The sequence below is a fragment of the Microtus pennsylvanicus genome, chromosome 4 (assembly GCF_037038515.1).
Source record: "Microtus pennsylvanicus isolate mMicPen1 chromosome 4, mMicPen1.hap1, whole genome shotgun sequence".
Lineage (NCBI taxonomy): Eukaryota > Metazoa > Chordata > Mammalia > Rodentia > Cricetidae > Microtus > Microtus pennsylvanicus.
This window is the reverse complement of record NC_134582.1, coordinates 94,594,973-94,883,330: the sequence shown is the minus strand read 5'-3', so window position 1 is coordinate 94,883,330 and position 288,358 is coordinate 94,594,973. Positions and strand designations below refer to the sequence as shown.

Below are 288,358 nucleotides of genomic sequence, written 5' to 3'. Positions count from 1 at the left end.
AAGTGATGATAAAACAATAGTGAATTTAAGGCCAGTGTGAGCTATCTAGTGATACCTAGGCCTACCTAGGCTACATAGTGAGCTCAGGCCAACCTGGGCTACCCAGTGAGCTCAGGCCAACCTAGGCTACATACTGAGACCTAGTCTCAGCCTATACTCCCAAATAAATATTTTCTCAATAGAGACTAGAATAGAGCCAGCAAGAATACTCTTCAGGTAAAGGTGTTTGTCAGTAAACTTGAGGGCCTGAGTCTGATCCCTGGGAACACATGTGGTAGAAGGAGAGAACTGACCTGCAAGTTATCCTATGACTGCATCATGCACTCACACACACATGTAGATGAATACAATTTTTAAAGACTAGAGCAGAAGTCAATAGAATAGGTAATAGATGAAAATCAATAAAAACAAAAGTAGGTCCTTTAAAGTATCAGCAAAAGTGACAGAATTTTGCTTAGCTGGACTACAAATAAAGAGAGTGGAGACACAAATGAGGGAAGTCACAATGAAAGTGGAAGCTTTATTAATAATTCACAGAAATAGAAAGCATTATAAGAGTGTAGTATGATCAATCATATGCCCGCACACTGGAGAACCTCCACAAAACAGAGATTCCTAGAAAGACTGACTAGATCTGTAAGTAGCATGGAAATGAAGTCAAGGACTTCCATCAAAATTGTCTCAACTAAGAAAAGCCCTACATCCAATGACTCTGCCAGTGAATCCCAGCAAGCTTTGAGAAAATGTCCACCACTCATCAAGCCTCTCCAAGAAGCCCTTAACTCATTCTGGAAGGGCCAGTATCATCCTGATATCAAAACTAAAGTCAGCAAGACAGATGGAAATTACAGGTCAATGTCTTTGTTACAAACATAGTTGCAGAATTGTCAAAAATACTAGCAGCCATATTCAGTCTCATCGCAAAGGGATTATACACCAAAGTCAAGTGAAACTAACCTTTAGGCTGCAAAGATGATGTAACGCTGGGAAGTTGATGAAAATAGTATGTTACATACTATAAAAGTTTCACATACTGGATTTTTCTGTGTTTATTAATTTACAAAATAATGGATTTTATTATGACATTTTGACATATGTATTGATCAATTTATTTTTTTTGCCCTGTCAAGTCTCCCTCTCCCCTAGAGCTGCTTTCTCAAACTGTCCCATTTGACACCTTTTATGAAACTGAGATTACACATATAGAAAGAGATGTGATAAATTGTTGGAGAAGGGAGGCCACTTGTTGGTTCCTGGCCACTTAGCCCTGAAATAATCACACAGAAACTATTAATTAAATCACTGCTTGACCCATTAGCTCTAGCTTCTTATTGGCTAACACTTACATATTAATTTAACCCATTTCTATTAATCTGGCATACCGGCTAAAGTCCCAGCATCTGTCTCCAGTGGGACTACATGGCATCTCCTGACTCTGCCCTTCTTTCTCCCGGCATTTTGACTAGCTTTCCAGCCTAGTTCTGTTCTTCTCTGCCATAGGCTCAAAGCAGTTCTTTATTCATTAACCAATAAAAGCAACACATAGACAGAAGCACCTCCCACATCATTCTGAATCTGGCTTGTTTGGGTTAACATGCATATCCTCAGTTCCAGCCATTTTTCTGGCTATGGTAACATATATACATATATATGTATGTATGTGTATATGTATGTATATGTGTGTGTATCTCATTTTTCCTTTATTCACTTCTCTGTTGAAAGGCCTCTAGTCTGAGGCTGTCACTTGTTAATTGAGACAGTGTTGCAATAAATGTAGATGTGAATATATGTCTCTTGTATGTTGACTTTGATTCCCTCAGAGACACACCCAGGGATAAGACAGCAGACCATAGTATCACCATGTTTAGTTTGAAAGGGAGAACCTCCTTACATTTATTTGGTGATTGCACTAATTGACACCAATAGTGTGTAAGGAGTTCTATCCCCCCTACATCCTCAGTAGTACTTGTTTTTGTTTGCTTTACTGATACCAGTCTTTTTGACTGGGATGAGGTTGAATCTTGGTGTAATTTTAATTTGTGGACTCCTAATGGCTAAAGAGGAAGCATTGGATTTAACAATGTGTGCTTGGATATGAGAGCAAAGGTGCAGACAACAAGAGAAAAAAGGAATCATACATTTTCATGAGAATTTTAAAACATCAAAAATACTATCAACTTAGTAAAAGAGCTTCTCATAGAATGGGAGAAAAGATTTTCAAATCATATGTTTGATAAGAAATTAATATCCAAATCACCTAAGTTTAAAAAAACATATTTAGGGAGCTGAAGAGATGACTCAACAGTGAAGAGCACTGGTTACTCTTCCATAGGACCAGGTTTCATTCCCCCAACCCATATGGCAGCTCACAACCATCTGTAACTCCAGTTCCAAGAGATCTGATGTCCTCTTCTGACCTCCACAGGCACCACACACACACTTCTACCCGGTTCTCCATAAATAAGTCCAAGCAATCATTTTATAAATGCATACACACATGTGTACATATATGTGTGTATATATGTATACATATACATATATATACGTATATATAATTGAACCCACACACATATATCCCATAGTGAAGATTGAAGAGATGTGTGAAGTTTTTTGTTTTTTCTTGTTTGTTTGTTTGTTTGTTTTTGTGTGTGTACAGTATGGCCAAGGCCTCACACACAGTGGATATGAACTTGACAGCTGAATGGCATTTCCAGCCCTCTTTTTATGTCTCAATTGCACAGACTTTTTGAACTCATTTTGCAGTCCAGGCTGTCCTTGAACTGGCAATCTTCCTGCCTCAACCCAAGTAGCTGGTGTTGCAGGCCCTTGGCACTAGGCCCTACTTCTAAGAATGACTTTAATATACTTACAAGTATAATTATTTAGCACCTATTGTGGTCTTGGGGTTTAGGGGATATGGTGGCTCCATTTCCACATTTCTCGTAAATGCCTTGACCCATTGTAGTGTGACTTCTCTATAATGAAGAAAACTGGTCTCTCTCTAAGTCACCAGTTCACACCGTCCTAATTAGATAGGTTAGCAATAATTGGCCAAATCTCAGTCACTCCGTTAGAAGTCCTAGCCTTCTTTCTGGTGTTCAACGTGCAGTCCACTGTCATGGAAACACTTTTGTCACTGGCTTGTGAGTCACTAGTATAGTTGGAGGCTGCTTGTTTGTTTCCTGGCCACCCAGATCTGAAATAATAACACTGAAACTATATTAATTACAAAATTGTTTAGCCAATCACTCTAGTGTACTCCTATCTAGCTAACTCTTACATCTTAAATTAACCCATTTCTATTATTCTGTGTATCGCCATGTGATTGTGGCCTACTTGGTAAGCATCTGTCTCCAGCAAAGGCTACATGGCTTCTCTCTGAAGAAGCCTGGCTATATTCTGTTAAGCCATTGGCTGAAAACAGCTTCTTTATTAACCAATAGCAATAAAACATTCATAGCATATAGAGGGGAATCACACATCACCTCCCCTTTTCTGTCTAAATAAAAGGAAGGTTTTAACCTTAACGTAATAAAATTATATAAAACAAAACAGTTATCAAGCAATAATTTAGTTACAATATTTACATCTACTTTATATTTTATCATAACTAAGAAAAACTATAACTAGTCTTAAACTCCATCAAAGACTCAAGTAAACAGGAAGTGCATTGTAAACAGCTTCAGAAACTCTAGAATTGACAGAGACTTCTCTCTGCCTGGACTGTCATCCAAAGTTCTGTACCATTGGGGCATCCAACTTCAGCCTACAGGCCCATAGTATCTGGCAGATTTTTGCACAAAGCAAAAAGTTTCAAAGGCAGTTCTACCTATATTGGCAGTTTGTCAGTCACTTTCTTTGTGTCCTGCATAATGTTTAACAGACTCTTTCATGAATTAGGAACCTCTTTAGGCAAGTTTAGCAATCATTTCTTAGTGTTTTCTGAATGTCCAGTTCATAGAGCATAACATCAAGCAGTCCAGGCAAGAGCAGTTTCTTGCCCAAATGGCTAATCAACTTTATAAGGAACCTCTTTGATGCCCAACTTCCTCTTGATGTAATTGGTGCTGCCAAAGTGTGTCTCATTGTTAATAGAAGGCCTACGTTTTAAAAATCATTTTAAATGCCATATTCTGTTAGTCTTTGAAAGGTTTGAAGAATACCTACCCACCTGAAATATATCTCTGTAGATCTAGAAAACCTAACTAACATGACTACAAGTTTGGCTATTATAGATGACTATCTATTAACCTGTATTTTTAATTATACATTACATTTTTAAATAAGTTTCACAAACACAATACTTTAATAAAGAGCAGAAATAAACATATGACAAAACTGACCTTAAATTTGTACCAATAAACCAAGATCTACACAAATGAAAAGTACTCATATCTATAGCATATACTCCTTTAAATGTAAACAAAAATTTATGAAAAATATTTGGGAATTTGGACATAGTTCTCTTTAAACTGCTTCCTGATTTTGGTGTGTGAAGTAATTTTAGGCATTTGTGGAGAATTTTCAAGGGGTCTTGTTCCATCAAACCACATTAGTTTGGAAGGAATCTACAGGTTCTCATCCTCTGTGAAAACAAAAACAGAACCTCTTTTCCAAAGCAACATATCCATAGACCTAAATTTTGAAGTCAAGATACCTTTATAGTATACATGTTGGTTTAGCTTAGCAGCCCATACAATGAAGTATCTCTCTGTACTTAACTCATTCATAGTCAAAAATTTAAAGAAAACACAATAATATACATAATCCAGAATCTCGGTGTATTTTCCATTTTTATGTGCCTTATTTTTCTTTACTCCTTTAATCTATGACTATCTGTACTCTGTCTCTTTACAGACTTTGTTTTATATTTTTAAAACCATTTACTTCCTTTTATAGCTGTCTATATTCTTTTTCCTTTCTCTCTCAAACCTATATACATTTACTCAACACTCTGACCATTTATAGGTCTTTTCCCATCTGAATTTGCCTTTACTGCATATCTGTAATAATTTTCTGACCAGGAGTGCTTTTTAAGATGGTAAGCAGCTTGGTCACAGTGGCCCTGGATGCTGGCTCTGCCTCTCTCAGGCTTTCAATATAGTGGAGGTAGTTCATGACTGGCTCTGGGACTGTTGGGTGGGAGCTGTCCTCACCACCTCAACTCTGAAAAAGCACTGTGCAGAATATAAACCCCTTTTATCTGAGTAAAAGCTAAATCTGGCATGCAGCACAGTGAGCAGCCTAGAAATTTCTCTGTGTATGGCGGCGGGAATCCACCATGCTCTCCTGCCTGTGCACTCCTAGCAAACCCGCTCCCACCACCTGCCCAGGTGGGGAGTGCTGAGCCATGGGCATGGTCTCAGCTTCTTTCCTCCTAACCCTAAGTGGTGTACAAGGACCCAGGCTCGAAGTGGGTGGCAGGCCATGTGTGTTATCCCCAGTCTTTTCCATGCCATTCTGTAGTTGAAGGCTTCTTATTCGTTTCCCAGTCACTCAGACCTGAAATAATAACACTGAAACTATATTAATTACAATACTGCTTGGCCAATGACTCTAGCATATTCTAAGCTAGCTCTTACATCTTAAATTAACCCATTTCTTTTATTTTTTTTATTTAAAAATTTCCACCATTTCTATTACTCTGTGTATTGCCACGTGGTTGTGTGGCCTACTGGTAAGGTTCCATTTAGTGTACAGCATCTGTCTCCTGTAGTGGCTACATGGTTTTTCTCTGAATCTGCCTACTCTCTCTCTCTATCTTTTCCAGCCTGGCTATATTCTGTTAACCCATTGGCTGAAAGTAGCTTCTTTATTAACCAATGGCAATAAAACATATCCATAGCATACAGAGTGGAATCCCACATCACACTACTTTTCCTAACATTTCTCCCACCTCCAGCTGCTCCTTCCTCTTTTGTTGTCAGGGTGCAACCTCTTCTCTCTGCCTCTAGGTGCTTGTACTCACAGACCATGCTGAAGTCCTCCTGGATTTTCAGTTCATTTCATCTGCATCCGTAGGAAGCAGAGGACACCCTGAGTGCATAAAATCCTGACTGGGTGTTTGTAATTGTCATTAGCATGGCTATTTCATGAACCAAAGCTTCAGACCCACAGAGAAAATGGCAAAGCCTTTCCCAAGGCTAGGCTGGGGAAATGACAAGGCCTTTCCTTCTGATGTGAATGTTGGCAATGAGTGCAGAAAATGCCCACCATAGCTCTCTTCCCCTGATGTTTACAACCTGAAGACTGCTCTCCTACAGAGACTGCTCCTACTGAGATCAGCTAAACCCACCTTGTTGTTCAGCTGTATGCAGCAGCCCTGCCTCCCTGTTCAACACACTGTATGTAACAAACACAGTGAGTTTCTAGTGTGCTGTGGCTTTGCCATCAGAAATCCCAGTCTAGCTGATCCCAGGTCTTCTGTGTGCCTGTTTGTCTTTTCTTCATTCCCTCCATGTCCTCCACACCCTGGTTAGTGTTCTGGTACCCACGCTGTGTTAGAATGTATCTGTGCGCTCACTGACATTCTTCACTTATAATACTTAAAATCTAGATGTCCTCCCACACTTAGGACTCACATTCAACTGTCCTTTTATATCTCCAAATCATCGTAGCCAAATGGGAGTCCACATCTTGTCTTTGATATGCCAGTGCTGAGCCCTGGAAGGAAGTTTTGGCACATATCTGTCCCTCATTCATCAGTCGTACCTCAACAGGCTATTGTTTCTCACCCCACCTATTCAGGCCTTTCTGGTCTACTCTCTACAGTCACTAAGATTTTTTGGTCCATTTTCTTTTATATTTTAAACAAGTCAGTGTCTTCTCTTTGCAAATTGGATCATGATGAAAATCCAGAGCGTGGGCTGGAGGGCATGTGGGCTTGGGCTCTAGTCAATCACTGGCCTTTCTGCTAATCCACTCTCTGCTAATCACGACTCTATTGGAGTTTCAGCAACTCCATCTTCCTCAGTCCTCAAGACTTGGTGTTTGCTGTCCTCACTTAGGAATCTCTTTCCATGTAGACTTCCTAGTACAGGCTTGTTTCATCTTTAGGGGCCTCCTTTGACCAGACCGAGACATTCTAACCTTTCTACTGAGTCCTCGACTTAACCACTGGATTTCAGTGTACACATATACACGGGTGCTGTTATTTAATATGACACTAGCTTTGGCTTCTAAACTCTAGGATAAGAACCATGTAAGTTTTGCTAACCACTGAATTTCTGGCACCAGCACCGTCTATAACACAGTGCAGGCTGAATAAGTACTGGTAATAATGAAAGAAAGGTAGGATAAGAAAGGCAAGAGAGAGTAAAGCATGGTAGTGCCCACTTGGAATCCCAGCCCTTGAAGTCTAAAGTGGGAAGGATAATTAGTTCAAGTCCAGCCTGGGCTATATTTCAGGATCTTTTCAATGAATCAAGGTGAATGATAGGAATAGTAATCTAAACCAAGTTTTGTTGCTGGGTTGAGTCTTCCGGGATGTTTCATTAGCTATCATCCCAAGCTTGAGTTGCAATGATACTTAATTCACCAGCATCTGAAAATGAGACTGTGATGGGCACATCTGCATAATTTATGAATTTTATTAATTTCTATAACAAAGAAACAGCAGTTTAGAAATTAGGCCTAAACTGACAATGTCTAATTAATATGGTAACCAAAATATTTCCACCAGGTGTGATAGAATACACCTGTGTTCCCAGCACTTGGGAGGCTGAAGTAGGAGGATTATGGATTTTAGGCCAGGTTGGGCTATATAAAAAACAAAACCCAAACACATTTTCTGTCTACTATCTCTATAATCTCTCTATATACATCACACATGTGTGTGCATGTATGTGTATCTGTGCATGTGTGTGTGTGTGCGTGTGTGTGACTGTGCCTGGGGGGTTGTGGGTGTGGTTTGGGACAGATAAAATACTCAACAATACAAGAAAAGATCAAGAATCAGCTTTGTGAAGGTGGTTGTTCATTTCCCCCAGCATCGTGACACACCTGCCCTCAAATCGTGAATCCTTGGGTAGTGTCATGTGCTCAGCTTCACAGCACATGGAATTCTACTCTCATTGAAGACCTTGGTTTCTCCTCAAGAGAGAAGTAGAATATATCTGCTGTGTGGACAGAAGACACGAAACAGAAGCAGCTGGTGGAGAAACATGCTGATACACGGCTACTGTGAGGACATAGAAAGGAGTCCTTGTTTGTGATGCATTCGGAGCAGAGGTAGAACCAATATCACCCTCATTTCTGTCTTTCAGTCTTGAGCTGGTCAAAGGGCAACAGCAGCAACTGTCGCCCAATAAAATTTCTGCAGTTTGAAACGATGCTTTTTCTGCCATCATCTGCATTTGCATGGGGAGATGCCAAGTGTGATACATTTGGTTTTGTTTGGGCTTGTTCAGTACAGAACAGCTATCAAAAGCAGAAGTTTGGTGTCTTTCGTGAGATCAGCACAGCTCAGTTTGCAAGGCAGAAGACCAATGGGAATCTTTCTGGGCTAAAACCAAGATGGTGGAGGTTGCTTTATTTAGAGGTGTTGGAGAGTAGGGTGGGGATCCATTTTCTCACTTTGGAGAGGGCTGGTAGAATTTAATTTTTTGCACTTGTGAGCTGAACACCATTCCTAGTTCTAGGCGGCTACTGAATTCCTTGACTCATGATTTCCTCTCTTCTTCTTTAAAGACAATACTATTGAATGGTGTCCCCTTGTGTAGAGTAATCTCTCTGGTAACTGGAAATATTCATCACCCATAAGGACTTGTGTGAATAGACTTGACAGAAATGAACAACTCAGTGCAACCTCTCTTTCTCGTGAGGTCTTTCTGCCTCATCATATCTGCAAAATCTGTTTTACCACAGAAACTAGCATATTCCAGGGTTCAGTGGTCGACATCTTTGGGGTCCATTACTGTGCCTACCCTGAAACTGATCGTATGATATAGGAGGGATACCTGTGAGATTTTCCTTAGAATGATGAGGAAGCACTTCTGTGAGTCAAGTAGACATCCTCACAAATTCTCTGCCATACACTCTTGATACTCATCATGTTATCTAGTGGCATTTATTGGAGAACTCTATTCTTGAGTAAAACCTCAGAGAACATCATCATCAGTCTCCAGTGAGTGCCCTTCAGCACATCAATACTATTTTAATCCCTTATACTTTTTGTTTTCCGTTGTATCAATCACCAAGAGTAGTTGAAATTTCTTTTCTTTCTTGAGCATGTGCGTTTTCTTCCTGGCAGACATATCCTTTTCTAGAGAGTCCATATTGTCAATATTCTCTTTTCAGGGCATGAGGCATCTGAAGAAGAGAGAGTCTTTTCACTCATCTTCAATCTTGTTTTCCTAAACGTTTATATTTGTATGTGGTCCTTGCATCCTAACTTTTTCACAAGGAAGTTTGGAAATAGAGACATGTTGTGGGTTTCATTGTATCTTATCGTTGTGCTTTGAGTACAGCTCCAGGTCTGAAAAATACCCAGTCCGAACAAATGTCTTGTTTTATATCACTGAGCTCTTGCGACGTAGACAACAAGTTATGCTGAAACAATGGTGTTTCCAAACAGCTGTCTGAACAAATATGTTGATAATCTGTTCTGTTTTGTGTTTGGTAAGATCCAGATGTTTTTAACATCAAACATTAATAAGGAAAAAGGATGTATTTTATTAAGTAGCAGATCTAGAATTTTGGTGTTCTATATATTTCCAGTTTGTTCTTTACATTTGAGAAAACTCAATTAATTCTTCCATAAAGAAGTATTCTAAATAGAATTCTGACTGAAACTGAAAAAGAGACAAGTCATATGTACAACATGATTATATATTTCATAGTATAATTTTCTATATTGTAAAGCAAATATCAAGAATAAAACAGATATATGTATGCCTGTGTAATATGCACATATGAATGATACTGGAGCAAGATGGCAAACTGAACACAATCTGTCACCTTCCCTCTAATTGTAAGTCTATTAACATAAAACACTATAGTTTAAAAGGAATAAATTTACAATCAAAGAAAATGTGAAATGAAGCCATCATCAGAAGACCAGAAATACTGAAAAATTCTTAGAAAGAAGATCGAAAACGAGTGGGATGAGACAGATAATGCACAGAGACATAAAATAACAGCCTCAAGGATGCAACGGAGAGCCAATCCAGAGAGATCCCACACTTAGAGAGAGCTCTGGGAAGGAGAAGGGGGGCTGCGGGCAATGCCCCATGATTAACACAGAACTGCGTGAGACAGCATGAATCACCTGTCAGCATTCTCGGGTCTACTGGGTTATGTGGGTGGCTCCCATGTTTGGCTCTGGCTAAACTCTAAGAAGCCCAATCTGGAAGAAGTCTTCTGGAGACACGTCTTAGTTCAAGAGCCTGAAGGTGGGAAATTGGTCTTGAGATAATGGCAGACCCCATCCAGACAAGCAGGGGGCATAAGTGGATAGAGCTTTACCCATCAAGGAGATAGAGTGACGGCTTTTACTCACCACCAATGGGCTGAGAGCACGGCCTCCTGCCTTTCTGCACTTGTCTCCCTCGTGTGAAGTATGCGACTAGTTTCTCTTTCAACGACTGAGTTTTTATTTGTTTTTCTTTTTCTATTTGTTTCCCTCTCCCTTCTACTTTTCTTCCCCTTGTCCTTTTTAAAAATAGTGCTAGACTTCATCTTTTTTTTTTTTTTTGATTTTCGAGACAGGGTTTCTCTGTAGTTTTTGGTGCCTGTCCTGGAACTAGCTCTTGTAGACCAGGCTGGCCTCGAACTCACAGAGATCCTCCTGCCTCTGCCTCCCGAGTGCTGGGATTAAAGGCGTGTGCCACCACCGCCCGGCTTAGACTTCATCTTAAGCCAGCTAAAGCAAACAAACACTAAGTCAAAAAGCAAGCAGACCTGGAGGTATACATACGAACATGTAATTCTGGGGGTGAGTTTGATGAATATAGAAAAGCTTTTTTGTGTTCTTAATTGTGTGATATTTGGTGGTGACAATCAGATCTGAGAAAGAAAAGTGAGTCTAGAATAACACAGGTAATGCAGAGCATAGAAATTCTTTTCTATATGACTTTCTCATAAAGCAATGTTCCTGTCCAGTGACACACGGAGTCAGTACACCATCATGAACAATAGAAATAAGACACCACCTATCTAAAGTGTCAAGCGGGACGTCTGTTTTAAATATAGGGAAGCACTCCAGATGTAACAGCATTAACAACCTCCTTGTGTATTGAGTATATTTAACTTCTGTTGACATTAAGATAGCAAAATGTTTATTATTTTAAAAGCAAAATACTGCTTTGTGAACCCTCCTCCCAGAAATTTAATTTTATGTCCAATGATAATGATTAAAAAGTTTGCTTATTGTTCAAACTGATGCACCTGGCAAGTGCAAGCATCATCTGGTTTATGACACCTTCCACGAAGATCTGTTTTATTTCATGGGGACTAAGAAAGAGCTGTGGGGTGTAGCTGGGGGAATTAGGGTGTGTGCTAGAACTTATGTCCTGGGTTCAATCCCTGTTACCACCAAAAGAGTGTGTCAGGGCATTGAAGAGAGCCAAGGGCATGCGGCTCACAATCCTTCATGGGATTCTGGTTCGGGGAGGGAGTGAGAGACATTATAGAGACAATTTGCAAAACTGTCTCCTCTCTCTCTTGTTCGGTCTCTTACTCAGAAGTTGTTAGTTGTTTCTTGGCTGGGATCTCCCAGGTAACCATAATCCTTAATTAGAAACTTGATGATCATGTAAAGGTTTATCACAGAGAAAAAAATTAAGCTAAATTATTGCTCACAAGAGAGGAATTTGGGGACTGCAGGGTAGTAATAACTGTTGACGCTGACAAATCACTCTAGAAAGGAAGTTTGTAAAATCTAATAGCTCGTAAAAACCAACATGTTATTCATGGAAACGACTGGGGAGGAGAAAAGTGTCTAACAACATCTTGGTTTGTTTGGGCCTCCTCTAAGCTTTTGAGTCACCAGATTGAAGGATTCACTCTCTGATGGCAGATATCAAAACATTTCGGAAAATGATCTGGGAGGTAGTGTAACACTGTGTTTTCAGTTTCGTTCAAATCCGATTAGGGACCACTGCCCCTAGAACTCAAACTCTAGCTGTCCCGCAGCATCCATTGTATCACATTATTGGATGTAAATATCCCATATACAGTGTGATTGGCACAAAGCCTACTTGCATCTTTCCACGTATTTCAAATCATTTCTACTGGTAAGAAAGAAGGGAACCAGATGGAGGGTGAGTGGGGAGGGAAGATGGAGGAAGAGGATGAAGCAGAACAAAGAATGACATTTATAAGGATGCTGTGATAAAACCTATTACTTGTGTATTGACATAAAGTGTTAGTACATGGTAAAATCATCTCGGATGGCACTAATACTTGACACGAATATAATACATTGCTATGTGTGGTTTCCTTTCCTTCATTTGTTTGTTTGTTTTGAGATAAGGACTTTCTTTTTTTTTAATTTTTTATTTAAAAGTTTTTTTTTTCATTTTACATACCAATCCCACAGTTCCCCCTCCCTCCCCTCCACATGCTTCCCCCACCTTCTTCCCACCCAAACCTCATCAACTTCTCAGAAAGGGTAAGGCTTCCCATGGGGAATCAACAAAGTCTGGCACATCAAGTTGAGGCAGGACCAAGCCCCCCCCCCCCTTATTAAAGCTGATATGGAATAGGCTCCAAAAAGGCAGTTCATGTACTGGGGATAAATCATGTGCATCATCTCACAAAGAACAGAAACCAATCATGGGAATGAAGTTTATTTAAAGATGACCATAAGAGTTCTTTCTAAACTGGTGGGCTTTCCCATGAAGTGGATGTTAATGCGTAAACACTACTGTCTCCTTGACTACCCCCTGTGTTTGTGCAGGTGACAGCTGAAGGGGGTCCAGTTTAGACAGCACCAATTTGGCGATTAGGGAATGCCACAGTGTCTTTTTAAAGAGAAAAACATTCAAGGTCTCACCTAACCACAGGTGTCTGAGCTCCTTTTCTGGTTGCTGAGATAAAATACTTGAACAAAAGAAATATAGAGGATGTTTTAGCTAATGGGATAACTCTGTTGCAGTGAAAGGTCAGTTTCTGGGGTGCTGACTTTGGTTAAGATATACTCAGCCGAGCTCTGTGGTCACCAGACACTCAGCACCTTTGTCTCCAGCACTGAGCTCACTCAGCCCCACCATTTCCTGTCAGTGACTGATGATGTAGGTCAAGGGAAGCCACATTGGATCCTCTGGATGGTGCCTAGCTCTTGCTACTTGTTCAGATTCGGGTCTTTCCTTATGTTTGGTTTTGTTTTCCATTATTTCAATTGCTTGAGGCCAAACACAGTTTAACAAAACTAAATGAAATATTCCAGAAATAACTCATGAATTTTAAAATGCATTCTATTTAGAGAAAGTTGGTGAATGTTTTCTCCGTCCCCACCTGCGACATGATTCATTTCTTTCTCCGGTCTATCCTCACTGTATATGCTACTTGTTATTAGCTATTTGAATAATCAGTGCATATGCCCTAGTATCAACCACTTGTGTTATATGGCACAATTATTCTTAATAATGGTGCCAAAATACAAAAGCTGTGATGCTGGCAGTTAGGATACACCACAGAAAACAGGGTCTTCTGTAAGTGGAAAATGTCCAGGGCCTCACCTTATCTTATCACAGATCTCCTTTTTTTCCCCTGTCAATGTGATAAAAATATCCCAACAAGAGTAAAGGATAGGGCAGTTTACGCTTGCCCGTAGTTTGAGGGTACAGTCTATCACAACCGGAAAGTTCTAGCAGAGAGAATTTGAAGTAGTTGGTCACTCTGTAGCTACAGTCAGGAAGCAGAGGACAATGAATACTTGACTAGCCTCCTCCTTTTGACGCAGTCCAGGACTCGAGCCTAGGGAATGATGTTTCTTTAGGGTGGGTCTTCACACCTCAGTTGATCTAATCAAGAGCGCTCCCACAGATGGGGCCATAGACTAGTCTAATCCAAATAACCCTGCACAGTTGTACCTGGAGAAATATTTCAGCTCCTGTCAAGTTGAAAATCAATGCTAATGATTCTTTATTGCAATATGAAGAAAGATAGTGTGTATAGGATAGGGTGCTATTTGGAATTTCAGGCATCCATTGGGGTTCTTGAAGCATACCCCCATGAATAAATATGAAGATTGGTATATTGAAATCTGTATTATTAACTCATTATTGGTTCAAGAGGCATCAATTGTGAGGTGAGTGATAGAAAAAAATTAGCATGTTAAACTTCAGAAGGAAAATTCAGAGAAAGGCTCAGAGGGAGGCCCAGGGGCCACTCTAGACTTTAGGAGACAGAGAACTACACAGCATGCCTGAGAGTGCATGAGAGGATGCAATAACATTAAGTACTGATTTTATGAAACTTTAAGTGATCAGGGCTATGAACAGAACAAAACCAGGCAGTGCCTGTCTGCTGGGGAGCAGTTCCTAATCATGGTGGCTCTCAGTTTTCAATCCATAGGCTAAAGATGCTAACTCTGATGGGGGATGCTGATGTTGAAACTAAATGACAAGAAAAAGCTTTCCATGCAAAGATTTCTGAATCAAGGCAGAGAAATCCTAGATGCTATGGCACTGAAGCTTGTCTGAGGCAGAGAAAGTGTTGAAAAGAAAGAAGGTCAGAGATAAAGCAAGTAGATGACAATGCGACATTTCAAAATTACAGTTTCAAAATGTTGCAGGGCAACAAGTGAAGATGCTTTGCCTATTGAGCCTCCTCTTGGCTCTCTTGGCTCACAGACAATACCTGGTCGATTTCACTTATTTCATGCTGTACCTGCTCAGAAACTGCTATTTGGATTAGAGTGCCCATAGGAGTCACTGGTAGGGGGTGTGGGAGAGAAACAAACCATCTACTCTGGGTATGTAACTGTAAGTTTTAGAGTTACCACCTCCCTGAGTTGGATGTTTGATATTTGGGGGCCAGAGCTCACAGTGGCATGTCCTCTGAGCAAGAGAAAATGGTTCATTCACAAGGGCCATGCAAGATCTTGGTAGACAGTATTGTTTACAATAGCTCTGTACTTGCAGGGAAAGAAAGGCATTTTCTAAAACAAGGTATTCGTTTTGAGAAAAGCTATTGTGTTTTAAGTATTTCCTTTATCTGTAACCATACCTTGGTACCCAGTCATCAGAATAATAGGTCATTTTTCTTTTTATTCTGGGTAGCCCAATTTTTCTCCATCAGCCTTGAACTAGGCAAAATGTTGTCAAGGCAAACTAGATTGTCTTGTTACGCAAGTATGTAAGATGATTATTATAAAATAACATTATTTCATAAATTATATGGAAGTCAACATCTTACCATACATACAGCCACAGCTGTATAATCCTTTGTTTTCACACCTGTATTCTGTGTTTCAGGCCTCCCTCCCAAGAGAGAGAAGCTGGGTTTTCATTGGCTAGGCTTGTGCAGTGCAACACAGCATCCCCACTAAAATCAAAATAAGACAAGGATGTCCACACTCTCCATACCCGTTAAGTATAGTAACTGAAGTCTTCACTAGAGCAGTAAGATAACTGAAGGAGATCAATTAGCTGCAAATACAAAAGAAGTCAAAGTATCCTTATTAGAAGCCTGTATGATTTTATACATAAAAAGACCATAAAGATTCCACCGGGAAACTTATACAGATGTTAAATACTTGCAGCAAAGCAGGAGGTTACAAAATAAACACATAAAAACCAGTAACCTTTAATACAAGTAACAAATGTATGGAGGAAGAAAGCAAGAAAACATTATCCTCACAGTAGCCTCAAAAAATATCTTGGAAAACCAGACTCAACTATTTTTCCCTATGCCTCTCCATCAGCAGCCTAAGCAAGTAAATAGAATCAACTTGAGCTTTGTCATTCTTTCTGGGCATTCAGTGTAAAGACTTGTAGAGACAGGATACCCCCATTCAGTCTGAGAATTTCGTGGAGGAAATGAGAGACTCTGGATTCATTCTGGGTTAAGAAAAGATCGGGTTTGATGGAAGAAGACCCCCCTGAACAATCTCTGAAGGAAGCAGATGGCGCAGATGATCCAACATTTCAGAGCGCCTCTATTGCAGTTTCCTCTGCGTTCTACATCCAGAACAGCTAGTGAAGCTGACCCAGCCTCAGAGAATTCTCCATTCAGGACTTGACCATAATCCCGAATTGTGTCAAGGTCTCTCAAAGATTACCAGTGCTCCCAGTCAGCAGGAAATGGTTTAGAGAACTATGCCCACATTCCCTAAAGATGAGTCATGAAATTTATTATCATTTAGAGCGGCTTGGGTACAAGTTGTTATTGGGATGGTCAAGAAAATAGCTGAACAAAGGAGATTAGATTTAGGGATCTCATTGTAAAAAGAAAAGGGGGATATGGTAATGTGGTACTGCAAAGTAAAGTAGAAAGTGAATTAGATAAACACTTTGGATTCACCGTGATAGGATAGATAATGGAGTATTTTCTTTGAATTTGTCAAATGCTAATAGACTAGACATTGGTAAAGTAACCATTGCCTATATATTTGTATATGATTATTGTGCTTATTGTATATAGTTTTTCTTATATTAGTTATAACCTTCTTTTTATTTTAGACAAAGAAGGGGAAATGTAAGTGATATTTTGTTTATGATCCAACAAATAAAGAAAGAGTAGCCCAGATATACTGTTCTGTACAGACGTTCATCACTGGTATGACACATGGCCACATCCCAGGATCTCCCCAGCACTGACTATTAACAGGGGAAAGAGGTTATTTCTAGACTTAAAGGTCCATTCAGAGCTTCAGGGAAAAATGTTCTAGATAATTCCACTATTGTGAACTTTCTAGAATATATGAGTTGATCTACAGTAGACTCACGGTTGGAAAGGCTGAGTCCAAAGGTTTTTCTTGAGCTCAGGGGTTGAATTTCTTCGGGCTCTGATCTCTATGCTTTCTTATATTGTTCGGACCTTTTAATCTCTACCATACCGGTGCAGCAAGTGGCCAGTAGTTGCCACGTTTCAGGTAAGGTGACCAAAGAGTAAGAAACAGAGTGGTGGAGTGGTTAAATACACATTCCTTGGACCCCATCTACTGTGTTGGGACCCCAATTCTGCCACTCGACGTCTGTGTGACTTGATTTCTTTACAGCTGAGATGGCTCATCTGCAAAAGGCACCACAGCAGGACCAATTCCATGGAAGGGCTGGGGGAGGAGCAAGAGGTCACAGCTGAAAAGGAGATTGCCCCATTCCATTCTCTCAGGGTGTTATTTCTTACCAGGAATCCCCTGATCCAGGTTTTTACTGACTAGAGCTTTGCTGTGGAGGCTGTTTTGAGTCAGATGTGCCCCTGTGGTGGGGCCCAGTCTTTTGATGACCTGTGGCAGAGATGTTAGAGCTGAATATAATAGCATCTGATTTTCTCCAGTCATAAGAGGATCACATGTCCTGGCTGTTTCATTTCTTCATCCAAGACCTGTCAGATACGTGCTTACATGTTTCCGTTATCTCTGTTATTGCTCCAGATGATGAATAATTGTCTCTATGAGCTCCCAGAGGCTCACTTTCCCTATTGCATATCTTCTCTAACAGCAGGGAAGGGAGTGTGCAAACTACATTTCCCAGACTCCTTTGTTTACTTCTTCCTGACAGATTGGAGGATGAAAGGCCTTGCAGGAGATTAGAAAGGGAGAATAGCTTTCTCCCTCTGACTCCTGGGGTGTCTCCAGCTCTGCAGCAGCTGCAGTAGCTCAGGGTGACAATTGCTAATGGGTGAGAGAAGTGTCATTTTCCTCATTTGCTCTCAAACCCACGTCTTGTTATGGTTTCCTAATTAAGGTAGCATTGCTTTCTTTTTTATCTTCTTTAACTAATCATTGGTATAGATTTACCCTGTATTAGAAATATTTAGACTGGGTTTTTTTTTCTGTATGTATTTTTTAGCAATATGGTCCCCCAAAGACTTCATAGTTGGCAGAAATCATTCTTTAATAAATTTAGAAGCTCAAGGTATTTTGGTCTTACAGACGCATGGGAACATAGACAAATGAACAAACATTGAGGAATGAAGTGACGGAATATTCCAGGTGCAGTTTATTAATCTATTGCTGAATAGTTTGCTCCACACATATTCTCAAACCGGTTTAAACAAAAAAAATCATTTATTATTTATCAGTGTTTTTCTGGGTAAAAAAATCTGAAAGCAGCTTGACTGGGTAGCTTGGCACACGAATCCATGAAGCTGTAGTCAGAAGTGAACTGAGTCCTGTAGGCATCTGAAACTTTGATAGAGGATCTTGCATTTCAAGCCACTCATGTGTCTGGCAAGACAGTTGTGGCTGCTGGCAGAAGGCCTCAGCTCTTTTCTCTGTGGATTTCTTCCAAGAGTTTAAGTGTCCTCATGGCAAGGTAGCTAGCTGGTTTACCCCTAAAGAAAGCAATCTAAGAGGGTGAGAAAGCAGCTGTGATATCTTTTGTGACCTTGTCTTAGAAGTCACTCAGTGTAACTTCAGACTTTAGCAGTATTCTACTGCATTGGTCACAGAAGCTCAACTCTGATACGTGATGAAAAATTGCTCCATTGGGTGAAGGAGGCAATGTCAGCTCAAAGAAGGTCAGAGTGTTCAATATGGCTGCAGTGTATGCAGAGGGCTATGTGTGTGCTGAAGTGAGATGGGACCAGATCTTGGTAAGTCTTGAACTCTATGCAGGGAGTTGGAAGCTGTAATGTTTTTTTTACTCTTTGGGGCCCATCACCCAACTCTCAAACACATGAAGACTTAATTCTTAATTATGAATGCCCAGCCTTAATTTGTTTTCAGCCAGCTTTTCTAATTTAAAGTACCCCATTTCTTTACGTTTGGCCTCTAGGCTTTTTAACCTTTCTTTCTTTATTCTACATATCTTTCTTTCTTTCTTTCTTACTTCATGTAGCTGGGTGGCTGGGTGGCTAGCCCTTGGTGTCCTCCTGTCCTCCTTTTCCTGTTCCTCGCTCTTCTCTCTCTTCCCCAGATTTCTCCTCTTGTTTATTCTCTCTGCCTGGCAGTCCTGCCTGTTTCTCCCTCCTTCCTAGCTATTGACCATTCATTGTTTTCTTAATTTTTATTAAGTGTTTCAGGCAGGCAAAGCAGCACACTTTTACAGAGTTAAACAAATGCACTCTAAAAGAATACAACACATCTTTGCATCATTAAACACATATTCCACAGCATAAATGAATGCAACACATCTTCAACTAATATTCCACAACAGGAAGCACTCAGCTATGAGTTAGCCATGGGAAGGGAGATAATATGTTTGAGGAGAAGGACAGCATCATTATAGCCATGCGAAAAGGAGGAAATTAAAGCAAGAGACACTGAGCCCAAATTAGTATCTCTGGTTTAAGAAACGATAGCTATTTAAACATTTTGATCTTTTCTCCCTTAGATCACCTGCAGTTTCCAGTTTTCTCTCTCTCTCTCTCTCTCTCTCTCTCTCTCTCTCTCTCTCTCTCTCTCTCTCTCTCTCTGTGTGTGTGTGTGTGTGTGTGTGTGTGTGAATTCTTGATAAAAAATTTAAAATAGAATAAATAAAGTTGCTTTTAAAGGGTAAGACACAAATGAGGCAGAGGAGAAGAGGCTAATGATAGTGTCTAAGAACTTGGCTCTGGGAGCCAGGAGGGAGTCAGCAGAGGGGTGCTATTGTTTAACTGTGGACAGTGGCCTCCAAAATTCAAGTTACACTGTTTCCTATTATGAAATAGTAGGATGTGGGACCCTTTTTTACAAAAAGTCTGAAAATAAATTATTTTATTAATGTAATATCAGAGACAGATAATTCTGAAAAGAGGAGGGAAGAGGAGGAGAAGGATCAACAGGAGCAGGAGCAGCGGCAGCAGGGGCTTCCTTCTCGTGTTTGGCTGTCAAAACAAAATGCTGTAAATAGAGTTATTTAAAATGGCACAATCTAGTTATATACTTAAGAGGTTCAGAAATTCTGAATATGTCTCAATGGGTGTTGACAAGTCTTTCAAGGTATCAACTCCTTTCTGCAGGCCTTATGGGAGATCTCATTCCTTTCTCTTTGGAAGCTTCTAGAAGTAATCACTCTCCTTTGTTCATGGCCTCTTCTTTCATCCACCTGTGGTTCTTTCTCACCACCACCTGTCTGATGTCATCTTCGACTTCTAAGAACCTTTGTGACTATGTTGGACAGACCCAAATGAGCATGGATTTTTCTCATCATAAAACCATGTGTCTGGTAGCTTTAATTTTCAACCTTAATTCTAATTTGCAAAATAATTTAACACATTCATATATTCTGGAGGTGAATATGTAGGTATCTTTAGAGGTCACTGTCCTATCTAATTCCTCCTATAAGAAGCTTGTGAATGAAGATGAAACTTAAAAATAAGTGCAAATTCTTAATGAAAAATAAAATGATTTTATTGGTTCTTAGATATGTTATCATATGTCCATGAACTGTGTGTCTCATCATACTGGATGTGGGACCCTTAAAAGATATTTAGGCATACATGTTTTTAACAGACTCGTGGATTGATATATCTCAGGATTTGATCTGTTGTAAAAGTCAGGCTGGTTTTACATCTCTAGTGTTTGATCCCAGCCCTGTTCTCTATGTGATGTGTTGTACAACCTTGGGATTCTGCCAGCGAGAAGGCCATTGCCCTGGACCAGAACGATGGAAAAAAATAAACCTTTCTCTATAGTTTATTAGCGACAGAGATGGACTCAAGCAGTTTGGAAGAAGATGTTACTGATGTACTTTTTAAGCATGCATGTTTATCTATTCTTCATGTATTAGCTAAGTTATCATTATCTAAATCCTGGGTTTCTTAATGTCAAGAAATGTCCTTCACTTTCAAATATCCCACGATACATAGCACTATGCCTGGCACAGGCAATTATTGAGTAAATCATCTTCCCTTACATCTCACATGCTAATGTTTTTATTGATCTATATGTGAACACACAACCCACACTTCTTCCAAGTTGTGTCCATGCTATGTGCTCTCCTGCCCATCTGTGTCTCTGGGCCTGGTTCTTCCTGGATTCCTTGCTCTATACCATCTGTGTCTGCTGCTCTTGGGGCAGGATGGCGAAATGGGTGAACACCCAAGACAAACAATATAATGCTTTGGCGCCTACATTATCCTAGAGGTCCATGTGCTAAAGTTTGGTCTTCAACTTGTGGCACTATTGGAAAGTGACAGGACCTGAATAGATAAAGCATAACTGGAGAACGTTAGGTCATCAAAACCTTGCCGTTGAAACAGGACCTTACCCTCTCTCTTTCTCTCCTTTGTTTCCCTGTTTCATGATGTAGGTGGAGTTCTATGCCATGTTCTCCTAAGCTAGATCAGGGCTTTCAGTTTCAGCTCCCTCTCTTGATACCTGCTGACCTTGGGATAATTATTAGCCTCTCTCTAAACCCCAGATTCTCATCTTTAAAATGGGGATAATGCAATTTGTTTGCTGGGATTATCAAGGAAATACAACCTTTTAGCAGAATGCATGACATGTAAAATGTACTCAGTGAAAGTTAATTTTTTTTAAATTTTTGACCATAAATGGAAGAAAGATCGGATTGAGGTTTCTCTGTACAATGGGCTCCCCCAGAGATAGTTCAATACATTGTGGTCTGGATCCTGCCTGTAGGTGCCCCTAGGACCCCCTGGGCATTTGAGGAAAAGAAAAAAAAAGCAGCATTTGTCTTCCTTGTCTGTGTCCCATGCTCATGTGCTTTTTCTGTGCTTCTTCCTTTGCTTGCCACCCACTGCTGCCAGGCCAAGGAACCACAGCCTCATCTGGGACTGAGAGCTGGCATGTAGCAGGGGGAGTGCCAGGTAACAGCAGCAGGCTCAGTGGGAGATCCTCAGTTGAGCCTTCTAATCCCTTACTGAACCCTCAGGAGCCCCAGACTCCCTGGGCCTGTTGATTAAATTAGGGGTGCTGAGCCAGGGTTTTCCAGGACTAATTACTCCCAGGTTTAAATAAAACCATTGACTATTTGGCTCTTGCCACAGTTTGGTGCAGAGACCCAAAGTCTAGCTGGAGCTTCTCTGTCCCTGGAGAAGCACAGAATCCATGGAAGTGTCAGTAAAGGTGGCCTCTGGAAAGTTGCAAAGAGCTGTTAACACCCAGTGTTGATGAGGATGCGGAAAACCTGGTAGTCTGTATCCTTTAGATGATCCACTAGCATCTTTTCATAGTAAAAGCATACAGGCATTTCTGCCTAGCAAGCCAATCTAAGAAGTGGGGGTGGAAGGGGATCTAAGCTCTTGAAGAAATAAAAATCTAGTGCAGAATATTGTTTGAACAGGAATATTTGTGATGTTAACATTTGTAGAGAATCATAAATGAAACAGAAGAAAACAAAACCTCATATGCATATCAGTATAGGTTAAACAAAGAAACAAGCAGCAAACTAGGGTACCTTTCTGTGGAACAGTAGGCAACTGGTTAGAAGAAGGATCTATGTGTGTAGATGTTCATCTACAGATCTGGGTGACGTGAAATACACATCCCGCGGAAAAAGTCTAACCCATCCTTAATGAGTATATGAGAACACAGGTGTATAGGCACACTGTGAAGGACACACACCCTGTAAACCCCGTGAGGGGACAAAAGGTTAAATGCCTCCTTTAGGTCCCCTTGAATCCCTTTATGGGTTACAAGGATAATTTTGTTTACATTTTTACTGTTGGAAGAAGCATTTTCTATACCTGGCAGGAGTGACTCAGCTGGTCACTCGGTTTGGGACAATAAGGGTCTGGGCAGAGTCAGGTATGGTGAAGTGGCCTCGGAAGAGTCACCCATAGGTTGGCAACTTCATTTCAAGGAGCTTGTCCAAGGTATCCTCGGAGAAGGTCAGAGAGGGGCACAGAGCTTGAGTAAACCTCTAGGTAGAGGACTGTAGAAGAGTGAGGGAAAAACTCCAGCATTTTAAAAGGCAGAATGAGCCTGTCCCTGGAGGTTACTTTGAAGAATACCCCAACAGATAAAGCCTAAACCAAGCAGGAAGAAGCTAAATGAAGAACTAGCAATGTGGGCAGGTTGTGGGAAGGTGCAGTCCTGTGGCAGAGTGTGGCTGTGCCCAGCTGGCGATCAGACGACTGAGAAGCAGTCTAAGGGTCATAACTGAGAGTAGCACTCTGGGGATACTGAAGTCCAAGTCCCTGGAAGCAAAGCTAAAGATTATTTCCTTCTAGGGTACAAATCTGACTGGAACACCCCCCCCACACACACACACACAGCTAAAGGACGAAAAACCTTCTTTGTGTGGGGAAGGGTACTGAGAGACTGAACACACACACACACACACACACACACACACACACACACACACACCACACCATACCTCCTTGTTCAGGCTGTTTGCTTTGGGAAGTGGGACCAGATCCGGATCCATAGGGCATTACAAATTGCCTGACACCATGATCTAGGAACATGAAGACACTTGGGTTGCAGGGAAGGAGCAGTTTGAGGGCCTTTTATTCAGCCCCCGAAGCTGAGTAACTCATCGCTCTTTTCCTTTTCGTCTGTGGTTTCCACTTTGTTCCATGCCAGGGATGAGGGAGAGTTGGACGTGGATGGTGGATTCCCCGTGGTAGGTGTTAGGGAACAAGAGGAAGTGAACACCTCAGTCTTTCCCTTGAGGGCCCACAGGCTACAGCGCTGGGTGTTCCAGAAACCCAACCCGTCCTAGACTAGATCGGGAGGGGCAACACCAGAGTGGGGAGCCTGGCATATGGCGAAATGGGTGTGAAGGGACGCAAGGGATCTTGGAAGACCTTCCCAGAAGCCTCTGTAGGGATTTAAGGGGCCATCGGGTAAGGGAAAACGGGAAACGCTTTGCTTACTTTCCAGGAGATCAGAGTCCAAGATTGCAGGTTCAGGCTGAGGGTTCTGGGGAGGGGCACTTCAGAGCCAAGATGCAGCGGGCATCTGTACCATAGCCATCCGAAGTGAAAAATCTTTTTAATCGCAGTGAAGGAAAAGCTCTCTGGATTCGCAGGAAGAAAGTATATGTGGTCACTTGTAACATTCGCTTCCCTGAGAATCCTAAGTGAAAGCTAAGGTTTTCACCTCGGCCTCCTTTTCTCCGGTGCAGGCTTTATTTCTCTTGCTTCTAATTTCCCCTATCATGCTCTTCCTTATTTCACAAATCGCTCCCTCCTCTCCGTTACCCTCACTTTCTGTATCTGCCTTCCCCACCTTTCCAGAAGTTTCCACAGGGTGTCTTTCTCCGGCCTATCTCCTTCTCATTTGTTCTTCCTCCCACCAAGCCCTCAAATTCCTGACTGAGGCCTTTCTCACATTTTCACACGGAGTTGATGCTCTGAGAACTAGCTTGTCTTGAATCTACTTTGCCAAGGATGGATTCAAGTGCTGGAAAAGACGGACCAGCGGTGGACCGAGTGGAGAGCCTATGAGGATGCTCGCAGGTCAAGCCTAGAGGAGGTCGGTGTGCTGAACTTGGTGCCCACTCGGTCCACTTCACCACAGCGTTAGGAGAGACCCACCCTAGATAGATACACCACCTTCCAGAACTGGCAACTGGGACCTCTCCCTTGCTGCTTAAAAAACGGTGACACCAGCCAACGTGATTAAACAGCACTTGATAGTTGGAGACGGCACGATAATAATCTAAGCGATCACAAACAAAAGAAACGTTCCGTGAGAAGACAGATCCAGAAATCTGAGTTTCTCGAAGACTCGCCTTACGTTCCTAGAGATCTCTCCTAGAGCACATGAGCATGGTGGTCCCCTGACCCGGTAAGACAGCTTTAAACAGTAAGCCGGTGTTTCCTGTCTCCCGGGGGACCGCTTGGAGTAGGTGCGCCAGAGGGATTAGTGTTGGGGAGCCCTCCTTCTAGAGCAGTTCCACCTGGGGAGCAGTTGGAACTTCACTCAAGAGATAGGGGTTCCTGACAAGGAACTCTCTTGGGAGAACAAATCAGCCCGCCCCAGGCCGCCCCCCCCATCCCTTCTGTCTCCTCCCACAGCCTCGCCTACTTAGGTCTTCTAGGAGGTGTATCTAGTGGGAAGCTCGCCGCGGGTGGGGTTGGGGGAGGGGACGACGGCAGTGGTCCGCCAGTCTGCTTTTCCCTCAAAAGCCCGCAGAGAACAGGAAGCAGGGTTCATTTCCACACGCTAGGAGCTCAGTGGTGGGCATTGGATCGTCCCGATTCACAAAGAAAAAAGAATCGTGGTCAGCAAGTCATCCTGACAAAAAGACAGAAACGCAGAGACCCTCTTTTTTCTCTTTGTACCCTCACTCCATTAAACGGATTGGTATTTGCGACAGGCTTAGATGTTTTCATTTAAATTCTAGCGGTTGTGCTTAGGTTGGTCATCTGTATACTTAGACTTTTTGAAAATGCCATCGGAATGAAATTATGAAGAAATTCCAACTGTTTTCTAAAATAATGAGCAATCCGGCGGGGGCTAGCACCCCAGCCCAGGCAGCGGGATCTCCTTTGGTTTGGGCTGAGATCCAGGTCGAGGTGGGGAGGAGGGGCTGGGAGTGGGAAGCGTGTGGAACTGTTCCCCAGAGTGGCCCCGCGAGGCGCGTGCGTGAACCAGAGCCCATAATGTATGCTGCCATTAAGAATCCATGCAGCTTCCAGCGCTCGGGGCGCAAGGACGCATGTGTTGCTGGAATTCAATCCGTGGGGGGAATGCAGATTGGGCTGCGACCCACTGGGTTTGATTTATGAACTGTTACACTAGCGATTGTTTACACATTGCATTTCAGAGCTTTGGCACACCCTCCCCGCTGCGGGCTGTGGGTGTGGGAGCCTGCTTCAGCACTGGGATCAGGCTTCATCCTTCCCCCGCCCCTCCACGTACCCTAGGGAGTACCCATGAACTCCCTCCCATCCTTACCTACAGTGAAAGCAGATTTTGATTTCAATGAACCCAATAGCCTATGTGTAGTTCTCCTTCCCCAGTCTACACCTCTTATGCAGACCCTAGACCCGGGTCTCCACTGCGGCGGTTTACTAATCTGTAAAGCCATGAGGAGCGTTTAAATAGGAGGGGTGGAAGTAGATCGACTGGCAGATCAATAGGGCCCCGTCTCCTCACCATTTTAGCTGAGCTGTCTTATTAATTATGAAAGGATTCGCCTGATCCCCGCCTGGGAACGCAGCCTCTCTGCCCCTCTGCAGAGCCCTTAATGGCGGTTCCTTTGCAGGCTGCCTCTCTAGCCACCGCAGAGGAAGAGGCGTGTGGCGGTTAGGGCCTGGCCCGTGGGTTACAGCTCAGGCCCACCTGGGACCTGGGCGGCGGGCTGACCGCGGGCGTTGTATCTGCCTGTGAAAGCCTACAGTGCACACGTAGGAAAAGGCCTCTAATTTGAAAACGACTTTTTTCTTTTTGCGTTTTTTTTTCTTTCAAACATAAGCCTAAACTGGAAGACACAGTCAAGTGTCCTGTTGAGGTCCCCGTGAAGACAGCAGGTCATTCGACCCCTTTGGTGAACAGGTGAATTTATCACCTAGCACCCATGTGTTTCTCTAGGTATTCTGGAAACTCGGCCGAGGAAAAATAAAACGACGCCCCCATTTCAAACAATAACTTTTATTTTATACTTCTCTATACTTTGTAGCAAATTTTTGCTGAATTTAATTTATAATAAACTTTTTAAATTACATCTCTCTCTTTTTTTTAAAATCAAGGCTCTTTTATGTCAAAATCTTTTTTTAACTATGTTTTAGATTTAACGTTGATTACCCCCTTGTGATCTATACCGTTGGATATTCAGGTATTACTGTATGTGGAACAGCTAAAACAAGAGAGGAGGGAACACAAAGGCGGTGGACCCGAAAGATGCATCGACAGTAGGTGAAGCCAGCCCCTCAGTGACCTGAGCAGATCCTTTGACCACCTTTCCCACTCCACCCCGCCTGCTTTCAGCTCGCTCTTAGCCTTAAGATGCAAAAAGCCCACACCGTGTATTTTTGCTTTTCCTGGAGGAGAAATGTGCAGTGGAAATGATCAAAACAAGGTACTGTGGAAGAAAGACGTGAGTGTGAGTGTTCGCCAGATGCTTCCCACGTGGACACTGCTCTTCTTGCTATTCCTTCCCCCTGGCCTTCTCCTCTCCTCGCTTCCCTATTAGGAGGAGCCCATCATTCTTCATGTTATCAACATGATTAATATAGTAGGTGGCCCAGGGCCATTCCTGAGATTCTTTTGCCAAAAAAATAAAAAATAAAATTTAAAAATGGGGGTGAGTTTGCCGTTTTCTTTTTTTGTGTGTGAAGACGGACTAAAGCTGAGGTCCGGTTTTGGCTGTGCTTGCTCGCTCACTGATCGGTAACATTTGGCAAATAAAAATACAAGGAATCAAACAAAATAAAAAAAGAGAAACAGAATTTCCCACAATCCCATATGAGTGTTTTCAACATCACAGAGAATCACAACGTCCTCAGAGAACGAATGGCTCTTCCTCTCGATTTCCGGGAGCATGGAGTGAGTGTGGGTGGGTGCGCCGGGGGGTGGGGGTGGGGGGAACCTGGTCCCGCGCTCAGAAGGAAAACCAGGTCGCTAAAGCTGCCGAGAGAGACACCAGGAGCACGGAGAGCGCCGGGAGCAGGGACCCCGCCGCCCCGTTGCCGCTGCCGCAGAGTTCGAATAAGCTGCCTTGGATGTTGAGGTTTTTCGATTCTTTTCTCAGTTTATCCCACATATCTTTCGCCCCTTCCTGGCAATCTGTAAGAGCTGTGACCGTGCAGCTGTGGAAATCCTCCCAGTATCTGGAGAGGAACGGAACAAAAGCAGAAGAAGCAGGATCATTTTGGGCGCTGGAGGACCCCAGATCTGCGTCCCGGGTGACTGCGCCCTTGCCAACCTCCCAGGGAGCCTCTTTCACCCACTCCCTCCCCCGCTCCCCTTTCCTGGACCTATTTCTCACTAGGTAGCAAACCCCCAGATCTTTGTCTCGTTCCAGAAACCAGGTCCAAGAGAGTGGGCCTTTCCTTTCCCAGTCTGATTTCCCTAGTCCGGTGCCAAGAGGGGACCTGACAGCCAGGAGCCGGGTCGCACCCGCTGCGTGGCGCTGGCACCACGGCCTGTGCAGATTGCTCACCCTCCTCCGGGAAAGCTAAGAAAACAGCACTAAGCCTTGCAAGCTGCGGCCCATTAATGCTTCTTAGCTCGCAAGATGGGTGACTTGCTCTGAGCCAGGCCCTCCCCTCCAGGCTCCTCACACTCTCCTCCCTCCTCGCCCCTTCTGTTTCCACCTCTCCAAGCCGTTGTCCCCCTCGCCTTCTCCCTCCTTCTCCCGCTTCACCCAGCCTCCACACCTTCCTTTTGTTTCCAGTTTCTCCTCATTTCCCCTTTCTTTCTTTTTTCCTTCCTCCTGTTTTCCCCCTCTTCTTTTCTGCTCTCCCCGCTCGCTTCGGTCCCCCGAGGTCATCCCGCCTTTGATCAGTCCAGGAGCTCCAGAGGCCTCTGGGGAACCCACCAGCTCTCTTCTCTATTCCCGGTCGGTGAGTGGTCCAGCTCTTACAAACCCCTGTGCTCTTGGTCTGTGAGCTGGGTGCTTCCTCTAACCTCCTCCCTAGCCTTTTTCATAGGTTTGGATACCAGGAGTTTCGGTCCCACCCCCACCCCCCAGGTTGTAGCACCCACTTCCCTAAAGCGGGCAAGACGGACACCTAGGCTGTTCCCTCCCTGACCCGCCTCCGGATCTTCCACCCCGGGTCGGTTCCCAAATCAGCACAGAAGGAACTCAAGCTCTCCCCCCCCCCACCTCCCCGGCTCAGTTTCAGCCCCGCCCCCACAACCTTCATCCAACCTGTCTCTCTCTTTTTTAATTGTCCCTTTTTCTTCTGGAAACCTAAAATAGATCCCGAAACTAAATATAATCTCAAGCCGTGATCGATTTCTAAGGCTCTGTCTCCTTTCCGAGGTGGGTCGATTTACGTGTCTGGCTCCCACTGCGCCCAGACCCAGAGCTCACCGGGTCAGCAACCACCCTTAGCAGTGTGGCTGCATTTTTCTCAGCTCTTTCCTTTTTGTTCGCGCGTCGGGGACTGTAAGCTTGTTGAAGTCAAGCTTAACCTTTGCTTCCACTTCAAACCTGGCTTCTGGCTGATAGCGAGTTACAAATTCTTGTTGGAGTTATTGGAACTTAGACTGCCTCTACGGACCTTGTCCCTTTTAGGGACCTGAGCACAGGACTTTCAGGTTCCACAATTTGTAATAAATTGCTCTTTTTTTGGGGGGATCCCACAAAGGGACAGACCACTTCTGAGATGTGGGGTGTGGAGAGGAGCAAATATTCATTCACCTGGGGCTGGGAGAGGTGAGTTTCACCTACTTGCTGAGCAATTGGGCATAATTAACACAGTGGGCATTGGATCCAGCTGCCTGCAACCTCAGGGACAACCCTTCTCTTATCCATGTTTTGCAGGACTTTAGTCCTGCCAAAAAAAAAAAAAAATTAAAGTGACTAGGAATATACCATGTTTTAGCAAATGCTGGAGGTTCTGGAGTATGTGAACCTCTCCTACTTTTCTGATTCATTTTTTTTTATCAATGTTTGGGATTAAATACATCTTTTCCATTTTATGATGGAGAGGTACCAGCCACTTTCTTGTTGGAGTTGCTAGTGAGTGCTGAGGTACTTAGAAGGTTTATAGCAAGATAGACTACCTCCCCTCCCCCCCAATTTGGTCATTGCTTAAATGAATACACCTCTCCCCTATTTAGGAAGAGAAGAGCCACACACATGCTATGGGAAATGGGCATAGCTATGGGAAATTCAACCTCTGGGAACAAAGAATGCTTCCTGCCTTAGCTTTATTGCAAGGCCGTTTTGTGGGAGGGTGGAATACAAAGATGAGGGCATTTCTGAGACCTGTAGCAGTTAGGATGTGGAGGTCCACGCAGCAGGGCTCTGCTGGACGCCCCTTTACTCCAGCTGCAGGCTTTCTAGTCAACCACCGAAGCTGGCAATGAAGGCCTCTTTCCCCCTGGGCCTGCAGCTGCCCGGTCTGGGGAGATCATATAGATGTGGAAAACGGAAAGGTAGCAAGGAGGGTGGCTACTCCAAACCTGGAATAGGACCACAAACTTAGCAAAACCTGCCCAACCCCAAAGTCATTGACACACAATATTATTTCAGGCTTTCTCTAGGAAACAGGGAGACCTGTGGTCCTTTCCTGCACTTGCATTTTCTTGGTGTATTTTTGCGGGGTGGGGGTGGGGGTGGTGGCTTCTCTTTTAGGTAAATCTGTATTACCACCAACTTTTCTTAAACCGGAGTCAACTGTTCAGAAGAAGAAAGATTAGAGATTATCTCAAAGTGGAGATTCTTTTGTTGAATGAGAAACCCCTAAAAAGACACTCTGTCACTAGCCCTGGGTCCATGCCTGTTGGGTACAGGCCCATAAAACTGGAAAACTTAGGCTAGTGGGAGAATTCTCTTTTCTAGCCAACCTCAGGCCATGGAGTTCCCTTAAACAGTGCAAATTCTAAACCAGAGACTTGGGCCTCAGGGCCAGAGAGCCTGTTAGCAGCCTTGGCCAGAAGGCAGAAAGTCACAGATTTCACTAGTAGAATGTTGAGCACAGGAAAGGAGGGGGTAGGACAGAGAACAGGGGGTGGAGAGTAGCATGGAACTCTGACCTCAGCAGCGCCCCCAAAAGGGAAACCCCGGGTCAGAGAGGACACTTACGTGCACACGGTCTTGATGTTCGTCTTGTCGTCCAGGCCCTGCGGGTAGTTGGCCATGCTGTCGCCCAGTTTGAGCAAACAGTCTGAAAAGCCCTTAAAGACCGCATCGCACTTGCCCGCTGCTCTCACGGCCTGCACCAGGTAAGCTGTGGGGAGGAGGGACACCAGTCAGCATCGCCACGCCACCACCCTGCCCCGTTACTGACCCTGTGGCTCCTTGGGGTGGTCTCTTAAAATTCAGCGCTGTGGCCCCGGAATGACCTATTTGCGTTGGGCCCACCTCTGGTGCAGATGGAGGGATCCGGGCGTGGGTGGGTACAGATGGGTGGCGGGGAGGTGAGTCCATTTATTTTCTCCAGCTCGCTCCTAACTGAGCTCTATTTCTTTTTCTGTTTTCATCGCCCCCTCTTCTCACCTCCCTCATCTCCTTTATTACTCTTTTTTCCTCACTCCCTCCTTGTCTCTCAACACTTCCTCCACCAAAACCCTGTCACGTCTCGCGGTGCAATTTTCCATTTTTTGTGGTGACAGAGGGGGTCTGAGAAGCAGAGTGCTGGGGGGCAAAAAAAAAAACGGTCAGAGAGGTGTGGAGTCCGGGGTTGCCGCTGCTAAACCAAGAGCCACACCCCCAGGGTAACCATCAGGCGCCTGGGTCTTTGTCAGGTACACAGCAAATATTGCTTAATGAATGAATGAATAAAGTCTTTGGAAGATCATAACAGCCACGGGGAAGGGATGTTTTTATTTCAAAACCGATTGCCCAACATGAAGTCTGTTGTTTGTGAGACCCTTAGGTGTACAGTTTTCTGCCACTCTAAAGCAGGGCAGTTTAAATGTCCAGGGCCCTAAAGGGATAAGTATTGGTCTCAGTAGCTGGTGTGTGTGTGTGCAACAGATATATCTGTACCAGTGACCACAGTCAATGCCAGGAGCCTGGTGTGTGCGTGCGTGTGCGCGCGCCTGTGTGGCATCTTTCCCTTTCCTTCTCTTCATGTCTCACCTCTACACTCCCCTTTAATGTCCCTGGAAACACTCAGGAGAGCAGATCTTTCCTCTCAAGGTTGCAGCCAGCTTGCTAGGCGCCGGGTAGGCTGCCGCCTAGCACTCTGGCTTCTAGTGGGGGCGGGGGAGTTGAAGTAGGTAGAAGCTGGGCCAGAGGCAGAAGGAGAGAGAAGGGAAAATTCCAGGACACTCTAGGGTCCTAGCTCCCAAACTCAAGTCAACCAAATCTGAAGCGCTGAAATTGAGAGCTACTAAGCTTTCAGGGCGCCTAGCGCGGCCCCATAACCATTTCTTCCCACCCGGTGGCAAACGACCGGGTTGGGGGCTCGGCCCCCAACAAAACAGCGGGCAAAAAGGGCCAAATACCTGGGGTACCCGAAGGACTAGAGAGAGTATCCCATTTCCGCTGTAGGGGCGGGGAAGGGTGAATCCTAGAGGGGAAATGGGCCTTAGGCTCTAGGGGATTTGGATACAGGCCTCCTGTGCCGCTATCCCCGTTGAAAGCCTCCTGGATGGGTGGAACACTCAGCACCCCCTCAGCCACCGTCTCTGAACGCCAGGCTACTGCAGACCAGGGGGAAGGTGACCCAACCAGACGCAGCCTCCGGGAGCTGTGCGTCGGCAGATTGCCGCAGGAAGAGCTAGGCGGGACTAGTGCTTTCTAATCCGGAACGGGAAGCGCTGCGGAAGGGACGGAGGTTAACTTCCACCTCGGCAGGGGCAGACACATAACCTTTCATAAACCTAGCTTCCTTCATACCTATTTAAAAAAAAAAACTCGGCACTATAATAAAAGCAAAATTTTAAACACTGACATCGCGTCTTATGAATAAATGAATATTTGTTCTAATGTAGCTCGGTCACGATGAAAGAAACCCTACACAGCTTTCTCTATAATGTATGTTACAAACATGCCTTTGCGGGAAGGAAACAAAATGCAACCTAGTCTCTCAAGCCCCAACATTTGGTGTCCGAAAGGATGCCATAACGATTTAAAAAGAACTGTTAGGGCTTTCTGTGGGCAGGAAGCGTTCCCGTCACCTTGTTGTCTCAGGCATTGCTGGGGCAGATCCCGCAGCGCGCACGTGTGTGAGCGTGTGTAAAATACGAATTCAGGAACATTTCTGTGTTTCGCAATTGTGGCTTCTAGAGATCTAGCTTTCACTGGAAAGCCGGAAGCAAAGCGCGGGACAGAGGGTGCGGGCGCAAGTCTCTGCACACGCGGAGTTCTCAGTTCTTTCTGCTCCCGGTTTCTGTCACCCCCAAGGCAGTCGACCCCAGCTCCTCTGTTCTCTCTAACATCCCTATCCAGTGCGGTTTTCAGTTGCTCATTCATTCGCTGGACCTCTTTCATTCATTCCAAACTTCCTCCTGGCGCCTCTTCATTCGTTCACCATCTTCTACTTCCCCGCCCCTCCCCACCCCCCACTTTTCTTGCCAAATGTCAGTGATTTGGGACAGCTTCCATCCATGAATTAATAAAGACTGAGGCTCTGATGTAAAAAAAAAAAAAGAGTAGACATTTGGGAACATATACATTGCAATCCCACTGCCAATATTTTGGTCATTTTCAGGCTGAGGTTCATCAAATGCATCCCTTCTACAATCACTGCTTCATTATTTTCTATTCTGACCCACAAGGAAAGCAGAGCCCCCGGACGTCGTCCAGGTGAAACCCCCGTCTTAAAACTGTAGCTGTTTCCTGATCTATAAACGTTTGCAGGCTGACTGCAAAATGCCATAGTCTCTTATTTCCAGCACTTTAAGAATTTGCTGCCCTTGGGATCTGTGTCCTAGGATTGTTGCAGCTCTTTGAACTAATGTCAGAGGCGCAAAACCACCAGATGAAAAGCATTAAGTCATTTCCTAAAATTAAAGGAAAAGCCAACATCCCCGTGCATGGTCCTTGCTATGCAAAAATCCTAGTTTCTGCAAAATGACAAAAATCCTCTAAAATCAGAATTTCAGAATCATGTCAAATGCATATAGACCCCGATGGGAAGAATCAATTTTAATGCTCTGGGAACCCTGATTCTTCTACATTTCTTACGAAGAAAAGCCATTAAGCATTCCTTCTCTTGTCCCACACAAATTCCCTAACGCACCCCTGAGCTACTGCAAGATTTGTCTATGAAGAATTCTACAGCCTGACATGATAGCAGTTCCTTCCATCTCCAGAAAACCCATTGGAGAGTTTCTCTTTTTTCTCTTGTCCATTCTATTAATAAGCTGCTTTCCTTTCACTTTTCGGCTACATTAATTAATGTTCCCATCCGACATCAGACAAGCGGATTCTCTAGCACTTACAACATTTGCATTTTGGTTGGAGAAATATGAACTTTAAGAAAGCTTTCTTACAGTGCAACTGAGACTCAACATTCCTTAACATAAAATGGGGGACTAAATAAGTCCTTCCATAAAACCGCCGCAAACAAAAATAACACACACACGAACCTACATATTGTAAACATGTAAAACCCTTTTTTGCATAGAAATGTTAGAGATGCTTGTATATAAAGTCACACACACAAACACATGACCCTGAAAAAGTATATCGGTGCATATTTGGCTGATTTATCCTCCTCGTCGGAGTCTGCGGTGCCCGGAGCAAACGCTGCAGCTAGGATATGGGGGGGGGGAGGGGCGGGGAAGGACAAAGTTCTAAATGCTGCAGTTTGAGGGCAGCCTCGGAATATCTTTGCTTTCTGCACGTAAACTTTTCAGACCTAGATGCCTAGCCATCTTATTTCTGCATTCACCTTTCGACCCCTCAGAATAGTACCTTACAGTATATGGGGGCCGCACGCTAAGAGCGCTCCGACCCTGCTTTAACCCGGGAGAGGGTAGCAAAAATGGATCTGCGCTTTGGAAAGCAAGGAGAAATCCTCTTTGGAAAATAGTCTGCCGCACACACTTCAAGTCCCTTACTTTAGCAAAACCAAATCAGGACTCCTGAGTCCCAAACAGCTAAAACCCCGACCCTGGGTTTCTGCAGGGTTTTCTGCATCCAGCGGCAGACGCGGGTCAGCAAGTCCCCTTAGGCGCCTCCGGGGCTGGCAATCTCCGGTCGCCTACCATGCCGGACAGGGCGGCCACTTACCTATTTGCACCGCGAGGATCAGTGAAATATATCTGCCGTTCAACTTAAGTCCCATCCTACGTTTAGTCAAACCATTTGCGACCGCAGACCTTTAAATAGTTAGTTTAGAGAACGCGGGGGAAAGCTGAAAAATAGGCATTGCCAACAAGTTCCGGGAGCGACAGAGACTTTATGCACTGGGAAGGCAGAGGGAGGAGAGAAAGAGAGGGAGCGAGGAAGAGACAGAAAGAGAGCGAGAGAGTGAGAGGCTCGCGTGGGGGGGGAGGTAGAGCTGGGAATGGTTCACTCCATTAGGAGGGGGCGGAGGAAGTACAGCCTCACGCCCACGAGCAGGCCTGACGTGGGGGATGACACGGATTGATTTTTTTTTTTAATATAGACACCTTGGTAGAGAATCGCCATTTATAGTCATAAGACTCTGGAATTAATAAGATATCTCCAATTAATGTGCAGTCTCAACGAAATCTCGCCTCTCTGGGGTGACCGCTTCCCATACCGGTAGCTACCCCCGCCTCCTCGTTCTAGGGGCCCCCAGCCCCGCCCCCTCCCTGCGCAGAATCGGGGCTCCCTCTCCTCTCCCCGCCCGGAGCCGGGGAGTCCTGGCGCGCCCACTCGATTGTTCAACCTGCTCCCTTCTCCATTGGCGCCACAACGAACCCAGACACTTCCAACCCTGCAGCGAGGTTTGAGGTGCTTCTGGCCGGGGCGGAGGGGGGGACTCATCTGAGCCGAATCGCCGCCCCCCCTTCCGCTGCCTGCAGACCCCGCACTTGCCTACTCTTTTTTTTACCAGCCCGGCGGCTGAGCTCTGGGCGCAGCCTGGAGTGCGTGAGCACACAACCCGGCCCCCAGCACCCAGCACCCGCACACACTCACACACACGCGCACGACTGGGAGCAGAGCCGAGCGCCCCCGAGCCAGCCCTCACACACCGCTCCAGAGCGCGCGAACGCCCAGGCCCCGGGGGTTCATTCTGCACACATGGGGCCCCAGAAATAGACTCCGCGTGCCCTCTTGTGAATTTCACCACTGGCGACCCTCACCCACCCGCGGGGGCCGCTACGCTAGACGGAGAGACACCTATTTTAGTGGGTGGGGCTAGGAGGCACCGGGCAATGAGGCTTGGCTAAAACGATTTTCGGATTCTTCTGATTTACAAACTCTTAGAGCTTTTAGGAAATTTCCAATGCACTCTTCGGTGTGCAGGCTGTTTTCTGGGGGCTCCCTGGGGTCATTTGTTGGGCTGCACTCGCATGTTTACACACACGCACCCACGTCCACCACGTACACACACGCACGCCCGGACCCATACACACTTGCGCTGTTTTTTTTTTTTTTTTTTGATGAAATGTCTCTTCAGCTGCGTTTGTGCAAGGTCCTTCAGTGAGTCGTGTAAGATGGAAAGATAACTACATCTACTTCCTAAACGCAATTAAGTTTTGGTTTTCTCTTCTTTTTTTCTGCAATGCACCATACCCTCTTCCCCAGTCTGAATTCTAGCGTCTTTAATCGAATGTTGAAGGCCGCACTGGCGAACTTTATTACTTGATAAAAGATGAAGATAAAGAGATAAAAGAAAATAAAATTAGGAAAAAAATAAAAAAAATTAGGAGAAAATAAGATTAGTAGAAAATAAAAGAATCTTCATATTTTGCAAGACTGCTGGACGACCGCGTGAGGCTATCAAGTTAGTAGCAGAAATGCAAAGGGATTAGGGAGATGGGGCGTCCCTTGTAGTAGCTTCTCGAGATCCCGGCACTGGGAGCCCACACAGCCATCTATCTGGGCACACAGACTGAGAGAGGGAGAGAAAGGTGCAAAATCGGAGTCAGGTGACTGACTGTGGATGGACAGAGGAAGACTGCGGGGGTCCTGACTGCCCTGCGGGGTAACCAGAAGAGCTCGCACCTAAGGGATTCAGGCCCGCAGCCCTGCAGAACCACAGACCCCTAAGCAGGTCACCTGAACTCTGCGGGTGGAGCCACGTGCTCCGCCCCCGGTGATGTCACCGGTGGTGGGCGGGGCAGCGGGGGCGCACTTTCGCGGTGTTCAGGGTCCCAGTGGCAGAGCCGGGGGTTTCCTATTCTAGTGTTCAGAGGTACCGAGAAAAGCAGAAAAGGTGGGCGGGATGGAGGCTGGAGAGAACGGGTGGCGAGAGGGGGGCGTTCCTCGAATCCTCCCCCGATGCCCTCCAATGGTAGAGAAGGGGCCGGCCAGGGGCGGGACCTCAAGGTTGGAAGCCCGCCTCCGTAGCCTCCGGTCCCTTCAGGGTTCCACGCACAGGGCTGCCGGGCTTCCCCCTCTTCCACCCCCGTCCGTGGCACTGAGCCGAGTCTTCCCCACTCCGCTCCGTAGTTTCAGAGTCCAGGAAACTGGTGAATTTACATTTCGTGCCCTCAACGTCCTTGCCCTCCTCCTGCTCACTCCTCGGGACCTTCTAGAATATTTTTTGTGGGTGCCCTGGGATCCTACTCAATACACACTTTCTCACTTGGAACTTGGTGCTTTAGGGTTTGAGTGAGAAGGGTGAATTGACAGACTGAAGCTGAGTGAAGGGGTGCGCGAGGGCAAGCGTCCGCAGTAGATTCGGCACCCGCTGCTCCCTAGCCACCTCTGGGTCTCCTGCTGGCCCTTTTCTTGATACTGGACCCCTCCGCTAAAGTGAAGTGAGAGGCTGGCAGAGATACTCTCCAGAAATAATCCGGGGAATGAATAATTGAAAGCAGATGCCAACGATGGTTTTGTTTTTGAAATTTCTAACCTTTTAAATCACGCAGGTCGTTCTGCAGTCTAGGCCCAGGCAGGCTTTGTTTTTCCCTATTTCCTTAATTGACAGGTAACAAACGTCAGGATGGGAAAGCATGTGCAAGGGTGACTGAGACCACAGTTGGGACTGGATTGGAGGACATTTCCTCTTTTATTAATTTGAAAAGCCTATCCATGCCATATTTAACATGAAAGATGGCCCTGTAGGAGGGTAGGAATAGCCCTGGTCTTCAAGTGACTTTGGTTGCCCCTGGAAGGTTCCCTGTCGCATTTTCCCAATCTCAAAACAAAGGGGATATGTCTATGATTTGATCTTCAAAGGATCTTCATTTGACTTCTTGTGAACCAGAGCGTTTGTAGAATAGCAGGGACATGCCTGGAAGCAGGAATGCACTTAGAGCCAAAGGGTAAGATAAGGTCCATGCAAGAATGCTGTTATGGCTCAGCAGAGGCAGAGCTGTTTTTCTTCAAATAAATGCTTGCTCTAAAAGTTAGAGAAAAAAAAGCACAGTTCAGGAAGAAAAAAAAGTCCTTGTTGCTGTTTGGGTCTGCAGGTTGAACAGAAAGCACCTAAAGTGGCTGTGCAGAATTAAGTAACGGGCAGACAACATTCCATTTCCTTAAAGCATCCGGGTTCTTTCCCAGTTCAGGCTGGGCCACTCCAGTTTGACTGAGCAGTTTATGAGTTGATTTCTCAGCTTCCTCTGCTAATCCATCATTGCATGGCCTTCCCAGAAGCTGCCATCTCAAGACACATCCCCTTGGAATTGTTTGCAAGAGCAGTTGCCAGGGCCAGTGGGAGATTCCATCTCTGTCCTCTAGGCCAGAAAAAAAAAAAAGCCAATGTTGTACTAGAATGGATTGCCCTAGCAATACATCTCCCTCAAATTCAACCTGTCATTGTTTTTAACCTTCAACTAGAACCTTTAATCAAAGTATGAATATAATTGTACATTGCTAGTTCTTTTCATTGAAATGACTATACCGTATTTAAACTAGGAGGAAAGTGAATTTGTATATGGTATTATGTCATTTGAGGTTGCAATAAAACTCCCTGTAATGTGGGAAGGGGAAAAGGCAGGGAGTAATTACACATGTCACAAATTGTCTCTCATATGTAAAATGTATGTGTGTGTGTGTGTATGTATGTATGTGTCTGTCTGTGTGTGTGTGACTAAAGTAGAAGGGGGAACTATGTACAAAAAGAAGGTGAGTTCGTGGATAGGGACAGGACATGTTAATAGTGGGGAGAATGAATATGATCAAAGGACAATGGTTACATCTGTAAAATGTTCTGATAGAACCCATTATCTTGTATGTGAAAGAAAAAATTTAATTAAAGAAAGAGAGACAGAGGGAATCCCCGTTAGGAGGCCTCTTCTCCACCCTTGTGTTTACTCCTTGCTAAGGCAACTTTCTCCACTTTAGATCATGAAACTTTCCGAAATTAGGTAGAACTTTTAGGCTTGAAACATACGACTGACTGGGGAAACTTGATTTAAATGCGTACATTTGGATTCTGCAGGCAAATGCGCTCCTCTTAAAAATAAGCATTGTGGTTGTGGAACGGACACTGAGAATGATTCACAAGGCGAGGCTGCGCCCAGCTCCTGTGTGTGACAAGGTGAACATCTGCATGGTGACAGCTGCATGGTGTGTGACAGTGCAAATGTCTCTCCACACTGCACTGGCTGGAAGAGAAATAAGGATAAAATGCGACTTGTATTCCCTTGTGTGATCCCTAGACCAGAAGGAGCGAAGATATGGCGGCACAATTAAATACTTGAATGAGGACCATAGGTGACACTGTGTTCTGTGAGCACGGATTTCCGACAGATTTGTGCACTGGCTACAGAAAAGGGTGACTGCATCTGTAAAATGTCCTGGTAGAGCACGCTGTCTTGTATGTGAAAAAGAAATCTTAATTCAAAAAGAAAGAGAGACAGAGGGAATCGCTCTCTCTTAGGAGGCCTCTTCTACCCTTGTGGGTGGTGCCTTCTACCCTTGTGGGTGGAGCCTTCTACCCTGGAGTGATGGGGCCACAGCATTCAGAAAAGAACAGACAGAACAGGCAATTAAATGGCATGGTAAAAATACAGTAAAATGTCAAGAGCTGGGGAAATGGAGAGGGACTTGAGTTTTCTGTTTTCTCCTGTCATTATTTTCTTTAATGTTTGAAGTTATTTAAAAATAAATTAATAAAAATAAAAAAAATCAATTTTAGGTTATTAAAGGCCTTGTTACATTTTTCATAAGGTTAGTGTGTCCCTCAATGGTTCCTGTATTGAAATTTAATCACTATAATGAGGTATCAAGAGAGTGGTAACATAATGAAACTATGCTGTTTAGAGATAGCGTCTTTAGGAAGTGATTGGGATCTGGTAAGATCATCAGGGTGATCCATGAATGAATACTGCTAACTTCATAGAGAGACTGACCATAAAACTTAATATCTATATCTAATCTATGTCTGTCTATCTACATATACACCACATACATACCATATACACACACACTACACACATACTAACCACACAGACACATACACGCCAATACAATTCTATGCATACAAATATACATATGCACAATACACTACAGGTATACCATACACAATACAAACATACACATTATATAGATATGTACTGTCTACGTGCACGTGCATATATACTGTACATATATACATTTTACACACACACACAGACACAAACACACACACACACACACACAGACACAGACACACCCTGTCTCTTGCCACTGGTGCCCTGTTCCATAATCAGTCTTTGCTTGTAAGAAGATGCGTCTTTAGTGTTTTGTTGCAGTAATGTAAATAGACTAATATTAATATTAGTCTAATATTAATAGAGACTTAACTGTCCAAAGACTTTGAAATACAAGTTACTATATAAGATGAAGGGCTTTTATTTGTTGCTTTGTTGTTTCAAGACAGGATCTTGATGTGCAGTCCAAGCTGACCTAGAACATACTATGCAGCTTGGATTTGTCCTGAGTTTACCATTTTCCTGCCTGAGTGCTGTGATGATAGGCATGCAAACCACACTCAGCTAGATGAAGATTAGGCCTTAGATAAACATTAAAAACTGTGAACTGAAAAATATTGATAAATCTTATTATAATAAATGGAAAACTTTTCTTTAACAGCACCTTAAAGAAAATGAAAAAAAAAACCAAATTACAAACAATCACAAAAATTGGTATCAAAAGGGTGACTAACACAGAGACCTGCAGCTGGTCAGAGCCTATCAGCCTGGAATGCTCAGCTGCAAATGGGAGATCTGTATTATGTACCCTCCTCCCAAAGCTCCAGGATTGTTGTGGGAGAGAGTGCAGGAGGATTGTAAGAGAGAGGAGCAGTGGATGACTAGAAGAAAATCTTCCAGACACAACAGGGCAGTTGCATGTATGAACTTATGGTGATTGTGAGAACACACTCAAGACATACACAAGCTCAAGCCAGACCAAGCCCAGCTTGGAGAAAGAAGTTGGGCAGGATCTCCCATCTGTAGCTGTGGGGATATTGGCTCTTGAAATCCAACAGAGGAAGAATCAGTCCTCCTTAACAGTGAGGCCCTTGGTGGGTTGCGCTTCATCCAAATATATAGGCAGGACTAATTTGACTTGATAGGTCCCCTCCCTTCCTTCCTTCCTTCCTTCCTTCCTTCCTTCCTTCCTTCCTTCCTTCTTTCCTTCTTTCCTTCCTTCCTTTTTTTCTTCCTTCCCTCCCTCCCTCCCTCCTTCCCCTTCTCTCTCTCTCTCTCTCTCTCTCTCTCTCTCTCTCTCTCTCTTTCTGAAGACAGACATTGGCTGGGTATTGAAAGGAGGTCTGGGAGGAGTTGAGGAAAAGGATATGAATCTGATTAAAATGCATCATATGACAGTCTCAAAGTATTAATATATAAAAATAGACCAGGCCCGGGTGGGTGGAGGACACCCATAGGTCCACCTGATACCATTAGGCCCAGGCAGGTAGAAGACAACCATAGTCCTGCCTCATACCTGTGTCATTGGGTGGTGTGTGCTATTATGGTGAACAAATATATGGAGAAATGGGGGAGGGAGGGAAGGAGGGGGCAGGGGGGCAGAATGGCTCATGTGCTCTGGGAGAGAGGCAGATCTAAAGAGGTGAAGGTGGTGAGGAGTTGACTGATGTAGGTGGCTTGCTTGCTGCCTGTTGCCATGGTGAAGTCTAGGTTTGTGGCCCCCCTACCTCTGGGGTCTGGGTTGATGTCTGTGGCTCCTGTTACCACTGAAGGCTGTGCAGATGCTTGGGGTCTGGGCTGACCCCTGAGGTCATGAAGGTGTCTGAGGGACACACTGCGACTAGGACCATGCTGATCTAGTGGTCTGTGCTGCCATCCAAGGCCATGGTGACATCTGGGCCTGAGCTGCAGCCTAGGGCCATATCTAGGTCTGTGGTCCTACTGCAGCCAGGGTCTGTGTTGATATCCATGGTCTGTGTTGTCCCCAAAGGTCACATGGATGCCCAAGGGCTGGGCCACCACATGCGGCCAAGTTGGTATCCGAGGGACACACTCCAGTTGAGGTCAGGTTGGTGTCTGAGGGCCACAGTGCATCTGGGGCCATGCCTATCTGAGCGGCCTAATGCTGCCATTGGGAGCCATGGTGCCATCCAGCCCCGAGCTGTTGCCAAATGTGAAATTTGACCTTACCACAGCCAGGCTCTGTGTTGATGTTAATCTTGTTGCTAATGAAGATGCCTAGGGTTTAAGCTGCCACCTGAGGTCATATTGGAGTTTGGGGACCACACAACCATCATTGCCCATGTTAACACAGGGGCCCCGATACTGTTGAAGTCCTAGGGCTTTGCTGAGCTGGCTCTGGCCCTCACTAGCCTTACCCCTCATTAGAGCTGGCCTTTCCTCTCACAGAAGAGCTGGCTCCTGTATTGGGGAAAGCTGGCCCCATCCCTTGTCTGAGAGAGGTGGTCCTAGCGGTCTGGAGTGACCAACTCATCCATCTCTGAGGCACACATCTAGGGCTTTGGGTTGACCTACCCCAACATCTACTCCATCTATGGCTTACTGGAGTGCACAAATGGTCTGGTCCTGTGCCACGCTAGGCACACAATCTTCATGACTTGGGGCAACAGCAGGATATCCTAGAGGGGACAGTATTGATGGTGTGCCAGAAGCCAGGGGCCTTGAACCTGATCAATAACTCATTACACAAGGAACTTTTGTTAGTAAAGATATCGGGACAAAAGGGTTTACTGCATGTCACACTGTGGTTCCCAGTGCCACTAATATGAATAAAGAGGTGATGGAGAGGTGGGAAAGACAGATGAACAAAGTGTTTTTTTGCTTGTTTTTTTTTATTTTGTTTTTTGTTGTTGTTTGTGTTTTTGCTTGTGTGTTTTTATTTTTGATTTAATTTTAGTTTTTTATTTCTTTTTATTTTTTTGGGGGGGGGGATGCTACAAGGGTGAAGGTCAGATATGGAAGGACCCGGAAACAAGTAGGACTAGGGTGCAAGGTGTGAAATTCCCAAAGAATCAATAAAAATTATGTTAAAAATATATATAGATAATTGCTGCCTGGATAGTCCAGAGACTTAGGATAGAACCAAACATGATAGGACAGAAAAAAAGTCAATGAAATGATTCGTAATGATACCTTGCTATACCTGTGGATCAGAGTCTAGCATAAGTGTCATCAGAGAGGTTTCACCCAGCAACTGAGGGGAGCAGACACGGAGACCCACGGCTCTAAGAGTCCTATGGAAGATGGGGAAGAAGGGTTGTAGTATCCAGAGAAGTCAAGGGCACAGGAAAATGGACCACAGAATCAACTAAGCAGCACTCATAGCGTCTCACAGAGACTGAACCAACAATCAGGGAGCCTGGATGGAACTGTCCTAGGTCGTCTGCAATTATGTTACAATTGTGTAAGTTGGTGTTCTTGTGGGACTTCCAGCAGTGGGAGTGGGGACTGTCTCTGACTCCTTTGCCTGTTTTGGGATCCTTTTCCTCCTACTGGGTTGCCTCGTCCAGCCTAAATATGAGGGGATGTACCTAGTCTTATTATAACTTGACATGCCATGTTTAGTTGATATTCCCAGAAGGCCTGCCCTTTTCTGAAGAGAAAAGAGAAGTGGATCTAGGGGAGGGGAGAGAAACTGCAGTTGGATGTAATATATAAGAGAAGGGTAAATAAAAAAGGAAAAAATTGCTGTCATGTACTGGGTACTTTTCAGACATTTTACATGTAAGCATGTAAATTTATTACATGTAGTAATAAATTAATATTGCACAAGTCTAAAAAAAAATTGTTGTCAAGAACTTGAGAATTCCTCCTAAATCATTTGCTTAAAAGCAATGCCCCCACACACGATAAATGAAAAAAAAAAACACATACAATTTAATCCAACAACACAGTGAAACTGGCTTAACATTAAAAACCTCCATGAGTTTCAAGTCCTAGATGGTATTATGGAATATTTAACTATGTGAAGGTCTGTTACATTTGTTTCTGCTGCTTCTGTTTAATTATGTAATGATGTGTTACGTTTGTTTCACCTTGCCTGCCTAAGGCACCTGATTGGTCCAATAAAAAGCTGAATGGCCACTAACTAGGCAGGAGAGGGATAGGTGGGGCTGGCAGGCAGAGAGAATAAATAGGAGAAGAAATCTAGGCAGGAGAGAAGAAAGAAGAGAACAAGGAGAAAGAGACAGACACACCCAGGGCAAGAAGCCAGGCAGCAGCCAACCAGCCATACAGGAAAAGCAGTGAAAGCAGGTTATACAGAAGGAAAGAAAAGTAAGAAGCCCTGAGGCAAAAGTTAAATAAAGAAAAGCAGGCTAACTTAAGTTAAAGGAGCTAGCCAGAAGTGAGCCTAAGCTAGACCGAGTATTCAAAACTAATAAGTCTCCATGTCATGATTTGAGAGCTGGTTGGTGGCCCAAAAGAAAAAGCCTGGTACACGATGGCTTTCAAGAGCACCTGGTACAAGGATGATTCCCATAAGGCCCCTCTCACATTCCCGTTTTACCGTTCTGTGATCAAGGAATTACAGTTGGCTCACCGCAGACCTTTCAAAGCTGTTTTCCGTACTTCTCATAACCATGCTGACTGGCTGCAGCTTTGGTGTAAGCTTGCGTTGGTGTCTGCCCCCACCCCATCTCACTGTCTCCCTCTCCCTCTCTCTTTCTCTTGAATGTGGACCTCAGGGGACAGCTTTTGGGACTCAGTTCTCTCCTTAGAAGGAGAGGACTGAACCAATTGAACTCAGGTTATCAGTTTTGGTAGAGGCACCTTTACCTAAGAAGCCATCCCTTGGATTCACTATTTCCTCTTTTGTAGCTGATGAATCCTCTTTACTGTGGAGAAATATTCTGAGATTACAGTGGTGTCCTAGTCCACACACACACACACACACACACACACACACACACACACACCTCCATTTTTGTATCTAGGCAGTCTTTATAAAAATGCTATTAATATAAAACTACTAGTTTATGTTTATAATTTCAATATCAGAACACTACAGACTATTTATTTATATGTGATCTTACCCACAGCCCCAGCACTCACTGTTACTGTCTGTTTCATTTTCGTCTATGCCAAAATAGCCCTTATAAGTGAGATGTTTGATTGCCTTTGGCCATTTCTCAAGTTATAATCTCTATTCTAACAGAGTCACTTAACACAAAACTTCTGGGACCAGAGGTGTGAGATTTTTCCTCCACCCACCAAAAAATTCTCCAGTGAGTCCCAAATGCCCATGCTATGTTTCAATTTTCACATTAGCTCCCGGGAACTGGAGTTACAGGTGCCTCTGAGCCTCCACGTGGTGCTGGGAATTGAACCTGGCTCCTTTGGAAGAGCAACTGGAACCCTTAAGTACTGAACAATCTCTCTAGTTCCTTTGCCCATGTTTGAATTGGGTTATTTTTTTCTTGCAATTGAATTTTGAGTAGCTTGGGCACTGACTCCTTTTTCAAATGTCCCTTTCTGAAGGCCATTTCTAAGCTTTGTATTCTTACTGCTGTGCAGAAGTTTGCTAATTTAATGCTATTTGTCTATTTTTATTTTGCTTTCTGTGTTCTGGCATTATATGCGAAATTGTTCAGGTCAATACGAAGTAGATTTTCCCTTCTTTTGTCCCAAGGGGGTTTAGATTCAGGTCTTAGGCTGAATTAAGGCCCTTAGGTTCCCTTGCTCTCAGTCCTTGTGTGTGCTCAAAGGAGAGGTCACATGAGCACAGTGATGTGACAGCCACACATGAGACAAGCATTGGCCTCATAATGAAGTCAGCCTTGCTGGAGCCTCGATGCTGGATTTCTCACCCGCAGAACTGTGAAAAAGAAATCGCTGCTGTTTAGGCCATCCACTCTCAGGTAGCTGGAGCCGGAGCTAAGACATGATTTATATCTGTTGCTGTTAACCTTGATCACCTGGCGAGGTGCTTATTGAGCCTCTGCGCTGTGAAGTCACTCTCTGTTCCCCTCCCCATTTTGTTCTGTCTGGAGAGAAGTCACTTTAATCAGACATTATTTCCACAAGTGGGAAGAAAGAAGCAATGAGCAAGGTCCTGGGCAGAGGCTGCATAACGGGAGAGGGAATGTCTTCTGGGCAGGTTATTTGTCTCTGATTTTGGTTGTTAATTTATTCAGTTCTCTATTCCCATCTGTGTGGACTGCCTGATATTTGTTTATTTTTGCTTATAACCTGTATTGCTTTGTTTTCTGCTCGTGCTGTCCCAGCTGTGACCATTGAGATAGAACTCGTTCCGTTGGCCTGTGTCTTTCATGGACAGACTCCGGAACTATAGGCTATTCTGTTTTTCATTCTGACAGAGCGCAGCTCTTCAGGACAACCCTTTAGAGGTTGATAGAATTCCATTCAACTCTAGAATGGGCCACTTCTCCAGGAAGCTCTGGTTCATTTCCTTGGACCTTGCAAACAAAATCTGGATGGTAGGTGTATTGTTGCTGCTGAGGGATGGTCTTGTTTCCAGCCCCTCCATCCAACTCAGTCAGAAAATATATGAATTTGTGTGTATGTACACAGGTCAGTAATACTTTGCTATGCACCTATCTGTGCCTACGTTAAGCTAAGCATGAACCCATATGACGTCTCTGACTCCACTCAGCCGCACAGGGATCCTTCTACCCCCTTGAGGTTTGGTCACCCCCTCCTCCAATAGGGAGACAACTGACACCCACTTTCTGCCATCCTCCCACTCACCCATTCACTCCCAAGATGTGTAGAGGTGTCAGAGCTGACCCATGGGAAAGAGCTTTCAACGGGAGGATGGATGGTGCTTACAGACACCCCTCTTTGCCTTTGTCCTGCAGACCCCACTCAGTCCAGTTTCTTGGGTCAGCATCTTCCCCCTCACGCCCTCAGTGATATCTCATGCGCTTGCCATATGATTAGATTCTTGTCCCAGTCTGAACTCCATCCTGATAGTCCTCGACTTCCTAGGTGATTTCTCAGAAATTGTGCATGCCATTAAGCTTTCTTTGCCATGAACATTCCATGCGTTTTGACAAGTGCAAATTGGGATTGACTGATTTGTACAGCTCCAGCATCTCTGAGAAAAGAGAACAATCACTTCAGCTCAGTCAGTTCTCAACTTAAGGCACACAGGGGGAGCCTGAAAGCCCCCCAAAAGCAATTCAAGCAGCGTGGCTGGAAAAATAAGTCAAACAACATGCAGAATTTGACATGTTCTGTTAGTCCCGAGTTAAAATGTAAAAGGGCATAGGTGAAAGTCAGTTAACAATATACTTTACTTAAAATAATTAATGACAACATATATTTATATACAAGAATACTATGAATCCAATCTGTATTATCTGTCAAAAAGTTATTAAGTTACTTTGTATTGTCCTCAAATAGTTTGTATTTTACACATCCAGAATAGTCATAATTCAATTCTAATTAGACACAATGACTACTGATCACCCTGTTGGAGAGTGAACGGTCCAAGATCCCTGTGTTTAGTTCTGCAAGGACTCCACCCAATACTGTTGGGTCTCAGGATGTCCATATATCCAGAAATGAGCTCAAGATGAACTGTAGAAGGATTTCTGGAGGTTAAATTAAAGCCAGCATTCCTTAAGAACTTATAAAACTAGTTCCCATTTGCCAAAAGGAGTTCTTTCCCTTATTTCTGACAGAAAGGACATATGGTTACTTGTGGTGTCTATTAGCACATCAAAGTCCATGCTGGCCCCCAGCTCTTTCAGTATCACATGCACCTGTTATATATTTCAAAGTATGTGCCAGCCTTCTGACCCTGCCCTCTTTATGAGCCACATGATTTGTCCACCCACCTCCCTGTCCCCTCCTCTCTCTTGCCACGCTCTATTCTCTCTCTTGGTGTCTGTCTCCACTATTTGTCCCTTGCTATGCTCTCTCCTGCTCTCTTGTCTCTCTCACAGACAACCCTGAGCATGTCCAATCTGTTTCTCTTTCTCTCTGCTCTGGACTCTTCTGGATGACTCTGATATTTTCTCCCTCTTGTTCACAATAAAGAACCTCCCCCTAATAGTAGAGTGGCTACGTCAACAATTTGTTTATCACACCTCCTCTCATACATCTGGGGCTGAAAATTGGGAGGACCCCAAATGGACCCCTCTCCATGGGCCAGGTCTCTCCCAACTAAATCAACCTGTTGGTTTGACTCTCCTCAGGTCATTTGTTTCTACTGGCTCCACCATGTTTGACTCCAATTCCAGAGTCCTCCTCTCTGGTCTTTTTCTCCTCTACCTTTTCCTATCACTTACCCTCTCTGTAAGTGTCCTTTCCCACGCCTGGAGCCTGCTATGCCCTTCTGGGTGCCCACCACATGGAAAAGCTGTTTCTCCTTGGCTCTAGATTCTGCTATATGTTCCTCCACTGTGATTCAGGGCATCTTTGTGCTAAGATACTTAGCTCTCTCTCTGTTGGAACCCTCCCTTGTGGCAGAATTCCTGTTCGGGACATTTTCAATGAGCCTCTCCCATTGCTCTTGGATCTGCTTTTGAAGGCTGTCTTCTCTCCTGCTTGCTCTGTCAGCTCTTTCCCGGAGCTTGCTCCATCTCTCCTGCTTGTCTGATGGAGCGTGAGCTAACCATGGGCTCTTACTAGAGTGCGCACTCCCTTCTCTGGTCTCTTTCCCCCCTTGGACTCAATTCCATTAAAGTCTCTCTGTCTTGCTAAAAAAAAAACGATCAGCCTCAGTACTCAGACCCAGTGGCCCAAACATAAGCGCACAGTTTTCTAATTTTCGAGGCTTACAGCAACTTCTGCCACCACACGAACTTGTGATTTCCCGAACTCCTATCTCTAAGCTTTCTCTGTTCTCTCCTCTCATTTTTTTTCTTTAAACCTTCTTTCCTCTCTGCTGGCTATAGTCTCCTGCCTCTGACCAGTTTTCCAGAGATTCAAATGTCTTTTAGATATGGATGATATTAAAAATTGCCACATGGTGTTCTGATCCAGGTGGTTCTGCAGGTGGGTCGTGGCCCAAGCAAGCTTGTCTACAAGTTTCCCCCTAAATCTCTGTCCTGGGTCAGGCTGGCCACCTGACTCTGTGACAGGAGAGGGACAGACACTGCAGGCTTTAAAAACAGTTAGAAATAAACTATTCCCAAGAATGTTTGCTATTGATTATCTCTTAGTATTTTGTTCTTTTCTAGGCTTTATTTAACTCTCTAAATACTTTCCCCTCGAATACAAATACAGGTGCACCTCAGGATTATTGCTCCTCTCAACCTTTAGCTCAGTGCAGCTCGCCCAGCTTGGCATTCCCACTGTCTCATGGCAACTGCTGAGCCCATGCCACCCAGGCAGCCCTTTGTTTGCATAGAGGAGAGCCTGAAGGTGTTGGCATTCATCTTTCTTTGTTATTTTCCTTGTGGAATGTCCTTATTAGCTGTTTTCTGGGGGAATTTATTAACTATAGGAAGCCTTCTTTATTTACCTCAATGGGAAGTAGTTCAAGTCCATCATTTGTTTGGCACTGGAGAAGGTTTAAAAGTGGCATTTATAGTGTGACTGTTTGTCAGTAGAGACGGCGCCTCTTCACCTTCTCACCGTGGCCCTGTGGCCACACAAAGGAAAGAGCAACCAATTCACAGCCTGCTTGGTGGACTCTTTCCTGCTTAGAAACTTGACTGTAACAGAAAGAAAAACAAATGAACAAACGCACACAACCGTTTCATCTGTTTGAAGCAGGTTCCTATCAGATAAAGAGTTTTTCCTCCAAGCGTAATTTTGAAAATGGCGATAACATCTCAAATCTGGAGTGAGATACTGAGACCAACCACTCTGGCACTGGGGTCAGGATGGCCACAAACACCAACAATTCTTTTGTGAAGGAGCTGGGAAGAACACCCAGCTGGCAGTAACACAGCCACCGCAAGGGCCTCCCGGCTCCTTTCTCCATCCCTGATGTGAACCTGGGCTCCAGCACAATTTTTATGGAACTCTTTAGATAAACTTCCTTTCCATCTGTGGGTATAAAGAGGCTCCCAGTAACACACTTTTGGAAGTTACTCTGTCTAACCCTGGCAGGAAGGATGATCTGACCCTACCAATACACCCCTGACCATCATGAATCATTCATCAACAAAGTGGAAACGGGTCCCTTCTGGATCACAGTGTGGAGTCAGGCAACCCGAGAAAGGACTAAATTCTGGCTTCTGTAGTAATAGGAGTGGCGGGGCTCCGTCCCCAGCACCCCAGCCGCCTCACTAGCTTATGCCTCGAAATAATAACAACACACAAATTGTATTCATTTAAACACTGCTTGGCCCTTTAGCTCTAGCCCTTACTGGCTAATTCTGATATCCTGATCAACCCATCTCTAATAATCTATGAGCACCGGTCTTACCGGGAAGATTCTAGCCTACGTCCATCCTGGATCGGAGCTTCATCGCGTGTGTCTGCCCGGGGGGGGGGGGGGGGGGGGGGGGCAGCATGGCGTCTGTGCTCCAGAGAGCAGAGCTGTCAGTCTGAGCTCACTTCCTCTTCCTCCCAGCATTCTGTTCTGTTTACTCCTCCCACCTATGTTTTAACCTATGAGGGCCAGCCAAGCAGTTTCTTTATTACTTAACCAATGAAATCAACAGATTGATATATGACACTCCCACATCAGGCTTCCCTTCTAAATTTATTGGCTTTGAAAGTATGGTCCACTCACTACTCAGAAACCTCAGTTTCCCTGTCTAAGATGTATGTAAAGATGTTTGCAGCACAAGAGTTGCTGAGAAGGGGGACCGTGATACTGGATTGGAAGATGTGGTTTTGGGGTGTGGGATGGAGAAGGGAATAAGTCTTTGCCTTCTCAGGCTTTTGTGATCAGATCACTGTGAGTCTCTGTTCAGGGAACCACCATTGGTTTCTTTGTCGCTCAGTTCTATATTGGCTCCTTGGATCTTGGTCTTTGGGGTCACATTTTATACACAAATTAGGACTGTGCTATTGCTCAATTCTCATGTTGGAGAATGGGCTTTTTTTGTGTCTTCAGGAACCTCCTGTAGGAAGTTATAGTCTCTCATAAAACTTACTGTGCACCTGGACTTGGGGTGCACTTTGTAGCTTTCTCTTTCTCTTTATGGATACAGATGGGTAGCGTGCTAACTTCAGGTCTAAATTTGGACTGGGAAGTGGGAGACACTGCTATGGCCATGTACACTTTGTCCTGGTCATATGCTGGTGGCCAGTGTGGCGCTGCTGAGGTGATGAACCTTTAAGGGATGAAACCCTTCAAGACTGGATTAACAATCATTTTTTGAAGTGGGTTAGGTCTAGTTGGAGTGAATTAGGGACGGGGGATATGGCTCAGTTGGGAGAGTGCCTGTGTAGAGTGCATGATGCCCAGAGTTTGATCCCTAGCACCACATAAATAATAAATAAAGAAGGAAGGAAGAGAGAAAGGAAGAGAGGAAGGAAGGGAGGAAGGAAGAAGGGAAGGAAGGAAGGAAAAAAGAAAGACAGAATTACTTTTGGGAAGAGCAGGTTGTCATACAAAAGTAAGCCAGACTCCCCGCCCCCCCAACTCTGTTTCATTCTGTCTTGCCATGAGACCTTTCTCTCTTGCATGTAGTCTGCCACATGATGCTATCTACCAAGAGCCCCTTTAGAGAAGCCAAAGGGTAATGAAGTTCATAAGAGGACATTAAAATGGTCCCTGATCACAAACAACCTATAAAGCTTAGATAAAGACACTTGCCACCAAGCCTTACTACCTGAGTTTGATTGCATTCATGCATCTACACACGCACACACGCACACACACACACACACACACACGCACGCACGCACGCACACACGCACGCACACACACAACAAATACATAGCATTTTAAAGTGAGGAATTTGGACATGGAGACAGACATTCATAGCGGGACTATGACTTCAAGACAGTCATATAATAATGGAATAAAGGTTAGAGAAAGGCATGGACAGGCCTAGGAATGCTAAAGCCTCCCAGAAAACCCCTAGAAACCAGAATATTGACCTGACCGGCCTCCCTTATGGCTGCGTGGAGAATCAACTCTGCCAACCCTAGTCATGGCATCTAGCCTCCCGTACTGTGAGGTACACACTTTTGGTTTTTAAACCTCTCAGTTTCTGATAGTTTTGTGTGACAGCCTTGACAAAAAAAAATGACAGTGCTGAGGTAGTGCTGGTGCATCCTGAGAGGGGACGGACTTCCTAGAGGACACCAAGTCTTGGAGCAGAAAGTGAGTGGGCCCTAGGCTGAACTGAGGGAAAGGTCCTGTCTTCTTCATGATCAGAACCCCCCAGGCTGACTCTGGAATCCTGAAACACTTCCTGTGGGGTGGAAGTCCACTAATGTTTGTGACCACAGCTTGGCCTAGACTCCCTGTCAAGTGCACTGAACGCTACAGCTGAACACTGGGCAGCTATCATATCCACGTTATTGCTAGCCTGGAAAAAAAGATCAAAGCATCAAATTAAAGTACAGTTTCGGAGTCATGTTACATCAAGGACCATGTGCGTTGTTTTCGTGCTCCATCCCCCCTCTGTTATTCCTAAATCTTCAGGGAAGTCTCTCTCAAAGTCTAGGGCCAGCAGCAGCTGCAAGGTGATAAGCGAGGTCTTGAATGTGAAAGGTGTGAGAGGAAGAAGGTGCTGAGATACAGAACCCAGAGGAGGCTCAAGCCCAGGCTGGATGGGGCATCCCAGGCTTGGTCAGTCCAGGGAGGTATTAAATAGATAATCTGAGGGGCAGATCCTCAGCTCACTGGACATGGACCTGCAGGAAATGCTCAGAAATACCTGAGTGTCGCCCAGGAAGTGATTAACTGGGTGAATCTTGGCAATCCATCTTGCTACAGTTTAAGTGTATATAACTTGAGACTTTTCTTACTCAATTAAACAAGGAGATGAGGTTGCTCACATGATGTCTAAGGACCTTCCAGGCTTAAAATTCCATTATTCTAATTAAGCAAAAATGCCATCCAGCAGTGAGTAGCTGTCAAAGTCATGTGCTTTTTGTCTGCAGGGGAGGGAAAGCTGCCTCTGGACCCTCAGGCTAGGCAGCCGTAGCCAATACAGGGCTGCTGCTCCGCACACGAGAGGAATATACTGACAGCTGTAAGAAGTGACAGCGTGGCATATGGAGAAGGCACAGTTCTCTCATCTGGAAAGCCGGTGGGGGCTGGTAGCAGGGAGTTAGGGGGAGTCCAAGAATCTCTCCAGCACGGCCAGTCTGTGATTCCAGGAGGACAGGGGAGCTAGTCTATAACAGGGCAGCAATACGGGACCGTTTAGTTTTCAGATATACCACTCCACATAGCTTCAAGATCTCAGAGGAGGGGAAAGCAAGATGGCTCAGGAAGTAAAGGTGCTTGTAGCACGAGCCTGGTGCTCAGAGTTTGATGGGCAGAACCTGTGTGAAACTGCAAGAAGAGAATCCCAAAAGTGATCCTCTGACAGCTCCAGGGACATTTGTGCCCTCCCACATGATCCGTGCATGCACACAAATGAACACATGTAATGAATCAATAGAAACAAATGAATAAATACCTCAGAGAAGTACACATTAAGCATAATTTCTAGCGTTAAGCCATCCCTTCCTTAGTTGTCATTGCCCCTGTGGTAGGTGCACTCTGGGAACGTGATGGTAAATGGGTCGCCTGGCTTCCTAACCTCTATGGTCTCGTAGAGAAGTTTCATTGACACTGTCAAGGGCTGCAAATGAAGAATCACAGATAACCACAGGTGCTCACACTTTCTGAAAGTGGTAAGAAGAACCAACAAGAGGCTACTCTAAACTGAGTGATTGTTATCTACTTCCCATAACACCTTTACCACGAATGTGGTGGCTTAAAACAATGGCAATGTATTTCCTAATGTATTTCTGGAGGCCTGGAGCTTGGGAGTAACACATTGGTAGGACTATGTTACCTTTGAATCCTTCCCTTTTAGTTTGCTTTTTTGTTGCTCTAATAAAATGCTATGACCAAACATGACTTGTCGGAGAGTTTATTTCACTGTGTGTTTCCAAAAGGAGAGATCATAATAGCTCAGGAGACATGGAAGCAGGCAACTGGTGTTGGAAGATCACATCTTCAATCACACATTAAAAAGCAAAGAGCTTGACCTGGAATTGGAATGGGGCTATAAACTCTCAAAGTTCAGCCCAGATTATATACTTCCTCCAGCAAGACTTCATGCTCTAAAAGTCCCATAACGTCTTAAGTAGCTGCACCATCTGGGGCCAAGTGTTCAAATACCTGAGCCTAGGAGGCCATTTCTCATTCAAGCCATTAAACCTTTTTTGCTTTTCTCTGAGCTATTGACTACTGATAGTCTCTGGTATTCCCTGGTTTATAAGGTTATTATACTATCTATATCTTTCTCTTAACATATTTTCTCTCCTCTCCTCTCCTCTCCTTTTCTCTCCCACCTCCTTCCTTCCTTTCCTCTCCTCTCCCACCTCTTTTTCTTAGTTTAACTTCTAATCTTGATTATATTTGTAAAGATCCATTTTAAATAAATTTCATTCATGGGTACCTGAAGCTTAGAGTTCAGCATATTGTTTTAGGACATAATTCACTCCCTATAGGACAGAGGGATGTTTTTCTCAAAGAAGTGATCCTTATAGTAAGACTTAAAGGAAGAATAGGAACGGTTGGCAAAACAACAAAACAAAACAAAACCAAACAACAGAAAAAAAAACCAGGGGTAGAGTTTCCGGAAGAAATAAAAACCCTAGCAGGGCCTGGAAGACACCCAGCCTGTGAAGGTGGAGTAACAAGAGGTGAGTGGGATAGAGGCAGTTTTCTATGCTACTCTAGAGAGCCTGGGGTTTATTCTAAGAGCATATAAAGCCACTGAAGGGTTTTAAAAGCTAGGATCATATAAGGGCAGAGAAGAATCTACAGCAGTGAACAGGGCTATGGAGGGTGGTAGCAGGAAGGCAAGATGTTTTTGCAGGAGGTAGTTGAAGTAGCAGGGAAGAGAAGATGATGGTGGCCATAGAAACTAATGCATTCCCAAGGCATTAGCAGACTGAATCAACAGAACAATCTTATTTCTAGTACAGGCCTTGGTCCAGAGACTCAGAATGGAAACTTTGAAGCTTGAACATGCGTTAATCCCCTGGAAGAATTTCACTTATGTGTGTTAAGAGGTATCCATGTTTGAGCTGTAGCCCCGTACCTTTTGCTAGCTATTGTTCAAAGATGTCCCTGAGTCTAACTTTGACTTGTTGGAGAAACATAGTAGGCTGAATGTGTAAAATGTTTTAATAACAAGGGCAGACCTCATAAAATACAGTTCTAGACATTCTTACAAATATGACCACTGACACATCCCAGTGGTCCCAAGATGGAAAAGAAGACCTTCTTGCTCTATACTCAAGAAGGATAATTAATAATTAGTCTTTCTCTAGGATCCTAGAATTTTTTTCCTGCTTAATTATGATAAACAATATATTTTTCCTTCATAGGTACTATGTATGTGTGTAGGGAGAACATGAGAAAAAGAGGGGAAGTGAGTCAGAGAGTAAAAGGAGAGAGAGAGAGAAAGAGAGAGACACACACACACAGAGACAGAGACAGAGAGAGACTGGCCTCATTTTTGTTATATAGCAAAGGATGGCCTTGAACTCCCGGTCCTCCTGCCTCCATATCTCTCCTGTGCTGGGATGACTCTAGTGCACCACCATGCCTGGAATTCTCTCTGTGTTTTTGTGAGCTTGTGTGGCAATAGTTGGGTGCTGGGGTATTTGACATGGAGTCAATGTTTTTTCCCTCCAGAGGTTTTACATCCTTGACTCTCACGTTGTACAGTGATAACAGATCTCCAAGGTGGTTTGGGTGATTCCAGAAGATGGATCCAAGTACTGAACCCTGTAGTCCTCTCCCTGATTTATAGTGCTTCCCCTTGGAACTAGCTGTAGTAAATGCTGGCAGCTTTTCCAATAACCAAAGACAGCATAATCTGCACATAATAACAGGTGGATGCATAGTACACTTCTGGGGGATTCTCACAAACATGATGACATCTTAGAAAATAGAGCTTATACTCAATGTCAGTGCTTGGAGGGGTTTTATCCTTTGTGGGGAACTAGATATCTCCTGCAATCACTGGAAAGATGAAGCACTTCAGGAATTACAAATATATTAAAATTGGTTTGAATATTTTCTCTATGAACGGACCTCTTAAAGTATGGAAGGATATTACAGCAAGCCAGCTCTGGAAGCAAATGCCTTAGCCAAGACTGACCAGCATTTAATACTTGTTTGTTTAGCTATGGAGTGAAGCTGAAGCGAAATCACCTCTTACTCAGTTTCTTTATGGAGCATATTGTCTGGATGGCAAAGTGAGGTTTTACTTACTAGAAGGGAACTCTCATTTCTTCTGCTCATGAAGAAGTGACTATTATTACCAGGAAAGCCACAGAGAGGAAATCGCTGTTTCTACTTTCATGTTCTCCAAACAATAATGAAATATTTATTAGAAGCAAAACAAAAGGCTAGACTACTGCTTAGATGCTCAGAATTTTGAGCTTCTTCCCTTCTTGCCCCTAGTCATTTAGTATTAAGCCAAGGAGCAGCCACCAACACAGTTCTTTCAGTGACTACTGCCTGATGAACTGAGGGGCTACTGTTCCTGTGCTTCTCTGTCCTGGAATGTCACAGCTCTGCTCACCTCCAGGGAGCTCTTTGCCCCCACTTTCCTATAAGTAAAGCCTCCCATGAAACACAGCCCCTCTGCCAGGTGTTTTCAGTCACCTAAATACTCGTAGCAGGTTGTGACCTACCTTGAAATAAATTCAGTGTTGCTGCAGCAGTTATGGTCCCCTCCTATAGTGTGACAAAGGTGTTTTGATGGGGAAGCGTGAAGCTAGTTTTATTAAAATAGGTTTTATTCTTCCTTTAAAATAGAACTGTACAACTTGGGTATCAGAAATTAAGACCAAGAGGCTGGAGAGATGGCTCAATGGTTAAGAGTGCTCGTTGCTCCTGACAGGACCAAAATTTAGTCCAGCACCCATGACTGGCACCCATGACTGGAGCTACATGTAATTCCAGCTCCAGGGGTACCCCATGACTTCTGTCCTTTAGAAATACCTGTACCCCTGTGTGTTCATACTCCTGACATAAGCATTCACATACATGTGTGTACATAGTCTTGGCATGTGGATGTCACGAAAAATATCTCTAGGGAATTGTCATATTGGGATCTTTTGTGTTTCTTGGGGAATAAAATGGAGTAATAAAGTAGGGGTGATATATCTGGGCCAATGTTTTACCCAAATTTCTGACGTTTTATGTAATCCAACAGTTTGTTACTGATACTGGTCATAATGACACAGTTTTCCTTTCTTCCATCCTTCATTATAATGTCCAAATTTCATGGCGATAGACACATATGTACGTGGATAAATGTCAGCTATCAGGAAAAACATCCCAGAAACACGTTGGCAATTTTCACTCCAGTTCTCTTGATTATTACTGTTGGGTAATTAATGGAGAATAGAAACTTACTCAGTTCACCGTTGGTGAAGCTGGGAGGCCCCAGGTTGAGAAAGTTCGAGGGTCTTCCTGCTGTTGAGGACTGTCTGCAGGGTCCTGAGGTCGTCCAAGCCATCAGTTTGTGAGCACTAGGCAAAGGAGTCAGAGCCAAAGTGGCACTGCCAATACTCCCACTGGGAGATGCTCTGATTCATTAATGGATCCATAATTCAAGGTCGCTCTTTGACTGCATGTCATAATCACTTCTTGAAGTTTCCACGTGGCCCTACTCGTAATTTCTTGCAACGGGGAGTAAATTCTACTATGTGTTTAGGTAAGAAGAGTCAAGCTATATAGCAAGAATAGGTTATAAAAGTGTCTGTACAACAATCGATTTCATAATGGAGCCAGCCAAGGAATAAAGGCTCCACCTCAGGGTTGGCAGGATGAGAAGACATTCTTGTCCTCACTGGGAGGAACTCAGGGTCAACTTAATTTTAAATCAAAAGACTCATTTGTGTCACCACAGGCTCCCTTCCCTTCCCACGCTATTCCCACCCGAAGTCTTAGAGTTCATGACATTGTTAGTCATCCCTGTGCTCGCCCCTTCGTCTCTACTCTGGGAAGCTCACATGGCTGGTTTTGCAGAGAAACACTCTTGTCTCTGATGGAGTGGCTACTAACAGCACAGCTAAGCCGCGGTTAAAGGATAGGTTCCCTCTCTGCAGCACTGTGCACCTAACTGAACAAGCAATGCCAGCATTTTTTTCTCTCGGATTCCCCCACTTGTTAGAGGGGAGTGTTGGAAACTCTTTGTTCAAGCCAACTATTGTCAAGTTGGAACAGTAGACTGAAGGTGGAGATAGAGAGTGACGGGGAGTGAGATGAAGCAGGCAGTTTTCCTTTCCAAGCTGAAGACACACAGCACTCACCTCCACTCGGTAACAGAGCTGTAGGAATGGGTTGGGTTGTTACGTGGTGTTTTGGGATCAAGGGGAAGCCTGAAAAGTGAGCCTCTACTTCGTTTTACTGTCCGTTAATAAAAATTAGAAACCTTTGGGGTTTTTTTTTGGCTTGGCAGTATTGACATTATACTATTACACTGTTGAACATTGTTCAAAAGCCATTGCAAGTCATTAGGAAATGGGTGCCAATCCTCTGGAGGAATGACATTGGCCAAACAATAGATATTTATTGTGTTCTTACTTTTTCGTGCATTTTCTACACTGTCCAGCATGATGAAAATAGAAAAGTTTGTATTTTTCTTTTGATAATAGACTATATAATAGACTATGCTTTCCAATTGTTAAACTGTTTGTTTACTTTGGGAAAAACCCCAACAACATGAGATGGAAGCATAATTAACTCTATAAACAGGTGAAATATGGTGATTAATTCAGAAAAGAAGTTGATTATAGGCTTATGTCCTTTTCCCAAGTGTCATGCAACCCAAAGCTGTAAAGATCTTCAAACAACAACCCTGACTTTCGTGATACCCACCTCACACTCTGTTTTTGACTTATTTGGTCTTTCTTAACCCTTTCATGTACACAGCTTCTGTTCTCCAGCTATTCAGTCACTTAACTTGTTTCATAGGCTTCTGATGCCAGGCTGGCTTTGATGGATAAGGGTCAAAGAGACTGTGAACTGGCCAGGTAAATTTCCTGTGAGCAGGATGCAAGAGAAACTGAAAACACTCACTGGCACCTAAGACTATCTTAGTCACAGTTAGGGTCTGCGTCTCAGCATGAGGTATTTGACATGAAGAGGTACTAAAAATATGGTTGGATGGTAATGAATGAAGACTTGGACTTGGCTTTCAATCAGGAACAAGATTGGATATTCACAAAGCTTTAGTACATTCTTCAAAAGAAGAATGTGGGCAGTGGAGATATGGGTTTATTTGTCCTTGCTGGGGAAAATAAAGGAGCCAGGAAGATGGCAACCAGAGCCTAGTACCGCCACCATTGCTACCACGACCACCACATTTGACATCATCACTGTTTCTAATGTCATCGCTACTATTGCCACCACTACCATCATGAATATAACTATCATTATTACTATTATAATTAGTTATCACTATCACTACCTTCATCATCATCACTACCTCCACCATCATCATCAAAATCCCTGTCATCACTATGTCTCAACACCATGTGCAAGTACCAATAACAGTACCCCATCACTACCGCTCTCAACATCATCCTGGCTGATGCCATTATTTTCATTTTGGGGAAGACTTGAGACCAGGCATAAATTGGAGGGTCATGGGAGGTACTGTGGAAGGAAATAGAGAAGCCTCTCTGGGAAGAAAGGAGAGTCCATATTAGAAGGACTGTGTATAGACACCTTCCATTGAGCTCCCTTGGGAAAGTTGGGACCACAGGGATCAATCATTCAGAAGCTGATTCAGGTCAACTTTAATAAATCTTCTTGTATTTGAAATGCCAATGCATGAATTAGAACATTTTATGAGGAAGTAAACCCTTTCACACTGGAGAAACAAAGCAGACTCTAGATTGACCCAGGGACACTGCATGTACTGTAATATACATGCAAATGTACAAAAGAAGTGTTTTTGTTTATTTTATTTTTGTTTGCTTACTTGTTTGTTTTTGCATTGAACTCTATAGCAAGAACTTTGTCAAATTCAGGGTGCAAAATAATTCTTAGTGATTAGAGTGGCAAATATACCTGTGCCAATAGTTCTTGAGTAGGGACTCTGTTTCCAGAGTGTATTGCCAGTAACTAGAGACACTTGGTTATCACTTTGTGAGAGGATGCTATTGGCAAGCTCATCAGCAGATACCTGGATCTACTTTGTTCTGGAAGGTAAAGAACAGTCTCTACCACAAAAGAGCTGTGCAGATGAAAATGTTTACAGTTCTGAGATTCCAAAGCCCTGGTCTATTCTTAGGAAGTGTGTTATTTTCTTCTGTTGAGAAGTGAGGGGAATTTTGGATGGCTAAACAAGCTGGCTCCCATTCACCAGGTAGGAGTTCCTTAGGCGAGAAAACAAAATATCCTGCCTAGTGTACCTTTTGCATGACAATGGTTCTTCAGTTTCTTCCAAGCTTCTTTAAAGGCGGTAAAACTCATAAGGAAACACCTGGAAAATGTGCATGAAACTCAGTTTTGCTTAATTCTCCAGTAGGCTGTGTTGAATGCACCTTGGGTTTATCCTGATTTTGTGGAAGTCATGATGCTTTGGAGTGCTGAGGATAAACACAGAGGACTGATATTTTCTTGATTTTTTTTCCTTAGTGGTCTAGTTTCTTCATTTTATACATGATTTATGAATAGTTAGGGTGACCATGGAACCAGTTTGCCCAGAACAGTTGTGATTGGCCGGTAGTGTTCTGGGATGACCAGACATCATACTTTAGTTTTTGTGAAAAACATTCTGGCTCGAAGAGTAGATCACATGGTATTCTGATTTTGATCAATTGACACTTTGGTGATTCATTGGCACCATTTTACAGAATAGCTATAGTCGGAGTCGTGTCTATTTAAAAACAAGTTTCCAATAGTATGTGATTTGATTAATCAATATCCTCATTGTATAGCACCAAATAACTTCACTAGACTAGGGATATCTTCTGTGTCTCAAGCTACTTTCTCTTACCATAACAAGCCACATTTTAGACTTGTTTGTGCAGATCCTGGAGATTGAGTTTATGGCCATGCACAAAAGTGAATGACTCACAAAGGGCCTTATTCCAGTCCATTGTCCAACACAATAACACATTTCTACCAGACAGCGCCTCTTCATCTGATATTTCATACAAATGCTTGTGAGAGTACGGCTATCTCGATATTATCTCTGTGTTATGGGGTAATGCTCAGTCCTTTTTGCTCTTCATTTATCAACTCTACCTTCTCAACCACTGCCCTTGCTTCCACTTTGATTTGCCCAAAGAGACGGTTTTGAAACTATTTCATTGGTTTCCTGAAGGACATAAAAATGATAGATCTGATTAGGCAAATCCATATTTTAAAGATTTGATATACAACATCTCAACATTGAATACTTTTAGCAGGGAATAATATGCGTTCTATGGAGCTTTCTGGTCATAAAGACCACAAACCACCTCCTATTTATCTGGGTGATGTGTTTCCCTTGCCGTGTGCTGCTCTGCATTGTTCTCTTCTCATCTCTTTGGGGGAGTTGTTTGTTCAGCAAGTGCTATGTATAGTAAATTGCCATATGCGTTTATGTTCCTGTATAAATAATGAACAATTCTGCACTCACAGACACTGTGATAGCTGCAGCAATAATATATATCACTTGTTTTCTAGCAAAAAATGTTCAGAAGAGTTTTACCTTGCTTCAGCAGATAAGATGTATCAGGTTGGCTGTGACCTTATTTTTCTTCCTGGAAAGACTCGTCATAAGTCATTCGTGTGATTGCGCAGAAAACATACTAGTTGCTTAGAATGCAAGAAAAATGTAGTATTCACTATGTTGAATCTCAAAAACCATCTTATTCTCTTTTTCCACTTAATACCCTCCCAAATGGGAGGTGTCTATGTTAAATAATTAGGAGAGACCTTTTCCATTTCTTCTCTGTCTTCACCATGTAATATTCAATAAATACCATACATTACCATAAGAAGAATGCATGAGGGAGGGGGGCAGTCATGACTTAAACTAGGCTATGTAACTTACCACCTGTCTGACCTCAAACAGGCTACATCTTCCTCATTCCCATTTGCTTTATGTGCTTTTCTGTGTGTGATGTGGGGAATCAAACCCATGGCTTCACACATACTATTTATATATCTTAGTTTTTTTTTTCTTTTTAACCGAAAGTATCCTGTCTCAAGCAGTAGATCACACGACACCCTAGTTTTGACCAATTGACACCTTGGTGATGAGCACTCTGCCTCTGAGCTGTGCTCCCAGCCCACGCACATGCTTTATGAGGCTGACAGAATTTTTCTGATAAGGTCATTGTGGCAGGAGATGAGCCAGTACATATACATGTCTCGCTGCAGAACAGAGTCAGTCTGAAGAGCGGAGCAATTTTCCTCTGTAGGTGTTTCCATATTTCCACCACTGTACATGGCATAACTCAGCTGTCCTCCTCTATTCAAGCACCTGTCCTCAGGGCTGGATGATGAGCAACTTAAGGGCAGGAACCAAAATGATTCTCATTTGGCTTTCAAGTTGAGCCTAGCAGATACTATGCATCACACACACACACACACACACACACACACACACACACACACACACACACTTTTTGTTTTTGAGACAGGGTCTCACTTTATCCCTGAGACTGCCTCTTAATGTAGTCTTCCTGCCTCTGTCTTCCAAGTGCTGAAAATACAGGTATGTGTCACCGTATCTGTCTCCTCTGTACATTTCATGAATAACAAACCAGCGCATTTGGTAGTTGCTGAGTGTGGCAACTTATTGCCATTTTTTCCCCTGTCTACACTGGATGGGGTAGAGAGAAGAAAACCTAACAATGACATCTTCTACCCGCAGGCACTCACAACAGAATCAAAACAGTCACGGCTCCCTCCACCCTAGACTGCTTTAAGTTTAGCTATGTGTTTATAACTTCTGTTGCCACTAGGGATGGTATAAGTGATCCTAAGATGTCTAAAGTCAACCCAAATTATAGGGGTAAGTGAAAACACACACCATATGGTGGGTCTGGTCATCATATGCTCCCCCTAGAGCCATCGCAGTACCACATAATATGTCTTTTTTCTATCTATACAAGATATGAGAGAGGGTAGAGGGTAAAAGTTATTAAATATTCATTGTGCATAGGCATAAAATTGTTTAAGAACAAATTAAGAACAAAGATCCCTCTGAAAATCCTAAATTATGAAGTACTCAAAATTACCTACTGACCTGCATTTAAATGTTAGATTTGGCTTTATTCCTCAAATACCATAGGGACTGGTCTATGACTGTGGAACACACACTTTTGGGAGGCTCACTAATGTCATCTATACTGGGAGGTGTATCCAAAAGTAGTGAGTTGACCATATAGGAGCCTATGAAGATTTCTTCTACATTAACAAGCTTCTCTTGTCCACAGGCACTAGGTTAAACCCATTCTCCACGTTAGGTAACTTGTCAATGGTAGGTAGTCAACAGCTGAGCTATGTGTCTTTGGGGCCACATGAAGACTAACACTATTGATCCTGATTCTAAAGACAGACCTGATTCACGGCATTGTGGACCTGATCAGTCAGAACAGTGTCAGTGAGGGCTGTGACTACAGCTACACATATGGGCTATGATCAAGACCTTCTCAGAGGCATTTTGAAAAGGATCAATTTGGCCTGATTCTTCAGACTCACTGTAACCACTGGAAGTCAGATTTCCCCCTTTCTTATGTCTTTTTTACATTGGGAAAAATATAGGTCATATTTTAGAATTCTGGATATGAAGGTTATTACATTTCTGTGGACTTAACACTTTATAGCCAGGGACCAAAAATGTTTCTTATGAATGTTTAATAATTCTTAATATTTTACTAAGAAAAAGAATCTCAACAAAACGTAGCCTTCAATATATAAGGCCACAGTGCCAGAGGTCTTAATTGCATGTAGACAGACACACAAAATAATTTATATGTAATAAGCTGTTTTCTAGAATGGTTAGAATATAACACTCTGTTATGATCTGAGTATGAAATGTCCTCCATAGGCTTAATATTTAAACAGTTGGTCCCCAGCTGGTGGTGCTATTTGGGGGGTATGGAAACTTTGGGGGCTAGGGCCTTGCTGGAGGGTGTAGGCCATTGGGGAGAAGTAGGTCATAAGAGCCAATCCCAGCTATGCTTTCAAACTAATCTGTTTCTCAGCTTCCTGACCCACCAAGACGTGAGGAGTCTTGGGCCACATGATCCCCCTGCCGCTCCTTTCTGGCAACAATGGGCTACATCCCCTCAAAACTGTGAACTAAAATAAATCCTTCCCTTTTGAAATTGTTTACTGTCAAGCCTTTGGTCATAGGGATGGGAGAAGTCACTGACGCGCATTCTGGTAAGACAGAGAGATGAGAGAGTTTACCTACCAAAGGCTGCATCTGGGTTTATTAAAATTGAACTGAGTGGAATTTTCCCCTTGACAATATCAAAATCCTTGAGTTTTTCAAGTTGGAAATTATGAACATCTGTTAACATCAAAGGATATGTAGTGAGAAGTTCTAATAATAGAGAGCGTTCGCTTGTTGCCAGAGTGTTACAACCAAGAGCTTGGAGTCAATGCGGGAACAGAGATGAGCCGATCAATTTGCATGACAGCCAGAAGGCTTCCAGAAACGCATCACATCCTGTCTCGACAGACATCCTGCATCAGCACCCAGATCCTGTCGGGTGTTAGAGACCGTGTATTCTAGTTTCTCTGCTTTATTTCCTGATAGAAAGACTCCAAGTGACTCTTGCCATGATGCCCCTGCCCTGGCAGGGGTGAGTCAGCTGGTGTGCTGGTCACAGGCACGGAGCATCCTCCATAGTGTAAGAAGATGTATTATTTGGTTCTGCGATGACTCTAGAGGGAGCATATGATGACCAGTCCCATCATATGGTGTGTGTTTTTGTTGGTACCGCTACAATTTGGGTTAGCTTTAGACATCTTAGGATCACTTATACCAATCCTAGTGGCAATAGAAATCATTGATATAGAGATAAACTAAAAGCAGTCTGGAGTAGAGGGAGCCGTGATTGTTTTGATTCTGTTGTGACTACCTGGGGGTAGAAGAAGACACCATTGTTAGGTTTTCTTCTGCTTTTAGTTAGGTCCAAGAGGAGCCTGATGGGTTGATTGCTCCATCCATAAGGAGAACAGATATCTTAGGGTGACCCTCTGTAGATCCCTGCACATCACAAAACAGGATACCTGAAGGATATGTGTATAGCAGCTTGCAGACCATGGTCCGAGGAAGAAGCTGTATGGTGCACTTCAGCCATTACTATGAGGTACCACTTGGAATCTGTTTACTTTCTACCCACATGAGTAGTTCTGAGTCTGCTAAAACACAGCTGAGCAGGCAGGTGGGTGACCTTAGATGCCTCTGTGTGTAGATGAAGACCTGAACTTAGAGGACCCTCATCAATACATGTTATCTGGGTTTTGGAAATGGAGCCCATGTAACAGTAGAGCTAAGTGAGCTTCACATGGCCAACTGGTCAGTATAAGCCACAATCTCTTGATAAAGGAAAGCGTTAACATAACCAACAAGTGCACATACCCAAAGTCTCCCACTTGAAATGATCTCATTAACACACACACACACACATACACAAAATGAAAAAACAAACAAACCTATTTTCTTCATGCTATTCTCTCCCAGGAATTTTAAGCAGCTGGAGGAAAAGAAAAATAGATTGTGTTAGCAAGAAAATGCTCGTCAGTGACATTTTCAGGAGGAATGGAATATTAACTAAGTATTGGTACAGATGCAAGAAAGCACAATGCCCAACACCCCACATTTATCTCATGAACTTCTTCTTAATATTAGCAGGGGAAACTAAAAAAAGAAAAACTCCTCTGCTTTTCCTAAGCAGTGGAGTTTTCTTACTTATTGCTTATGGTGATTGCTAGTCAAGACGATCATTGCAGTCACTGTAGCTGTCTAGGCAGGTGGCAAGTGCAATCAGATTGGAGTATGAAGCATCCCTGGTTCTGTTTTCCAAGTATCTATAGGGAGCTGCTCCATCACCAGCTCCTGGCTAAGGTCAGGGCAAGGGCACAAACCCCTGTTCCTCTGTGCGATTCTGCACTGCCCCTTCTATTACCAGACCTTGTGAGGAAGGCCTTCCTGGCGCTGTCAGAGTTATAATCACGATCTCACAGAGAGAAGCAGAAGGCTATGAGATGTATAGAACTCAGCTGTGAGCAGGCCCCAAGGCTGAGATGCCATTCGTGTGGCTCCAGCCTTTATTCATCAGACCTAATCTGAAGGGTAACCCCTTCCTTTCTCCATACATGTGATGGCTGGTGTTCTCACTCACCACAAACAGCCATGCGCATCCTGAACTTTCATGAATCCCCACAAAATACTGCACAGAAATAAAGTGGGTGACATTGCAATTTTATGGGCATCCATAAAGTACATTTTTATATGCAATTAGGTAACGAATCAGCCTTTTAGAGGTTTCAACATTTGTCCTTTTACAAAGAAAATGTGACTTACTCAATTTTGAAGAAATGCCTGAACTCATGGAAAGAGACTTGATACTTCTAGACTATCATTCCGTAAGTGATATTACTGTGGTTCAAAGTCTGTGCTGTCAAAGGATCAGCACAGATAAAGTTATCCACTGCTCCAAATCACAAGGTGCAGGTTTGTCGCTACTCTTAATGCTTTGAAAGATGCTTCTGATTTCATGTGCATAGTCAGATAGTCGAGCTTTGGTTTTGATACAACTAGCTGATATCTTCACAGCATCCTTTCTCCTTATGCAATATGCATATGAGCATATCCAGCAATCATATTCTTGACCTACTGGAGAATTGCCCCATAGACCAAGTAAAACATAATTTACCACAATTAATTATAAAGCCACGAATCAGAAGCATCTCAAACACACACAATTCCCAACGAAGTTTTAAGTAGAATTATTTTTTTATTATAAAGCATGTGCACATTATATAATCTAAGCATGAAGCTCACAATGAAGGATTGTATAATGTAGTTTAGACATATAACCATAGTATACCGATAGAACACTCTTAGACCTTAGAGAGTCTCATTTTGTGCACATTTGTGGGTATAAATACATCCATGAAAATTTAAAGTATTTATTTTTCTTATTTATGTTCGTATGTGCATTGTGTGCATGGGTGTGCATGTGTGTGTGAGTACCTGCAGAGTCCAGAAGAGGGCATCAGATCCCCCTAGAGCTAGAGTTAAGGGCAACATGGGCTGCCTGATGGAACTGATCCTCTGCAAGAGCTTCAAGTATGATAGGGCCTCTCTTGGGTATATTCCTGGGTCTGAAAAAGCATGGGATAAAACCGGACTTGCGGAACATAGCGGACAATGAGGACTACTGAGAACTCAAGAACAATGGCAATGGGTTTTTGATCCTACTGCACGTACTGGCTTTGTGGGAGCCTAGGCAGTTTGGATGCTCACCTTACTAGACCTGGATGGAGGTGGGTGGTCCTTGGACTTCCCACAGGTCAGGGAACACTGATTGCTCTTCGAGCTGATGAGGGAGGGGAACTTGATCGGGGGAGTGGCAGGGAAATGGGAGGCGGTGGCGGGGAGGAGGCAGAAATCTTTAATAAATAAATAAATTAAAAAAAAAAGAGCTGCAAGTATTCTTAACTGCCGAGCCATATCTCTAGCCCCATCCATATAAAAACTGCTTGGAGATGATAATATACTTACATAGTTTCCCCCTTTCCTTCTTCCCTCAGACCCTCCATGTACCCACCCACCTTGAGCTCTTTCAAATTCATGGTTTCTTTAATTGTTGATTTTTTTCCTGTATATAATTTTTTATTTCCAAACATATACAAGCAACCTAGGCAGCCTGTATCATGCTATTTGTATAGATACAGTTTAAAATACACATGCTTTTCTACTTGCGAGATACTGAAACGTGGTCTTGAACTTAGTATTGCAGTGGGTGGAGTTAAGACTTTACCACCAACCATGCTACTGTGCTCACACCTCTGTAACGTTTGGTGTTCTATGACTTTCTCTCAAGCTCTGAGCATTTTGGGGGAGTTACTTAGTGGGGGTATATGTGTCAGTGGTCTTACTATCACAACCTGAAGTATTTCGGAAGAGGGGAGGTTTCTTTTGATTTAGAATTCTGTCGGTTCCATTCTTAGCGTTTGCTGGCCCGGTTGCTTTTCTTCTGTGGTGAGAAGGAGAGGTGTAGGAGGAATCCCATAATCCCCTTTGAGAGCACTTCCCCCCTCGACGTAAGGGCCTTCTGCAAGGCTCTATGCCCTAAAGGAGCAGTCACCTCCCAAAGGTACCAAGATAGGGAATATAGCTCAGGACATTCAAAACCCAAAGCAGAGCAGCAGTTCAAGTGGTTGCTTCTTGCCCTAACCTCTTTTCTATCTGGCTGCACACTTTACCCCATTTTTTAGAGCTTCGTGCCGATTCGCCTCCAACTCCATCGTTTCTAGTCTTACTGGTCTTTTCAGTTCAGTTTGTTTGCTTATGCTGCCATGAAAATATTTTCATTTTAAATGAACTTTATTTTCCTGATTTTAAAGTGCATATGGCATCCGCATAAATTCCAACATTAAAAAATTGCTCGAGAGTGAAGAATTTCTTTCTCCCGTTTCCCTCAGTGATTGTCCTCTTCGTTTCCTGCCTCCCAACCAACTGTGGCAGGCACTGCTGTTGTGCTTGCCTAATGTATGTTTCTAGACTTTAGTTTTGCATATAGAAACAAATGCCAACCCTCGTGTCTATTTTTACCTTTTCTACATAAAATGTGGGAACACACACACACAACACATATATATGTTCTGTGCATTGTTTTCTGTTGTATGTGTATTGCTATTGTTCTAATATGATATCTACCTTTGTAGCCCAAGCTAGCTTGGAACTCACCGTGTAGCCTAGGCTAGCCCCCACCTTGTGATTCTCTTGTCTGAGTGTAAGGATTGCAGATTTTTTTATTTGTTGATTTGGAGGTCCCCCCTCTCTCTTCTCTCTTCTATCAGGTTCTGTGTAACTGGATTTGTGTTGAAGTCTTTGATCCACTTGGACTTGAGTTTTATGCAGGCTGATAGCTATGGATTTATTTGCATTCTTCTACACGTCGACATCATTATGCCAGTACCATTTGTTGAAGAATGTTTTCTTTTATCCATTGTATAATTTTGACTTTGTCAAAAATCAGGTGTTCATAGGTGTGTGGATTTACATCAGTGTCTTCAATTCGATTTCATTGATCCACCTGTCTGTTTTTATGCCAATACCACACAGTTTTTACTACTATCTCTCTAGAGCAGTGTTTGAAACTAGGGTTGGTGATACCTTTGGATGTTCCTTTATTGTACAGGATTGTTTTAGATATCCTTGGGTTTTTGTTTTACCATGTAAATTTGAGTATTGTTCTTTCAAGGTTTGTGAAGAACTGTGTTGGAATGTTTATGGGGATTGCACTGAATCTGTAGATTGCTTTTGGAAAGATTGCCATATTTACTGTTAATCTTATAGACCCATCAGTATGGGAAGTCTTCCCATCTTCTGATATCTTCTCCAATTTCTTTCTTCAAAGACTTACAGTTCATACAGGTCTTTCACTTGTTTGGTTAGAGTTACCCCAAGATATTTTATATTATTTGTAGCTGTTGTAAATGGTGATGTTTCTCTCATTTCTTTCTTAGCCAGTTTATCATTTGTGTATAGGAGGGATACTGATTTTTTTTTGAGTTAATCTTGTATCCAGCCACATCACTGAAGGTGTTTTTCCACTATAGGAGCTCCCTAGTAGACTTTTGGGGGTCACTTATGTATACTTATGTATACTATCATATCATCTGCAAATAGTGAATGATTGACTTCTTTCTTTCCAATTTGTACCTCATTGATCTCCTTTTGTTGTCTTATTGCTCTAGCTAAAACTTCCAGTACTATATTGAATAGATATGGAGAGTGGACAGCCTTGTCTTATTCCTGATTTTAGTGAGATTGCTTTGAGTTTCTCTCCATTTAATTTTATGTTGGCGTTCGACTTGCTGTATATTGCTTTTATTATGTTTACAATGTGTTACTTTTATCCCTGATCTCTACAAGACCTTTATCACGAAGGGGTGTTTGGTTTTGTGGAAGACTTTTACAGCATCTAATGAGATGATCATAAGGTTTCTTCTTTCGGTTTGTTTATATGGTGGATTACATTGGTAGATTTTTGTATGTTGAAACATCCCTGCGTCTGTGGGATGAAGCCTACTTGATCATGGTGGGTGATTTTTTTGATGTATTATTGAATTTGGTTTTCCAGCATTTTATTGAGTATTTTTGCATCTCTGTTCATGAGGAAGATTGGTTTATAATTCTCTTTCTTTGTGTAGTCTTTGTGTGGCTTGGGTATCTGGATAATTGTAGCCTCATAAAAGGAGTTTGGCAATGCTCCTTCTGTTTCTGTTGTGTGGAACAATTTGAGGAGTTAGCTCTTGTTTGGAAATCTGGTAAAATTCTGCACTGAAACCTTCTGGTCCTGCTTTTTTTTTCTTTTTTTCTTTTTTCTTTTTTTGCTTGGGTGACTTTTAATGACTGCTTCTATGCCTTTAGGGCTTATACATTTATTTAAATTGTTATCTGGTCTTAGTTTAATTTTGGTATGTGATACCTATCAGGAAAGTTGTCCATTTCCTTTAGATTTTCCAATTTTGTGTAGTACAAGTTTTCAAAGCATGACTTAATGATTCTCTAGATTTTCTCAGTGTCTGTTGTTATGTCCCCCTTTTCATGTCTGATTTTGTTAATTTGAATATTCTCTTTCTGCCTTTTAATTAGTTTGGATAAAGTTTTGTCTATTTTGTTGATTTTCTCAAAGAACCAACTCTTTGTTTCATTGATTCTTTATATTACTCTGTTTCTGTTTTTTTTTTTTTTATGTTAGCCCCGAGTTTGATTATTTCCTGCAGTCTACTTCTCTTGTATGTTATTTCTTTTTGTTCTAGAGCTTTCAGGTGTGCTGTTAATTTGCTAGTGTGAGATTCCTCCAAATTCTTTATGTAAAATTCTGTGCTAAAAACATCTGTTTCTGGCGTGTAGTGCTATGAACTTTCCTCTTAACACTGTGTTCATCATGTCCCATTAAGTTTGGGTATATTTTGTATTCATTTTCATGAAATTCTGTGAAGTTTTTAATTTCTTTCTTTATTTCTTCCTTGATCTGTTGGTAATTCAGTTGAAAACTGTTCAGTTTCCATGAGTTTGTAGGCTTTCTGCAGTTTGTGTTGTTGTTGAGCTCTAACTTTAACCCATGGTGATCTGGTAAGATACAAGAGATTGTTCCAGTTATTTTGTATCTGTTGAGATTTGTTTTGTGACCAAGTATGTGGTCAATTTTAGAGAACATTCCATGAGCCGCTGAGAAGAAGGTATATTCATTTTTGTTTGGGTGAAATGTTCTGTAGATGTTTGTTTAGTTCATTTGAGTCATAACATTTGTTAGTTCTTTCCTGTTTTTTTTCTTCTGTCTGGCAAATCTGTCTGTTGGTGAGAGTAGGGTGTTGAAGTCTCCCACTATTAATGTGAGAGATTTGATGTGTGATTTAAGCTTTGATAATCTCTCTCTCTTTTGATTTTTCGAGACAGGATTTCTTTGTGTAACAAACAGCCTTGGCTGTCCTGGAACTCGCTCTGTATACCAGGCTGGCCCCAAACTCACAGAGATCCATCTGCTTCTGCTTCCTGAGTGCTGGGTTTAAAGGCATCTGCCACCACCGCCCCGCAGGTAATGTTTCTTTTACAATTGTGGGTGCGCTTGAATTTAGTTTGAAGTCTATTTCGTTAGATATTAGAGTAGCTACACCAGCTTGCTTCTTAGATCCATTTGACTGGAAAATCTTTTCTCAACTCTTTATGATAATGTCTGTCTTTGAAGTTGAGATGTGTTTCTTGGATGTGGCAGAAGAATGGATCCTGTTTTCATATTCATTCTGTTAGCTTCTGTCTTTTTATTTGTAAATCGAGTCCATTGATATTAAGAGAGATTAATGATCAATGATTGTTAATGCTTACTAATTTTTGGTTTTGGTGGTGTTAGTAGTATGAGTTCCCCTTCTTTGGGTTTTGTTGGTGTGAGATTATCTATTGCCTGTGTTTTTGTGGGTATAGCTAACTTCCTTGGGTTTGAGTTACCCTTCTAGTATTTTCTGTAGGGTTGGGTTTGTAAATGGGTATTTTTTAAATCTGGTTTTGTCATGAAACATCTTGTTTTCTCCATCTATGGTGACTGAAATTTTTGCTAGGAATATTAGTTTGGACTGGCATCTGCAAAACGTCTTTCCAAGCCTTTCTGGCTTTTAAAGTCTCCATTGAGAAATTGGGTATAATTCTGATAGGTCTGCCTTTATATGATTTCTTGGCCTTTTTTCCTATGCAGCTCTTAATAATCTTTCTTTAGTCTGTACATTCAGTGTTTTATGTGGTGAGGAGACTTTCTTTTTTGGTCCACTCTTTTTGGTGTTCTATAAGCTTCTTACACCTTTATAGGTATGTCCTTTTCTGTACCAGGAAATTTTTCTTCTATGATTTTGTTGAATTTATTTTCTGTGCTTTTGAGCTGGAATTCTCCTTCTTCTATTCTTCTTATTCTTAGATTTTTTTCATGATATCCTAGATTTCCTGGATGTTTTATGATAGGAATTTTTTGATTTAATGTCTTCTTTGACTGATGAATCTATTTCCTCTATCGTCTCTTCAATGCCTGAGATTTTCTCTTTCATTTCTTTCTTTCTTTTTTTTTAAACACACTATCTTGCTTTTATTTATAGGTGGATCTTTCAACACAAACATGTTTAGTTTTCAAGAATAAAGTTGTTATAAGACCTCATGCCACAGAAGAGATAAAAATTCTTTTTATACCCACAAATTCTTGAATTTTCAGATGTACATTCAGTGTTGCTTCTTGGCCGTTTTCAGCAGATGCTGACACAGTAGTGCAAGCAGAAGCTCTGGGAAGCAGAGTCACGCTCACTGCTGTTGCTGAAACCCCTGTTATTGAGGTAACGGTTTGTAAATGAGTCTTGTATTCTGTTGGTGATGTTTGCATCTGTGGTTCTTATTCGCTAACCTAGATTTTCCATTTTCAGAATTTCCTCGGTTTGTGTTTCCTTTATTTCTTCTATTTCAATTTTCAAGTCTTGAATTGTTTCCTTCATTTATTTTTTTCTTGGCTTTCCTGGCTTTATTTATGGAATTTATTGATTTCTTCCATTTTTTTGTCTGTCTTTTCCTCAATTTCTTTAAGGGAATTTTTCATTTCCCCTTTAACAGCCTCTATCATCTTCATAAAGTATTTTTAAGGTTATTTACTTGTATTTCAGCTGCATTGGAATATTCAGGTCTTGCTATTGTAGGATCACTGGATTCCGTTGGTGCCATATTGCCTTTTCTGTTATTTTATATTTTCTTCTTTTTTATGATCTGCTTTTTTTTTTTTTTTGGTTTTTTCGAGACAGGGTTTCTCTGTGGTTTTGGAGCCTGTCCTGGAATATTTTCTTATACTGGCATTTGTGCATTTGGATCTGGGATGATTACAGGTCTCGGTGTTAATTTTTACATTTACCTTTGTTGGATGGGTGTTTTGTTAGTCTTCTGGCTGTATGATAAAGGGTTCTGGTGACTGGCAGATCTTCAGGTCCAGTAGGATGTCTCAGCTGCCATTTGTAGAGATTTGGGTGTCTAGATCCAGCCGATCCTTTTCCTTCTAACTGGTGTGGGCTGTACTCCTGTCTATGGAGTCTGCTGGAGTTTTAAGGAAGGGCTAACCATATGGAAGCTAATGAGGTGGGTAGGGTTGGGTGGCAGAATGGGTCTTGGGGGAACAGAATCCAGTGGTTGGTGGCAATGGTGGTAGAGTCTGCAGACTGGTCTTTCACCTGCTGGCTAGGTGGTGGGGGTTGCCAACAGTATTAATTTTTAGGGGATACATTTCATCAGTCCAGAGAGCATTGCTATGAAGTTTGATCTCACATTTTCCTGAGTAGGAATTCAGTTGTCTCAACAGTATTTAGAGAATAATCCATCTTTTTCCAATTTATTTGAAATGTCATGTTACCCCCAGAATAAATTCGTATAAGCAAACATGTCTTTAATGAGTCTTTCTCTCTCCGACCAGCCGGGTCCCAAATAATGACACAGAGACTTGCTATTAATTATGAGAACTTGGTCTTAATTTAGGCTTGTCCCACCAGCTCTCACAATTTAAATTAACCATTTATATTAATCTATTTTGTCTCATGGCTTTTTGCCTTTTTTTCCTTTTCGTATGCCTGACTCTCTCCATGTCTTTCTGGTATCTCCTTTCACACATAGATTCATTTCAAGTTTCCTCTATCTGCCCAGAAGTCCCACCTATTTCTCTTGCCTAGCTATTGGTAATTTAGTTCTTTATTAAATAAATCACAGCAATATTTTTTTTTCACACAGTGTACAAATATCCCACAACATAGATCTCTTTGAAGAAAGGCTATTTTGTTTCACTGATAGATTTGTCTGGGGTAGACTGGCACAGTACTGTTTTAATTTCTCCACTCTTCAAATGGATTTTGTTAGCTAGTGTGGGGAATGACCTTTTCCCCCAATGTTTTTTTTTATTATTTTCTTGTTTATGGCTGAACTTTACAACTAATTAGTCATGGTCAAAAATCTCTTTGTATAGTTTTAGAGTTGCATTAAATTTACAGGCAAAACCATGAGTAAATTGTATCCTTATGCAGGCTTCTATGCAGAATATAGAATGCCTAATGATTGACCCTGTTGTTCAGTCCGGTTGTGTAATTTCTCTGCTTCTTCTACAGTTGAATCAAAGCACCTAATTTATTTTGAGGATTCTATTATGAGGGACTATATCCCTCTGTTTTCATTATAGTACCTTGCTGGCTATGTATGCATTAGTTTGCTTCTGATATTTATAAACTAGTATATTTGGTTTTCTTTTATATTTTATTATAGGATATTCCAACACACACACACACACACACACACACACACACACTTATTCACACATGTACGAAGGTCACAATGCACAATTCATCCTGGGCTTTCACTAAGCCAAACAATCATCACTCCATAGCCAATTCTTTACTGTTCCCCACCATTCAGAGGTTATGGAACTTAAGCATTTTATTTTAGTATGTATTTCTAGAAGATGTGGACTGTCTCTTAAAAGTGTACATATAAAATATTATCACATTTGAATAATGGTGGCAACAGTCTCTTGATATCATTGAACATATTCATGGCATACATTTTCCCCACTGTCCATAAGTTAAAAAAAGTTTTTTGGCCAGGTGGTGGTGGTACATGCTTTAAATCCCGAACACTCAGAAGGCAGAGGCAGGCAGATCTCCGAGTTCAAGGATATCCTGGTCTACAGGGTGAACTCTGGACTGTAGCACAAATTCTAATAGTTCTTAATAATAAAAGCTTGGAGTCAACTATCAGGAGTTGAAAGATGAAGGATCAGAGAAGCAGAATGACCCGTCCCTAGAATTCTTACTTCCTCTAACAATGCTCAGGTCAAAGGGGCGATCCTGTCCTCAGATTGCCTCTTATGACTGACTGCTTTAGACTACTGCCTCAGACTGCATGCCCAGATTTACTGCTTCAAACTGCTTGCTCAGACTGCACTGACCTCCTCTCTCCTCTCACTTTATAGTCCTCTCTCTACCCAGCCACCTCCCTAGCGCCGGGATTAAAGATGTGGGATTCCAAGTGTGAACTCTGTTTCTCTTTTAGAATGGATCAATTTTGTGTAGCCCAGGGTGGCTTTGAACTAAGGGAGATTCGTCTGCCTCTGTCTCCCTAGTCCCGGGATTAAAAATGTGGCCTATAGTGGCTTAGCTCTACAATCTGATCTTCATGCAAGCTTTATTTGTTAAAACACAAACAAAATCTCACTACATTGGGCAGCCAGGGGTACACAGAGAAGACCTGTTTTAAAAACCAAAACAAAACACTAAACCACAGACAAACAAACAAACAAACAAAAATCAAACCAAACCAAAACAACAAAAACCACTGCTCTTGTGGAGGGCCTGAATTCAGTTCTCAGCATCTATATTAGGTGGTTTACAACCACCTGCAGCACCAATTCTAGAGTATGCACACACAAACACATGGACATAATTAAAAGTAAATACCAAAAAATAATTTTTATTAGTACATTAATCAAATGTGGTCTTGTGCAGTCAAGGTTGGCTTTGAACTCCTGATTCAACTGCCTTTATTTTCAAGGTGCTGAGATGATAGGGACATCGCCACTCCTGCTTGCAAGTTATTTTGTAATAGTTTTCTTGAATAGGAGATGAAATCCATGCACTGTAATTTTTTCTTCTGGTTTATTGCTAGTTCTTTCTAACTCTCTTGATGGTGTTAGAAGCTTGCTGCTTTGCTGCGTTGGACATGACTGGCTCTTGACTGGTTTCTCTCTGTCCCTATTCCTCTTATGTGATATAGCTTTCCTGTGTTCTCATGAATGAAATGTTCTTCTTGTATAATATTTTCTTATGACTTTTCTGCATGCTGGATCAGTTGTCTTTAACTTCCTTAACTTTTGCTTCTCTTGAAATATTTTTTCTTTGCATATTTTGTAAGAGATAACTTTGTTTGCTAATTATTTGCTTCCAGGGATTGGAATTGGTCATTCCCTGCTTTCCTGCTTTTAGAACTGCTTACAAAAAGTCCAGCATTATTCTGATGCTTCTTCCTCTGTATGTGAGTTGGTATTTTCCATTATGACTTTAAGTAATGTTTCTTTGCTTTGTATTTTGGACATCTGACTGTTGTGTGTTGAGGAGGGTTTTTTCTCTGGTCATATGTTTGGGCTTTTAAATGCTTCTTGTATTTGGATGTCTATTTCATTAGATTTGTGAAATTTTCATCTATAATTTAATGAAATAGATTTGTAAGCCTATGGGCTTTATCTCAGCTTTTTTGTAACTCATTGATATTTAGGTTTGGTCTTTGAATGTCTTTCTTGGAAGTTTTGGGTTCGATCATTATTTTTTAAATATATGTTTGTGTATATTATCATCTCCCATCCCTAAAATTTATTCTTCTGCTTGGCCTTCTCTGTTGACTATGTTTTCTTCCCATTTTCTTTTTAAATTGACTTACTTATTCTTTTAGTTCCAGAATTTTTCTCTCCCAGTGTTTCAATTTCTTTGATGATTTTTTCTTCCATGTTTAAATATTTTTCTTTCAAGTTGCTGATGGTTTTATCCATGTTAGCAACTTTTTTGTCTAGAACCTGAATTGATTTCTTTATCCACATATCCAAGTCCATTATGTTGACTCTTTTTAGAAGTAGGGTTCTAAAATACTTTCCCAGCATTCAATCTATCTCACTCTCTCTGCGGTTTTGCACTGAGAAGCTGCGAGTTTGTGTGGTGTGTTAGTGAATGCTGCAGGATGTGTGTGTGTGTGTGTGTGTGTGTGTGCCTGCATGTGTGTGTGCGTGCGTGTGTCTGCATGTGCATGCGTGTGTGTGTTTGTATTTATTAGGATGTGTGTGTCCTTTAGTTTCACATGTCTCCTTTCCCTTATGTTTCTGTTTCTTTTACGTGAGTCTTCCTGGCGTGTTGTCTTTGTTTGGATTTATGTTTAGAAGAAAGGCTAGCTGCAGTAACAAATATGATGGTTTGACACACCTATGCTTTTGTTATTTGTTTGTTTTTGATCCTATTTCTATTTTTATGGGGGATTCTGGAAGAACCATAACTGTTATTGTTTCTTAACTTTATCAGAAATGTGTAGTTTTATAAAGTTTCTAGCTCAGCCTTATGGACTGTTTTGTAGATCATACCATCTGCTTCTTATTTTTTTTTATTTCTGAGTTCTGTTTTATTCTTATATTGTTCTATTGCTGATCTTGTCTTTCTGTCCTAAACTTCTGTAATTTCACTGAAGCTTCCAATATTCCATAAATTTTGCCCTTTTCCATTTCAGTTTGGTTTTAATGTGCACCAATGGCTTAGATTACTCAGATACTTTCTTTTGTGCCCATGTTCTTAAAATAAAAAAAGTAGGCTTGTGATGTGAGAAGATGGTGTAGCTTCTTCCACTTCCTCTGTGGGTCACTCTGGCTTCCTGGCGGTCTTCATACCCCTCCACCTGCTTAGCAAATTGCTTCCTAGGGAAAGACAGGTCAGGGTTGGCTGTAGGATCAGCTCTGCAAGATCCACAGCCAGCCAAGCACTGGGCCGAATTCCAGGAGTCCAGCTGAAGAGAGGGAGGAGGGATTATATCAGCTGGAGCGGGGTGGGGGGGGGGAGTCAAGGTCATGACAGGGAAACCCCCAAAGACAGCTTACCTGAGCCGTAGGAACTCAGACTCTAGATAAGGTAGCTAAGAAGCCTGCATGGGACCGACCTAGACCTACTGCATGTGGGTGACTGTTGGGTGGCTTGGTCTGTTGGTGGGGTCCCAGCAGTGGGACCAGGATCTGCCCTTGGCATATGAGCTGGCTTTTTGGATTCTCTGTGATGGGACACCTTACTCAGGCTTGATGCGGCCAGGGCGGGGGGGGGGGGAGGAAGAGCGTGGTCCTGCCTCAACTTGATATGGCATGCTTTGTGGATTCCCAGGGGAGGCCTTACCCTTTCTAAGGAGTGGATGGGGAATGGGATAGAAAGAAAGTCAGGGGAGGATGGGAGGAGAGGAGGGAGGGGAAACTGTGGTTGGTATGTAAAATATATAAAAATTTAAAATAATATAAAACGAACAAAAGACGAATATTTGGAGATGAAAAAGAAAAAGATCAGCTCTGTTGCTACCTTTCCTTCAGGATCACCAGCTGGGGGCACTGTGGGAGACTACTTGGTAAATGGAATGGGAAGTCAGAGAGGCTCCATCAAACATCGTGATGGATGTGTTTGTGGTTTCTTGCTATTGCTTATCACTGTGTGGACTCCACAACTATTTCTCCAGTATTCTCTGACCCCCAGCCCTTCCTTCCCTTCTTCCTCTTTCACTCTTTCCTCTCCATTTGGAGCAGGTATGATGGAACAGGCCTGCAATCCTAGCTACTGCTTGCCATTGCTCAGGTGGAAGGACGTGAAGTGCAAGGTCTGCCTGGGTTTCAGAGTGGGAATCAAAGGCAGCCTGGGAAACGTTGGTTTCAGGATAGGCAAAACAAGGGTTGAGAAATAGCTCACTTATCCCAGGTTCAGTCATCAGCATTGAGAAATGACAGACAAAGCAAAGTTACAACCCCCACCTCCAAACCAACTAATCAGAGTGTGTGAATACACACATGCACGTGTGCACACGAGCGCGCGTGCACACACACACACAAACACATGAGAGAGAGAGTTAGAAGGTTAACATAAAAGGCAATTATTTAAACACTCATGTACATTCACAATAAAATGTGACAGGATCATTGTGCCACACCTCAGAATTGATATCCACAGGCCAGGTGTCTCAAAAATCATATCCCCCCAAGTAGAAGACCAATGATTTCATATAGTGTAATCCATTGCATATTACACATTTTACATTGCTTATCATGATAGAAATGCTATCAATGAAAGAGAATCTGTTATTTCCCTATTGAACTTGGGCAAACAACCCGTAAGCAAAATAAATTGTGGCCCTTGTGTTGATTGAGTTCATAAAATTGGTTGAATTGTTTTCTATTTGACCGAATGTCAAAATCCTCATCTCCTCCACAGCATATCAAAGCTGAACTATGGGAAAACATGTATTTCATTTAATGACTTCTGGGGCGGACATTTTGGGCTAGAGCTCATTGAAGTGAGTGTGTTACAACCAGTAATCTAGTTGTTTACTGTGTTTAGGGACGTGTCAGGCAAGGATATTGACATAAAAATTGCTTCCAGGGGCTAGAGAGATGGCTCAGAGGTTAAGAGCACTGGTTGCTCTTCCAGAGGTCCTGAGTTCAATTCCCAGCAACCACATGGTGGCTCACAACCATCTATAATGAGATCTGGTGCCCTCTTCTGGCCTGCAAGCAAACATTCAGACAGAATGCTGTATACATAATAAATAAATCTTTAAAAAAATAAAAATTGCTTCCATTATGACTGGTGTTATATCCTTAGGTTATGATCCAGATTACTTGGCATATTAGATACCATGATGGCAAGACAGAGAACAAAGAGTGTCTTAGTGGGTACTCGCACAGCCTCCTGGGGAATGATTTCACAGGCAGAGGGGAGGGAGAGTGGGGACTCTCGTCTTCTCAGGTTACAACCTGGGTCCAAGTGGTACAAGAGAAGGCACATTTTTACCATCATCCTTGCTCTTCACATTCTCTGGCAAGGCTGATGAAACGAGGACATTTTATTTGTCTTTAAACCAAGCAGCCTGCCAAGTGTCCTTAAAGATGGGGTGCTCTTGAATCATTAAAGGCCAGCGGAGAGGCTGCAATGAAATACGCTGTTTTCTGACATTCCGTAGCATTGCCCTTCACGGCAGCTGCCAAAAGTGAGCAGCTGCTTCTTGCGTTCCCCTGCCATTTCCCAGCTTCGCGGAAAGAGGTCAGCTCTGTTTTCTCATTATGGATCTTTCCACCGGCTGGGCATCTGGATTCATCGTCCTCCTGTATCCTAACTCGACATTTTCTTTACCTCCTAAATGACATGATAGACAGCTGGGGCTACCCATGGCAAACACTGTTCCCAAGCGTGTCCCCGGGGACGAAGACCCAGAGGTTTATCCTCCAGACATCCAACCTATGGGATATATGGATTATGGTATTTTTCCATTGAGTCAGAACGTAGCCTGGCTTTTGAGGGCATGGACCAGAGAAAAAGGCGAGGAGACAGACCCATCATTTGTTTCTGCTTCAGCCCGTTTCCAACACTTGTCAGAAGTCAGCACCTGAAGATGAGGAATAAACACGGGGCTCCTCTGCTTCCTTCCCAGCAAAATCTGAGCTGCAGAGAGGCTGGAAGGTTCACTTAGGGTGTGTTTTAGCACCATCCATTTTCTCCTTCAACGTGTGAAAGACATTTGAAGCTGGAAATCCCCCTTTAAATACTTTGAGTTAAAGATCAGGAATGTAATTCACCTTCATAGAACCCGACTGTGAGCCGGCTTGCCCTGTGGTAGCCTTAGGACAGACTCTAGGGACATACTAGTGATGGGTATTTCGGAGTTGGATCTGAGGGATCCAAGTCCACAGGAGAGCCAGAAGCAGACCTAAATATATCAGGACTTTTCTAGACTGCTTCTGAAAATGCTTTAGAGCTCCCCTGATGGCGTTTGAAATTCTCTTACTAGACCTCCATCATTTTAGCCAAGGCTAGTCTCACACTGAGTTGTCCCTAATCAGTTCAAGTGGACAACAGGTCAAACTTCCCTCCTGTTTCTGTGGGTAAGAGATTGAGGAGCAGAGCTGAGAAGATGCTATTTGATGAAGAATTGAAGGGAGGAAACAGTGAAGAGTTGGTGGGCAGTATGAAGTGGGACGCACAAGCATGGCTCCAATGATAAGCCCCATTGTTACCAGCTTGCCAATCAGTGATCCTGGTTAGGATCCACAATTAGGTCCATCTGAACTACTGGAGAAAACGTAATGTTATCCACACACTAAGACTCTAAGGGATTCTGGGCATAAATAGAACCACACATTGATTTAGCATCTTAATTTTTCTGCGTTGATGTCTATGTTGACATTGCAGTATCTCAAACCATGTCTTAGTTTCTGAACATGTTCTAGACCCTTAGGACTCATGGTGTGGTCCAGCCCTGCAGCGTTATCACCTGAAATGTGTTAGAAATGTGGATGCTTGGGTCCCTCCCTGGACCAGGTGAGCACCAATTAACAAATCACAGCTCTGGACCACCTCCTATAATTAGCTGCACAGGAAAGTATTTGTTAGGGCAGGACAAAGTGACCTTTGTAGTGAATTCCGGACGAGGTTGCATTTTCTCATTAGTGGAGCCAAACTGCTTCCCGTGGCCCCGTGTGGGATGGGGTTAATGCTCATTTAGTGCACATCTGGCCTCGCTAGTAAAAAGGATTAAGAGCTTTGAAAGAGAAACAACATCCTAACATTTCTGCTACTGAAACTCTTTAGTCCTCGGATAAAGATATTTCATTGGAAACCCTGGAGCAATACCAAATACTTGCTTAATTTGTGATTTTTTTCCATATGAGTAGAAAAGTGATTGATGCCATCTGCATCTAGAAGGCCTTATCTTCTCTTCCAGCCCCAGAACTCTGCACGCAGACTCTTACTTCACAACCAGGGAAGCATGTCCGGAGGCTGGTCTGTCCTTGTTGACTCTCTAAATGAGCTTCATATCAGGATGATAATGATATTATTGACTGAGAACTCCCAGAGCCCCTAGATAAAATGTTTTGCAAAACTTGGATTTAAAATATGAATATTTCAATAAAAGTACTTAACATATTGCTGATACTAAGAAATGACAGATTTTGTGCCTGTTTAATCAGGAGGGAGGCAGCCCTCCCTGTTGTTATTTTTTAACTCAGAACTATGTAGTTTTTATTTATTTAATTTTGACTTTTATTTTAATAGGACCATACGAATTTATTACTGTGTGAGAATTTAATACACACATAGAACGTGTTACCATGTGTTTTTTCCTAAGGTCTTTAGGGTTAGTTATGCCTCATACGCCTTCCTCTACTTTTCCTTCTAGTCCCCTCCCCATTGAATCCTTCCTATCCTTATATCACACCACAAATGTGCACAGGTGTAGAGCATGGGTAGTCGCTCAGAGGTTGCATCCCTGAAGAAACTTAGTTCCCTCTCCCAGCAATTATCGCCTGCTAATAACTCCCCTGACTCCCCTGCTAGGGGTGGGACTTCCTGAGCTCCTCCTCTCCCCATCATGGTATTTTGACTGGATTGATCTTCTCTAAGGTCTTGTACATACAATTGCAGCCATGGAGCTCACATGTGCAGCTGTGCTGTCATGTTTGAAAAGCACCGGTTCCCTGTAGGTGTCTATCACCTCTGGATCTTTCTATCCCCTCTTCCCTGGTGATCCTGAGCCTTGTGGGAATGGGATATGATATGGAACAAGAAGGGTTAAATGGGGTTGGATATTGGAGAGAAGGTAGAGGAGGGAATATGGGAACGAATAACTAATAATAAAGACATTTGAAAAACCCATATAGAAACTACTGTAAAAGCTTCTTTAAAAAAATATATGGAATTTAAATGAAGCCACTTTATACCTGGGTGATAGTGCTCTTACTGTACTCCACAGGCTATCAAAGAAAAAGCCCAGAGTCAGGTATGGCTTACTACTTTTTAAGGTCCCAGAGACCCTCCACCAAACATAACAGGTTACTTCCATTGCTCTTGGTTATTTTCCAGAACTTGATGCTAAGACCCTATTTCTGACCGTACCACAGTTGAGTCACAGAGGATGGAGAACTTAAGCCAGTGCTCACCCGGAAGCTTCATATTTACTGGCTAAATTTTAAAGTGCTGGGGGTGTTCTGGTGTGGAACAATTGTCTATATTCTGTCAATTATGTTTTAAATAAATGTTGATTGGCCAGTAGCCAGGCAGGAAGTATAGGCGGGACAATCAGACAGGAAGTAGAGGCAGATCAATGAGAACAGGATAATTCTGGGAAGAGGGAAGCTCCCTCTGCAGTCTTGTCCAGGACACAGAAGAAGCAAGATGTGACTGCCCTGCTGAATAAGGTACTGAGCCACATGGCTAACACAGATTAGAATAATGGCTAATGTAAGTTATAAGAGTTAATAAGAAGCCTGAGCAAATGGGCCAATCAGTTTATAATTAATGCAGACCTCTGTATGATTTCTTTGGGACTTGACGACTGTTGGAACTGGGCAGAATAAGGAAGGACTGGGCAGGACAGAAAGCTCAGACAACAGAGTTCTATGAATTATGTTGGGGAAGAACAACAGTTTTACACAGCTGTAAACTCTAGGAGCTACAATAACTGCTGGCCCAAGAAAAAAGCTTCCTTTATACCCACAGATTAGTGCAACTCTTAGGTCTCAGCAGAGAAATTCCCCTTTGTAGTAGATGGAGATAAATATAGAGATCTCTACCTGCTCAGCTCTATGGGACAACTATTGTTTACTTTTAAAGAGGTAAGACCATGAATAGGTCAAACTGTGGTCAGTATCATTACTATGCTTTGAACCATACCACTTTTGCCTTCCAGAAGATACTGTTTCATTTTTCCTTTGTTGGGGGAGGGGGTCAGTCTCATTAGATATCCCAAGTTTACCCTGAACACCCAGTCCTCCTGCCTCAGCTTCCAGAGTGCTGGAATTACAGGCATGCACCGTGTACTTGCTGAAGATAGTTTTGGGTTTCTATTTTTAATTTTAAAATATCATGCTTATTTATTTATTTATTATGTGTATGGTGTGTGCGTGTGTGTGTGTGTGTATGTATGCACATGCTACAGATTACATGTGTGGTAATCAGAGAACAACATGTGACAGTTAGTTCTCCGCTTCTCTACCTTTTGGGGCCTGAGATTGAACTCATGTTCTCAGGGTTGGCTGCAAGAATTGTTACCTGACAAGCCATTTCCCTGGTTCTTGGATGCATTTCCCCCTTCCTTAATTAAACAGAATATCTCTAGGCTAGGGGTGTAGCTTCGTGGCAAAGTCCTTGCCTGACACATGTAAGACATGATGTTTAAATTTTACCTCTTCATCTCTAAACAGCAGCCTAGGAAGCTTAGAACTGGGCAGTGAAATGGCAGCTTCCCTGTTTTGAAAACTGTCCTCCTGGACCCAGAACTGAAAGACATGACCTTAAAATGACCTAGAGAACTAGGCAGAACCAAATGTCCCTGAGCAATGAGAATATAGCCTCTCTGACTTATATTGGAAATGAGGGGTGCTACCAGGAGTTGCAAGATGAATCATAATAACTCAGAGACTAGAGATCTCTCAATTAAAAAGCACCCACAAGTACGCCTAAAACTCTACCTCTACCCTGTACAGGTGCAGCTGTCCCTAGACCCTTGGTTATCTGCCAGAATCCTTCCTGATTAGTTTGTAGGGTGGTAGATTAGAGCATGCTTCACATCTCCTTGTTGGCCAGCTCACAACAGCATTTTCGTTTTGTAAAAACCAGTGTGCATTGGGCAGTCAGCCAGTCTAGGTACTGTGTTCCTTTGAGAAAAGGCAACAAAGTGCCTGGTTTGTCCCCGCACATTTCTGCCTATGATATGTAGCCGTGAAGGGGGTAAAACACAAGACGAAGACTTTTTCTCACAAAGAGGAGGAATAACGTGTCAAAGACCGCTGTCTCTCTAGCCTGGCCGTGTACATGGCTAGAATGGTCATCTAGTTATCCCAGGACAATGGCTTGCACCAGCTACAACTATAGCAGTTAGCCATACCTATAGTTGTTGGCCGTATCTGTTTCCTTTTTTATTCCCTCTTGGCTTGGTTTGGACTTTAAGTTATTATTCATTGCCAGGTTTGTAGGTTATAAAAGTCATCAAATATGATTCCTCACGCAGACTGTGAGGCCCTCAGGTAGCTGCCCCGGCTCACCACTCTAGTTCAATTTCCAACATTTGCCAATGTCTGCCTTCCAAATCCATTCAATTACTAGGGACCAAGGAATATGACATCCTGTCTTATTTCCCTGTGGCTTTCAACAGGGGTCTCCTTTTGGGAGAGAGTATTTTTTATTTTTAAAATTTTTGAGGCTGGTCCTTGGCTCCTGGGTTCAAGCGACCCTTTCCCTTTCAGCCTCTGAAATAACTGAGACTAGAGGTCCAGCATATGGAAGGTAATTTATATCTTCCAAAGTCATCCCAGTCGATCCCTCTTTCACCTGGACTCTGCACACCCTCCATTAGTGAGGCCTCAGTAGAAAGCGCCATTCCTTTTTAAACCTTATTCTGCTCTAGTGGTTTTTTTTTTAGTTTTTTTAAACAATCTTTTTTTTTTCATTTCACATACAAATCCCAGTATCCACTCCCTCCCCTCCTCCCACTCCCCCCCCCTTACCCCAACAGCTCCATTCTAGAGGTACCATTAAATGAAGATGGTTTCTACCATTGAGCACAGATGAAACACCCAAAACAAATTTGGGCAAAGGAGAGAGGGAGAGAGGAAGGAAAGAAACAAGAAAGAACTGAGAGAGTTACTGCCACGGGGTCAGAAGTCACTGAAGGGAAAACTAAAAACTGACCTTTGTACGAGACTGAGACTTGTCTTCAGTTCTATGTCCGTATTTATTTTCCTCTTGTCTTCTTCATTGCTTGAAATAAAGCCTCAAAGAGTGTCTAAAATGTTGCATGCACTTTTGGAGACAGGATAGGTAATCCTCTTTTTTTTAAAAAAAAATTGATTTTATTGAGCTCTACATTTTTCTCTATTCCCCTCCCTTCCTCTCTCCTCCCCTTCAACCCTCTCCCATGGTCCTCATGCTCCCAATTTACTCAGGAGATCTTGTGTTTTTCTACTTTCCGTGTAGATTAGATCCATGTAGAGACAGGACAGGTGAACAAGAGCAATATGAGATTGTTTATTCTGTAGTGAATAGGGAGGGGCTTTGGTCAGAAAGGAGAGGGGGCAATGTTAAGAAAAGAACAGAGAAATTTAAGAAAGAAAAGAGAATTGGTTTCCTGGAACTGATGGATAAAATTAAAAAAAAATATTATAAAGGGCTGGCCTGGTTTAGCAAAATGTCCCAGGAGTGTCTATGCACTCAGTCATGAATGCCATCATGATGGTGAATTTCAAGGTCACAGCTACATTTATTTTAATACTATTTATATAAGGTCAGACATCTGTATGAAAGAGATTTTATTCCATGTGGATCTCATTAAAAGATGGATGCACTAAAGAGGCTTGAAGGTGTTGGTGCGCCGAGCTGGATATGCTTCCTCACAGGCACCCACAGTGTATTGTCTAAGGATCCTCTGCATCCAAGTTACCTGGTTTTCTTATTAAAATGCCCCCCCCCCCACATATGAAGCTCTGGATTTCCCACCTATTCCCATTGTGTGATAGCCTCCAGCGGCAGGTTTCCTGGTCTGGCTCACTACCCTTCTACCTCGCACAAGAAGGAGCTCTTTCAAAACAGTACCTTTCATAGGACAGATGGGTTGTCGACTCCAGAGCCATGTCTTGCTTCTGACAGTGTTTCTTCTGTCAGGCAAACGTTGCGAGGTTTCATATTAGTGATAAGGATGGCTGAGAAACTCTAGAAAATTCTTCTCCAGTGTGTCTTTGCAGCAGAGGGTAGAATGGAATAGCAATTGATCTAACACTGTCCCTTTGAATTTTCAGCAGCCAGGAGACAGACACTTGTTTCCTAGTAGCTTTGGGGGCTGTGCTGTGGACTTTCATATCAAGCTCTGCTCAGCTTCTGAGGATGGGGAGCAGGTTAATTTAGTGGGTTTTTCATTTAGTGGCCGGCAGAGGAAATGCAGATCAGGACCAAATGGAAGACACAGGATGCAAAGGAAGAGAAAATGCTGACATTCTTAGTGCCACTGCTGAGAATATTTACGACACATTGCCAGCCCCAGTCTTCTTCAGCTCTCTGGTTCTCCCTTAGTGTCATGTGCATATTAATTTGAAGTGGTTAGGGTGTTTGGAACTATTTCTACTTTAAACTGGCTTTTTCATAATCCTGAATAATTTCTATACCACTGGATACTTGACTATTGTATTTCAAGGATTTCAAGAAAATAGAAGTAAAATTGCTTTTACTTCTAGCAAATATATATTTCTGTAGAGTCCTTACTAGTTAGGTTGATAATTTCTATATTGCATAAGTCACCTTTGCCACTTTGGTTTTAGACAAGTGTTTCTCAATTTGTGTAAAGTCTTGGAACTATATCTTTGGATGAGTATAATGTCTAGTTTTGAAAATTACTTCTGATAAGTTCAAATTGTATATAGTAAGGGAGGTTTGCCTTCCATTTGGAAATTGCAGAGCCTGAATTTTTCCTTAGATGTCTCAGATCAATCATTGCTCAGTCAATTTTCTCTTTAATTTGTTTTGTGTGTGGTCTTCTAGATACCACGGAAAAGTAATATATGTGTAGACAGCCATGGAGAGAGTTTGAATAGTTCTTTGAACATGAATGACAGGGAAGCAAGTCTAGTGAACAAGTTTTTTTTTTTTTTAGAACAAAGCATATGCAAGGAGGTTTTTATTTCTCCGTAAGCTTGAGAAGTATCACCTAGCTTGAAGCAGAGTCAGACAGTAGGATGTGCTCTGGCTTCCACCATTGCTTGGAGGGACGTCAAACTGCCCATTTCTAGGAAGAGGTTAAAAATACACTCAGTCTGACCAGTAGAGGGCACTGTATCTCTGTCCTTACGTATGCATTTATCTGTATGTTATATATACTATTACATATGTACTATAACAACATATATTATAACATAGCACGACACGTTGGGTATATTTAAAATTCTTATGAAAATTTCCTTTCTCGCCTTTGCTTAGGAAGGGAAATTGCTTCTGAGTGAAAACATGCTTTGCAGTGGAGATATTCATGATGTTGTATTTGCATGTGAACTAACTAAAGAAATATTTACCTCTCTTTACCAACAGACATGGGAAATGAGAAAAGTAGAGAATTATTTTTAAAAGCAACAGTCTTGATTCAATATTGTAGATTTTAAGGGTGGAGATTACTGCATTGCCGTCTAGGAGGGTAGAAATTTCTGTAAACGACTTTCATAGCTCGAACACCAGGATAAGAACCTTGCTTTTAGGTTGCTTCCTGTTGTGCTTGTCCCCAGAGCCTCGATCTGGAGATGCCCGGAAAGAAGAGCCTGTGGTTCACAGCTGCAAGTCTCTGGCTCCCTGAAGCCTCTCTGGCTTCCCGGGGCGCCTGTCACCGATCACGGAGGTCCCACTGAAGTTTCTCCACAGCAAAACGACTACGGAAAGGCACGGAGATGGGAAGGATGCGTTTGCCCTTGCGCATGCTCTTTGCTCAGTGATGGTTGCCCACTGTTTTTCCTACTCAATAGCGCATCCAGTGTGCTGAGCAAGGGGAAGCAAAACACAGCGAAGCAGATCGTTAAAGTGGAGAAATTTGGTTTTAAAGCCCAACGCAGACAGATGAGGTTTTCCATGGCAGGGACAACTTAACTGCAGTGGCTAGGAAGAAACCAGTTTCTCCTCGCTGGTGAACATCAGGCTTCTGCAGAATACAATCTTGGAAACCCTCTGAATTCCAGCTCAGCTGGAAAGAAAAGCCGGAGACCCACTCTGCCTTTATTAAAGAGGGGCTTGCTTTGTAACTTTTCTGCTGCTGTGCCACCTTCTCTAGGATAAAGGAGATAAAATTGCTCTACCGTGCTAAACTCAGCGATTGGACTGTAGCAGGAAAACTCCATTCCTCTGGGAGATGTGGCTGACCGGTGTGAGAGTTCACAATGTCTGAAAGAGAATTTTCACATATCTGAAACGTATGCTCCTGCCTCCTGCCTATTTCTTCTTCCTCAACCAAGAAGGAAAGGTCTGCTCCACTAGTAACACCTGTAAAGATGCCCACAGTGCTAATGCCATTAACAATCATTTAAATACAGAGATAGGGGTTCCAGAGAAGGCTCAGCAGATAAGGGCACTCATAACTCTCGCAGAGGACCCAGGTTTGGTCCCCAGCACTTATGAGGTAGCGGACAACCTTCTGTAACCCCAGCTCTTGGGACTCCATTGTACTCTTCTGGCCTCTTTGGGCATCAGTCATGTTCTTCGTACACAGACAAAATACCCATGCACATAATAAATAAATAAAATTAAAAATATTAGAGAGACTGGACACATGGATAGTTACTAGTGAACGAATTCTGGTAACACAGAACTGAAGGAGTCCCGTGACTACATCTTCTAAGGCCTTGAATATCCTTTCCCCTATGCTAAGCCAAGGCAATTTCTTCACATTTCACTTAGGAAAGTTTAAACACAAACACTCCGACTACTCAAGCAGACATGGTAACTCACACCTGTAATGTCAGTACTTGGGAGGTTGGAGCAGGAGAAACCTGGCTACTTGGAGTCTAGTCTGAGCTACATAGTGAGTTCTAGGTCAGCCTGAGATACAGCGTAAGACCTTGCCTCACAAACAAGCTAAAACAAATTGAAAAAGCAGCAATAACAGCAGCAGAAACAACAGCAATAACAAAAGCCGGACCATATGGTGAAAATACATCCCACCTGTACCGGACAGAAAATGCCTGGTTTGGCCTTTCTGAAAATCAGTCAATATGCCTCAGGAATTAGTCTTCAACGCATTTCTCATAATAAGAAAGCGAGCAAAGACGTAGGCCCTGCTCCTATTGGAAAGCTGTTTTGGCAGTGGGTCTTGGCTGGGTTAAATGCAAAGCAGGAAAGGAATGGAGCTGAAGCTGCACATGCAAGCCATTTATATCCCATTTGACATTCTGAATGCTACCCCAGTTTAACAAACGGCCTTATACAATACCTTCTTGTTTTATATATGAGTTTTTTCTCACAACTATTTTGATTTTTTTGGTATGTATCTGTTGGTGATAAGTAATTCGTCTCAGATAATATTTGAGAGTTATCTTCATACCATTGTTACTCTTGAACTGGGCATCTAAACTCTAAGATTGCACACTGACTCTTGTGTTGGTCACTAAAGATGGTGCCTGTGTTCCGTCACCCTTCAGTCTGACCTGTCTTATCTCCGTGGCTCCTTCTAGCATCATCTCTTTCTCTTTGCCATCCTGTAGTTTCTGAACTGTGTGCTAAGTGGTCCATTCCTTTACATTTTACCTTGTTTATGGTTATTTAAAGATGTGAGACCTGAGACTTAACTGTCTTTCAACACCTCTGGAAAGTAACAGTTACAGACTCCATGAATATTTTTGATTTTCTAAGTAGCATCAATCAGCTATGCATTTGAAAGTTCAGTGGAATGTAAGACAACCGGGTCTTGTGCTCCCTGTTGTGTTTCAGCCTGAAGTAGGTCTACATGTTCTGGCACACAGTGAGCCCAAGGTTTATAGACAGATGGGAGCAAACAAAGGAGAAGGTAACTCTTAGCTTTTCAACATACCTTCTTATTCACACATTTTATTTTATTTAAATTGGTCTTAGCAGAAGCGGTAATAACGATATTATGTGTAAAAAAGACAATAAAATCTTGCCCTGCTGAATGTCTTTTAGCTCTAAATTTCAAAGAGCATATATTATCAGACTGGGTATTTATTATAGGTATGAAAGTTAATTTTTTAAAAAAATTCAGAACAGGCATTTTAATTTCATGAAGAGCTTTTGAAGTAAAAGAATCTAATCTTTTAGGGTCTTTGAGGACTAAGTTATTTTATGTTTTATAACATTTTCCCTTTTAATACTCCGGCAATGCATTTTCCAGGAAACACTTTAATTCTAGACAGATTCAGTCTGCAGTTGTTTTTTGGTGATAGACATTTTAAGGTCATTAAGTACACGAATCACCAATTCTGTATCTACCTATCCAGGGTAAATGATACGTGTTAGACCGTGACTTCTGAAAACAATGCACTCTCTGGGTCATTTCCATAGTGCTGAAGCAAGTCATTACATAATGTATAAGAAGTCTTATAAAGGCAATTTGATTTGGAAATGAGAAGTAATAAAAACAGAATTTATAATCTTGATTAATCATCCCTGAATAGGTGAAACCGAATATTTTCACTAGCATCTAGATCATGAAAATAAGGGACTAAAAAAAGACTACAAGATTTCTATATTATTGAGAAGTCACAGAAAGTTTTTCTCATGAATATCAATTTGGAAAAATTAATTTTCAATAAAAGTTACATTTTAGCTATCTCCTTCACTGTGCAATGTGACACAATTGTAACCAGAAAAGATTGGAAACTTTCAAAGGTGAAATTTGATGTGAGTGTGCGTGTGTGTGTGTGTGCGCGTGTGTGCATATGGATATGTGTGTGTGTGTGTGTGTGTGTGTGCATTGGGGGGTTGAGCACCAAGCACTCTCCCTACCACTGAGCTACAAAACCCGGTCCCAAAGCAAGTTTATATCTGAGTAATCCTCAGCCTTCAAGAGTCAGGTCATAGAAGAGTTAGAAACTTGTAATAAAACTGGAAAAAAAAAAGGGTTTTGAAAGAACAACCCTGGGGCCCTTTGCCTTTGCTGGAGTGGAACCCAAGGTGAGTCCGTGCTATCATCGCTTCATGTCTGAGCTCCGTTCACAAACACTCTGTAAGTAATGTACATGCACTGATAGCAAAGATGCGTATATAAGAGGACAATGAAGCAGTCCTCATTCAAAGTTCATTCTTTTTTCAACTGCTTATTTTCAACCGTATACAAAGTAACAGGTTTCCTTTTTAGCATTTTCATGCCTGTTTCTGGTTAAAGGCTGCCCCCCTCCACCCCTCTGTTCTTGTCCCTGCTCTTCCACCTCAGTGGTCTTCCACCTTCAAGTCACATGTTCTATTACCTTCCCCAATAGCTTCTTGATTATCTTGCTGTGTAAGCCATTTGGTTTACCCACTCTTGCCTTTTTCGGACTATGAAACTGTTCATTTGGGTTGGGGGTTCTGGTCCTTAAACGTCAGAGGAGCTTACTGGTAAAACATGGAATCGCAGAGCCTTTTGGAGTGAAACTTCTGCTTCTCATATTTCTACAGTTATTATTCTCTGCCAGCTTTAATTTCTTCATGAGCAATTTTGGTACCTTTATTTTTGCACAGAGTGGCCTTTTTGTTCTAAGTTTAGTTTTTAAAATATGATATTATACATCATTATAATTTTCAATCTCTTCTGTATCTATGTTTGGCATTTACTCATTTTTAATTTTATGTTTCCATATTTATAATGGTGTGAAACCATTTGAATTTAAATATAAGCAAGATGTAAAACATAAATCCGAGAAGTCAGAAACCCAAACATTAACAGCAGGGGTTCCTGGGTTGTTAAATTATATACATGGTTCCATCACTGTTAGGATTTTCAATGCATTCGGAATGCATGAATACTTGGGGAAACACAGTTTTTTATTTTTTAAAACCATAAAAAAAGTGTTGTGGCCATAAAAATTTGTGTCCCAATGGTACTTTAAGTGTATATTCTTTTTGTCTACTGTTATAGTGCGCTGTCATGGAGAAGTGATGCTATCAAGCATTGCTGTGGAAGCTGATCTTCAGGCAAATTCCTAGGTACTAAGTAGCCAATAGAAATGAAATGAATTTGTATACTTCTTTTATAGAAGTTTGGCTTCCAGGTATTTTTTCTGATGAAACAATACAATGTATATATAAAAATGTACTTATAATAAAGTACATCTTATGTACTTTATATATTTTTACTTATATACTTACATATTATATAGTCACCATTTATTTATTTATATATGTATTTATTTATTTATTTATTGGTTTTTCAAGACAGGGTTTCTCTGTTTTTCTCTGATTGTTCTGGAACTCACTCTGTAAACCAGGCTGACCTCAAACTCACAGAGATCTGCCTGCTTCTGCCTCCCTGAGAGCTGGGATTAAAGGTGTGTGCCACCACCACCTGGCTTACTATATATATATTTTTATGTTCATTATGTATAGCATTTTATGTGGTATATAATTATACATATGTAATCACACATTATTATTACATATTATATACATATAATGTATATGTGTAATGCAATTATATATAATTATATATAATATATGCATATGTTTATACACATATCTATATATGTATATAATATGCATATATGTATGATGTATGTATATATATTTAATGTTCAAAGGTACTGTTTTATTGGTACTCATGCTAGTTTTCTCATTCCTGTGTCAAAATACCTGTCAAAAGCATCCCAAAGAAGGAGGAGTTTTGGCTCCCAGTGGGGGAGCCATGGCAGCAGGAGTGGGAGGCAGCTGGTCATAAGATGCCTGCTGCTAGAAAGGAATGAGAGAGAAGCTCCAATGCTCACCTTGCTTTCTCCTTTTTATTTGGTCCTGGACTTCAGCCTATGACAAGATGCAGCCCGTGTTCCGGGCAAGTCTTCCACGTTCCGTCGCACTCTTCTGGAAACACAGTTACAGCACTGAGAGGAGGAAGGGGACACAGGGTCCCACCCCTGCACAAGAAACTATTTACAACTGATAGCTGTTGCCAGGGAAAAATCTTTTTTTTCTCATGTAGAGTCAACCACACTCCAAGACAGTCCCATGCCCAAGAATAGTTGGCCAACATAAAACAAAGTCTATGGTTTTTACTTTTGTTTGTGTGAGTATGGGCTTTGCTGTTATTTTTTGGTTTTTTTTCTTATTACTTTAATTTTTGTGATTTCTTTTTTTGAGAAAGAAAACATAAAGCATAAAGTTGGCTAGGTAGGGAGGTGGGGAGGGTCTGGGAAGAGTAGGAGAAGGGGAACCATAATCAGAATATATTGTATGAAAAAAATCTATTTATAATAAAAATATTGCTCAGGGTATAACAAAAAAGATGAGAAATTGGAATATATAAAAACAAAATCAATAGTACAGAGAATAAAATCAGAAATTATCATGTATCTGGGATCCACACTAGAAGAGAAGGATAAACAGAAAGAGGCCTCCACTATAATAGGTGAAAGATATTTTTATTGGATTTTAAGAAAATAAGCTTCATGTTGAAGGTGAAATATAAATAAACCTATCTATAGCATATCATGGTAAAATTGTTTACTTGTGCTAATACCAAAGAAAAAACTCTAGAGCATCAGAGAAAATTACCTACAAAAGAACAATAGCAGAGCTTCAAAAGATATTTCATTGTAACAATAGGAGCTGGAAGCCAATGAATTACATGCTGAACAGGTCAAAAGGAACTAAGGATCAATGCTGAGGTCTACACATGAAGAAATATACACTAAAATGTATGGACAAAATAAAATTATTTTCAAACTAAAACAAAGAGAGTTATAATTATGAATCTTCACAAAATGAAATAGTTTTGGAGAAAAGAAGCTGAACAGGAAAGTAAGGAGCTGAAGAGCAACGATAAGTAGGAAACTGAACCATGTAAGTTTAGACACAAATCATCTTCATCAAGGCCCCAATAAATACAATACCGGTAATAGCGGACTGTTTAGGGGATACAAAAGACAATGAAATGGAAAGTATATTTCACAGAGAAAGCAGGAAGGATGAGGAATCTGAGTTGAGAAGGTATGTGGTAAGAGTACATCCGTAGTTTTTCTGTAGGATGGAATCTACATACAGATGATGTTAATGGCTGGTGTTGAGTCAGTCTTCAATCCAGATGCCACCCACAGGATTAGATCAGGAAGAATGTAAGACTCAGTGGTCTTGGCATTTGCAAACTTTTCTATGCTACAGACAAGAGAGGATAAGGGAAGAGGACCAGCATCATAACTCTCAGAGACTAGACTTGAAAGGGGTTCCACTGGTCTTTGAAATGATCAGCTGCCTTTGTTTCCCCTTCCTGTACAACATGCTGGTTAGATATGAAATGTTAAGATGTTAATCCACTGTCTTCTCAGATTGCTGACTTTCCAAATAAAACACAGTTTAAAAGTCAATTCCTGTTTGTGTTGGTTATTTTGGCCTGTGTGTCAGATGGTAAGACTGGGTTACGTAAGGTCCTTGCTCTGCTCAAGAAGGGAGACTCTGTCCTAACAATTACATATTTCAAATTAAACTACTAAAATAAAAATACAACACATAACTTTTTTATTGGTAGAGGAAGAAAACAAAGAGTTGAAATGCAATATTAATAAGGGAACTTAAAAATTAATTTAAACCAGAGATTCTTAAATCAGATTAAGAAAACTCCACCAAATCTAGCTGTGTGGTGTTTACAAGATACATATACCAGTGCTGGCAAGGTAGTCCAGCAAAGAGCATTTGCTCAGCATATTCAAGGCCCTGTCTTCAATACTCTATGTGCACACAAGCAGGCACACACACACACACACACACACACACACACACACACACGAATAAAATAAAAACAACACCAAAAGAAGAACAAACATATACCTAAAACTTCATGAGTAGAAAAAGTAAACCAAAGATCGAGACTATCTCAGATAAACACTAATTAAAAGCAAAGAAATTTAGTGATATTAATAGCAAAAATAGATTTTAAAGATAACCATTAACCAATCACAGATGGGGATTACCAGAAGGTAAAGCAATCCTGAACTTGGATGCAGTTAACAAATATACAAAGCAAACATTGTGTGGTGGTTTGAATGAGAATGGCCCCAGTCAATTCATATACTTGAATACTTGGTCCCCAGGTGTTAGACCTGTTTGGGAGCATCAAAAAACAGACATGGCACTGGAGCAGTAACTGAAGGCTTACCCCAAGACAGGGCCATAAAGCAGTGAGAAAGAGAGAGAGAGAGAGAGAGAGAGAGAGAGAGAGAGAGAGAGAGAGAGAGAGAGAGAGAGAGAGAGAGCGCTAACAAGGAATGGTGTGGTCTTTTGAAACCTCGAATACTGACCCCAGTGACGTATCTTCTCCAATAAGACTGTACCTCCAAATCCTCTCTATACAGTTCCACCAACTGGGGACCAAGTATCCAAACATATGATCCTATTGAGGGCATTGTCATTTAAACCACCACATCGGTATTTTGAGAAATAATCATATTCTTAAACTAAGTTTAAAAGAGAAAAATATTTAAAATTCACAAAATTAGCATACCACTCAAGGAGTTAGGAAAATAAGAATAGTATAAGCTCAAAAAGAGAAATAATAAAAAACAGAATTGAAAATGGAAAATAAATTATAAAGGAAACAAACTATCTGCAAAATAACTTTTTGAAGAAAAAACCCCCAACTTTTAATAATATGAAGTCTTATGATTAACAATGTCACCAAAAGTGACATTAGAAATAAAAAATTTTAAGTCTAGCAATTGTGCATTTTAAGATCTAAGATAATCTTTGCCAAAAAGTTTGAAAGATTAGTAAAAATAGATTCTTGGGGAAGTATAACTCCTGCTGAGGTACTCAGAGCAACTTGAAAAATTTTTTAAATGAATAAGCGATTTCTCTTTAAAATTCTGGCCCTATTATTAATTATTCACATAAAATACTAAGGAACCAATAATTCTTGTCTTATATAATGTGTTCCAGCAACTAAAATAGAAGGCAGCTTCTCCTTCGCGTTCCTTTTATGAGGCCGGTATAATTTTGTTATCAGATTGGCCAAGGGCACTGTGAGGGGAAGCCTGTGCAGCTCTCACTCCCCATCACTGAAGGGAACATCCTAAATACAGTGACCCTGCCTCCAAACCAAGCGCAGGACAAGTGATTTGGCGTTAATAGTCTAACAGAACGTATGCATTAATTCCGTTTACTCCGTGAACAGATTATAAAGAAATTATGTGCTCAGCCCTTGATAGGACAAATATTTATCAAAATTCAATCGTCTGAGGCTAGGGATGTAGTTTCACGCTGGGATACTTGCTTTGCATGTGCAAAGTCCTGGGTTCAATGCCAAGCGCTGCAATAAAGAAACAAAGTTAGGTAACAAGAAACAAAAACGAATTAGCAGTCAGCCGAGATAATGACAGGTTCCTAGAAAGTGTGCCTGTGTCTTTAGTGATCCTGAGCAGTGGAGGCTTCACCCCCAACACTCAGGGCTCCAGTGTGCAGCTTATAAAAACGCCTGAGATAGACAAACCTGTGAGGGAACAAATAATCTGGAAACCAACTGCAGATATCTTGGAAATCAGATGACGAGGAATTACAATGCATTAGAGGAAATATTGATTATTTAATTAAGGAAGTAGCTACGACTGGTTATTTCGATGGGAAAAGATTCAACCAGATGCCTCTCTGCTAGTATCCACACACACAAATTCCTGATGGGTTAAACACCTGCTATAGAAAATAAACTATAAGCATGCCAGAAAGAAAAGCAGCGTGCTATTTGTAGCAATTTTCTTCCTTGTTTTTCCTGAGATATAGATTTACTATGGAGCCTCTGATGATCTATAACTCATGTAGATCAGATCTGTCTCCAACCTCCGCCTCTCTCTTTTGTGTTCTGGGGTTTACAATTGCCCACTCCTCTGTGGAGCCTTATTTCAGAGCTTTTATATTACTAAAATATTTCACAGTGCAAAAAAAGTAGTATTTAAGAAAGAAGTATGTAAATCAGATGTTTAGAGGAATTACATTATTTGTGTGTGTGGGTGTAACTTCTGAAAATCTAAGGGGAAAAAAATCCTCATTAGTACTTTTACGTAGGCCTTGTTTTTACTTTCCCATGGCTAAAATGGCAAGGAGAGACAGAAAACAATATGCCTTCCAGCTGAGGTATTTGCTAACACACTGCAAAAATGAGAAAAATGAAGCCTGCCCCTAATGGTCTTTTTGTCTTGTGTTCTTTATGATCATGTCTTTTAGGATAAGGAGGTAGGAAACCAACTCCGATTTGCTTAAGTAAGGATTGCACATTTGTTTGACTTCTGTGAATGGGAAGTCCAGTGGCAACATTAATAAACAGGTAGGCAGTTCCAAGGTGTTAGTGCGAGCTCTGTACGTCTGCTCATCCATTCCGTCCTCACAATGACCCTAAGCAGGTGCGTTCTGTTACTATTGCCATCTTGCTGATAAACAGGCATCTGGAAATCAACGGAGCACCAAAAGATAATGAATCTAGTCTCATGTTCAGGAAGTGACCAGACTGGGGTTTAAACTCTTTGAACTCAAGCCGTGAATTCATGCTCATTATCTCTACCGGTTTCTGCTTCTACAGAACCCCATTGCTTTCCATAATTCATAAAGGGGGTGATAAGGCTTGGCAGATTGAGTTTGGGCTAAGAAAAGGTCACGTGGCATAGAAAAAGCTGACATTACTGGCACCGTGATCAGAAAAGTGCTCGGGAAACAGGGACATCTGGTATATGTCTTTGACATATGCTTTGTGGACACTGGATGTGATGTCACTGAGGTCTGGCTTGTTCACTCACTCTGTAGTGCTTGCTTTATTTATTCAGAGAAACCCATAACGGGGTGAAAATTTTATTCAGTTTAATGTGAGGTTACAGTAGAGACAGCATATGAATGGAAAATCAAAGATTAAAGTTGTTGGATCCTGGGTTTTGCTGTGGTTCTCATGCAATGTTTGCTATGGAATTTTGCCTATGGGATTAGAGAATTGCTATAAGATTTTAAACAGAGTGTAACACAAATGAATACAGGAAAAACGAAGGACGACTTATGAACACTTATGGAGCTATCTCAAGAAACCAGAAATAGGTCTACCAAGTCATCTAAAGAGACTGGTACCAGAAAGTAGCAAGTGAAAGTCAAGCTGAGTGTCCACATTCATTGTGGTATTACTAGCAATGGCTATGACGTGGAATTAACATATATGATTATATGTATGAAGAAAACATAACGCACAGACACACATACACACTTATCAGCTCTAAATCAGAACAAAATTTTGCACAGGTCAGTCTGATGAGGGAAGTTCTTCAACTGCGAGTCCTTCTTCCCAGATGACTCTACTTTTGTATCAAGTTGACAAAAACTAACTAGCATAATGGGAGAGACAAGGGTAAGGCTGGGAGAGGAGGGGGAGCAAAGGCATGTTTGAGTAGAGGGCTAACTCCAGAGCTTCTTTGTTAAAATTTTCAACAAATCCTGTCTTGCTAGCAATTACTCTTAACAGCATCCCAACCTCCAGCAGTAAGTGGTCCTTCTCTCTTTTATATTTTCTAAGCTCTAAACGCTACTTCTTACAAAACGTATTGATTTCCATTACAGCCATTACACCTCTAACACTTCAGGGGGGCAATTTATTAAACTGGAAAGCACAACATAAATATTAGTTATTTATATGTACAGTGCACAAGGATATTAAAATACAGCTCCAGTTTGTGAGATCCCACAGGTCTCAGTCAACTTCTCATTTCAAAGAAAAATCTGCTATGAGGCAAACGCTCATGCTCTCTCTAAATTCATATGCTGAACCCCCAGGCCTAATATGGTGGTAACATGAGGCTTTGTGAGGGCCTTCAGAGAATGAAATTAAATGTATGTGTGTATTATGTTTATATGTACATATGTATACATGGGCTAACTTGATCACTGTTGTATGTGGGTATCTGGTCTGTAGGGATAACTTCAAAGGGCAGGTCTTAGCTGGAGGAAGCCATGACACTGGAGACTGGTGTTTGAAGGGGATATTAAACAACCCCTTCGCTTCTCAGATCCCATGGAGCTGAACAACTTTATCCACATGTGCCTCTCACCATGTCATGTCACTCTAGGCCCCAAAGTCACAGGTCAGCTGACCATGGCCCAAAGCTTCTGAAACCTTGAAACCTTCTCCCCTTTAAAATTAGCTCAGGTATTTTGTTATAGTAACGTAGAGTTGACTGACAGGATCATGGAGGTTGGAAGTTACATGATGATAATCCAAAAGCTAAAAAGTCAGAGAAATTGGCAATAAGGCTCAGTCTAAGAATTTAGAGGCCTCGGAACAAGAGGTGGGGACAGTGGTGCAGCTATTAGTCAGAGGCCCAGCCCCTGGGAGTTTTAAGGGAGGTGTTGTGCCCCAGTATTTGCCGTTTTCTTGATGATAGACATTCTGACTGGGATGAAATAGAGTCTTCAAGAAGTCTTGATTTGCATTTCCCTGATGGCTAAGGATTCGATTAGATATTTGAATTCCTGAAACAAAAGTGTCCTTTTAAAATGGACTCAACTGCTTTCATATTGGGGAGAACTTGAGAAATATTGACTCTTGAGATTTAATCCATGAGTGAGGAAAATCCTAACTCACAGCTCACTCTGTGGGAAAGAACCAAACTTCCAGCTGTACCCTTAAAGTCCCATCTGTTCTTCCTGAAGAACAGGTGCTATTGAAAAAGAACTCACAAGGGCAGGGACTTGTGAGATTTACACTTTCATTGCCATAATTCTAGAAGTGTGTTCCTTGGGTGGTAGAGTTCCTGGGATTTGTGGGAAACGAGTTTCTCTATTTTTTTTTTACATGAGTAAGAATCAAGACAGACTGCCAGGTCCTATTGCCACAGTTTAGGAAGCTGAATCATTTTCCTATTACGTTTCCTGGTGAAGGGGCTGATAGCCGTGAGGGCTCACATTTTGAAATGATCTAATTAAAAAAATAAAGAAGGACACCCACAAACTATCCACACACCTCTCCCCCATTCATTAATTTAATAACTATGGACTGGAGAGCTATCATATGCTCTGTGCTGGTTGGGTCTAAGAATGCTTCTCTGATATCATCATGTGATAGGTGCTGGGTGGGCCTGAGATTCCTCACCTAATATAACTTGCACAAGACACTGCAGCATCTTCAACAGGAGGAGAAACAAATGAATGAAGTTGCAGCTCCTTTCTCCCCCACTCACGATGGTCTCATGTAAGGGTTTCAGTTTCCCTACTTGGCCTAGTTCTGGTTGGAATGGAGGCCTTGCTTCATATTTAATAGAGGCTTTTGTTCGCCTTCTACACAATATATTGATTCTTATAATTGGACTTTTTGCTTTGTCCAAACTGCATTACCCACATTAACAGAGCTTAAAATGCCATTATAAAACCATATGGGCCTTAGTGGAAGAGAAAAATAGGAAATGATCTTCTACAAGCTCTATCTGTTCCAGTAAGGGGGCCTTCCACAAATGGGGAAGTCTGGTTGATTTGCGCTTCCATTTCTCCCTGCTGCAATCCCCCAGAGCTTTACAGCCAGCTAGCCAGCTGATTATTCATCTCGGCCCTACTGACCAGGGATGCTGGGATGTGGTCCCCCTGTGGCTTATCTTGAAAACCTTCCACCCTGATGTGAGTCTCTGGATATACAATCATGCACTGTTTTGGGCTTTGTCTGCTCCAGTGATAAAGCCAAGTGGGCTACGCAATCCTGGGAAAATCCCCAGTTAAGTAGACCAAACAAATTTTTCATAACTGTCTTATATTTATGGGCTTGACTGACCAGGAATAGTTGGCCATTCTGATGCTCCCAGTTATGGTTTGCCATTTTCTTGGTATCAGAAATATTTGGAGCATATGTAATTATAATTGAGGATATTTACTTTTACTACTTATAGGCATGCATGGTGAAGAGAGAGAGGCATTCCCTGTGGAGGCTGGCCTGGGGAAAGAATGCTGTCTGTCTGTCTGTTTGAGTATCTTTTGCTGGACCTGAACTCAGCACACATTTGTTGGGGCTTCCTGTGGGCAATCATGCAACAGTATCATGATACATGGCAGGTAAGTCAGTAGATGAGACCATAGTGATTTTGCTCTTGAAGTGCTAAAACATCATGATGGTTTATACCAATTTGGCTGGACTATGTTGCCAAGATATGTAGTCAACATATGACATTTTCAGCCCATGAGTGTGACAATTAATATTGACAACTTATTATAATCAAGGAGGCAAGCCTCTGGGCATGCTGTGAAAGATCATTTTGATTAGGTTAGTCCCTAGCCTTGTCATGATAGATTGATTACCTTGATTGGATTCACTGAAGTGGGATCTCCTACAAGAGGAACTTTGACAGTCTTGGATTCAAGTGTCTGAAGATGTTCTGGAACCACTGTCCAGTAGAGATCAAGGGATGCTGGTATAGACCCATCTTTCTGAGTTTGTTTATTTTCCAGGAGAACCCAGGTTAACATAGAGGTTGATAAAGTAGTAGTGAGCTCAGATGATGTGGTGGTTTGGCTGAGTAATATTCCTCATAGGCTCATGTGCTTGGACACTTGGTATCCAGTTGGTGGCACTGTTTGGGAAGAATATAGAACCTTTAGAAAGAAGAGCCTTGCTGAAGGGACTATGTCCCTGGTGGTAGGCTTTGAGGGTTTAGAAACTTACTTAATTCCTGTTCTCTTTCTTTGCTTCCTGTGTAAGAATATGTGATCAAGCAGCTTCTTGTTCCTTTCACCACACCATCAACTGTGAAAGATGCTATCTCTAGAACTGTAATCTAAAATAAACCTTTTCTTCCGTCAATTGCTTTTGTTAAGATGTTTTATCACAGCAAAGGCAAAAATAATTGATACAGTGATAGGGTTTCACAGTAGTTCTGTTGTTGAGGAGGGCCTTGCAGTGTGGGTAGAAGATGCACTCGGGCAAGAGTTTCACTTGAGCAGGTACAGCATCTCCTCAGGGAATAGTCGAGTCCCTTTGCTACTACAAATCACATGTGGTTGAGGTAAAGAAGCAAGGTGGGAGAAGAACAGATTAAACAAACCAAGGCTAATGGTGGCTTTGTTACAAAAATAAGGGTCTCTCTCTCATTCTGTATGGAGAGAGAGGGCAGGCGGCCAGGGAAGAAGGTAGAAAGATGAGGAGGAGAAGGAAGTTAGGAGAGGAGAAGAGGGAGGAAGGGAGGGGAGGAATGAAAAAGAGAGGGGAGGAAAGGGGAAGAAGAAGAAAGAGGGAGGAGGGGAGGCGAGGGGAGTGGAGGAGTGTAAGCAATATTGGAGATACACCTCAACAATCCAGAAAAAGATGAGGTTTCTTCTTGCCTCACCTCAGAACTTGCCAGCCTTCTACCCACAAAATCCTCTGACAAGTGTCCTGGTACCTAGGCTCTGCAGAGCAGGTGTAATGTGACTTACCAGAACAGTAAACTGGAACATTTGAAGTCAATTTGAACACGAGGCTAAAATAGTCTGCCATTAATAAGCTTTCTTTTGCCTGCGCTAGGCCTACTTTTTGTCATACACCTATTTTGTCACCAGAACATGTGAGTAGGTTCTGTTATATACAGGGGGGATTTAAAGATGTAAATAGAATCAGGTTTGCTAATGAGTTAACCTTAAATAAAAAAGACTCATGACCAATTCTGGCTTTGTAGGTGGAAGGGTCACAAGCCAAAGAATGCAGGAAAAGTCAGGAAAACCTGCTTTCTATGAACTTTTGAGGAACAAAGTCCTAACAACATCTTGATTTTAGCCCAGTGAAAACCATTCTAGATTCTAAATTCCATGCAGCGTATTTGTCTCATTTTACTTTTAATACTTATTTAATTTATAGCGTTTTGGGGAGTGAGACTCTCCATGTAGCTCAGACTGGCCTCAAATTCAGAATCCTTGTGTCTCAGTTTTTCAGGTATGGGACTCCAGGCCTGGCTATTTGTCCTCTTCTGGTTCTCTGTGTTGATAGTAGTTTGTTATAATAGAGATGAGAAAGCAATGCATTGACTTACATATTGAATAGTAGTATTCTTGGATTGGGTTGAATGAGATACATCAATTAAGTGAATTTTATTCATTTTGCTTTTGATCTCATAAAATAGTTTTACCATTTGAGATGTTTATTTGTTGATTTTTTTTAATTGAAAATAGTTTGTTTTTCCTACAATAAATTCTGGTCACTGTTACCTCTCCTTCATCTTCTTCCAGATCTTCCCCACCTCCTCACCCACACAACTCTACACCTTTTTTCTCTGTCTCCTTAGAAAGTAATGAGTCAAATAAAGCAAACAAACAAACAAAATAAGGAAAAAGCACGAGAAACACACACACACGCATATATACATCCCATAAAAACAAAATAAAAAAACATAATACACAGGCAAAAAATCAGTAATGTAAGAAATGCCCAAAGCAATGTGCGACAAATACATCTACAAAAATACTATTGAGCTAATTTTGCGGTGGCCATCTGCTGTTGGGCATGGGATCTGCCTTTAAGAATGGTTTATATACCCAACAAGACTCCATTGGGAGAAATTACTGGAATTTTTTTAAACATCAATATTTCCAAGTAGTATCAACATAGGAATAGCAATAATCTTTGGAGGGAATTTGTGAACTAACTGAATAATATAGTTCATATTTTTCTACCCCTCCTAGCTTGGTGAAAATAGAGAAATCTTGTCTTGTGACTGACTGTCCCATGTTTGAATGGCTAGAACTTGCTTGAGTGATACCTTCCCAAAGTGCAGAAACTATGGAAGTGGTGTAATTAAATTGGCTGTTAGGATCTGAGAGACGTGAACATAGATTAGCGTATCTGCCCACCACTGAGTTTTCACACGGCATCCATGACAGTTACTAATGAGGACCAAGGCACCACAGGCTGTGGTGATAAAATTCTATTTCATAACCATTGTCTTTTTGGTTTCAAGTTTTATCCTTCGACAATTGAGATTGTTACTTTTACTTTTCCAAATCTACTAAAATGAAAGTATAGTTGACTCACTAAGAGGCAAAGCAAAGAATACAATCAAGGCTTCCTTTCTCAGTACATTTTCTCAGAAAGATAAGCTGATGGGTATTCTGTTGTTTTTTATTGTGTTGTTCTAGTGTTGAGTGTTAAACTTAGAGCTCTGGGCATTATAGATGAAGGCTTTTCCACTGAGCTCTAGCCCCACATCTATTTCGGTTTAGAGGTCTCTGTCTGGAAGTGGCTATAAGCACAATCCCTGTTCTGAGGGTTTGTCAGGGGGCTTACAATGCATGGCTACTTATTTGTTATGAAAGACAACCCAGCGCCCCAGTGTCTTTCCCGCAGAATACTTATATCCTGAAAGATGACTCTTGGAGTCCTTGTTTGACCTGCGTCTTGTTGACTTCTATCAAGATAGCTACTTTCTAGGAAAACATGGCAAGGTGGTGAGTTGAACATTCCAGTCAGGTGAGAGACACAGAGGAGGCAACTCAACGAAACATACCAATGGCAGTAACCGGTTTTACTCCAAGGTTCTCAAGAGATACAGGAAGTGTGCTTGCAGGGAAAAAAATGGGATATGGGAAACCATTCAGGGCATATATTCTTCCCCAGCAGATTATGGCCAGAAAGAGAACAAGAGACCTGCAATCCAAAACCTTTGTTAGGGCCAGCACATTACCATACCTTTCCTGAGAGTTCTAAGTGGTGAACTCAGAGCACAGAGGTATGAGTCCCATCGGCTCATGCTGGGTCAGAGGTGGTCACTGAGCACATGTGGACAGTCCACATAGGGTGCTGGTCAGTGGGGGTGAACCAGGAAAGCCATATCCAATTTTTCCATGGATAGGTAGTCGTTAGTGGACAGCTGCTCCAAGAAGACATTGGGGTCCAACACGGTGAGGAGCTAGAAGGAAGTAGAGGATGAAAAGCTGTGTCCATGGTGACTAAGACTTTTTGTTGTAACAGCATGAATTTATAGCAATTCACCACAATGGGGTAAACAGTCACTTTTTTTTTTATTGAGAAAAGGAAAAAAAAACAAGTTTCCACCTCCTCCCAGCCTCCCATTTCCCTCCCCCTCCTCCCCCCCTCCCCCCCTCCCCCCACTCCTCTCCCCCTCCCTCTCCAGTCCAAAGAGCTGCCCTGTGGTAAGTCCTAGATATGGACGGAGGGGGGAGGACCTAGAACAGTCACTTCTGAAGGGGATCATGGCAGGATAGAAGCTGCCAGTCCTTGCTATATTAGGGTGCCTTTTATTATCCCCAAACACAATAATGATCTTAGAAGAAAAATGGGGAGAATTTCACACATGGAGTGAAAACACACAAAATCCAGCAGTGAAGTAAACCTTTTTTCCCCAGAAACAAACGCAGAGTGTTGCAGAGGTACTATGGAAACTAACACATATCCAGTGTCCAGACATGGGTGATCCTGGATCTGAAGAACTAGAAATATTCAAACAGCCCAACAGCATCATTTAAGCCAGTTTTGTGAATAACTTTTGTTCCACAAAATAATTTCTAATAATACTCAATGTTCTCAGAGCTAGATGACCATCTCACTGTGGCTGACAAGCAGGGTGGTGGGCCCCAACTTTGCCAGGTTCAGATGTGGGGAGCACTTTAAATGGCTGCTGCCCTCACAGGTAGTGGAATCCAGGACGGATGAGCTTCTTTCCTCCTCTTTGAGCATTTTATCCTCAATTCTTGATTATGCTGGGCGAAGCAATGAAACAGGATGAAAATATGTCTGCATTTTCTTCACGGCCTTATGTCAATATCGAATGCAATTAAAGCTGTTTTATGCTTCTGGTCAGCCCTATAACCCACTTATGATAGATTCTGAACTGCCTCACCTCAAGCAGCAGCTGCAAGAGAAATATGCTTCATAGGTAATAAAAGCTCAATGGTGGTCAGAAGCTTTGATAAGTCCCCATGCCCACTGCAGGAAATGTCATCTTCAGCATATGGCCAGCAAGACTCTTTCTCCATTGCAGTTAAAGTTGGTAGTATGTCTGTATGTACAAATACATTCTTGATCGTTTTGTGTAAAACAATACTGACAGAGCTAGGAGGGTCTCCTCCGTCCTTCAAGCTCCAACCATGAAGGACATGGCAGTAATGATGCTGAGGCCCAGCATCTTTCCAGTTCTGAGCTATCTTCATTTCCTGGCAGCTGATGATCTGTGCTGTTCACAAAGCTGGCCCTTCCCAGTCAGCTTTCCAGTATTACTTCCCAGGGGCTACTTTCACGCCTTCAAAGGAATCTAGGGATGGTTCTCCCCCTTTGCAGTTCACCTTTCCTAACTGCCTTTGTTACATCATTTGACACATTTTCTTTTATATTCCTAGAACTGTAGGCCAGCAAGAGTCTAACCAAGTCACAAAACCATCCTTTCAATTGAAATGTCAGTCAAGTCGGAAGACAGAACTGTACTACCTTAGATAAGTGTGTGTGTGTGTGTGTGTGTGTGTGTGTGTGTGTGTGTGTGTGTGTGTATGTGTGCATGTCCATATGTGTGTGTGAGAGAGACGGGGGGGGTATTGATAACTCTCAGTCTAGTTCATGCTTCCCATATGCACATTCACTGAATGGGGACATTCACTGAATATGGGAAGCCTCAGAAAAGAAGGATTCTCCCTTCCAGAACGATTATCACCTGCTAGTAGCGCCTCAGTATGGGCTGAACCTGGAGAGCACCTTCTCCATCTATGCTGGGATTTCAGCTGGCTCTATCTTGTGTAGGTCGTGCGCCAATAACCAGAGCTGGTACAAATTTATGAGTGCAATAGTCGTGCCCTGGCTGTTCCCCATTGCAAAATAAAAGCTTCTCTGACCAGCCTGGGCCCTATCACATAATTTGACATGACCATTTACCAAAATAATAATAGTAGGTTCTACTCTAGGGCCTAAGACTTCCCCAGCTATGGGCTTTTAACCAGGGTTATGGTATTAGGTATAAAATTTCATCTTGTGGAACAGGTTGTAAATCCAACCAGAGAACAGATAGTTTCCCAATAATCATCAAACTAGTTTTGCACCAGTAAGAAGATCTTGCCTAACACATTGGTATCTTAGCCTTGTAGGTCCAGAGATAGGTTAATAGCTTTTCGACAAGGAAACTGTACCCATGATTTCTCAGCAGGTCTGAACAAGATCTGAATAATGAGAACATCAGTCGATGTGACAATGTGGATTGGGTCAGTCCCACAAGGTTGTACCCCTAGGGGAAGAGCTACAGCTTATCAATGGATGCTGAGTTAGGAAGTGTCCATTTTCTCTGGGATGAGATTCCACAAAGGTTGTCCAATATGAAGGTCAGTCCTGGACACACATACATATGAACAATTCTAAATATAACAATGATGATTAGAAGAAGTCATTAAGAGAAGGAGAGTGGTAATGATGGATAATGACATTAGCCTGTGTCACTTTAGAGCCCTCTAGAGCTTCCCTGACCAAAAATGGGTAAGGAGGCATCCCATACCTTGTTCTGTGACTTTTGTTTAATAACCATCTATGTCTTCTAGAAGTGTCATTGTCTATCCATTCAGCGCAATTCCATTCTAACTATATTTGAATTTAGCCTGTTTATGAAGGGATTTCCACAAGGCATAGTCATGCATTCTTAGTTTTGGCTAACCCACCCACTATTTCTCCTCTCCCCCATCTCCCTGCCCCAACTCTCACTTAATCCTTTAATCCTTAACGTTTCCACCTCTATTTTTATAGCACATCCATTCTGATCCCCCCAATTATACTTTGAATTGGGTTATAAGCTTGAGCAAGTAGACTTCCATAAGGCTTTTCCTACACCCTAACTCCATGTCCCTCTTTGCCGAAGTCTTCTTGACCCCTCTCTTCATATTCCACCTCTCTACTTCTGCTTTCCCTAAATATACTGTTGTCCTCCTGTAACTCTGACCCCTAAAGCTCCTTCTAGTTTCTTAGTTTTCTCTTGTGCTCCTAGCTAAACACAAAAAACCAAAAATCTGAAGCTAGGATACAGGCTTTTGTTTTTCTGAGCTACCTTACTCAGTGTCCATTTATCTGCAAATTTCATGTTTTCATTTTTCTTTGCAAATGTATAATACTTCATTGTATATATGAATCACATTTCCCTTTTCCTTTTAGCTGTTGATGGATATCTAGATTGTTTCCATTTACTAGCTACTATAAATAGAGTCACAATGAACATGGGTGTGCAAGTTCCTCTAAAGTAGGAAATAAAATCCTTTGGGTATATATCCAGGGTCGTAACTAAGACAAATGATAGGTATATTTTTATTTTGTGGGGGGAAATCTCCAGACTTATTTTCAGGGTATACACAGTAGTTTACACTCCTATTTATATTTGTTATTATTGCTGTCATTTCCTATGCTATTGGATCTTTGATTGGCATTGCTTTTCTCTTAACCTGGGTCCAATCTTGTCCCCGCCTTGAGCCCACAGTTTCCTAAATATTGTATTCTTGAACAATGCAGAGAGAATGGATTCTATGTACTTGTCTTAGGGTTTCTACTGCTCTGATGAAACATCATGACCAAAAGTCAAGTTGGGGAGGAAAGGGTCTATTTAGCCTATACTTCGACATCACAGTTCATCATAGAAGGAAGTCAGAACAGGAACTCAAACAGAGCAGATTCCAAAGTCTTCTCTCCTCAACTCCCCTCTAAAAAGTGCTGTAGTATTTGCATAGAAGTTATGTGCATCCCTCTGTAGTATTCAAATCATCTCCGGATTACTTATAACACCAAATGTGAGGTAAATACCTTGCAAACGATCATTATAGTGTGTCGGTTAGGGAATAAGGACATGAGGAAATGCCTGATAATGATCAGTACAGGTGCAGTTTTTTTGCAAATATTTTTTATCCTTGCTTAATGGGTCCTAAATCTTATGGATATGGAACCACAGATGGAGATTAATACCTTTGTAACGTCATCTGTGTTCTGCTTTGGCAGATGCTCTGTGGCTACCATTACAGAATTATTGAAAGTTGACCTTGATAAGTTGTGAATATGTGTTTTGCCAAGAATAACATTCAAACTTCTTGAAGGAGCCATACTTTCTGAACTCTTTTAGCTACTGAAAAGCATCTCATGTGACTCAGTCTCTGTTGTCCTGCACTTTCTATTAATGGCGATGTATCTGTAGAGGACTATAAAACCCCAGAATTCAGAAAAGAGAGGGTGCGAATATAAAGCCCACTTAAGCTTTGAACTCACTATGTAACCCGTGCTGGCCTTAGCTTCTGGAGTATTCAACTTCCAGGAGTCTGCTACTTTTGAGGATATGGCTGTGAACCTCACCCTGAGAAAATGGACTTTGCTGGATTTTTCCCAGCAGAAACTCTAGTGAAGATGTGATACAGGAGGCCCATAAAAACATGGTTGCTACATGAAAAACACAGGACGATCAGAACACTAAGAGTGAATATGAAAACTCCAGGAGATAAATGAGAAGTGACGTAGTTATACAACATAAAGACAATGAGTATGGACATCTCTCTAGCTAGGCTTCAGTTACTGTTGTGAAGTAAAAATCCTGTGTTGTAGAATGATTGTGACATCCTCATTGGTCTTTCATCCTTATATATGCCAATCACTGTTAAGATTGGACACAAGACTTAGGAGTATGACATATACGAAGAGAATTTCTATGTTTAGGGAACATGGGAAAGGCTTCAGTTACCCTGAAAGCTTTGTTAATGCTATGAATGTAACCAAGGTAGGAAAACCTTCAGGAGTCTCATTTACATTAAAGCACTTAGGAAACCTGACCCTAGAGAGAAAATATGTGTGTTTTAGTGACACAATAAAGCAGTCACTTATCCAAGTTCTTCTCAATATCATGAAAATTTCACAGGAGAAAGAAACTGAATGTTTCTTTTGGAATAGTATTCAAAGACATGAACAAACATTGGAATGCAATAAATGAAATAAAATGTAAGAAATGTGTCAAAAACCTTCAGCTACTTGATTAATTAAAACAATTTAGACTAGAAACAGACCATATATATATACATATATATATATATATATATATATATATATGATATGAGATAGTCTTCAATTACCTCAATTCATTTCAAACATAAATAAAGTCACACTGAAGAGCATGTATGTCTTTCTGTGCATGTCTGCCGTCTGATAAAACCTTATTATTCACAATTCCTTTTGGTATTTTGACAGGATTCAGTGATGAGAAACCCCATGAGAAATATAAGAAAGGTTTAATTTTGTTTCTTTTGGTTCCTTTTGAATATGGAAATAGATTCACAATGGATAGTTATCCTATAAGTGCATGTAACAAGGCAAAGTTTTGAATGTTTTCAGCTTCTATAATCACTATGAAAGGACTCACAGTGGAAAGAAACCTTAAGTTTGTAAGCAGCATAGGAAAGCATTTTATTCTTTGAGTGGTTGTCAAATCAAGAACAAACTTTTACATGTGAAGAACTCTAAAAATATAAGCAATGTGATTAAGACTTTCCTCATTCTAGTTTCTTTAAAATACATGATAGATGCTAATCCTGGACAGAGTTCCTAAGCATAGAATATGGAGATACTTTCTCATGACATTACTTCTCACAAACATGCCAAAATTGGTGGAAAATCTCTAGTCATTAAAATCACCAAAAGAGAAGAATTATTATGCAGTCATCAACAAAAAACAAAATCATATTACTTTATGGAAAATAAGTAGAAATGGGGATTGTCATGTTAAGTGAAATAAACCAAGCTTACAAAGACAAATATTATGTTTTCTCTTATACTTTGAGTAAAAAACAAAAACAGGAAAGTTTACTCTCTTATTTTTCAGGTCTTAATCTGCATATTCTTGCACCACAGGGCATCACAGGTTGTATTTGTGCACAGTAGATCTCTGAACCTTTGTAAATAAAAGATGACAATATTCCTGGCTGTTACTCTTAGGTTGGCACCATTGGTAGCAACTGCCCTGTACACAGAGTGATGATGAACTATATGCAGACCGAATCTATCCTAACTTCATTACTCCCTCATCAAAGCTCCCCACATCTCAGCTCAGTGTCTAATATCACCGGACACAAAAGGAAGTGACTAGAAGAAAAATGATTATTTTATAAAATTTGCAAATACCTGAGATCTTGTGAGACCGACACTAGGGTCCACCTAGGCTTTGAAAGGGGACGGAGTGATAAAGAGTCTTGGAGCTTGAATTTGGAAACTTCATGCTTCACCTTCTCAGTGGTGGCATCAGTGAGGTCTCTGTTCCTGCCATGCCATTGAGAGTGTCTTTAACTCTCTCCATTTATCTGCTAGTGCTCTTATTAAACACTTTGAGAATCAAACTTAAAATAGTTTCCATTCTCAGTAAGTTCATGGCCTTTGGGACAGACAAAACCAAATGATAAGAGCTCAAAGGCCTTCTGCTTCTATAGTGTAAGCAAGAGGATTTAAGAATTCTTTTCCACATGGGTTATGAATATATCCAATAAATGAAAATGAAATTAAATTTCAGTTCACTTCTAATTGAGAACTCACTACATATAAAACCATACATAGGAAACAGGAAAAATTTAGACATTATAGAAATCATTTGGGATTTCACTCTTTTTACCTGTATGGCCTTACAAAATGGTTCATTAAGACTACCTTAAATTATTAATTAAGAAAGACAATTTAATTTGCAAATTGAGAAATGCATCTTTTCATTTGTAAGATTTGGTATTTCATTTGCTGTTTATGTTCTTAAAAGTACTGACCAAAAATAATATAATGAATTGATACTTTAAGACTAAAATGATGCTTCATAGCAGCAGTGATTAAATGACAAAACCATTGCCACTGTTTTATAGAATAGATTACCCAAACCATTAAAAGATTATGGATCTCAAAACATAGATGGTCATAATTTAACTTGAAATACGTTTTATTCACTTCTGATATATATATTTCTATTCTTTTATTATTCAAGAAATATAATGAAGCATAGTAGAACTAATAAGAAATGAGCACAAATGTTAATAAAATTAAGCTTTGCTTGAGTATAATATATAGTCTATACAGAAAGGAGACCTAGAAAAATAATTTTTAGGTGACGAAGAAGGAGAAGGACACAGTAGTCATGAAAGACGATGTAAAGCTAATTGTTTCTCTGTTTTAACTCTGTCATTTTTCTTTTATATTTTGTGGTGGATAAATATATAAAAATGTAATTGGTAGTGAGAGTGTAAAAGCCTACACGAGGTGTCATGGCTTCAGCATGGATATTCTAACCATAGAAGTTAATTGAGATATATAGAGTTTGGTACCCCATAAGTACTTCTTTGAATTACTACCTTAACCTAGCTGCATGATTCTTTTATTATTCATCAGTTCATTATAATAAAGTAATTTATTAGAAAAGAAGGAATAGACCTGAATACCTCTTCTCTGAGGACTAACTTTCATCATACCAGAAGGCACCATGCATCTTTCCAAAGGAGGGAAACAACCAACATTTCTACTCAGCTATGACACCTATGGACCACAACAATGACCAACATGGCATGGTAACCCCAAGGGTGCAGTAACGGACATGGATGTCTTGATGCTAATCAGCAGCTCTCTAATTGGACTTAAGACCAGGTCAACAAGAGGGAAATCTACCTAGAATTGGACACATAGCCAAGTCCCCAGGGCTAGTGAAGTTATAGTTCTTGGAGGAGAAACAACAACCACCATTTTACTAAGTTAGTGGAATCTCTAACTATATCCAAAATATTTGTTCTTATATCTACAGATAAGTGTAGTTCTCACTCCCCATGAAAGAGACTTCTCTTTGTAACAGAAACCGAAAGCTATTGCCAATAGCAATGCAAAATTATGAAGTTAAGTCTGGATGAATACATTTATAAAACAACTCCCTTATGAAAGGCTCAGGTAACATTGTGAAAGAGGGGATGCAAAGATGATAAATGCCAGAGAATCAGGAAGTTTTCTGTAGGATCGTGGTTTGTAGCAATGTCAGAAACATCAGATTTTACATGCATAAAATCTCACCAACATAACTCCCTAAATGTGAGCTGAACAAGGACAACAACAACAGACAAGCCAGAGTAAAAAAAGGAAAAATAATGAGGCCTCAGCCTTACATGAAGAACTGCAGTTAGAAAAGAACTGCAATAAAGAAAATTAATAACAGGCAAAATTGCCTTTTGTGGGGAAGAGCACACCAGCTGATTATCCGATACCAAATTGTCAGTCCTGAAAACATGTATACAAGTATGTATTTATGTATTGTATAGACTGAGCAGGTTATGATTTGGAATATACATATACACACATGCATGCAACAATAATAAAAAAGAGGACATAGTTTGAAAGTGTATATGGGAGGGTTTGAAAAAAGGAAAGGGAAGGGAAAATGATGCAATTGTATTATAACCTCAAAAATAAAAGAAACTATCAAAAGCTATAAAAAGAAGAGAGAAAAAAAATTAAGCCCTGCTATTGAAGACTTCATCTTCAGAACACAGGCTGTTTTACTATCCAAAGTTAGGATCTTTTTGGTGGCCCTCCTGGTTGATATTACTTTTGTGCTCTTCATGTCTTGATACCGTTTAGGGTCAGTCACAGGGAGGTGATACATGTGATGCTAGTGTCCTTTCCCAGAATTCCTTCAATACTGTTCACACGCATACCCAAGAGTGCCAAAGTCTGCAGGAGATACATAGGTGAAGCGAAGACGCTAAGAGCCCTCCCTAAGGGTTAGGAGAAGGCAAATGTGAGAAAAGAGACCTCAGTGAGCCCATGTATCAGGGCAGTAAGTCTGCAAGAGCAATGCCACAGGTCCTTCAGTCCCTGCCAAGTGGTGTCCTTGCATTTAATAGTCAATGGTATAAAGCTGGGACTAGTTTTCAGATATGAGAGACTTCTTTCTAATAAATTAATTGAATGAATGAAAGAATGGATAAAATACTTATTTTTATTTTCTCTCTTCACTCCTGCCCACGCACTCACCCCACTCTCTCTCACACACATTCACATATTTGTGTGTGTGGGTGGATGTATGCAACACCCCACCACAGCTTGGTGTCCTCCTTGCCTATGGACAACCTTGGGTGTTGATCCTCACCTTCCACCTTGTTTGAGAAATAGTCGTCTTTCTGCCTTTTCACTTCATAGGCCAGGCTAGCAGGTCCATGACCTCCTGGGTATTATTCTGTCTTGGTCTCAACCTCCCTGCTTCCTGCAGCAGTTCTGGGAATACAGGCACTCAGGCTCCAGTGTTTTCTGTTTTCCTTTTGTGGTACACTCACCAAGCCATCTTCCCATCTAGGAAACTTCTAATCACTGCATCATTTCTGTGAATTGCTATCTCTCTGAGGTCATGGTTATTATACAGAACCTGGGAGTAATAGACATCTGCATTTCACTCACAGTGAGACATCTGTGTATCTGCAATGTCGTGCCCTTTCTTTCTCAGAAAACTAGATCAGGGAAGGCAAGATGAAATTTGAACCTGAACTCATTCAGGGCAGGGCTGATGTTTTCTGTGCTCGGAGAAGATGAAGTTCATTGACAGTAACATTTATATCATCAACTCTAAAGTGCCTTCTTACTTACTGAACAGCAGCCTCATTTCTGTGACCCCCTCCTTCCCGCAGCAGCATTACAGACATTCTGAACCAGCTCAGCTCTGTGCAATGGAATGCTCTTTACCACTCCTTGGTGGGTAAGACACAAGAAACACGCTCCCCAAGGACCAAGGTTGAGGAACAAGCAAAGGCTTTCACCAGTTCTAAGAACAATGTTATGTGGATGCTGAGCTACATAGTAGGGGACAATATAGTAGATTCCCAAATTAAAATGTTTGCTCTTTATTATATGGTGACCTTTGTTGGGTCCAGGTACTTTCATTACTGTCTTCATTCTGGCCTGGTGCTCTCCCAATATTACAGAAGAGTTACTGCCACAACTTATGGCCCTGCCCAACCAACTTAGAAGGAGGAAGGGCCTCCATCTCATTCTACGTAGCTTGGCTCATTCATCCAGACAGCATTTCCTGCCAGTCTTACCTTCTCTTTCTTATTTATCTCAATCACCTATATTCTGGATGGTGGTGAGCTATGAATGGGTTTCTGTCAAATAGAAGTCTCCACCCTCTATGAGTAATTTATGCTTCTAATACGTATGCTGTGTGTCTTGAAAAATCAGCCTCTTTTAAGCAACTAATATAATTATTTGGTGTTTTTGCTTTTTTATAATTTATTTTATTTTTAAAAAGAAAACAAACCATTTTTTTTATTTTACAAACCAATCCCAGTTTCCACTCCCTCCCCTCCTCCCATTCCCTCCATATACCCTACCACCCCACCCCCATCCACTCCTCAGAGAGGGTAAGGCACACTGCTTTGGGGAAGGACCAAGGCCCTTCCTACTATATCTAGGCTGAGCTAAGGTATCCATCCAAAGAGAATAGGTTTCAAAAAACCAGTATAAGCAGTAGGGATAAATCCTGGTGCCACTGACAGTGTCCCTGCAGTCTGCCCCATTCTCGCAACTGTCACCCACACTCAGAGGGACTAGTTTGGTCCTATGCTGGTTCCTTCCCTGTCTGGCTGGAGTTGGTGAGCTCCCATTAGCTCAGGTAAGATGTTTCAGTGGGTGAACCCATCATGGCCTTGACCTCTTTGCTCATATTCTCACTCCTTCTAGTCTTCAACCAGACTTTAACAGCTCAGCCCAGTGCTCTGCTACAGGTCTCTGTTTCCATCAGTTGTTGAATGAAGGTTTTATGGTGACATTTAAGATATTCATCAATCTGACTACAAGACAAGGCTAGTTCGGGCACCCTCTCCTCTATTGCTTAGGGTCTTAGCTGGGGTTATCCTCTTGGATTCTGGGGAATTTCTCTAGGTAAGATTTCTTGATATCTCCAGAAATGGCTCCCTCAAAATATCAAAATATCTTTCATTGCTGTCATTATCTCTGTCCTTCCTCCATCTTGACTATCCCATTCCCTCAAGTTTTCCTCCCCCCTCTCTTTCCCTTCTCTTCTCCTTCCACCCTCCCTTCTCCCCCCATCTCAATGCTCCCAATTTTGTCAGGTGATCTTGTCTGTTTCCCCTTTCCAGGTGGATCTATGTTTGTTTTGCTTAGGGTTCACCTTGTTACTTAGCTTTTCTAGGATCATAAACTATAAGCTCAATATCTTTTGATTTACAGCTAGTTTCAACTTATAAGTGAGTGCATAACATGTTCATCTTTCTGGTTCTGGGTTACCTCACTCAGGATGTTTTTTTCTAGTTCCATCCATTTGCATGCAAATTTCAAGATGTCATTTTTTTTTACCGCTGAGTAGTATTCTAATGTGTAAATGTGCCACATTTTCTTTATCCATACTTTAGTTGAGAGGCATCTAAATTGTTTCCAGGTTCTAGCTATTATAAATAATGCTGTTATGATCATAGATGAACAAATGTTCTTGTAGTATGGTTGAGCATGTTTTGGGTATATGCCCAAGAGTGGTATTGCTATGTCCTGAGGTAGGGTGATTCCCAATTTTCTGAGAAACTGCCATACTAATTTCTAGAGTGGTTGTACAAGTTTGCATTCCCACCAGCAATGGATGAGTGTTCCCATTAATCCACATTCTCTCCAGCATAAGCTATCATTAGTACTTTTGATCCTAGCCATTCTGACTGGTGTAAGATAGTATCTCAGAGTTGTTTTGATTTGCATTTTCCTGATGACTAAGAATATTGAACATTTCCTTGTGTTTTTCAGCCATTTGAAATTCTTCTGTTGAGAATTCTCTGTTTAGTTCTGTACCCCACTTTTAAAATTAGATTATTTGAAACTTCGATGTCTAATTTTTTGAGTTCTTTTTATATATTGTGGATTAGTCCTCTGTCTGACATGAGGTTGGTGAAGATCTTTTCCCATTCAGTAGGCTGCCGATTTTTTTGTTGTTGTTGTTGACTGTGTCCTTTGCTTTATAGAAACTTCTCAGTTTCAGGTGGTTCCATTTATTTATTGCTGCTCTCAGTGTCTGTGTTACCAGTGTTATATTTAGGAAGTAGTCTCCTGTGTCTATGCATTGAAGGCTACTTCCTACTTTTTCTTTTATCAGGTCCAGTGTGGTCAGATTTATATTGACGTCTTTAATCCATTTGGACTTGAGTTTTGTGTATGGGGATAGATATGGATCTATTTGCATTCTTCTACATATTGACATCCAGTTATGCCAGCACTATTTGTTGAAGATGTTTTCTTTTTTCCATTGTATAATTTTAGCTTCTTTGTCAAAAAGCAGGTATTCATAGGTGTGTGGATTGATATCTGGGTCTTCGATACAATTCCATTGGTCAACCTGTCTGTTTTTATGCCAATATCCAGCTGTTTTCATTACTGAGGCTCTATAATAGAACTTGATGTCAGGGAAAGTGATGCCTCTGGAAGTTCCTTTATTGTACAGGATTGTTTTGATTATCTTGGGTTTTTTGCTTTTCCATATGAAGTTGATTATTGTTCTTTCAAGGTCTGTGAAAGATTGTGCTGGAATTTTGCTGGGACTGCATTGAATGTATAGATTGACCATGGTGATGCTCCATAATGGCTTTTCACCTCTTTGATATTTTTTGGGTTTTGATCCTTTATTTAGGGTAACACTGAAGTCAGAATAGTGCAAAGGAAGTTGCTTGCCTGGAGACAGTTTGGGACTTGAGTGGCATAGAAAGTGATGGAACAGGAGTGAGGACAGCCCAGGCTATGGAAGACCATGAAGAACCATGCTCCTTCCCTACTGCATTCACTCAATCAACAAAGCTTAGTCGGTACCAGGTACATAGCAAAACATACATCCGAGGCTCAGGGCCCTGTTTATAAAGGGAATTGGATGCCTGCCTGGAAGGGCTTTATTTTAATCATTTTCAGGCATATTTGGTCAAGGAAATCATTGAACACTGAAAATTCTTCCAGCCTTATTTAGAAGTGATCATGGAAGCCATGCTAGGGTGCAACAGTTGGAAGAAATATCTTGATTCAGGGTGGGTATTAGTGTTAGTTAGTTGATCTGCTGAACAACCTCTGCACTATTGACCTGATTTTGAGTAGTGATGTGAACCCCAACTGAGGTCGTCCAAAACTAATAGTGAAGAGTCCTGCCTTTCTAACCTTTTCCAAGCCAAGTCTATAATGTGAGGCTTCCATGAGAATGAAACTCTCCCCTGACATCTTGACATTGTCTTTATTTGTTTTAAAATAGAATCTTGGTATGCAGCTCATATTGTCCTGGAGCACTGTATCTAACTCACACTGGCCTCAAACCTTCCATCCTCCTGCCTCAGCTTTTTCAGTGCAGGGATTACAGGATAGCACCATTATATCTGGTCCTCATGTTGTTTTTTAGCCAGTAAATGGAGCCTCTGGCAGGCTAAAGAGGCTCAGCTGGGGGCTGGTCAGGTGGAGCTTTCAAGAAGTTAGTCTTGAACTTGACACCTTCTGACTGGAGGAAGATGCCCCAAGAAACAGAGTGAGAATTCAGGATTAACATGGTCTCAAGAAAAAAGTCAGTGGTTCTGTGGGTTTTCTTGTGGTGCTCTTGACACCACCGAGTCCTACAATCCTTCCTCTCCCTCTTCTGCAGGATTCCCCAAGGTCTGCCTATTGTTTGGTTGTGAGTCTGCACTGTTTCCATTAGTTGCTAGGTGAAGCATCTCTACTGACAACTGGGCTAGGCACCAATCTATGAATATAGCAGAATATCATTAGGAGTCATTTCATCTACTTTTTTTTTCATTAGTGTTTGGTTGTATGCTAGGCTTCCGGGGTATCCCATTTCTGGGTCCTGGTCCTCAATGGTAAGTTTGCTCTCAGGGTATGGGTCTCCATATGAGCCATTCATCAGTTGGTTGGTCCCTCTCAAAATTTCTGTGCCATCCTTACCTCCAGCACATCTTGTAAACAGGAAAAACTGTAGGTTGAAGGGTTTGTGGCTGGGTTGGTGTCCCAGACTCTCCATTGGATGTCCTGCATGCTTACAGGAGATGGCTGGTTCAGGCTCCATGTCTTCTATTGCTATAAGTCTTACCTAGGGTCACCCTCAGATATTTCTGGGCACTTTCCCTGCTCTAGGTTTCTAGCTCATTCCAAAGATGTCCCCAGATTTCAGTTGTCTCTCCTAGTACTCTCCCTCTCTCTCTGTGTTCTCCTTCCACCTGGTCCTTCTTGTTCCCATCGCCATTCCCCCTTCCCAAACCCTTCCCTATCCACTGGCAATGTCCATTCTATTTTCTCTTCATGGTGATCTTCAGGCACCCCCTCCCCCCTCGAGTCCTCCTTATTACTTAGCTTCTCTTGGGCTGTGAGTTGTAGCATGGTCCTCTTTTACTTTATGGCTAATATGCATTTATGAGTGAGTTTATACCATGTTTGTCTTTCTGAGTTTGGGTTACCTTACACAGGATAATCTTTTCTAGTTCCATCTATTTGCCAGTGAATTCCGATGTCATTGTCTTTACCAGTTGAGTTATACTCCACTGTGTTAATGTACCACATTTTCTTTATCCATTCTTTTGTTGAGGAACATCTAGTTTGTTTCTGGCTATTACAGATAAAGCTGCTATGAATATAGTTGTACAATGTCCTTATGGTATGATTGTGTATTCTTTGGGTATATGCCCAGGAGTGGCATAGCTGTGTCTTGAGGTATATTGAATCTCAATTTTCTGAGAAACCACCATATTGATTTCCAAAGTGACCGCACAAACGTGCACTCTCACCAGCAGTGGAGGAGTTTTCTCCTTGTCTACACTCTCTCTAGCATGAGCTGTTTCTTGTGTTTTTTTTTTTATCTTAGTCCTTCCAACAGACATAGATAGGATCTCAGTATCATTTTGATTTGCATTTCCCTGATGGCTAAGGATGTTGAACATTTCTTTCAGTGTTTCTTGGCCATTCCAAATTCTTCTGTGGAGAATTCTCTGTTAAAATTTGTACCCCATTTTAACTGGATTATTTAGGCTACTAAAGTCCAGTTTCTTGAATTCTTTACTTATTTTGGATATTAGCCCTCTGTCAGATGCGGAGTTGGTGAAAATCTTTTCCCAGTTTGTGGGCTGCCTTTTTGTACTATTGATGGTGACCTTTGCTTTATAGAAACTTTTCAGTTTCATGAGGTCCCATTTGTTAATTGTTGATCTTAGTGCCTGTACAATTGATGTTTTGTTCAGGATGTTATCTTCTGTAGTGTTTGCTTCTTTCTTGGAATTTTTGACTGCACTGGTATAATAGGGTGGAGGGAGCAGAAGTAGGAAATGGGGTTTGAATGGCTGTGGGTAGGATAGAGACAGCACTCCGGAAAACAGCTTCAGTGAATCTGCTCAGCTTTATTCCAGAGTATAGGAAATGTTCTGCATATATCTGTTAGGTCCATTTGAGTCATAACGTCTATTAGTTACATTATTTCTCTGTTTAGCTTCTGTCTGGACAACCTGTCTAATGGAGAGAGTAGGGCCTTAAGGTTTCCGATTATTAATGTGTGGAATCAATGTATATTTTTTAGATTTAGTAATGTTTCTTTTAAAATGTGGGTGCCTTTGCATTCGGGGCATAGATGCTCAGAATTGAGATGTCATCCTGGTGGATTTTTCCTTTAATGAGTATGAACTTTCTGAAGCATGATTAATAAAAACCCAGAGACAGAAATTGGGGTTCAATCTAAAGGTCAGAAAAGAAAAACAGACAGTCACTGGTTCTTACTTCAACCTCACTCTGAAAATGGTGATCCTGCCTCCAGGAAATCTCAGAATAAGACTGAGACTGAGAACTGTCTCCCATTTTATAATCCTTTCTAGTTCTGGGATTAAGGATGTGCACAACTACCACCTGGTTTCTATGGCAAACTAGTGTAGCTACTGGGATTAAGGGTGTGTGTCATTGCTGCCTGGGATGTAAGGCTGGTCAGTGTGGTTCTTTTACTTTTCTGATCCTCAGGCAAGCTTTGTTTATTAAAATACAAATAAAATGACACTACAAGTGTCCTTTTCCATTTCTTTTAATTAATTTCTGTTTGAAGTCTATTTTGCTAAATATTAGGATAGCTACACTGGCTTGTTTGTTAGGTCCATTTGATTGGAAAATCTTTTTCCGACCCTTTACTCTGTGGTAATGTCTATCTTTGCTGGTGAGGTGTGTTTCTTGTATGCAGCAGAAGGATGGATCCTGTTTTTGTATCCGTTTTGTTAGCCTGTGTCTTTTTATTGGTGATTTGAGTCCATTAATATTGAGAGATATTAATGACCACTGATTGTTAATTCCTGTTATTATGGTGCTGGTGTTGGTGTTGGTGGTTTTGTGTGTGTGTGTGTGTGTGTGTGTGTGTGTGTGTGTTTCCCTTCTTTAGATTTTGTTGGTGTGAGATTAGCTATTGCCTGGGTTTTGTGGGTGTAGCTAACTTTCTTGGATTGGAGCTTTCCTTCTAGTACCTTCTGTAAGGCTGGATTTGTGGAGACAAATTGCTTAAATTTGACTTTATCATGGGATGTCCTGTTTTCTCCATCTATAGTGACTGAAAGTTTTGTTGGGTCTATGAGTATGAGCTGGCATCTGTGGTCTCTTAGAGTCTGCAAGATGTATGTCCAGGCTCTTCTGGCTTTTAGAGTCTCTGTTGAGAAGTCCGGTGTAATTTTTATAGGTCTGCCTTTATGTGTTGCTTGGCGCTTTCCCCTCCCAACTTTTATTATTCTTTGTCCTATATGTTTAATGTTTTGGTTATTATAAGACACAAGGACTTTTTTTTCTGATCCAATCTGTTTGTTATTCTTTAAGCCTCTTGTACCTTTATAAGCATGTCCTTCTTTAGGTTAGGGAAGTTTTTCTCTATGATTTTGTTAAATATATTTTCTGGGTTTTGTGCTGAGATTTTTTCTCCTTCTTATATTCTTGCTTTTCTTAGGCTTGATCTTTTTCACGGTGTTCCAGATCTCCTGGATGTTTTGTGTTAGAAAATTTTTAGATTTAAAATTTTTTGAAGTATGAATCTATTTCTTCTATTATATCTATACTCTCTTCCATTTCTTGTATTCTGTTGGTGATGCTTCCATCTGTAGTTCCTGTTCACTACCCAGATTTTCCGTTTCCAGGATTCTCTCACTTTGTGCTTTCTTTATTGCTTCTATTTCTATTTTCGTGCAAATAGCTTCTTTCACCTGTTTGTTTATTCGCTTTCTTGGCATTCTTTTTTTGAATTTGTTGATTTTTTCTAACGTTTCTTTTGTCTTTTCTTAGATTTCTTTTGATGGGGTTCATTTCTTCTTTAAGGACCTCTATAATCTTTAAAGTTGTTCTTAGAGTCATTTTCTTGTGCTTCAGCTGCGTTGGAATATTCAGGTGTTGCTGACATAGGATTATCTGAACTCTGGTGGTGCCATATTGACCTGGCTATTGTTGGTTGTATTTTTATGCTAGTGTTTAGGTATCTTGTTTGGGATTATTAGTTCTAGTCTCTGATTTCTGAGTTTGTCTTTGTTGGATGGTTGTCTTGTTCCTTGGTTCCTGTTTCCTCTTTGATTTTCTAGTCTTTGCACCTGGATTTCTGGTAACTGATGTGACCGCTGGTCTAGGTGAGAGTCTTTTTCTAAGTTGGGAGTTGGCCTTCTGGTGATTAGCTTGGACTTTGGTGCAGCAGGGGGTCTTTGTTCTTGTTACTAGTGTGGCCTGCCCCCCAGTTCTTCTAACTGGTGTGGTTTGCACATGAGCAGCTAGAGTCCGTTCAAGCCAGTGTGGTTTGTATCTGTTCTAACTGATATGGTTTGCACCTGAGTCACTAGGGCCCATTCAAGCCGGTGTGGTTTGTATCTCTTCTAACTGGTGTTACTTCAACTGGTTCTGGCTAGTTTGGCATGTTTCTGAGTGTAGGAAGTCTACAGGGGTTGGGGTTAGGGTCCAACAGTGGGGCCAGGGATAAGGTGAGATGGCATGAGCCTGGGGAAGGAACCCAGGTAACAAAAACCAGAGAGGGATGCAGTTCTGGCTGGTGTGGCCTGCTCCTGAGTGGAGGAAGTCTGCCCGAGGTGAGGGCAGGGCCCAGCAGTGGGACCAGGGACAAACTGGGACAGTATGGGTCTGGAAAAGGGACCCTGGAAACAGAACCAGGGAGGGGTAAGGTTCAGGGGGCAGGCTGGTCACTCACCAGTTCTGGCTGGTATGGTCTGCTTCAGAGTGGAATTAGACCACCCAGGTTAGGGGCAGGGCCTATTAGAAGGGCCAGGGATGAGCTGGGAAGATACCCCAGAAACAGAAACCAGAAAAGGGTGCAGTTCTCTTGTTTATCCTTTTAATGTGATGCTTAGAAAGCTGTGGCCCACCATAACTTCTTTGCAGAGTGACTAATTTTTAATAAGTATGTAACAAAAATTATAGGCTATCTCCTCTTGTATGATTAGGTCACAAGATTTGTGCTCTGCCTTGCAGGACTTGTCTTTGCCTTTTACTTCTGCACTGTGGTGTGAGTCTGATGCCACCTGCATGGCAAGGGACTGGGAGACGCATCCAGACAACAGATGGCAAGGAGCTGAGGACCAACCCTCCAGTTCTGTGAGGATGGTATAGAAAAGAATGAAGGTAAAACATCTCCCAGTCAAGCTCACAGATGAATCCCAAAGCCTGGGCTATCTTAATGGCAGCTTGAAGGAGCCTTGCTCTAACAAATACTGCTAAGACCATTAGACCCCAGACCTACAAAGACTATGAGAAATGAATGATATTTTGGACAATGAAGTTTTGGGGATAGTTTACTTCAATAGTAATAAATAACAAAGCAATAACAATGTAAGTTTTACAATAGTTCAAGCCAGAAGTGGAATAGTGCCAGAATCTCTCGAAGTCTCTCATGTCCCAATTTAGTCACTAGCCCTCTGCCAAGGTCAATCCCTAGCCTGGCTTCTAAGCCTGACTGATTGCTTTTTTGCCTGTTTTTGACCTCTGAGTGAACAGATTTGTGTTATAGTATCCTCAGTTTCAGCACCTGACTCCTTGTTTTGCAGTCTAGGTGAAAGTTCTTTTTATAATATTTTAAATGGATATGTTTATATTATGATATATTTATTACTGCAGTATGTACAACTTAATTGTACAAATATGCCATAGGTTACTTATGTGTGCCATTATAGCACACATTTAGAATATATATACGTAGGAGAGGAGTCACTGGTTCATTGTGCTTTGAGAATTAGTATATGATGGCAAAAAAGGTTTCCGAAGGGGTTGGTCCAATTTATACCCGCAGAGCCTGGCGCCTATCTTTTATCTCACTATTTCAGCAGGATCCTTGGCTTCTTCTTGGTGTAGCACGGGACTGAGTATGTCACAGTATCTTAATAGTGTGCATTCCGGCTAACAATGTTGCTAACGTAAAAAGAATAAAAGAGTCTTCTGGACACCTAACTATATTAAGTGTTAATTTTCAAAATTCAAGGTATAGTCAGTGCTCTGTTATGAGCTCTCACTTTATGTGTAACCAGCACTGACAGAATAAAACATTAAGATCTTAGAACTCATAGCTACCAGGTTGGCTTTAAATTAGCCTCTAGAAGAGAATCAGGATAAAAGAAAAAACGGTTGAAGTGTAATACCTTTCTATTATTCTTTGAGTATCTAGCTTGTGCTTTCTTTTAAAGCTCACATTTCCCAGTGCACAGCCTGCATTTCCTGGCTAACATTGGCAGCAGAGCCATCACGGAAGCTGTTGTGTTTCATTGTAGAGGGAGGTTTTATTGTATTATACCTATTAGTCAACTTTGTGTCATATGAATATTTGGTCGATCTATATGAGCTTTTAGCATTGTGCACTCTATAAAGCTAATTGGGATAGTCCTGAAAATACCCAGCATTCTTTGCAATGACCAACATAAAAGGCAGGTTTCTTTATTGGAGTCATAATTTTTGAATTCACTGCTATAGTCAAGACGAAAGTACAATATGCTTGAGCTCAGCTTTGCCTCTGGAATAGAATTAACAGACAGCAAACACGTTTATCAGTACCAGTCCATCACCCTGGGTAGTTCAGCCTCTATGCCCCCCTTTTTTGGCATCTTTGATTTCTGAAAGTCTATATGATATAGATGCTCAGATTTTAAACATGGATATTATAGACATAGGGGACTAGAACCAGAAACAGTAAAAGATAAGTGGATATAACACGTCATTAAGAAAATAGAGCTGCCAGAGGCTAGAGAGGTAGCTCAATTGGTAAATTGCTTACTGTATGTGGTGGTTTGAAAAAAAAAAATGGCCCCCAAAGGGAGTGGCAATTTTAGGAGGTGTGGCATTACTGGAGTCGTTTTGGCCTTCTTGGAGGAAGAGTGTCCTTTGATGGTGGGCTTTGTGGTCTCATATATGCTCAAGCCACACCCAATATCTCAGACTATTTCCAGGTGCTTATAGGATCAAGATGTAGCCAGAACCATGTCTGTCTTCATGCCGCCATGTCCCATCATGATGATAATGGACTAAACCTCTGAAAATGCAGGCCACCCCAATTGAATGTATTTTCCTTTATAAGAACTGCAGCGGTCGTGGTGTCTCTTCAGAGCAGGAGAAACCCTAACTAAGGCAAAAGTTGGGATCAGGGATTGGGGTATTGCTGTGATAGGCCAAGGCATTTTTTTTCTTTTTGATTAATGTGGACTTTGGGAGCTTGGGTTAGGAGAACAGAGAAATGCTTTAAGTGTTGGACATACTAGCAGAAGCATGCGTGACAGTGGCACACAGGGCAGTTGGAACTGTGGGATGCTGGCTCTAGAGATTTCAGAGGAGAAGAATATTAATATGTGGCCTAGAGACTGATCTTATGGTATTTTGGTGAAGAAAGTGGCTGCTTTTTGTCCTTGTCCAAAAAGTCTGCCTGAGGCTAAAGTGAAGGGTTGTGGATTAATTCCATTGGCAGAGGAAATCTCACAACTGTCTAGTATACTCTGTTCTGTGTGGTTATTAGTGTTGTTAACTTTGATGGAGATCTATAATGAAAAGGAGCAACCTAAGCAAATAAAAATACAAAATGAACAGATTAAGAAAAGGAAGTAGAATAGAGCTAAGTTTCATGTTTCAGGAGATATTAAGATACGGGGAAATAGGAGTGGAATGTGGTGCTTTGGAATAAAATGGTATGCAGGGCGGTGGTGGCTCACGCCTTTAATCCCAGCATTCGGGAGGCAGAGGCAGGTGGATCTCTGTGAGTTTGAGGTCAGCCTGGTCTACAAGAGATAGTTTAAGGACAGGCCCCACAGCTACAGAGAAACCCTCCAAGGAAGAACTGCCTACCTTTCACCAGAGAGCTAACCACACCTCTTGCCAGTCCTGGGATAACGACCCCAATGGCCCTAGCACAGAGAAGCTGGCCTTGCCTAATAGAAGACTTGGGTCCTTCACACATGGGAAAGATGGCCTCACCCATTACCATGAGTATGGGAAAGCTGGCCCTGTCCCTCACCTGAAGAGAGCAGTCCCAGCAGCCCAGACCGACTCAGCAGCCACTCAGGTACACATCCAGGTCTTTGTGCTGGCACAGCCCGGCACCTACCCCATTTATGACCTGCTAGAGCACATAAAGGAACAGGTTCTGTTGAACCATGACTGTGCAACAGCAGAATGTCAAGGGAGTTTCCATGGGGGTTCAGTGTTGATGGCACGCTGGCAACCAGGGGCCTTGAACCTGACCAACAGCACATCACACAGTGAACATTTGCAAGTGGAGCTGTTTGGACAAAATGGTCTACTCCACAGCACACTGCAGCTCCCAGGGCTGCTAAGAAGATTGAAGAGGTGGTGGAGAGGCAAAGATGGAGAAGCAAAATGTTTGGTTTTAGTTTCTTTTCCTTTCGCTTCGTTTTGTTTGTTTTTAATCAAAATTAATATTCTTATTTGTATATTTATGTATTTATTTCTTCTTTTTAATTTTTATCTTATTTATATTATTTCTTTGTTAGTTTTCATTTGTAGGGGACACTACAAGGGTGAGGGACAGATGCAGAGGGGCTGGGAGATGGTTGGAATTGGGGTGCATGATGTGAAATTCCCAAAGAATCAATACTTTTTTTCAGAACCCAATTTGATAAAGTGAATTCTTGCAGATTCAATATTAAGCTTTTTTTAAAAAAAAATATAGAAAGGTAGACCCATGTGAAGGGAACGTTCATGTGAAAGAGCTGGGAAATGGGGGGAGGAGGAGAGGTGTGCCTTAGCATGTCTAAGTGGGAGGACTTTCTGGAAGACAGAGGGACCATGGCTCTGTCAGCAAGATCCTGGGCTACCAGCAAGTGGTCTTTGTCCATCATGTTTATCTGGTGGTCCCAGGTTTACCTACTAAGATCTTGTGTGTCACGCTTTTGCTAGTTTGTAACACTCCCCTCTCCTACATTGCCCCCCTCATTTTATCTGCTAGGTCACTAGTGTCCTCTTTCCCTGTCCCTCAACTCCACTGTGGCATAACCTTCAGTACCACATTGTTTTAGTCGATGTGAACGAGGTCTGCCACTACACACATGCTTGGACTTAGTTCTACCCCAAAACGCACCCAAGAAGGAACAGTATGTCATTCTGGGCAGTGCTCAACTCTGACGATATACCCGCATTTCTTGCCTTGATGCATCTTCGTCATCTTGTCACACAGTCAATTGTGACCATGCTTCCTCTTCCCCCCCTCAGACAAGTTTTTTTTTTCCTGTAAAAAGCACCTTTTAGGCATTTCCTTTGTTACTATGGAAACAAGGGAAGACACTGCTGGGCATCCTTCTGTCCTTCCCTCTTTATTCCCCTGAGGTTTTGTGGCAGGTCTGTGCTTCTGCGGTTGCCCTGTTCTGCATCTCTGTCGTGATTATCCCTTGCCTGATAAATACTTTGCAAGCAGGGAGCATGCACTTGTCATTGCATGCATAGGTGTGTGACTGGAGAAACGGATGGGCAAATTCCTGGATGGCAGGGTGGTGGCAAGATGACAGGAAGGGTGACTGGCTTGATGGTTGGGTTGATTGACTCTGATATCTGCCCAGAATGATGACATGTTCCTTCTGACCATGTTGTAATATCATGGGATACACATTCATAACTTACAATCTTCCACTGGGATATGATGGGGAGTTTTTTTTGATTTTTCTTTTAGTTGTCGGTGAATCTATCACAAACTCCATTGCTCCTCATATCCTCATATTCCTATTATATGTGCATGCAGGTCTTTGTGCAATTCTACAGCTCTTCAGGGTCTTAAAGTTAGTCTTCAGTTTGTGTTCTTAAAACTCTGAGCCCGACAAGACTGAAGAATGTGCTACAGATGTTTGTTCTGAAACCAGAGCTTGTTTTCACTGCATAGTATCAGCCAAGATGAACTTGCCATGACTCACAGCTTCCTGGATCCTTCACTAATAGGCTGGAAATAGTTATATTTGCCTTCTTTGCAAGATTGACGAGGCATAGCATATGGAAAAAAAACATGAAATCTGTCCTTATCTGTGTAATCGGTCTAGCTACCAATCTTCTATCTGTTTTGTATGTTATTAACGCTGACGTGTCCTTGAAAAGAATCATGTGCACGTGTAACCGTTGTTACCCTTATTCTGCCTCGAAGCTCTGAACTCACAGAAGGATTTGCTTAGAATCATCACAGCTGAATACAAGCAGGAGCTAGAACTGACACTCTCTGGTGTCTGCTGAGACACATTGCTTGTTACCATTGCTAAAATCCGGCGGTGAGAGACAGCATTTCTGTTATCCCGCTTAGAAGTATTACAACAAATACCTGAGATAAGTTCCCTTTGACTCTCAGTTCAGAGGTGCCAGCCACGGTTGATTGGCCCCATTGATTTTGAATCTGTGTTGAGTGAATAATGGCTGGGTAAGACGGCAACAGCAAAACAACTCGCCTTGTAACCAGAAAGTCAAAGATTGAAGAAGAAGAGGCATTTCCTCTGATGACAGGAAGACACACCATTGGACCTCATCTTTGAAAGAGTCTATCATCTCCTAATAGGTCATGCAGAGGACTGAGTCTTGACTACACTGACCTTTGAGAGACAACATCCACACACCACAGTAACATTATATTGCGCATTATGGAATCCAAGCTGTCAGTGAGCATGGACTGGTTCTAAGATGGGTATGATGAATAGGTTTCACCTTGAGTGCCAGCTCTGAATCAGATGGAGCTGGGGCTGGAGAAGGATCCTAAGGCCCTGTCTGCAATTGTTTGGAGAGGTTTGCCGTGCCCATCGGTGCTCCTTAACACGCAGTCTTATCTGTTTTCCATTCCTGTCCTAACACAGGTGCTTATCTTGACAGGTGTCCGTGCTGCCTGTCTGCCCACTCATCGTGATGTTTTGAAATTGTAGATAAGCAGATACCTATGGAGGAATTTCAATTTCTAGAAGCTGAGTTTTAAGCCAAGCATGCAAACTTCCTTCTTCAGTGAAAATGGTTAACCAAGTGCAAAGAGAAGGCGAGGAATGCTAATGACAACGTCAACTATTAGTCATTTTCCCTACAGGGCAAATGCATGTCCTAGTCAGGGTGGGGTGTACACTGCAGGCGAGAAGAGGTTTCCAGGCAGTTGAGCTTAACCATATGTAGTGTTGAAAATTAACACCATTTACTTCTGTGCACATGTAATCAGATCAACTTTATTATAGGCATCTGTTACACTCTTGTTAATAACAACATACCAAGTGAAGCTGGTTTAAAGCATAGCAAAATGCATTTCATTTGGAATTAGACGCTAATGTTGGAGATGACTTCATGGAGTTATGCTTATCTATGACCCTCAGGGGTTAGTGCTCAGGAACATCTCATAGACTTTGAAGTAAATCAGAGCATAGCTACAGACTAGAGTATTCTGTTATAATTCCTTCCCTTACTTATTTCCTACCGCGTATTCTTCTTTTTTCTTTTTGGCTAAGAATCATAATCAGCCAACCAAAATCACACCCAGGGCATTTCAATGGCAAATTCTAACTTTAAATCTGCCTTACAAATAGACGCCGGTAATCTAATCTCATGGAACTTTGGCACATAAGGCAAGGGATTGAGGTGTCCTCTGCCCTTGGGTCAGCAGTAACATTGATAAATGGCAAGGCCAAGTCTATGCTACCTCTACATACCCAAGAATTCAGGAAAGGTCTTTGTATAGTAAATATGAAGGTATGGGGGAATGAGGATCTGTTTGATCTTCCATGTAGTCTAACCACAAAATCTCCTAGTGTCTCAAAGCTTCTTTTTGTCTTAAAACAACCCCACTCAGAATACCCTAGGCCTCTGTCATTGTGTGAAGCAGATGATCTCAGAGAGATGGGTGAAGTATAATCACTAAGTAAGGACACCAATTCTTCATTTCTCTAATCTCAAATTCGTGTCCTTACTTTCTAGCTCTCTACCCCAGAAAGGGTTAAAGTAAGGGTTATTCATTCTTGCTGATCAGGCCACAGTGTGACACCCATAAAATGCACCATAAACTACATTATTTAATAGATCCAAGCACCGCACCTGCTTCCTTATCTCCTCGAAGGTGATTAAGTTCTCCACAAATGCAATTTGTTAATGTGGGGCCACATCTCCTCACAAGGTAATCTGTGAAATTTGGCAGGCAGTTCCTTGGCTGCAGGTGCAAGATGAAAGACCTTTCTCTGGCTTTGCCAGGAAGAAAAATGATGCCGTGCTTAATTCGTGGAAAAAATATTTTAACACAGAGGGTACAACCTGATTCTAAAATAGGGGAAATAGAATTGTAAGGATCCAATCAGGTACTCCTTTGGGGGAGTATGTTACCCCCAAAAGACTGAGTGGGGAATCTGAAGTCTTAATTGAGGCCAGGTATTGGGCACATCCCCCCCCCCCCCGCCAGCTCAAGGGAAACCCTCTGATATGTGGAGCTACAGCCATTTGCAATGATAAATGATGACTTTTACTCTTATGAGCTATGAAGGCTTAATGATAGCTTAATTAAAGCTAATGCTCAGATCCTTTGGAGGGTGGAGCAATTCAAAACTAACTCCCTCATCCAATGAGCTGGGTTTGGAAAAGCATGTCTATGAAATACATAGCCTCCCCAAGCTGGGATCTGTCTGTCTTCACATCCCAAGCAAAGCAAGAGCTAGTTACATTTTTCTTTTTGCATTAGGATTTCCATAACCAAGGCCGCAATAGACCATGAGCCTAGGCCCATCTGGACCTCCTGGGCATTTACACTGCAGGGCGTCTTTGAATCTGCAGATCCAGCTCTCCATACACGTGTCTCAGGGAATCACTGGTCATGCTGGCAATCAGCTTCCTAGGGCCCGAGACCCAAGGCCGGCAGACTTCTTCCCACTGCACAGTGGTGTTGGGTCGGATTTCACTGGAAATAGGAAAAGCACAGGAAAGGTTGGTGACTCAGCTCTAAACCCAGGTCTGAGATACTTGTCACTACTCTCTCTCAGCTGATGATAGCCACGGGACCACCCACTAGGACCTTCAATCTAGTTGGCTGATTCAGCAAGTCATGGGCCAGCTGAGGCCCCTTCATAAGGCTGTGCAAAGCTGGCCACTAAGAGTCCTACCAAGCATAGCTTCTTCTACCTGGGTGCACTTGCTGCTCCCCCAGAGGATGAGAGAGCTTGGCTAAGCACTCCTAACTATGAACTCTTGTCCTCGTCCATGGGAATGATCTGCCTTATCTCAACTTTGCTCCGCTGGTCCCCTCCTAAGATTAAAGTCCTTCTTGAACCTCAGTAGCCCTTGCTGCGGATCTGACACTTTCATTAGCTCTCACTAATGTTCATAGAATAAACCTTGCTCCCTGGCACAATATCTGAGCATCACCTAAAATCGAGTATCGTCATTCTCTGTAATCTATATTTGTAATTTAATCAGCAACTTGGGTTCCCTCTACCAATGTGTCTTTCTGTTGTTTTCTTTATGCCAAATCCCTAATCTCTCCTCACAGTTGAGTAGCCTTTCATCTTCAGTTCATGCTCAGAGACTTTCCCACGTCTCATGGACCAACCCATCCGCGGGGATGACTGATGTTAGTGAGGACTGGGAGATGCTTAAGCTTCTCTAGGATGCTTCTCACCCATCCTTCCATATAAACCTGGAAGGAGATAATATATGCAAGTTCATATGTATGCAATTTAGGTAGCTACTTAACAGCTAAACCAGGGAGGCCACTTTTTCAAGACTGTATAATTAGCAAATGGGCAGAAACAAGGTCTGAGCAAGTTATACCTTCCATTCCCTGGTCTATAACTGAACACTGCACTTCATATTACAGTCTATAGTAGATGCCATTTATGACTATTATGCTTGCTTTTTCTCAGGTTTTATTTCTCCAAGAAGGTATTTGATTTCGATTGGTTCAGTATGAAAAGCTTCCTGCAAGAGTTATGCAAGGAGGATTCCTGACTTGGGCTTTCTGACCTTTGGGAATGACAAATATTGGGTTGCCTGGAAACCAGGGAAGTCTTTTTCAGGGAGAGTGGGAGGGAGCCTGGAGAACAGAGGGCTTGGCTGATGGCCAAGCGGATGGTAAAGTGGCTGCCCTGAAATCTCGAAGACCAGGATTGGATCTCCAGAACCTATTTCAGAACAAACAAACAAAAGACAGACAAACAGACTAACTCAATAGCTAACAACTGTGAGCGTGTCAATACCAGCACACAGGAGACTGAGACAGAGCCTCTAGAATAGGCTGGCTGCCCTGACTAGCCAGAAGAGTGAGCTCTGGGTTCAGTGAGAGACCTTGCTTCAATATAGAAGATGGAGAGTCACTGAGGCAGATGCTTGATGTCAACCTCAGGTCTTCATAGTCAAATGCATGTAAACACACATTTGGGAACATGCATATGTAAATGCATGCATGCATGCATGCACGCACGCACACACACACACAGGTTTATTCTATTCATCAGCTTATGGAGGAACAGCATGTCAGAAATGACTTAATCCAATATCCTATTCTATAGGTGAGAAAGCAGGCCCTAAAGGACCTGAAGAATCACCAGGATCACAGAACCTAATGACCTTGATAAGAGAAGAACAGGAAGCCGGGTGGTAGTGGAGCAGGCCTTTAATCCCAGCACTTGGGAGGCAGAGGCAGGGGGGTCTCCGTGAGTTCGAGGCCAGCCTGGTCTACAAGAGCTAGTTCCAGGACAGGAACCAAAAGCTATGGAGAAACCCTGTCTCGAAAATCCAACCAAAAAAAAAAAAAAAAAAAAGAAGAAGAAGAAGAAAAAAAGAGAAGAACAGGAGTTGGAGACAGTGGTAGATTCCTTCTAGATTCTCACTTGTGGGTTAGGCTGAATTTCATAGAAACCCGAATATCTGGAAGCACAATCGGTAACTGTCAGAACACCAGCGCAGAAGAATTGCTCGCTTTCACCTGTAAGTGGCACAGCGCAGGCTGCCCAGGGCAGACTTGTTCCAGATGGATCACTGGTGTGCCAGTGTTGTCCTGTGGGTTTGGAGCCCCAAAGGTGCTGTAAAGTTTTAGTCGTTTTAGGTGCTTAGATATTATGAAAAATGGAAGTTTTGATTATCTAAGAATATGAAGGAAAACCATTTTGTTCATAGCAGGGTTCCCAAATAAACATAATTGTGTGGCGGGTTTATTTCACGGTTATGACTGCCTATCAGTTGGAGCTTCAGAAAGAAGAGAAAATTGAAATTAATTTAACCAGTTAAAAACTCAGATCGTACTGTCTAAGCAATCTTCAGAGCCTAGTGTTTAGACGATACAAAACTGCTTCGTGATCACAAGCTCCTTGAGCCTTGGGGTTGGGACTCTTAGGTCCTGTCTCTTGCGTTTGATTGTGGTGTACCTTGGGGAACTGTTCAAATTCTGTCTTGTCTGTGAAGTGGGACTCACATAGTACTTATCCCCACAGAACTGTTGTGAGATTTACATGAAATAATCTAGCAAAGAGCTTACATCTTAGCAAGCATCCCTGGGCATAGAGTGTAAGACTCAGCAAACATCAGGGGACATTTGAGCTGCATCAGATCTTTTACTTGGTTATAACCAAAGAGTGGCTCTAATCTTTACCAGATAAATTCACAGTGTGATGGAATTTCTACCAGATGGTCCATGGTATGGTGACACGGAGGCAAGGACATTCCTTGGGCCTTCATCTGACTTAGGGCTAAACAGGAAGTGAAGACGACAACACCACGTGGCTGGTGGATCAGTCACTATAGATGAGTAAGTCTGCTAACTGGGACCACAGCAGTTTTGATGACCTTAGTGAGTTGGCTGAATTCTGTGCCAAGCTCTCTTCCCCAGCTGTGTGAGCCTGAAGGACCGCTTGAGTCAGCACCTTATGAGCATGACTGTGCACAGATGAATGCATACCTGACTATAGGAAAGAGCAGGGTGCCTCACTTCTTAAAGGGCTCTTATCCAGGTTAAGGAAATGTAGGGATGGGGGAGATGATAGGGAAAGGGAATTAGCAGGGCACGGTTCTGAGCTGTAATCCTACCCACCTATTCAGTGAGAGAGGTGTTCTTCTCTTTCACACTTTTAGGTTTTGGCCTTGGTTGCCTTGGAACTAGCTCTGTAAACTAAGCTGGCCTCAAACTCCCAGAGATCCATCTGCCTCTGCCTTCTGAGTGCTGGAATTTTAGGCATTCACCGCTATGCCCGGCTAGAGAAAAATGTTCTTGCATAATTTGATTTTTGCCCTAGGTATTGAAATGGTGTCACAATCCCAGGGTCTCATCTCAGACTGGCTGAGGCAGTCAAGAATTTCCCTCACTGTTCACATCAGTGCCCAATTATGTGAAATGTATAATCTCCATCTAAGTATTGTTTTCAAACTGACTTCATGATACACAATTTGAAAAGCACTGACGTGACTCACTTTTGCTCCCTTACAAAAGGTGCTGAGTGTTAAGTATTGAATAGGGCAAGAAGCAGGTACAGGAAGCTAACAGTTGTTCTGCCCTGAAAATTATGGCAAGAAGTGTACCACTGTTATTATTATTAATATCACCTCCATCTTTGCGGTTGCTGCTTGCTCTCCTGCAGCCCTGTTTGTCTTGGGCAGTTCCTGCACATAGACACACGGGGCTTGGTCCGTAATGTACAGTGGATAATTCAATATGAATGGGGGTTTATGATGTTTCTTTCAAAACAGTTCTGGCATGGCTTCCTGGATCCACTCATCCTCTCCCCAGGGGTTTCCCATATCATCAGTCAATCTCCTGCCTTGTAAAAAAGTTAGCCTGCTTCAGGCTCTACCCTGGACTGGTGCAATGCAGGAAATTCCCTCCCACAGAAACAAAATCTTCAGCCTGGCTTCTTCTTTTGCTCTTATTACCCCAAACCATCTGTATAATAGGTGTACAGATGAAGATACTCAATATGAAAATTCAGTTGTGGGCATTCTGCTCGTAGATGAATGTCGAGCAGAAAGAAGAAAAATGGCTGTTCGTTTCAGTCAGTGGAATAATGTTGGAGCAAACCTACTTCCTGGGTACAAATGGTGTGAAGAACGATGCTGCAGGATGTGCTGAGCCATCAGGACGTCCTGGCCATTCATCATCCTAAACTCACACAGGCAAACGCGGTTATCATCACAATGAGATGCAAGCACCTGTGGTTCCTCCCCCGTCTAGCTTTTAGCTTCTGAGAACATAAGGATAAAGTCATATCACCAAGTTGGGGATTTTTTTCTCTTGAATTAATTCATTGAACTTGGTCATGCATTTAAAGACAAAAATGAATCTAGAAGACATAGTACCTAATATTCTGGAAGTATCAAATACAGAAAGGTAAAAACTAAGGGTCACTGGAAGCAGACCTCTGAGCAGCTGAGAGCCAGGTGCTGGAAGATAAACCATGCCACAATAATGTGTGCTTTGAGTGGAGACGGTGGCACAGCACTGCTTTCTGTTTTCCTGGTTCTGACTCCCTGCTTACTAGTTCCTGCTCTAGGTCCCCTACTTCAGGCGTGAGAACTTCTCTGTACTAGATATGACTCTCTGGGGGAAAGGATGAAGGTGACTATTTAAGATCGAAGATCCCAGAGCCCTATACCTTGGAAAGGGCTTATGAAATCGTACTGGGTCTTCAAGTAGTTATGTGAATGTGGTACTCCTGGGTTAGATCTAGGAGTATCATCAAGCACAATAGGATGCTTCTAGTTATCTGGCCCTGTGGAAGTAGGTGCTGGATGTCTCTGGTCATAGTTGAAAATGTGTGTGCCTAAGGCAGAAGGAAACAGCAAAAGTTTTCAAGTTAAGTCCTGAGAACAAATTCTTTTACTGCCATACTTCCACCCCCTTCATGACCCCATTTCTGACTCTGAAGAAGACAGCTTCCCTTGCTTGGAGAGATTCATACTCTAGGTCTGAGTTTCCATAAGAGATTGAGGATGACTATGGATTGAATATTTTGTTTTTCTCAAAATACCTTTATAGCTTTTGTAAATTATTTGGAAAAGGTTGTGATAATAGGGCCTTTGGGATAATATTTGAACATTTGGAAGAGAGGTACAGAGTGCCTACCTACCTTCTCACTCTACCATGAGAAAACCTGGTGAGAAGATGACTATGTGTCAATTAAGAAGAGTTGTGAATCAGCACCTAATTAGCTGGCTCTTGACCTTGGACTACCCTGGCTTCAGAAGTCTGAGTAATAAAGGTCTGTTGTATAACTTCCCAATCACTAGATGTCTGTGGTAGCATCCTCAGCTGATGAACACAGAAGTCCTAGTGCCTATCCCTGGGCCCATCTGTCATATACTTAGGCATTAATTGTATGTGTTTCAGCATACTTTGAGCCAAGGTATAGGGAGGATGTCTTTCTTATGAGGACTGGCTTCATGCTTGCTTTCCTTGATTTATCCAACTACCAGACATTAACAAAAAATTCCTAGACTTTGTGAGTTTTGACCTCTATGTCTCCTGTATGGTAGGTACTATGTAGATTCAATTTTTTATGGGACACAGGATCCCTATACATGGTGTATTAAATTCCAAACACTTTGATGAAGTACCTGACATAAGCTGTTCATCAAGTTCAAAACCTTCTGCTTGTAGCTCTGAAGGTTCAAATCCTATGCTGTGTAGCTCCAAGGCTTTGAGTCTCAAGTGAAAGTGACATGTCCATAGTGGGAACATGTATCATAACAGTATTCTTTCTTTCTTTCTATCTATCTATCTATCTATCTATCTATCTATCTATCTATCTATCTATCTATCTATTTATCTATCTATCTCCCACCTCTAAGACTTTTTCATATGGAACATTAGGAGTCACTTATACAAATCATAACACATGTGTTTGCCTTCATCAAGGTAGAATTCCCAGGACAGTCAAAGTGCAGGTATAGCAGGACTTTCTGGCACCCCAGAGAAAGCTTGTGTTACTAAGAAGGAAAAATTGGATACAGCAGGCGGCCGTTCAGCAAAGAGAACGTGTTTCACTTTGCCTGAGCAATTCCTGCATCTAATTAGAATGTGAAGGTGTGAGAATGGGTAGGGAGACTCTCATTTCGGATGGAAGCAGGGCTATTGCTATTGACCTCTTCCTCTAGCTGGCCTTGATTTCTAATTTGATTCTTTTTTCCTCGCAACTTTCTTATTAGCACAGGGAGGTTGTTATGGTTTGTGTTTGCATTTTTTTTTAAAAAGCACTCAAATAATTTTCTCTATTGTATATTGTCTTCACAATAAGTTTATTCTGAGATGATGGGATGCAGAGATTGTAAGCCCTGTAGCTGAGAAGAAATGTGGGGAGCATTTTAAGAGCTATAAAGGTGCTTCAGTAAGGCTGAGTGAGGCCTGGTGTTTGTACTACAACTTGCAGAGAGGGATGACTTCTACCAAGGGCATTGGGAAAATTCCCAGCATATAGGGTCATAAGGCAGTCTCCAGAGTCTACCTCCTTTTCTGTGCCTTAGAAGGTCACCCCCAAGAAATGTGCTAGATTGATTGATGTTGACAGGGACTTATTTGTGGTAGAAATGAAAGTAATAAACCTCAAAGATTGGGATCTATTCTGGATGTCACACTTTAAGAGGAACACTGACAAATTGGAGTATAAGAGAGGGAGGGAGCTAGCATCACATTAGAGGTGGGAAAGATGCAGTAAGGATAGGTATTTGGTCCCTGTCGGGAAGACTCAAGAAATAAGAGAAAGCTCTCTGTAAACATCTTCAAGGTACCAGATGAAGAAAAAATAAGATTTATGTTGTGCCAGTCAAGAAATTAGGATCACTGGTAAGATGGCAACATAGAAAGGGTGTGCAGTTCGAGTTACCTGGTCATGGCATGAACTGCCATGTGAGCATCGACCTGTTAATAAAGGTGGCAGAGAGAACTGCTGGGTGCAGCCTGGTGGTGCTGGGCATAGAAGAGACATAATTCTATTCCCATTACTACATAAGCTGAACTAGTCTTTGTCTCAAAGACGGAACCAAGTCTAGAACTCTTCAGGTTGAACTAAAAGATCAACAATGGAGGCCAACAGTTCTAGGGAGTGACTGTTGGCAAAATCTGGAGGATGGAGTTGAAAGACAAGACCTATGAAAAGGGACATCTTTCATCATCATATATGACACACTGAAGATATTGAATAACACCAATTGATTCCTGAAGAGGTAGTGTGGCAAGATAATCTGAACTTATTCTGGGGTGAGCCATTTTAGATCAGAATTTTGGCTCTATTCTCAATTTTTTGTTATATATCATGGGAGCAAATTAGTCTACCACTAAAGTTCCATATTCCTGCATCTACCTCAGCAAGGTGGTAAAAAGAATTTAATGGAAGTGTATAATCCTGCTTCTACCATACCCCAAAGAAATAGTCCATAAGAAGGAGTAACTTGTCAGGTGTTTTCACTGGGATTAGATATAAGAGACAGAGCAATTAGATAGATAGACAGATAGACAGACATATAGATAGATAGACAGACAGACAGATAAATAGCTTTCCACTGCTTCCCTCCTTGTCCTGTTACTTACCGGAACATCTTTCTCTTGGGCAGAGTCACTCCAGGACCATCCAAGTGAATCCAGACATTTTTCAGTGTTTCTTTTAAAGGATTCGTGAACTCAACAGTCACAACCATATCAGAGCCAACCATAACTGCGCCTCGGACCTGTGAAACAAATTAGAGGACAATACAGCTTGTCAGCAACAGTATAGCATTTCTGCCATCTCCTTGGGCATCTTTCCTCTCTCTCTCTCTCCTGAAGTTTTGCAGTGTGCTTACTCCTCAGCAACTCACCAGAGAGGAGAAGAGACTATTGCTTTGACTGGGCAATACCTATTGAGGAAAAGATGGGACCTTACTAATTACAATCACACTCCTTTCCTCATTATGAAACTCCTTCTCATTAGAGCTGAGGTTAATAGCTGGGGCCTTTGGCGGCTCTCTGTCAGCAGGAGGCAGGAGCAACAGATTTCCAAAACGAGGGCAGTTTCAAGTGAACCCTGCTACTGGAAAGTACTCAAATTTTCTGGGCAGGTCATGAAGGATTCTTGAGGTCAAGAGACAGGAAACACTGCAAAGACTTATGCTTTCTTGTAGATGTGTTAGAAAGACCCCTCAAGAGAGTTCTTGTCTAGCTTGAAGGAGAGAAACATCTGTGCTAAAGTAGGTACGGGGGACTTCATCTGCACCTACATCTGAGTCCAGGAGGGGAGAAATCCAGAGAATGTGAGGCTATTTGTGCAAAGTTGACCCAGAACAATCCTCCAAACTGTGTGAATTTGGCAGAGCATCTTCTGTGACAACCAGGGCCTGATGTTAGTGGTGATATTTACTCAGGTTGTGGTCTTGGATGATTCACTCAAACATTCAAATTTATTTATTTATTTGCATTTATAAGCTTTATTAATTATTTAAAATAACAGGCTTTGCCATATTTGTATATACATATAATGTCCTTTGTTCACACCTTCCATTACCTCTTTTGCCTCCTCTCCCATGCCTGCTGGTCTTCCTCTTCTTGCCAAGTAGTCCTTTTTCAATTTCACGCTTAAACAAATCTAGACTCTTCATATGAATGAACATATGCAGAATATGCCTTTCTGAGTCTGGGCTAACATATGGATCCCCATCTCCATCCGTTTCCCCACAAATGCCATCCTCTTTCTGATAGAACAGAACTGTCTGGCTATGTACATACACCTTATCTTCTTTATCTGCTCATCTGTAGATGGGTATCTCAACTGCTGATTCCACAACGTTCCTCTGGTTATGGCATCTCTTTAGCCTCCGTATTGATTTGGGTAGTGGCTGCATCTGTTGATGGTGTATAAGGGTTCCTTTTCCTCTGTATTCTCAACATGGTTTCTTTGATGATAGCTACTCTAACTAGGGTAAGATGGATTCTTAATGTAGTTTAAAAATTAAAATGGCTATTGAGTTTGTTCCTTGACAGTTTTATATGTGTATAACATGTACTCTGTTTACTGTAACTCCCCATTTAGTTTTTCTTTTACTTTTACTATGAGCCCTCTTCCCTGTAAGTCCCCTTCCCACATTCATAACTTTTTGTGGTGGTCTCTCTCTCTCTCTCGCTCACCTCTTCAGAGTTAAACAGCATACCTGTGTGACACATTGGTAATGACAATCACTTGGGTACACACTGAAGATAATGACATTCCCTCCCGTAGAATCCACTGCCAATAGTTGAGAAGAAGTAGAGTACAGAGTGCACCTCTCTGACCCATGACTGATTGTTGATAGCTCCATGAATGCTATAAAGTCGCGACTGTATTGGCTAAACTATGTATGCCAAGAGGTCAGGATTTCATAGCCCTTCTTCATTTCATACCTTCTTTATTCATACCTGAGCTTTGTAAGATCAATATATTTACAACATATATTTGTAGATGAATACCTAACTGTAACTTATTCTCGGCACCGTGAACACCCCTGCATCTTTGTGATCACTACTGTTAACCATAAAAAAAAAAGGATTCTCTGGTTAAAGCTGAGATAAAATTTCTGCTATATGGGGAACTGGGGGTAGAAAAGGCATCAAGGTCTTACTTAGAGGTGAGCCCTGTGAGCTACAGTTGGTGGTGCAATGGTGGTGCCCAGCTGTTGTGTAATCAACTACCCTCTGCCTAGATCTGAGGCTCAACCCCTCCACAAAAGGGGACTCATACCTGGTTCTATAAACCCGATCAAAACACACATGGCCGAGGAGGTATCTTAGGCACCTATTAGTGGCCTTAATACTGTTGTTATGCTCAAGTGGAATGGTACTAAACTCTCTTCTAAATACTTATAATCAATATAGTTTTGATTTTAATTTCCTTGATTGTTAAATCTACTAATTTTTTATGTGGCTATTGGACATTTATTCTATTTTTGAAAACTGTGAGTAGATTCAGTTTTGTTGTCTCTAAAAGAAGACTTATATTTGTATAATACAATATATGTATGCCAAGAAGTCAGGATTTCATAGCCCTTCTTCATCCAGCTCTTACATTTTTCCATCCCCTTATATTTGTATATATACAAATATAAGTCTTTTATATATATATAAAGTCTATTGTGTATAATATTCTTTATATATAAGTATATAATAGACTTCTTTATATTTATAATATATAATATACTTCTTTATTTATATAAAGTCTATTATATATATAATTGATATTATTATCCTTTCTGTTATATTCAGTAAGTGCCACAAGCTGAGAAGGCTTTCTCAATATAGAATCAATGTATTGGAAAATGATCAAGCAGCAGTGGAATTTCATCGTCTGTTTAGAGATTGGATTGCTAAATGGATCTGTATAAAATCAAAGTCACTTGAGAACAAAATGATTATGATGATGATGATTTTACCTAGTAAGAAAGGAATGGAAGAAGATGATGCACCAAAAATCAGCTTTCAAGCTGCCCTGAGATTCTAGCTCAAGCTTCTTAAAATATCAGTGCTGCTTTTGACTCCAGTACCTATCCTGTGCCCTACAAATTTTAGTAAGAATTGTTTTAAAGTGGCACTTACTGGTTCATTGCGTTTTCTATGTATCAGCCTGACATTACTACATTGTGTCTTTAGCCAGTGCATAATATATGAAGACACACACAGATATGAGACTTTCATATGAATGGAGATTAAGAGGAAGAACATTGCCTGGAGAAGAGGACCCTTGCTTTCTGACTTTATAGCTAAGAATAAAATCTTATGGTTTTGCTTTTTTGGTGTGTGACTAAATTTATGTTCATGGGATTAAAAAAATTCTATCAGAAAAATAAAACCTTCAACCAATTCATCATGTTCATTTCATGCCCCCACTTCCTAGGTGGAGAGATGGATTTAGGGGCACTCTGTGTAGGGCAGGCTAATATCGACGGAGACATCAGTAGGCTTATTTAAAGATAAGGCCTGTGTGCTGGAAAGAGGTTGTTACTTTAAGCAGTGGGAACTTACAACTACAGAAGTCTCAGCCCACTCCAGATCATAAAGCTAGAATTCCAAATGGTAGAGTAATTTGTTTGTTTTGAACACTCTGGCACATTACTAAACTCCACTGAGAAGCATTGTTCATGAGAATTCTCACACAAGGGCTACATCACTTTTAGCTCCAAGGCACACAGGAACTAGATGTTCACATCATAGTCATCCCTTAAGGGGGACAAGATTTTCTGAGGCAGGGTCATTTGTGTTGGCGTTTTATTTTCTATGAGATAAATTTACACAAAAATTTGAAGCTACTGACCAGGATAGGATTCAAATTCAAGTCTTAATATGAGAAAGAGTCAACTTAGAACTAAGGACGCAATGGCCAGAGATGCTGGAAGTACCGTAACCCAGTGGTAACCAAACAACAAAGCTAAGCTATTTTGTTCTCATGTTCACGGGCTCTCTAGGAGTAAGGGTACTTTTAAGAAGGGTGTAGATTGAGTACATGTGATAACTGTCTTTCTGTGTCTGGGTTACCTAACTCAGAATAATGTTTTCTAGCTCCATCCTTTTTCCTGCAAAATTCAAGATAGAGGTGGTTTTTAAACATAAAGCAAAGAAAACCAGTCTACAAACCACAATCCCAGAGAACTTAGGCAACAATGAGGACACTAAGAGAGACTTACATAGATCTAATCTACATGGGAAGTAGAAAAAGGCAAGATCTCTTGAGTAAATTGGGGAACATGGGGACCTTGGGGAAGGGTTGAATGGGAAGGGAGAGGCAAGGAGGGGAACAGAGAAAAATGTAGAGCTCAATAAAAGTCAATAATAAAAAACGTGGCAAAAAAGAAGATTGTAGAGAGAACTGAATTTGAAGCCAAACTGACAAACCTGAAAATGATAAGGCTCAATGAGAAGGAGATAGGCTAACCGATGAAAGAATGGGCCCATGAGCCGGAAGTTACTTTTGTAGCTTCTGGAGTGGTACAGTGTGAATGGATTGGATTAGCCTGGTCTGAAGGCTGTAGCAAAGTCAATAGTCAGCTCAAGACCAGGGTTTCCCAACCTCAGCACCAGTGAGATTTTGAACTAGATGCATCTCAACTGTGGAAATTGTCTTGCATCATGGAGGTATTTAACAACATCTCTGACTTCTGCCCACTAGATGCCAATAGCCAACAGCACCCCACAAATCATGACAACTACAGATATCTAGAAATTGCCAGTTATCCCTTGGGAAGCAAAGTCTGTTCCCTTCCCCCCGCCTTGAAAGTCATTGCTACTAAATTGATGAAAGACTTAACCTGTCACTTTCTTCCCAGGTGTTTTGACGTGGTCCAATTTGAGTGTCTCATATGGCATCCTCAGTTTAATATTCTAGTGTTTCTTATTAAAATAACTTCAAAACACAGTGGAATTATAAAAATAGAAGTTTTATCTAAATTACATAAGGCTACATAGACACCTTCAGCAAGAATGTTTGCTGTCATGACTCTAATTCTTTCTGGGGGAAGCGTGTTGGTACCTCTGTCATGGTCATCACAGGAATGAGCAGAAGCCTCGTAAGAAATAAACCTAAAATTTCCAGACTGATACCAATTGGGTCCATCAACAGTCAATCATAGATCTAGGAGGGATTTATGTAGCACTATTCATCCTTGTTAAACTATTGTCAACTGATGGATTTGAGGGGAGAAGCAGCCATTGTCTACTAGGGTGTACCCAAAGGCGAGCCCAACAGGCTCCCAATACATAGTTCCAAATCTATGGTCACACAGAGGAGTCTGCTTCAAAACAATGAGCCACAAAAGAAAGTAAAAAGCCATGAATGTGGGGAAGGGACTTTCAGGGAGGAGGAGGATTGACAGGAGTAAAGGGAGAAGGAGAGAGTTGGTGTGAGAGAGCTCAGAACTTGTCATATACCTCTGTGACATTGTGAGAACAAGTTTAATTAATCATAATGGTAATATTTAAAAAGAAACAAAAATGCCAGTTGCTGTTACCACTTTCTCCACACAGATATATCCAGTACTACATGAATGCATTTGTATCACATGAATTCACTCTGAACCAGGAAGGTTATCTATTATTTTCTAGGGCCTATGAACCGCAGATTAATCACCCTTTCTATGCTATTGGGCTAATTCCCAGGATGATTTTTGTGTTGTGGAAAAGCATACCCTCCCAGGTCACTGCGGACTATGACAGGGAATATTTTTCTGAAATCTTGAGGACCAGAATATTAGATTTCAGAGGAATGGACATTTTTAGTTTATTTCTATATACACTTTACTAGTTGAGTGTTCCTAATTTTAAAAAATACCCAAAATGTGAAATATTCCAACTCTGGAACATTTTGCATGGTGAGCTGGAGCTTAAACATTTTTGACTTTTGGAGTTTTGGATTAGGTATGCCCAATATGTATTTGAAAGTCTGCCTGGTGTTTTTCCTTTGTAGATGGGCATCGGATATGAATATGATCACAATACAGAATCTTCTTGGCTAATTTCATGTGTCACACTCAATGAGTTTGTTTCTAGGTATTATCTCTGTAATTAGTGTCTGCACTGAGTATATCAATACTGTCACTAGGAGGAGGCTGGAGAGAGGTGGTTGATGAAGGAGGGCTCTGTGCAGGCTGTTGTGTATTTCTTTTGTAATTAACAACAGCTTGGTATCTATTCTCTTATGTTTGTCTCTTCCCTCCAGAATTTCAGCTTCCTGTCCCTGACTCTTGAGAGGATGTTGAATCATACAAACTCAAACCAAACTAAACATAATACTTAACTATCCAATATTCAACAGTCCTGCTTGGAAATTTTGAGAGGCTCTTTTTCTTTCCATTTTCTAAGAAGAGAATAGAACATTTTCTTGGTATTTACTGACTTAAGAGATGTTATAGTATCTGTGGAGCAGAAAGCAATGACTATGTGTGGTGGTGGTGGTGGGGAAGAGTTTGTGTTGCATTCTTCCTGTGTTCTAAACAGTTTACTTTTTTATGCTGTGAAAACATTTCAATGCCAATATTGTTGTCTGTCTGTCCTTTTGCCTTCCTTCCTTCCTTCCTTTGTTCCTTCGTTCCTTCCTTCGTTCCTTCCTTCCTTCGTTTGTTCCTTCCTTCCTTCGTTCCTTCCTTCCTCCCTCCCTCCCTCCCTCCCTGCCTCCTTCCTTCCTTCCCTCCCTCCCTCCTTCCTTCCTTCCTTCCTTCCTTCCTTCCTTCCTTCCTTCCTTCCTTCCTTCCTTCCTCTTCCTCTCTTTTTTCTTCTCCTCCTTCACCTCCCTCCCTCCATTCATTCGTTTGTTCCTTTCTTTCTTTGTTTTCATAAAGCCTCAAATAAAAGCAGGCCTTAGGAAAATCTATGGGATCTTAGGTGAAAAAAGAGCATTCATTGTATTGAGTTTAGAGAGACATGCTTAAGACAGAGACCAGAGAAAAAGAGCCCAGGACATGCTGTCCTTGGAGATGCCTCATGTTTTTACACACATCTCACGACTCTGGTGTTTTCACTGCCTTGCAGTTTAAATGAGAAATATTTTCTCTCCCCATTTCCCCTTACCCCCACCCACCCCACCCCCAAGTTCCCAATTTTTGCCCGGCAATCTTGTCTACTTCCCATATCCAGGAGGATGACTATATGTTTTTCTTTGGGTTCACCTTCTTATTTAGCTTCTCTAGGATCACAAATTATTGGCTCAATGTTCTTAATTTATGGCTAGAAACCAATTATGAGTGAGTACATCCCATGTTCATCTTTTTGGGTCTGAGTTACCTCACTCAGGATAGTGTTTTCTATTTCCATCCATTTGCATGCAAAATTCAAGATGTCATTTTTTTCCCGCTGAGTAGTACTCTAATATATATTTCCCAAAGGCCCAGACACTGGGATACTCGGCCTCCAGTTTGCAGTGATGTTGGGGATATTCAGGAGGTGCAGTTTGATGGACAAAGTACATCATTAGGGTTGGGCTTTGGGGTCTCACAGCCTCACCCATTTCCAGTTTTCCCCCTTCTTCCTTCTTGTGGCTGTGCACATGATCTCTCAGCTTCCTGCTCCCACTGCCATGTCTGACTGTTGCCTTGTTTCCCTTTCATGATGGACTCTTATTCCTCTGGACAAGTAAACTCAAAGAAACTTGTCGATCTGTAGATTATCTTGGTTATGGTATTTTATCACAACAACAGAAAAATAACTAATGTAACTATTTTATTTAAACTATCCATTTAAAAAATAAAGCTATAACATAACATTTTCCCAAGGTGATTGTACTCATCAATACTAAAGCACTGAGTTCTGCCCTTTATACATGTTCATGATAATGAGTAGCTACTCAGATTCTTTGGCAAAAGGGAAAGTCATTATTTCTCCTCTTCTCTCCCCCACTGTCTGTCTGTCTGTCTTTCTCTCTCTCTCTCTCTCTCTCTCTCTCTCTCTCTCTCTCTCTCTCTCTCTCTCTCTCTCACACACACACACACACACACAGAGGAAATTGAAATAAAAGAAAATTTTGAGAGTGAAAATGACTCAAGTTGGCAGTTTGATTCACACAATTTATTAGATTCACCTAACAGTCTTTATTTGAAGTGCTTTCAATCATGTTGTCCACGTACCACTGAAACTGAATTTCCTCCCTCCTCCTCACCCCATGGTCACTGCTGGAAATAAGCAGTTGCTTGTTTGTAAACTGTTCACCAGCTCCAAAGCTGGTACTGCTCTCTGCTAACACACAGGCTGTCATTTACTAAATGATGACAACCATTTTGCCAAGGTCAAGTCATGTAAAAGTCTGTCCTGACCAAGGTCATAGTCACTAGCCCAGGTGGCTATGTTAGACTTAAATGAATTAAAATAAAGTGAAATTCGAAAAATTCAGGCTTTGGTGGTATTGATATGGGAAGTCCTTTTGTATATGTGTTGCTTTTATTGGTTAATGGATAAAGAAAACTGCTTTGAGCCTATAGCAGGGTAGAACAGAGTTAGGCAGGGAAAACTAGTCTGAATGCTGGGATAAAGAAGGCAGAGTCAGGGAGAAGCTGTGTAGTCCCACCTGAGACAGGTGCTGGCAGAACCTTGCGGGTAAGCCACAGCCTCATGGTAAACTATAAAATAGTAGAAATGGGTTAATTTAAGATATAAGAGTGAGCTTGAAATATGTATAAACTAATAGGCCAAGCAGTGTGGTAAATACTATAGTTTCTGTATGATTATTTGGAGTCTAAGCAGCTGGGAACGAACAAGCAGCCTCTTATAACAAATTGGCACTCCAATGTGTGCTAGCTAAAATCTACATAAAACCTGAAAGGGCAGGCTGGAGAGATGGCTCAGTGGTTAAGAGCATTGCCTGCTCTTCCAAAGGTCCTGAGTTCAATTCCCAGCAACCACATGGTGGCTCACAACCTCTGTAATGAGGTCTGGTGCCCTCTTCTGGCCTGCAGGCATACACGCAGACAAAATATTGTATACATAATAAATAAATAATAAATATTAAAAAAACCTGAAAGGGCTTGGAAATTAACTCTAGACACAAAAAAACAAATTTTAGCCATATTTTTTTTTAGCTGGTAGCATGCCATAGCTCTCTTAAGAGAGGTCCGTGCTGCCAGCATGAACTCTGGCTCTTTCAGGAGGCTGAGCATTTAAATGGGGTCTGTGAGCAGCATGTTACAAACTGCTTAATGGCTCAACATAGACCTGCTGCATACTTGAAGCTGGGGCAGTGTGCGCAGCTTGCAGAGGCAGTGAACTTGCCTCCACCATGCTGGACTGGGCAGAGCAAGCAGGCAGGGCCCTGTTGGCCCTAGCCATGCCCACTTAGCATTTTTTAAAAACAAAAACTGGAAATGCCATGGAACCTCCAGAGGAGAAAAAACACAAGCTGCCAGCCGGAACCTTGCTGATAGCTAGGTCATGAGCATCGTGGTAAAATATAAAATACTAGAAATGGGTTAATTTAAGATTTAAGAGTGAACTTAAAAGATGCATAAGATAATAGGCCAAGCAGTATTGTAAACAATATAGTTTCTGTATGGTTATTTTAGGTTTAAGCAGCCGGGAATGAACAAGCGGCCTCATACAACAATGGTACCTGTCACATTTGTGGGGCTAACATACACCGTGTTGACAATGTGGATCTGAAATAAATGTCACTGTGGAAACTTGTAGCAAGTCATTTAATCCATAGAAGGATGCCAGGTAGATGCTGAGAGTTTACAGAGAGGAAATGGAGGCACAGAGAAGCTGCGTTACTTGGCTGAGTTCATACAGTAAGGAGGAGAATGAGACACAAATGCAGTTGATACTAGAGCATTGCCTAACCATATCCCATCCTAGGTCTGTTTAATAACAATAACAATAAGCAGGCAGTTTTCAGTGGTATTTACTTAGCAATACAGGGACGCTGCCCAACATTTCCCTTCCTTTGTCCTTTGAAACCTTGCTGCTCTACAGACTTAGAGATACACATTGTAATCACTACCTCTATTCTCTTCGCATGAAAGCAAAACTTAGAAGATAACTCGATGCTAGTAAATTGGAAGAACCCACCTGGAAATAAATCTAGGTCTTTCTGACTTAAAACATTCTCCTTGAAATGCCACCCACGCTGTGATCTCTGACAGATGAGATAAAAATAGCATCCCACCGAAGAATCATTTGCTGCGTTAGCTTTTCATGTTTTTGCTAAACCATCCTCTGAGGGCAATGGTTTTAAGTTGACCCTGAACTATATTTGAAAACACAGCTACTACCCACCTTTTTCTTTTTGATTTTATGAGGAAAGAATTAGATTCCCGCACCAGGGTGAAATGTGACAAGGTAGCCTTGAGGCCTTGAGATACAGTGCTGGATGATAATGGGATTTTTCTATTTAGGGTGAAACTGGGGATATACTTTCCCAAGAGAGATCCTGTAGTCCACATCTAGTTGAATCACAGGGTAGGAAGATGTGGTTGCTGGTTCCAGATGCTTTCCTCTGTGTATTTGTCTTCTTGAAGATTTAGACAACAGCAAACAGGAAATGCATAGAACAACCTACATGTTGGGTATCTCAGTTACCATAGCCTGATGATTCCCTTTGCTTTTCACATGAACACTGTTACACATCTGTCCAGAAAGGTGAGATGACGGGGTGCACCCATCAGCGCCTTGGAGCTCACACAGTCCAGAGTGTGCCCTCTCTGTTGACACAGTTTGTGCTATCTCTGGCCCAAAGCAACAGAAGGGCATGAGCAAAAAAAACCATAGCAGAAAGCCCCCTCCCCCATTAGGCATTCTTTGGGAGAAGGAAGTTCAGAGAGAGGACAAAGCATCCATCCATCCTGGTTTTTTGGCCCTTAGATCTACCCTTGAAGGGAAGAGCTGTGTCATGGTGATTGGGCCAAAATCATTGTAGAACAAGGAGGCTGGAGAGAGTATATATTTTTTCTTTTATTGAAAACATGGAGGATAACATGGTTTGGATCTCAGGCTACAACATGAGACGCAGTAGAGACATTAAGAATTAGGGCTGTGGAAGAAAGTTATGCCTTTAGGATTATGTCCTTGAAAGAGCTGCTAGGGCTCGGGCCTCTGTCTCTCTTTCACACCTTCCTGGCTATCATATTTCTCTGTCACCATCATTAAGTAACAACTGATTGCAGACTGATACTCTGAAACTGTGAGCCAAAATCACCCTTTCCGCTTTTTAGTTGATATACATGAAGTATTTGTCACACAGAGAAGGGAAAGTGGTGAGTTCCCAAGCCTTTAGCATAGGGCTCAGGGACAAGCCCTTTGTTTTTCTACTTGGCATTGATGAAAAATTTGGACATTTATGCTCCCATAGATCAAATGGAAGCTTTATCAACCCTCACCTAGTAACTGAGTAACTGTTAAGTGGTTCAGGATACTGACTGCAGCCCAAGTGGTTTCCCAAATGTTAATTTGTCCTTTGAGACAGAGGAGTATAAGTCAGGTTGCTGAGAGAACAGGACCCAGAACTCCCCTTAGCATCTTCCCTGCCTCACTCCAGAGACACACAGAGTCGGAGTTCTAAGAAGATGGCCCAGGAATCTCAGTGAGAATCATAGGTGTGCAATGGAAGGCTCCAGTTGGAACACAGTATTATAATCATTATTGGGACAAACCATGCTCCTATCTGCTAGTAACTAGGGCTACATGAAATCTGGACATGGGGTTAAACCATTGCCCACCTAGGTCAGGTAGGGAAGGGTTCCCTTCTCACAGGAGGTGAAACTTCCCACCAGGCTAACAGGCTTGGTGAGTGGATGGACTTGTCTCTCTTTCCCAGCCTGGACAGACACAGCCATGTAGGTGGAAGTGCTGGATGAGATGGGGCTTTCACTGAATTTTACTCATAGCGTCAGCAGTGGTATTTCCCTATGTGACCTATTATGACCAGCCCATAGTGGCTGTGAAGATGTTATTAGCTCCGTGCCTTCTAGGCGGGAATATGGGTCTGGAGGCTTGCCCAGTACTGTGCATGCCTGCTTTCCTCCACAGCTGCTGCTGCCCATGCTGAGCATAAGAATTACCATCCCTCATTGGTGAGAAGCAGAGAACCCCATCAGATTGCTGTTCCCACATCGTGGGTCACGGTCCGTAGACAAGTGTGTACGTAGTCTGGAGACCAGCTTGGTTCTGTCTGTGGCCTCTGGGCCCCTCCTCTCCAAAAGGCAACTGCTCGTTAACAATTAAAACGCTGGAGAACCTCCCCGCCCTGACTTAAAGCAGCTTTTGACAATCAACACATGGGAAGGCAGAGAAAACTTCCAAGTCTGCTTTTAATAAAATATACTTTTCTCATCAAAATATTTTGATAGCACGGGAAAAGCGATGTATGCTCATTAAAGTTTAATGAGCATCTCCCCCTGTCGCCTTCCATATGAGGATCCCACACCGTGACTCACGAGTGGTGGATGCTGGGCACAGTCAAACGAGAACAAATTTAACTCAAACCCAGCCTCTATTGCCATGGGAATGAATTAAGTCTGATATGCGCTCATCGGGATTAAGGATCTGGCCACTGGCCCTTGTGCTTTGGTGGCCGGTAGATTAGATTCTGATGGGCATAAGATTATCATCCCAGGATGTCTAGAGTCGCTCTGAAAAGGGAGGGGGGAGAGAACAGCTGGATTCTAGCTTCTAGGTGACTCCATTCCTCAGGTAAAACAAGAGAGTCCCAGAAGCCAACGCTTTGGGGCAAAGATTCTGTAGAAAAAGACAGGAGACCTTTGGGGAGGCAGAGAGGATCATGCTACAGACATGGTCGTGAATTTCTACAAATGCTTTGTTATCCATGGAGTCAATGACAAAAGTTTTGTCCATACATTCTAGACTCAACTAAAAATGGCCCTACATGCTTTTTTTGGTAGGTATCCATAGTCTTACCTGGCTCCCAACCTCTACCCTAAAAAGGACACTTCTTCTGTCTCTACCTCCACTGACACACTTCCTCATGCCTTTCTCTAGTATCTAAAATAGTTTCTCTATCCATTTCTACTGGTTGAATGATAATCATTCATTAAAGATAGCCTATTCTTTCTGGTTGATAATTCATTAAAGCTGCAATCGCCCTACTTTGTAACACACAAACCTTTCTGTTGAAGCTGTCACCATTCCTGCTACCTATAAAATTCCCAGTGTGAGAACGATGTAGCTCATAAGTCACATTTACACCACAAAAGACTAGAGGATAGAGGCTTCTGACCTTCCCTAGTCAAGTATGATCATGAGCCCGTCATTTATGAAGAGAAGCAACTACAGTAGGATCCAGTGACATATATCAGGTATCTATTGCAATATCTGATATGCATGTATCAGACATCCATTGCTCAGTCAACACAAAGACCCCATGACATAAGAATTGCTATTGCCTTTCTCTGTGCAGTGGGAAAACAGACTTTGAGAGCCTCGGTGACTTGGTAGGGTTACATAAACACTGTATGGAGAAAATGGGTTAATGGTTAAGATTTGCATGATAATGTCTGTTGTGATATATTTGATTACACTGTGTAAAGATATGTCAGTGTGATTGGTTTAAAAAAATCTAAATGGTCAATAGCAAGGCAGGAGGTACAGATGAAACTTCTAGACAGAGAAGAAGAAAAGGGAAATCACCAACTGGACACAGAGGAAGCAGGAGAAGAGGGAAAAGCCATGCAGTAGCATGTAGATTAATAGAAATGAGTTAATTTAGGTGACAAGAGCTAGTTAGGAACAAGCCTAAGCTAAGGTTGAACATTCATAGTTAAGAAGTCTTTGTGTCGTTATTTGGGAGCTGGCTAGTGGGACAGAGAAAGGCTCATTACAAATGCTCGTCCATAGTTTTTCCAGACAGGTTTCATACTGGACAGAATCAGAACTCCCTTTTCTCTTACACTTCAGTCTCAGCCAATGGCCTTGGCTCTGAATGAGCCTCCTCAGGAACTAGCACCCCTGCTTCTGTCATGGAAACCAACCCAAACTAAACCTCACCAACCCTGGTTCAAGTTCTTCTCTGGTCTACTAACGTATAGAATGAGACATCACTGATCCATCTTGGAGAGTTCAGTTACTCTTAAAGAACCTAGCAGACACCTAAATAAATAACCCTTCTAATTAATAATACCTAAAAAGATCCAAGATATCAGTTTTTTCCATGCACACAGTTTATTATCAGCGGTGCAATTAAATTCTATTTTGTGCTGTGGTCTGAGCACTTCACATCTTGGAAAGGATTCTCCTGAGAGCTTGGCAGGGACAAGCCATTGCTTCATAATGAGGTGAGCATGAGAGCTCTGCCTCTGGTGGGAAAGACAGAGGTCTGAGTACGGGCACAATCCCTGCTTAACACCCCCCTAAGAGTAGCAAAAGATACCTTCGCTGTGTAGCAGAGGGAGCTCAATAAGGCTCTTGACTGGGAGAGCCAGAGTGACTCTTGCTACTATAGTCCTGGGCTCCAAGCTACTGAATTCATTCTCTCATGGGAGGATAGCACCCCTGGAGTATCCCATGTGCCCGTTTTTCTGTTTAGCATTCGTTTCAGATTCTACCTTCTTCTACCTACAGAATTCTGATTCTCTTAGCCTATCCATCCTCATTTGCATTCTGCCTCTTAAGGCCGGTTGTGCAGACAGTACCCATCACAAGCGGTCTATGATAAGTGGTTGCAGTTAAAGAACAAGAGATACGATGACACAGACCTTCCTAGATGCAGAGGGAATGGCATTCTTTGCCTCAGTGGGTCTTACACAGCTTCAGGTTTGGGTGAGCCTCGTCTTGGGGGTGGTGCCTGCACCATCTACAGAGAGCCAGACTTTGAGAAGTGGGTGAGACAGTTCTCCTCCTGCTTCTGTAGCCAGGCTGCTGGGGTCGGAGGCTTAGCTCTACCTCTGGACTATACGATCTTACACAAGTTTTACAGCCTCTCTGTACTTCAGCTTTCTCACTTATAAAATGGAAATATTTGTACTGTTCATCTGGAGGAGTTATTGCGTGTTGAACCTGCAGTTTTATGTGTGATATATAGATTGAGGGCAGCTGCTTGAGCCCAGTTTGTAACCATGCAGAGGAGCCATATTGAAAGCTGCACGACAGTCGCTAGCTTAAAAAATGATTCCAGTCCATGGTTCATAAGAATCAAGATTCACCTCTCATTTTTGCCCAGTGCCTCATTTCGGGGCCACTTGGATTGTCTGATTATTTTAGGGAGGTTCATGTTAGCAGGAGCTATGCCATTTGCTCAGTCATTTTAGAGAAGAATGCTCTCTAGACACCAAGGAAAGGCCTCTAAGTCCACACCTAGATGGCATAAAATGTCACTCTCCAAGGTGACCACAGGATGCTTGCTTTCCTTCTTCCATGAGAGGAAGGCATCTTGGGTAAGGCTATGTACTGATAGCACAAGATCTTGGCCTATGCTGTGAGAAGCAGATAAAACAGGCCCCCATTTCTGTCTTCTAACCCCATCCCCCAAACTTTCTTTACCAATACCCCCTGAGTAATTTAAGAAGAAATTTCCTGTAGTCCTCGGAAAGGCATGACTAAAGTCATCAGCTAAGTGGGCAAAAGAAGCCACGGTGACAGAAACCAGAAAATTGGTCATCGTGGTGAGTGGGGAAGACTGTAAACAGGAAAATGCAGGAAGGAACTTCCTGGAGAACTGGAAATCATTTATATTTCCATTCTGTTGGTACTTACAGTATGTGGCATATTCAGCACCCCAGCTTGTATAATCCTACTGTACACAGTCAACACCTCAGAGAGTGACTTGACTGTCCAGAATGCAGGTAGGACAATGTAGGCAGTCTGCAAGCCTGACCCACTTTATTCTGAAGACACAGAGAGTTCTTAGTCTCTGTCTCCATTACACATCTTTATCTTCCTCCACAAGTGTGTTTATACCACCGGTTATATTTATATCTGCAGTCACATCTATATATTTAAATAAGGAGAGAAGAGGAGTGTTACATGTACATGACTATATATAGGATGGCTTGCTTCTTTCAAAGAACAGGAGGATCCTAGTTCCATTATGTTTTTGAAACCTCTCTCTCTCTCTCTGTCTTTCACACACACACACACACACACACACACACACACACACACGAGAGAGAGAGAGAGAGAGAGAGAGAGAGAGAGAGAGAGAGAGAGAGAGAGAGAGAGAGGAGAGAGAGAGAGACTTCCTGACTACTTTCCCCTCTTTTCTTATCTGAGATGAAATGCTCACTGACCTTGATGATGACCTTGGGGATAGTCAGCACTGTGGACTTCTGCTTGGCCAGGACATTGCCGGTTTCGTTGATGCGAGCTGTGACGAAGAAATGCAGGAGGCCCTGTTCCAGAAGGTGGCTCATGTACTCACTTGCTCTGACCAGCACCTCCTTTTTCTTGACTGGAGGGAGTAAAAACCAACAGGCTGCCATCAAGACCTGAGATGATATGGGATCTGGCTTATGCTCTCTCCCAACCCCCCCCCCCCCACATTAGCACCCAAGGCACCAGGAACACCACAAAAGTCAGGTACAAAGAGTCAATCAGGGGCAAACTCTCCTGCCTCTTGGGTGAAGAAAGAAATATAATATTCAGTGAAATCTTACTAGAGAAAAGAGTTACTGCTGGAAAATAGAAAGCCCAAACAGAGATATTAAAAGTGGAGCCAAAGGGCTTCAACCATGGCTGCTTTGACTCAGGCCAAGACAATTCCAAGATGGCGGAAGAGGAACACTGAAGTCTGAGGCCACCAAAGGCTTTTGAAGCCTCTCTCCTCTGTAATTTGGAAGACGTCTGTGCTGACACTCTGCTCTAGCTTTAGGGGCTGAGGATACGCTGTGTAGGATGCCTTGGAGGATGATGAGTGGCTTCCCTTCCCTTCCAATCTCCATGGGGGCTGAGAATAGAGAGTTATATCTGTGGCCTGGGTCCCTTTGCTCTGTGGCTCTGTTTCCCACAGCCCAGGATTCCAGAGCACAAAGAACAGTTCTGCAGGCTGAACCCGGGTATGGTGCCTACTGATGCTTTCAGGAACAGGTATCTGTTCTGTGCCATCAGCTGGCAGGCCCAGAGGTAGATGCATGAGCCACACCTTCATTGCCCCACACAGGACACAGATTCTACAAACAAGCCATAGGCCCGCCACCATCTTGGTGCTCCATTCCTGGGCTTTTGGTTCTTCCTTTCTGCAGGAGTTCTCATGACTGGCAGTTTGAGCACTTGAGTGGATCATTTCAACCCACTACAAGTGACTGCCTTGTGAGAGGGTGAAAAGCAGCCAAAAGCAGGCACATACCAGGGTATGGGATGGCATTTGACTGCCTCTGGAATGAGAGACATCTCCTGTGGCTCGTCTGTGCAAGTGGGATACTCACCCGAGGCCTACATCTACGTCTGAGAACCCAGTGGAGGGCCCTGCCATAGGTAGCAGTCCTCTGGCCTCTGGATGTCTTTTTTTCTTTCTTTCTTTCTTTTATTAATTTATTTTTTACAGTGTGTAGGTTCTCAGGCCACCTCTAGCTTTCTGATAGATCTCTAATCTTGCCTTTATGTTCTTGTTTCAGGATCAATGTAAACCCACCCAACTGGCTTTCATCCATTCTTATACAGTCTTAAACTGTCATACAATCTTGGGGACAGGGGCTCAGACAGCAGTCCCTCCCCCCTCTCTTCACCTCTCTCTTTCCTTGTTTTACTTCCACGAGCTGGGAATTGATCTCAGAGGCTCAGACATGCTAAATATGGCACCCTACCTCTTAACTATACATCAAGCCCAAATAGTTTGACCCGACAAATTCCCTTAGTCACACATAAACCCAAACAAGCACATGTCTTTTACAGGCTCTCCATGGACGGTGCATTTTGCTCCCTGGTGGTTCCAGGGATAGTAATAAACAGTGGTTTCCTCCTGGCTTTTCTTGGGGAGAAGAGTTTGACTATTAGGGTTCCTTAGGGTAGGAGGACTTGTCCACCATCCCCATACCTATCTTTGTAGAGTCCCTTGTCACCACTTACAGTCTCAGCCTCAGGGCTGACTTCTTCTCGGAGGCAGACCATTCCCTCAATCACAGCACTGGAGAAACGGGCTATGCTTCAGAGCCCCAGAGAACAGTGCTCCTGAAATAGTGCGTTATATAAGTGCCGCGTTTTGCCACTGCACAAGAAATCGTTCCAGATAAAGTTTATTAAACGCGGCAAGAGAAGGAGGAATAGATTTTCACTGTGTGAGTGGTAGATATGGGAGGCTGCCAACATCATTTACGGTGTCTGGGGAAAGCCAGGGGAGACACAGGCTGGAGCTTCCTCGTCTCTTCTAAAAAGCAAAGGCAACTAAATGTAGCCAAGTGACAAGGATAGCAGCACCTTTGAAGGTTCTGGGCGGTTTAAGTTATTCAAACTTCCCCAGCTGACTCTAGCCCACACAGTTCCATTAATCAGCAATCGGAAAAGTCTGCCTCCTATTCTACGTGGAAAACTTGATTTGCAACAGAGGCACCTAAGAATGCTTGATTAGGGGCAGAGGTGTGTGATTTTGCCGAAGAGTGGGATATACTTCAGATTGCAGCGTGCGTTTTATAGCATGCAACTGACACCGCTAAGTTTCATTAATTAGTAAATGAGCAAATGAAGAATGAGATTCTAATTCCATTGGAGTTATCTAGGACAAGCACTGGGTGCTCTGAGTGGGTGGAGCTGTATTAAAATAGACTTGGGCTTAGGCTTGGTCTCTACATGAATGACTCTGTAGAATAATGTATTACGTCATTCTACTTCATTCTAACTCGTATAAACCCATCCCCCCTTTTTAATTTTTAAGTTGGATTGGTTTATTTTGGTTTATGTTTTGAGGACATACAGTCCATAATCATGGGAAGGCCTGGGAGTGAGAATGAGAATCTGCAGTGGTTGGTCATGTTGATTCTGAAGTTCAAGATGACTTAAATCCACCCTTTAATTGGGTTAAGGAGAGTTTGACAGGGTGTTTGGAAGGTGTAGGGAGATCTGGTTGATTGTAGACAGTTTCACTCAGGGCCCAAGTTTGCACCCATTGGCTCAGTGTCCTTGCCCAAGGGGAATCTAAGTTCTGTTATCTTCATGGCCTTGACCGCATGAATCCAGTCTCAGTTTCCCACTAAGCTGGAACCTTAGCAAGGCATTTCACACCTGTCACTCGTGGAGTTCCGTCGCTTCTTCCTTTCATTTGCATAGGCCAATCAGGTGGACTCTACCTTCAGAGTACGTTCAAATTGATTTGCTCTTATCGGCAGTGCGACCACCACATTTCAGCTCAATGATTGTTAAAGCATCCTAGCTGGTGTCCAGGCTTCATTCTTGCTTCCGTGAGTCTCTCCTCAGCACAGCAGCCAGTGTGAGCTTGCTTATTTTTTAATTTAGAACATTATTGCTCTGTGTTTGTGCACGAGCACGTGAGTGGAGAACAGAAGACAATGGACCGGAGTTGGTTCTTTCCTTCCACTGTGTGAGGGATGGAACCCAGATCGCCAGGCTCGGTGGCAAGTGCCTTTACCTCCTAAGTATCTCACCAGCCTAGGTATGGTCGTGCTCAAAGTCTTCAAAGGAAATACCAACTGGAAATAAAGCCCAAGTTTGCAATTCCTTGTATGATTTCAGCTCTTCAATTTCCATTGGCTGTTTTTATTCCTATTTGAGTCTGATTTTGTTATTTTACTAAATTATAGAGGCTTGGAAATTTATAAGGAAAATATGTCTGGTTGTCTCATAAGCCATGTTAGTGACTGGAGCACTCAGAAAGCATGGTGCTGGCATAACAGAAAGAGAACTGGCCATGTGCTTGCAAAGCAACCCCACTTTATAATAAGCTGCTCTCCCAGGAACTGACTCACTCCACAGACCAGCAGCAACTCCTTCCAAGGTCAATTTGGCCCTCATCTCCTAATTATCTTCCACAAGACTCTGCCTTTTAAAGGCTCCACCTTCTATGCCTCTCGCTCTTAATTTGCTTTGTATTCTCGTATTCTACGTATCATCAGATGATATACCCTGCCTAGCTAGTTGGGTTGCTTATTGCCTTGTTCACTTACAAGACCAGAAGATCCACAAAGATTTGCACTCCCCTGTGTCCAGCACATGCTAGAACCTGGATGATCCAGTGTGCTCTCTGTTGCTGTGCTAAAACACTATGGCCAAAAATAACTTAGGGAGGAAAGGAATATTTGGCCACAGGAGAGGGCAGCCAGGACAAGGAGCTCAGCGCAGGACTCTGGAGGCGGGGACTGGAGCAGGGAGCATGAAGGAGTGCTTCTTACTTGCTTTCTTTCTCTGCTTATGAGCCAGCTTTCTTATACAATCCAGGACTAGCAACCCATGGTGGTGGCACTACCCACAGTGGACTGGCCCTCCTACATCAAGTAGCAACCCAGAAAATGGGGGTAGGCAGTCAAATCTTCTAGTTTCCATAGACAATACCATGGTGATTTTTTTTTTTTTTTGACTGCTGGCTACATCACCAAACCTAGGAATACTCATCTCCTTCAGTTTGGGTTTATTGGAATCCGGATTTTCAGGAGCAGCTTTTTATTTTCTCTATAAACTCCTCTCTGGAGGTACAGGGTTGGGACAGCTACAGTGTCTAGGGAGCTCAGGGACAACAGAGGTGTGTGATTGGCTCATAGGTTGGATGTGGCCTGCTTGCTCGTCTCTGCTTGGCCACAGTATTGCTCTGGTACTCCCTTCCTTCTCTATTTCAGCTCCACATGTCAGGTCCAGAGACCCAGGAAGTGCTTCTCAGTTTTCTCTGACTTAGCTCTCTGCCTACAGTAGTTCTTCCTGTATGCAACTGGGGGCCTGAATATTGAGCCTACCTCATATCCCCCGGAACAATGAGCATGCTCAAAATTGCAGTCCCCAATGCAGGCTTCAGCATGGTCATCCTGCCCCGCTTCAAATATCCTGAATTCTTAAGGTGATGAAACAGCACAGATAGACATATGGGAGATGGGGAGGGAGGATGGGAGAGAGAGATCCTCCAATTTGTGGGACTCTAGGCTTAGAAGATTTCAGCATTCCTTTCTGCTCATGAGACACAAAAATGGAAGAATTGAGGGTTTTCTAAAGCTCCCTCTCAATGTGTCCCCCAATACTGGGATCTGGTGAGAACCAAAGCCCTGACAGTGTTGACAATGAGACAGAGACAGGTGACAAACAGGTCCTGGAGAGACCAACATATTTGTTAGCTTACAGGATAAGGGCTCCAGTGTCATTTCAAATGCTTCATTCTTGAATTCTTTCTTGGATACCCCGGTGTAGAATGTGATGTTGCCCGAAAGATACGCCAGGATGGTGTACAGGCTGGAGCTATTGTTCTGGAAGGTGATGGTGACCTTGAAGTCCTTGCCCAGCACAGCGTTTCCCACCTCGAAGTCCATGTCCACATCAGTCCTTGATTTGACAACTCCTTCAGTGTTGAGGGCCTTTTTGGCTCCATACATCAGAGCGGTTTCAAGGGCCAGTCTCTCTTCTTCTTGACCTAGGAGAGATCCACAGATAATGACAGGTAAAGGGAAATAACACTTCACTGAGAAGACACTGACTTCAAAACACTCTGTGTCCCCTCCACCCCCCCACTGATGGCCTCTGAAAGCCCATCAACCTTTCTGTGCAGTCACCACCATTGTGTTAGGTTCTGCAAAACCAAGCTTCCAGAAAGATAGTGGCTACCTCGGCTGTCAGAAAACTTGGTGACTAGGCAAGGTATACCTGTTATGAGGGCTACTAAGGGGCTTGTACAAGGGGTCCATTCTCTAGGGACATTATTTATGGGCTTGGCAGGTGGCAATTTGCTTCCCTCCCTGAGTTCCAGTCATGAGATTAAAATTTAGGGTCTGCAAAGCAAAGAGTTCAGAGACAATGATGACTTCCTAATGTATATGTTTCTTCCAGTCCATAGAATTCCCTACACCCAAACAGGATGTGTCCCCCCTAACCCTTCTCCCATTTAATCCTTTCAATTGGATCCTTCCTGTGCTGACTTTGGGGGCCAAGAGGGGGTCCTTCCATGCCCTTCTATGCCTCCTTCAGTGCCCACCAAGCCCCAAAGTGCACTACTTCAAGGCACTAGACTCTGGTAAACTGTTAAATGCCCCCTGCTTAAGGTCTTCTGGGTTAGACCCCTAGAGGAAGCCTGATCCAACCTGCTGAAGGTTCACAGCTTTCCTGAGCTCACAAAGGTGTGGAGGAAAATCCCTAGCTTTGTAACTTCAGTATGAGCCCAGAGTTTTGAGGCATCACTATTGGAGTGCAGTTCTACTGTAAGACTATCTGAAGGGTAGGTACTGATCGATTAATATGTCTTAGGGTGAGTTTCTGGAGGGATGGCATTAGGGTTGGAGGGAAAAAGAGAGAAAGGATCTGCTCTAGGAAGAAGAAGAGAAAGTGGAGAAGGAGAGAGGAAGAGGCAAGCATGGCGGTGTGTATCTATAATCTCCACACTTGGGAGGCTTAAGGCAGGAAGACAGTTTAGGGCCAGCCTGGGCTAATTAGAAGATCCTGCTTCAAAAACCAAAGGTTGAGGAGCACAGCTCAGTGGAAGAACACCTGTCTAGCAAGGTACTGTGTTCCATACCTAGTTCGTCAAATACAACCACACACACACACACACACACACACACACACACACACACACACACACGAGTGAGCATGAATAAGAAAGACAGAGAGAGACACACAGAGAGACAAAGACACAGAAAGAACATATGAACACATAGAATGAGAGATAGATGCAGAGACAGAGAAGAGAAAGAAATAGCATAAGCAGGTGAGGAAGCAGTCAACAGGGACGTAAGTGTGGCCTCACAGTGGCTGTGCTCAGACCCAGACTACCTTACAAGCTGTAGACTAACGGTGCTGACAATCCTTGTATAAAGTACCTGGCTAAGGGGGCAGACTGCTGGAAGAACCGAAGATGGTGTCCCTTCTCTTTTTCTACCCTAAGCAACTCGGTATAGAGGTTCTTCACGGTGGTGGACAGAAACGAAAAGATGGAAGTAAATTCTTTGTTTTATAAGGTCTAGGTATCCGAATGGCTGGTGGGGAAAAGATCACTTTAAGATAAGAATGCTGGCTTTTCCAATCATGTTCATTTAAAGATGTTACCTTCTGCTATACTGAGAATTAGGTTGGAAAATAATAATTGAATTTAATGATGGCGAGGAGGCTAGTGGATGCTATTAACTATCAGTAAATGCTAATTATGAGACAGACCGTGGGATGGGTGCTTGCTCGCAGTAGCTCTGTTTAACGTCATAACAACTACAAGGCAGGGAATATGAACACCACCGGTCATATAAGGGAATGTACATCACAGGGCCGTTAGGTGGATCAGAGGGAGCAGGCATGTAATAAATGGAAACTGGCTTGGGAGGGCCGAGAAAAAGAAATGACAGATCAACAGATGTGTGTGTGTGTGTGTGTGTGTGTGTGTGCGTGCGCATGTGTGTGCATGTGTGTTTGCTATAAACTTAACTGTCAAGCCAGAAAGAATGTGCCAGAAACAATAGGTCTATTACCAGAATTGGCTTGGGTACATGTTTATAGAGCCACCAGAGGAAGACAGGAAGAGAGAACGAGAAAGTCCAGCCTTGAAAGTTCAGGAAACTACTTTAGGAGCGATCATCTGGCAAACAGGTCCAGGAGAAGGAAGGCATTAACGATTATCACTTTGGATGAGTGCCAAATATGCATTTAGGCAAAACACAGGAAGCCCAGGCAAAGCACCAGAGATGGGCTGCCCTGGGATACAAGAGCTGAGTCGGTCCAGGCAAGAAGTGGCAAAGAGAGGTTTGTGTTCTGAGCAACTTGAGAGACTGTCCCGAGAGCACAACCCTGCAGTCCCACAGACAGACACTGGACATTGTGCTTGGCATCATTAAGACAGAGTCCTTCAAAACAGAAAGAAAGGAAGGAAGGAAAGAAGGAAGGCAGTCTTTCACTTAAGGGTACAGAGGGGCGAGTGAAGATCTGTCACAGTATAGATTTGTGGACCACAGATGCTGGGACAGATGCGGGCATGTGGAAGCTGGAAGCATGAAATACTCTTAGTGTGCCTGCATGGCACAGGAGTCCTCTTTTCAACACAGCGAGCGAAGATGAGGGAACATGCAAGGGCCTGGCTACAAGAAGGAAGAGACTCATCTGGCTTGTACAGCTGTAGATGATCAGACAGTTTAGCAAGAAGACCAAAAAGGCAGCTAGCAAGGTTTTGTGGAACATTCTGGAAGCAATGGGAAGACAGGAGGCTGTGTTTGTGGGCTCGGGCTTACACGCCATGGAGTACAGCTTTTGTGGAGAGAAAGGGTTGCCCTGAGGAGGGAGTGGCAAGCTATTCCAGCCAAAACAGTCAAAGCCTAAGATACTCCAAGCACTATGGCAGCTGTGGTAGCTCTATTATTAGATGGGGAAACTAACTCTGGCCGGACCCTCAGCCTGAGTCAGGCTCTCTATTAAGGTTTTCTACATGGGGTGCTGTTTCATTCTCAGACCATGGCTAAGGAACCAGAGGGAAAAGGTGCACTGGAGGGCTGTTTCAGATGGGACAAGTAGAAGGTTTGCCAACTTAATTCTCAGGTAGTTGTATTCATTTGAATAGAAAGTGAAGAATGAATGGACTAGGCAGGGGAGAGGAGGGAGAGGGAGGAGAACTTGGGAATATTTGGCTTCAGGTTTCTGTGGCACACTCATGTAAGGCCTGCGGTGAAATGCAGACTTGGGTGTGGTCACCACACCTGTGAGAGCCAACCACAGCTATCCAGGAAGAACCTAAATTTGGTAGGCATGGAACTCACAGAGGGCAACTGAAATCAAGAGGCATTCAGCAGGGAGTTGAGAAAGGCAAGTTTAGTGTTGCAGAAGCAGGTGTGGTGTCAAGAAAAGAGTGAACACCCCCTGGAAGGTACATAGGAAAGCAGGATGGCACCTGTAGACACTGGCCACACTGCCACTGTGCAACTAAGAGTGGCCTCGATGGGGCCCAGTGGGACAGGGATGGACAGGAAAGGCACAGGCTAGATATAATCCCCCCCCCCCAGGTCTCTCAAGATGGTGGCTAGCAGGTAAGGAGAACACAGAATGGGCACGGCATGTGTGGTGAGAAACACAGTGTTGCCAACAGTTTTGTTTAGAGAAAGAATCCAATATGGGAGATGACTAATTGCTTATTAGAGAGAGAGAGAGAGAGAGAGAGAGAGAGAGAGAGAGAGAGAGAGAGAGAGAAACTCAAGCAGTAGCTGGAGTAATGGATGAACTAAAGAGGGAATGGGTCCATATATCATAACAAAAGAGGACATATTGACACAGAAGAATTTTCAGAATTCTGGTTTCCAAAGCTTTAACATTTCTTAATCTTACATTTTTGAAAAGAAGTTAAAATTAAGTTTTAGCTGAAGTGAAAAATAATCTCTTCACAATTATAAATCAGCTCATTCCCGTACCCGTATCTGGTATAATTTCTTTTCTGTCCTTAATTATCTCCATAGATATAGACATAGTGTCCATCTTTTCAGTATATGTGGATTCAAAGAGGTTATAGAAGATGTACCATGACAATCAGAGTGGTAAAGCCACAGCCAGGAGCAATCGTTGCTGGCTTTATTGTATGCCTGGAGCAGACATCAATAATCAATCCCTCTCCACACTACATGTGATGGAGTCCCTAGAGTTTCAGAATAGCACTCCCTTGGGATACTTGCCAAGTTAGAATGCGAAGTCCATGCACCATCCTTGATGAAGAGATGAATTCTCACTTAGGACCCAATTGTAGCCCAGAAAGTGGTTGAAATGTTTCTTACAACTAGTCACATGTATTAGGAGTTCTAGTTGGTTCAAAGCTCCTACCATTCTTTCCCTGAGTCTCATCAGCTTGCGGAGGTGTGGCATTGGACCTCAGAAGTCTCCCCCATGGAGAGCTGAGCATTGCATTTTAACATTTGGATATCATAGCTAAGCCCCAACTTCTCTCTCACAGACAGATGTGTGTCTTCCTCTATGACATCTAATCCTGGCCCCGTTCATGTTTGGTCCCCACTGCTACCTTGGAGGTGACAGGTAATGGTGACTAGGCTCTGCTGCATGTGTTTATCTCTTTCCAGTAGTTTTTGCTGCTGCCTTGATCTAGCATCCGGCCCCATGTCTAAGCACTACTCACATGCAATGGTGAGCTCACCTCTCATCCACTGAGGCATCTACCAGCTCATCAGTAGAAAAGAAAAGCAGTTCACACTGTCATTTTGCTCTACCCATCTTCTTGAACAACTCTTTCTCCAGCACTACTTGAAATCCTTACTTATTCCTTGGATAGGAGTTTTGGTGGTACCAGGACTCGAATCTGGGAAGTGCTCTACTACTGAGCCCAGTCAGTGTTTCAGTCACACTGAAAACAGTAGGTGCCAATTCAATGTGTTGAGCAAGTGGATACATCATGGCCTCATGGCATTTAGGGGGCCAGTCTATCAGGTTGGGACCAAAAGAATTATTCCATCAATTCTGCTTAGACATCAACATGGTACAGACATAGGTTTGTGTCATGAGTACTGTGAGCATTTCAGGCCCCTTTCTTGTTGGGTGTCCTTCTTTGCACCTGGATCAACTGCCCACCCCATGTCATGGCCCCTGTCTTATGGCATGGCAAGGAATGGACTCTGCTTTGTCTACTAGTAAGCCAGAAGGCAGGGCTGGGGTGTCCCCAGCTCCATGCGGTTGTGCTGTGTGGTTAAGAGTGGGCTACTGAGTGACTGCAATGGATCCAGAGAGTTCTTCCACATTCTCTAAGGAGTTTCCCTTTTGCTTTTTCAAATCTTTTCCTTTGCGTCTCAGTAAGAGAGTGCATTGCTTGCTTGCGTGGTTTCATTGTGTTTTTATAGTTTTTAACTTCCCTTCTAGAGGAAAGTCTAAATACCTAGAGGAAGGAGAGAGGTTTGCTTTTGTGTGTTTATGTTGTGCAGCAGATGACAACCAAATGCAGAGACAGAACTACTTTAGAAAACCAGTAAAACTTCACAAGTTCAAGTGCCCAAAACTCTGAACTCCAACACTGCACACCTGTCTCAGTTCAGCAGGCTTTGTCTTTATAATGCAAATTGTTTTTGTAAATAAGAGCAAGAAGGCAGTATAAAACATTTAAAACAAACCCTGCACGCACTGGCACTTCAGGAATGCCAATGAATATTTAGCATATGCTAACTAGTCATAATTTTTTTTCATTCACTAAAATAAATGCCACTTTGAAGAATCTCTGGAGGTGAAACATTTCCAAAAGATATTGTATCTTTCTGCTCTCGAAACTGCCAGTATTCTCACCCAGATGGCACCGGGCATTCTAAGCTAGAAGGGGTATGGAGGCCTGCAGGACCCTAAACGTCTAGCACCGCTTCACATTTCCTGTCTGCAACTATAGTTCCCCTGCCTGGAACCCCCAATACAGTTTTCTTTAAATGTGGTCTTTTCCTAAGCTTCACTTCTTTGGACTCTCTTGATAGGAGCCAGTGTTTCCCTGTTCCCACAGCTTTCTCTGTATAATGATTCTAACTCTTGTATGGGGACAGAAGCTGTGTCCTGTTCATTGTTAGGCCTGTGGATATAGTATTGATTGAGATGAAACTGAACACAATAGTACCATTTGACATATACCGTATAATCAAAGTTAACAAGCCTCCATCAAAACGTTACTTTGTAATTGAAACTGGCCTTCAACCCAATTGGCCTATATTAGTGAGATTGCACTCTCTTATCAATCTGTCATATGCCTCAGGTTTCCATGACAACCTAATGAAACAATGTGTTAAAAATAATTTGTGAAGTACTCAATAAATATGAAGAAGTGACTTAAATTTCTATTATTTATCTTTGTTGGTATAATCCAGATAGTGTGTTATAATAGATCACTAACAATTAAGGTTCATATAAGCAAGAAAGCATTCTATAGTCTACTAAAATGGAATTTGAAAACTCACTTCACAAGCCATGTGAAGGGGAATTCTGTTCAAAACAAGCAAGCAAAATAATGAAGAACTGTGGGTGTCTGTTGCTTGCGAGAGTTTATGTTTCTGCCCTTAATACCAGATGCTGCAAATGCCAGGGCATTCTCTGAAACATATTTCATTCTGACAGTGAATAAGTACTAAACGGAATTGGGGAAAAATACATTTGGTTGTAGCAAATTACCTTCTTGAAATTTGTAAGTATCAGTGATATCCTGCATGCCGTCTCCTCCAATTTGTTTGGTCACAATTAATTTCCCAATATGGGTGGTATCTACGCCTTCTACCACATGAGTGCCATCTTTCTTAGCTGTAATGTAAACAAGATCGCTGTTGACCTGGGAACAGGAGAGGAGAGCATTAGCATCAAATGTTTTTGTTACAAATTACAATAGTCACAATAGCTAAAACGTAATTAACAAGGATGCTTGCCAGTGGGTCAAAACGTAAACAAATGGGACACACATAGGCAAGGAATATTAACCACAAAATGCGTAAGATCTTACCAGTTGTAGCAATACAGGTAGTAAGAAGGCATTATGTTAAATGAAATAAGCCAGATACAGAAAGACAAATACCCCATGTTCTCACTTATTCACGGAAACGGAAATGCTGATCTTGAAGAAGAGAATGGAACAGGGGTTACTAGAGACAAGGAAGTGAAGTGAAGGGCATGAGAAAGAGTTCAGTCCAGAGCAACACATTTCAGTTTGACTGATGAAATTCCTTCTGACTTTTCGACGTCATTGGTTAATACAATCTGTGGCACACACTTGAACGTTGAGAAAGTATAAAGCTCCCAGCACATACAATGACTGAAGAACTGGAATTATTATCTTTTGTCCTCACACACTGCCATCTCAGACCACACAGAGATGCACAAATGTCATGTCTTAATTAGGAAAAAAAGCAAATTTCTTGTCTCCAAAAATCTTTGCTGTTCCATATTATAGACATCCAGACCCTAGCACTGGTGTGTTCCTTTATTCGACTGAAGTGAAGCCAGCAGGCAAACTCCTTTTAAAAACATTCTCGGGCCAGAGATACGGCTCTGCCAGTAAAAGTGCTTGCCATTCAAGCCTGACCACTAGAGTTTGATTCTCAGAACCCATGCAAGGATGCCAGGACAGAACTAACTCCGCAGAGTCCTCTGATTGCCATACATTAGCCATGGCATGCACATTCTCTCTCTCTCTCTCTCTCTCTCTCTCTCTCTCTCTCTCTCTCTCTCTCATCACACACACACACACACACACACACACACCAAGCAAATAAACAAATAAAAGATTTTAAATAATTCTGAAGGGGAATCCACTTTGTTCATCATCCATGAATCAAGGAAGAATATCTGAGGCAGGCTTGGTCAGCTGTCTCATCAGTGAACGTCTCTTTTCTTTCTTTCTCTTCCTGGTAAATTCAACCCTGTTTGAACTCCCATTTTAGAGTTGACACAGGGGTAGGGGAGATTCTGCGAGTCACATTATCTGAGTGTGTTGTGTATAGGGGTGGGACTGCTAAAAACAGGTAGATGTCTTATTATGGAAGCTTGGGTGAGGTTCTAAATATATCACGTTTTAAAGTGGTCTCAGAGGACCCTAAAGCATCGTGCTCACTTCTTGCCTTCCTGGATGCTGCTAAACTAGCAAAGGCTGTACAATCCATTTGTAAGATGGAAGAACGTTGGCTACGTGACTTTCTGGGAAGAATTCTGACCTCTACAGAAGGAGAGAGGGAATTGGGGAGTCTATCCCTCCATTTATTCCTTAGATGTCGTCATGGGCAGTGAGATACTGCTTGGAGCTGTTGTCTACCTGGGACAGTGAACAAAAGCTTGGTCAGACAGGAGAAGATGGCAGCGAGGATGGAGACTTGCCAGCCCTGTGAGCCATTCAAAGGGACCAAGTTTGGACTGCCAACTTCAGGCTTTCTTAGATAAGTATAAATTCTTGCCTGTTTCAGTCATAGTAACTGTGTTACTTGTAGCCAAAAAATGAATGTAAAAGTATAATTAAACCGTCCAGGAGGAATTTAGACAATTCTTGGTGATTCACCATCTAAACTAGGCACTGGAGACAGTGCCTTGCAGTGAAGGCACTCACGCTCTTCCAAGGTTCTGCGTCCCCACTGTGCTTTCTAGAAGCACTGTCAAATCTATCTGAAAGGTGACTTCACAGGCCCCTATTGTGGTGCATATACTCTCTGTTTTGGAGATCCATGAATTACCAGGGCATGGGTGGGAAACATCTCCACTGCCAATGGTCACTACTGTAGTTACTGGAGGTTTTTCCAGCCCTCTCTAGGCTTAGCTTCTGTTCCTTTAAGTGAGGTAATAAAAGTGCCTTCCTCACAGAATTACTGGCAGAATTAACTGAAGTAAATGCACGTGAACTACTTATCATAGTGCCTGGCATAGAGGTAACACTCTGTAAATGTTATCGATAATTATGTATTATTTAATAGCTTTCTCAGATAGTGTCCAGAGAGTCAGAGCTGTAATGTTGAGCAAAATAGATCTGGTCCTTCCATTTTAGAGTTGACACAGAGGTAGGGGAGATTCTGGCAGTCACAATTATCTGAGTGTGTTGTGTAGCGGGGATGGGGACTGCTAAAAACAGGTAGATGTCTTATTATGGAGGCTAGGGTGGGGTTCTAAATAGGTCACGTTTTAAAGTGGTCTCAGAGGACCCTAATGAATATCCAGGCCTGAGGACTTCTGGAATACAGTGCAAGAAGCACAGGAAGAGGGCAACACCAAAGTTCTCTGTGGGTTCACGGAGCAATATGGAGGTGGCCGAAGAGTAACAGGTTGAAATGTGTAAGACGCATAGGAGTCAGCCTATGAGCTGAGGAATGAGGGAAGGCAGGCATTGGATGGGCAGGTGCAAAGACTCAAGGTCCAGAGAGGTGCTGGGTTAGCTGTGGGAAACCCTGGCTCCGATGCTAGCTGTGGACCTGCAGGAAGTCATGTTAACTTAACTCTGAATTTCAGCTCTGGTTTCTATAACACGAAAAACCATCATCCCCACCTCGCTAGTTTCATAGGAATCTTTTAGTCCAGAATGAGGAAAAATCCGTGTGAACATGGCTTGAAAAGTTCCTAATTGATTATAACTGGTGTGACCATTAGGGGATAATGGTGGGAACATGACGATGTTCTCCTAACTTTAAAGCTTGAAATTAAAGAGAACAACCTTCCACACTTCCTCACAAAATGTTCTGAATTTACACAAATCAGGCCCCTACTAAAGAGGACGCAGTCAGCACTGGGTAAATGACCACAGTGTTTCAAGATACCTTGTAGGTGATAAAGTAAGGCTCGAACATTAATCTCACAAAGTCTATATCGCTATATTTGCTACAGATGACAGCACCGAGACTCATCAATCAGCCAAGTGAAGTTTTGTGGGCATGGATCAGGAGAGTAGCTACTGGAGAGCTACAATCCTGAGCCAACTCACAGATCATTCTCCTGGTCTTTACCTTGGCTGGTCCACAACCTATTTCCTTTGATCTTCCCTTTTCCTGGTCTCTTTGACCTTCACTTTGGGTTGGAAATCCACGGCCCATCCTTGATCTTCACCCTAGGCTAGCCCATGACCTCATCCCTTTGGACTTTTCCCTCGGCTGGCCCTCTCCTCTTGAACATCATTGTATACTTCCTTTTCTACATGGGTATCACCATGCTTGGGGTTTGATGGAATGCAAGACTGAGATGTGACATCCGAAAGCACCCCACATTTCTTTTTGTGAAGAGTGAGAGAGAAGAAAGGAGAGAACGTTTCCATGCCTCCTTCCCCTTTCAGGTTCTATTTTCACTCAGAGTCCAAGGAAAGCCCTAGAAAAGCTGACGATTAATCAGTGAACTGGATGGCCTGGGAGCTGGAAAGGAATGGCTAAGATGTCAGTGTGCTGGGAGGCAGGAAGAGGCAAGCTATCTACCGACATCCCTGGGGCAGGAAGAGGAAGGATGACACACACATGGAGGGAGGGAAGGGGCGGCAGCTTCACACTGAGTCACGGAGACCCATAGTAAAATTACCAGCTCACCCCTACGGGGTTCTGGCGAGCACTCCTGAGAGAAGAAACCTCATTTGCTTTTAGGCAAGCTCATATATCTCTGACAGATATCTTGAACCTGGAATACAGCCCAGCCTAAAGCAACAGCCTGCACCCTCTGACAAAGAAGCCTCTCCTGCAGCAAGAGAGGGCAATTATCTGCAAATCCTGATGACATTCTCAACACCCTGATCTATATTTAATAACAGCAAAAAGCGCTTGCATTAACAGCTATTAGGCCTTTCACTACTGTAAAGAGGCCAGCCTCTCTCCTTCTTTGTAGCGATAAGGTACAATAAAAAAAATAGAAAAATAAAGCTTCATGGGTTTCAGAATGATCTCCCATTAAGAGATTCTCGGAGTGTCATAAACTGTCAGATGACAGCAGGGGAGGTTTGTACGAATTTTCAAATGCCAAAGTGAAATCAAATGGATAAAACTCCTAGCACAGTGAGACCAGTCTCCCGAGGCATCTGGAAACCGCCATGGCAGGTACAGTGTTTTACTTCTGTGCACTTCACATCTGTGCTTCTGCCGTCTAAATTCTGACACTTATTTCCGTCGTACTTCTCAACGCTCTTCCTCCTTTCCTGGTGACTGCCGTTTGTTTAGCTTTGAGTGTGAGCGTGCCTCACGGGATCATGTGTTTGAACACTTGGTTCCCAGCTGACGACACGGTTGGGGGAGGCTTGTGGATCCTTTAAGAGTTGGCTGTAGCTGGAGGAAGTGAGTTGCTCAGGGCAGGCTAACCCTGCTTCCAGGAGACTTCCTGAGGTAAGGTAGCCAGTTGCTTCATGCTCCTGCCTCAGCTGCCATACCTTCTCATTACAGTGGCCCATTCCCTCTCAAACCACAGCCCAGATAAATCATTCTTTTCCTAGATAGTTTTGTTAGGATTTTTTTCTTTTTTCTTAGAATGACACGAAGCCTTCCCATTTCCCTCATAGGGAGACAATAATCTCTCAGGTAGGTCCCCTATCTTCAGTGACAATTCTAGCCAACCCACGTTCTGCAGGCTGTCGGTGCCCTGGTTGATGCCTTTGGCATTGATAACTCTCCCTAACACATAGGATAAAGGATTAATTTCTCAAGTTGTGAAGATCTCACATAGGCCTTTAGACTTTACCTTTGTTTGACACCCTGATACATCCTGAGTATGCTGGTTACTCTCTAGAGCTGTTAGCTGTCCACACACAGCCCTTGGATGCCCAGGTCATCCTCTGCCTGAAATTTCTTTTTCTCCCTCAACTTCTTCCTTCCTTTCAAATTTATTTATTTAGTTTGTGTGCCATGTTATGTATATAGAGGTCAAAAGACAACTTTACGAGTTGGGTTTTGTTTTGTGGATCCCAGAGATGGAACTCAGGCAGTCAGGCTTGGCAGCAAGTGATTTTACCCACAGAGCCATCTCACTGGGCAACTCCTAACCTCTTCCTAATCTCCTTTGTCTGAATAAACATTAACTATTACTCCTTCTCCTGTAACTCCGCAGAGCTCTTCTCCCAGGACTATGCCCTTAAGATGCTCTTTGCTTTAAAGAGATTGTATTTTGATTAAACTCACTATAAACTGAAGGTATGATGAGCTGAAAATGCACTTCATATACCTCCCCTGCAGGACATCATAGCTGAGTGGCAAGGCCCACTGTGGGGGTCTGCTATTTTCCCTGTGGTTATGGGGTGTCTGGGAGCTGCAGCTCGCTGCCACCCAGTATCATCCGAGAGGATCTAACAGTGCATGACTCTCTGAGCAAGACATTTGAATCCAAAATCCAAAGTGTGGTTCCTATTGAATTTGTATTTCTTTGCACCATTACAAAGTTAAAAGATTATGAGTGAAGTTATCATGGGTCAGGGCCAACTGTTTTTACACAGGGAGTCACGGTTGCCAGGTCTCTTCCTGCTTTAGAGTATTGAGGCCTTTGCTGTCTTTCACTTCCTAACTCGATTTTCTCAATGAATGCATCTCCATGTACAAATGCAATCTCATGTTGACTATATTGCTCATACAACAGTTGTGTATATGTGTTCTTTGTATTGTCACATTTAACTACTACTGTGTGAATGGACTTAGTGACAAATTCCCCTCTGAGGATTACACATCTCAAGTATGTGGGTCCCTGAGCTCCCCATAGCCTTCCCTGATGAGAGCTAACACTAAATACTTATTCTTTCCAGAGTGGCTGCCAGCCTAAACTCAGGTGCCCACCTGCTTTCAAAATCCAGCACTCTCTTTATTAGCTAGATTACCAGGGAAAGACTATTAGGCACTCTGCTTGCCTTTGCCTTGGTTGTCTTGTCTGTTGAGTGGGGAGGCCCTCAATACTCATTTTAAGAGGGCTGCTATGAGCATCAAACAGCAGCCAGAGTGATTGTCCAGAAGGAGATGGATACAAGAGCTGTCCCATTCCAGGGCTGATTGCTGCAAATATATCTCAAGGGAATACGGGATTTCAGCCTTCCACCCCCCAAGAGACTCCTAGCCTTCTCTTTTACCTGAAGCCTCTTACATTGATTTAATTAGCTGTTTCCTCTCTTTCTAGCTCCTGCCCTGTTGTTCCGGAATCTTAGACCCTTCACTTAACATCATCATCAACCCATTAAGTGGCCTGAATTTCTCTTCTTGAGTAGCTCTTTATAACCTTCTCTTTTTAGCTGCTACCACAGCTGCTGTTGCTGCTGCCGCCAACCAAGTTTTAGTTGAGTGATCCGGTTCATCACTTAATGTCTTCAGAACTATTGACTCTAGTTCCTAGGTACTCAGAACTAAACTCAGGGTTGCAACTCTCTTGCTTTCAGTAGAAAAACAATCTCAAGACTTCGAGGCAGGAAAGTGTTAAGTAGGTATTTCATTAGGCATTAAGAACCCAAGGATGGAAAGATGTCTGGTTGACGCGAAGCCTACGCCATGTACCTGGGAATTTGAGAAGTAACAACCTGGTGTCTAACTCTTTGATGTGTTAAGAGGCTGCGGTGGGAGCTGACACTTCCCTCCAGCTTTTCACTTACCTCTGCAAAAACAAATGGAGCATCAAACTGGAAGCAGACGTGGCCATGCTTAACAGCTTGAACAGAGGCCGGGCCGCAGCGGTACATGCCTAGAACACACAAGGAGGAAGGCAGTATGAGTTGGTTGTTTTCCATTCTGCCCATTGACACAACCCTGTGCCGGGGGGGGGGGTGTCTACAGACACCGGTGTTCCCCAGATTCACCAGTGACTTTGTCTAAATGTTTTTGCTGGCTACAGAAGACAGGTGACCAATATGCTTAATCCAAAGAGTTCTGCTAGAAATGCCAGCTCAATGCCAAATGTAAAGGCCAGGCAAAGAATACTGGGTCAACACTATTCCTAATTCTATTCTGCTGACTACAAACACGTGCACTGGTCATGCTTATCCCTCCTTCAAATTATCCTTATTAGTGGTTGTCAACTTGGAACAAGCTAATGTCATTTAGGAGAGGGAAAGTTCAACGGAGAAAATGCCTCTAGCAGGCTGACCTGTGGGGGCATTTTCTTGGTCAATGATTGACGTCAGAGCACTGAGTTCACTATAGGTGGTACCATCCCCTGGCCAGGTGGTTTTGGGTTGTATAAGAAAGTAGACCGAGCAAGCCACCTTGAGCACCTACCCTGACTTTCCTTCATGATGGACTCTGACTGCGAGTTGAAATAAATCTTAGCCATCCCAAGTTGCTTTTGCTTGTGGTGTTTATCACAGCATCAGAAACCTAACTAGGGCTGTCCCTGATACATCCTTGGTAGTTGTACTGATCTTGCATTCATTGTTTTCTTTTTGTTTTGTTCTGTTTATTGTTTTTTGTTGTTGTTGTTGTTTATGACATTTGTCAGGGTGATTTGTAGATTTGGACACTGACCATGCTCATTAGCCTTAGCACGCTCATGCTTATGTTTCTAAGATCCCTGAAAGTTTAGCTACCCATCCACTTTTTCTAAGAGATTAGCTGCTGTAGTTCTTTGAGTCTCCTCATACTATAAAGTCCAGAACAATCGATAGCCTGATGCTTTCTCCATAAAATCCAGCATCACAGCGTCGCTTCGTCGTGACTGTGGACTGAATGCTTCCCTATATATGGAGACTTACATATAACATCTCTGTCTCAGACCAACAGTAGAGGAAAGAGCTGAATGCAGCCAGGGTTTGCAGTCCTTTGGTGTTTATCATCATATTAAAAAGTATGCAATTCTATAAAAATCTGGGGTTGGTCACAGCCACTCCTAATTAGCAGGGTTAGAAAGTTAGAAGAGAGACATCTACCCACTCAAGGTTTGAAAGAGACCAGAGAACCTAAGACATCAGCCTTTGGAAGAACAATTTAATAAGTAATTTATAATTATCTTTCAACTTTTATTTTTTTCTCTTGCCTTTTATCACTTCATCATTGTGGATCAGTGAGGGCTGAAGTCATATTTTATAGCCTAGTAAAAGTGCTTACCCAGATATATTTTCTTTGCCCTGTCTTCAAAACTGCTTATCAAAGCAAGATTAGATGAGTTATATAAGTTATATTCCTTTCCCAAAAGTTGTAGAACAATCAGGGTAAAGCGGACTATTGAAATGAAGTGAGACTTGATTGACAGGCATTGAATTCTGTATGCATGCCCAGCAAGCACATTTCTAGGGTTGGTTCCTAACGAGTGTGCGACCCACACACCGAGGTGAGCAGTGGGGTGAATAGGGAAGAGGCAGGCTTACCATCACTGTTTTCCTGGGGTGTGCTGTCCACAGCTTGCCAGCCTCCGAATCCTACAGGAAGGTCAGGCCTTGTCATCCAAGCTTCATTCCAACAGTGGTAGTTCCTAAGAAGATAACCCTGATGAGGTTACACTTCCCATAATACCCTGGTATCTAAGCATTCAGAGTCACCTCCATTCTGTGCTGTGATCACTAGGGTAGATCAAACTAAATCTGAGGGCTTTGGAGATTGCCTGCGTCTCTGATTTGAGATTATAGCACATCATTTGGGGTCCCTGACATGACTGGTTATTGCTTTCCTCTGCTAAAATTGGTTTCAAGATCATCCAGAGATAATGTAATAGTTTTGATCTAAACCATCCTTTGAGACAGAGCTTACAATGTTCAAAGGCAGGAAAGAAATGCCAGTGGCCTTAAAAGGCTGGACCAGGTTGGGGCATAACAGTGGCTCCCACAAAGCCGTGGTCCCCCCTGCTCCGCCTTTCTTCTTCCCCGAGCCATACCTGGATGTTGGACCCCATTCCTATTTCCTCGCTGTGATCCATGAGTTCCCTTTTAATAAAGAAAAACCTTAGAATACTCTACTCAGAGTTGGCTTGGGATTATTTGACTCACATTCCCACCATTTGATGCATTCTGTATCAAAAGATCTTCACTAACCCCATATCTGACAGGGGACTCAAGAAATTAGACATCGAAATACCAACTAATCCCATTAAAAATGGGGTAAAGATTTAAACAATAGAAGAATATCAAATGACTGAGATGCACTCAAAGAATTGTTCAACATCTTTAGCTACCAGGAAAATGCAAATCAAAATGACTCTGAGATACCACCTTACTACTGTCAGAGTGGCTAAGATCAAAAACCCTAATGACAGCCTATGTTGGAGAAGTTGTGGAGTAGGGGGGCATTCTTTCACTGATGATGGGAGTACAAACTTGAAATCAGTATGGCAGTTTCTCAGAATCAATCTACCTCAAGGCCCAGCAATATCACTCTTGGGCATATACCTAAAGAATGCTCAGTCATACCACATGGATACATGCTCAACTATGTTCATAGCAGAGTTATTAATAACAGCCAGAACCTGGAAACAATTGAGAGACCCCTCAACAGAAGAATGGATAAAGAAATGTGGTATATTTACCCAATGGAGTATTACTCAGTGGAAAAAAATGACATCATAAAATATACAGGCAAAAGGATAAAACTAGAAAAAAAATCATCCTGTGTGTGGTAACCCAGATCCAGAGAAACAAACACTAGCTATGTATTTATTCATAAGTGGATATTAGCTGTAAAGCAAAGGATACCTAGTTTACAATCCATAGCCCCAGAGAAGCTAGATAACAAGGAGGACCATAAAAGTGACTCTTGGATTTTCCTGGGAAGAGGAAATAGATTAGATCTCTAGAGTAAACTGGGGTTGGGGGTGAGGTGAGGAGGTAAGGGGGGGTTGGGGGCAGGGGAACATAAGGAACTGAGATGGACCAGTTGAGGGCAGAATGAAGAGGAAAAGTAATGAAAGAGATATCTTGATAGAAGGGGCCATTATATGGTTAGGGAAGAACCTAGTGCCATGGAAACTTCCAGAAACCTAAAGGATGACCCCAGCTAAGACTCCTAGCAGTAGTGAAGAAGGTGCCTGAACTGGTCTTCCCTTGTAATCTGATTGGTGACTACCCTAAATGTCGTCGAAGAGCCTTTATCCAGTAACCAATGGAAGCAGATATAGAGACCCATAACCAAGCACTGGGCCAAGCTCCATGAGTCCAATTGCAGAGAGCGAAGAGGGATTATATGAGAATTGGGTGTCAAGATCATGACAGGGAACCTTTAGAGACAGCTGACCTGAGCTTGTGGGAGCTCGTCAACTCCAGACTGACAGCTATGGAGCTGGCATAGGACTGAGCTATGCCCTCTGCATGTGAATAACAGTTGTATAGCTTTGTCTGTTTGTGGGGATCCTAGCAGTGGGGCCAGGACCTGATCTCAATGCATTAGCTGGCCCTCTGGAACCTATTTCCTCTGGTGGGATGCCTTGCTCAGCCTTGATACAAGGGGGAGAAACTTGGTCTAGTCTCAACTTGATATGTTATAGAAGGCCCTTAACCCTTCTGAATGGAGACAGAGGAGGAGTAGATGGTGGTGGTAGAAGGGAGATTGGGGGAGGGAACAGGAGGAGAGGAGGGAGGGGAAACTGTGGTTGGTATGTAAATTAACTAAATAAAAACATGGAAAAAACAGAAAAATACAATGAGGACTAAAAAAAGAAATGGTAACCTTAGCTACTGATTGTAATTCTCTAAATCTGTAGCAATTTGCATTTGCTGTTCAATGAGAAGAAAAGGTCACCAGGGTAAGTGTCTCTTTACGCTTCACCAAAAGCAGGCACCCCTTGAGGTAAGGCCTTTTAAAACTCCCCAGAACCTTGCATATGACCCCTTGAAACAAGAGCACAGAATGAAATGTCATCATGAATTGTATTATTATGTCCTTGGAAAGACCTGGGATTATATGACAATAGAGAATCAAAAGAGAGCACATTAACCTGTGAGCACTGTAGAAAATGCTCAGACAGTGCTCAGGATTTAATGCTGGCTACTGCAGCCTCTGTTTATAGCGCTGAGGGTTTCAGACCCAGCCATCATCCATCTTCCTGGAATGCCCTCAATGTCAGTAGTTTGTACATGTCTCTCTCTCAATTCTAGGTATTTCTAATTGGGTCGATGAAGAGATTCTAACCTAATCACATACACGCTATTCACAGAATACTGTTCTGAGTGCTGAAAAGTCAAAGATGATCAGGATATAAATTGTAGAATCTCTCATAAAGAACCTCACAATCTACAAGGAATAACAACATACATACCATTTGCCACTGATTAAAACATGTTTTATATTTATGGTAAAGTTTAATTAAGAGAATAAATTATTTAGAATAAAGTATTTAGAATAGGGTTATGTAAATGCTCAAGCGAAGGAACTCAGGTTTTTAAACATAATTAATGAAAGTGACATGTGCTGAAATAGAAATTCACTGGGGTGGGGCTTAGGATCACTGAGTGACAGACAGCTGGTCTCAGGGCCTTGATGACAAGTCAGAAGGCAGAAAGCAGTGACCATAGTATGTCTGGGGCACTATAAACCTATCAGAGTTGACCCCTGGACCCAGCAATGCCACTCTTGGGAATATACCCAAGAGACGCCCTATCATACAACAAAAGTATATGCTCAACTATGTTCATAGCAGCATTGTTTGTAATAGCCAGAACCTGGAAACAACCTAGATGCCCTTCAATGGAAGAATAGATGAAGAAAGTATGAAATATATGCATATTAGAGTACTACTCAGAAGTAAAAAACAATGAGTTCTTGAATTTTGCATGCAAATGAACGGAAATAGAAAACACTATCCTGAGTGAGGTAAGCCAGACCCAAAAAGAAGAATATGGGATGTACTCACTCATATTTGGCTTCTAGCCATAAATAAAGGACATTGAGCCTATAATTCATGATCCTAAAGAAGCTAAATAAGAAGGTGAACACAAAGAAAAACATATAGACATCCTCCTGGATATTAACCTTCATCAGGCTATGAAAGGAGACAGAGACAGAGTCCCACATTGGAGCACCAGACTACAACCCCAAGGTCCAAATCAGGAGCAGAAGGAGAGAGAGCACGAGCAAGGAACTCAGGACCGCGAGGGGTACACCCACACACTGAGACAATGGGGATGTTCTATCGGGAACTCACCAAGGCCAGCTGGCGTGGGTCTGAAAAAGCATGGGATAAAACCGGACTCACTGAACATAGCAGACAATGAGGATTGCTGAAAAGTCAAGAACAATGGCACTGGGTTTTGATCCTACTGCACGTACTGGCTTTGTGGGAGCCTAGGCTGTTTGGATGTTCACCTTACTAGACCTGAAAGGAGGTGGGAGGTCCTTGGACTCCCCACAGGGCAGGGAAACCGGTCTGCTCTTTGGGCTGATAAGAGAGGGGGAGTTGATTGGGGGAGGGGGAGGGATATGGGAGGCGGTGGCAGGGAAGAGACAGAAATCTTTAATAAATAAATAAATAAAACACCTGAAAAAAAAAACCTATCAGAGTTGGGGGACAACTAACGATCACCCCTAACATTCCAACATCCTAAAAAACTTTATGTATCTTAACGCACCTGATAGACCCTGAACCCTGTGAATTCTATCATAACTACCCCTTCCTGTAACTCCTTCCCACCCCTTTTACAAGGGAGGAGACTGAAGGGAACCTAGCCTTAGATTACATAGGCTATCAATGGTAGAGCTTTGTAGTCAATGCTCCTAAGTACTGAGCTGTACTATGGGTAAGGAAAAAATTGTGGACATTCTGAAACAAATTAATGTCTGTGCTTTGTTCTTATTAGAAGTTAGGAATAATTTGAGAAGTAGAGCAAAATTTGCAAACTGGTGTTTGTGGAAGAGGGGTAGTGGGATGGGTCTTCAGATTGGGCAGAGTCCCTATCCACACAAGAATGCTACAGCACTCTACAAAGTTCTAATGAAGTATATCTACCACAAAGAGATCATTACCACGGGAGGTAGAAACCCCAACTCCAGTGCCTCGGCAAGCTCTCGATAGCTGAGAATTACCCTGAACTTCTGATCCACCCTCACCTCTGGAAGGCTGGGACAACAAGCCAGTGTCATTGCAGCTGGGGATTGAAGCCAGGGCTCCATGCATGCTAGGTGAGTATTCTACCGACTGAGCTATGTCCCAAGCCCCAAGGAAGACTTAAGTTCTGACAGAGTGAAGAAGCAAAGAGCAAAAGTTTATATTGGCAGTGGTGGGGATTGGGGGTGATCAGCTCCATCTGGACTCCAGGCGCTTGCTTGCCTATGGGAAATGCAGGAGTTAACTTCCCAGAGTCATTTTTGTTCATACATGTGATTACTGGGATTTGATAAAGAGATGGCTGGGATGTTCATGGGTAGTAGAGTGAGGCGAAATCCCATTGGTTAAGATGGGGCAGAGAGTAGTACTGTATTCCAGAAGAGAAAAGGGACGCGCGAGGTTGGGGTTGGGGTGACTGTTATATAACGCAACACAAGGAAGACTGCTTTGAGTATTTAACATTAGGGGTGACTGATATACTCCTACTTCCTATCTACTTCCTTCTTCTAGTTTAGAAAGGGCCAGTGGATAGGAAGTGGGAAGAAGGGGCTCAAATAACAGGGGTCAAGAGGCAGAGGCCAGGAGCAATCTGTGGAACAAGTGTGGGACACTATACCAGGTCTCCAGGGCAGTGAGGATGTGATAATGGCCATAGTATGTGGTCTCGGAGCAGGAGCAGGAGGTAGGATCCCATCAGACAACAACCTCTGTCTCAGGAAGTTCACTGGGTGTGTGGCACCTTGCCTGTCTAGCTCCAGAAGAGAGGCAGAAGGACCAGGAAAGACAGCAAAAAGACTTTTCCAGGGCAGAGTGGGCAGTACCGGGCTTCTATGACTCTACCTGTCCCCACTAGATGAATAGGATCAAAATTATCCTTATTTAAATGCATATCTCCTTGGCAAGGTTAGCCTGGGAAAAGAAAAATACTCTCGGCAGTTCAGATCTCAGGCAAAGACGTTTCTTTGAAGATAATATTTCTTTTCAAATGGCCAGGAGGTGGGGAAAGTTGCCTCTCAGTCTATCACTTAATTGCTTACCCATGAGATCTGGCTTCCAGTTTCACTAACTGCTAAGATGCTGTCTGTGTATGGAAAGGGAACACCTCACAGGTGGAGGCACTTGCAGGCTAGGGAGACTGTTTGGAAATTGTATTCCTGTGGTTGGGTTTTGGCAGTGTGTGGCAGGCCAATGGTTTAGCAGTCAGCTGGCCATGAGCAGTAGGAGAGGAAGCTCCCTATACAGACATGGACACTCCGTTCACAATGTGGTTTTCTTTACTCTGGACAGATGCAAAAGCAGCGAGAGAGTTCTCCATCCAGCATACACACTGGTTTGCTCTATCCTAGATCTCCCCATGAAAGAGGCAATAGTTATAGAAATTTATTTATTTAAAATATTTAGATGGTTGATTGAGGTACTTAGTGGAAAGGGGAAAAACTTGTTTCTGGCTGTTATCAACTACTTTTTTTTTTTGGATGCAATTTACACACATTTCTGAGGATTGATATTTCCAAATGGTATCTTTTCCTTTTAGCCTGATAGATTTCTACTAACATTTCCTTTTATTTATTTTAAATCATCAAATAATGATAATAAAAAATACTACCCATTGAATATACATTTGTGGTATCTAATGTGATTTCAAATATACTTTTAGGTTTTAAATTTTTATTTTACTTTTATGTGTATATGTTTTCTCTACATGTATGTCTATGCACCCCATGTGTGCCTGGTATATTCCCTGTAGCTAGAGTTACAGACACTATTTTTAGCCAACATGTAGTTGCTGGGTTCAAACCCAGGTCTATTGGAAAAGCAGTCAGTGCTCTTAACGGCTGAGGCATGGCTCCAGCTCTGTAAAAATTTACATGTATATATATATGAATATGTATACGCATGTGTATGAATGGGTTTGTACATGCAAGTGTGATGCCTGAAACACTCAGAATTGGGTGTAGGATCCCCTAGAGGTGAGATTTTGGGCGGTTGTGAGCTGCCTGACATGGCTGCACCTTCTCTTGAGTACTGAGCCATCTTTCCAGCTCCAAGTTTGATTTTTTTTAAATGTATGTTCCTGTTGTAGATGCCAACATTTGCAATACACTCTCACAGTAATTGCATGGCATACAATGCATTATTACTAACTCGAGCCACTCTGCTGCACCGTGGATCTGAAGCACTTGTGCATCCTGAATTGATTGCCTCCAGTTGTTAACTCCCCAGTTGTTAACAGATTCCCAATACGCTGCTTCTCATCTTAAGCCTTCTCTGTCCAGTTATCTCCCTAAGTCTTTCTGTTCTCATCTTACAATTTTGCCATGGATTTGTAGAGGGTGTGAATCCATTCTTTGCAAATTAGCATTTAAAACATTGGGCTTTATTGTGGTATTCTCATATATTTATTTCATTGATCCTCCCCCACTTCCCTCCGTGTTCACCCTCTCTCTGTTTTCCTCCCCCCAGGAGCCCCACTCAGCTTCTATGTGGTATGCATGCTGTTGCCCCTTCCTCCTTACCCAGCCTTCCCTTAGTCCTTTCACAGCCCCCTTTCTCGTTTTATGACCTATACCCTCCACATATATATGACTTAAAATGTAGGATTATTTTAAACTCTAGGATCTTAACATGAGAGAAAACGAGGCATTTATATTTCTGAATTGGAGTTACTTTGCTTAATATAATAATTGCTAGTTTTATCCATTCTTTCCTGTAAATGTCGTGATTGCATTTTTCGTAATGGCTGAATAAAACTCCATTTTGTATATGCAGCCCTCTGTTCTTATCCATTCATCGTCTGATTGGCATCAAGGCTGGCCCCATTTCCTGGATGCTGTGCTGAGTAATGCAGTAACACACATGAATCTGCTTCTAAGGTTCTGTTTGCTTTGCCCTTCCCCATGCTCTCCCCACTGGAACTAGGTCTACACCCAGGAGGAGCTGGGCGCAGATGGTCCTCTTATTCACCAGGCATATGTTCTAAGCAATAACTAAAACTGCAGATAATGCCAAACCTGACATAGACTGTAGTTTTTCCTATCTTGTCATACCTAGGATGAAATATTTCAACAGGACACATATAAAAATATACTGCCAACAATATTTGTATGAATGTGGTCCTTTATATCCTGGCTGGGGCGGAGCAGAGTGGTATGGAATTTCATGATGTTTCTCTGAATAACACAGAATTTAAAAATTATGAATTGCAGGGACTGGAGAGATAGGTCAACCATTAAGAGGACTTGCTGCCCTTGTAGAAGATCCATTAGATGCCTCCTGTAACCATCTATAACTTGAACTCCAGGGAATCAAATGGAGTCTTCGGGACTCTGAAGATACTCTACTCATGTGCACACATCCCTTTGCAGATACACATATGGACACACACCTTACAAGGTAAAAAGAAGAAATATTTGTAACTCTAAATTGTTTATATCTGGAGTTTTCCACTTAATTTTCGAGATTCATGGAAAGCGAAACCTTTGATGGAGGGCCACTTTACTGGTCATCAGAACTGTGAGGCTATCTGCAAGGTGTTATACACAATAGTTTCTCGTTTTATTTACTTGTTGCTTGCCCTGCTGGGGATCAAACTTGGGGTCATGAACGTGCTAGGTAAATGCTCTGTTGCTGAGCTATACCCTGCCCGATAGCATAGTTTTATTTAGCTACAAAGGAAGAAAAATCAGGTTCTTTGCAGGGAAACTGAAGATGATCGCATTGAGTGAAATAAGCCAGCCTAAGAGAGATAAACATTGCCCAGTTTTCCTCTTACTGGGAATGTGGGAGGAAAAGAACATAAAAGTAAAAGTCGAACATAGTATAGAAAAAGAGAAAGGGAGAGAGGGAACACGTAACAAATGGGGGACATGATCAAAATACATTGTTGCCTATGTAGGAATGTCACACCACATTGTTTCAGACAATGAATGTTTGGTAGCAACAACAATAATAGTAATAACAATAAAAGATTCATGGTTTCAGCCAGGTGGTAGTGGCACACACCTTTAATCCCAGCACTTGAGAGACAGAGACAGGCAGATTTCTGTGTGTTCAAGGCCATCCTGGTCTACAGAGCTAGTTCCAGAACAGCTAAGGCTGTTTCACAAAGAAACCCTGTCTTGAAAAAGGAAGAGAAAGAAAAAAAGAAAGAAAGATTGATTTACCTGAATGGAAAACTGAAAACTACAACAACCTAAGCTGTCCAAGAAGTGACCAAATATTTTTAAACCTGAAGCAGGCAGGAATAAAGTCTGTGGTATACGCATGTTCAGAAGAAATGCTTCAGGGCCATGGATGGTACGTGCTCATTGTCATTGTCTGGATGAGCTTGGAGAGGACCTTCAGCATCAGACTGGACAACAGCCCCAGCCAACAGTCTAAGTGCCCATTTGAGATCCAAGCAAATGCTCCACCCAACCTGTGTCAGATTTTCAATCCACAAAAACTGCTTGATGGCAAATACATGTTGGTTAAAGCTGATAAGTTTGTGAAACTTCACTATGCAGCAATAAAAATACATGCAATATACATAGACATGAAAGAATGTTAAAAAATATTAGCAATGTTCTGAGTAGTTAGAAAAGGGTGACCCTTGCTTTTGCACATTTTTGCAATATTTTAAAAATTTTGATGATAAGCATGCCTTACCTTTCCTTCCAGAAATGAATATTAATATTATTTTAAATTTTCTTTCTTTTTCTTTTTCCTTTTTCTTTCTTTTTTCCTTCCTCCCTTCCCCTTCCTCTCTCCCTCCTTCTTTCCTCCCTCCCTCCCTTCCTCTCTCCCTCCCTCCCTTCCTCCCTCCCTCCCCTTCTCTCTTTCTTCTTTCTTTCCTTCTTTCCTTCTTTCTTTCTTTCTTTCTTTCTTTCTTTCTTTCTTTCTTTCTTTCTTTCTTTCTTTCTTTCTTTCTTTCTTTCTGTGTGCCTACCCAAGACCACTAGAGATTTGAGGAAACTGCAGAGGTCAGTTCTCTCCCTTCACCATTCAGATTCCGGGGAATAAACAAGTTGCTAGGTTTGGTGGCAAGTGCCTTTACCTATTCAGCCATCTCATCAGCCCAAAATGACTATTTTTTTTTATCAGAAGTTAAAGCATGGTTCAAGGTCTGCCTTAGGCCCATCACCAGGATAATCCTGTCCAGAGGTGCAGGAGCCCATGGAATGGAGGACAGAGAATGTATCTGAGACCAAGATCGACTTCCTGGATGCGTGTGTTTTGGGTTCAAAGAAAACCAAGTAGTGACTTTAGGCAAACAAACCTCTACCTTGGCTAGGAGCTGAAACATTCCTAGCCTTGTCTAACTATTGAAACATCACAAAGCCTTGGCTAATTGTTTAATTAGTTTACAGCCTTGGCTAATGGTATAATCCCCTTCCTAATAGCCTTGACTAACTCTTTAATTACCCCCAATAGCCTTGGCTAACTCTTTAATTACCCCCTAATAGCCTTGGCTAATTGTTTAAATACCCAAACAAAGCAACACAGTTATAATCTGTCCAGAAAAGTTCCACAGGAAGAGTTCTTAAAAGAGAAGAAAGAAGCTAATAATTTGTTTGTATTTCTTTATAAAGCTGCACCGGAGCACAAATTAGATGCAGAGAAAGCCCTCTGAGGGAGATCTTGGAGCAGTTTCAACTGTAAGCCAAATGTTTAGAATTCTTTCATTTGCAAAACTGGTAGCAGCTGAAAGGCAGGCACAGGGATGCCTTGCATATTATCTGTGTTTGGGTGGCAGATGGAGCTAGCCCAAGATCCCTGGGTCTGCTGATTTTCCAATACAGTCCTGAGGAGGGGGGGGGGACAATAATGACAGCATGCGTGGAATGTGGCAGTGGGAACCGGATGGGATTGGGATGGAGAGGGTGGGAATTGGGAGCAACAAGTGGGATCAAATTGGTGGACTCAGAATTATCAAACGAGACACTTCAAAGTGAAAATGAAAGTTGAGATTGAGGAAAACCCTGACCATTAAGGAAATATGATGATGAGAGATGGCGAAATGAAATTGTTCAGAGATAGGCTGGGGAATAATTTATGAAGCAGGGGGCTGGGAGCAATGGATTCCTTCAGAATGCAGCTGCTCTCTGCTAGGGCTGCCAAAGTGCTGAAACTGGGAAGGAGTACCTCGATACTCCCGAGTCATGTCAAAGACTAGAGGTTTGATGAGGCAGAAACCAGCCAGCTCGCCCCTCTTTTTAAAGCATGGTTGCCTTAGTTCTTTCCAGTTAGGAACCCCTTGAACCATCCCTGTTAATTTGTGTGATGATGCTCAGCGGGAGATTGGTGAAGGATGCCATGAAAGACGCCAATTATCCATCAAGAAAAATGATAAGTAACGAAGGAGCTTATTCTAATTTGTACTGAAGGCAAGGGATTCTATTCCTCTCATTGGCAAGTTCATTTTAATATACTCTCTTGAGTCACATGAGATACAGGTAGGGAGAAGGTGCATATGGGAGTGGACTTTGGGATGTGTTGTGATGCCCAACACAAAACTAGTGTATTTACCCAAATCATTAACAGCTTCCCTGGCACAGACACGCATTACCCATCAAATACTGCAATCAAAGAGGAAGGACACTGACTCTAAATAACAGTGTGGCTCCTATAGGAAACACGGACTAAACAATAGTCTGGAACGCAACTGCTTTACAGAAAAAGCAGTACTTAATCTGAGTCTATTCAACAGGTCATCTGGGAATATGCCCTCCACCAGTTCTATTCCACTCTATCTTCGAGGTACATTGGAGATGTAACTCGGCTAACTTGACCATTTATTGGGAAAATTTTGCTTGAATAAAAGAAATTTTCAGAAAATTAGGGAATGATCACACAGATATCTTTTTTTCTTCTTTCAGCACTTTTGTGTATTTTTAAAATGAAAAACAACCCAATAAAAACAAAGCTCAGAGTGTTCAAATAAGCGGCACCCATTCATGTTGACTTGTATTTGTCACCGTGAGCAGAAGCCACCCGCCCCCAACCCCGCCAGATTCATATTGAAAATGAGACCCTGATCACTTCATCATGCTTTCTAGGCTAGCAAGTTAGAAATTGCCTTCCTGCCTGAAAATGAAGAAAAGATTGGATTTTTGAAGATCTGCATTTGTAGAACTCTAATGTATAAAAACTTTCTATAATAAATTCAGCCCAAGTTTTCCCATAATTATGAGAAAGGATTACAAACATTCCGACAACAGTCTCAGTAGGTTCCAAAGTTCTTATTTTACATTATCGAGATGTCTATGAATAAATATTTTAGAGATGATAGCTCTTATCTTGTACTTTTTAAAGGATTACTTTTTCTCTTTAATTTCTAAAACATTAAAATATAATCATATCTTCCCTCTCATCAAACTATCCTCCATAACCCTTCATTTTCCCTCTCAAAATCATAGTCTCCTTTCCTTTAATTGTGTACATGTGTATGTGTGTGTATGCAACCCGCTCAATTAATTTAATATTACTTATATGTATATGATTTTAGAGCTGACCACTTAGTGTTAGATAAGCATTTCTCCTGTTCTCTGCGTTCCTTAGCTACCTGTAGTTTTCTGTGTAAAGATGGGGCCTTGTCAGATTCCCCTCTTCCATGTTGGCATGGCTATTGGTGTTAGCTTTTCTCTGGTCATCTTTAGGCAGTCGCATTGGTGAGGGAGGCATCATGGATGTAGCTTCTCTGCCATCTCTAGGAGACACAATCTCATAGCAGATTTTCTGATTCTCTGATGACTACAGTCTTTCTGATCCCTCTTCTGCTGTGCTTCTTGAGACTTAGGTGCAGTAGTAGTGTTGCAAATGGAACAGTTAGGCTTGGGCACCCATGGTCTCTTGTTCTCTGCATTTTGACCAGACATGGTTCTCTGTAATGCTTTCTGTCTATTACAAAGAGAAGTTTCTTTCATGAGAGGGTAACAGTACATTTATCTTACTGGGCCCTGGTACAGGATATCTTTTATTTTTAAAGTTTAAAGCTATCTTATTAACTAGTTAATTAAATTAGCCTTGATGATATGTATTTTATTAATTTCTTTTTTTTTATTTTTGAATTTCTTTTTTTTTAATTTTTGGTAACTAGGAATGGTGTAGATGGTGCATCTCTCTTAGACAGAATTCAGGATAAACCACAGCCTGGAATCTCCTTACAAAAATATCTTAGCATGTGTTTTTTTTCCCCCATAGATGATACCCCACTTTTTTTCTCATTCTGACTAATAAATACAATAAGTACAGCAATCCTATTTGTCCACTCTCAGACAAGATATTAGAACATACACTCAAGTGTTCATTGGAGATATCCCAGCAGGATGGTAGTGAGAAGAAGATATCTAATGTGATATTCTAGAAATGTTAAAGACCAGTACCCTCCCCCAGACAAAATCTCCCTCTCTAACATTTATTTACCATATTAACATGGAACCTGTAGACATATTTATGAATACACAATTTCTAAAACCTCAGTGTAATACCTAATGGTATATAGGAGGAATGAAGACGCAAAGTCATATGTATTATATAGTCATGTGTCATAACAATGTTTTGATTGATGGGGAATTCCATGTGTAATAATCACATATAACTAAAGTTGAGCTAAAGTTACTGTGTCACAGTGATGTCCTGTGTTACGACACTGTCTTTCTCACCTGCTGGGGGGGGGGGACACCATGATAAAGCAACTTCCCATGTTGCCTATCCCTCAAAGCTTAGTACATGCTACTGTGCACACCGTATGTGACAATTAGGTTACTGATCTATGTATTTTTTTGTACCATATCTTAAACATTACATCAGAGTATACTTCTATTGATTTACAAAGTTTAAATACATAGGAACTGGAAAAAATTATATTGTGTGGTAACCCAGACCCAGAGAGATTAACATGGAGTGCTCTTTCTCACAGGTGGACCTTAGCTTTTCATATTTATATGTTTTTGTTTCGCTTGAGTACTGGAAGAATCCAGGAAACTAGAAGGGGCCATTGCAGAAGTGAGCCAATGTCTTAAGGCCTGCTCCACAGTGCAGAATTTATGCTTGGCATTGGACAATCGACAGAGAACCTATGGCTACAGGCTCCTAAAGGAGAACTACTATTATTTTGTTTAATGTGCACAGTATAAAACTGCATTCTAAATACTTTCCTTTGTACCCAATTAATATAACTCTCAGCCCTCATCAGAGAAGCCTCTCTTGATAGAGGATGGCAATTGACACAGAAAGTCACAAGTGGACCAAGAACAGAGACTATGGAGTTCTCAAACCTAAATGGGACATCTACATCATACTCCCTACCTCATAGGGTCAGGGAACAACTTGAAAGAGAGGGGGTAGAGGAAAAAATTTAAAAGCCAGATGTTGGGAAAGATTTCTGCAAATGGTGTCTTCTCAACATGATACGGTAGGGGTCCTTGTGAAGTCATAGCAGCCATGACTGCCTTCACAAGAGATGCCCAAGCCAGTCAACATTCCAATAGAAATGGGGAAAGTGGCTCTTGAGTAGCTCAGAAGGAATTGATGGCTGCTGAGGATTGGAGAATCAGTTTTGTCTGGGGATGGAGCCGCTGTGAAACTGTCCATGCACCAATGGGTGGTGCCCCATGCGCATGAGTATACAATGGACTTAGTAAATGGACTTAGTGAGTTATTATAAATAAAAAAGAGGGCTGGGCAGTGGTGGCACACACCTTTAATCTCAACACCATTTGCAGGAATCTTTCCCAACATCTGGCTTTTAAAATTTTTCTTCTACCCCCTCTCTTTCAAGTTATTCACTAACCCTATGAGGCAGAAGCAGGTGGATCTCTGTGAGTTCAAGGCCAGCCTGGTTTACATGAGCTACTTCCAGGACAAGCTCCAAAGTTACAGAGAAACCCTGTCTCAAAAACCCAATAAATACATAAATGAAGTTGAAAGGTGGATCTAAGAAGGCTGTCAGAGAGAAGGCCTCCAATGTCTCCCTGGCCATCTCAAAGAATAAATAAAAGGAGTCGAAGTTTACTGTTAAGTGGTATACTGCGTCACACCAGCGGCACATGCAGACCACATCCACCATGTCCTGATGGCTTTACAAGGCCAATTTAACTGGCTGGCCTGTAGTGTCTCTGCTTGTGTAAGTGTGCTCCATGATATCTGAATAACGCAATAACCTGATAATGTATTTCCCAGAAGGCATCCTCCTCATTAAGTGACTCATTACTGTGCATTACATATTTCAAGATATATATGTAAGAAGACTAAATTAGATGCTAAAAATATCCCCATAAAATATAGCCCCTTTGAGGGTCTGGTGGATTCCTTCATTTGGATCCACTTAAGGAGTGTTAGGCTGAAGAGATCTCAGTGGTTAAAAGCACTGGCTGCTCTCCAGACGACCTGGGTTTAGTTTCCCACATCTATATTATATGACAATTCATAGCTATCTATCTGTAACTTTGGTCCCAGGGAATATGGTGGCTTCTTCGGGTTTCTGTGAACACTAGGCAGGATGGGGTCCAAAGTCATACATGTCGGAAAAAATACCTATGCACATTAAAAAAAACAATTACAAGAATACACTTTGGGAAGCATTTCCACAATGGCAGAATGGCAATAATAATGTCAGGGAGAGAAACGGAGCAACTCTTCTAGAATTCCAGTAATGAACAAGGGACTTACAACAAGCTAAACAATATTTATTCAAGAAAATCATGTCAGTCTTGGTAAGTGCCCTGATCTTTGTGGTTCTTTTTTTTTCCACCCACCTCTGCCAATCTCCATGGCAGTCTGGAAAGCAGCCCCAGTAGCTGTGAATGTATACAGCCTAGAACTAGTTCAGCAAAGAGAAGAGACAGGGTTGAACGCCCTCAAAGCTCCTTCTACTCCCATTGTCATTATTATGCTGTTTTAGACACTTCTTGAAAAGTTCTAAAGTTGGGGTTTGTTCTTATTCTTTTGACTCAGTGATCACTTGGTATAAAGAGTTCTACCCATAGCCTGGTTTTTCTATAACAGCTAGAAGCAACTCTTCTGAACTTTCCTCTTACTTTTTCTTTTCCCTTCCCACTGAGTAGAAGTTAATTTAAATTGGGTCCTAGATTCAGTTATAAGATCTAAACTTAGAAAACTCAAAAAGATAAAGAGGGGTAAATATTTCTGATCTTGAACTGTATGATCTCTTACATATGATAATAAAGTATAAGCAACCAAAGAGAAAAATATAAGATGGCTTTAATAAACACTTATTTTTTTGCTTTTAAATAGACCATTAATGACATGAAAGAGACAGCCCAGAGATTAGAGAAATGCTTATTTGCATCCAGGACAAGCAACTACAGTTATAATACAGTGATTGACAACCCAATTTTAAAACTGAACAGGGGTTTAAATGACTATTTTTGCCAAAAATTATACACGAACAGTAAAATAGAAAAGTCATTCAACATCATCATTCCACAGAGGAACGGATATTAAAATCTACCATACCCTTTCATTCTCACTAGGATGGCTGGAACAATTTAAAAACCAAACCAAACCCATGAAAACCATCATTTTGGCAAAGATGTGGAGAAGTTGGAACCCTTGTGTTCTATTGGTAAGAATGTAAAACAGTGGGACTGATTTGGAGATAAGTTTGTCAGTTTCTCGAACAGTTAGACATAATGTTACCATATGACCAAACCATGCTAACTATGTTGATTCTAAGAGAACTAGAAACATATGCTCTCACAAAGACGCTTACGTGGTGATCAGCATGGGTTATTCATAGAAGGCCCTAGTGTAATTCCAAAGCACACCTGATGAAGAGCTAAATCAAATGTGCTTTGTCCACAGACATTTTAACTGATGCATTCATCAGTTAAAAAGAGTACGTCTTAGCATGTAATCCAACATGGATGAGCCATGAGAAGCATTATCTGTGGAGGGAATCAGTATAAAAGGCCACACAGTGTATGATTCCATGAACATGAAATGTCCATACCAGGCACCTCCACAGAACAGAAAAACTTAGCAGCTGTCAGTGGCTGGAGGAATGAGAAGGTTTCTTTTGGGAGTGATGAAAATGTGCTAGATAATGAGGGTTGCTTAGGTCCATGTGGTTGCAATTCAATCTGACACTTACTGACTGGGACCTTTGTCAAGTTCTGTGCTTGTTTCCTCATTTTTAGATGAAGACAATGATAGGAACCTTGTGTGGGAGAATTGTCTGTAATCTGTCAATCATGTTTTAAATAAATGCTGATTGGCCTGGCAGAAAGTATAGGCGGAAAAACCAGACAGGAAGTAAAAATGGTGTAATGAGAACAGGATAATTCTGGGAAGGAGGAAGTTGATTCTTCCCACTCCTGTCCAGACCACTGAAGCAGCAGGATGTGATCTGCCCCAATGAAAAAAGGTACTGAGCCACATGGCTAACATAGATTTTAAAAAAAAATGGGTTAATCAAGATGTGAGAGTTAGCCAGTGAAAGGCTAGAGCTAATGGGCCAATCAGCTTATAATTTATGGAGACCTATGTGTGATTTTCTTTGGGGCTAAACAGTTGTGAGGTACTAAGTGGGACAAAACCTCCAACAAACAGGCACCCCCTCCATGTTACAGGAACCTCTGGAGAAGCTGGTAAGAATTGCACAGGTTAAATGTCATTGCTTAGAGCAATGGCTAATGCACAGAAATTGGTCCACAATATTTTCCCTGGAGGTAAATTTTCTAGTAACTGCATGTTCTTTGCTTCACATGGTGGTCCGTGTTTGCTGTACATTCCCAGTCTGCAAATGACAGAGCTCACGGGGTAGCTCCTGCTGATCATCATAAGAGCGAGTTGGCCAAAAGTATGGCTAGGAAGGTAATGTTTGAAAACAAACATCGTGGATACAGTTTCAGAATTAGTAACTTGGATGCATGATGAGCTAATTTTACAAAGCCTCCAACATCTTTAAGCAGTTCAGTCTATATTCAGGATTTTTCTTCTATACTATTTTATTTGGAATTTATTTTCAGATCATTCTATTTTTCACGGTGATTGAAACTGAAGATGATACAGCAAGATGAGAGTCCAACTTATAGAAATATACAACACATCTAAGCTAATGTAAAATGTGCCTGTGTTGCATAGACCACTGTGTAGGGTGTGCTGGGCATTAACTGTAGGAGGATGAGCCTCCAGACAGGACACCAGGGCTTGCTCTGCCAGGGCTTGGTTTATAAATTAACACTTCTGCTGCAGAGAGACTGGCACATGGAAATGCAAAGCCCAGACAATACAACTGCACTCTTTTTAGAAAGTAGTGAAGGAAGGTCAATATTTCCTTTTTTCTTTCCTCTGGGGAACTGATGTGAGGTCACTTAACCCAGAGGCCCCTCGGTATGAGTGAACTGGCCACAGCCTGGCCACATGCACGCTTGTAGTCATCACACAAAGCAAGTGACAGACAATGCTGAACTATACAGAAAAGGCCTGCAGAGAAGAACAGCATAACTTATTAAAATAAAGCTATTTCTGAAGCTGGGAGGGGCTCTATAGCTCATTAATACTGATGTATTCCATTTGCATAGGAGGATGTAAAGGTCTTGAGATGATGAGCTGCTTGTTCAAGGTCTTCTGGGTAATTAGTGTCAGATCTATCATACTACCTTACACTGTGTGTGTGTGCACATGGGTGTGTGTGTGTGTGTGTGTGTGTGCTGGAGAAAGAGAGAGAGTTTAACTTATGAAAGAATAGGTTTCTATGTGACTTCTTTTGCCTACTAGTGAAGACTGGGTACCAGTGACTCTATGGGCATTGCCCAGGTCTTCAGTGCCAGATTGAGGCCACTGAGACATTCTGGTTCATGAACTCAGCAACTACTGGGTTCTAAGCTTCTTCAGGATGCACATGGCCAACCATGGCCTGAGAGTTACAAGCTGTTCAGGTAGCTCTGAATGTGAACCAACACAAAATAACAATCTTACCTAAAATATTGAGACTTTATTAAATATTATTTTATATTTATGAATGTCTTTCTGCATATCTGCCCTCTGTGTGTGTGCTTGTGTATGTGTGCATATGTGTGTGTGTGTTTGTGTGTATGAGTGAGAGAGACTAGAGCATAAACTTTGTAGATGGCAATGTCACATGTCAATATCGGACACAGTGTGTCCATTCTAGTAAGCCTTCTTTTATACTACATGTCTGTAATATGTACATTCCATCTCCTTCTCTAGAGAATACGCCTAAGTTACAACACCTAAGTGTGAAATCTCTCTAGCTAACTAGCCGAGCATCTGCACTGTAGAGTGTGGGCCCTTCTCTCTGTGTGGCAGTACGTCCAACCCAGAGGAATGATCATCTGCCTCGGCTCAGGGTCACAAGAGAAGATCCATTTAGAGTTTGCCGGCTGTGGATAAGGTCAGGTTTAAATTGTGAAGTGCCTTTGCCGCATTGTAAGGTCAACAGTGATTACTGAAACCATGCCTAAGCTGGGGGCAACTGTGCTTCCTCTAGCCCAGGAAGAATGCTGGAGTGGGTGGGAGGGAAGCTCTAGGATATGGACAATCAAGGGTCACTGATCCATGGGTAGTGAAGCTGTTCATTCTAAGAAAGACTCTGGGAGGATATTCACAGTTGGAGCCTCTAAAGCAGATCAGAAAGCAAGGGCTGGGTTTGCATTAAGGAGGCTGAGGGCATAACAGGCCAGCAATATGGGGGTAGGGGAGAGGCGATGATACCTAGGTAACAGCTACTCAGTCTCAGCCGTAGTGAGCAAGAACTAACTGCTCCTGAGTGCTGGGGGGGGGGCATTATACCCTTCAGAGGGTGGCATGAAGTAAGAGGCTCTAGCCGACATGTAGGAAAGACTACAAAGGCCCCTCCATGAGAGTGAAAATGGACTGAATGTCTAATGCCTATCTCATAATAACCGATAATCCTTGCATGCAGGTCCATCCCTGGTCCCAGAAGCAGTAAATGTCTGGCTATTTCAGTTTAGCCCTTGGACCTTTAGTGACATGCCCCTGGGTTCCATCTGTGGACTAAAGGTGTTTCCTGGGGCTTTCCATCTTTGGCCAACACAGCCAGAAGTTTGCAGGAGGATAATGACGCTGACTCCCATGGCCATTTCTCATGGGAGCAGCCTTGCTTCCCAGGGTTTAGAATAAAAATCTCCCTCTGGTCTCTCTGTTTCCCAGTGCATATCATGAGCCTCCTTGCATCTTATGGAGGGCATTCTATATGTGCTGTCTCCTGACAAACACTGGGGAGCTTCTCAAGGGCACTGAGCCTGATTACTTTGTCTCGGAGCCTCAGTACCTGAGGTCTGGAGACAGTTATGTGTCATAGGGTTTGTAGGATGAGAAAATGATGTTCATTCATTTGCTGAGCGTTTTACTGTTTTCCCACATGAAACTGTTTACTCCACACTTGCTCCATGCCCTGCATGCTGCTGGATGAAGGCAAAAAACAAAACAAGACAAAACTAAACAACCCCCTCCAAGAGTAAGAAACCAGACACCGTTCCCTGATGGGAGCTGCGTTCTATCGCCAAGAAGGGCACACTTTTCCACTCAGAGTCCTCAAACCAGACTCTACTCATTCTAGCCAAGGGACACAGGGTGACACTCACACAGGCAGCAGGGTCAGCCCTGCTGTGAAGTTCCTTTCCTGACCCGGTAAGAGTCACCATCTCTGTCTTAAAATTGTTTCCAACTTCACTGTGACCTGCAAATCATGAGGTGGCCAAACAGCTCTTGTAAAGCCCAGTGAAGCTGCCATGTCCACCCAGCATGAACGACTCTCGCTCACAGAGAGGCCCTCACATTCCCATAATGCAGCAGTAAGGTGCTGGGTCAGCCATTTTAGCAAACAGCCTACAGTGACTCACAGGGGCCTCCCCTACATGCTGCATTTCCTCCAGGCACCCTCAAGGGAGACTGTCTATCATGAGGGACCTAAAACAGCAAACCGGAAGTAGGAAGCTAAACAGCCTGTCCTTGGTGGTCCACACCATCTCCCCTTGCATATTCCTGAGCCTGCTCTGCTGGTCTGGGTCCTGATTTTCATATTCATAAACCTGGATGAATTCTGAAAGGGAGATGCCCTAGGTCACAGAGTCCTAAATTAAACAAATCAGGTTGGCACAGTCCATGGACTTTGGGAATGAAGTGTCAAAGGGTCGAGAGAATGGTGGAGCATCCATTCTTGTGGGTTCCTTAGAGAGAGGAGTGGCTGACACCGAGTACAGGAGTGAGAAGTCAGGCTGGGGCGGGATCCTTTGATGGGGACATTGGAGTCCATGAGGGAGGTGAGTCTATGGGATTGGGCAAAGCTGCTTGTTCCTCAGAACTGTGTTAGAAAACTGCCTAGGTCAAGAGTGACCTCTGTCTGAGTAGTCAGAGGATGCTCAGCAAACGTTCCCCCCCACTCTTTAGCCTCTGTTTAGCACCAGTCTCTTCCAACCAGCCCGCAGATCAACCTTCCTTCCTGCCACTGGCCAGCCTTGCTGTAACCAGCATCAGCTCTGCCACTAGTCAGTATAGACCAAGAACACTATCCCAGGGCCAGAGTTCCTGGATCTTTTCGGATATGGTAACATTTGCATATACATAGTAAGGTATCTTACTGGGAGAACCTAAATCTAGACTTGACAGTGACCTTGGTGGGTGTTCTACACTTCACACACCATCAGATGGTGATTCCGCGTGGCATATTTCAGCATGTTCTGTGGTGATTCTCATTCTCACATGAGAGCAGGTGCAGAATTCTCTGTATGGACACATGAAGTGCTGGATTGTGTAATAGTTCAGATTTAGGGTGTGGGAGTGAGACATGCGCAACCTATGTTCTGCCTGGACAGCCTCATTGAGTTACTCGTCACGGTCACTGCTAGGAATTCGGAGCTGCTGGGATGATAAAGACCCCAGACACAGAGAAGTGAAGTCATTTCCTTAAAGACAAACAGCAAACAACAGCCTAACCCAAAGCTTGATGTGGGGGTGTGGCTGTGATGGCTGCATCCTGATTGTTGTGTCCAGGACAGTCCTTACCAGCTCCTCAAGCAAGAAGAGTCCTTGACATGGTCTGGCTTCCTGGAACACACATAGTTTATAGAGTAGCCTGGTATCTGTGCAAGCCCGACAAGTGTCTACCTTTTCTTTAAAAGACCCCAAAGTCACAGAGGCACCAGTCATCTCGGGACACTGTGCACCCCTCTCTTTTGAGTGTGCGAAGGTGCTCAGGAGGATGGAAGCATATTGCCTCCCCGAGACTCCAGCTGTGCATCTAATAAAGACGGCGATCCCAGCAGCCAGTGTTCATTAGGCACCTGCTACTCTCGGCTCTGCCTGAGTGAAGTCGGGAATTCAGTCATTTCTGCTTTAGAGGAGGAGAGAGGCACAGAGAAAGTCTGCCTTTCTCAAGGTCACACAGCTGGTCTGCGGTAAAGCCAAGATGCTGAGACCTTTCATCCCTGTCCTTGGAGTCTGGGTATGTCCTGAGTTGGGATAGCACAGGCCACTGTCAAAGAGATGCCTTGTCTCCATACACTGAAACCCCCGAGTCTTAGCTGACGAGGAAAGGGAAACCTAGGGCACTGTGTACACTGGGGTTATGGCGGATCAGACTAGGATCAAGGACTTATGAGTTTGGGGAAATACTGGAGGAAGGCTCTGAGACAGGGAACAGGGCTCAAAAGTGTCAGAGATAAAGGGATGGCAGCAGCAAGAACAGTCCACCTCATGACTTTATACCAACTGTATGTGGGGCCTCATTGCACTTCTGGTAGGTTCCTTATAGGGAACCTATGGAAATATTTGGATAAAGGAGCTGGGAGGCTAAAAGTGCCTATATAAAGGGATTGTGTGTGTGTGTTTGTGTGTGTTCCAGTACTACAGGGAAAATAGAATAATTCTCATCTTGCCATTACCATTGTCAGTGAACTTTAGGGGCTAATGTTTTGGCCATTTCAGACAGACAGGGCTGTCAACTGCAATTCCACTGACTTAAATGGCCCTTTAAATTGCTGTTGGGTTTCCATGGGCCAGACCTTATCTTGCCCAAGCCCTCCAGCACCCTGTCTCAATTCATTCCTTCAACTAAGAGGCTCTATTCATGATAACTTCATGCTGTGAGTTGGGGGCATTTCAGCCATTTCCCTCGTTCAACCTTCTCTAGTGGCCACTTACAGATCCTAGTGAGTTAGTGCTGCTCCTGAAGCCAACCCATGCCCACAGTGTGGCTTTCTCAGGTGCATCTAACTTTTAACTTCTCTTCAAAATGAGCTTGTAACTTCCCACCATCCCCATCTGGGAGCTTTTACTACGGACAGCATTTTAGCTTCATGACTTACAAAGGATGAATATGAAGGACACATTTTTGGCTTGGAAATGTTACCCAGTTCAGTGCTTGGTGACAACTCAAATTCCATCCCAGTTTCATCCCACATAGATTTTCCTCTATTTGGACCCAGAGGAGTAAGTAAGGGTGCTGCATTAGAACGATGGGTTCTCCAGGAAAGCCCAGTCTCTTTGGGCGCTCACTCTATAGGAAAGCCAGCCTCTGGTATTGAACTCCAACGCAGTGAAAGACACATGAAGCTAGTGTTTGGAAGCGGTGTCACCCTTTCCCATCTTGGTCTCTAAATGAAATCTGGGCACACCGTCAAGGCCAAGTTCGAGCCAATACTCAAGGAGAAATCCCATATTTCAGAGGTAAAAATAGGTGGGGTTAAGAATAAGAGAAGATGGAGTGTATTGCCAGTTTATGAGATATGTGACCTTGAGAGAAATCTCTTTGGGCCTCAGTTTCTTCATCTGTAAACAAGAGCTCTTGTGTCAATCACTGGATATAATTGTTAGGACAGGTAAGAGTATACAAACACATAAACTGGTGCACAGGAAATTATGGGCAGATGTGCGTGTTGGTTACAATCCCCAATCAACCATAGTATTTATGGTTGATTCATATACCATACAGAAGAACCAACCAGACCCGTGAATTAGGTATGCCCATGGTTGCCTGTGATGATTGTTCTCATATAGATGGATGATTGTCTTTTATCACTAGGACCCAAACTGTCTGCTCAGTAACATTTCCCATTCACCACTTAAAAAAAAATCAGTGACATTAAGACATTTATGCCCTTGATGCCGAAAAGTCCTTAAAATGGAAGAGAGAAACACTTGTCAAAATCCATGTTGTAATGCACACGAAATGGCCTGCTGGCCCAACACCAGCCCATGCCATTGGGAGTCAGGACTCACCACACTGAATCCTTGGTGAGTTTGGAGCTCACATTCCCATCTTCTTCCAGGAAGACATCCATTTGCAAATTGGCATCATTGTCATGGGCTGAGAAATAATTGGTAACGACGCGTGCTGGGATCCCAAGGCATCTTAAAACTGTAGGCGAAAACAATTGCATAAGCTCTTCTAGAGAAACACAGGGAAAAGTCCTTCCCTCTGTGGGGCTTTTCTCCTTCCCAACCCCAAAAGGCCCTTCCTCGGGTGCTCCACACCTAAGAAGTGCGACTCGTTCAGTCCCTTGAGAGCTGGAGAGAGACTATGTTTTTGGAACCACGGATCGGGTGCCAAGGAGATCATTCGTAACAGAAGTCACATGCTACTTAGTAGTTTACTTCCTAACCACAGCGTCATCAAAGGAGCAGTAATTCTTGTACAGGGGATTTTCTGAAAACACAGCTTTTAGAAAACCCACCAGAAGCTAGGGTTATCAAACCCTTCAGTGGGGCACGCTACTTCCGGATGAAATTCGCTCTTGGAACACTCTGTGCAGAGTGCACCACAGATTCATTGGACTCGTTAGATAATAAATTACCTGGGTACATCTCTTGCCATATGCACCTATTGATTAAGCTTAATCCAAATGCCCTCTCTGACTCCCAGGATGACAGACATCAGGGCTCATTGGAAATAATTCAGCTGACAATTTTAAGATTAATGACTTGGCTTGCCTTCCCCCTCCCCTCCATCAGAATAATTTAGCATTTTTTTTTTAACAAAGACTCTCCAGCCCTTTCAACAGAACACCTTGGAAGTCCAAATGTGAGTTAAGTGGAGCTCTGTGTCCTGCCCTTTAAATGACTTGGCCACAGCCACCAAACAGCAGGGTGACAGCCACCACTGGCTTCTCACTTCTACATTCCTCTGCAACCTCTATTGACCAGTACAACGATGGGCACGCATGGTCTGTTCCCGGTGGATTCTAATGGGAATTGTTGGATACTGGGTTCACATTATTCCTGAAGGGGACTTGTTCCAGGGTCTGCCTTCCTCTCAGTTTAAGACAGGGGAAGACTGACTTTGGGGTACCAGTTCTTCCTACCAATACAAGCTCATATTGTGAACTCTTTATAGTGCAAATCTGCCTTTGCGTACTTTACAGCCAAAGCCAGTTCTCAGGCACATAGAACGAACTTCCTTTATGCAAACAGCATATGTAGATGCAAGGTTTCGCTGTCTTATCTGGTTCTAAGCCCAGAGGTATTGAGCTACAGCAGCAGCTGAATATTAGGTCAGATTAGAGATTTAGATGTGGGAAGGACTGAGGTCTTTTACAGATGCCTGAAATGAGTTCAGGGGAGCGACTTCCTCTCTGTGCCCTGGCTTTTAAGTCCCTGGGAACACAGTCCATCCACCCTTCCTCCACAATGGCTCGGGCTTCTGTCTGACATCAGGACCAGTCTCCCGGAAGGCAGTTGCTCCCAAGAAACGAATGTTCTCTAATACTTGCATACAGTCAAACCGCTCAGAAAATATTCTTATGCAGGCCGTGCCATAGGAAATGACAACAAAGGAACAAAAATGACATTTCTGTTAGTGTGGAACAGGACTAGGTCCTGGTCTGTCACAACCTTGTGCTAAAATAGATGGGCCTCACAGCCATTTAAAACAGCATCCTTTCCCAAGCCTATATCCCCCAGACTCTCACTTTAAAAATGCTTTATTAAAAACTGTTAACCAGGCAAAGCACTCTTTATTAATGGGTGGCAGAAAGTACTTGAACGTAATGTTTCTCCAAGGTGGTAGGGACAGTGTGTGAATGCAGTCGCTACCACGGTGAAGACAGTGAAGCAGAGTTTGTGAAGTATCCACTAGACTAACTGTGGCACTGCCTGGGCCAAGGAAGGCGGGTGCTCTTTGGTAAAATGAAGCAGAACACTCAAGAGAATTGCCTGTCCTCATCTGTTTTGCTCTGCAGGTTGGATGTTGGATGGACTTCATGCCAGAAGGGTAGCTGGGGAGGTGAAGATGCTCCTTGAGAACTGATCCTTACCTGGTCTGCCTTCCTGAGACTGACAGGCGAAGGGGAAGATGAAGTGGTCTCACTGTCCCTTTCAAATCTAGGACAAGCTTCTATGTATGTACTAAACACCTCATCAATTAACAAATAAGTGTATTTATAGACTGTTTCAAGAAAAAATCAGAACATATCTTTCCTTATTATTTGTTATCTTAGTTTTCCTTTAATCTTTAAAAGACATGTTTGAAATGGCTCATGATTTCCCCGTTTCCTTCTGTAGCCCCTTCAACCCTCCACTGCTCTGGGCGTCGAGTGATGGATCACGCAGGAGACAGTCTATCATTCTTCCCATAAAGATTCTGCAGTCTGAGAGACTGTGAGCATATTTGGCCCGGCACAATTTAATTATGCATTGACTATATCCCAGAATAGTCACCCATAAATTCTATAGAGCCAATGGGAGCTTTTAAGTCTCCTTGCCAGGTTATAGATAAAATGATTTGAAGTAAAATTTCTTTTGTGTTAAAAATCATTACTGTATCGGATACTTACATGTGTTAAAGACACCAGCAAAAACCCAGCACTGGCCATATCGGACGGGTGTTTCAGAGCTCTTATATTCTAGTAGAATGTCAACACTTCCTGTCCAGGCCGATGGAGGGATGCCATAGGCGTAGACATTGTCCCACGATCCAACTAGGACACCTTCATCATCCTTGGCATTCACCTAAATGAGGCCATAAGAGGTGAAAAAGAAGAAAGGTCATTTAGAAGATCACCTCCTCCCTAGACTGGCATGGAGCAAACTGAGGTTCCCAGTGTCTTCAGTGTATCCTGCATGGTAAAAACACTTCCCATTCCCGGTCAGTTTATCATCTTATCACCAAGGGCAATGATGGAAGACCAAAGTGTGCAAAGGGAAGATCTGATGACTAAGACTCTCCTGAGCTGTGTTATCAAGTGTAGTTGAACAGTGAGTTAGAAGAGTCTTCTAGACTTGATTTGAAAAAGATCCACATTGAGTACTTGGTTTGGCCTAGAATAACATGGGGAAGGCGGTAGAAAGCCCTGCAAAAGGAAAGGCTAGGATGGGATCTTGTATTGGTAAAAGGTCGGTTTGACCAACAAATAGGAAATCAGTGATCCAGTGGGCTTTGACTTCCATGGAAGGTAGTAGGGCTATGAACTGGAAAAAAGATAATGGTGCCAAAGGCACCATTAAAAGTCAGTAGGAAAGTAGATTCTCACAGGTACTGTACATCATTGTTTTTTTTTTTAATTTAACTAATGAAATACTCTTCAGGTTAGAGAGATGACTCAGTAGATAAGAGTACTTGCTGAATAACTGTAAGGACTTGTTTTCAAATTCTTATCATCTATGCTAAAGTTGGGAATGGCCAGTATCGTGAGAAGCAGTCAGGAGGATTGCAGCTCTTAGAGATCTTATCTCACTGGTGTAAGGAGGAGAATAATACAGCAGGACACCTGATATCCTCCTCTGTGCTCTACATGGACATGTGTGCCCTCAACATGTGTGCATACAGCACATAACATGCCACACATACACAATAAAATAAAAATAGTCTTTAATCATTGTTTAAAATGATTAATGTACATATATATGCATACCAAACACACACACACACACACACACACACACACACACACACACACACACACACACATATATATATATATATATATATATATATATATATATATGCACATGTGAGCTGGAGATTAAGCCAGGGCCTTAACTAGGCAAGTACTTTACCATTGAACTACATCTCAGCCTAGTTTTATGGTTCTATTAAAAGGTATTTCTCTTTACCTACTGGGTCTGAGATATTATGATTTTACTATGGTAGAGACTTAAGTAGAAAGTGGCACTCTATAATATTTGGGAGAACCTTGATACACACTTAGAGTGGAAACATCTAGTATCCCTAATGTGCAGGGGCAAAGACAGGTGGTGTCTAGACAATGAAACAAAGAGTGGAAAGTAGCAAAAAACAATTTTTTTTGGACACTGCTGAATCTACCTCCTTGAATGGAGCTTTCTTCAGTTTAATTGTAGCCAGAATCTAGGTGAGGAACAGAGGGAGTTCTTTTCCAAGTGGGTGCTGTCTCGTAACTGGCATGACAGGGAATCTGAATACTCCCGAGCGTGGTTTGGGGATCAGCAGTGATAACATCCACTGAGCTCATCAGAGAGGCATGCTATCACACTCCTCCTGGGCCTACAGGGAAGGAATCTGCATTCTAAAGTACGATCCACAGGCCATTTACAAGCACGTTAGTTCAAGAAGTGTTGGTCCTGATGATAGCGAAAAGCCATTAATTAACATGCAATTAGATTATGGAAGCTGTAGAAGAAAGATGAACGTGTGGCAAGTCTTTACATATTGACTGCTTCACAGGCCTGCTGCCCCCCAGCCTTGCAACCTGCTGGACTTCTCTATTTACCCTGCTGTGCTTGACTGAAAAGGACTCTTATTCTGAAATGTTTCAAGAGTTCTTTGAAAACAGAGATTCAGTCTGTGAGAATGTGTTTCTAAATAAAGGTCTGAATAAAGAACTGGCGCTCCAAAACTGTTCAATCATCAGATCCATACCCAACAACCACGTAGGCTCTGTACATTGACTATGCTTAAGCCTTTTTCCTCAGGAGAAAAAGGGGCCAATCAGGTGGAAGCAAATTCTGATGCGAGGAAGAGAGAAACACTTAGAAGTAGAGCTCAAAGGAGAGGAGAATCACCTGGGTTGGAGGGCAGTTGGATTGTTTGGGGTTTGGCAGAGGAGATGCCATTGGAGTTGGCTAGAAAAGTCTCATGTAAGTAGTCAATATTGAGTGGAATGCAATTTCCCTCCTTGACTTGGTGTCTAGGCAGGTGAGACTGAAGGCTTTTAGGCAGTACTTAGTTAATGTGTTGAATGTAGAAAGAATGAAAAGTTCCCAAGTTTCTTAAAGATCTCCGCCAGCAAGCTCAAGCCTTTGATGCAAGCTTCAACTTCAGCCCACTCTTCTGACCCTATTCTGGAGCAGTATTGTCCTTGCATGTAGATTAGATTTTCAGAAAAATCCCTGATTACTATGATGGAACATGGGAGTGACTGTGATATGGTCTGGCCTCTGTGTGTGTGTGTGGGGGGGGGGAAGCATGTTGTCATTGAAAAGTCAAATAGAGTTTATGGATCCCAAAGGCAAAAATCCCCAAACTGTGTTTCTGATGTCTGATTTTCAGATAGATAGCCATTAAATAGAAGGCTACTAATAGCACAAACTGAACCCAATCAGCTAGGGAAAAGAGTAAGAAATAAATAGCCCTCTTCCCTACAGACCATTTAATTGTTAATGCGGAATGCTGCCCTTGTTGCTAGATAAATCACAATTCTCACTTATTAGCATTTGGCCAGATTAGCTACTGTGTTCTAATTAGAACATTGATTTCTAAGGAGCTCAGACACTGAGAAAGATACGTCTTCAGTGGCAGATAAAAGGGGTTAAAGTAAAATAGTCCCTTCTAGACAACAAAATTCAAGGGCATGCTGGGATTTTTACTTTCTAGCGTTGGTTGTTGTAGCAACCTATTGTGAACTCAAGGTTAGTTGGGGCAGAATCCAATGTCATGGCTTTGAGTCATTGGTGGTCTAGCACACAATTCAAACCTGGACCTACAAACTAGAAGTAGTCATTAATGTTAATATGGCTGCCTTAAATTTCCATTCTAGGGGTTGGAGAGATGGCTCAGAGATTAAGAGTACTGACTGCTCTTCCAGAGGACCTAGGGTTCAATTCCCAGCACCCATTTGTTGGCTCACAACCATCTGTAAATCTAGCTTCAGAAAATCCGACGCTCTCTTCTAGTTTCTGAGAGCCCTGCATCCACATGGTACACAGGCATACATGCATGTAAAACACTTATACACATAAAATAATTAAAAAATAAATTAATAAAAGTTAAATTTTCATCTCATCATGTCTACAGAATTGGAGAAATGAGAAAGTAGACCTCCCCCCAAAGTTATTACCAGCGACATCAATGTTACAAGATAATGCAAGAAACTCTAACACCCAGTGACCAGAACTGATGAGGACAGTGAGTGGCCCAGGGAAGCAGCAGGTCCCAGATTCCAATCTACTCACCGGTTCTTCAGTAGCCACACTGCTGAAGCAACACAACTCTGCAGTTTTTCATCTTTATTTTAAAATCTGAAACTATAATGCTATTCTATATCTATTTCTGACCAAAGAAATGGAAACAATTTCTGTGGAAAAGAATGTGTGGGAAAGGGTCACATATCAAAAGAGACAGATATTCTGTGATGATAATATGGAAATATTAGAAAACCCAAGAGTGTCTCCTCACAGGAATGAGCTCTATACCTTTAACTTCTGCATGAGAAAGCTAAAGGAACCTTAAAAGAAGGAGAAGATGATCCATCTCCTCAGCGCATTGCCCTTCCCTGCTCCAGTCTCCCGTGCATTTCCTAGCAGACGATGAACTACACTGCCCCAGAACTTTAAGTCTGAGGAGAAACAAACTCTATCTTAGGTGGAGAAGAGTCAGATTTCATCCATCAGAGCAAATAAAATACCAAAAAAGAACTGTGTAGAAATAAAGCACAAAGACAGAAGAACAGGAGACCTAGTTGGCAGGAAGAGGGGAAAGAAGAGAGAGTATCATATATAAAAGAAAACTAAGGAGCATGAAGCCTTTTCTCACAACCTATAAGGCGATGATTAACTTGAGGGACAAGTGGATGGCCAAATAATATGATTTCTGAAATAATAATACATCATTAACTTCAAAATACAGAGTAGAGAGTGTTAAAAGTAAACAGATGACGACAAAGAGAGAAAAGATATCATAGAAAATGCTAATGGAAATACAGAAGAAGTTGCTAGAGGAAAGCTAAGAGCTCTCAGGGACACTGATGATATAGAACAAAGGTAAATAGTGTCCTTAAAGTAGAGACCCCTCAAAATGAAACCAAAGGCATGACCACAATCTAGAGAGTCATCTTTGGTCTGTAGTTTGACAACAGGTCCCTTACCTAGGACTCATAATCAATTTAAATTTCCAATGAAGAAAAAAATTGTCTGGTCATCTAGACAAATAGTGCAAATAAGCAAAAATTGAGAGAACTGGGCTGTCTTAAGATTTCTCCACAGTATCATTCAGCGACAAAATATTGTTAATCAATATTCACATAGTCCCGGGAGAAAGGTGTCTTAATGACATTAGGCACTGCCAAGTTTTACAAGGAAAGGGGCAGGCAGCATAAAATTCCAGTCAGGAGGAATCTCCATGAAAAGTACACTTAAGCATCTTCCAAACTATTGTACAGAATGAGTTTAAAAGCCTGTAAATGCAAGACCAAAAATCACTGTAAAAAAATGAGATTTGAGTGTTGAAGGAGAAAAAGAAAGAAAATTATTGTGATTTAGTGTGTTGGTCTCTCATCGTTAATTGACACCATGTAAATTAAAATATAATTTAGAAGTACATTATTACTTTATGTTTAATTGGTTTTATAATTTGAACTAATTTCAGAAGGATCTGTTAGGAAATTATATCTCTTATGAAGAAACATTTGTTTAAACTTTAAATTTTTTTCTGTACAATTCAATGCATTTCCTCTGTTAAAAGTAGATTTAATACAATTAAGTGGGATGGGAGTATAATTAAACACAATTCTTTAAATAGCATGATGCCACTTGGTATAAATACAAACAAATGGGGACACAGTAAAGAAGGCAAAAATAGACCCAAACAAGCACAGTTAGCTAATGCTTTGTCAAAGTTGCAAAGGAAATTTCCAAGGCAAAAAAAATTAGGTTCAACAAAGGCAGGTAAAACAACAGGGTATCATATAGGGAAAGGACCTTAGGGGTTCAGGAAGGCTCACAGAAGTTAGAAGAGTCACAAGCCTGAGGAGACATATGGTGGACAGGATGAGCATCTGTTGAAGAAGAAAAGACTCTTCGCTGGATTAGCTACCTGAAGGTTGTCAGGGAACACCTTCCTACAGTGTTGGTGAGGATGTGAGTTAGCACAGACATTGCAGAGGGCAGGATGGGGGTGTCTGAAGGAATGACTACATGGGACATCAATCTGCTTCCTGGTATGGATCTGAAAGCACTGACATCAACCAAGATGTCAAAGAGATATCAGTGTAACTGATAGAGGGCTGGGTAAGGAAAACACAGCATATGGACACAAGAGAATGATACCCACTCAAAATGGAGAAAAATACGGCAATATTGTTTTAAATTTATTTTTTTATTTTTTAAATATTGCTTGAATTCCTTATTGAGAGAAGTGGAATGTTTTTTGCTTTTATTTCTGCCTTTTCTTCGTTTTCTTTTTAACCAAAGAGAAAACGTTTATAATAGCCATTGGAAGTAGGAATGTGTATAAATGAACTCTTTTTACTTCTACAACAAAAATTTGGTTACAAATTTCTTCTTAATTTTAATAAGTATATTTTCTGAATTATTTGATGAAAAAGAAAGGATGATTAAAGCTCTTATCATGTATCAGGAAAGGTGCCTAGTGGGGCTATTACCCCAAATTCATGACTTAGGTCCAAGGGAGTAGTTAGACTAGGTTTGTTCAGCTGCGGAGGGAGCAGAAGCCATGCTTTGTAAGGCGGGAAGGGAGACTCATCAGCCCAGGAAGTAGACTACCAGAGGGCTGTGCAATATGGGTCTTCTATAGCTAGTTCCTCTGCATGAGTCATTCCCCTTAGAGGAAGAACAGCTCCCAAGATTCGGGAACTAAGGGAACATTCAAGGCTCAGCAGCTCAAAAAGTTACAAGACTCACAAGGCCTCCCCCTCAAAGCTGTTGGCTTGGGCTGCCGGGAAGCTTTCAGGAGTCCTCAGCCACGCTGCGATGGGTTCTTTCTGAAGCAGTCGGTTTTAGTCACGCACCCTCCCGTAAGAAACCACAATAGACCACAATAGACCTCACCGATTTACAAGCTAGACCAGGCTGGATGGTTTCTTTGATCAGTTTCTCTTCCCGGGAAAATCACGTAAGCACGGGACATGTACAAGAAACACAGGCCTCTTGTGTAGGAAGCCCGTGTGACTGGGACAGTTGCAGAAATGGCCATGCTTGCTTCTGATGGAGCACAGACGCTGATGGAGAAAGCTCTGTCTTGTTCTTTAGCGTCACACTGGACAGACCTTCACTCTAGAGTAAACAGTAACCTTGCTTTCTGTGCCATCCAAAAGACTGAAAATGGCCACGAAGTGTGAGCAGATGTTAATTTCCCTGTCACTGTGATGTTCCTGCTCTGCTCACACGGTGCCCTGAGCATTACACTGCTCTCCTGTTCACACATGGTGTGGTATTATTGGGTCGATCACCGTTGCTCCCATTTCCAGATTTCCTGTGTTTGAAAAGAAGTCGCCATGTCACTCTGGACTCCCCAGAGGTCCCTGCCTCTAACTATGCTCTCCCTCACATCTACAATCAACCTTCTCCTCCTCCACCACACCTAGGGCCAGTCATGTCCTTCCATTTTGTTTGTTTTTTTCTTGTTTCCATTCATCAGTAGGGAGTTCGGATGGATGGATGGATGGATGGGTGGGTGGATGGATGGATGGATGGGTGGGTGGATGGATGGCTAGATGTGACATTACTCACAAAGGTTACCATTTTCTTTCCATACCAAGATGGATGGATATATAGATGCGACATTACTCATAAAGGTTTAATGTTTTCCTTCTATACCAAGACAGTGGGCTACTTAGAATGCCAATGACTTTTTGAAGTACACAGATTTCTAGCACTATGCAGAAGACAAAGGATCAAGAATGGCCAAGCCTATACTGACGGAGATCAATATGAAGGCCTCTTGATCCGATGGCTTGTTACAGTAACACGGTAGCAGACCCTGCTGCCCTGGAGTAAGGAAAGAGCAGAGTCTGCAGTTGCTCCGCACTCGTCTGGCATTTCATTTCTAGCCGAGCCACCACGTCAGCCTGAGAGAGGCAAAGGAAATGCTGCAACAAAGGATGGTGTTTCTAATCATGGCTTCAACAAATGGTGTTGGCAAAAATAGATACATTTTCAGGGAATAAAAAAACCTTTAACCCCACCTCACACCACACAGCAAAAACTCAAGATGGTAACAGATCAACAAGTGAAAGCCCAAGTGGCAAGTATTTGAAAAGAAGCATTGGGTAATTTCTATATGTCCTATAAAAATCACATGTCCTAGATATAATTTTTTAAAAAACAGTTTAAGGATGGTGATGTGGCTCAGTGGTAGAGCACTCACGCAACATTTATAAGCCCTAATATGATCCTCAGTACCACAAAACCTAATACAAATACATTAAACATTGGAATTTATACCACTTTAAAATGTTCTTAGAAATGAGTGTAATGAAGCCACTAGAGAGCTTAGTGACCTGAGTTTAATCCCTGGGACCCACATAACAGCTACAGGAGAAAACTGACCTCCTTACATGACTATGGTACTCGCTTTCTGCCACCCATCTCTCCTCCGCCTCCTCTCTCTCTCTCTCTCTCTCTCTCTCTCCCTCCCTCCCTCCCTCCCTCCCTCCCTCCCTCCCTCCCTCTCTCTCTCTCTCTCTCTCTCTCTCTCTCTCTCTCTCTCTCTCTCTCTCTCTCACACACACACACACACACACACACATGCAGCAGAGCACAGTCTGGTAGGAAAGAGCCTTTACATGTATCTGAGAAAGGCATGGTTTCAGAATATACAACACACAACAACTCCCTCTCCCTAGTTAACATACTAATAACCCAATAGGAAAATGGTATAGTCTTGGGAAGACATTGTACTGAGAGAAGTATATGAATGGCCTGACGTATATGAAAAAGTGCTCAGCATAGCTGTACATCAGAGAAAATAAAATTAGAACAACAATTGGATACAGCTACGTTCACATTAGATTGGGAAGATTTAAAAGATTGGAGTCACCAAGAACAGATGAGCCTGCAAAAAAGGTAGAAGTTTCTGGAGGAATGTAAAACATGCAACTCTTTTGTGCAGCTAACGGAGGGGTTCCTCAGAAAATCAAACACATACGTATCCTGTAACACAGACATACTAGTTTTAGACATTTGCTCCATGGATGAGAATATGCACATCAAAAGATGGGAGGTACCACACAGGTTGCAGAGAAAGAACTGTTGCTAATGTCTCACTCCATTGTAGGCCCTGTGTGCAAGGATAGCAATTAGACAGGCAAGACGTGCCCATGGGTGCCCACACCAGGACTATTATGGAGTAATGGAGTTAATGACTTTCCCATAAAAGGGAATTCACAACTGGTTATTGTAATCCTGATCAAAAGCCCGTCCATCTCTAATCCAGAAGCCATCTCCAATTGATAATGTCTGCCAAAGGAAAAATTAATTTTCTCCAATGGAGTCTCACTGTGTATACATACCATGCTAAAGGACAGGCTCCATGACCAGCAATGGATAGCCAACAAAAAATGATATCAATGGTATTTTTGAAGGTTTTTGGTTCACAATGCTTTGTCTTGGCATTTTGCTTTATCTTACAGATCTTTCGGTTACACATTTTGTTTAGGGCTTTTCTCTGCGTGTGAATGTGTGTGTGTCTCAGCATCTATGTGTCCTAAGCTTTTTCTTTGGCTCTTTCCTTTTTCTGTTTGTTTTGTCCTATTCTGGTCTATTTTTATTTTATTTTTATTATTGTTGCTGTTGTTTGGATGCCTGAGAGAGAGAAACGGTGTGGATTTGGGTGGGTAGAGAAGTGGGGAAAGATCTGGGCAGAGTGGCGGCAGGGTAAGCTAGAATTTGAACATACTGTATTAAAAAAATAAAACAACAGCAAAACTATTTCCAGTTAAAAGAAAACCCGTGGCTGAGAAGGACACAGACTCTACTGAGGAAGCTACTACTGTTGTTTTGCAAGAAGTACAAAGCATGCCTGTTAAATTACCTTCTAAATAACTATGTGAACCCCCGTAGAATATCATTGTCAGCTTCAGTCAGGGAAGCTTCTCTATGCAGTGGTCAGTGATGACTGCAGAGACTTGGAACTGGTCAGAGTGCAGAGAATAAAGGGTCGTTGAATGTGCGGCCACACAGGGAACATCTCTCTTGTCCCCAAGGCCCAGAGAACTTTAGGAAAGAATGCACAGCAAGTGTAAGAAGAGTCAGTGGAAGGCAGGGAGCAGTGGGAAATGACTTTCAGGTGTGGTGTGGCTATGATACTCATGAACTCAGCGCCACTGCAATTGCCTGTGTGAGCTCTCCATGAGAGAGGACCTGTCAACAACTGTCATAGAGTGGGGAGGCCTCAGGGGATTCCACATCTCTCTGAGGATTTAGACACAAATGAAGGTAGAGGAGTGGAACTTCTACTCTCCTGTCATATAACCACAGATAAAACACATAAGCTCCTCTACACAAACTCCTACCCACACTCTTGTAAACAACCTTGGTAACACTCGTGGATCTGGAAGGGGAGCTACTTGGGAAGAGGAAAGGAATTAGTGGAAGTTGGGAGAATAAGAGAAGGTAGTGGGGGGAATAAATATGATCAAATTGTATTATGTACAGGTATAAAAATGTCACATAAAATTCATTATTACATATAATCAATATATGCTAACAAGAAAAAAGATGTAAAGAGAAAAGAGCTATTCAGAATGCTAATAGTAGCTGTGTAGTGGCCCCAAATGGGAATCATTTAAAAGACCCATCGACAGGCAAGCAGAGTGAGAAGTTGCAATATGTAAGACAATAAAATGTCATAAAGGTGAAGACTTGAGAACAATTTATGGAGTGCATGAAGCCAGTCTCAGTCTTCATGACCTATCCGTGTGAGTTTCCAGAGGAGGTGAGTATAACTCACAGCAAGGAAGGACAGCAGCGTTCTTCAGGATGCAGGCCAATGAGAGAGACACAAGGCAAGTGCGAGAAACACCTAGTCTTCTTTTCCACCACCGTATCCTTACTGTGTGCCATAGAGCTGGTTGGTATAGAACCTCGGTTCTCAACCTCCCTCATGTTATGATCTCTTAACACAGCTCCTCATGTTGTGGTTGCTGCCCCCAACCACAAAATTACTTCATTGTACTTCATAACTGTAATTTTGCTGCTGTTATGATTCATAATGTGAATATCTGATATGCAGTATATCTGATATATACCCTCCAAAGGGGTCACGACCCACAGATTGAGAATCACTGGTATGGAACAGATCATCAAAAATGCTTGAATGAAAAGGGGTAGATGGGAGAGGGGAAAAGATAGAGGAAGAAGCCAGAGAGAGGGAAGATGAGAGGGAAACAGAGAGGGCGTTAAGTCTCTGTCCTAAGAGGCCCCTAGGCTGTGCTGCATTGTAGCCATCTGTCCTAGAGACGCTGGTCCCAGATGAGACCAGCTCCGTCTGCACAGCTTGGAGGGAGTGCTGAAAAGCAAGAGCCCGTGCTTCAGAAATAGCCTGTGTGATTACAAAATAGATGCTGTGTTGAAACTCATTCCAGGAAGCAATTCAGGGAAAGCAGACAGTTAGATTGACTATGATTATCACGTTGGAGAAATAGCTTGTAATAAATGTCTCTTTTTCTCCAAAAATATGGGACAAACAGGCATAAGAAATGTAACCTTGATAATTGAGAAGCCAAGCTGTTTGCCCACAAATGGAAACTTCATTACATCGCTGGCTTTTACCACAAGAAAAAAAAATGATGCCTGAACAGTTCACTGTCCCTCGTCGCCCCCACCTGAAGGGGAAGGAGTCACTCAGATGGAAAGGGTGACAAGAATTATATCTTTATGCCCGGGGAGACCATGTGCTAGGGACAGAGGACAGGACACAGATGCATCCAGGGGCAGTGTAGCATCCTGTTTGCAACAGTAGGCTCAGGCAGCCAGAGGTTCGCCTCCAGAGCTGTGACCTTGGATAAGGTCATCACCTGACTTCCTGATACCTCATCTTGTCCAGCTGTTCATTGGTTATTTAAAGAATAGACAGACATGTTTTCTCACAAGAGGTTAGGCAGATTTTTTTTTTCTTCAGGATAGGGTTTCTTTGTAGCTGTGAAGCCTGTCCTGGAACTAGCTCTTGTAGACCAGGCTGGTCTTGAACTCACAAAGATCTGCTTGCCTCTGCCTCCCCAGGGGCTGCAATTAAAGGCTAGCACCACCACTGCCCAGCTTTAGGCAGATATTTCAATGAGATACATTTCCACTTTCCCACTGTTCTCTCTGGCTTCTGATTGATTTGTCAGTTGTCCAAAAAATCTTCAGTAAACAGAAGTGACAATCTCTGGTGATGAGAGAGACCCATGGTATGTCTTGTTGGGAATGGGTTTGTCCTGATAATCCTGTGTCACCCAATTTCCATAGTCATTCTGGATCCACAGGTGCCTTTCATGTTTAGGAAAATCTTCGTCTTTCATTTTCAGAATCTTACCATGCTAGACTGCCATAGCATTCTTCATGAGCGCCAATCAGTAGATTCTCTAAAAGTTGTCTCATGGGTATGCCTACTGATTGGGTTGTGCCCTTACTGTAGGGTTTCAGGGATTATCAGTCAAACTGCAGTTTCCAGCCATTTTCAAATGAGGAATGCCTTTCCTGATATTTATGGACATGAATCATGGAGTTAGATGCTAGCAACAGAAATAAAAGCTGATCATTTTGAAGGCATAGAACTCTGGACAGACTCTCAGTTCCTTTCAGGAGTCTTTATCTTGCAATGCCAAGAGACTGGGAATTTGCAAATGAGCTATGGGGACCCAATTCTTACAACACATCAGTGAAAGATTTCTCCCCCCCTTCTCAGAGGTGGCATGAACTCATATCCCTGTGCATGCACAGATAACCTGCTAGAAATTCCCTTCATAATCATTGGAAATACTGGGCAGTAATTATATAAGTGGAGCACAAAAATGTGGAAAATACTCATTTTCACTTAATCATGATTTTTGGTAAAAAAAAAAAAAAGACCCATATGAGAAGGTGTGAAAGAGCCCAGGTGGTGGAAGGTGGACAATGACCGCAGGGTTTCTCTGATGGAGTCCCTCCCTAACAAAGGGGCCTTCATCTGCTTTATGGACCAAAGGGAAATTTGGGTATTTCCTTGTACAAATCCAAAATTTTAAACCTAAAATATTAAATTATATTAATATTTATATTAATATTAAATATTAATATATTAAATAATTTATATTAAATATAAACCTAAAATATCCAAATTTCAAATCTAAAAATGCTAGGGACTATACTGCGGCTGGTTGTATGACCAGAGAATAGATTTCAGACACTTAGTTCTGACCTTAGGGCTCATTTGGAATGACTCAGGTGTGAACTTCTTAATTTGAGGAAATCTTAAACTGTAATTGAATATTTATAATTGATGTTTATTCCATCATTTAAGACAGGGAAGGAAACAACTGAAATAAATGAAGAAAGAAAACACAAAACAAAACCTCATCCCCTGTGGAGTTGCTTGGCAACGTAGCGAAGTAGTTATGATGTGACTATGTTTTCCATCCACAGATGGGAGAATCTCCTAACAATTAGAGAAAAAAGCAGGGAGAAAGATGGACCAAGTAAGAAGAGCTCTGTTTTCAGTTACTTTCTGACTGTTATCGGGGACTTGGGAGGCAGAAGCAGCAATGCAGTTGTCTCAAAGGTCCGAGGAACCTGAGACTTGCCTGCAGCATGGTCAGTTTGATTTACTAGCTGTAGTTCAGTTTTTTTTTAAGTAGCACTAAAGACTACATAGACCATCGATTGGTGGAAAAAGTTCAATCTTGAGTTAATTCCCTAAAGGTATAGTCAGAGCAAGGCATTAATGGGGATTAATGATGGCATCGTGGCTCGATATCAGCAAAGACTGTGGTTAAAAATAAATGTGCACACCCCAAGGGAGGCTGAGAAGTCCAGGCTGATAAAGGTGAGAAACACTGGAATTCAAAATATGTAACTTTATTGATGTTTATTTTTTCTTTTTCATCTTCCCAAATTTTCCATTAATGTTAGCTTTTATTTTTTTATTGTAATCAAATCAAAACATAGCATCCTGGGATCAAGGGGCTATAAATGTTGAGACCCCATGGGAAGAATGTTAGTTGGGTGACCTTATGGTTTCTGACTTGCCAAGCAAGCAGGCCCCAGAGAAGCACATTTCAGAGCCCCTCCCCCATTACATTGTTCTCCTCTGTACTTGGTAACCAGCCATTTGTATAAGATCCACAATGGATAAAGACTTTCTATGAATAACGGCCTGGCTATTTGTTATTATCCAATAATTGTCACCTATTCCCTGCACCCTTTGGTCCAAGAGTTCAACACTTATTTGTTCTGTGTAGGCCCAGAGAACTGTGTAGTTATATTCAAGAGGTTTTGTTGTTACAACAACAACGTCACAGTCCGAGCTTATTTCCATCAGGAAATTTTCTGTGTTACATTGGACTTTCCTATTTGTCTGTCTTTTCTATGAGATTATAAGCTCTGTGGGGGTAGAAACTATGTTTGGTTCACCACAACCATTCCCACCCTCTACAAATCATCCTCATTATCATTGCTGCTGTTACCTGAAGCACGATCACTATGACATCGTCATCATCACCATCCCCACCACCATGGTTACCTTTACTGTATGCTCACCACACTCTCAGTGTTTCTGTCACCATTTTTGTGATCATCGCATCATATCACCGTCATAGTACCACCCTCACCGTGGTTATCACTCTTACCAGCAGCATAATCACCATCACCACTCTCAATCATCACCATGATCACCAGTACCATTGCCGTCACTATCGTTATTATCAATCTTCTACCACAGCACATTTGGCATCTAATCCTCTTGGTGACCTCTTTCCCAGGGACACAGAGCCTCCGGCTGCTGAGATCTTGACACCTTTCCTCACTTATTCCCCCTTTTAAATCCACCGATTCTTAGGGACTTGTCCTTTTCTAGGTGACAGCCGCACAATTTGATGCAGTGATTGTGCTATTGGCAACACTGAGCTGGCAGAGATGCTCTGGAGCAATATGTTTTGAGAAAGAGGACAGTGTCTAGTTCCAGCTCAGCCACTTATTTCCCCCATGACCTTGAATGAATGGCATCGCTTCTAAGGGCTTCTGCTTTCTCATCTCCAGGACCCTGGAGAGCCTTCTAGACCTCATGACTGATTTTCATGTAGATCCTCTATAGACAAAGCAAACGTACATGTAGGCAGGGCATGCAGGACTTGAACAGTGATTAAGCAGCTTGGTATCTGCAGCAAGAGAGGCCTCTGCAGCTGCTGCAGCTTCCCCTAGAGACAGTGCCAGAGCCCATCTGTCATGCCCCCTGGGGTATGAGCTCTGAGCACCCCAATAATAAAAATATATAGGAAGAACAGAGCAGTCCAGGAACAAGGAGACCACTGTGACAATGCCTCCTGGGGTCTCAGAGCCCTTGCCTCCTGCAGTCTCTGAGCCCGTGTCCTTTTAGGGATTCAGAGCCCACACCCAGATGATTCACTACAACCTAGGGCAGCAACTGAAGACTTTTAACATTAGGTGAGTGAAACACATTTTAAGATGTCACCACTCACCCTTAACTTTTCCTGGTATACCTCCCAGCAGTTCTCTGAGGGTTCTATCACATCAGGAGTGAGGCAAACCGTTAAAGGGAGGGAGTAAGACTTAGCACAAATATCTTTGTCTAGTCTCCTGGTTTCCCCCTTTTTCTCTCTTAAATGAACCTATAACATAATATTAGTAAAATACATCATTCCTCATTTGGGTGATTCTAAATAAAATGCCATCTGTGTAAGATCACAGCATCTCGGGCCCGTTCTCAGAGAGCAGGGTTAGAGGAGTTCAGGTTGTGAACTCCCTGGCGAAAGGCCAACAACTCCAAGCTTCCAGATGGTCTCCCATACTTCCCACTGTCTCATCGAAGGGAAACAATGGCAACCAAACATAACAAGAGGATATACTGGATACATAAAGCAGAATAAAAAATTTTTCTTTCGAAGAATATAAAAGATGTTCTTGCTAACAGTAGGATTTTCAGGTATCTGAATACATGACGCTGCCTTTGAGAGAGGAAGACATATGTCCTTGAGTTAAGTCTTTTTCCCTGCTTCACATGGTTAACAGAAGAACCAGAGCCAGGGGTCCATCTCTTGACACAGTCACAGGCCCTCTAGTGTAAAGCAGCCCTCACCATCTCTCCAGCAAAGGATGGAAAGCAAGACAGAATAAGGCCTACTATGCAGGCAAGAAGGTATTACCTCCATTCTATAGGAGGGAAAACTGAGCACAGAGTGGACTAGCAATGCATCCTTATTAGGTTGATTTGTACCCACAAGGAATATTTGGTACCATCTGAAGACATTCTTGAACGTCACAACTGGTGCATTATGGGAAGGTGCTGGAATTCCTGAGGGATGCTGTTGGACAGTCTATCACACACAAGACTGGTAAAGCAGGTACCTTGTATGACTGGTATAGCAGATAGCTTGTACTACAAAGATTTTTGTCTGGAAATCGTACACTTAAAAGCCAAATTTACATTATTATCACTTGAAAGTTTGTCATCATCTGTGTTCTTTTATCGTCACACACACCCAGTTTCCTTCACTGTCCTTGACAACTTTGTGTACCATGACAGCAGGAAGCCAGTTTGCCGTTGGGGCTCCAGTCAAATGCTCCTGTGCCATCTTCCTGCTGGTTCTACATCCTTCAGGTGCCCAGTCAGAGCCAGCCCTCTCCTGCCCATGACTTGCTGGAGTAGCTAGCTGCTTTCAGGAAGTTTCTACCTGCAATGATTCTCATTGTGCAAGAACTGGAATCCATGCAGGCATGGTTTGTGTGGTCCTCCGGAAGGGTTTGCAGCTCACACGTGTCTCTGTTCTAGCACATCTAGCCTGTGGCAGGGTTAAGACACATTTGAAAGGGACAAGGAAAACACCCCTGCATCAGGTGCTGTCTGCCTGGGGCTTGGCGGGCCAGGTGGGGAGAATAACATGGCCATATTCCTGTGAAATTTCATTATGGCTGCACTCACCCAGCCTCATGCCCGTTCTTTCCGTATTTTCCTAATGCATCTTCTCACATTTTAGGGTAAATCTTTAACTGGGATATTAGAAGGTCAGTTTTGGAGGCTCAGTGTTTCAGCTTTAAAAATCATTGCAGCCGAAAAGATTTCAGAAAGACTCACAAGACTGTTCTGAGGGTTAAGAGAGATGGCAGAGGTGAAGGGGTTTCTCTCACAATTGAGCTTTTTGTACTGTGAACAGTAGCACGGGGGAAACCAAGGGGAAGTGGAGAGATCACTACGAATTGCTCAGAGCAATTCTCTGTCCTTTAACATCCAAGGTCTCCCCATCCAGAAACTAAATCAAACCCTCACCACGCTATCCTCTGTGCACACTTTATGTCTCTGGTTCCAGGCGGTGTAACTATGATGTGCATTGGCCAAGTCTGAACTTTAGGTAGATGCTCTTTAGACCTAAGGAAATGTTGAAGCAATTTGAGTTGGTGTCACGTGTTTAATTCAATACCTAACATCCTCCACCAGGTCAGATGCAGCCACAGATGTCTGGGTAAAATTGTTTCTTTTTGCCTTCCTTCTGCACTGCTTTGCATTGGCTTGTGATTTCCATATTTGATGGAAGAACACACAGTGGGTGTGTAAAGTCAAGTCAAAGACCATGTCATTTTAAAATGCTTAAGAGGGAAACAACTCATATCCCATAGCTCCTAAATATTGCTTCTCTCTTCACTGAAACCTGTCAGGGTTGCTTCTAAGGAGGAAGGGGAAAAAAAGGGAAATTTCACTTCCAAGTAGGAACCATAATGAACAGGTGCAGGTCCAATGTGTGTTATACAAGGATGCTCTGTGGACATATTCTCAAAGGCCTTTAGGATGGATCCTCTCTTCATCATGCAATACAAATAACGTCAAAATGCAAAAACTACCTATTTATTTTATGTATTTAGATGCACATGTTTATTATTTGGGTAAGGTGTTGAGCACCCCTCTTCCAGGCTTTACACATGTTAAGTAGACATTCTTTACTCTCACCACTATGCTGTGATTCTGGTTCCAAGATTTTAGATGTTGGATTCTGCTCTCATTTTGTAAGATCTAGTATGTCTTAAATTTCCATGTAACTTAGTTCTTAATAAAAATAAAAATCACTATTTTTAGCACCCAATCAGAATGTACATATTATATCTTCCCTGGCCTAGTAATTATGTGTCAACAAAATTGATTCTGTTTGGCTGAAAAGATGCACAAACCAAAAATCAAAGATAAAATCCTTCCAGGGAAAATATTTTCGGAGCTGTAAAGGCATAGGTAATATAATGATGTTTTCCATTCAGTCTTCCTATGCAATGATGTGGCCTACTATAACTGAGGAGTGCTGTACTCCTGGACCAGATGTGATGCTCGTTCATGCACTGAAGGTCATCTGAGTACTATGGACACGGTACAGGATAGGACCACGCAGAGTCGCTTATTTAGCTTCCTACCCTAGTCCTACCCTTCCTATTCATGGGCTTCTAGCTCCTCTTCAGCTGCTCCCCTGGGGGATTTCTGCATTCTTGAAGAGGTTTTAGGATCTCCTACAGTGAATATGAGGAAGGTAGACTGCATTGAGATGCGGAGTGGGCAGACCTAGGTTGGGGCAGGAGCTTTATCTCTGACAAGCTTTCATGGCCCTGTTTTCTTGCCCTGAAGTGATGTAAGTGATGAATGTCCACTGACTTAGAAGATTTCTGGGGAGAAGCAACACTTATTTATGAGTGGTAAAGCCCCATGGTGTGGTGGCATTGCATAGCAACTAGGATTGACTACACAAAGTATTTCTTTCTTTTACAAAGGATTTACTTTATTTTTAATTATGTGTATGTGTGTGTAGGTTGAGGATGCAGTGCACCTGAGTAGATGAGTGCTCTTTGGAGCCCAGGAGAGGGGATCCACTTCCCTGGAGCTCCAGTTACAGTTGCTTGTAAGCTGCCTGATGTTGGTGCTGGGAACTGAAGTTGGGTCCTCTACACACACTCCATACTGAGCCTTCTCTCCAGCCTCAACCATTTATTTCCTGATTGTTTCCATGGCTGTAGACATGGAAAAGTCATGTCTTATCTAGCCACCTGTATTTTTTGATGTTTTATTGATTTGTCATTTGGTTACAGTAATTAACATTTTTGTCATGGTCATTTCTTAGTCTCTAGATGAGATTTTTAGCTGCGTAGGGACTGGCAAAATGACTCAGTGGATCAAAATGACCTGGCACCAAGCTTGACATGAATCAAAACCCACAAATTGCGTTTAGCAGGAATTTTCATTTTGTAGCATATGAAAAGGTGGGGGAATTCAAGAACACCCACCTGGACACCATCAACCCGAACCTAACAGATGAAAGACTGTAAAGCTAAGTCACTGTTTATATCAATATCCCTTTATCATCATCAGCAGTGCCACTTACCATTGCAGATCCCACACGGCTGACTTTGATGGGGTTCCCTCTGCCAGAAAGGTCCATCTGAGCCTTGTCCATCACGTATAAACAAGCATCCAGGATGCCGTCTTCAAACTGTTTGGGAGAAAACAATGAGAAACTATTTAATAATCTTCACTCTGCAAAACAAGATAAACTGTATGCAAAAGCAAAATGCAGCCACAACTTTACTGCTTAGAAATATGGAGTGACCTCCTATACCCTTTAGCATGAACTATTAAAGTGAAGGAAAGGATGTATCCTGCTTTTACTTTTCCATAAAATAGAGGAGAACAGAAAAGGAAGCCAGAAATAAGGGCAGAACCACTAGAGAGACAGCATACTCAAGAACCACAACCGACTCTAGGCTCTGTAGGATACTGCACAAGTTTATTACAATCCTTCCACCAGATGGATGTATTGCCCAGAGCACAATGAATTCCCAAAGTCACTTGGGACTCCAAAAACAACTTGTTTTTCTATTTTCTCTTATTTTATTATTATTATTATTATTATTAGATATCTACTTGTTTTCTAATGAGAGAGTGCAAAGGAGGATGTGGTTTGGGTGGGTGGAAAGGAGGGAAGATCTGGGAAGAATTGGGGGAGAGGAACCATAATCAAAATACATTGTATAAAAAAAATCTGTTCTCAATTAAACAAAACAAAACAAAACAGCTGGGTGGTGATGGCGCTTGTTTTTAATCCCAGCACTAGGGAGGCAGAAGTAGGTTGATCTCTATGAGCTGGAGGCAGCCTGGTCTATGAAGTGAGTTCTAGGACAGCCAAAGCTAAACAGTGAAACCCTGTCTTGAAAAACCAACCAACCAAATAAATAAAAGAAAATCGGGCAGTGGGTGGTGTACACCTTTAATCAATCCCAGCAAAGGCAAAGGCAAGAAGATCTCTGAGTTCGAGGCCAGCCTGATCTATAGAGTGAGTTCCAGGACAGCTACGGCTACACAGAGAAACCCCATTTTTCTCAAAAAATTAAATAAATAAAAAAACATAAAAGAAAATAAATGGCATTCAGATGTATCACAGGAAGGTAGTCAGATTTTGGCTTGCATATAAGACAGGAGGAGCCCTCATGAAGTGAAAGTCCACCTCTGCTATGTTCTTTGCATCAAAAATGTCTTCATAAGCAAAGAAAATTTTCGCCTTATTTCAGATTGAAGTAATGAGACTTTATGGTTTATCTCAGTGACTGCCATGTTATCAGTAGGTGTCCCCATCTCAGGGACATTTGTAATAAGAGGAAGAGAGGTGGCTCCAGCTGATAAATTATGCAGTTTCTCTCCAGGTCTCCACTCCCTTGCACTCTGTCTTGGAGTCTCAGATTCTGAAAAGCAGGAAATTGCGCTTTTTCTAATATTGACTCATGGCACCTGGCAGTAATAAATGTGACAAAAAATATTAAGGGAAAAATGTCCTTGACAATGACAAATTTTCAGTGGCTCACCTGGCCGTAGCTCCAGCTTCTGCTCTTGATGTCATTGAAGTCCCCATAAAATATCACTCCGATGTCATTTAGGACGTACTCTTCTCGCTCCTTCTCATCGTCCAGATACACCGCGTCCTCTGTATCAGGATGGAAGAGCGGTGACCTTTAACCCACCAGTCTGTTTCCAAACCATGGCAAGTTCATACCATTGCTAGCCTGAGAGCCTGTCTACCCAGAGAAAAGATGTCTTTTGTTTCTCAAAGCATAGCTCATTTCCCAATATTTCAAGCCACAGTGAACATAGTCAGTACCGAAGATTAGTCTGCAAATGACGACATTTGTCAGCAAAATGCTGACAAACTCTGGCCCTGGATGTCTTGAAGCACAATTAAATTGACGTGTCTCATTAAACATTCTATGATGCGGGTGCTTCATGGATTCACAATCAGTTTCCGTGCTGCTCAGGCAAACTTGCAACACAGATCAAAAAGTCATTTCCAACCTACTGAAGTTAAACGTAGCTCAACTGGAAATGATGCTTCAAATAAATCTATGGAAGGATCATTTGCTATTCCTCATTGTGACCCATTGGTTGGAAGGGAGGGGCAGGCTTTTAGTTATCTCATGATGAAAAGTCTTTGCAGATGCCTTGGTAGGTGTGTGAGCCTAATAAGCCTGCCCAGTTCACTCCAAACATTGCAAGGTCTTTCTGGTGGCTCTAATCTCAAGAATGCCTTGCTCCCACCTATCCAGCCATCTCTTTGGTACATATTTCCAGGTCAGAAAGGCATCTCCTACACAGGTGGGATCATATAGGAGTAGATGACGCTCAGATAAATTTGCATAAACTGAAATAGGGTCAATACTGGTTCTGAGTGGGGATAATGTTTTCATGTCTTTCTGGTCCTCTCTCGTCTGTATTAGTCTTTAGAGTAATGTCCTCTTTATTCTTTGGTTCATTAATGAAATCTATTTTATGTAGTAATGCTTAACTTTGGCTGAACATTATAACCACCTGGAGAAGTTACCAATGAAATTCTCAAAGGATAAGTAAATAGATAAATAAGTTCCTCATTTGAGGTTAAAATTTAAATTTTAAATGTGTTCCAAAGGCCCATTCAATACCAACTTGATCTGTGGTCCATAGCAGTATCAGGAGATCATGGAGTTTGTATGAATCAGGGTCTCATGGAAGAAAATAAGGTCACAAACAGAGGACATTTGAATGGGGTTTTGGACTATAGTCCCTTCCTCTCCAGCCACTGTGGTGTCCACACTGTTGTGTCCACACTATGGTGTCCATAGGTTCCTCACTATGCACTTTGGCCACAACATTCTGTCTCCCCAAGTCCAAAGGCAATGGTCCCAGTGACCAGGGACTAAAACATCTTAACCATAAACCAATAAGAAAACTTCTTTCTTTAAATGGATTTCTCTTGAGTGTTTTGTCAGTGCAAGAGCAAACTGACTGAGATACCAAGGCTACACTCTGCATCAATTAAGTCTGAACCTCCAGGATGGGATGAGATGCAAACATCAGGGTCTTGTTTTCTATCCTAGCTCCCCCCATGAATAGTCAAAGCCATACTGCCTCACTCCTCAAAGAATGGATGAATGGTAAGCAGCCTCATATGCTTGATGGACTGAGGAAAATACCAGTCTGTCACCGTGTCTTGGAGAGTCAGAATATGCATGGTAACTAATGGAATCCTCAGGGAATGACAGGCACCTTGGGTTCTCACAGGCTTTGCTGGATCTGGTCAGCTTAGACCCCATCCTGAAACCTTTGAAAATTCCTTCATGTAGTCTCCAGCAATTTCCTTGTAGCTTTTCTTTCTAGTCTTTGCCTCTTGCTTCCATTTGCATGAGAACTACATCACACACACACACACACACACACACACACACACACACACACACACACAGATATGCATACATACATACATGTGCACAGAGAGAGAAAGCGAAAAGAGAAGAAAGAGGAGAGAGAGAGAGAGAGAGAGAGAGAGAGAGAGAGAGAGAGAGAGAGAGAGAGAGAGAGTTTGTGTGAATGTTGGGATCCAAATCCTCAGGATGGTGTGAGTAGAATCTATGCAAATAAGTCACCATTTAAAATAAAGGTCTTGACTTTGCTACCCTGCAGAGGGGTCTTGGAAATAATCACTTGTAGGTTCTGAGCTATGAGAGTATACTTCAATGTCTAATAAACTGCACAAACTTATGGTTATCCAATCAAGACACTAAACATATGCACGTTGACAGCACCCTTGCACTTGTCTGTGCTTACTCTCTCACCACACTGCTCCACTGTCTATTGTGAGCCTCCTACCCTAAGCAACCCACTGTTTCTACAGGTGTGCACTAGTATACTCAGTTCCAGATAATACGTCTTTATCTAAATCAAGACAATGTTTTTAGAAAGCACCAAAGAAATGCCTTATATAGTTTATTTACTTTGTATTTTAGGTATTACAAACTTCAAAGCATGTGACCAACTAGGGAAATACTTTCAACAATTATTGCTATTTATTTACAAATGTTGACGAAATCTCTCTGTATGTAAAGAATCCTGGTAAATTGAAAAAGACTTCCCAAAATACATACAAGAAAATTAGAAAATGAAACCCAGTTTATACAGGAGGAATTGCAAATGGAAGGTAAATTAAACAAAACATCCTTTATTAAATAGCATTCTAAAATTGCACAGTAATTAAAGTGAAACATAATAAATATATATACTAGTGGCTTTGAACTTAAAGTATCCAATATCAACTAATATTGCCAATCTACTGATAAGAGTGTAGTTACATATTTCAAAAACCAATTTGGTGACTGTTTCATTAGTCCTGAACCTGTCCTTCATTCTAGACCATGTGTCTATCTAACAAGTGGAAATAATTCTGAGGTACAGCAAAAAATAAGTATAATTGCTCGCTATAATAATTACTGTGAAAGAAATAAAAAAATCCTGAAATGTTCTCCAACTTTCCCACACACTATGAAAAGCAATTAGCCATTGAAATGTACTTGAAAGAAACTTTAATAATAGAAGCTGTATCTGTATCAAAGCAAAATTTAAATGTGGAAAAAAGTCAAATATGAACTATGTTCAGTCAGATATGAAAATCTGTATTCATATACTTTCATTATTACCACATATTACTTGAAAAGGCTGAGAAATACATATGTATACATGTATGCTAAATGAAGCCCATTGGGGAACCCAGAAAGAACACCGTGAGTATAGCTAGAATAATTGAGAAATTCTTGAATAAAAAGTTCAAGTACAAGAAAGATATAAGAAAAGATGTGGTGGTTCTAACACAAATGGCCCCCATAGGATCATATATTTGAATGTTTGGTCCCCTGTAGGTGAAACTGTTTGGGAAGAATTAAGAGGTGTGTCTAGTTGGAGGGTGTGTGTCACTAGTGGGTAGGCTTTGAGGCTTAAAAAGCCCAGACAAGGCCCCATAACTCCCTCTGCCTGCTGCCTATGGATCAGGATGTAAAGCTCTCAGCTACTGCTCCAGCACCATGCCTGTCTACTTCTCACCATAATGACCGTAGACTAACCCTCCAAAGCTGTTAACAAGGCTCCAGTTAAATGCTTCCTATTATAAGATCTGTCTTGGTCATGTTGTTTCCTCACAGTAACAGAGAATTAGGTAGGACAAAAGGCAAGGTAAATTCGCTTGAAAAAAGAACAAGTTATTACAGTGTTGGGTCCTGAGAGGAAGCTGAAACCCATGTGTCTGACACAAAATGAGTAAATCATCAAAGAGTCCAGGGGCCAGGACTAAGGAGTAGCCAATGCTGGAGAAACAAAAGCCACTAAAGAGGAGAAGACATGAGATGTCTCAGTATTTGTGAATTAATATTGTTTTTGAGTGAGTTGATCATATTCATAGAGTGCTAGGAACCAGCTTACTGCTTTAAACACAGAGAAATCAGAAAAACTTTTATCTCAAGGTGATGAACCAACAGATGCTAAGACAGAAAGAATGGAAGAGTTAAATATCACTATTTGTAATTCCTAATGAAATCATAGGAGTAAGCTGATAGCATTAGCTCAAAGAAGAACTTTGTAATGGATGCTTGAGTGCAATGAAATTCAATTCTATTGATTAATCTAAACATCCATATCTACTGATTGAATACATGTTAGGAAGTGATTTTACTCCACCGAGGAAACATACAGAATGATTGAGAGTAAATTCGATTTAGTCTTTAGATATAAGTAACTACTTAGCAGAAAATGCCATGGGCTTACAGGCATATATTTCAGGACATCAAGGCTCAGAATTAGCAAATTAATAATATGGCAACTCCACATGACAATACAGTTTCGGCAATAAGTTTGTGATAAAACAAAGAAATAAATGAAGAGGATTGTTGAAGACATGCCAAAAAGTCTAAGTGATAAACATTGATTTGAACAACAAAAAGCCTGTGAAACAAATTTTAGATTGGTAAAATTTGGTTAAGAGATAGGCAACCAAGAACTCTTACTGATTTTTATACTATAATTATATAATCATGTAACAGTCAACACCAGTCAGCACCAGGGATATATTCTGAGAGATATTAACTAGCTATCTTCATTATTTTCTGAGAATTCTCATGGAAATTAAAGTAGTTATAATGCCATTAGGATATGGCCTTATGGGACTACTATTTATTCAAGATGGTCATTGACAGACATATGATTATGTGTTACAGGACTAGAGTGTGCCCAGATACACATGTATAATATATATGCCATGATTATTGTCAAGTCTGGGAGCTATGTAAACAAATTTTATTGTATTATTTTTTCTGCGGTTGAGTTATTTTAAAATTTCTATAATAAAATAAGCTTTTCCAATGGCCATGTGTGGAAGCCCATAAATGTGTGAAGGTGTGTGTGGAGGCCGGAGGTTGATGTCCAGAGTCTTCAGTTGCTCTTTCCAGTATGCATCTCTCGCTTGAACCCAGAGCTGACAGATTCAGCTAGTCTGGCTGGCCATCTTGTGCTAAGATCACAGGTAGGCCGATGCCCATCCAGCATTTACGCAGGTGTTAGGGATCTGAACTCCAGTGCTCACTCTCGTATGGCAAGCGCTTTACCCATTGAGCCATCTCCCCAAGTCTGTTTTGTGTTTCTGTAAAACTTTCATTATCAGAAAAAGTAACTTTGAAAGTGTATTTACATTTAAGCAAAGCTACCTGCTTATGATGACATTTTGAAGTCCAACTATTATTATTTATCTTGGAGACAGGATCTTGCTATGTGGTCTAGGCTGCTGTGGAACTCAGCATCCTCCTGCCACAGTATCTCAAGCACTGACATTATAGGTCTGTATCACTGCCCAGCTTGTGCCCAACTTGGATGCATTAATATCTCTTTATAAGCAATAGAACTGAAATTATCAATGTCTTCATTACCTCTCATATCAACAGAACTTAAGTTCTTGTGCCATTCCCAGAAGAGGCTGGCTTAAGCCTAGATTTCTTATTTCACAATGGTATTGGAGAAACATTTATCCTACTTCTTGAAGATGGCTCTTCGCTTGCTATAATTTTATTTACTATCACATATATATATATATATATATATATATATATATATATATATATATATATTTGGTATTATAGTATGTGCCACAAACTTTCAACATTTTGAATAACCCTGGCATTCAGGAAACTGACACAGGAGTACTGTTAGTTTGAGTCCCAACTTGGGCTTCATATGAGGCCACCTCTTTCAAAAAACACAAAGAAACTACCAACAACCCTGGCCCAACTGATTCATTAAAACTCACGAAGGCCCTCTGAGAAAGGAACAATATTATATCCATTTTTTTGCTCCAGGAAGCTGAGGCATACTAAGTGAGTTTTAAAACCAGGATTTGATTGTTAACTGTCTACCACACCACAAATCAACAGGTCACTGTCCCCAGGGCTCAGCACTATGGGAAGGACAGTAGGAAGTGGGTAAATACTTGTTCCAAAAACACAATGGTTTTTGCTTGGAATGTGAGAGAAGTCCAAGAAAATAATTTCCCTTTGTGCTGTGGGCTGCTAGTGTTGGGATGTCATGAATCTGAGAGCCGTGAACAGGCAGAGTTCTGTGGCCCACACCAGGCTATCCTGACTTAAATCCTACCTCAAACCAGGCAGACATAATCATGAGTCCCCAACAAGGTAAGGAAGTCAAATGGGAAGCCCCAATTTTAATTTAAAATTTTTAATTTTAGGAGAAGATTGAAGTGGAGGCTGTACTTGGTATTCCCCGTTTTATTCAGCTCTGTCACTTTAAAATACAGCGGTTCAAAGTGAATTGAAAAAAAAAATCACTATGGAAACTCCCCTAACTCCCTGTTTTAGAAAGGCAAATAAAATTGGGAAAATGTAATCATGTTTATATTTAGATATTTGGCCGCCGCCGGTGGTTTTTGTTTTAGTAGTTAATGCTTGCTGTTTTAGTATTAGGGATTGGTTTCAGAGGGGTCATGAGTTTTATCCGTTTCAAGGGAAAGCAGATTCCTACTTAGTCAAGCGGACTTTGGGCATAAGAAAGACAAACTAACAGCTAATTCATTGTTGTAGAAGTTTGACAGTCAGGTAATCCGGATTGTTGTTAGCTGTTAGTAATTAGTTGTTAGTAGTTAGCCGGTGTATATGTTTAAGTTCTAAGTAACCTTTGGCCAAGGACCATCATTGAGATTAAACTTGGAGGCAAACAGATCATCCACTGTGCCTCTGGCAGAAGTAATGCAGTCTCTCCTTTCATCCTCTCTGGCATATCTGTCACAGAATACTTCAGAATGCCTTGAAAATACCCAGTCGTCCCAGATGACTAACTATGTGCATGTGGCAAGCCGTAAAGAATGGCGACCTCATTTATTTTACTGTTCCTTTGGTGGATAGGAATTCTGAGGGAGTTAGAAAGAAAATTGTGGGCTGCAAAAAAAATTTAAGGCTCACATATAAGCCTCATTTGAGGCCCCCTCTTGGACATTATCACTGGCCTCCCACCCAGCATGAGAAAGACTCTACAACAACCATGTAAGGACAAATGCCAAGCCCATTGATTTTTTTCGTATCTATATAGCCCCCTTGGGAGAAGGCGGCTATTTATCAGTGTGTAGGCTGAAAAACTCTTTCTGGTATTTATACAGTTAATGTTAAAGTAGGTCTTGCTTACATCAACCTTGAACATGGGTCATATATACATGTGAGTGTTGAGCAGGCAATGACAAGAGCTGGTGGGTGAGAGTGCAGGATCATCTAGGTCCCATGTGCCAAGGTCACCCGAAGAATTAAGTGAAAGGACAGAGATCTAGGCATATGTTTAACAGGAGCAGAAAACATTGCTGCCCCTTCGCTGTCTACATCTACATCAAAAAATCAAGATCCAACACAGCTTCCTCAAACCAAGGGTTATGCAAAATAATATAAAAAAGAATTAGCCAAGACTCATATTTGAAAGATGCTTCGGGAGTGATAAATCCAACACCAACAGGCCGTTATGAGCAGGACTTAGATAAGTCCTTAGATCTCAAGCTGCTTCATGGCCACTGACCTAGCAACAGCTGCCCAACATTGTGTATGAAAGCAGCTGGGAGGCATGAAATGGCAAAAATGAAGAAGAGGAGACAATCCTATGCAATGTGAGGTTTTAGACTGACTCGCTAAAATACTCATTGAACCCAACTGAATAAATATAACTAGGTTAAGCTTCCACAGCATAAGGAAATAATTCAAAACAACCTTAGATATTACATATATGTATATTACATATACATAATATAACATATATTACTATGTTAAAAATATCATTACCTATCTGTATTTGCAAGCCAATGGTTTGTAAAATATAGACCTATAATGAGAATACATAACTATGTGGGATCCTTTAAGCTTTCTGTCCCTAATTTAGGGTGATGAAGTTAGTTCTGCTATTTACATAGTTGACTTTGCTGTTTTTTAAAGTATAGTTATGAGTTCTACTAATTTTGAAAGTTGAGTTATTAAAGCCATTTTTTTTGCTTATAGAACAAATAATATATCAAGATGACACCATAAGTCCATAATGAGCTCACTCTGCAACTTTAATCCAGCTTTAATTTTTGAAATAAGTGCGTAGCAACATTCATTTCCCTTATACTGAGGGTGAATGGTGTATCCTTCTCACTTTTGATCTTGAGAAAACTGTATATGCCAAGGTGATGATAAGTTCAGCTTCCTTGGGTTTAGAATCATTAGGAGGCATTTCCAGAGAGGTCTAACTTGAGGCCAGAAAGCCCCATCCTAGATGTGGTATCACCATCCCATAGGGGAGATCCAAGACTGAATAAAATGGGGGAAAGAACTCCCGCTGAGCCCTCGCTGTGCATGTACTGCGACCGCCCGCTGCACCTCTGCCACGGGGAACTTTGCTCTCAGGCAAATGAGACCAGAACAAATCCTTCCTCCTCAAAGTCGCTTTCTGTACTGTTTGGTGTCATACCACCAAAAGTAACTAATAGAGTCAGAAAGGGACGCGTCCTTTGGAGTAACCCTTTTACTCCTACAAAGGAGATGCTTTGGAGTTGTGAGAGCTTTTAAAGAGGAATACTTGCTCCTTACCTTCACACCAAGGATTGAAGAGAATATATGTGTCTGTTTCGGGGTTTCTACGGGTACGCAGGATGCCATAGGGAGTCCAGACGGCAACATACATGCGGAATTTCCCCACAATGCATTCGGGGGAAGACTGGATGGAAAGTCGCACAGACCGGTCCTCGTTCATGATAATCTTGGCCCCCCACTTTCCGCTTTGCAGCTCCGACACTACAGGCACTGGGATGTAAGTGCCCTTGTTCTCCTGGGGGTAGCGACCTATGAAAAGAAAGAAGGAATGGAAGATGAAAAGGTTTCTCCAACCTCTTGTTCCAACTCTGAAATTTCAGGCCTGAAGGAGGAAAACGCTGTTTTAGAGTGGGTATGAATTTCTCTTCTGCTGCCAAGATCAGTGATAGTAGCTGATTCTCCCAGTTTCTTCAGGGCTCAGATTTGTCATGACTACTAAAAAATTTACAAAGAACACTTCTTGGGAAGATTTTTTTCATTGGCTGATGTTCAGCCTGTTTTCTATGGCTGATACTCTACAAGCACAGACTGAGTGATTTACTTACAAAGAAAAGAGGTTTCTTTGGGCCACGCCAATCCTCATGCAGCTCAGAGTGTCACAAGGATGTTTTTTCTCATGTTATAAAGTCACTAGGTTTAATCTTAAGGCTGGGCCTTAAAGACCCTATCTAATCCTGACGACTCCCAAAGGCTCCCATACTCAGAATAGGTATAAAATCTTGTAATACCTCATAATGGAGGTAAAATTTTAATATGTATTTGGGAGGAGACAAACTATATTGCAACCACACCATTAGACAATGAATTCTATCACAACATAGAAATATCAATTTGAATGTGAAACACAGCTTATACAATACCTTGTGATTATCAGAACCTAAAACTTTATTATTAAAAGCTATAATAGTTTCTAATTAAAGAAACTTTAAGATGGTACCTCTATAAGTATACAACATTGTTTTTAGGGTCAAAGGCTAATATTTTTCATTTATTCTACATTCATTGTACTGCTATCACCAATAATGAGTTACATTTCTAGGTTATTGAGATGCAGCTATTTTTTTCTTTTTTTATTGTTTTTACTGAGCTTTACATTTTTCTCTGCTCCCCTCCCTGCCTCTCCCCTCCCCCTTCAACCCTCCCCCAAGGTCTCCATATTCCCAAATTACTCAGGAGATCTTGTCTTTTTCTACTTCCCATGTAGATTAGAGCTATGTAAGACTCTCTTAGTGTCCTCATTGTTACCTAAGTTCCCCGGGATTGTGGTTTGTAGGCTGGTTTTCTTTGCTTTATGTTTAAAAACCACCTATGAGTAAGTACATGTGATAATTGTCTTTCTGTGTCTTTGTTACTTCACTCAAAATAATGTTTTTTAGCTCCATCCATTTTCCTGCAAAATTCAAGATGTCATTATTTTTTCAAGATGCAGCTATTTTTATATTCAACTTAAACATTTTTCTTTTTTTTATCATTTCACTGATGCCTGAGACTTACGCCACAGGCTAGGATTCAGAATTGAAGTGTTTTTGTGAAATGTGTTGAATTTAAATCCTGACTCTGCTATTTGTCACCCTGGTGACCTTGCCCCTTACAAATTCTAATTCTTTTGTCCTTATCTTCATCTAGAAGTTGGGAAAATAGTGGCATACTAATGAGTATGAAAGGCAGAATAAAATATTGCATTGAAATGCTTATGCTGAGGGGCATCCATCTGTTGTCCATTTGCTTGCTTAGTCTCACTAAGACTCTAAGATTGGCCTTGAACTTAATCTATAGTCCAGGATAGCCTTGAACTTGCAAACTGTCCTGCCTTAATCCCTCTGGAGTAACTAGGATTACAGGTTTGTTCCACCAGGCCCAGATCTCTGCAAAATCCTTTGTGCATAATTTATCATGTATAACAAATACCTTAAAATCTTAAGCTGTCATTTTAGCTGAAAATTAAGCAATAGGTCATTTTGTAATATTTCCTGGCTCATCATAGTTTATGCATAAGCTATCTCAAGGCACATGCTATTTTTTCCTTATTACTCCCATTTTGGGTCAAATTCTTATTACATGGTCTTTAACCTCAAAACTAAATTTCCTCCGACTTTCTAAACTATAAATAGAAAGTTAACTGCACATAATTCTTTAACTCCTTAGCTTATAATTTAATTTGCTGCGTAATTTGCAAGAAAGATCAAATTCATAACTGTTTTAAAATAGAACAATTTTTTTTCTCTTTTTTCTTATAAAAAGATACAAAACTGAGAAGTCTGTAAATTATTTGGATTGTAAGCAAATAGAAGTCTTCCAGAGCAAAGTGTATTCACGTCCATTGTACATAGAGCATATGGAAAATTACAGAAACAGAGCTAACCTTAACTTCTCTAGTGACCAAGGTCCAAACAGGGCCCTTTGATAGGAATATATCAGAACATCTAAGAGGAAGTAGTTTCCTAGGTTACTGTTGTGCAATTCTATAAGGTTGCTTCATTTTAATGAAAATAATGATTTGTAGAGGAGGTAGTATACTAGGGAGAGAGATTAGGATCGTGGTGCTTTTCTGTGTGTCCAGAGATTCAGTTAATCACAATTCAGAACAAGTATCACATAAACTGATCATAATCCAATCAAGACTCACACATGGTGCTTTGCCAAGACATCACAATCTGAACACTGTAAATTTTGTATAAACATGAAATACTCTTGGGGATTGACTGGCTCTGCCTCCAAGGAGTTTCTGGATCAATCCACCCTCAGGAGCATGTTTATTCTGAGTAACCTTTGTCTGTCTTCCCTTGCTTGCCCCTAGTCTTCCTTGTGCATGCTATGACTGTGTGGTGTAATGCCTCCTCTCCTCATAGATAGGCCTTGCTGTTCTTCAGAGACCATCACTGTCTTTCGACATAATGTAAAAATAAAGACAGTCTTTTAAGGTAAATGTAATTTGTAATTCAATCACTATAGTGCTTCCAGAAGCAGGTGCCACCAAATGCCTGTCTAGGTTTGAGAGTATGGCATTTCTAAAAGGCTTTGGGATCTAAGATCTGTGAGAAAGATCTGCCAGGAAAGATGTGCCCACTTCTCTAGCAGTGCTGTGACTCTCATGAGGGAAACCAACCGCTCTCTGATTAAATTTGAGACACATTCCCAGGGAGGGAATACATGCTTATGAGCTTGGTTGAAAACTCATGGAGAGGGAAATCACGGGCTTTAGAGGGGAGCTGAGTATTGTGGTAGAGCCAAATTCCTATAATGCCAAATTTCCCTTCTAAATATTTATGCTTTTACCCATAGATAATCGTTACTCTCAACCTTAATCAGAGAAGTCTCTCTCTTAGTGAACACGGTGGTGAATGCAGGGATTCGTGAATGCACAAGGTAGGTGCCGAGACTAAGTGGTAGATGCATGCTTCACCTCAGACAAGCCATTTACACCATTTCCTCTAAGGCCTGGGGATTATGGAAGAAGTGACAGAAAAAATGTGAGAGCCAGAAAATAGGACAGAGTCTTCGAAATGTCATTGCGGGGCAGGGGGATGGGGGAGACGCATTAGCAATCAATAACTCACAGCAGCTATGAAAGCCTGCACAAGGCCTGGGCATCAGTGAGCCCCAGCCAAGCCACGTATGGATGTTACTTAACTAGGTAGAAGCGGAAAGAAAGATTGGGCCACTATCATTCACTGTGAAGACAGTTCTCATTGCTCTGTATCTTACTGTCTCTGTGGAACAGGTGGAAGATGCTGGGTTGAACCAGGGAACATGGAAGAAGCAAAAGGAACAAGTTGCAAAACTGGAAAAATACGAGGAAAAAGACAAAGAGCCAATTTGTAGTGGTGGACAACAGATGTGTGCACCAAGGGTGTGAATCAAAGGGATGAGAAGGCACAGCTGACAAGGGGGAAGACTGGGAGGCTTAGACTGATTCAGAAAAGGGATAAGGAGGCAGAGCTGGCAGAAGGGAAGGCTGGGAGGCTTGGGCTATGCAGATTTGTTTTTTATAAAGTAAGGCTGGGCAGTGAAGGTTGAAGGGAGAAGGTGGAGCAGCCATGTTAACCTGGGAAGTCATGGGGCTGCAGATCAACATCTGAAAACAAATCAGGAACAGGCAGTCATTACACGAGGTCTAAAGGGAGGCAAAAACAACCCCCAATTTGCAGGTCTTTTTCTTTCCACTCTACAGAAAGCTGATTATTAATGTGAGACCTGGCATGTCAATAGGACCTCAGGGTCTTGTCAGCGGCTCCATTACACCATGTTTAATTCTGAGTGTAATGATTTCAGTGACAGCACTGGGGAAGGATTTTCCATGATTGAATTGTGAGGGAGGAAGTTGTGGCAGACTAGTATTTCATCTCGCTAAATAGCCTCTCAGCCTCAGGAGTTAGCATGTTCTGGAGATCAGCATCAGGCCAGGCTTGGAACACCCATCCATCAGCACGCACGGCCGCCATGCGGTTCTATGCAGGTGATTCTCATACATATGTTTGCTAACAATGTGTAGTGCCCCTGGAGACATTTTTCCCCCAAATTGCACAATTTCATGTTAGAGGAGAATGAGAGCAAGGAAAACAGAAGCAATAGGCAGAGGTTCCCACACACTGTCTTCTTCTTCTTTTTAACAACGTAGTCATTGCAGCTAGACTACTGAGCAGAATTCTGCAGGGGTTGTAATTATCAATCGGGCTCTTTCATGCCCACTTAAAATTGGTGATATCTCCTCAAGGTATCACAAAATTGAGCGTATGTTTACTTTAATTATTGTCTTTCCTTTGTACATTGTTATTTTGTTCACCTATATTCCTAGTACACAAGGCAGAAAAGAGTGATTTCATTAAATTTTCACACGGTTCACTGGATGCTTCAGCCGTATCCACCAACATATTCATCTATTGCCCTGTCTTGCCCCTCTCCTATCTCTCTGTTTCCTTCTAGCCCCAAAGAGTTCCCATTCTAATTTTATATCACACATTTTTTTTGGACAAATTTTCTTCGAGGCCAGAAAACACCCATCAGTCACAATCAATGCTTAAAATGAAATCAATAACTTAGGACATACACATTTTTTTGCCACCTTTCTGGCATGTCACCATCAAGACTATTCTATTATGCTAGAGTTGATGAATGCAAATGCTTAGTCATGTGAGTCCTTTCCTAGCTATCAGAAAAGCTCAAGAAAAAGCCTATCTTCTTTGATATCCACTTAAATATCCCTTTCTTCTATTAAACTAAACTATGACGTGATCTTACCACCTGTAGAAAACCTGTAGAATGCCTCATTGCTTCACACTAAGTATGGTTCCATAAATGTCACTGGGACTTTGTTGGATCACATCCTTGAAGAACATTTCGGGGATTGTAGAAACTCTGAAATGTGGTATCTGCCTCAAGCCAGCAATCCATTGCAGACAGAAGAAAGACAGATTTATAGCTCCATCCCTTTTCCCTATGGGACCCGCTTTCCATTCATATACAAACATTTTCAGCTGAGTTCTTCCTCCCCTTCAAAAGTGCCTTATTTCAAGAGGGCTGTCAAAAACAAACAAACAAAAAACCTCAGGAATGAATCCTGTTTCCATCTAGCAAGGTGAGTTTCATGAAGCTAATTCATTTTCCCATCGAATTCATTGGTTTTTTTTCCTAGACATATCTTTCACATTTTAAGCAATCAATCTCCAAACAGGCTCTAGAAATCTTACAGGGACATCATGATGCATGTGCAGACTGGAAGCCTGAATGCAATGGGCTTGGAAAGAAAAGAGAACTGTGTTCTAACAGCCTCAGGACCATGCAGGAGTTCCTAGTGACCAGGATATTGTAGGTCTTTAAGCAATCATTAGATCCCATGTTAGCAACTGTAAAAATAAGATACTACTGCTAGGGGAAAAAAAAGCCAAGAAGGTACAGAAGTCATGGGTGGTAGTAGCCAAGAGGAGGGAATTACTAGTGTTCAAAGTTTAGGAGGCGGCGTATGTTGGTGTTAGGACACATGGTTAGCATATACAAGGCTCCAGTTCTGTGTCCAGCACCAGATAAAGTCTCAGACATGGGGAGATAGCTCAGCTGGCAAAGTGCATGTGATATAAACATGAGTTCAGTCTCCAGAAGTCACTTTAAAAAATACTGGGCAAGGTGGTGTGTACTTGTCAACCCAGTGTTGGGGAGGTAAAGACATGTGGACCCCCGGGGCTCACTGATCAGACAACCTAGGCTATTGGTGAAAGACTCTGCCTTAATATAAGGTGGATTGTATTCCTTAACTATATTTCACTTTTCTTTCAGGGTATGCTAAGTCACTTAGCCTTCTTTTGAAGCAATATGTAATCTTGTGAAGTGTCTACGGAGCCAGCATGGTCCCAAGACCCTGCTGGGATTAGACATGAGGAAGTCAGAGGGATATAATCCAGAAGAGGCAGTAGGTAATAATATCATAGATACCTAAGAAAAGCCCTATGTGCAAATGGCTTTGGGATACAATCATAAAGGTATATGCGATGGTGGAGTACCTAGTTGCTAAGATACATCACCAACTTATTTGGGTACACAGGCACAGTTGTCCTGTGGCCTCCACTTGAAAGTGCATACATGTTCCTATGCTTCCAACAACACCCTCCCCGCCGTGATGGGCAGAAACCTCTGACACCGCTAGTCCATATGTCTTTCTCCACTTCAGTTGTTTATGTCAGCATTTTTTTTTTCGAGACAGGGTTTCTCTGCAACTTTGGAGCCTGTCCTGGAACTAGCTCTGTAGACCAGGCTGGTCTCGAACTCACAAAGATCTGCCTGCCTCTGCCTCCCAAGTGCTGGGATTAAAGGCGTGCACCACCATCACCCGGCTTATGTCAGCATTTTTGCCCAGAAAGCAAACTCACACAGTGGGCAAAGTTGGGAGAAGTCTTAGTAGCAGAAGGTGAATGAAAGCATGCTATATCTTGGGAAGGAAAAAGAACTAAAGATTGTGTGGCAAAAGAAGGAGATAGCCTGGAAAGGTAAGAACTGTGGGGACCTTAGACCATGTGCAAAGGTGTTGGGGCTGTATTTTGGGAGGGTCTGGATATGGGGCTTCTCAAAGCACTGAAATGCTTTCCATGGTCCAATGGAGGCTGGCTAGAAAGACAGGGAAAGTACAATGGCATAGGAAGAAAAGCCTGGGAGAGAAGGCACTGAGTCCTGGGATCAAATCTGTTTTATCTACAGGAAAGGGGCAGAAATTACAGGCGTCATTGATGAAACAAAAGATTGTCTTCTGAGGAAGTCTGTTTTTCTACAGACATCTCAAATAAAAATTTCAAACTTGGTAAATAAACTGTGCTTACATAGGATATGCAATCTTGAGTCCTCAGCTCTCCCCTTTTATTTGTAAGTCTGGACAATACCCTTTGTAAATACACTTACAGCTTTGTTTATAAAAATATTCACCAAATGAAAACTGAACCTCTTTCTTGAGGAGCCCACACCCACACTTAGCTCTGCGTCTTTCTTTCTCTGTACATCCATCTTTCTTTCAATCTCTTGCTTAAGATCTATGTTAAAGATGTAGAATATTCCTTTATACCACGTGAATACATGTTGGTGTGATTGGTTTGGTAAAGAAGCTGACTGGCCAATAGTTAAACAGGGTAAGTTTAAGTGGGAAACTACCTTAAGCACATTATTTTTATTATTTAAGGCCAAAAAAAGGAAAGGAAAGAAAATCAGCAGAAAACCCCTACAATTTAGAGAAGGTTGGTTACAGAAAATGATACCACAAGAGGTCTTGGACAGTTTAAATTTGGGGGTCTTTCTGTCTTCACAGGAGCAGAAACTATCTGTCAGGTACTGTGCCTAAATCACCTGACTGCTCCCAGATCCACAACCTGCACCCCTGCCTCTCTGTTTGATGCCACAGGAAGCCACATTCCCAGCCGCCTTTGCACTCTGGCTTGCAGTCTGAGGCCCAGACCCTTTGCACACTGTCTTGCTCGGCACATCTGTCTTTTCTCTGATCTGGAGTAAAGCATCATCTCCTTCATGGCTTTCTTTCTTCCTTGCTAGCCCCATGCGATTCCTGTTTCTGCTGGTAGCTTCAGGGTTTGCAGGACCTCGTCCTCCACAGGTTCTCCTTCCAGGTGTGACAGTTAATCCTAGGTACCTGGGTGTCTTTGCCATGTCACCTGTTTCGATTTGATTATTCCTTCACCTGTGTTCCACAAATTAAGCACCTGCTGCTGAAATCTAAAGAAGGTTCCATTTCAGTCAACACCAAGAACTCACTCCAGATCTGCTTTAAATGTTCCCTGCATTTTATATGTGGGTAAGCAAGGAGCAGGAAACAGAGGACTGGCTCTAGTCAGACAGCTCCTCCAGCCGTCAGCCTGGGTCAAACAGACTTGGATCCAGATTCCTGACCTGGGTCTTGATAACTATCTGCCTAGTCTCTTCCATCCATAACATGCCCATTATAGCTGACAGCTGAACTGTAATCAATGGTAAGGGCACTTTAGGATCCAAGCACGGTACTATTTTCCTCGTTATCACAAAATAACTGATGTCCTAACAGCAAAGGAAACTCACTAAACACATCTTGTTTGTTTTTTCATTTGTCTGAGCATGACCACATGAGAAGTAAAGAAAGCGACTACTGATTCAGCAATTTATTCAATTTACAGTATATTTATGGTATATCATGTGGGTGCCAGCAGAGTTCTAGGTATTGAGATTAGGGTAGTATCAACAGATAGGGTCATAGACTGTGCAGTATAGAAAGAGTAAACAGACAGTAAGTAAGGTATGCTGTGGCAAAAGATGAACCTGTGAAGGGGACAAAGAGTGAGAGGGATTGTCGTGTTGATGACATCAGGACTTCAGAAGAGAGGCATGAAAAGGGAGGGAACGAGCCACACAAATACTAGGGGAAATGGTATTGCCATCAGTGCAATGGCCCCGTTAAGAAAATACTCTGCACCTGGGGAAGCTGGTGTGCCTGGAGTCGAGGAAAACACAGGCAATGAAGTCTGAGGGCCTGCTCACCTACTGTTTGGGCTTCGGATTTTATTCTGATTGAAAAAATGTTTGGTGCTTAGCCTAATTGTCATCAGGGAGGTTTCATCCAGCAACTGAAGGACACAGATGCAAACCCTCAGCTAAGTTCCAGACAGAGCCCAGGAAACCCTGCAGAAGAAGGGTAGAAAGGATTGTAGGACCCAGAGGGGTCAAGGACACCACAAGGAAACTCATAGAATCAACTAACCTGGGCTCCCAGGGGCTCCCAGAGACTGAACCAACAACCAGGGAGCCTACACAGGACTGACCTAGGCACTCTGCAAATACGGTACAGTTGTGTAAGACCAAGTTTGGTCTCCTTGTGGAACTCCTAACATTGGAAGTTGGGGCTGTCTCTGACTCTTTTACTGGATTTTGGGACCCTACTCCTCATACTGGGATCTCCTTGCCCAGCCTTAATACATAGGAACTGCAACTGGATATGCCATGTTTTGTTGCTAGTCATGGGATACCTGCCCTTTCCTGAACAAAAATGGAGGAGGAGTGGACTGGGGGGGAGTGAGGGCAGAGTGGGGAGGGACTGGAAGGAGAGGAGGGAGGGAAAACTACATGCTAGATGTTAAATAAATAAATGCAATAAGAAATAAAAGTTTCTATAAAATGATACAAGGTTGACTTAATTTATTTAAAATGATCACTTTGATTGCTATATGAAGACTACAGGTAGACAATAGAGATTGATGTGAGAATCGCTTGACCTCCAGCTGTATTCTGGCATTGCAGATAAATGAAAGTTCTGCCAAAAGAGGAGAAATCAGAGAAGATGCTAAAGGTTTGTATCTGCAGGAAAGGCCATTTGAAAAACTGTTTATACTATAAGATGAAAGACTTTTCTTATAGCTGGGAGGGAAGAGGACATTGACAATATGAAAACTCATTTGGTTGTCGGGGGAGGGGCAGCCTTAAACGTGTGGCCAGAAACTCGCCTACATTGTCAGTGGTTGTAGGGGAGGCATGGGTCTAATGAGTGACAGTTCGTCAATTCACAAGTGTCAAGAGCTTTCAGAATGCAGAGGTGTGGGGGAAAGAGAGGATATTGGTGACAAAGGTCTAATTTGTTGTTCCTCATGGGATTACATGAGCATAAGTCCCGCTGTCTACTTAGACTTTCTCCTCATGTCATCTCAGCTGTTACAGCTAGTTCAGCCAATAAAAGTATTCCCATACTTTTTGTTTTCTGACCTCTCACACTGACCTCTAGAAATCCAAGGGATAAGAGAGACAGGGCAAACTTTGGGTGGATCTGGAGATGACCTCCCATCCCTGCCCCCTCCCCCACTGTCTGTGGCAAGTGGGAGAGCTGGCTCTGAGGTCATGAGAGATGGAGAACTGGCAATGTCCCCCCACTGGCAGATGCACTAGGGAGAGCAGGCCCTGCATCTCTCCTGGGCAACAAAGCAGAGCTGACCCTGTTGGCAGGGGCTCAGATGAGTGGGCCCAGGGGGCATGAGATCAGGAGGTGCCCCCCACCTGCTATTTGGTGGCACAAGCAAGGAACCAATGTCCTCCCTCCTCTCACATCCTGCCACCGGAGGCAGATGAGAGAGCTGGTCCCTGGGCCACGAAAGTGGGAGAATTGGTCCTGCCCTTCACCAACTGTAGCACACAGGAGAGCAGGCATGGCACCTCACCTGGGCAGCACACTAGAGCTGATCCTGTTGGTGGGGGTGAGAGGCACAGGTCAGGCCTGTGCGTGTGAGAGCAAGAGAGCTGCCCCCACTTCTCCTGGTATGCCACAGGATGGCAAGGGTAAGGGAAACTTGCCCTTCCGCTCACTCCTTGCTGCCTGCAACAGGTGGATGAGCTGACCTCCGGGGCATGAGAAGAGAAGAGCAAGCCCTGCCCCTCACCAAGTGCAGTCGTCCGGAGAGCAGGCCCTGTACCTCGCCTGGACAAAACCATGGAGCTGGTTGGTCCTGGTGTGGTGGTGTGAGTGTCAGTAAGCCAAACCTCAGTGTACGAGAGCAGGGGAATAGGTCTCCACACCTTGCTGTCTGCTACACTGGGTCAGCTAGCCTAGGCAGTGCTGGATAGCTCACCTGGGTGGTGGTAATAAGGAAAGCTGGCAGACTGACCAACCCAGCTTCCTCCCAGGCCCAGAACCAGGACTGCAAGGTAGCCCACCCCAACATCCACCTCATCTATGAACTGCTCTGCTGGAGCATGTGAAGGGGTCAGATCTGAAGATCCAAAACTGTAGGATCTTCATGACATAGGCAACAACAGGATATGCAAGGGGAGTCACAGTGAGGGCCCAGTATCAATAGTGTAGCAAAAGTCAGAGGCCTCGAACCAGACCAAAGACTCATTGCAATGAACACTTACAAGTAAAGATGTATGGACTGAAGTTTGGTTGGTTGGTTTTGTTTTGTCTTTTTGTTTGGATTTTTGGGGGATTACTTGTAAATTTTGTTTGGGGGGAAGTTGGAATGGGAAAAAGGCAGAAGTGAAGGGACAGGGAGCTGAGTGGGATCGGGATGCATGATCATGATGTGAAATCCACAAAGAATCAATAAAAAAATCAAGAAAAAGTGAAGGACTATAAACTAGCAAGGATAGCATCATAGACTTAGCAAATAAACTTGTCTGAATAAAGCGAAGCCAAACTTATGGCATTTTAGCCAAAACAGCCAATTCTTGTTAATATTTTATGGCAACAGCAACAGGAACAAGAACAAATCACTTCCAATTCTGACAACAATTATTCATCTTTGGCATGCAATCTGTATGTGCAATATACACAAGCAAGTGCAAATGAGTTTCCATTGCCACAGTTCAACCAGTTATGGGTAGAACAAAAATAAACATAAAAGTCCAAGAGATCCTTCTCCAGAGTCTATCCCAGACCTATATTGTCTGTCCCCAACCGTAGGACCCTCTCATGCCACATCTAACCCTTTTACCCAATGAGGTCCTGAACATCGTTCTCCAGGCTCTATCCCAGTGAGTCTTCCTGATTGTCCCCTTTACATACCCTCCCCCAACCACTCAGATCTAGTGTGAGTCTCACATCCAGGGCTCAGCCTAGTCTGGCCACCCCATCTGCACTTCAACCAACTTATAGGCTTCTGTCAGGACCCACTCTGCTCTACTGTCCCAACCCAAAATCCCTCCCACACCACACCCAACCCCTATCCTAAGGAAGATCCTGCACATCCTTCTCCAGTGTCTAGATAAGTGAGTCTGCCTGATCTTCCCCTCCACAAGCCCTCCCTAGCTCACAAATCTACCCCCATCCTGCAGGTTTGGGCTAGAACACACATCTTTCCTACCATCCTAGCACCCTGTGTCTGCCATACTTTATTTCACTTAAGCCATTTCTAACTTTTAGACTCAACCTGACAGCATATCTTCAATTCTGATCTGTCCAACCTGATCTGTCTGCATCAGACACAGAACTAACAAAAGAAGTTTACATGACCAGATCTCATAACAAAAAAGTTACTACATGAAAGATTAGGCCATTATCTCCTCTCTAAACCTATCAGTCCTGTAGAAATGTTTGCCAATGAGAATTATCTAGATGAATCGCAGGACACAGAACTTGAAAGAACAATTATAAAATTTATCAAAAAAAACCCTCAATAAGGAAGCCACGAAGATACACCCCAATGAACTTAAAGAAAAAGAAAGAGAAAAAATGCCTGAGTGATGACAAAAAAACCCACACAAAAACAAGGCTGAAGGAAATGACAGAGACTATCCAGGATTTGAAAATGGAATTCAATAAGAAGTTAGAAACATTGAAGATAACTCAGGCAGAAATGAATATGGAATTGAAAAACTCAATAACTCAATTAGAAAACTCAAAGAAAGCCTTGCAAGTAGATTGAATCAAACAGAAGATAAAATATGAGGACCTGAAGATAAAGTAGAGGACCTAGACAAAATTAGCAACTATAAAAATTAAAAGAACTCACAAATACAGGTAGAAAAGAAACATACAGGAAATGTGAGGCCCCATGAAAAGACCAAACTTTCAGATCATGAGCATAGACAAAAGAGAGAAATTCTAAGTCAATGACATAGACTAGTTCTTCAAGAACATAAAAGAAAACCATCCCAAGGAATAGTACACTTGTCCTAATACAGGTGTACACAAAATAACAAACAGACAAGACAAGAAAATCCCCACAACATATTGTTAAAATACTAAACATTTAGAACAAAGAAATGTACTGAAATATGCAAGAGGAAAAAGACATAAGTCACATATAAGAAAAACCCACCAAAATAATAATTCATTTCTTAATGGAGACTTTAAAGGCCAGAAGAACCCGAACAAACTATTCCAACTCTTAAAAGACAGTGATAGCCAAACTAGACTAATAAACCTAGGAAAATGGCTCACCATAGTTGAAGGAAAAAGAAAGAAACTTTCCATAATATAAACAACTTTAAAAATATATATCCAGCAAACTGAACCTAAAAAAAAATACATAAAGCAATACTTGGGATTGAAGAGAGGAATAAGCAGAACCAAGGGACTCTGGAACAAAAAAAAAAAAGAATCCTTAGTTACTAAAAGACACTGAGAACATAACACCAAAAATCAACATCACAATGCCTGCAGTTGGCATGTATTTTCAGTAATAATTTTAAATGACTTGAGCTAGGAAAGATCATAATTGAGTGAGGCAACCTGACCCAGAAAGACAAATGTTGCATGTTCTCTTATCTGAGGCTCCTAGCTCTAATTATTCAGATGTGAGTACTTCATTTGGAATAACTCTAGTAAGCAGGAAAAAAAGGAACTATTTGGGGTTTGAAGGTGCAGGAGGAATAGAGAGAGGTACAAGTGATATGAATAGGGAAACAGGAAAAATGAGGGGGTCTCTTTAGATGGAGGGAGATAGTACAGAAGGGGAAGATAAAATAACAACAAAAAATCCATAAGAAAATCATACTATTAACTCTCTACCTAAAATACCCATAATACATGTAAATCAGTGTGTAAGTATATATTAAGTAAAATTTTCCTTTCTAGGATGATAATTCTCTCCAAGAGTCATAGCCCACCCCAACACTTGCCAAGAGAACCCCTCTTTTGAGTTGTTAATCAGGGCTGTCCAAGAGACTCCCAAAATATTACAGGCTATCAATATTTCCCTGGGCTGCCCTCTCTCCCCCACCCCTGGAAATAATGTAAGGCTTTCAACTCTCAACGCCCATTCTAATGACACACTTCCTCCAGCAAGCCTGCACCCCGCCCCCACTAACCTTCCAGAACATCACCACCACTTGGAGATCAAGATTCAAATGGCTGAACCTGTGAGGGACATTTCTCATTCAACCCACAAAACACCTGAATTGATTCCAAACTGAAGAAAAATAAAGATTTTAGGCACAAAACATGCCAACTAAATGATTTGTGTGATTCCCGGATTTGACCAGGTCTCCATACTATACAGGGCATTGTTGAAACAATGATGAAACTCGCATGGGTTCTAAAACCTATGTGATCACATGATACCAATGATAATGTCCATGATCTCCATGCTTCTGTAGGAGAAAGTCTTTGTCAGTAAAGCACACACACACACACACACACACACACACACACACACACACACCACACACACCCCAAAATTCAGGGATGGCAGGATATAAGGTCAAAAGCCCTAACGATTCTGGAATAAAAACAGAACTTTACATTGTTCTTACAAATGTCCTGTAAAATGAAATTTGTTTCAAAAGTAACAAAATGTTATACAACAAAAGTTATGCAATATGCATACATTTTTCACTGCTTAAGTATTCCACACATTCATGGCCTTCATTGTTTACAGAGATGCAACTGTTAGGGATGCAACTCTCTCTGATTTCTTAGGATAAGAAACATTTCTTGAACTCTATCTGATGCATGAGTCCCAGTCTTTCTGAAGAGCATGTTAGGGACCATCCTGTCTCCACCAAGAGGCATGAGGAGGACCCAAGAGACATCAACTCTCAGAGAAAATTCACTGACTGGTGGGAAAGGGTAAGAACCCTAGCAAAGGCTTAGCCTGAGAAGGCAGACCAAATCCAGAAGGCTGAGGAATCCTTCTCTGTAAGGAGAACAGAGAAGACTGATCTCCCACAATGGTGAGGTCTTCAATAAATAAAGCAAAAATAAGGTGTGAGTGGGAATTTCTTTTTAATTTCTAAAGGGTATTACCTTGTGCCTATGCCCTAAATAATCAAGGCTGTGGCTTTTGTTTCCCTAAAATTTTAGCTTGAAGTCTACAAACACAAGTGTTGTCTTTCTGAATCATCTTTATTTTTAAAATCTGGCTAACACTCAACTCAAGTGTCTTTGACATGTTTAAAGCAATTTGTTTCACAAATACAAAAAGTTAGGAAAGATTTAAATGGTTGAAATGAGATCCTGGAGGCAGCGTGTCATTTCCTCTCACTTGGGAATATGTTGCACAAATTTGAAAGCCGTTGGATGGCAAATGTCATCCTTGCTGTTCCCACTACCTCATTTCTGTCACGTTAGTCATAGAAACATCTCCTCATCTCCTCGGAGAAATTAATTACTTCAGAATATTAGAGGCTTTTGTCTATCTGGCCACCAGCTTTCTGCTGAACCTGGAGGTAACTGTCAACTTTGTTTTAAGGTGTGGAGTATCGAGTGTGGCTTTTGCTGTGGGGAGCCAGTTATGAGGCTGGGAGAGAAAGGAGCATTACTTTTCTATTTTTCCTAGACAGGGAAACAGAACTTAAAATAGCACCAGTCCTTATGATAGTGCAAATAGAAAACACAGTGCCTCTATTGGAGGAGCTCAGAGCTTTGTGCAGATGAATGGACTCCCTCCCCTCAAATAAAGTCTTTCTCCACGGGCCTCCCACTACCACAGTGTGAGGTGTCACAACTTTGCTACCAAACTGCGGGAAGGGTCAGATGTTAAAGTCCTTAATTCCTATCTGCATCAGTTTGGCTGCTATAGCAAATTACTATAGCCTGAGTGACTTCAACTACCAGCATGTATTTCTCATACGTCTGGAAGCTTAGTTCTTGATAATTATGGTGCTGGAACTTTTGGTTCCCTGTGAAGGTCAATTTCCTAATTCATGACTTTTTGTCTTTATGTCCTTGTATGATCAGAAAAGAGAGATTAAAGTATGGATGCCTGGTCTTGTCTTTTTCTGGGCAGGGCACTAACTTCATTCATAAGGGCTCCACCCTCACGACACAATCACCTCCCGAAGACCATCACGCCAGAGGATAGGATATCACCATAAAAGTTTAGAAGAGTGAATACATTTAGTCCCTAGCCTATCTCAGTTGATTCTCCAAAACTTCTTTCGCTCCCACACTAAAGCTCCTCTGTTTGCTTTGCCTAAACTAAGACTGCGCTCATCATATCTATTTTCTCCCTTTAGTGGAGGACCATGGGAAGTCAGATTGCGATAATGGACTTATCCCAGTAATCATGGCTGGACCATGGGCCTGAGATCTGGAAAAAAATCTTTGAAGAAGACAGTGTATGCAGAATGTAAAGAACCCAATGCTTTTTGCACATCCTATGGAGTAATACAACTCCACTGCAGAAGGTTGGGTCTTAAAGCATTCTTTCCTGCAACATACAAACATGGAATAAGAGTCAATACAATGACTTTCATAGATATCAAAGGTCAGCAGGAGTGGATATATTAAGCTCTTGCCACTACTGTCAGCTGAAACCAGCTTTCTTAGAATGAGTTGTAATGTGACTGTTTGGGGGATGGTATGTGGAGACACTGACTGACTCGGCTTTTGCCAGTGAGGGCTGGGCCAGCTGAAGTGTGTGGCTTCTAAACTTCTCAGCAAGCTCCGTGCAGTTCTTTAGAGGCTTGGACAATAGTGTCTAGGTTTCTTGACGTTGATATATCATCACACACCACATCTGTAGCAAAACTATACCCAGGGTGTTAGAGCCCCAGAGGCACGTGACTTGGCCCATTCAGCCCTCCCCTCCCCCCTTTACACTAAATTTCTGGTAGTTGCCACTGGTGAGACCCATTCACCCTGCAGGTGATCTTTTTAAGTTTCCTACTAGCTCAGATCTGCCAACCTCCACCCAGAACCTTGAGTGCCTATAGGATCCTGTGTACCCTGCATAGCAAGGGCAGATTTGGAGACAAGTTTGGTTCTTTCCTACTCGAGGACACAAGTGGCTAAAGCTTGGGCCTCTTGTCTCTGCAGTGAAGAGCTGGGAAAGAATCCATATTTTGTCTTCCGTGTTTTCTGGAATTGTTTCCTAACTCTGTTCCTGTTTGCTCCATCCCTTACAGGTTGGTTTTCTTCTCCCTGTTTCATCTTGAATGGGAACCTCTGCTTGACCTGAACTATACTGAATGCAACCTCTGTGACATTTAAGGGCAACCAAGGACACACCCTATCCAATCAAACGTTCTTGGCTTCTGGAGATTTCTCTCATAGAAATGGAATTTCTGTACCATTTGGAAATGTGTCCACACTGTTTAAACCATAAAATTCTCTCTTTACCCTGGCCACATTCCTCTAGGTTTCTAGTGACTTCCTCTTCTGGCCTCTCTTATGCTTATATAGCCTAGCTTTGCTAAGGACAGTTCTTCTATATGCCAACTTTCTCAACATTTCTCCTAGACTTTCTTTTTCTCTTGGTGTCCCAGATTATAACCCACTCAGCTTCATCAGATCCTGTCTGACCCTGTGTAGGGAAGTATTTAAACTCTTCACTGGACGTAGACAGTTTCTAGGCCTGCAAAGTAAGTGGGCTGGGAGAAGTGACAATAGTTCTGTGCAGCCCCAACAAGTATTATACTGTAATTTCATGAAATGCACTTCATGATAGACATCATCTTTACCCATGAGCAGATACAGGTATTGAAGTATTTACAGAGACGCGTTCACCAGAGCAGCCGGTCCTAACTCTTCATCAGATGATTGCCCCTAGACACATCTCCTCTTTCTACTCCTTGGTTGTGCTTTGACCACAGATTCAACCCTCAGGATCCTCATCCTAGCCTCCACTGACTCACGGTCCCCAGCTCCTTATGCTTTCCACTTTGTCTCTCCAAACTTCCTCGTGGAGCTCTCGTGTCTTTTCAGGACACGGCTGCCTCCAGAAGAGCAGTTGATCATCTGAAGAATCCCATTTGTGTAAGCACATGAGCAGTGGCCATCAGAAAAAGATTAGCTACTTTTACCGGGCATGCTCATCCCATTAAAGAAACTGCTGGTGATATAGCTTTATCCAGAAACAGAGTCATGATGGATGAACCCAGCCTGCTGTGCTGGGAGTACTTCCTGTTTCATCATGCAAATAGCTGCATCTCTACCTGACCAGAGACTAGGCAGATGACAACAGCTGCTCAAGCTATATGACTCATGAACATAATTCTCCAATTTCCATCCAGATGAAGGCTTGAGATTAAATACTCGGTTTTATTAGAACGCATATTATTATCATTTTGCTTTCTCTTCCAGAAATCTCTATTTTTAAAAGTATGTTTCGTTTCACAGTTCCAAGTGTGAAACTATGTTCTTTCTAGGTTGGCAGGATAAAATGGATTCTCCATCTTTACCTTCTAGAACCTTTCCACAGGTACTCTTAGTAATCTGTAGAAGGAATAGGTCCTAGCCTCTGTCTCCACAGAGACCTGCACATTTTTTTGAGCTGGTTTGAAACTGCTTTGGAAACTAATGGTGACTTAATTGGATTTGATTGTTTTAATAAGCTTCTGATCATTGAATGAAAGAGGTCTTTTGGGGAGTGGGGGTTGCGCTGGACTCTAACACAATGAATTGGGTTGTTGGGGGAGGATGATGACATGCTGTGTGGAGAATCCAGATGTCCCAGCCAATCACCAAGAAGTAGGAAACCAGTTACCAACCCAGTAAGGACAGCAGACTGGCTCCATTATGATGCCCAGGCCTCATGGGCTTTCCAGGATTGACTTCCATCTCTGTGCCTGGACAGTGAGTGGTGCCCAAGCTCTGCATATAGCCAGGAGCTTTAGTCCATGAAGGAATTCTCTTACATTAGAAGCTGATGAGCAACTGGAGAATAAGCCCTTTGATGTCCGTGAACGGGCCCCTTTCCACCTAGAGGCAGTCATGGCTCTTACCCTTGAAATGCTCCTGATTCCTCAAGTTTCTTCTTAAGACCCACCTGCCTTCTCTAAGATTTTGCTCTTCAATTCTTGCCTGCCTTCTCCTTCCAGACTGCCTGCCTGTCCACTAACTCTTGACTAACTTCAGAATTCCTATTACTCTAACTATGACAGATTCTAGAGAAAGGTTTGGGACACTAGGTGTGCACCTAAGGACAAGGAATCAGTGTGCAAAACAATTGTCTACTTCTCTGTATTTATTTCAGCACTGTTCACAACAGCCAGGTTCCCTAGGGAAGGGAATCGCATGCAAATGGAATACTATTTAGTAAATAAAAAAAAACCAGTAAAACCCTGACATTTCTGGAAACACCAATGGGCTCAGATTCACAGTATTAAATAACTGATCAAGATATAGAAATACAGATGGGGCATGAGGTTATTCATGTAGAATATAAAAAGCTAAGCTCACAGAAGTAGAGAGTATAATCCTGGTTACTGGGGACTGGGGAGAAGTGAGGAAAGGAGGAATAAGGAGACTACTTAAGGGGAAAAATAATACAGATAAATAGTGGAATGGCTTTTGTGTTAGAGCCAACAACAATGTATCGTGAAAAAATTTGGTAGGAGAGGGGGTTTGGATGGTCTCATTACAAAGAAATGTGTTTGAGAAGACAGATGATCTTTGCGTAAAGTTGATCATCAATACTGCATACATGTACCAAATGATTATCCTGAACCCTAGGAAAATGTGGAACTCTTACCTGTCAACTAAAGGTAAATTCATTTCAATTAAGCTAAATGAAGATAGGACGTGTTAAGCTTCTGTTACACACACACACACACACACACACACACACACACACACACACACACCATACTATGGGATGTCAGGATTCAGGACACAGTATGCTTTGTGTCACACAAATTCACTGAACTAGATGTTAGACGTGATCTTATAAAGGCTGGTAATCAGTCACAGATGGTAAGTAGATTCGGGAGATTGAAGGAACCCTCACAAGCTCTCTAGTAATTTAGCAAAGAAATTAACAAACAGTCAAGCAAGGGGCTGGGGATGGAACACAAACAGTGCTTGTCTAGTGTGCACAAAGCCCTGGATTCAACCTTTAGCACAATAAATAAAATAGCAGTCAAGATAGTGTTCAGTCAGAGTCAGTTGTACAGGTCCGGAGCCCTGATCCGGAATTTCCTGAAGCTAAAGAAATCATTGTGAATACACAGAATAGTTAGACCCATGCAGCAACCATTCCTCTCCTAATCAGTGAATAAATTCATAACCATTTATGCCTGGGACATGTGTGTGTGTGTGTGTGAGAGAGAGAGAGAGAGAGAGAGAGAGAGAGAGAGAGAGAGAGAGAGAGAGAGAGAGAGAGAGAACAGGAAAGAGTGGAGAGACAGAAATAGGAGGAAATTCAAGAAAGGTTCAAGAAATGAATACTGGAATCTTAGGTGAGGCTAGCCGAAGACGTGCCAGGCTATTTATAGCTCATCTTGATGCAGCCTGTCTGGCTGCTACTATAGTGCCACTTTATGTGGGTTATCCTCCTGTAAGAAATGCCGTGAAGATGCAGCTTCCTATGCACTTGCAATATTCAGAATAAGCCTGTAATTGGGTCACCTTATTAGCAAGCAACTATCACTAAACAGTTGAAAGAGCTTCTGGTTGTCTCCCATCAATCCTTGCAGCACGCTTGGGGAGGAACCAGAGGGCAAGGGTGATGAATAATTAGTCCACTTAGTGCCTTTCTTTAGTGAGTTTCCTTTCCACTTACACCATGCTTCCTTTTAGATGGGAGCCGTAAGAGCAAGGTGTGATGGTCGGCACATTAGTTTTCATTAGGTATCCCCCCCCCCCACTTTTCTCACTCCTCACTTCATATTGGTGACTCCTTAGAGCTATAGGGAACATGGAGCAGTACCCGCACTGCATCACGCCTCAGTTCAGATTACAGGTTTCTAACCAAGTGGATTCAATTCTGCGTGTGGATACTAATGAGCCAAGCTTATTAATCTGAAGTGTAGGGGACCTGTGCTTACAGAGGGAGGGAGAGGCAAGGGTAAGGTCAGATGAGGGGGCCAGAAAGGAGAGGGGAGAAATAAGAGGGGATGGGGAGAGGTACAGGTGAGAGCTCATCCCAACCTTCATAGTTCTTTTCTTGCATGTTCTATGCAGCATGTGGGATGTAAAATATGCTGGTGACTGTTTGCCTGGGAACCTTCACTTTGCCTAGAAAGTTGTGTTTCTAGACATGTATGCTGTGTGTGTGTGTGTGTGTGTGTGTGTGTGTGTGTGTGTGTGTGTGTATGTGTGTGTGTACTTGTTTACAAGGGTAAGAATAAGAGAGAGATAAAGAGGGCTGGAGAGATGGCTCAGCAGTTAAGAGCATTGCCTGCTCTAACAAAGGTCCTGAGTTCAATTCCCAGCAACCACATGGTGGCTCACAACCATCTGTAATGAGGTCTGGTGTCCTCTTCTGGCCTGCAGGCATACACACAGACAGAACATTGTATACATAATAAATAAAAAAAGAGAGAGAGAGATAAAGAGTGATGCATTACAGAAAGGGGCAGAAGGAGCAGCAAAGGGTCTGAGATAGCAAGAGGTGATGACAGCAGCCAAAGGTGTGCACAGCTATTTCCATCTCCTCCTAAGGAGGGTGAGGAGGCGTGCAATGAGGCCTCAGGTACTAAGACGTGGACCCTGGTCCCTCCTACTTCAACCTCAGAAAGCCTCCATCACTCAAGCTAGAATGGAAGACAAATCATTCCAGGAAGAAGTTGGCCTGTGGGTTGTCAGGGTTCCTACTTGAACTAATTACGTCATCAGCATGAATGTTGCATGGATGCTAGGTAAGTATGTGTAGAAACTCAGGGATTCTTGTCTTTGTCACCAGGAGGGAAAAGACAAGACAGCAATTACCTTGCACTTGCCTTTTGAGGGTGTCTTATTCTTTGTGAGTATATTTCTTTTTAATCGATAAATAGTAATTGTGGATATTTGGAAGGACACAATGTGACATTTTGATCTACATATATGTGTCATAGGAAAAACTGACCAAGATAACTCACATAGCCAGCACTTTGTCAATTTATCTTTTTTGAGAGATGAAAACATCAAGAATCTAGTATTTCAGCATTTTTGAAACATGCACATTATTAATTGTGGCCCCCATGCCGTGCAGTTGGTCACTACAGCCTCCTCCTCCCATCTAGCAGAAACTGCCCTCCCTGACCAACACCTTCCCTCTCCTTTCGCCTTTTGCCAGCCTCTAGCCTCCGCAAATGACCCTCCCACTCTCTGTTTCTATAAAACTGACCTTTAATATTCAACATGTGGGGACTGGAGAGACAGCCCAGTGACTAAAGGTACTTATTGCTCTCGCAAAGGACGTGAGTGTGACTACCACCACCCATTTTAGATGGTTCGTGACCACCTACAACTCCAGTATTAAGGCTTCCAATGAGCTCCTATGGCCTCTTCTTATACCCACACATACATGTACACGTAACTAAAACTATAAATTTCTTATGAAAGATTCAAGCTGTGAGTGGAAGGACACTATTTGGTCTTCTGTGACAGGTTTATCTCGCTTAGAAGAATGTCCAGTTCTACCTATGTCATTACAAAGAAGAGAATATAATAGCATCTCATTGTATACATGCACCCTGTTTATTGATGAGCTCTTGTCTGGGTTCCATATCTTAGCCACCATGAATAATGTTAAAGAGTACAAGTGCACATTTTTCCTTAGCATATTTATTTTAACTTGGGAATAAATACCTAAAGTGGGGTCCATGGATCATATAAGCTATGGATTTATTTTTGTGAGGAATGACCATACCGTTTTCCACAATGACCTACTAGTTTATATCCCAACCAACAATCTACAAGGATTCCCTTCTCTCGGTATCCACATCAAAACTAGTCATTGATCAACTTTTTGATAATTGACATTCTAAAGGGTGACAGACATCTCATTGTGGTTTTAAATCACATTGTGTTGGTAATTAGGGAGGGAGAATATATTTTCAATATCTGTTGACCATTTATATTTCTTCTTTTGGGAAATGCCTATAGAAATCATTTGCCCATATCTTCAAATAAGTTACCAAGTCCCTGTGAACTTTGGCTCCCAGATTTCAGTGGTGATTATCATCAACCTTCCTGCCTTCGGTTTTGTCATTTGCAGTTTTGCTTTTAGCACGAAAGGGCATTTTATATAAATTACATTCCTTAATCCATCATCAGTTGGTTTACTTAGCTTTATAGTGTATGACAAAACATTTGAGAGAATTAACTTACAAAGAAAAAAAGATTTATTTTTACCTTAAGTTTGGATGTTGTAGTCTAAGATCAATTTGCCCTACTGTGTTGTCCTCCCTATAGAGCCTCCTGCCAAGATTAGGTGAACTTACCTCCTCGTTCGGCTGTCTACAATAAAACCAACTCCTCAACCCAGACATACAACAAGCATGCCAAGTTTTGCCGAGTTTTGCAGTTGGTGGCCTCCATCAGGGTGAGCACAGCCCACGTGACTCCAGCTTTTCTGCACATGTGTCTGTCCTTCCTGAACCCTCTCATCACTCCAGTTAGCTCAGGCCCCAAAGCTGTGCAGAGAGAAGTGCCTTATTCTTTTTTTTTTAAACTGGGTCCCACTCTAGTCTAAGCTGGCCTCAAACTTTCAGCAATCCCCCTGCCTCAATCCCTTGAGTGCCAGGATTTCAGGAGTGAGCTACGGCTCTTGGTTTCAGATCTCCTAAACAGTTGACTTACAGCCCATCTACGGGGCTTCTGGTTATTTATAGAACATTGGAACTGCTGACAAGTGGTACAAAGCAACCTGTATGTTCCAGTTTTCATGTCCTACTGACCTTCTTGGCCTTTGTTCCAAAATAGATGCTGCTACCACCCATTTCAGACCCATCTTCAAAAGCTCCTTCAGGAGGATTCCCCGAGTTGTGTGCTCAGTGAGACACTGCTTTCAAAATAGCTGCAAATAGCTTGCCCAAGAAGCTGGCACCAGGTTCCACCTCTACCTTTCAGGCTGTCCCACTGACTGTGGATCAGCCCCTTGGAGGCAGAAGCCAACTAAACACCCTACTTTTCACATTGTCCTTCTGACTATGGGACTCCCCAAAGGCGGGAGTGAACATCTTACTGTTCAAAATGTCCCTTTGACCATATTCCTTGAAAAGACAGAGGGTTCTTCCTGTCCTGACCCCAGCCTGGTGCTTGCTCATACAAAATGTTCAGTAAGCATCCACTAAGTGTACTCTAAAGAAAAAAAAATGAGCATTACTGTAAAAGAAGCCAAACAAAAGGATAGATGATAAAAATGTGACTAAAAAGGGGATATTTAAAAATCTATTTTTTTTTTTCATTTTTCAAGACAGGATTTCTCTGTGTACCTCTGGCTGTCCTGGAACTCACTTTGTAGACCAGGCTGGCCTCAATCTCACAGAGATCTACCTGGCTCTGCTTCCCAAGTGCTGGGACCAAAGGCGTGCACCACCACCATCTGGGTAAAAACCATTTTTGAGAACAAAGTTGTTGACTAAGAATGCCAACTTGACATTTATTGTAATGCTGGCACAAAATCTTAAATGGTCACATAGTACAAAAAAGGGATTTTATATCAAGCATCCTCCACATAACTCCAAATTCCCTCAAGTTGCAGCATCCACTCTGCTCAGTGCACCACAGATCAAAGGCAACATCCAGTTGGAGCTTTACACTTCCTAGGGTATTCTAGCAATAACAACAGACTAGGATAGCGTTTACAGTAAAATAGTTTTAGTAAACACCCCACTAAAGGAGATCTGTGTTTTGACTGCATGCCACGCGGAGCCTCTAATATGCAGATGCATGTGGTGGCTGAAGAGACACAAGCACAGCATGCGCCAAATGCATTTGACCACAGCACTTCTTATTTTTCCCTGTGAGCATCTCCTGACAGTTGTTCACAGGGAAGGCAGCCTGGGAAACACTGTCCTAGTTTCTCAGATGCCATTATTAGGTGCTTCACACGGATGCTTAGAAATGAGCATGCCTGTTGTCAGTGTGGAAACCCACAGGGGCAAAGATTTGAGATGACACCCTGTAGAAGTGCGCCTCCGAAATGTCGAAATAACCCCCTTTCAGCCAAATGAAGCGGAAAGTGTAGACACAACATGGCCTCTGACTTATTTCTCTATGAGATTTGGGGCAGGAAATTTCTCTGCAGAGAAACTAAGTTATATATGTGTGAAAAGCACACATCCACATGATAATTTTATCTGGAATTTCTGAACTATTAAAAAAAAATAAGAAAGGGCACAAGGTCCTAAAAGATTTGGCTCTCAGACTGTAATGATTTACATAAGGTGTTAATGTGTTTCCCAAAGAACGTGTGCCGGAAGCTTGGTCCTTGGTATGAGAGCGTGTCAGAGTGAGGTAGAACCATTGCAAAGTGCTCTGTGCCAGCTGATTAGGTTCTTGAGGACTTGGTCTTGAAAAGGTGGAATGCTGGTTTTGCAGAGGAAGTTTGTTCTGAGAGAGTGATTTATTCTAATAGAGGAGTCTGATCTTTGTCTGCCTCTGGCTTTCTTCCCTGTGACCCCTCTCTTTTGCTTACGCTCCGTCCATGATGCCATTCTCCAGTGATGGGATACCGTGAACTGGTCCCTCACCAGATGTCGAACAATCAGCCTGATGTTTTTTATGAAGTTCCTAGCTTTAGGCATGTTATTTTAGTGATGGAAAATGGACTGACACATTGATATAAGGGTCCCTTGCTTTCCTAAGCCCATGCAGTGTAGTTCACCTCCTCTGGCTTTGACTAACTTGAGTCATGAGCACAGTGCTAGTTAAACTCACATCTCTACTTCAAGCAATCACACTCTGCCTCACCTTCCCCTGCATCACCTGAGCACAATAGAAGCTTTGTTCTACCCTCACTCACTCATGCTGATCCTCTATGCTTCTCCTCCAGGAACCCAGGGCTTCTCTGACTCTTTGGGCCTTTTCCTTGGCTGTTCATCCCCATCTGCCTACTGTATTTAAGTCCCTCCGAGTCCTGAAACAAATCCCAAGCTAAAATGCCCTCCCTATAATTCTCGTCTCTAGTCACCATTGGGGTTTTATGTTCCTGCTTTTGCCACACCTATGACCTCTCACCGTATTTACCTTCAGACATTACAACTGCTTCTGTCAGGCAGATAATCAGTGTCTCCCTAACCGTTGAGTCCAGTGGGAAATTCTAACCTTGGTCACTCTTGTCCTTGTAAGGTACTTAGCTTTCTTAGTCTTCGTGCCCTCTCTGAGTTCCTCCTGCTTTCAGATCCGTGCTTTGGCCCTTGCTTCTCCCTCAAGGATTCCAGTTTCTGACATCTTCCTTTAAAGTTGTTTTCCCCCAGAATTCAAGCCCCTGTCCCCACTTACAGAATTGATTTTTGCTGAGTGAACTTGTCTAACCAGATGTGTATGTTATTCCATTTCTTTTCTGTCCAACCCAAACACTACTCCTGTGCTTCATCCTCAACTTGTCTTTGAACATGTAGCCGCCATAGTCACTCAGGAGCTCCAAAGAGCAGCTGCGGTACTTTTTGGGTTCAACTTGGGCTTATTTGATGAATCATTTCATCTTAACATCATCTGAAAAGAGGTGGGCATAGTGCAAAATCCAGAATGGTGCCGGAAGAAGCAAGTGGAAAACACACAGCATCTGGCACTGATGTGCCCCCTGCCAGTGAGTCACCAATGAAAAGTACCGCCACCATCATCACTTCCCACACTCACAGGTTCCTCTCCTGCACTGGCTTGGTCATCACAGCCAAAAGAACACAAAGGTTACCCCTGATTCATTCTTTCTCTTGCCTCACACCCATCTTGTTCATTGTGCCTCCTGAATATTTCTTGAATCGCATTCCTCCATTGTTTATGGCTCTCATCCGGGCTCTCTCATCCTCTGTCCTCTGAGCATCTCTCCTCCAGTCTTGATACTCCACAACCACATGGCACAAGTCACGAATGAGACTTCTCTATGTCATTCCCAACCCAGTCCCTGATACTCTGTTGACTTTTAACAAACGCTACCCAAGAAATGAAAGAAATAGGACATTGAAGTGTTGCTGACAATATTTTGATGCATTGCAGGGCTAAAGATGTGTAGAATATTTCACTTGACCTAGGTCTGGAAATGCTTGGGCACTTGATGACTGTAAACATAAATGACCTACCCTAGTGGTACTGTTATGAAGGGCTATTCCTGTGTGTTCACAGGTTGACAAAGATGGACAGGAATCTAGCCACATCCTCTGGAGACACCTGGTATTATAGCTTGAATCTGCAATGTCCCCATGGGCTCACATATTGATCTCTAGGTGGTGGCACTACTTTGAGGGGTTCTGGAAAGGTGGGGAGGTGGGTTCTGGTTGGAAGGAGTAGAACACTAGAGGCTTATCATCAAAGTTTATAGCTGGCTCTCGATTCCTTGTCTCTCTGCTGTCCACAATAGGGGAGATGATCTGCCACCTTCTCCGCACATTCTGTTCAGTTATGGGCTCAAAGTTAGCAGAGACAAGGGGTCTGAACAACATCGCTGAGTCATGGACCAGAATATAATTTCCCTCTTTTAAACTCACTTCTTGAGTGTTTGGGTCACAACAAACAGAAATCAGAAGAGGTAAGGAGAAGAGCAAGAGATAGCAGAAGAGGGTGAATGCAGCATGGTACATACATGTGTGGCTGTGTCACAGCAGCATGGTACATACATGTGTGGCAGTGTCACACAGAATCCATTAGTGATTTTAAAAAGGAATGGTTTTTTTCTCTCTCAACTATATGAAGAAGGGGGGAGATGCACTAAAGTAACAGCAAAGTAACACCACCAGCTGCTGCCCAGCCCTAGCTGCAGCCACGGATTAGCAAAGCCACAATTCACACTCTGTTCCAGCTTTCACGTTTTAGTCTTGCTGCAGGCTGAGGTGGAGTGAGAGAGAAAAGCCACACCCACCTCTTCAAATTCATTAGCACTTCCCACCTAATGCTCCAGCTGGCTGTGTCAGCCCACAGCTAATGACTGCAGTTGTCAAACCAAAGCTTGCAAAATCCTGACCAGAGAAAAAGCCCTAACTCTCCCCAGAACTTTCCTGGAGACCTTCTCCCTAGAAAACCAGTACACATTAAGTTCATCTGGAACTATCTTGCTTAAATACCTTGAAAGGAATCACTTAAATATTAGATGTGTATCTAAATAAGGAAGGAAGGAGGAAAGGAGAAAAAAAAGGTGTGGTGGTTTAAATGTAATTGGCCTCCATAAGCTGGTAGAGAGTGGCATTATTAGGAGGTGTGGCCTTGTTGACGTAGGTGTGGCCTTCTTGGAGGAAGTGTGTCAATGTGAGGGCTGGCTTGGAGGTCTCCTATGCTCATACTATAACAAATTCAGACCACTTTCTGTTGCCTGAGCATCAAGATCTAAGACTCTCAGCTCCTCCAGCACCAGGTTTTCCATGTTACACCATGATAACAATGAACTAAACCACTGAAAATGTGAGCTACCCCCAATTCAATGCCTTTTCTTTATAAGAGTTGCCACGGTCATGGTGTCTCTTTACAATAATAGAAAGACTAAGGGGGAAGAGAGAAGAGAAGGAATGGAGGAATAAAAAGGAAGAAAATTAGTTAGAAGGTAGAATCACTCCTAAATAAGACCCATGAGCTAGGTTCTGAGGACAGCATAAAGCGACACTCCGCATTATCAACCTGTCCCAGCTCAACCCACTAAAGACAAGGTCCTGGAGAAGCAAAAGGAAATAATAACAAAAATTACTGGCTATGGACTGGAAACAAATCAGCAGGAAGATGTGTGTGTGTGTGTGTGTGTGTATGTGTGTGTGTGTGATCTTAACATAGTAATAAAATTCTGCAAGTAGTAGATATGTTCTTTAAAGTGAATGTTTCAACTGATATTGTTGATGTATTTTAATTGTGCTCAACCATCTAGTTTTAAAAGATTTATTTTAGCTTTAATTATATGCAGTTGTATGTGTCTGCGCATGTGAGTGCAGAAGTATTTACAGGCCAGAAGTGGGTGTTGGAATCCCTGGTTCTGGAGTTACAAATGGTTGCAAATTTCTGACATAGGAGCTATAATTGAACCTAGGTCCTCTACAAAAGCAATACTCTGAGCCATTTCTCCGGCCCCTGTCATTTTAAAAAATAATTTAAGCATTTTTACATGCATTTATGCATAGAGAGGGCAGCTTGTGGGAGTCACGTCGTTCCATCATGTGAATGACCACCCCCCAGCCCCTTAGCCTTCTAGAAGAGATTCTCCTCTTCCAGAAGAAAAATGGCAAGAGCTGGAGAAAGCCCCAGCTGTCTCGGTCTTACACTATTGTTGCAGTGATCATGTTACATTTTGAATGATGGGAAACAGAGAAAGGACAGGAAACAAATCCTCCATCCCTGGTCCTTTAATTATATCTTTTAAGAGCCAGAGGTTCAACTACTAAATAGTAGAGCATAGAATGTTGTTACTTTCTTTTTCTTATATTGATGACAAATTTGGAATCAGAAAATCCACTAATGTTATAATTCCCAGAAGAGCCATGATGGAACAGCACTTAAACATGTGAAGAGGTTACACAAGGTTTAAAATACATGTTAGTTTGACTATATACGTTTTTAATCTTAAAATAAGATGAGCTATGTGTTTGTTTTCTCTCTTTATACTGAAGAAATAAAACCAATACTATTTCTTTTTTGTTCATCTTTTTAAAGACCTTGGTGCTTACTGTAGTGGATACAGCAATATGTGACCCAAACCTCTCTCTGTCTTGCTCTCCACTCTGATCCACTCTTAGAGCCTTGCTGGCCAACACAGGAAACCAACTATGTTAAGATTATAGTCCTTCCCTAAAGGAATCCAAGAACCAAGGACCAATCCATGTACAGAGAAAAAGGAACCCCTTCTTTACAACAGGACCACCCCGAAGAAACTAGTCCAGCTACACAGCACACCTTGGGGTTCAATGAGGTCTCTGGGGCTTTGCTACTTAGCTCTCCCCTCTGCCCAGTCCTGAGTCCTGTATGGCTTTGCACACAAGATCATCCCAAAATAAACTGTCATAAGACTATAGAGTAAGAACCTGTCTGAAAACACCAAATCAAAACAATACATATCTTTGTACCAAAACCTGTTATACATTGCCATGAGCTGTGGTCACCATATTACACAGCTGAACACAAAACTCATACTTTGTAAAAGGGAAGCAGAACCAAGTTAATTTGAGAATCAATGGACCAAGCAAAGCTAAATGATACTTTCCTGAACCTAATGTACAGCGTCAGTCTTCAAGAACAGAGTAAAACTAGCCTGTGGATTTTGTGAATCATCCTTTTCTCATGAACCACCGGAGACTTCCTTCTTACAGATCTAACTGGGGGGCCCCAAATGTGAAGATCAGATGCTAAGGTTTGCAAATGCTCCCAGCATGTGAAACCGATTAAACAATTCTAAAGTTAAGCCAAAATAATAGGATGCCAAAATTATTTGAGAAAAACAAAACAGTTGAATGACTTTTTACACTAAACATGCTAGATTTTTCAAATGATTGATGCTTGACCAATTTTACCATTCCTTCAACCAGTCTTAAATATAGTACTTGGGAAGAGTATAATCATACCAGTTCCCACCTCTCTCTGCCATGTGACCCCTGGTATCGTAGTTAGGGCAGACAGCACTCACCAATGACATATTCCACTCTGAAGTGATCCTGCCTGGGGACATATGGACGATTGAAGTCAATCTGGATGTAGAAAGTCTGCCCTCTACGGACAATCAGCTTGTCGTTGTCGTATTTGTCTGTGTGATGATCAATCTTGTTGCTGTCCCATCTCTCTTTGAACAGGTGAACAGCTGTGACAGTCAGGTAATCTGTCCATGCAGAAAGCAAAATAAGGAAACTATTAAAGGTATTTGACCTAAATATACTCTCTGTAATCTATTGTTCTAGAAGAAGGTCAGCTGAATGAAATTGCAAGGGAAGGGAGGGGCAGCAGATTTGAGAATCAGCCTCTTGGTTTGGAGGACAGGTATTTTTTAACCTCTTTCCACCTATGAACTCATTTCAGAGCACAGAATACTCACTTTAGGAGAGACAGGCACCTAGTTTATAGATCTAGAAACAGAGAAGCGAGGGTCAGAGTTCAAGCCTTCCATCTCATGCTGGGTTTTAAGTCAGGCCCTTCCCACCATGACTATGCCTCCCTGTGTGACATTGCCACTTCAATTACCCCATCTTTCAAAAAGGAGGGATCAAATCTGACAAATCTTCAAAGGCAAAAAGCTATCCATTAATCCAAACTTCTTCTCCCACCCCAGGAAGGGTCAGATGTCCTCCGACTGTAATTCTAAAAGTAGATCTGATTCCTCAAAGGCAGAGACGGGGAGGGGAACCATTCTCTAGAAAGAAAGGCAGCTTTTCTGTCTGACAACACGCAATCATGTCCACTGGCATGGGCAGAGTCAGACTCACTCTTCCTTGGCTCCTAAATGAGCCATCTGGGTGTCAGACTCTTGTCTTTTTGATGTCAAAACTTCCATGGCTTTCTTGTCTTTTGGAGTCAGGAGTATACATATCAATTACATGCTTGCTACTTGTGTAGTTTTGCATACATCCACTTATTTTGCAGGTTCTTGTGTCAGGTTACAAAGTCCTGCAGAGGCTTACACATAGGATGGAGACACGGGATTCCTTGAGTGAAAGGAACCTGCAGAGAGTGTGACACATGCTAGCCCTGGAGAAAAGCAAGCTCCCCTCTTGCCCTGTCTTCATTCTGTCACGCATGTGATCACCACATTGAAGGCAGGAATATCTACATTGTAGTTTAGGAGATTGAGTGAGGGAACTGGTTTCTGTACATATATTTGGAGTTCCATGTAGGGGATGCTGAGTAAAATAGCCTGGCCTCTAGTCTCCACTAATATGTGAGCACATACAGAGCATACATATAAACTAGTTTACAACCCTCTCTCTGACTCTGTTTCTCTCTGTCTCTCTGTCTCTCTGTCTCTCTCTCTCTCTCTCTCTCTCTCTCTCTCTCTCTCTCTCTCTCTCTCACACACACACACACACACACACAAAATCCTCTTTCTTATCAGGATTAAAATGTCTTTTAATTTTCATCATCATCAATCCAAAATCTCAAAATGAATCCATCAGTTCTCCATTCATGAACAGGGGTACAGGGGTGGAAGGAATGCCCCAATAACACAACTTCACTGAATCTCAGAGACAAAGGCACCTTATGGACCATTGGGTAGATATTCTAGGTATGGATGAGCCATCTCTATGCAAAGATTCTGATCGTTGACTGAACAGGACATTCACTATCAGGAGGGACATACAGTCTACTCTTATACAACTCTACTGTTCTCAAGATGGCCTGATGTCTGCTTTCCTGTGGATTTTCACACATCCTGGCTCTGGACTTCCACACAGATCCAGAGCAAGTCTCTGTCTGGTACACTGGAATTTAAAGACCACTTAGAGACACCCTCTGAGTGACACCACCTCAATATTTTACCCCCTTTAAAGTAATCACTTACAGAATTTTATGAATTCCTCTGTTTCATAGTGGATTTCATTTTGTTAATTTCTCTCATGAAGAGTTTTCCCTTGACTAAAATACGTTATTCTGGCTGTAGTTTTTCTAGTAAACTACAATGAGACCATTAATGAATCTTGTAAAAATAAAACACATTTTGGTTTCTTCATCTCAGGCATCATTGGACACTAATATCTTACTAGGGAATTTTACATTAAGCATCTGCTGAAGCAAAATCCTTAAAACACATTCTGATGTCTCTTTTAATCAATAGTGTATAGCAATTTAGCCTAGACACCCAAAGATCTCTTACCTGGGCAGCTATTTGGCTATACTTTTATGCAACTGTTTTTTAGTTTGTGGCTCCATTTTAAGGCCTTGCATGCATTCATATTACATTTCTGCTTGTAGAATTGGTCCACTGTTGCACACACTTATGATCATTTTGGACCTTCAGTGTGCATTCAGTACATTTACAATTCACTACAGTCCGATTTCCATAGTGTGCTATTTTGTGTTGCTTCACAAGCTATGAATCCAAGTATTGATTACGCAATTGCCTCCTCACTGCCTTATAGCCATACTTGAAGATCAATCAGGTAAGGGTAAATATGCAACTGAGACTCCCTTTTCAGGTGATTCTAGGCTCTGTCAAGTTGATCCTCAATGTTGATGAAGACATCTGGGGAAGAATGCATCAGGCAAGGAGAACGGTACAGGCAAGAGGGTGAATGATCACAAGAGAAGCTGGAAGACAGTAAGCTGGCTTGGAGAAGTTGAGGAGCACAATGAAGCTCAAGGCCAAGAACTCCCGCAAGCCTCATTAGCCTTGTTCAGGGGTTTAGACTTTGTATTGAGGATCCAGTTAAAACCCAAAGTGGTAAACTTACATAATGCTTAAATTCATACACAGAAGTTTAAACCACTTCTGGAGACAGAGTGGGGGAAAGCTGGGATGGTGTCAGTCTTGATATCTGGAAGGCCAGTTAGGGAGTGGTTGCCTATTCTAGGGTAAAGAATGTACTGAGATCAGTCTCCCTGTAGGGCATGAGTCTACAGGTCCTAAAGTACTCCCCTTTTTGCCTCCATTTACACTACCCTCCCTCCCTCATGATCAATTGCCCCCAATGTCCCAATTGCTGCTTTTCACTTAAATAAATCTTATATCTAAACATTTGGGTCTTGATGTTGTTTTTTTTTTCATTTTAAAAAGAATTATTTCATTAACCACAGAAGCGAATATATCAGTTCTTTAAATATCATTTACCAGGCAGTTTACTTTCTAGACAAGTAATTTTGAGGGCCACATGGCCTATTGGAGAAGAGGATTGGAGATTACCAAGGCCTCCGTGTTAGAACTTTAGTTTCCTATTGGATAAGACCACCAAGTCTTCATGCTGTTTGGAACAAAGGGTAAGTAAAGGTGTTATTGAAAGTTAGAGTGTCAAGCCTAAGAAAGACAGACAAGACACACACACACACACACACACACACACACACACACACGCCTTATCTTATGGTTTCTTGGGATTTTTTTTTTCTTAGTGAAAACAAACACATACAGTTTGTTTGGGAAACAATATATAGGAATTAGGAGATGGGTAAGGAGGGCTTGCTGTGCAAGCAGGAAGATCTGAGTTCGGATCCATAGCACCCACTTGAGATCTGGGTGTAGTCATACACTCCTGTGACCCTCGAACTGCAGAGGACAGAGGCAAGGGCACGGCTGGAGTTTGTTTTCCATCAGTCTCGTAAACAAACGGTACGCTCCAAGACTAGTGCGACACTCAGTCTCTAAGGTGTAAGGAGTAAGACAGACCAGGAATCAGGATATTGCCCCCTAAGCTGCACACTTACTCAGTTGCTCACACATCTACAAAGTACATGACACTAAGGTACATGCACATGCTGGTATCGGCATATGTGTACATATGTGTATGTGTTTATGCCTATTGCTCTGCTATTGCGGATATTAAATTTTAAGCATTGAACTTGCAAAAATCATGTTTTGAGTGTCTTGATTTTTTTTATTACAACATCACCCTAATAAGCCAGTGCCTTTGGAAAAAGAAGGGAAAAAATCATAGGAAAACACTTCATTCTAAGTGAGGAGAAACCAGGGCAAAGCTAAATAAAAAATTCCCATTTAATCTTTTAAGAATCTATGTTAAAACAATCTGAACTAAGAAAACATTTTGTTTAAAAATTGAAACTTGGAAAAGAAAAGAACACAAAAATTAAACTTGGCTGAGGTGTGGAAGATTAAAAGCTACTCTGATAGGTAAAAGATTTCAAACAAAGCAATCAAGTTCGAGATGCCAGGAAAAGGTGAATGATGTGTGGAAAGATAAAACTGGCGGCTTATTCTTTAAAAATAAAAATGGCAGTCATGTTGCCTTTTCCTCAGAGTAATTTTCGAATGGCTCAGTGGACTCACTGGGTATTCTAATCTGTTTTTCATTACTGTAATGCAATATCTGAAGCTGGGTTTTTATAAAGAAAGTATTTACTTATTGATAGGGAGAGAGGGAAGAAGGAATAGAGGAAGAGAAGAGGAGAGAGGAAGAGAGGAGAGAAGAGGAGAGGAGAGGGGAGGGGAGGGGAGGGGAGGGGAGGGGAGGGGAGGGGAGGGGAGGGGAGGGGAGGGGAGGGGAGGAGAGAGGAAGAGAGGAGCGGGGAGGGGAAGAGAGGAGAAAGACTGGGTGGTTGGAGATGGACAGTTTAAACCACATATTCTGGCTCTAGTGAGGGACCTGAACAAGGCCTCATGGTTTATGGCACCTGGCATCTTAAAGGCAGAAGCTGGCAGAGAAGAAGAGATTTCATGGCCAGGCCTGCAGAGAGTGCTCTATGATCAGGCTTCGTCTTTTATAAAAACCCACCTCCATGAAAACTACTGGCTCAGGGTCCCGTAAGAAGGACCTTAATCTCTTCCAAGGGCACACTCCCAGTGACACAAGGACCTTCCACTAGGCCCTGCCTGTCAGTTCACCACACTGAGACCACGTTTTAGCATACGAACCTTCGGGAACAAACTACATTCAAATCACAGTACCAAAAGTTAGTGATGGGGAAGGAAGGCGTGGTCTCCAGTGCCACCGAATGAATGAATGACATTTGCCTGATTGACCACGGGTGGTTACACACAGAGCACCCCAGGAACAGAATCTGGTTCTTACAGTGCGTGGTTATAGCAAGGACTCTGCAGTTGGTTACCATGGAAGATGAGCAGAGGTATAAAACTGACATAAGGCATTCTAGTGCCCATTTGTCTACCAGGGCCCTCTCTCCAAGTGTATGGTACACGGAAAACATCTGTTAAGCTGGTGGATGTGTGGCACTTTGTCTATTGGTCTAACAAGACCTAACTTAGATAGAAAGAGCTTCGTCATTGTTCAAGCCTCCCTCTGCCCAGGCAGCAAGTGAATTCACATCTTCCTGTCCAAGCCCAGCTCCTAGAAAATAGAACACTGGGAAGTCACTGCTTCTTCTTTATTTAAAGTTATATCATGGCTAGAAACTTGGCAGCTTGCCCTTTCAAAGTGACAGCTTTCAAAAAGTCTACCTAACACAATTCCGTCTAATTCCCAACACATGAGAAAATGGGCTGTTAAAGTCTCTCCCCAAGCGTCAGCTCCCTCCCTACCCTCCTACTCTCTCCCTAATATGAAAAAAAGTGGATTATCTTCTCCCCGGGTTGCAAAAATATTCTTCTGAGAATGATTATACCTGTCACAGATGGAATCTTGAAATAAGTTAAATGTTTAGGTTCATATTCTAGGAATTCCCTGGTGAGCTGAGTTCTTCCTGAAATCTTTGGTAACATTATTACCAAGCTATAGGCATTCATGCTATGCGTGAGGAAGGAGGTCTGTTTATGATGAGAAGAACCACAGGAAGGCTTTTTCTCCCACATCTTTTGGTGACTCAGGAGGAGAAAGTAGAATTAGAACAATTAAAGGCATTTTTCTTCTGCAGTTATTATTTAAACGGTTGCTACTAAGAAGTCCTGTAGCCTAAAATGCTTTAGAAATCCCAGAACAAGAGAAATGAGACTCACACCTTCTCCAGAGGCTAAACGTTTTTGATCTACATTTCCTCTAGCCTGGAATATCTCCACTCAGTTTTCTATCTGCTACGAAAATTACTCTTATAAACCATAAGTAAGAGTCCACAGCAAGTCCCCTGTGTTCAGAGGAATAGAGAGACAGTGGGATCTTTAACGCTTATTGTAATATGACCCCTGCCAAGTTTCTAAGGCTTATCTTTTCTGTGTCCTGTAGCTAATTCTCACCACTAAGTATGTGCTGTCTTAAAATAATTTTCTATATATTCTTGCTTTCTTCCTTCAACTTTTAAAAGGGTCTTATTTCTTCTCTGCCTACCAGGTGGTGTGTGTGTGTGTGTGTGTGTGTGTGTGTGTGTGTGTGTGTGTGTGTGTATGTGTAGGTGTTGGGTGGTATGCATGTCTGGACACATATTTGAAGGTCAGAGAAGGATTTTGGATTTGGGTGCCATCCTCAATCATTTTATGTGTATTTCTTTAAGGCAGGGTTTCTCCTTGAGCTTGAGATTTGAGTTTTCTCAGTTAGTTTGAAAACAGACGAACTCAGCCATCCTCGTCTTCTCTCACCAAAAGACCTGGGGTTAGAGGACTGTGTACAGGATGCCTCATTAAGAATGTGGGTATCAGGATCTGGTCCTCATAACTGCACATCAAGCTTCTCATCAAGAAGTCATCTCTCTACTTCATCACTCTTTCTTCATTTGACATGTGGTCTACATCATCTGTATATAGTACAGACTACTCCAAAACTCGAGATCCCTACCTTCAATGCACTGGGATTACAAGTTTTTATTCCTTTTATTTTAGAATTTGTTGAGAAAGAGAGAGAGAGAGAGAGAGAGAGAGAGAGAGAGAGAGAGAGAGAGAGTGAAAGAGAGAGAGAGACTCCTAATCACAGAGACTAGTCTTGAACTCACGTAGCTGAGGATGATCTTGGCTTATCCTTCAACTGCCATCTCCCAAGTGCTAGAATTAGAAGTCTCTACTGTCATGTCTAGTGTGTCTGACACATTCTTTGTCATCTTACAAGACCCAACTGAGATGTCTCTATTATCCAGAAACCTTCCTCATCCTCTTCCCTGCTCCATTATGCCACAAGACCTATTTCTCTCTCTGTTTTACTGCAACTTACCAAAATTTCAATTAGTCTTTATTAGACTAATTTATTAGATTTTTCCTTTTCTTTTTAGAATGAAAGCCACTTGAAGTTAGAGACTGACTTCCTCTTCTTGGTCTCAGACAGACTCTGGGATCTCTCCTAACATGTAAATGACAGCAAATCTATTATCTGTGAACTGGGTGAGTGAAGAACTTCATAACTTCATTTATTCATCACATAACGAATGTCTCTCTCATTCTTTCAATAACCCTGAACAAAAGAGTCTTCTTGGCACCAAGGAGAAGTTGATTGCTAACCAATTGAGAGATTGGTTTAGTTCTGACAAAGAATTATGGGAAGGAATAAATTCTTAGGAACACACTCAAACCACCACTATCCTAAAAAAACTTCTGGATCTGCCTCCATTTGGACATTCACCAGGCTATTCTTGCTTCCTTGTTTGACCCCAAACAACAGACCTGCCATGTAGATATTCTAATAACTGCTACAAATGACCTCTCTGTTTATAACAGAGTCCCACAGCCCAAGAGGATGAAGTAGTCTTATGCAGCATTACGTTTCTAGCCATACAGAACCTAAAACCTGGAAGGCTGTAGAGAAATTTTGCAGAAACACAACTGAATGTGTAAAACAGTCTTTCAGAAACTGATGCCACGATGGGACTGGGATGATGGCTCAGCTGGTGAAAGCACTTGCTACACAAGGATGAGGACCAGAGTTTGGATCCTAGCCCTGACTTCAGAGGTGGGGGCAGAGGATCTCTAGAACAAGCTGTCTAGACTAGCCAAAGCGATGAGCTAGGTTCGTGAGAAACCCAGTCCCAATACTTGAGGGAAAGTAATCAAGGATGACAGCCAACATTAATCTCTAGCTTCCATGTACACCCACAGTGCTCTCTCTCTCTCTCTCTCTCTCTCTCTCTCTCTCTCTCTCTCTCTCTCTCTCTTTCTCTCTCTCTCTCTCTCTCACACACACACACACACACACACAATGGATGTCATTCTAAGTAATATGAGCATATATTCATGATAATTTTCCTGTTTGGGACACACAGGGAACACAAAGGATCTCTAAAAGTATGTGATGACCTCAGACATGTTTACAGCTTGGTCCTACATCTGATATTCTGTTAAAATCTCAAATATATCTGTTTTTCTTAAAATACTATAGAAAGAATTGGGGAAGCATATATAAGTTTGTATAGTCTGATGTAGTTTCTTTTAACTTTACTAAAATAATATTTTGAGAAGGGTGCTTGCTATGTTGCCCAGGCTGGCCTTGAAGCGATCCTCTTACCTCAGCCTTTCAAGTGGTTGGGACTATGGCATCTTTCACTCTCATAAAACGGTTCTTAATCAACTATTTCTAGCTGGTGAAAGTCTGTTATATACACACATTAGCCATATTCTGGGTATACTGGATATTCGCGAATATTTCCCAGTAACCGTCAGTAGAGCCAGACATTTCCTTTCTTTTACCCTGAAGTCAGAAGGCATCAGTGCTCCCAGGGTCCACTAGTGGCCACTGGGTGAACTGCAAGATGATTATGTGAACCAGGGCAAAAGCCTTACTGCTTTCCTCGGCATTCATAATTCCCTTTACTAAGATGATTTGGGGGTGGGGTGGAGTGGGAAGACTTGGTATATTTAGTGTCAAACTCTCTGTGCTTTTAGACAAACAGAAATTCGAACTCTGCAGAGTAATAGCCTGATTCAAAGAGTATGTCCACTGATATTTTTTCTCCTGCCCAGCTCTCTTGAGCTTACTCCACTATGATTCTTGATGCAGAGGCTCCATCATCACAGTATACAGTGAAAAACCCTGAGCAAACATATACTGAAATATGGACCCTGAAATATGTCATTAATAAGTTATAGTGATTAGGGATGCTGAGTCATTTAGTTTGTGACTAACTGTTTTATCCACTCAGATAGGCCTCTGGTCACTGGCCCCTCACTTTCCTGTGTGTGTGAAAGCTGTGTGGGAACAAATCATGTGGGCTGTGGACACATGATTACACAGCAAATAAAGACTGCTTTTTCAAAATAGGTGAATTATTCCCCATCTCTGCTTCCAAAGGTAGATGTACAGAAAACCAGTTATCTCAGGTATAAGGATAAAAAAAAATAATCAACTGACCATTCAGGTTCACTGATGAATTTTATATGTCATTGGCAACATTTGGTTCAGATTTACAATTTCCTTAGGTTCTCCATTGGTGATGTCCTGAACTTGATGGGGAAGGATTCTGTGCACATGCAGGCTCACTGGCCATCACTTGTCGTGTGTGGTGGGCTGCACAGGCAATATCTATCCAGTCCTTAGGAACACCCTGCACATGGCTTCTATTTTGCCAATGAGAAAATTAAGGCTTGGGGACTTAGATGACTCGTTCTGGGATGGACAGCTGCGTCTTCTGCCTCCTGGGCCAGAGATATTCTTTGGGCTCTTTACCACCTGCCTGGAGATCCATGTGTTCTCATGAATCCTGGTATGGGCGTCTGAACCCCTTCCTCTTTCTTTCCCTATGTCTGACTTCTGCTGGAGCCAATGTACTCCTTCCCAGAGTACCGTGCCTTCTCTGCCAGAGGGCAATTTTACAAGAAAGTTGAATATCCCCAGGTGACCCATGGGAGAGCTTGGTGTCTGCAGTCTTTTTGATTTTATTTGCAATCTTATAAAAAACAAAAAGGACTTCTAGCATGGGTAGCAAAGAGGTAAAGAATATCCACTGATGGCTTTAGGCCAGTGTTCTAACCTGTAACACAGGAAGCTGAGGCTGGTTGGTTGCATACCCCAGCTCTGTGGCTTTAATGTCCAGGTTTAGAATGTGGCACTTAGCTGGGAGACTTAGTTCCTGGGCACTAAGAGTCACAGTGTGACTGTCTGTACCTACCTCAGCAAGTAGATGTTTATTCCCCCAGGAAACTCAACACTGAGAGCCCACAGGAACAAAACCAGGTTTTAGTGCATAAACGATATTCTACAATGTCCTGCCAGCTAGATGCCATCCAGGGACAAGAGTCTGAATGTCCCTGCTCATTCCCCAAGGGAATGGCTTCTGTATTACCAAGCCGGTGCTGGCACCTGGGCCCTGTCACAGCTGACAGAGCCAAGCGGAGGTCAGCTAGTGACTGCTGCACCCAGAGCAGGTCCCTCAGGATGAGGCAGAGGCAAGAAGCAGAGGAAGCAGCTTGCCTAGCCTCCTTCGCCGGCTGCTCAGGAGATGGAGGGCTTCATCTCTATTACTGTCAGAATCTGGTACCTCGCACCAGCTCTGAGATTCACAGCCATGGATGGAGGAGAGAGAAGGAAGGAGTTGCAAGCCAGACAATCAGTCACAGCCACAATATTTTAGAAGCGGAATCTTCCAGCTAGAGAACATTCTCCAAAGTGCAGAACATTATGGGTGAAAGAGGCCTTGGTCGATCCAGCATGTGTTGTAAAAGGAAAGGCTGAGAAATAGAAAGAGGAAGTGACTTCCCTATATGCCAAGATCAGCAAATGTAAAACTAGGGCTGTCATTCAGGGACTTTGGTGTTTTTGCAGCTTGGGAGAGTTTTGGGACCCTTTCTTGGACACCAGAGACTGAGAGGTTGCCATTTATAGGTCTTAGTGGGAGAAGTTCTTCCACAGATCCCTCATGGGAAAGGGGATTTGGCTCTACTGGATACAGTGGTATGCTCCTCTTACCTTGCAGATTGACACCCCTGGGCACCACGCCCTGCAGCTCCTCAGTCGGGAGGTCAACTTCCGCTGCATTGGAATTGTTGGGGGGCACTGCTCTCCTGCCCCCAAAGGTGGTTGTTGGAGTATCTGACATTCTCTGCTTTACTGGATCCTTGAAAAAGGGAGAAGAAAGTCCATGGAAGAGGAGTACGAGATGAGCATCACCTGTGGCCCAGAGTCTAAAGTAGAGACAGAGATGCGCCTGTGCACAGCAACGGCGAGCAACATGCACATCCCACACAAATGAGAGTTGAGAGGTGGCAGTGAGGATGCGCCTAGGGACAGAGAGTGTTCCCCAAGGATCTCAGGGAGACGTCCTGCTTGGTAAAACATAAAGAGATCACCAGAAAGAGTGTTTGCCTGAAGCAAAGAAAATCTTTCAAGACTACAGACAGCAGAATTTTCCTCTCCCCAAACCCCAAAGCCTATATGTTTGGAGGTGCATGTACCTACTCATCTCATGGAGACTCACCAAACCTAAGTCACTGTGAGAATCAGACTCATAAAAACACATTCAGGTTAGGATAGTTTGTTAAAGTCTTCATTTAATTATAGCATAGCATAGCATAGATAGATAGATAGATAGATAGATAGATAGATAGATAGATAGATAGATAGATAAAATAGACCAGCCATTTAATTCTGTCACTACTTAATGAGGGCTTCTTGTGAGCCTAGCTGTGATCTTACTACTTAAGTAGGTACAACAGAAACCAAAACAGCACCTCTTTCCCAAGAGTTTACAGTATAGTGGGGTTAGGAATGGACCATACAAGAATCACACATGATGCTGTTTGGGTATGTGGCATGGAGACCGTGGCTATGTTCAGATGGATTGTGAGTAGGCTGTGCTCTGACACAGTCTGGCCTGTTTCCTCTTCCCTCCGAGTTTGTGCAGGCAACCAGCCTGTCTAAACACAACACACCTTAATGTCAGGGCCCAATAAGGACTTGTTGACCAGCTGGTCAAAATGAAGGGGGACTTTGTTTCTGAACTCTCTTTACCTGACCCACCATGCAGTGACTCCTGGCAACCTGTCTGTTTGTAGAAACTAGGCACACCCTTGCAAGATGACATGTTGCCATTGCAGAATCAGCTTGATTAGACGGTTGCAGCAATGAGAGGAGCAGGCTGAGCACAGAAACACTTGGTAAGGTATCTGCTCTTGAAAGGAGACAGGGGCTCTTGGAAGAAGGAGACAGGAGTGGCTATCTACAAATACCTTTCAGGATTTACAGGTAATCTCTGGCGAGCTGAGGCAGAGGAGGAGATTAAAGAAAAAGTTTAGTGACAAAGAAGAGAACACAACCCTCTGGTGTATTGTCAATAGCAAAGACACACTGACTGGTCCCTAGAGGCCAGAAGCAGGGTGTGAGGAGCAGTGCTGAGCAGTCAGGCAGCCTTCTGGGAGACAGCAAGTAAAGCAAAGAATTGGAACATTCCAGGCGCTGGCCAAGAGAGGGTAGTGCCCACCACTGGGTGAGTGTAGGAGGGAGAACTGTCCTTCTTGGTAGATGCAACAAAGGGAAAGGGATTTGAGTTTAGACAGTGTTAATATGGGGTAAGGAATGACCAGGTCAAGGCAACCGAACCTGTTGTCTTCTAGCCAGGTGGGCATTCTCAGATGGCCTTGCCCTCTCTTCTAACCTTACTCCACATTCCACAGTTGGTTTCCCTTAGGCAAGCAGACCTGCTCTTGGAGGAGCAACCCCACCCCCATCCCCATCAAAGAGTCTTCTCCACCAGCCGTGCTCCTAGCATAGTTTGTTGGAGTTCAAAGAAGTCCTTAGAAGTAGGACTGAACATGGCAAACTCAGAGGTAAAAGCTGGGAACTGGAGAGAGGGGCTGCCTCTGACCCTCCCCAACCCTTCAGAGATACAGAAATGTAGGTCCAGAGGGACAGCCACAGCTTGGAGCAGTGCTACTCAGACCTGCTCTGAGGGTCTCTTACCTGCTTGAGCTCCTGAGAGGGTGCCCTGGAAGGCTCCTTGTATGCCTCTGAGTACTTCCTCAAAAGGACTCAGGCAAAGTGACCAGAAAGTCGTCTCTTAAATAACTGCCTAACAGCTCCCACCCTCCTCTCCATCCCAGAGGATTTCTCCTCCCCTTTCTTGACAGCTGGTGGAGGGGGCAGAACTGTTTCTAGGACTTTCCACGTACTTCTGCCACCCAGCTTTGAAATGCCTGCATGTGCTCCTTCCTGCCTCCATTGCCTCTTTGCTCCCGGGTTCCCATGCTGGCACGTCCTCACCATCCCACCTCCAGGGTAAGCCTTTCCCCTCCTCCAGATGCCACTAGTAACTACCAAATGTCATTGCTGTGTTTGCTAGCCTCCCTGCCCTCCTGCTGGGACAGAAGGGCTTACGGGTCCCTTTTTCTGTGGAGGAATGCTTTGCCACGCAGATGGGTGGTGAGCTGGCAGGCGGGAGGGAGGATCTGCCTGCCACCAGACAGGTCACACAGACAGTTGTGACCACGCATAAAGCAAGAGCAATGAGTCCCTCTTGTGCAAAGCAAACTGCCTCCTGGAGTTACCCAGAGAACCCAAGCCCAACTGCGGGACTTCCTGCAGGACAGCCACCCTGATGTCCAGTCCCAGTAAAGTGTGTAGATGTCCTTAAGAGAGCCACGCAGTTAGACATGCTTTGTGTTTTCCCTTGAAGTCATTCTGCAGTATCTTCAAGACGTACAGAGAAAGGAAAGGAAGTTTCCCTCCCCAGGCTTTGTCTATTTCTGTTTTGAGAGTGTCGTGTGTTTAAAGACTACTGATTTCAACCCCAGATCCTCCGAAGTGCCCTCTTTGTCTTCAAATTTCAAAGGGAGACGGGAAATGTTATTAGCTAGGAATTCATATCCCCTCCCCACCCCATCTCTCTGCCACAAATCTGTGGACTTGTCTGCAGCTTTACCAAGTTTTTCTTCCTTCTTATCCTTGAAATGGGAAAGGGCCCCTGCCTCCTTGTCAAAAACAAACATCTGTGTCTTCGTTGTGCTCCATGTCACTTTCTCAAGGGCTTTGATGGCCCGGCCTCTTATCAGCTCTTCCTCCTGTGGCTTCAAGCTCTGGCTCTCTTACAGCTGCTTCCTGTCAGCATTGACACAATTTCAAGTTGAGCCCCTTCAATATTTTAAAAAGCCTTTTCTCAACTCATGTTATTCTGGCCATTTTTTTTTCTCTCTCCTCCCCTCTGTCACCAAGCCTCTGGCTTCTGGGTTCTATCTCCTCCGTTAGTGTATTCAAACTGCTAAAGCAAAGGTATCTGCCTGAGTACATTTTGTTGCTGTAACAAAATACCTGAACTAGGACATTTATAAAAAAAATTTTATTTAGCTCATGGCTCACCAGGTTGATAATCTTTAAAACACGGCGTTGTCATCTTCTTAGTGTCTAGCAGAGGCCATGTGCTTTCTCATCCTTCTGTGAGGATGGAATGGTTTATTGAGTACATTGTAAGGTGCCGCTGGTTGGTCAGAAGGACACTATCTACCACACAGCATGTCTCACTGAGGAAGAAAGCAGGAGGGCAAGTTGGCATGACTGGAAAAGAGAAAATATGAGGGCAGCCTTGCTTTATAATGAACTGCCCTCAGAGTAACCAACCTCGTCTCATGAGAAATACACTGATCTCTCTTAAAGGTCTAATCAAGTTTCAATGATATCACACAGAGGCCCCAGTTTCCACCCGAGTTTTGGAGAAGAGAAGCCACATGGAAATGAGAGCACCTCCAATTGTCTGTTTTCAAGCCAAAGAAGACTGAGTTTTTAATCTTGTGGGACACTGAGCTCTCTTGCCTACTCTGTCCTCGAAGGTCTTTCCCGTGGTCTCTGAGACGCGGCACACTGTGCTATTTCCTCTAGTGCAGTGTGCCATCCTTTGATCATCTCAGCAACTTTGATGGTTTTATATTTCCATGTATCTCCTGGCCCCTTTTAAATCTAGGTGCTCAGCCACGGTTTCTTCCAGAGCTAGAGACTTCCCTGACGAGCTGCCTGTTGGTCACCTTATTTTGGTACACCCAGAGCAGCCTACACGCATTATCTCCCTGATGGGAAACAATTTGTTCTGAAGACTTGACAAATCACAGAGCTCCCTATCTCAGTAAATGCTAGCAGCTTGAGTAGCTACCAAGCTAGGCCGTGGGCAAATGGCAGACAACCCCACCCCAAGCCTCAAATCCAACCCTTCATTAGATATCTCCTATTTTACCTTTTAATTAGCCTTGAACCTACCCCTATATCCCTTTCAATTCTTTCTCCACAGTGCAGTCACAATAAAACTGAAGAGCTCAAGTCTGGGTTCAAGTCTCTGTCCAAACCTTTCCATCACTGATGAACTTTGCTTTCAAGGTAAATTCTAAAAAGGAAGAAAATTCAACTGAAAAAGACTCCATATGACCTAGACCCTATTCTCCTCTTATGCCCTCCCTCTTTCATGTCCTCAGGTCATCTCCTGCCCCCACTTCCTGTCACACCTTGCTCCAGTCACTAAACTTCCTATTCTGTGCCTCAAGCCTGAAACACAGTCCCTCTCCCCCTGCTCCACTTGCTAGAAGCTCAGTCTGCTGTTTACAGGGCTGGTTACAACATCAGTGGCTCAGCTGTCCGCCAAGAGCTTGTCTAATGGCCGTGCTCTGACACTTCTGGATTCCCACTGGGCAGCAGGGACTCCAGTCAGAGAGAGGCTGCTGAAGATACCCACGCAAAGCCCACCATCCTCTGCTGCCTACCGGAAGATCTGAGTGAAGATCCCACAGTGGTCTGTTAGACTTACGTGAGATCTGAGGAGGAGTGGCCATGGCTGCACATTTTACGTCCGATCTCACAGATGTCAACCCTCTGGTTGACTGTGCGTTCAAGACTCGCTTGTCACCTCCCAACCATCGTTATCATGCTACATTTGGCCCAAGACTCAGCTCTGTGGATGTGCACACACTTTGGTTCAAGAGTGCTCCACCACCAATTCAGCAACATTATAACTGTTACAGATTTTCTGGGCTCAAGAGACAGTCAGTGACCCAGCGTCAGAGGCACCAAGTCTAGCATGTGGCTGAGGCTCATTTACCTTAGAGCATTGCCTCATAGTCCTGTGACTTGGGAGTCAGAACAACAGTTCCTGGTCCTAGAGTGAGTCTTGAGTTGTGTCAGCCTCTGTGATATGTACAGAAGCAGACTATGTGACTAGACACCAAGGTCTTTGAGTACGGCATGGTGTTCTTCATACCTGACGGCCCTTTGGTCCGCATGAGGAAGACATTTATAGCATGTAGGTCAAACTAGGAAAAGGAAAAGCACATTGGGTGTTTTTAAAGAGAGGAAATGTTTATACAGGTGATAGAAGAGACAGGAAGGCAAACAGTGGGAGGTGAGTCAACCCCACAATTAGAAACGGAGTAGTTGGTGTCACCATATAGCAGGAACTGAGGTTGTGTGGTGGGACCTAGAATCCCATGGGACTGTCTGGTGGGAGCTGGAGATTCAGTCATTACTAGAAACAGGGTCTGAGGTCAGGACTAGTCCAGTCTGTCTTTTTGGTTGTTTGTTTGTCTCTGTCCAATATTCCTCCATTGCCTCCTCTTTGCTGAACTTAGCTGGAGATCATTTTGCCTACAGAGGGCAAAGGATTCTGAGAAACAGCACCAGACCCATGGCCTTGTGTTAGGGTCACCATGACCACCCTTGAATGCTGAGCTATCAGTGCTTCACAGAATTAGTTGTCCAAGTGGGTGATTTACAGCAAAAAGACCTATGGGCGAGGTCCACAGGCAATCGGGCAGAAAGTCTCAAGGGGCCTCTCCCATGCAAGTCACATAGGACGTGCCAGACACCACAGCAATGACCACGCATGTGTCATCATGCATACCAGAGAAATAAATGGATTCTGTTCCAGGACTGTTACCAGGAATTGGTCATGTAGGCACCGTCTACCAAGTTAGAGACAAGAGGTTCTCAAACTATGGGTCATGACCCCTTTGGGGGAGGGGGGTATGTCAAATAATCATTTCATAGTGGTCACATAGCAGGTATTTATAATATTCATAACAGTGGCAAAATTACAGTCATGAAGTATCAAAAATAATGTTATGGTGGGGGGTCATCACAACATGAGGAACTGTATTAAAAAGGTTGCAGCATTAGGATGGTTGAAAACTATTGGTCTAGACTTAGGAAAGCAGGTAGTCTGTATAAAGCCCAAGTTTTGTTGAGTTTAGACACAGTGGGTGGCACTATTCAGTTAAGGGACACTGGGTAGAGTCTTGAAACCCATGTTCTTAGATACCAATCAGTTTGGAGGTCACTGTGGGATTCTTTTCTGCAGTTCCCATACCCTTATCAGAGCAGGACAGAGGGATGAGAAGCCCCTAGGAACCCTCCAAGTGAGTAATTCCAGTGTTTCCATCAGCGGCCGTGAAGCCAACAAGCTCCCTTTACAGACGTTGATGTCTGCTGAGACCTCAACTATCGCCTGGAACAAGAGGACCAGTGATTCACTATGGCCACTCTGGTTTGGGCCCACTTCTCTGGCATTACTGGGTCCAGATGGGACCACTGAAGAGAGCAGCATTCCTCTTCCTGCATGAGCCTGGTGCTTGGTCATCATTCTACAGTGCAGGGTCATGATCCCAATGTCCTGTGGACTGGAACACAAAGAAAGGACATTTGTACCAGCCTGCCTAGTCCAAGGGTGGACAGGAATGCACGGAGACATCACTCAGGGATCCTGGCTCTATCAGAAACACAGAGCAACCTAGGGGAGTTGTGAGCAAACAGAAGGTGTTTGAGATGAGAAGAAAACCTTAACTCCTTAGTCCTGAGTTTTCACATCAGCAGTCTTGACACTTTTCTTGCTAAAGAACCCACCATTTTTCTCCGGGATGGTAATACCCAGGAGGTGGCCTGTGTTTGCTCAGGTAATGAATGTTCCAGCAAACACTGTTTGATTTACATGCAAAATTTCACATCTCAAACAGAGAACCCAGTCATGTCTGGATGCTGCTATTTTGGTGTTTTTTTTTTTTCTTCCAGCTGAATAAGACCTTCATGGGTTAGCACTGGATTTCCAGAGGGAAGTGAGAGGGCGTTGTAAATAACAACTAGCCTGGTACAAAGACATCCTGGCCTCGGCCACAGAGGATCAAAATCCACCTCTTGGGAGGGCTTCTCTCTTCCACTGCCCTTGCTGCTGGGAGACTTGGGGAGGAAACTTTCCACTCCAGAAGGCGGTGACATGGCAGAGAGAATCAGAGGGAGGCTGGGTGAAAAGTTTACAGCTGTGTCCCAGCCACAGTGGCATTCGGGTGGCAAAGCTAAGTGACCCTCGTGGTACACTCTCACTTCTGAAGAAGCTCTTCGGGAGATTCAAAGATTCATAACAACAGCGAAAGGCCCAACAAGGCTGCCACCAGTTTCTCCTCTTTCCTCATCACTTTGCACTCTTCTCTTTTCAAGATATAGCTAAATTATGCTGGGGAGAGTTCTAGATGCTAGGTGCCTACTCATTGTGTTGGCTACCCTAGGCATGACCTCCATGTGTCAGTGGTCTCCGTCACTTTCCTTCCCAGTAATTTTGGGTGGCTGGGCTGCCTCTCCTTATAGCAGGCCACCCAAAGGCCAATGGGCAAAGAAAAATCCCATGGATCACATAATCAAATCACTGTGAATACCACCACTCTGCTTTCAATTCTGGTAAAATAAATATACATAATAACATTTATTATCTTAATTCAGACATAACATGACGGTCCATGGCTATGATCCCTGCATTCAGGTGGCAGAAGCATCTGAGGGCAGCCTGGGTTATATCATCTCACCATTTTTTTTTGTCAGTTCTGTTCTACTGGTTATGCCCAGACTGTTGACCACAAAAGTAAATTCAGATACTCTATCTATCTTTCTTTGCAAGAGGGAAACAGTACATGGTAATAAAAGGCTGCTTAAAAATGTCAATCAAGCTGGGCAGTGGTGGTGCACCCCTTTAATCCCAGCACTCGGGAGGCAGAGGCAGGCATATCTCTGTGAGTTCGAGGCCAGCCTGCTCTACAAGAGCTAGTTCCAGGACGGGAACAAAGCTACGGAGAAACCCTGTCTCGAAAAACAAAAACAAAATAGCAATCAACATGACATTGAGACATAGCTAGGCAGGATGGTACATGACTGTATTCGCAGCACTTTATAGGCTAAGATGGAAGAATTGTGAGTTCAAGCGCAGTCCAAGACATGAGAAACCTCATCTCAAGTGAGCAAATGAACAAAAGAAAATGTAACATTATGCATGAAGAAAAATGATTAACAAAAGGGAAACCTAAGAGAGTAAATCCACAAATTTGTTATCGATGTGTTAATTAACAATAGTGGCTACTGAAAACCACAGCTAACCCTGGACAGTAAAGATGGTGTACAGATAATGTTCCCTTCACCCAGATTGCCAGTGCGTTGACCAAGCTGTATGCATACATGTGTGTATCCCAGGGAACTGGCGCTTTGCAGTGTTAGAGCTAGAATCTAGGCTTCTTTACCACTCCCTGGGCAACTTTGAACACCTCATCTAAAGGTGTATGTAAAATGTCATCTAGCACATCTGCCACACAGATTACGAAGACCAAAGACAGTACCCACAAAGTACTGTTACCGCCAGGGTATGAGGCCAGTACTTAATCATCTTTGCACAGGGGTGTGTTCGGGGGCGGGGGTGAAGATTGGAGTGGTAGCTGTGCACAGAACAACGTCTAGTCACCCCTGATAAGTATTCTCATTTTTCTAGTAATTATTGCCTGTATTTTTCCATTATTAGGTAAACAACTCTTTAACTTGCTAATCACACCATCAGTGACATCTATTGTAGCTTTCACTACAGAGGCCGTTTTGAGAGCTTCTTCTGCAACTCACACTTATCAGTGTGGGGGAAGGGGTTGATGGATGCTGGTTGATGGTGTGGTTTTATATGCTGACAACACCTGTGGGTCTATTTCTAATGGAAGCAATGAGAAAGCCCTCTCTTTTGAATCTTACAAGGAAGCTGTTTGGAGACAGGAGCAGAGAAGGATTTTTGATGAACCATGTCCAGTATCTGAGCAATGGCAGGCCAGTTCCTGACCAGTCAATTGGGAATCCACAACCAGGTAGGGCTCCCATGCAGACTTGTCTGGGCATCTTAACAAACTCTCCTGTTGAAGCAGGTTGAGGGGGTCTTCCAGTTTATAACAGTCCCTTCTCTAGGCCAGCTGGTTCCCGATGTGGTGGCACTTCTTGTCGGGGAGGGGACACCAGAACCAGGCCTGCAGTACTTTTGTGGAGGGAGAAAGAACAGAGAGCACCGTTGAAACCTAGATGTTGGGAGGGCAGCTTGTAGTGGCGACTGGCAGGAACTGGGCGGACGTGATGTTCTGCAGGAGCTTCCTGACAGCAGAACCTCTGGAGACAATCTATGAATTCCAAAGCCATTGCACAATCATGCACATGCATTAAGACACCACCAGAGAACTGAGCGAGTTCTCTATTCTTTGATGCTCACTCGGCAATTTCTGCAGGACAGTTTCAGATAACGGCCTGGGCCCTTCCTGTGAGAGTGTTTCTGAACTGTGCATCTCTCCCCTTGTGAAGCTCTCTCTGTAAGCGGTTAAAATAGCATTTGACACTTTCGCTATACCATATGGACATTTATCACGATCCACTGGAATACTTCCCACCATTCTAATTTACATATTCTTAAATATTTTTAATAAATTCATACAATGTAACTTGCCTAGAAGAAAGTCTCATACTTAGTTTGTTTGTTTATTATTTATTTATTTATTGGAAGAAAAAGAAAGATAGCTCAGAAGCCCAAGAATGGAAGAAATCATGGTAGGGCTCTTGAGTCCACACCTGCTTTAGTAGTCTTAGTATGCTAATGGTATGTGATTAGTCTCTGAAAGGAGACCTGTGAAAGTCATGGACAACATCGTTCCCTGTCCTTGGTTTCCCATGGTCCTTCTTGACCACTGAGCACATTAAAACCTTTTCATTGGGGGAACAGAACTAGGAATGTATAAAATTAGCTCCAAGACATTCTGTACCATCATGGTTCATGGAACCAAACTGATCTTAGCTCTGGTGCTTCTCTACCATGTTTTCACCTCCTGGGCCTCTCCCAGGGCTCCATTCTTTCCTATTATTCGGATCCTTTGCTTTAAGAAGTATTTCTTTTTTTCTTAAAACATTATCCCTCAACGTGAAGAGTTCTTTTGTAGTTGTATTCATGAGTTCAGTCTGTTAGCAGATACTCAAAGATGGATACGTTTTCACATCTCTTGGCCGTCCCTCCCGTGGTGGCTCCATACTTTAAACCATGGGAGCCATGGATAGGACTGTGTCAGGTCAGGACCTGAGCTTCACAAGGGTTTAGCAGTTTCTGTTTCATGGTCTTAGGACCTGAAAACTCTACGAGGACATTTAGCTGACTGCTGCAGCCAGGTTAACTTAAGGAGAAAGCAGAGGGACTCCTTGGAGAGGAAGAGGAGCCCCACTAAAAGTATATGGCCATCAGACAAACTCCCGGCTGAGCCACACACAAAAGTTCATAAACCTGTAAGCCATGAAATAAAATGACTGCTTAATCCATGAAGTCCTGGGGCACTTGGTTACACAGCAATGATAAGTGAAACACCTTAATACAATGAATATTTATCTAACGCCTTCTATTGGAGGGTGGCGCAATGAATAAGGGATGCTGTCTGCCTTTGAGGCACACAGTTCAGAGGGGGAAAGCGGATTAAAAGCCAGTCTTTTAGAATTTAATCAACAAGCCTTTCCCCATAATTCCATAGATTTCAAAATATTTCATCTTTCACTCCCATGACAAGCACCTTTTTATGCACTTAATCTGGCATATGACGTGTGTGTAGAAATACATGCTGATTAATTGATGAATTAAAGTCAGTGAAATCTCCCAAATCAGTGAATGCAGAACGTGCTGCTGACCAAACATGGAAAAGTAGAGGCTTTTGTTGAATTACGTATGGAGGACTGGTATTCATTTTATCTCCTGCCTTAAATAGTCTGTCATTCATTTTACACTTGGGTTTCCAAGGCTGAACGCCTCATAAAAGGAAGTGCCAAATAAATGCAAGTGCACGGCAGAGTTTATGCTCGCTCAAATGTCTTATTCATATGTAGCAATTCTAAACTAAGTAAGATGCGCCACTCCACCATCCAACTTAATAGTAACCTGCCTCTCGTTTATACCCCAGTTGTGGGTGCCCTTTCCCCTCATTTCTTTTTGCTGCTTACATCATTTTTTTCTTATATCAACTATATATTCCAGATATGGAAGCCCACCATATATCCCTAATCTTCTTATTAATCTAAAGGTATTTACAGAGACAGCCTTGTAAAATGACCTTTGGAGACTGATCTTGGATATATTGGCCTAAGTGCCCAAGGATGTGGCAAATCTAACTAATAACCTGAGCCATGTTCACCAGCCTCTCCTCTCCCCACCTGCATAAGCACAGAAGCAGTCAAGACAGCAGATCTGGAAAGACAATGCTGTAGGAAAAAACATAAAAAGCACCCCAAAGCTGAAACAAAATTGATTTTATTAAATCAATTGGCAAAACAATGTGGCATGATTTCTCTGGGTAGCCATTCAACACAGTTGCCCTAACTTCGGACAATACTAACTTTAAAACTATCTATCTGTCTGTCTATCATTTCTCTAATCTATTTATCTACCTAACTACCTGCCCTACACCATATATTTTAATGTACATGCAGATAACCCTTTTTCATGTAGGAATTCTGTTGGATATGCTATATGTATATAAAGTATATGTGTTTACAAGGGGACACAGTATACACATACATACATTTATGTATACATTATAGTGATCCTTTGATATCTGCAAAGGGTTGGTTCTGGTATATTCCTCCTCTCAAAACCAAGACCCACAGATGTTGATGTTTCAGGGTGTAGTATGAGTAGAGTTCCCACACTCCAGTGGATGGTCCCACACTCATAACCAACTGAGAAGCACAAAGTGGACTTAGTGGGTAACCAAAAAATAGTCATGAAGTTGGGGAGTCTGTTAGGGAACATAATCATATTTCATTGCATACATGTATATAAAATTGTATAATAGGTAACATGTTAAGAAGGCTTGTGGAGAAAATAAATCAGGGACAAAAATGGGGCAAAGGTGCTTCCATATTTGCACAGAACCTCTGCCCAGCTTCTGTTCTTTAAATCATCTTCAAGTGAGTTATAAGGCTTATTATCATGCAGACACTATGGGAAATTGTTGTCAGCCTGCATTTTTAGGGGATGGCAAGAAAAAAAATGACTGCAGCACAGACACAATTTTTGAGAATATTTGTGATTAGAGGGGAGTTATAAACGGATGCAGACCCCACAGATGTAAAGACCTCAGATACCAAGGATCAGCTGAACACATAATGCATATCATAGCGTTGAACAGCCTCAAGAAAATCAGAACTGTTTTACTTCCCTTTAACCCATGCTATGCTAGTACTGTCACTAGTAAAAAAAACAAACAGCAAGTGTCCTTTTACTCTTAGTTTGATTCTAGAGCGCACAGTCACGAGGCATTGTAAAGTATCAGTACCCCCAGCTGCCCAGCACCTCGTACCCTCCAAAGCCCTTTCATAAGTCCTGTTCAACTCTCATGGCAACCATCCATCACAGCTCTGGTGCACAGTGAGGAGACTGAGAAACCTCAGAGCTTAGGGACTGCTAAGGGCTTGTTGGGGAGGCAGTGGGATCTTCAGGGGATGGGACACAAAGGGAATAATTTAGGTCACTTGGAGCTGTGTCTTTGAAGGGATATGGGGACTCCAGTTCTTTCTTCTCTTTTCATTACGGTTGCCATGAGGTGTGTGGTTCCCTATTGTGCTGAGCTACCTCACTACAACCTCCAACACAAACTGCCTGCTCCTGGACTTTAGTCCTCTGAAACCATGAGCCGAAGTTAAGCTTCCATCGGTTCAAGTTGCTCTTGTCAGGTGTTTGAACACGGTGATAGAAAGATGACAAACACATGTTGTTAGGGGAGGAATGGGACTGGCGGAGAGATCGTGCTTTCTAGGTTACAGTTAGCTCTCAACAAGGAGGAAGACAGACATTTATCATATTCCAAGGTTTCCCAGCCTTTAATTCTTCCACCCACAAGGCTTGGTCTTACAGAATTTTTGCTCACATGCTCTGAACCACTTCTGAGCCCAGAGTACATAAGAACCTCATGTTTGTTCACAATACAACAGCCCACTGTCAACCTCACCCCGACCTTCACTTCCCAACTCTTTGCTAATCTAAAACCACTTTTCAGCACAAGAAGAAGCAAAGACAGAAGACCTTCCCAGCCTACAAATGAGAGCAGAGAATGTTCTTTGTTTCTGGGTCTTGGCTGTCACAGTGCTTCCCACAAGTTTGCCAGCTGTAGTTCAGATGGTTTCTATTTCACTCAGCATTAATTTTTAATGTAGTTTCTCCAGAGCCAGGGGACCTATAATTGGCTTTTAGTTCTTCACTCTGCCCCGCCATGTCTAATTGCCAAGACGGTTCTACGACACGACTCATATTTTAAGGTAGCGTTAATATGTTTACCAGGCTTTGCATCACCAGCAGGCTAACATCTTGGGGCCATGTTGTAAATGTGTTTTTCCTCGGGTGGCTTCCCGATCAGGCATCATTGGAATAAAGATACCTCTTTTCTTTGGATTTATGATCAGTGTTTTCACAGCGGGGTCTTTGCATCCAAAGCCCTGACAGGAGCAGAACTTGATTATTATTTTGTAATTTCAGTTTGAGTTTTAAGAAGAGTTTGGGATCTGGGAAGCCGAGGCAGGGTGTCTTGAAAATGAAGCCTATTCTTTGGTTAGATACAACATGAGCCCATTGCACTGCAGGGGTTTTGTCCTTATTCCAGCTGTAGCCTGGACTTGGATTCAGAACATCTCTGAATACTTTATTGGAACCACTAAGTCACTGTAAGGGTCTGTTCTAGAATCCTCCTTGCAGCCCTTTGCCAGCAGGCTCTATGGACTGTTCAAAAAACATCGTGATATAAAGGGATAGACTTAAAGAGCTGCCAATTGCTAGGAGTCTCCCTTCCTAGCTTCGACTTTAACTGGTTTCAGATGTCATTATTTTTGCCAACTTCATGTGTTTTCAGTAAAAGAGGGAGGGGCAAAGAGGAAGAGGAGGAGAAGGAAGAAGCCAAGTCATCTGGACTTCCTTAAAGTGAAAAGATGTAAACAGGAAGTGGGTATAGTCTTTCTATAGTGATTGATTGTTAGGCACATACCCTCTATAAACCACACGTAAGATTCAGCCCAGGTCTAATTTTCTATTCCTGAGTCCTCCAATTGCTTTGCATTTGATGCCCGGTACACATGCAA

At 42.4% G+C, this 288,358-nt stretch overlaps 2 protein-coding genes across 2 annotated transcripts; both read right to left on the bottom strand.

The window, feature by feature from the left end:
- Positions 1-26,586: 26,586 nt before the first annotated feature.
- Positions 26,587-35,323, bottom strand: Nrn1 (neuritin 1). Its single transcript, XM_075969891.1, has 3 exons — positions 34,809-35,323; positions 30,708-30,852; positions 26,587-27,780 (listed from the first exon to the last, which is right to left on the bottom strand). The coding sequence occupies exons 1-3, from the start codon at positions 34,861-34,863 to the stop codon at positions 27,552-27,554; spliced, it is 429 nt and encodes a 142-aa protein (XP_075826006.1). The 5' UTR covers positions 34,864-35,323; the 3' UTR covers positions 26,587-27,551.
- A 95,614-nt stretch (positions 35,324-130,937) lies between these two features.
- Positions 130,938-276,006, bottom strand: F13a1 (coagulation factor XIII A chain). The gene is made up of 15 exons (XM_075969890.1): positions 275,918-276,006; positions 273,929-274,076; positions 263,188-263,376; positions 232,343-232,594; positions 223,751-223,869; positions 222,277-222,384; positions 203,353-203,527; positions 200,801-200,939; positions 176,934-177,037; positions 175,227-175,315; positions 168,347-168,500; positions 161,373-161,660; positions 156,394-156,554; positions 140,273-140,409; positions 130,938-132,664 (listed from the first exon to the last, which is right to left on the bottom strand). The coding sequence occupies exons 2-15, from the start codon at positions 274,056-274,058 to the stop codon at positions 132,511-132,513; spliced, it is 2,199 nt and encodes a 732-aa protein (XP_075826005.1). The 5' UTR covers positions 274,059-274,076; positions 275,918-276,006; the 3' UTR covers positions 130,938-132,510.
- Positions 276,007-288,358: the final 12,352 nt, after the last annotated feature.

What these genes read in the sequence shown, in the direction of transcription:
- Nrn1 (XM_075969891.1), bottom strand. Translation starts at nt 34,863, where the DNA reads ATGGGACTTAAGTTGAACGGCAGATATATTTCACTGATCCTCGCGGTG. An exon ending in GATCCTCGCGGTGCAAATAG is followed by an intron (nt 30,853 to 34,808) that starts GTAAGTGGCCGC and finishes TCCTCCCCACAG; the next exon opens with CTTACCTGGTGCAGGCCGTG. An exon ending in AACATCAAGACCGTGTGCAC is followed by an intron (nt 27,781 to 30,707) that starts GTAAGTGTCCTC and finishes GTTCCTCTCCAG; the next exon opens with ATACTGGGAGGATTTCCACA.
- F13a1 (XM_075969890.1), bottom strand. Translation starts at nt 274,058, where the DNA reads ATGTCAGATACTCCAACAACCACCTTTGGGGGCAGGAGAGCAGTGCCC. An exon ending in CTCCATTTGTTTTTGCAGAG is followed by an intron (nt 168,501 to 175,226) that starts GTAAGTGAAAAG and finishes TCCTGTTCCCAG; the next exon opens with GTCAACAGCGATCTTGTTTA. An exon ending in CCCAAGAGAAAGATGTTCCG is followed by an intron (nt 132,665 to 140,272) that starts GTAAGTAACAGG and finishes TCCTATTTCCAG; the next exon opens with TGAAATCCGACCCAACACCA.